Genomic DNA, 288,358 nt, shown 5'->3' with positions numbered 1-288,358 from the left:
TCCTTCATTTTTGCCAAACACAATGTAGAATTATTGGTTGACAGTCATTTACTTACAACACTCTGAAGATGTCTTCCACTGCTTTCTGGCCTTCATGGTTTCTGATGAGAAATTACCTGCTTACCTTATTGAGAATCCTTTGTATGTAAGTTACTTCTCTTTTGCCACTTTCTGAATTATTTTTGTCTTTTGACAGTTTGATTATAACATGATCTCTGGATTTATCCTTTTTGGAGTTCTTGAGTTTACTGGGCATGTAGATTCATGTCTTTCATTATAACTGGGAAGTTTTGGGTCATTATTTATTCAAATATTCTTTCTGTACCCGCCCATCTCCTTCGGTGACTAACATTATACATATGATTGTACACTTGATAGTGTTCCATAGGTCTCTGAGGCACCATTCATTTTTCTTCATTCCCTTTTCTTTTTGTTCCTGAGACTAGACACTTTCAATTATCCTATCTTCACCTATTCTTTTTCTTCTGATTCAAATCTACTATTGAACTCCTCTAATGAATTTTTAATTTTGTTGCAATTTTTAACCTGAGAATTTCCATCTGGTTCCTTTTTATAATTTCCATCTCTTTATTCATATTATCTATTTGGTGAGACATCATTATCATGGTTTCCTTTATTTCTTTGTACATGGTTCCCTTTAATCTCTTTGAGTATATTTAAGTTAGTTGATTTAGTCTTTTTCTAATCAGTCCAATGTTTGGGCTTCTGCAGGGACAGATTCTATTAATTTTTTTTCTTGTATGGGCTCTACTGTTATGTATGTACATATGTATGCATTTATTTTTCATGCCTTGGAATTTTTTTGTTGAATACTAAATATTTTGACTATTATGATATGGTAACTCTTGAAATCATGTTGCTGCCCCTCCCACCCCACATAGTTTTCTGTTGTTCCTTGGTGTGTTTGCTCTTGTTTGTCTGTTTAGTGACATTTCTGAACTAATTTTGTAAAGTCTGTATTCCTTGCTGTACATGGCTATTGAAGTTTCTGTTAATTTAGCTTAGTAGTCTGTTAGTGAGTAGAAAGTCACAAAGCTCTTCCACAAAGATTCAGGCCCCATTTTTTCTTGATTAAGCATGTTCCTGGTTACTATAAATCTTTGATTAGTTTCCAGAGCTCCAATAAAGTTGATTCTGATAGTTTTTGCCCATTTATTCACTGTTTTGTTGGAGGGATGGGCCCTTGGAGTTCCCTACTCTGACATTTTCACTGATAAACTTAACTTGTTCAGTTTCCTTCACCTCTCTGGTCTCAGCTTACTCAACTGATAAATAGGAAGAATATAACATATCTCACCAGGTTGTTGTAAAAATTAAACAGTGCCATCTAGCATGGTAGGCTAGCAATATATATTTTCCAAAATGCTACTTGGAAAGAGTATCTCACTAAGCCTTATAGATCATTACCACCTTAGCTCTAATTGGTTTCCAAGGAGATGGTGGATCTTGAGAAAAATGTGGACATAGGACAGGTGAGTTGGATTAAGTAGAGGACAACAATTTGGATGCTACTGGCAACTTGAGAAGTATTAGACACTGCCCAGGGAAAGGGGTAGAATGAAAAGGCAGGAAAGACAATTTTTTACTTTATAATTTTGTCCTAGATAAATTACCAGTGGCCAGCACTTGTGACTTAGCCTCACAGAAAGCCTCTGAGACACACAAAAAGCAGAAGATCCTTTGCCTATTAAGACCTCATTTGATTTATTACCTTCTCCCAACAACCTTCCCAATTTGTCCAATCCACAGAGATTTCTCCATCTTTATCCTGACTTATTTTTTAGTATTTATTTATTTTTATAGCTGTGTTGGGTCTTAGTTGCAGCATGTGGGCTCTTCATTGCAGTGTGCAGGCTTCTCTCTACTTGTAGCATGTGGGTTTTCTCTTCCCTAGTTGTGGCGTGCAAGCTCCAGAGCGCTTGGGCTCTGTAGTTTGCATCACGCGGGCTCTCTGGTTGAGGCGTGTGAGCTCACTAGTTGTGGTGCATGGGCTTAGTTGCCCAGCAGCATGTGGGATCTTAGTTCCCTGACCAGGGATCGAACCCATGTCCTCTGCATTGGAAGGTAGATTCTTTACCACTGGACCACCAGGAAAGTCCCTATCCTGAGTATTTTTTTGTATTATTATCCTGACTTTAAATCATAAGTTGCTTTTGTACCATCGTAGTTTTAACTCTTCTTGTATGCTAACTCAAGTCATCCTCTACTGCCCCTCCCTAATTGTACTATAATCTCCTTGAGAGTGTATTTTGACATTTATTTATTTGTATTTGTTATAGCATTCAACAAGTGCTATACACATAGTAGGTATCCAATGCACATTAAAGAAATATTTCTAGCATAATAAAAAAAATCACTAGCTCAAAAAATAGATGGAGGGCTTCCCTGGTGGCGCAGTGGTTGAGAGTCCGCCTGCCGATGCAGAGGACGGGGGTTCGTGCTCCGGCCCGGGGAGATCCCACATGCCGCAGAGCAGCTGGGCCCGTGAGCCGTGGCCGCTGAGCCTGTGCGTCCGGAGCCTGTGCTCCGCAGTGGGAGAGGCCACAGCAGTGAGAGGCCCGCATACCGCAAGAAAAAAAAAAAATAGATGGAATTCTTTCAACATCTCCATGTCAAGGCAAATCATTTGAGTGATAATTAGTTTTCTGAGCTCAGCTATAAGCTTTGTCATGCTTCAGCAGAGAGCAAGGGTCCTATATAATAGTCAAAATGGAGCAAAATTCTTGACCCAAATCAAAGAAATTCTCTTTCAAGGAGAGCACTTCAATTTCAAAGTCCTTCTGCTCACTATTAATTGAGAGTTACCTCCTGCTCATATTAAAGCCCCAGAAGCTCTTTTAGCCCAAAGAACCCTGGCTTCAAAGTCAAAATTCCTAGGGACTTCCCTGGTGGTCCAGTGGGTAAGACTCCACGCTCCCAATGCAGGTGTCCTGGGTTTGATCCCTGGTCAGGGAACTAGATCCCACATGCATGCCACAACTAAGAAATCCACGTGCTGCAACTAAGAGCCTGTGCCCTGCAACTAAGACCCAGTGCAGCCTAAATAACTATTTTTTAAAAAGTCAAAATTCCTAGTACATTGTATTGATTCTCCATCCCAGACCTTTTAGGAAGTAACAGAAGCTTTGCACTTGCCCATTTCCTGACAGGCTATCAAGTCAGTTAACTCTGGGATGCATCAGTCCATTCCTCTAGTATCCAGGCAATCAGAAAGTGATCATAATGATAGGGGGTCCTCCCTAGCCTGTTGGTTTCATTATCCTTCTTGATTAAAAGGGCAACCTGGCCCATTCTACAGAGCTTCTTCCTGCCTTTGTGTTATTGGCCCTTAGTTATGAAAGCTTTTGCCTGGAAAGCTGTGTCAGAGGTTAATGTGACTATTTTTTTTCCTACCCAGATTCACTTTACTGGAAACAAACTCCCTAGAATGTTGTTTAGATAGTTATTTATCTTTATAACTTGAAAAGGCCATGTTCATGCTAGGGGCTCTGGGTGAATTTCACCATTGTTATTTTCCCTCTGTTACCTCCCACTAGTCTCATCAGCTATAAAGATCCAAAACAGACTGTAAAAGAGAGTAGGTCAATGGGATGCAGGGCTTGGCCTTCTAAAGGGCATGCTTTTTTCTCAAAATGGTTTGTCACTGGACACTGGAAGACAAGGACATGGATGTCTCTCTAGGGCCTTCCCATCTTGAATTTGAATGAATAATGATCTTTGCTTTATGGGTGAATCAATAATGATCTTTGCTTTATGCTTTTCATCTACCCTGGCCCAGGGTGAATCAATAATGATCTTTGCTTTATGCTTTTCATCTACCCTAATATGCTGCTCAGAGCATCATCACTGTTAAAACACAGGGTGGAAGGCAGTTTCTTTGTGTTGGAAGGACAGTCACATTTTCTTTCCAGTTCAATCTTCAACTCAGGACTTTAGTTTACTACTTACTCTGAGGCTTGAAGTTTGGGGGGATAGTGGGTGGTCCACCTTACTATTTAAAAAATCACATTGTAGCTTCTCTGGAGATGCCTCTGTCATCTGGAAGGACAAGAATACAAAAAATTGAGCTATGTTCTGGACATGGGAGAGCCACAGGGCTGGATGGAGAACAAGGACTGGGACAGCCCCAAAGCCTGGTTCAAAGGCTACCCCTTCTGGAAGATTTAATGTTCGCTCCTTTGTGTTTCCAGAGCAGTTAAAAAACCTTTAAATAGTATTTCTTTATTTATAGTTGCTCAATTAATACATGAATACATTCTTAAATGATTCAGATAATTCAGGAGAAGATAAAGACCCACTTACCTACCTCTTCGCCCTGCAATCCTAAACCCCTCTCCAGAGGTAACCCCTACTATCAGAGTGGTGTACCTCCTAGACATCTTATATGTACATGCAAACATATATATTATATACATATATATGTGTACATTGAAAACATTCAGTGTTTTTTAAAACATATATAGAGTATCACACTGTGTATTTCATTCTGCAGCTTTTTTCCTTCTAAACTAATGGTTCTCAAATGTTAGTATGCATCAGAAACACCTGGGGTGGCTTGTTAAAACACAAATTTCTGGGGGCTTCCCTGGTGGCACAGTGGTTGAGAGTCCACCTGCCGATTCAGGGGACGTGGGTTCGTGCCCCGGTCCGGGAAGATCCCACATGCCGTGGAGCGGCTGGGCCCGTGAGCCATGGCCGCTGAGCCTGCAAGTCCGGAGCCTGTGCTCTGCAACGGGAGAAGCCACGGCAGTGAGAGGCCCGCATACCGCCAAAAAAAACCCACCAAAAACAAAAAAACAAATTTCTGACTCCCACCTCCAGACTTTCTGATTCAGGAGGTCTGGGATGAGGCCAAGAACTTACATTTCTAAAAAATTCTCAGGTGAGCTGAAACTGATGGTCAGGCAACACACTTTGAGAACCGCCGCCTTAAACTTCACTTTATTCTAAAAACTGCTGCATAGCATTCCATAATAGCATCACGTATATACCCCTTCTGTAGTGTTTATCATGTGTCATTTTAGTTAACAATCTTCTCTGCCATCATTGCCACACTCCCACACTCACAATATATTGAGCTCTGTGAGGGAAGAGATTGCAGCTTTGATTTTTATAGCCTCCATAGTGCCTGGCATGTAATATATACCAAATAAATTAGTGATTGAAAAGAATAAATGGCCAACTGATCTGAGGGGCTATTTGAAGCTGAGTATTTGTGTCTGGGGGGAGGTCCAGTAAGATTTAGGAGCACTAGACATCTTGGACTCCATTTGAGCTCTGATGAGTCACTGATTTATCGATGGGAAGGGTGTGTGTGTGTGTGTGTGTGTGTGTGTGTGTGTGTGTGTTAGGGTGGGGATGGAGAATGTACAGTAGGAGAAAAAGCTGTAAGTTGATTTCTTATCTCCCCCACCTCTTCCTCACCCTTCCACCCCCTCCCACACTGTCCACTGCCTTTTCAAAAAAGCAGTGGCTTATATGAGGGCAGAATAAATGGCTTCTGTCTGTGCTCAGATGCTAATAATTTGCCGGTTACACATTACCAGAGGTAGAAATCACTCCTCTTGCACTTGAATATTCTCATCTATAAGATGGAATGGCACTGGAAAAGGATACTCATTTTACACTTTGAGTTTAGCACTTTTCATTTGAGAATCATAAGGCATTCTTACCGCTTTTGTCCTTATCTCCTCTGCCTGCGTCCTGATAATTTGCTATCAGAGAAACATTTACTACAGTCATATGCAGATGCCTGACATATCTCCAGTGGACTTGTAGTATGTTTCCCAGTCACATTTCTTTACTGAGGTGTGAATTACAACCCTCTGCTCATTGTATGATGCAACCAAAATCACTTATTCATGCTATTAACTACTATTAGCGTAGTACCATGCTAAAACTTGAGGGCCATAAAAGAATTTTAAGGTGAGATTTCTGTTCTCAAGGACCATAGGTGTTAGGTGGAAAGATTAGAAATTTACACATGAAACATTCAAGTAGCAATACATCATGATGTATGATTAGGTGCCAATGTGTATAGTATAAATTTGTGTGGTTCAATACATAGCCGCTAGCCACATGTGGCGATTGAGCAACTGACATGAGACTAGTCAGAATTGAGATGTGCTATACATGTAAAATACACCCCAGATTTCACAGACTCAGGAAAAAGAAAAGAATGTAAACCATCTCATTAAGAATTTTTATGTTGATTATATGTTAAAATGATAATATTTTTGATATATTGGCTTAAATAAAACATGTTAACTGTATTTCTCCTGTTTCCTTTCACTTTTTAAAATGTGGTTACTAGAAAAATTAAAGTTATATATATGTGGCTCATTGTCTTTCTGTTGAACAGAGCTGGTATAGATAGCTGTGTTGTAAGATTTCATAGGAAGCTGAAGCAGTCACAGAAGAGATGGAACTCTTGGTAACGAAAGATGAAAACTCAACTCAGCTTAATTAAGCACAACACAAGGTGGAGGTGGTACTTTATGGATTCAATTAACTGGGAAAACTAGAGAGTATATTTGGGACTGTAGGAAGCCATCTCACGCACCATGTGAAAATAACATTGTCGAGACAGGAACAATTCTGATGATGCTGTTGGAGCCCCAGACTCACAATGCCCTAGGTAAGCAACCCAAGCAGGAAAAAGAGACTCTTTTCCTCTAGCTTCGATAAACAAGTCTTATTTCTGTTTTGTATATAAGTTCATTTGTATCTTTTTCTTAGATTCCATATATGTGATATCATATGGTATATGTCTTTCTGTGTCTGACTTACTTCACTTAGTATGATAATCTCTAGGTTCACCCATGTTGCTGCAAATGGCGTTATTTCATTTTTTTATGGCTGATGTACAAAAAAGAAATAGACCCACAGACATAGAAAACAAACTTATGGTTACCAAAGGGGAAAAGTGGGAGAGGGATAAATTAGGAGTTTGGTATTAACATATACACACTACTATATATAAAATAGGTAACCAACAAGGACCTACTGTATAGAACAGAGAACTATACTCAATATTTTGTAATAACCTATAAGGGGAAAGAATCTAAAAAAGAATATATATATATATGTATATATATATATATATATATATATATAGTGTGTGTGTGTGTGTGTGTGTGTGTGTGTATAACTGAATCACTTTGCTGTACACCTGAAACTAACACAACATTGTAAACCAACTATACTTAAAAAAAGGCAAGTCCTGAGGAGGATCCTCATTGGCCCAGCCACACCTGTGGTTGGGGGAAGCAAGAGTTCTGTGATTATGAGGTTTACTAGGGTCATATGGAGAGGGGGAAGTGTTCTTCAATGGAACCAGAAAAAGAGAAGTAGGAAAGAGTAGACAAAAACCAGTTACTATGTCCACTGCTGCTGGACTATATATATATGTAAATACAATTTAGATAAGAATATAAATATAATTTAGATAAGCTAATGTGCTACACAATGCCAGAGGCAGACTTGTTTTTTCTTTTAGTTAACTTTATTTTTTGAAAATTAATGTCAAGGCTGGGAATTCCCTGGCGGTCCAGTGGTTAGGACTCTGCACTTGCACTGCAGGGGGCACAGGTTCCATTCCTGGTCGGGGAACTAAAATCCCACAAGCATCAGGGCACAGCCAAAAAAAAAAAATCAATGTCAAGGAAGTTTTTAAAAGAAGTTTTGCCTCACCACTTCTCTCTGGTATGTATTGTCTCCTCCCCTCTAGAGAGCCGGTGTACTGAGCTTAGACCCAAGGCTGAATTAAGGCTCTGCCATTTACTCGACATGCAACATTGATAAAATACTTAATGTCTTGGGACTTCCCTGGCAGTCCAGTGGTTAAGACTCTGTGCCTCCACTGCAGGGGGCACGGGTTTGATCCCTGGTTTGGGAACTAAAATCCCACATACTTCACACAGCATGGCCAAAAATAAACTAAAATAAATGAAACTACAGAAAGAAATTCACAGCATTTGTGTTAATAAATGTTTATGAACCAATTCCCTGGGTAAAAAGTGCTCTGATTCGTTGAGTTTACCAATTTCTGTGGTGTAAATACTCCCACCGTGGCAGATTTCAAGTTACCAACGTAAGATCACTGAACACAAGGTTAGGAATAGATGTGCAGAATCAATGCTCTTCATATCACCTTTACAACTCAATTCTCTCCTCGAGCTTTGAAACTATACTGCTGTCCCCTTCAAAGGGGACTATAGAACAAAATGGAGAAGTTATCATTTGTGAATATTGTCCTGGAAATTCTCTCCTGATATCTCTTCTTTGCCTGGCTCTTCTGATTACCTCAGATGAATCTCCTGTAGCCATCTCAGCTTTTCTTTGGGCTTAGTAGAAGCTAAGCAACTACTTTGTGGTCTTAGGGCTACTTGCTCCCATATGCATGGAGATCTTTTGTAGCAAAGGTCAAAATGGCTTTCCAGGAAAAACCAGTCAGGAGGCTTAAACTGAAATAGTAAGAGGTCTTATCTCAAAGGAATTTCAAAACAGCTTCTCCTCTCAAGTTTGCCTGTTTAAAAATGAAAGATTGGGCTTCCCTGGTGGCGCAGTGGTTGAGAGTCCGCCTGCCAATGCAGGGGACACGGGTTCGTGCCCCAGGCCGGGAAGATCCCACATGCCGCAGGGCGGCTGGGCCCGTGAGCCATGGCCGGTGAGCCTGTGCGTCCGGAGCCTGTGCTCCGCAGCGGGAGAGGCCACAACAGTGAGAGGCCCCCGTACCACAAAAAAAAAATTAAAAAATTTAAAAACACAAAATAAAAGATTGACATCACTACATACCCATTTAAATGACTAACAAAAAAAAGTAGTGAGACCACCAAATACCGGTGAGGATGTAGAGAAACTGGACCACTCATGCATTGCTGGTGGGTATGTAAAATGGTACAGCTACTCTGGAAAACATTTGGCACTTTCTTAAGAAAAACTAAACACACCACTGTAAAACCACCCAGGGATTGCACTTCTGGGCATTTATCACAGAGAAATGAAAATTTATATTCACACACAAACCTGTGCATGAATGTTCATAGCATCTTTTTTCATAATAGCCAAAAATTGGAAACCCAGATGTCCTTCAATAGATGAATGGTTAAACAAACAGTGATACATCTATACCATGGAATACTACTAATCAATAAAAAGGAGCAAACTATTGATATACACAGTAACTTGAATGAATCTCCAGGAAAATTATGCTGAGTAAAAACAGCCAGTCACAAAAAGTTACACACTGTATGATTTCATTTATATGACACTCGACAAAATTATAGAGATGGAGAGCAGGTTAGTGGTTGCCAGGGGTCAGGGATGGGGATATGGTGGAAGGTGAAGGTGAACTTGGCTATCAATGGCAACATGAAGGATCTCTGTACTGTTGAAATTTCAGTATTTTGACTGTGATGGTGGATACATGGACCTACACAGGTGATAAAATTGTATAGAACTGCACACACACACACACACACACACACACACAAACACACTGAGTACAAGCAAAATTGGGGAAATCTGAGTAAGACTGGTGGATTATATCAATATCGACATCCTGGTTGTGATATTATACTATAGTTTTGCAAGATGTTACCATTTGGAGCAGTCAGACAAAGTACACAATGGCTCTCTCTGTATTATTTCTTACAACTGCATGTGACTCTACAATTCTAAATTAAATGACTAATTAAAAAGTCAGAGAAATGCTAAAAAAGAAAAAAGAATAAAAGATCCTCAACCTCAGAATTCTCCAATGTGATAAAGTCCTTTCATCTATTTGCTTCTGCCAGATGTCTCATCCTTTAGCACTGACCTTTTCTACATTAATGTCTTCACTTAAATGCCTGTACTTTTTCACTTGCCCCCAATTTGCTACTGTGTGTTGTGTGCATCATGCCAAGCACTTCTTAGTCATCTTCTCCTGTCTCGTTTCACACACTTCTTCTTACACATAGTATTCTTATTGGTAAACTGTTTGTCTTTTTATAAATCTGGTGATTTAAAAACAACAACAAGGACTTCCCTGGTGGTCCAGTGGCTAATACTCTGTGCTCCCAATGCAGGGGGCCCAGGTTCAACCCCTGGTCAGGGAACTAGATCCCACATGCCGCAACTAAAAGTTCGCATGATGCAACTAAAAATCCCGCATGCCACAACTAAAAATCCCGCATGCCACAACTAAAAATCCCTCATGCCACAACTAAGACCCAGCACAGTCAAATAAATATATAAATATTTTAAAATAAAAATAAAACCAACAACAGTGTCAAAGACACTGGCCCAGGGCCTTGCACTGCCTGTCTATCTCCTTTAGATCTGGCAGCCTTACTTAGTCTTCCAGGCTAGGCCTTCCTTAAGCCATGCCACTCTCCTGGATTTTATTTATACAGAGGTAATCTAGAAAACTCTTATTTTTCTGTCATGTTAGAGAGTGCTGTTTAAGAACAAGAGCTTTGGAATTAGACAGACCTAGGTTTCAATCAAAGGTTTGGCACTTACTAGCTGTGACCTTAGGTTACTGAGTCTGTTTCCTCATATGTGAATGGGGGTAATAATAATATCTACCCCATAGGTTGCTTTGATGATGAAATGAGATAATATATGTTAAATGCCTAGCATACAGTAAGTGCTCATTTATTATTTTCTGAGATCTTGGATCATCTTTACTATAATTACTCTGAGTTCTTTTATAGGTAGTTTGCCTATCTCTTCTTCATTTAGTTGTTCTTGTGGGGTTTTATCCTTTGTCTTAAACATATTTCTCTGCCATCTCATTTTACCTAACTTTCTGTGTTTGTGGTCTCCTTTCTGCTGGCTGGAGGGTCGTAGTTCCTCCTACTTCTGTTGTCTGCCATCTGGTGGTTGAGGATCATTCTGAGGCTTGTGCAGGCTTCCTGGTAGGGGGGACTGGAGCCTACCCACTGGTGGGTGGATCTGGGTCTTGTCCCTCTGGTGGGCAGGGCCGTGTCAAGGGGGCATGTTTATAGGTGGCCGTGAGCTCAATATGGCTTCAGGTACCCTGTCTGCTGATGGGTGGGTCTGTGTTCCTACCCTGCTGGTTGTTTGGCCTGAGGTGTTCCAGCAATTGGAACCTGTAGGTTATTGGGTAGGGCTGGGTCTTGATGCCAGAATGGCAACCTCTTGGGGAGCTCACACTGATCACTATTCTCTGGGGCCTCTGTCACCAGTGTCCTTGCCCACAGTGAGTGCTCACTTATTATTATTTCATTACTCTTGCACTTTCTGCCTTTAAACTTCATAGCATGCCAGCTTTGCACCCTCAGGCTTTTTTGTGTATGTATCCTAGGCCAGGATCAATTTTTCCAGTTTTTTGCCTCCCAATGCCCTGCATGCTTTTGCTACCTAGTGCCTTTATAAAGCTAAAACAGATGACTATGCTCAGTATAGAGGAAGGATGTGGCTACTGACAAGGGATATCTCAGGGTTCAGTCCCTTCCTTGTTTGAGTCCTAAGCCAAGACTGCCCTGAAATCTTTTCTTGCCTTCTCAGGATTTGGATCAGTTTAGCAATGTCCCATCTAGTAAACATCAATGAGCTGGTAGGATTATCCTTTTTCCCAGTCCCACCATATCCCTTAGGCCCTAGAGCTCAACTGGTCTCTCCTGTACTAGTCAGAAATATGGGTGCATTACTCAGATAATTCTAGACAGGGTGGTAGGATAATTCTTCCACCACAACCTAAGGGAGAATATTTCAAAGCAGTTGGGGAAAGCAAGCAACACCAACATTATCACAAGCCTTTCTTTCCCCATGTACAAAAGGGTGGTGGTTCTCAAAGTGTGGTCTCTGGACCAGCAGCATCAGCATCACCTGGGAGTCTGTTAGAGATGCAAGATCTTGGGCCCCATCCCAGACCTTCTGAATCAGAAAGTCTAGAGGTGGGGTTCAGCAATCTGTGTGTTAACAAGCCCTCCACATGACTCTGATAAACACCACAGTTTGAGAGCCACAGGTGTAGTTGTTAGAAGCACAGACTCTGAAGTGATTGCTTGGGCTTAACTCCCTGCTCTTCTGTTACTAGCTATGTGACCTTGGGCAGATTACTAATACTCCCATGCCTCAGTTTTCTTACCTGCAAAATGGAAATAATAGTACTGTCTCCCCTTGAAACTCCCACTATTTTTTCTCTTGGCTTCAGTGACACTACACTTTCCTGGTTTCTTTTATACCTCACTACCCCTCAGCCTCTTTTGCTGGTTCCTTGTCCACTGATTGACCTCTAAATGTTGGAGGCTCCATGGCTCAGTCCAGGAACTTCTTTCTCTTTTCTATTCCATTCTCTCCCTAGACAAGGTCATCCAATCACAGGGCTTTAACTATTGTCTACCTGTTGTTGACTCCAAAATTAATTTGTATCTCCAACTCTCATATCACCCAGAACTCGGACAGGTATATCTGATTATTTGACACCTCAGTTGGAATTTTATTAGGCATCTCAACCTTTACATGTCTAAAACTGAATTTTTAATATGTGACTCCTTCTCCTTGAGTCTTCCCATTTTAGTAAATGATGTCACCATTCACCCAAGTCAAGAAACCTGGGAATACCCTTGAGTCTTCTCTTTCCTTTTAGACCCTTCATCCAGACCATCACCAAAATCCTAACTCCAAAATACATACAGAATTGTCCTTGTCTCTGCTCCCTATCGCCTTACTCCAAGGCACCACCACCTCTGACATTGGCTACGCCAGTAGTCCCCTAACTGGTTTCTCTGCTTCTGTTCTCACTCTAAGATGGTTTATTGTCTAAAAGTATCAGGGAGATCTTTAAAAATGTCAATCTGACCACCTCACTCCTCTGCTTAAGACCTTCCAATATCTTTTCTGAACAAGTGTTCAGAAGAAGAATGAAATCCAGGCCCCTGACCCAGGCTGACAAGGCCTCCATGATTTAAACACTGACCGCCTCCCCGACCTCCTCTCACATGACTCTCCCTGTTGTTCATGATACTCCTGTCACACCAGCTTTCTTTGCATTTTTCTCCAACACATCAAGCTCTTTCCTGCCTTCAGGCTCCTGCATCAGCTATTCCCTCTGTCTGGAACATTTCTCTCCCAGGTCTGCAAATGGCTGGCTTTTTATCATTTAGATCTTCACTCAAATGTCACCTCCTCAGAGAGCCATTCCCTTATCAACCAATCAAAAGTAGACTCTCCATCTCAATCACATTACTCTATTTTTATTTTGTTCATAGCACTTATCAAAGCACCTGTCATAATATATTTCTTTGTGTGTTTATCTGTCTCTTTGCACTAGAATGTAAGCTCCATGAGAGCAGGGACCTATCTTGCTCACTGTGTGTCCCAGTGTCTAGCACTGTGCTGGCACATAAAAGGCTCTCAATAAATATTTGCTGAATTAATGAATATTCTCAAATACAGTCAATCCTTCAGTAATCGCAGGGGATTGTTTCCAGGGCTCCCTGCAGATACCAAACTCTGCAGATGCTTGTCCCTTATATAAAATGGTATAGTATTTGCATATAACCTATGCACATCCTCCTGTATATGTTAAATCATCTCTAGATTATAATACCTAATAACAATGTAAATGCTATGAGAATAGTTGCCAACACGTGGCAAATTCAAGTTTGGCTTTATGGAACTTTCTGGATTTTTTTTCGAATATTTTCAATATGTGGTTTGTTGAATACACCAAAGCAGAACCTGTGGATACAGAGGGCCAACTGTAGTTGTAATTCTAGGAAAATGGGTAGTCCTCCATCTGTACGCTGGAAAATGCCAGACATAAATTCCTACACGCATGCCTATATTCACACCTAACCTTAGGCTCTTGTTTTCTCTGAGCAACTTATGACTCTCTCTCTCTCTCCATGTATACAAAATATATAATATATATATATATTCCCTGTATATATATATTTTCAGTAAATGTTCCTAGAATGAATAAATGAAGGAACGAACTTCTACAACCTCCTCTCTGTTTCACCTAACACATAGATACAAGCAACAGTGATGATTCTGATATTTGCTTAGCCATTATATTGCCCTAAAGGCACTGCCCTCCAAATGAAGGAATAGGGCTACCTACATGTCATAATGGAAGAAGGTAACAGTTAAAGCAGTTAGCAAAGGCAGTGAGCGGCACAGTGAGCCAGCTGCAGGCTGTGTGTGTGTGGAGGGGGTGGTCTTCAGGGGGGAGTGGAGGAGATGGAGTGCTTTGGCCACTACAGTGGTTGTCAAACTTCAGTACTGATAAGAAGCAGTGATTCTGATTCAGTAGATCTGGGGTAGGGGCGACCATCCACGCAGGTTTGTCCAAGACTTTCCCAGTTTTAGTACTGAAAGTCCAACGTCTGGGGAAACCCCTCAGTCTTGGGAAAACCCAGATGATTGGTCACTCTGGTTCTGAGTCAGTTATTGTAAAAACAACACCCCCAGGTGTTTCTGATGCAGGTTGCCCCCAGGCCACACTTTGAGACACTGCAACATGAATAAAAGGTTTGGTGGAGGCCCAACTTGCCTCACTAACTCTGATCTCCATTCTGATACCAAATAATAGGGTTGGCTCAGCTGCTGCTGTTCTCTTTCCAACCTTAGCTAAAAGGAACACTTTGTAAGGCTTCAACTGATTCAAGAAGATTGAAAATACAGGGCTAAGTGATTAAACCTCTTACAGATGGAAGAACATTTAAATGCCTGAATTGCCTGAGTACTTTAAAAATAAGGAGAAATGGCCAAATTGTATCACCCAAGAAAGTCTAAAATAATCAACTAAAAGGAACCACTCAGAAGGTGAGTGGCGTAGTGTCATTTCTTCCCAGTCTGCTGACCACTTCAATGGCTATGGGCAGAGCTGTTAAGTGATCTATGAAATGTTAACCTTTCCATCATGGCTGCAGATGCTGTCACAGGAATAAATTTGAATTCAGTCAATGAAAGTGTGTCAGAGGACACCGATCTCTCTCCTCAATCATCTCCAATTCTTTCAAAGATTTTCTGCTCAGTTGTCATTACGATTTGAAATGCATTTCAGTTTCTTCACCTTACATTTCATAGTTGAAGTGTGTACAATTAAGGATACAACCTTTAGTTTCAAATAAGCCAGTCTGAAGACAGACAACTACCTAAGTAGAGGTGTATTTGCAATACAGGGGCTATTTACGGTTTGTGGTATGTATCAGCGGGGATGTGGAGAAATTGGAGCCCTCATACGTTGCTGGTGGGAATGTAAAATGGTGCAGCTGCTGTAGAAAAGTTTGGCAGTTCCTCAAACAGTTCAACATAGAATTACCATATGACCCAGAAATTCTATTCCTAGGTATATGCCTCAAAGAATTGAAAACAGACTCAAACAAATACTTGTATGCAGATGTTCACAGCAGCATTATTCACAATGGCCAAAAGGTGGAAACAACCCAAATGTCCATAGATGGATGAATGGTTAAACAAACTGTGGTATATATACATACAATGGAATATAATTCAGCCATAAAAAGGAATGAAATCCCTTCATCCAGAGTGGAGTTCAGACACATGCTACAACATGAATGAACCTTAAAGACATCAGGTTGAGTGAAATAGGCCAGGCACAAAAGGACAAATATGGTATGATTCCACTTACATGAAATATCTAGAATAGGCAAATTCATAGAGACAGAAAGTAGGCTAGAGGTTACCAGGGGCTAGAGGAAGGGAGAAATGAGGAGTTATTTTTCAATGGGTACAGAGCTTCTGTTTGGGGTGATGAAAATATTTTAGAACTAGATTGTAGTAATCATTGTACAACAATATGAATGTAGTTAATGGCACTGAATTGTACACTTACACATGGTTAACATTTTATGCTATATATATTTTAACCTCAATTAACAAAAACAAACCCTGGTAGTGAGTAGGCACTAAGTAGTTGGGGGTGGTGGTAAGCTGGAGGAGAGGATGAGAAGCCTGATGCCCTGAAGGGAGTTGCCTGGTAAGCCTGTAGCTTTGAAGATAGGATTATGTAGGGCCCAGAACACTGCAACAAAGATACAGAAGGTAGTATATGAGGTGCCACTCAGGTGAGTGGTGCAGGTAGTCCTTGGAGCACACTTCCATAAGCTACAGGGTACAATGATGGGTAAGTGATCAGCAAAGTCCTGTTAACTGGAAATTTGAGTGAGTGAACAAGCATCTAGGAGCCTAGCGTAGCACCTAGTAGGTGCTCTAAAAATTGTGTTGCATTATTTTATTTTATTTTTTTTTTGCTGTACGCGGGCCTCTCACTGTTGTGGCCTCTCCCGTTGCAGAGCACAGGGTCCAGACACACAGGCTCAGCGGCCACGGCTCAGGGTCCCAGCCGCTCCGCGGCATGTGGGATCTTCCCGGACTGGGGCACGAACCCGTGTCCCCTGCATCGGCAGGCAGACTCTCAACCACTGCGCCACCAGGGAAGCCCTAAAAATTGTGTTGCATTATTGATTGATGGGAGGAGTGCTCAATAAATCTTTTTGAATAAATAATTTCATATTATTGCCTCTTTTTGAGATGCCTTTTTCCTCCGTCTCTGAGGAAATCCTGCCCCCCCATCCCTCAAAACTTGGTATAAACACAGCCTCCTCTGTGAAGGCTCTCTTGATTTCATGTCCCCTACCCTAAATATGTGACCTCTCCTGTGACCATGAGGAGTTATGGAGAGGCATTAGTGCCATGGTTCCAGGGAATATTAACACTGGGGCAGCTAGGCAAGAAATGTCAGGAATGGTCACAGGTTTGCACTAGGAGTTTGTACACAGAAGTTAGGGTTGCTACAAGGGAAGGGAGTTGAGGGTCAACCAACAACAAAGTAAGTAAGGGCAACCCCCTCCCCCCTAGTGATAGGTCAGAAAAATGAACGTAAGCTACAACTGGAGGGAAACCAGTCAACCGATAACAAAGTACCCCAGCCCTAGCCCCCTGATTGGTCCCAGTGACACATTCAATCCACATAACAACCCTTCTCTTTGTCTTTACATTAATGTATGGCCTTGTCTCCTTCTGGAACATTCTTTCTTTTCCCATCTCTGCCTGTGGAAATCCTGCCTTGTTCTTCAAGACCCAGTTCAGGCTGAAGCTCCTTTTATGAAGCTTTCTCTGTTTTCATGTCTCCCATCCCCAACAGGAAGATGAGCCCGCTCATAATGCAATGAAAAGGAGATATGGGGGCACCAGACCCGGAGTGCAGGGCATTGTTGGAGGCGTTGGGATAAGAGAGATGGGAGAGTGCTGGAAGGAGACTCAGGTTTTGCATTAAGATTTTGCACCTGCGTTTGTTCATTTACGTTGTGGTTACTGTACATAACAAAGCAACCAACCCTGGCCTCTGAGGGTAAGAGCTAAGCCAGTGAGATAGGAGCACAGGTATGAAGACAAGGAGTAGGCAGTGATACCTAAAAAGAGAAGGTAAAACTACTCATTGGCAGAGCTAAGATTTGAACCCAGGTTCTTTTGGCTCTAAAACCCATGAAGTCATTCTTTATATCAGTTGTTCTCAGACTTCAGTATGCATTTGAATTACCTAGGGAGCTAGTTAAAATGCAGATTCCTGGGCACCATACCTGAGATTTTGATTCACTATATTAGAGCCCAGGAATTGGCATTTTAATAGACTCCCCAACTGATTCTGAACTCAGTTGTCCAAGGACCACGTTCTGAGAAACTTTTCTGTTTCCCAGTGCCATGACCTCAGTCCTTAACCCATCTTCATTAATCTTTAGCAGTGTGATAGACATCTCATTTTAGAAAAGACTCTTTTCCCCATTGATTGGTCTTGGCACACCCTTGTAGAAAATCAATTGACCACAGATGTACAGGTTTATTACTGGACTCTCAGTTCTTTTTCAATGTACAATATATCTCAATTATCTATATTTCTATCCTTATGCCAGTACCACACATCTTTTTAAATTGAGGTAAAGTTCACATCACATATAAATCACCATTGTAACCATTTTAAGTGTACAATTCAATGGCTTTTAGTACATTCACAATATTGTGCAAACATCACCAATATCTAATTCCAGAACATTTTCAACATATCAAAAAGAAACCCTGTACCCATTAAACAGTCACTGTTCATTCTGCTTCCCTCACTCCCAGCTCCTGGCAACCACTAATCTGCTTTCTGTGTCTATGGATTTGCCTATTCTGGACATTTCATATAAATGGAATCATACACTATATAGCCTTTTGTGTTTTCAAGGTTCATCCATGTTGCAACGTGTCAATACTTTATTCCTTCTTATGACTGAATAATATTCCATTGCATGGATATACCCTATCCATCAGTTGATGGGCAATTTAATCATTTCTGCTTTTTCACTCTTATGAATAATGCTGCTATTAATGTACAAGTTTTTTTGTGGACATATATTTTCATTTCTCTAGGAGTGAAATTGCTGGGTCAGATGGTAACGCTATGTTTAACTTTTTGAAGAACTGCCAAAATGTTTTCCACAATGGGTGCCCTACTTTACATTCCTACCAGCAATGTGTGAGGGTTCCAATTTCTCCACATCCTTGCCAACACTTGTTGTTTTCTTTTTCTTTTTTTTTTTTAGTTATAGCCATCCTACCAGGTATGAGATGGTATCTCAGTATGTTTTTGATTTGCATTTCCCTAATGACTAATGATGTTGAGCATCTTTTCATGTGCTTATTGGCCACTGGTATATTTTGTTTGGATAAATATCTATTCAACTCCTTTGCCCATTTAAAAATTGAGTTGTCTTTTTTGTTGTTAAGTTGTATGAGTTCTTTATATATAATATTTATGCTAAACCTTTATTAGATATATGATTTGTAAATATTTTCTCTCATTTATGGGTCGTCTTTTCAGTTCCTTGATAGTGTTCTTTGATGATCCAAAGTTTCAATTTTGTTAAAGTTGAATTTTTGTATTTTTTCTTTTATCATTTGTGTTTCTGTCATATTTAATTATAATTCATTACCAAATTCAAAGTCATACAGATTTTACCTTTATGTTTTCTTTTAAGAGCCATATAATGAATTATTAAGCCATATAATTTTAGCTCTTGATTTAGGTCTTTGATCTGTTTTGAGTTAATTTTTTTATATGATGTGAGGTATGGGTCCACCTTCATTCTTTTGTATGTGGATATTCAATTGCTCCAGCACCATTTGTTGAAGAGACTATTCTTTCCCCATTGCACAATCTTGCCACCTCTTCAAAAATCAATTTTGTGTTGGTTAAAGGTGTTGGTTAAGCCTATACACCTATAGAGTGTATAGGTTTCTATCTGACTCTCAATTCTATTTCATTGACCTTACATGTCTATCCTTATGCCAGTGCCACACTATTTTGATTACTGTAGCTTGTAGTAAGTTCTGAAATTGAGAAGTGTGACTCCCACAATTTTGTCCTTTTTCAAGATTATTTTGGATATTTAGGGTCTCTTGAAATTCCATGTAAGTTTTAGGATAATCTTGTTCATTTCTGCAAAAAAAGGCAATTGCATTTTGATAAGGATTGCATTGAATCTGCAGATAGCTTTAGGTGATATTGTCATCTTAACAATATTTAGTCTTCTAATCCATGAACATAGTATGTTTTTCCATTTGTTTAAGTCTTCTTAATTTCTTTCAACAATGTTTTGTAGTTTTCAGTGTATAAGTCTTACACTTCCTTGGTTATATTTATTCCCAAGTATTTTATTCTTTTTGATCTTATTGTAAGTATAACTGTTTTCTTAATTTCTTTTTCAGATTGTTCATTGCTAGTGTACAGAAATACAAAAGATTTTGTATGTTGGTCCTGTATCCTGAAACTTTGCTGAATTCATTTACTAGCTCTAGAATTTTTTTTTAAATTTTCTGTATGTAAGATCTTTTTTAAATTTTCTGTATGTAAGATCTTTCACCACTGGGTATAATGTAAGCTGTGAGTCTTTCATAAACACTCTTTTTCAGGTTGAGGGATTTCCGTTCTATTTCTGGATTGTTGAGTGTTTAAACCAACCTTACATTCATGGGATAAATCTTGCTTGGCCATGGTATATAATTCTTTTCTTATGTTGTTGGGTTCATATTGCTAGGATTTTACTGAATGTTTTGCTTCTATATTTATAAGGGATACTGGTCTTTAGTTTTATTTTTCTGTGTGATGCCTTTGTGTTCTCTGTCAGAGTAATACTTCATAAAACGTGTTAGGAAGTTTCCCTTCTTTTTAATTTTTCTGGAAAGTTTGAGAAGGACAGGTGTTTATTTTTCTTCAGACATTTGGCAGAATTCACCATTGGACCATCTGACCTTGAGTTTTTCTTTGTGAGAAAATTTTTTTATAACTCGTTCAATCTCTTTACTTGTTACAGGTCTAAACAGATTTGCTACTTGTTCTTAAATCAATTTCAGTAGCTTTCATGTTTTTAAGAACTTTCCCATTTCATCTAGCTTATCTTATTTGGCGACATACAATTATTCATAGTATTCCCTTGTAATAATTATTTCTATATAGGTTGCTGGTAACACCTCCTCTTTCATTCCAATTTTAGTTTTGTAAGACTTCTCTCTCTTTTTTTATTGGTCAGTCTAGCTAAAGGTTTGTCAGTTTTGTTTATCTTTTCAAAGACAAAATTTTGGTTTCACTGATTTACTCTATTGTATTTCTATTCTCTATGTTATTTATTTCTCCTTTAATCTTTGTTATTTCCTTCCTTCTATTTGCTTTTGGTTTAATTTGTTCTTTTGTGTGTGTGTGTGTGTTTCTCAAGGTAGAAGGTAAGATTTTTGGTTTGACATCTTCTTTTTTAATGTAGGCATTTACAACTATAAATTTCCCTCTGAGTACTGGGTGAATTTCATCTCCTAAGTTTTGAAATGTTGTGTATTCATTTTCATTCATCTGAAAGAATTTTCTTATGTGCTTTGTGATTTTTTTAATCCCTTGGTTGTTAAAAAGTATGTTGTTTAATTTCAACACATTTGTGAATTTCCAAATTTTCCAAATTTCCTTCTGTTATTGATTTCTAATTTCATTCCACTGTGGTCTGAAAACATATTTTGTATGATTTATATACTCTTGAGAGGGCAGACAGCAGAAGAAAAAAGAGCTACAATCCTGCAGCCCATGGGAAAAAAGCCACAATCACAGAAAGATAGACAAAATGAAAAGGCAGAGGACTATATCCCAGATGAAGGAACAAGATAAAACCCCAGAAAAAAAACTAAATGAAGTGGAGATAGGCAACCTTCTAGAAAAAGAATTCAGAATAATGATAGTGAAGATAATCCAGGACTTCGGCAAAAGAATGGAGGCAAGGATTGAGAAGATACAAGAAATGTTTAACAAAGACCTAGAAGAATTAAAGAACAAGCAGAGATGAAAAATACAATAACTTAAATGAAAAATACACTAGAAGGAAACAATAGCAGAATAACTGAGGCAGAAGAATGGATAAGTGACCTGGAAGACAGAATGGTGGAAATCACTGCCTGGAACAGAATAAAGAAAAAAGAATGAAAAGAAATGAAGACAGCCTAAGAGACCTCTAGGACAACATTAAACGCACCAACATTCACATTATAGGGGTCCCAGAAGAAGAGGAGAGACAGAAAGGACCCGAGAAAATATTTGAAATGATTATAGTCGAAAACTTTCCTAACATGGGAAAGGAAATAGCCACCCAAGGCCAGGAAGCACAGAGAGTCCCAGGCAGGACAAAGCCCAGGAGAAACACACAAAGACACATAGTAATCAAATTGACAAAAATTAAAGACAAAGAAAAATTATTAAAAGCAGCAAGGGAAATACAACAAATAACATATACGGGAATTCCCATAAGGTTAACAGCTGATTTCTCTGCAGAAATTTTGCAAGCAACAAGGGAGTAGTATGATATATCTAAAGTGAAGAAAGGGAAGAACCTACAACCAAGAATACTCTACCCAGCAAGGATCTCATTCAGATTCGAAGGAGAAATCAAAAGCTTTACAGACAAGCAAAAGCTAAGAGAATTCAACACCACAAAAACAGCTCTACAACAAATGCTAAAGGAAGTTCTCTAAGTGGGAAACACAAGAGAAGAAAAGGACCTACAAAAGCAAACCCAAAACAATTAAGAAATGGTCATAGGAACATACATATCGATAACGACGTTAAACGTGAATGGATTAAATGCTCCAACCAAAAAACATAGACTGGCTGAATGGATACACAAATAAGACCCATATATATGCTGTCTACAAGAGACCCACTTCAGACCTAGGGACACATACAGACTGAAAGTGAGGGGATGGAAAAAGTTATGCCATGCAAATGGAAATCAAAAGAAAGCTAGAGTAGGATTTCTCATATCAGACAAAGTAGACTTTAAAATAAAGACTATTGGGCTTCCCTGGTGGCACAGTGGTTGGGAGTCTGCCTGATAATGCAGGGCATGCGGGTTCGTGCCCCAGTCCAGGAAGATCCCACATGCCGCGGAGCGGCAGGGTCCGTGAGCCATGGCCACTGGGCCTGTGTGTCCGGAGCATGTGCTCCACAATGGGAGAGGCCACAGCATTGAGAGGCCCGTGTACTGCAGAATAAATAAATAAATAAATAAATAAAGGCTATTACAGGAGACAAAGAAGGACAATACATAATGATCAAGGGATCAATCCAAGAAGAAGATATAACAATTTTAAATATATATTCACCCAACATAGGAGCACCTCAATATAAGGCAAATGCTGATAGCTATAAAAGAGGAAATCGACAGTATCGCAATAATAGTGGGGGACTTTAACACCTCAGTTACACCAATGGACAGGTCATCCAGACAGAAAATTAATAAGGAAACACAAACCTTAAATGACACAATAGGCCAGATAGATTAAATTGATATTTGTAGGACATTCCATCCTAAAACAGCAGATTAAACTTCTTCTCAAGTGCACACAGAACATTCTCCAGAATAGATCACATCTTGGGTCACAAATCAAGCCTCAGTAAATTTAAGAAAATTGAAATCATATCAAGCCTCTTTACTGGCCACAATGCTATGAAATTAGAAATAAATTTTAGCAAAACAAAACGTAAAAAACACAAACACATGGAGGCTAAACAATACGTTACTAAATAACCAAGAGATCACTGAAGAAATCAAAGAGGGAATCAAAAAATACCTAGAGAAAAATGACAATGATCCAAAACATGGGATGCAGCAAAAGCAGTTCTAAGAGGGAAGTTTATAGCAATAAAAGCTTACCTCAAGAAACAAGAAACATCTCAAATGAACAATCAAACCTTACACCTAAAGGAACTAGAGAGAGAAGAACAAACAAAACCCAGTGTTAGTAGAAGGAAAGAAATCATAAAGATCAGAGCAGAAATAAATGAAATAGAAACAAGAAAAACAACAGAAAAGATCAATAAAACTAAAATCTGGTTCTTTGAGAAGATAAACAAAATTGATAAACCTTTAGCCAGATTCATCAAGAAAAAGAGGGAGAGGACTCAAATCAATAAAATTAGAAATGAAAAAGGAGAAGTTACAACAGACACCGTAGAAATACAAAGCATCCTAAGAGACTACTACAAGCAACTCTATGCCAATAAAATGGACAACCTGGAAGAAATGGACAAATTCTTAGAAAGGTGTAACCTTCCAAGACTGAACCAGGAAGAGACAGAAAACATGAACAGACAGATCACAAGTAATGAAATTGAAACTGTGATTAAAAATCTTCCAACAAACAAAAGTCCAGGACCAGATGGCTTCACAGGTGAATTCTATCAAACATCTAGAGAAGAGTTAACTCCCATCCTTCTCAAACTCTTCCAAAAAATTGCAAATGAAGGAACACTCCCAAACTCATTCTACGGGGCTACCATCACCCTGATACCAAAACCAGACAAAGATACTACAAGCAAAGAAAATTACAGACCAATATCACTGATGAACATAGATGCAAAAATCCTCAACAAAATACTAGCAAATAGAATCCAACAACACATTAAAAGGATCATACATCATGATCAAGTGGGATTTATCCCAGGGATGCAAGGATTCTTCAATATACGCAAATCAATCAATGTGATACACCATATTAACAAATTGAAGAGTAGAAACGATATGATCATCTCAATAGATGCAGAAAAACCTTTTGACAGAATTCAACACCAATTTATGATAAAAACTCTCCAGAGAGTGGGCATAGAGGGAACCTACCTCAACATAATAAAGGTCATATATGAGAAACCCACAACAAACATCCTTCCCAATGGTGAAAAATTGAGAGCGTTTCCTCTAAAATCAGAAACAAGACAAGGATGTCCACTCTCACCACTATTATTCAACATAGTTTTGGAAGTCTTAGCCACAGAAATCAGAGAACAAAAAGAAATAAAAAGAATACAAATTGGAAAAGAGACGTAAAACTGTCACTGTTTGCAGATGACATGATATTATACATAGAGAATCCTAAAGATGCCACCAGAAAACTATTAGAGTTAATAAGTGAATTTGGTAAAGTTGCAGGATACAAAATTAATGCACAGAAATCGCTTGCATCCCTATACACTAACAATGAAATATGAGAAAGAGAAATTAAGGAAACAATCCCATTCACCATTGCAACAAAAAGAATAAAATACCTAGGAATAAAACTACCTAGGGAGACAAAAGAACTTTATGCAGAAAACTATAAGACACTGATGAAAGAAATAAAAGATGACACAAACAGATAGAGAGATATACCATGTTCTTGGATTGGAAGTATCAATATTGTGAAAATGACTATACTACCCAAAGGAATCTACAGATTCAATGCAATCCCTATCAAATTACCAGTGGCAGTTTTTATGGAACTAGAACAAGAAATCTTAAAATTTGTATGGAGACACAAAAGACCCTGGATAGTCAAAGCAGTCTTGAGGGAAAAAACGGAGCTAGAGGAATCACACTGCCTGACTTCAGACTATACTACAAAGCTACAGTGATCAAGAAAATATGGCACTGGCACAAAAACAGAAATATAGATCAATGGAACAGGATAGAAAGCCCAGAGATAAACCCACACATCTATGGTCAACTAATCTATGACAAAAGAGGCAAGGATATACAATGGAGAAAAGACAGTCTCTTCAATAAGTTGTGCTGGGAAAACTGGACAGCTACAAGTAAAAGAATGAAATTAGAACACTCCCTAACACCATACACAAAAATAAACTCAAAATGGATTAAAGACCTAAATGTAAGACTGAACACTATAAAATTCTCAGAGGAAAACATAGGAAGAGCACACTTTGACATAAATCACAGCAATATCTTTTTTGACCCACCTCCTAGAGTGATGGAAATAAAAACGAAAATAAACAATTGGGACCTAATGAAACTTAAAAGCTTTTGCACAGCAAAGGAAACCGTAAACAGGACAAAAAGGCAACCCTCAGAATGGGAGAAAATATTTGCAAATGAAGCAACTGACAAAGGACTAATCTCCAAAATATATAAACAGCTCATGCAGCTCAATATTAAAGAAACAAACAATCCAATTCAAAAATAGGCAGAAGACCTAAATAGACATTTCTCCAAAGAAGACATACAGATGGCCAAGAAGCACATGAAAAGCTGCTCCGCCTCACTAATTATTAGAGAAATGCAAATCAAAACTACAATGAGGTATCACCTCACACCAGTTAGAATGAACATCATCAGAAAATCTACAAACAATAAATGCTGGAGAGGGTGTGGAGAAAAGGGAACCCTGTCACTATTGGTGGGAATGTAAATTGATACAGCCACTATGGAGCACTGTATGGTGATCCCTTAAAAAATTGAAAATAGAATTACTATATGACCCAGCAATCCCACTACTGGACATATGCCCAGAGAAAACCATAATTCAAAAAGACACATGCACCCCAATGTACATTGCAGCCCTATTTACAACAGCTAGGTCATGGAAGCAACCTAAATTTCCATCAACAGAAGAATGGATAAAGAAGATGTGGTACATATACACAATGGAATATTAACCATAAAAAGGAATGAAATTCGGTCATTTGTAGAGACGTGGATGGACCTAGAGACTGTCATGCAGAGTGAAGTAAGTCAGAAAGAGAAAAACAAATAGCGTATATTAGCACATATATATGGAATCTAGAAAAATGGTACAGGTGAACTAGTTTGCAATGCAGAAATAGAGACACAGATGTAGAGAACAAATGTATGGGTACCAAGGGGGGAAAGCAAGGGGTGGGAGGTGGGGCGTTGGATGAACTGGGAGATTGGGATTGACATATATACACTAATATGTATAAAAGAGATAGCTAATAAAAACCTGCTGTATAGCACAGGGAACTCCACTTCACTGTACTGAAAAAACTAACACAACATTCTAAAACAACTAAACCCCAATAGTAAATAAATAAATAAGTAAATAAATATTCTTAAATATATTGACACTTTTTTTAAAGTGTGTTTTGTCATTTATAATGTCCTACTTATTGAATAATATAAAATAGTAAGTTTCCAATATGGGCAAAGATTATGTTCAAAATCTTATTTAAGTTTTTTAAATTATATTCTATTCTAAGCTATAATACAGTTTTGGTGGCAACATCTAGAACTTTCTTCCCACCTGAAATACCTTTTTGTCCTTAAATTTCAATTCAAAATTCAGTTGGAATTGATAATATTCCCCAGAAATTAGCACATATTCAGAAAAACTTCAGACAAGAACCAACTGTACAATATATCTGTAATGAGTTACTTAAATCATGTTATCACATGCAATTCTAGTTTTAGTCTGTACTTCTATATCATGAAAATTAAAGGATTTTGCCACATTTCTATACATCTTAGTCACAGAATAGCAAGACTTGAATTACTCTTTTTGTTGATTCTTTTTTTCTAACATCTTTATTGGAGTATAATTGCTTTACAATGGTGTGTTAGTTTCTGCTTTACAGCAAAGTGAATCAGCTGTACATATACATATATCCCCATATCTCCTCCCTCTTACATCTCCCTCCCACCTTCCCTATCCCACCCCTCTAGATGGTCAAAAAGCACCGAGCTGATCTCCCTGTGCTATGTGGCTGCTTCCCACTAGCTATCTATTTTACATCTGGTAGTGTATATATGTCCATGCCACTCTCTCACTTTGTCCCAGCTTACACTTCCCCCTCCCCATGACCTCAAGTCCATTCTCTACGTATGTGTCTTTATTCCTGTCCTGTCCCTAGGTTCTTCAGAACCTTTTTTTTTTTTTAGATTCCATATATATGTGTTAGGATATGCTATTTGTTTTTCTCTTTCTGACTTACTTCACTCTCTAGGACAGACTCTAGGTCCATCCACCTCACTACAAATAACTCAATTTCGTTTCTTTTTATGGCTGAGTAATATTCCATTGTATATGTGGGCCACATCTTCTTTATCCATTCATCTGTCGATAGACGCGTAGGTTGCTTCCATGTCCTGGCTGTTGTAAATAGAGTTACAATGAACACTGTGGTAATGTGACTCTTTTTGAATTATGGTTTGCTCAGGGTATATGCCCGGTAGTGGGATTGCTGGGTCATATGGTAGTTCCATTTTTAGCTTTTTAAGGAACCTCCATACTGCTCTCCATAGTGGCTGTATCAAATTACATTCCCACCAACAGTGCAACAGGGTTCCCTTTTCTCCACACCCTCTCTAGCATTTATTGTTTGTAGATTTTTTTACATCTTTATTGGAGTATAATTGATTTACAATGGTGTGTTAGTTTCTGCTTTATAACAAAGTGAATCAGTTATACATATACATATGTTCCCATATCTCTTCCCTTTTGCATTTCCCTCCCTCCCACCCTCCCTATCCCACTCCTCCAGGCGGTCACAAAACACCGAGCTGATCTCCCTGTGCTATGTGGCTCTTTCCCACTAGCCATGTACCTTACGTTTGGTAGTGTATATATGTCCATGCCTATCTCTTGCTTTGTCACAGTTTACCCTTCCCCCTACCCATATCCTCAAGTCCATTCTCTAGAAGGTCTGTGTCTTTATTCCTGTCTTACCCCTAGGTTCTTCATGACATTTTTTTCCTTAAATTCCATATATATGTGTTAGCATACGGTATTTGTCTTTCTCTTTCTGACTTACTTCACTCTGTATGACAGACTCTAGGTCTATCCACCTCATTACAAATAGCTCAATTTCATTTCTTCTTATGGCTGAGTAATATTCCGTTGTATATATGGGCCACATCTTCTTTATCCATTCTTCCAATGATGGACACTTAGGTTGTTTCCATCTCCAGGCTATTGTAAATAGAGCTGCAATGAACATTTTGGTACATGACTCTTTTTGAATTATGGTTTGCTCAGGGTATATGCCCAGTAGTGGGATTGCTGGGTCATGTGGTAGTTCCATTTTCAGCTTTTTAAGGAACCTCCATACTGCTCTCCATAGTGGGTCTATCAAGTTACATTCCCACCAACAGTGCAAGAGGGTTCCCTTTTCTCCACACCCTCTCCAGCATTTATTGTTTCTAGATTTTTTGATGATGGCCATTCTGACTGGTGTGAGGTGATACCTCATTGTAGTTTAGACTTGCATTTCTCTAATGATTAGTGATGTTGAGCATCCTTTCATGTGTTTGTTGGCAATCTGTACATTTTCTTTGAAGAAATGTCTATTTAGGTCTTCTGCCCATTTTTGGATTGGGTTGTTTGTTTTTTGATATTGAGCTGCATGAGCTGCTTGTAAATTTTGGAGATTAATCCTTTCTCAGTTGCTTCATTTGCAAATATTTTCTCCCAACCTGAGGGTTGTCTTTTCATCTTGTTTATGGTTACCTTTGCTGTGCAAAAGCTCTTAAATTTCATTAGGTCCCATTTGTTTATTTTTGTTTTTATTTCCATTTCTCTAGGAGGTGGATCAAAAAGGATCTTGCTGTGATTTATGTCATAGAGTGTTCTGCCTATGCTTTCCTCTAAGCGTTTTATAGTGTCTGGCCTTACATTTAGGTCTTTAAACCATTTTGAGTTTATTTTTGTGTATGGTGTTAAGGAGTGTTCTAATTTCATTCTTTTACATGTAGCTGTCCAGTTTTCCCAGCACCACTTATTGAAGAGGCTGATTGACACTTGTTTTATAGCTTAACGTATCTTCTATCCTGAAGTATGTTCCATGTACACTTGAGAAGAATGCATCTTCTCTTGTTATTAGGGGGAACGTTGTTCCGATGTTTGTCATGTCTGCTTGGTTAATAGTGTTTTACAAGTTTTCTATATCCTTGCTGATCTTCTGTCTAGTTATTCTACCCATAATTGATAATGGTGTGTTAAAATCTCCAACTACTATTGTTGAATTGTCTATCTTCCCCTTCAATCTGTCTGTATATGTTTCAAGTTCTTTGGATTTCTGTTGTTAGGTACACATATATTGGTAATTGTTATATCTTCCTTTTGGATTAATCATTTTGTCCTTATGAAATGTCTTACTTTGTCTCTCTAAATAATGTTTGTCTTCATGTCTATTGTGTCTGTTATTAGCCACTCCAGCAATCTTTTGGTTACTGTTTGTGTGATATATCTTTCCCTCTACTTTTACGTTCAACATCTATTTATCTTTGATTCTCAAATGAGTCTCTTGGACTTTCCTGGAAGTCCAGTGGTTAAGACTCTGTGCTCCCAGTGCAGGGGGCAAGGGTTCAATCCATGGTTGGGGAAGGCCCTGCATGCCGCAAAGTGTGTCCAATAAATAAAGTAAAATAAAATAAAATAAAATGAGTCTCTTAAAGACAGAATCCAGTTGGATGTTTTTAAATATACATTTTATTTTTGTTTATTTATTTTTAGCTGCATTGGGTCTTTGCTGCTGCACACGGGCTTTATCTAGTTGCGCCAAGTGGGGGCTACTCTTCATTGTGGCGCACAGGCTTCTCATTGCAGAGACTTCTCTTGTTGTGGAGCACGGGCTCTAGGCATGTGGGCTTCAGTAATTGTGGCTCATGGGCTCAGTAGTTGTGGCTCACAGGCTCTAGAGTGCAGGCTCAGTAGCTGTTGCACATGGGCTTAGTTGCTCCATGGCATATGGGATCTTCCTGGACAAGGGCTCGAACTGGTGTCCCCTGCGTTTGCAGGCAGATTCTTAACCACTGTGCCACCAGGGAAGCCCACCAGTTGCATTTTGATTTTTATCCATTCTGCTAATCTCTACCTTTTTCTTTTTTTCTTTTGCTTTTTTTTTGCAGTACGCGGGCCTCTCACTGCTGTGGCATCTCCTGTTGCAGAGCACAGGCTCCGGACGCACAGGCTCAGCAGCCATGGCTCATGGGCTCAGCTGCTCTGCAGCACATGGGATCTTCCTGGACCGGGTCATGAACTTGTGTCCCCTGCATCGGCAGGCAGACTCTCAACCACTGCACCACCAGGGAAGCCCTAATCTCTACCTTTTCATTGGAGAGTTTAATTCATTTATATTTAATATAATAACTGTTAAGATAGGATTTATGCCTACCATGTAGCTATTTTTTCTATGTGTCTCATGTCTTTTTTGCTTTGTTATTTCTCAATTACTGCATTCTTTTGTGTTAAATAGATATTTTCTAGCGTATTATTTTAATTCCTTATCTTTTTTCCCCACTATATATATATATTTTTAGTATATTTGTGGTGACTCTAGGGAGTATAATTAACCTCCTAATCTATATCAAAATAGTTTACATTATAACCAATGGAACTTCAATAATGTAAAAATCTGCTCCTACATTGCTTCATCCACCCCTCTTCTATCCATATTATTGTCACAAGCTACATCTTTATATATTGTGTTCATCAAAATAGATTTATAATTTTTGCTTTATGAAGTTGTCTTTTAAATCAGATATTAAAAAATTAGTTACATGTAAAGAGTACATTTGTACTGTCTTTTATATTTTCCTATGTACTTATTTGTGAGCATTCTTTATTTCTTCATGTTGATTCAAGTTAATATCTTGTGTCCTTTTATTTCAGCCTGAAAAACTCCATTTAGTATTCTTGGAGGACAGTTCTGCTAGAGATGAACTCTCTCAGTTTTTGTCTCTCTTAATTTTTCCTTTATTTTGAAGGTAGTTTTGCCAGATATAGAATACTTGGTTGACCTTTAAAGTTTTTTCTTCCAGCACTTTTAGTATGTCATCCCACTGCCTTCTTGCTTCCATGGTTTCTGCTGAGAAATCAGCTGCTAATCTTATTGAGGGGCTCTTGTGTATGCTTACTCATTTCTCTCTTCCTGCTTTCAAAATTCTTTGTCTTTTGACAGTTTGATTATTATGTGTCTCAGTGTGGATATCTTAGTGTGTCCTACTTTGATTTCATTGAGTCTCTTTTATATGTAATGTGTTTCATCAAATTTGGGAGTTTTTCAGTCATATTTCTTCAAATATTCTTTCTGCCTCCTTTTATTTTTTTCCTTTCCTTCTGGGACTCACAGTATATGTATGTTGGTATACTTCATCATATCCCACAGGTCTCTGAGTTTCTGTTCAGTTTTCTTCATTCTTTTTTCTTGCTGCTCCTCAGACTTGGTAATTTCAATTGATCTGTCATCATATTCATTGACTCTTCTGTTCTAATATGCTGTTGAGCCCCTCTAGTGAAATTTTTATTTCACTTGTTGTACTTTTCAACTCCAATATTTCTATTTGATTCAGTTTTATAATTGCTATCTCTTTATACTGTCTATATAAAGAGACACTATTCTCCTAATTTTCTTTAGTTTCTTTAGAAATTGTTTCTTTTCCTTCTTTGAACATATTTAAAATAGCTGATTAAAAGTTTATATCTAGTATTGCCAATGTCTGGGCCTACTCATGGACAGTTTCTATTGCTTGGTGTTTTTCCTGTGTTATGGCCATAGGTTTTTTTTCATGTCTCATAATTTTTCATTAAATACTGGATATATATATATATATATATATATATGTATGTTTTTGGCCACACCACGTGGCATGTGGGATCTTAGTTCCTTGACCAGGGATCAAACCCATGCCCCCTCAGTGGAAGCGTGGAGTCTTAACCACTGGACCACCAGGGAAGTCCCAATACTGGATATTTTAAATAATATAATTTGACAATCCTAGAAGTTATGTTGCTCCCTTCCCCTAGGGTTTGTGGTTATTGCTGGTTTTTGTAGTTGTTTTTTGTAGTTGTTTGCTTGTTCAGTGAATTTTCTGAACTAATTCAGTAAGCTCTATATTCTTTGTCATATGTGGCCAGTGACGTCTATGCTCAAGTAGCTTAGAGGACAACTAATGACTAGGTAGAGATTTTCTTAAATGCCTAGAGCTAAAAATCTCACAGTCTTTGCCAAGGGACTCTGCAAGCATGTTGGACACACTTTCAACTCTCAGCCAAACACTTTACAACTCTGCATTAGCTTATGCTTCCTGCTTGCACAGAACCACAAATCAGCCAGGGGTGGGTGAAAGTTTATGGCTTTCTCAGGTCTTTCCTATGTGTATGCACAGCCCTATGCATGTGCCTCGTCTTCTAGATTATAAGAAGAAATATGTACTAGCTTTTCAAAGTCCCTACGGACAACTCATTTTTCAGTTTTTCCTTTTAAGCTTTTCAGGTAATCTATGGTTTGCTCCAACTGTTATCCATTACCTTAGGCATCTATCACATTAAAACACTTGCTGAAGTCTTCACAAAGTTAATTTCTCAATACTCCAAAGCAACATATCATTTTGTTTACATTATTTCCTAGAAAACCAATGAAAAGTAAATTTTAGCTCAGTTCAAGTCAAACTATTTCAAAACAATACAATTTTCTAAGCACTTTAAATGTAACTGAGGATCAAGTTAGCAAGCTTTCCCAGAGTCTGGTTGCTAAATCATTTTAGGCTTTAAAAAAAGAATATTTAGAACTAGCAGTAAGTGGGAGAATGCTAGCACGGTAAATGAAAGTGACAATGATGCCTTGCCATATCAAGATTCAAAGGTATTAACCAACTTCAAAGCTGTGAAATAGTACAGGTACAGTATTTGTGATGGAAATAGTCTGAGACACAGTTTAGTCCTAGGTTTGTCTGACTCTGGAGACTATTTTCTTTAATTACTAGGTTATATATTTCCTCTTCTCTCTGTCATGTCAATTATCTGATAAAAATCTGGATTTACTGGATCAAGGCTAAACTCTTCTTCTGACTTTCAAGCTCCTCTCCAATTTTTCTTCCACCTGCCTAGCCAGATTTATTCTCTGCTAATTCCTAAAGCAATCATCCTATTTAGTCAGATCACAGTATGCATACTGTGATTCAAATCTGTCATATTCATTTCTCATTCTGGGTCTTCACTTACCAGGAGTGCCCAAATCTCAACCATCCTCCAGAAGCCAGATCAAGACCCATCTCATGTACAAAGCTTTCCTGATGTAGTCCTCTGAAAACGTATAGAATTTATCATCGTAGCACATAATTTTTCCATCTGGTTTATTTTTCAATGATTTAAAAATTGAGGTATAATTTACATACCATGAAATTCACCCTTTTAGAATGTACAATTCAGTGGTTTTTAGTATAATTCACAAAGATATACAACCATATTTTTATTGCCTACTCTTCACCCCATTGGTGAGAGAGGGAGTCTGACCCTAAGATTATGGGGATGGCCAAGCACATGACACCTGACACTGGACAGATGAGATTGATAGCAGTTTACTAATCACGTATACTCAATCCCCAGGGGAAGGCACATGTCACACAGGGTCACAGAGGAGTTGTACTTGGGAACAGAATGAATATGCAGGGGCTGTGGGAGGCAGACTTTGTAGTATCAGGAATGTGGAGTGATCCTTGGTTCCCACATGAGAATGTGATTGGTTTGTTTGAATAATTTCACAGAATGGCAGGGAACTGAAACCTTTTACTTAAAGATAAGCAAGAATTTTGCCTGGTCCCTGTGATAAGGAGGGTTATTTAACCAGGGGACCTTATCCACAGGAGTAGACTGGGGAGGATGGCTTACAGTTAGGCTATTAGATCCACACCTTCCTCCTCACTTTAGATGTCAAGGAAGTACATAATATTGATCTACAAACCATCTCCACTTTCTAGAATATTTTTATCACTCCAAAAGAATCCCCATGCCCATTAGCCCATTCCTCCTTTTGTCAGATGTAGGCAACCATAAATCTACTTTCTATCTGTAGATTTGTCTATTCTGAACATTATATATATATATATATATATATATATATATATATATATAGTTTATTTATTTATTTAGTTTCACCAGGTCTTAGTTGCAGAAGGCAGGCTCCTTAGTTGTCGCTCACCTGCTCCTTAGTTGCAGCACATGTGCTTTTTAGTTGCGACTGGTGGGCTCCTTAGTTGTGGCATGCAAACTCTTAGTTGTGGCATACATGTGGGATCTAGTTTCCTGACCAGGTATTGAACAAGGACCCCCTGCATTGGGAGCTCGGAGTCTTAACCACTGCCAGCAGGAAAGTCCCTGAACATTCTTGATTATGGTACTTTTGTGGTAAGTTTTGAAATTGGGACATGTGGGTTCTCCAACTTGTTTTTCTGCTTCAAGGCTTTTTGGGCTATTCTTGGTCCCTTGCATTTCCACATACATTTTAGAATCAGTCTGCCAATTTCTGCAAATAAGCTACCTGGGATTTTGATAGGGTTTGTGTTGAATCTGTAGATTAATTTGAAAGGATATTACCATCTTAACAATATTAAGTCTTCTAATCCATGACCATGGAATGTTTTTCCACTTATGTAGGTCTTCTTTAATTCCTTTCAACAGTATTTTGTAGTTTTCCATGTAAAAGTCCTATAGTTCTTTTAAAAAATTATTCCTAAGTATTTTATTTTATTTTATTTTATTTTCTAGCCATGCCACATGGCATGTGGGATTTTAATTCCCCAACCAGGAATCAAACCCACATTCCCTACATTGGAAGCATGGAGTCTTAACCACTGGACCGCCAGGGAAGCCCCAGTATTTTATTATTTTTGATGCCAGTGTAAATGTAATTGTTTATTTAATTCATTTTCAGATTGTTTATTGCTAGTGTATAGAAATACAACAAATTTTTGTATGTTGATTTTATTTCCTACAGCTTTGGTAAACTCATTTATTAGCTTTAAGAGGTTTTTTGAGAGTTATTTGGGTTTTTCTATATACAAAATTCTGTAGATTTTGTTCTGTATACAAGATCATGTTATCTGCAATAGTTTTATTTCTTCTTTTCCAATCTGGATGACTCTTATCTCTTTTACTTGTCTAATTGCCCTGGTTAGAACCTCCAGTCAACTGTTGAATAGAAGTGGTAAGAGTGGACCTCCTTGTCTTGTTCCAGATCTTAAGAGCAAAACTTTCTGCCTTTCAACATTAAGTATGTTGGCTGTGGGTTTATCATCGATGCCCTTTATTAGGGTGAGGAAATTTCCTTCTATTTATAATTTTTTGAATGTTTTTGTCATGAAAGGTATTTAATTTTGTCAAATGCTTTTCCTGTGTCTGTTGCGATGATCATGTGGTTTTTGTCCTCTATTTTATTAATATGCTGTGTTACATTGATTTTCTTTTTTTTCTAACATCTTTATTGGACTAAAATTGCTTTACAATGTTGTATTAGTTTCTGCTGTATAACAAAGTGAACCAGCTATATGTATACATATGTCCCCATATCCCCTCCCTCTTGACCTCCCTCCCACCCTCCCTATCCCACCCCTCTAGGTGGTCACAAAGCACCGAGCTGATCGCCCTGTGCTATGCAGCTGCTTCCCACTAGCTATCTATTTTACATTTGGTAATGTATATATGTCCATGCCACTCTCTCACTTCATCCCAGCTTTCACTTCCCCCTCCCCATGTCCTCAAGTCCATTCTCTATGCCTACATCTTTATTCCTGTCCTGCCCCTAGGTTCTTCAGAAACTTTTTTTTTTTTTTTTTTTTTTTTTTTTGTGGTACGCGGACCTCTCACTGTTGTGGCCTCTCCCGTTGCAGAGCACAGGCACCGGACACGCAGGCTCAGCGGCCATGGCTCACGGGCCCAGCCGCTCCGCGGCATGTGAAATCTTCCCGGACCGGGACACAAACCCGTGTCCCCTGCATCGGCAGGCAGCCTCTCAACCACTGGGCCACCAGGGAAGCCTCAGAACCTTTTTTTTTTTAGATTCCATATATATGTGTTAGCATACGATATTTGTCTTTCTCTTTCTGACTTACTTCACTCTGTATGACAGACTCTAAGTCCATCCACCCCACTACAAATAACTCAATTTCATTTCTTTTTATGGGTGAGTAATAGTCCATTGTATATATGTGCCACATCTTCTTTATCCATTCATCTGTTGATGGACACTTAGGTTGCTTCCATGTCCTGGCTATTGTAAATACTGCTGCAATGAACATTGTGGTACATGACTCTTTCCACCAATTGATTTTCATATGTTGAACCAGCCTTCCAGTCCTCAGATAAATCCCACTCAGTCATGGCGTATGATCCTTTTGATATGTTGCTAGATTTAGTTTGCTACTATTTTGTTGAGAACTTTTACATCTATATTCATAAAGAATATTGGTCTGTAGTTTTCTTTTCTTGTAATGTATTTGTCTTATTTAGGTATCAGAGTAATACTGGGCATGGAACTTTGAAGGAGCTCTGCATTAGTTAGGGTGCTCTAGAGAAACAGAACCAATAAGATATATATATGTGTATATAGATAGAGATGTAGATTTATTATAAGTAATTGGCTCACACGGTTATGGAGGCTGAGAAATCCCATGATCTGCCATCTGCAATCTGGAGATCCAGGAAAGCCAGTGGTATATTTCAGTCTGAGTCCTAAAGCTTGAGAACCAGGAGAACCAATGGTGTAAATTCCAGTCTGGGTCTGAAGGCCTGAGAACCACAGGTACACAGGGGACAAGAAAAGATGTTCCAGCTCAAGCAATCAGGCAGGAAGAGCCGAATTCTTCCTTGCTTCACTTTTTTGTTTATTTAGGCCCTTAATGTATTGGATAATGCCACTCACGCTGGGGAAGGCAAACTGCTTTACTGAGTCCACAGGTTCAAAATGCTAATATCATCCAGAAATACCCTCACAAACATACCCAGAAATAATGATTAGCCAAATATCTGGACACTTTGCGGTCCAGTCATGTTGAGACATAGAATTAACCATTACAATCTCCAACCTCATTTTGTTTGTGCCTCCTCCTAATTGGCTTCTGGGGAGTGTGCCTTTTTGTTACTGGTCTCTTCGTGGAGGGTGCTTTTGGGGGGGCCTTTTTGTCAATGCGTGAGGCAGGGGAGCTTTTTCTTATTTGCATAAAGATTCCATGTTAACATTGGCCTTGCCTTTCCCTGTACTCAGAGTAATCTATAAGTTAAATGTTGTAAACAAAAAAATTACCTTTGCCCTTACTACCTATCTGTTCAACTCCCCCCTCCTCCATACCACTCCTGAATGTGGGAATATTTAGACAATACATTTAGATAAAAACACTGCTTAGGAAGAAGGGTGATACTGTTCTTTACTGCATGGAGTATGAAACAAACAAAACAATAAACAGATAGGCAGGATGAGGAAAAAAGGTTGCTTTTCAGCACCTCTCTAGTTGGGTGTTCATAATGAAGCTTCTTAAATTTGTACTAGCATAAATTCAGTGTAAGACCTATTCATACATATGTGAATGTATTTTAAAGTCAAATAGAAACATTGCAAAATTATCTTGTCAGAAGAGTTGACTAAAAGTGCATTGTACTCAAATTCTGTTACTTTGTAATATATTACAAATCATCAACTGCTCTTCTCACAACATAATTTATGGATGATTTCATGATAAAATTAAATGGGAGAAGCCAGAGTGTGACAGTGAATGTTTTAAATGTATTTTATAATGCTCAAATCTAGTATTAGGAGACTAAAAATTAATTGTTCTAAAATAAATTCCAGATGGATACAGTTTAAAAGTAGAAGATGAAGCCTTAAAACCACCAAAATAAAAATAACTGAAGGGACTTCCCTGGTGGTGCAGTGGTTAAGAATCTGCCTGTCAATGCAGTGGACACGGGTTCAAGCCCTGGTCCGGGAAGATCCCACATGCCACAGAGCAACTAAGCCCATGCACCACAACTACTGAGCCTACGCTCTAGAGCCTGCAAGCTACAACTACTGAGCCTGCATGCCACAACTACTGAAGCCCGCGTGCCTAGAGACCATGCTCCACAACATGAGAAGCCACCACAATGAGAAGCCCGCGCACCACAAGGAAGAGTAGCCCCCGCTGACGCAACTAGAAAAAGCCTGCGAGCAGCAATGAAGACCCAACGCAGCCAAAAATAAATTTTTAAAAAAGTGGATAATCTGGGCTTCCCTGGTGGCGCAGTGGTTGAGAGTCCGCCTGCCGATGCAGGGGACACGGGTTCGTGCCCCAGTCCGGGAAGATCCCACGTGCCGCGGAGCGGCTGGGCCCGTGAGCCATGGCCGCTGGGCCTGCGCGTCCGGAGCCTGTGCTCTGCAACGGGAGAGGCCACAGCAGTGAGAGGCCCGCGTACCGCAAAAAAAAAAAAAAAAAAAAAAAATGGATAATCTTTCTACAAATATACTACATAACAAAAAAAATTCCTATTAAAAATATTATAAACAAAATTAAAAGGTAAAGAACATTCTTGGGGAAATATTTGTAAAATATATTATAAATAACCAAATTTGACAAATCAATAAGGAAAGTTAAATATTCTTATAGAAAAATGATCAAAAGAAAAAACAGTCCTCAAAACAAGAACATAAGAGGCTAATAAATGTATGAAAAATTGTTTAACTTCACTAGTATGTCCATAGTGTAAATGCCCAACAATTAGCTTTTTTGATTTTAATATAAGCGCCTGACATTAAGCTTTTGATTTTTGAGGCATCCATTTCAAAGACATCTGTCTTCAATAAACACATTGCCAGTTGCACAAGTAGATACAGAGCCAGGCCACCCTGCCTGTGAAGTTCCCCTTTTAGAAAGCCCTGGGTGACCTAGATAACTGACCCATTACATTTCCCTTCCTGTGATTTAATTCCTGCTCTTACGTTTTAAATTCACCAATAAAGGGTGAATCAAGGGAAACCTTGGACACTTCACACTTGAACCCAATAAAGGCAGAACCCCAGGTCCACACAATATCTTTTTACCTGTGACCTCTCCATGTGGCCCTGAGACATGTTGTGTACTGTCCAGAATGTGTAAGTAACATATCTCGTTTTCTCAAAGTTCCTGATGGTTGTTGCAGAAGTGGGTCTTGCAATCGTAATAAGAACCGCAAGGGCCAGTTGGGGAACTGTCTATGGGGGCACCTCACAGGTAGCATAGGCCCAGGTAAGAGCCGCAGGCATTCCTAGCTGATAGCATCACTATCAATAGGTGGAAACCAACACAAAACAATGTCGAAGAAAGGTATTTGTCAAAATGACATGATGCTATTTTTCCTTATTAAATTGGAAATGATGAAAAGGCATGATGACTTTCAGGACTTCTTCGAGTGTAGAGAAATGGGTACTCATATATTGTTGGGGGAAGTATACACTAGTATAAGCATTTTGATAGGCAAGTTAGCTAAACTTATAAAAATATTTTAAAATGTGTATATCTTAACAATTTCACTTCTAGGAATTTAACCTAAGGAAAAAAGTATGAGATGTAAACAAAGAGAATGTATAATAATGCTCATATCAGTATTATTGATATAGGAAAAATTAGAAATAGCCAATCCATTATTATTTGATATTTAGAATCAATAAATTGTATTATATACATGTGATGGGATATTCTGAAACCATTAAAAATCATTGTAGTGGACACTATTATGTGCATACAGATCCTGCTTCAAGACAGAAGGCCTTATTCCTCCAGCAGCTAGCAGAGCTGCTGGCAGATTGTCCTCAGCTGTCAGCCTTTTCTGGGAGCTCAGCCCAAGAGAGTGACCAATCCCAAGGTTAACACTCTCTTCCAAGGTGCAGTTTGCATTCAATGACCAGTCAATGCTGGAATATAAAGGTTCAGCCTCCTTGTTCCAACTGAGGACAATTCTGGGAGATTATTCCAGATTCAGAGCTCCCTATGTGGTCTGCTAAGGCCCTGTGACTGCTTTGCAACCCAACATCTCTCTTTGTCCAATATTGTTTCCTTTCCTTCCTTCAACAGGTGTTGATCTCAAGAGCACTCTCTAATATGCTTTTGCCGAGTTGGAGTCTGATTTCTGGGAAATTCAATCTACAACAGTTGTGTTAAAGAATATTAACATGGGAAGATATTAAAAATATTTCGCTAAATTAAGAAAGCTGACTGGCCATGGCCAATTAAACTAACTGAAAAACCCTTTTGATACAGACCTCTGTGAGTGCAAGATAAAAATATACAAACATTTTTTAAATTGCATAACTGAGTTCACAAGAAATCAAGGAAAACTCTCAGACGCCAGAAATGAAGAGGAAATGGAAAATCAGAGTTGTAATCTTGTGAGTGGGAGTTGTGGTTACCCTGGGAAGGGAGGTTTTGTTTTGTTTTGTTAGTTTTTTGGGGTTTTTTTAGTTTTAATAATAAATTTTATTCAACCCAATATGTCAAAATGTCACTTTAAAATGTAGTCTATATAAAACATTATTAATGAGATTAAAAATTTTTTTTTGCACATTAAGTCTTTAAAATCAAGCAGGGAAGGGAGTTTCAACTTTTAAGAACCACAGGGACAGGAGATGAGGTCTGGGGCCCAAGGGTCTCATCATACATGTCCCCTGGAAGGGCTGTACTCTGTATAAATTTTGGAGTAGAAAAAAATCTGCATCTTTGGCATAGGGAAACAAGGAAGTTTATCTGACTGACTAAATCAAAGATGGAAGAAAAAATTTCCTCTGAGAATTTAAAGCACAGGTCTGGAACTCATGTGAGCTTTGGGTTTTAATTTATCCTACCTGCATGACCAAGGAACCTGTACACTGAGGCTCTTGGAAGAAGCAAAGGTAAAACTGCTTTGAAGGGCTGCTCCCACAACACAGACTGTAAGAGTTTTTCGCAGAATATTTTTAAAGCCCAATTAAAGAAGATATTTCAATTTTAAAAAACCTACAAGATTTAGAGAACAAACGTATGGACACCAAGGGGGGAAAGTGGGGTGGTGGTGGTGGTGTGATGAATTGGGAGATTGGTATTGACATGTATGCACTAATATGTATAAAATGGATAACTAGTGAGAATCTGCTGTATAAAAAAATAAATAAAATTCAAAAAAAAAGTGAAAAAACCCCACAAGATTAAATGATCTACCATGAGTGAGAGTCAGTGGACACAATCACCATATCTCTTCCCTCTTGCGTCTCCCTCCCTCCCACCCTCCCTATCCCACCCCTCTAGGTGGTCACAAAGCACCGAGCTGATCTCCCTGTGCTATGCAGCTGCTTCCCACTAGCTAGCTATTTTACATTTGGTAGTGTATATATGTCCATGCCACTCTCTCACTTTGTCCCAGCTTACCCTTCCCCCTCCCCATATCCTCAAGTCCATTCTCTAGTGTGTCTGTGTCTTTATTCCTGTCTTGCCCCTAGGTTCTTCATGACCATTTTTTTTCTTAGATTCCATATATATGTGTTTGCATACAGTATTTGTTTTTCTCTTTCTGACTTACTTCACTCTATATGACAGACTCCAGGTCCATCCACCTCACTACAAATAACTCAATTTCATTTCTTTTTATGGCTGAGTAATATTCCATTGTATATATGTGCCATATCTTCTTTATCCATTCATCTGTTGATGGACACTTAGGTTGCTTCCATTTCCTGGCTATTGTAAATAGAGCTGCAATGAACATTTTGGTACATGACTCTTTTTGAATTATGGTTTGCTCAGGGTATATGCCCAGTAGTGGGATTGCTAGGTTTTATGGTAGTTCTATTTTTAGTTTTTTAAGGAACCTCCATACTGTTCTCCATAGTGGCTGTATCAATTTACATTCCCACCAACAGTGCAAGAGGGTTCCCTTTTCTCCACACCCTCTCCAGCATTTAATGTTTCTAGATTTTTTGATGATGGCCATTCTGACCGGTGTGAGATGATATCTCATTGTAGTTTTGATTTGCATTTCTCTAATGATTAATGATGTTGAGCATTCTTTCATGTGTTTGTTGGCAATCTGTATATCTTCTTTGGAGAAATGTCTATTTAGGTCTTCTGCCCATTTTTGGATTGGGTTGTTTTTTTTTGATGTTGAGCTGCATGAGCTGCTTGTAAATTTTGGAGATTAGTCCTTTGTCAGTTGCTTCATTTGCAAATATTTTCTCCCATTCTGAGGGTTGTCTTTTCGTCTTGTTTATGGTTTCCTTTGCTGTGTAAAAGTTTTAAGTTTCATTAGGTTCCATTTGTTTCTTTTTGTTTTTATTTCCATTTCTCTAGGAGGTGGGTGCTTTATTTTTAAAGAGCTTTTCTGTATTGTTAAAGTTTCCTACTTGGATCATGTAAGCATGTACTTTTGTTCTAATTAAAAAAAAATCAAATAAATTTTACTTAGGATGAAGTGTAGAATAATAACTTGCCTAGGCTATTGCAATAGCCTCCTAAGTGGTCTCCTCATTTTCATTCTTGCCTCCAAATACATCCTCTTCTCCAAAGAACTTAGAATAAAATTCAAGTTCCTAACCTTAGCCTGTAAGGTTCTACATGACATTGCTGCAGCCTACATTTCCAACCTTACCTCCAGTCACACTTGCCAGATTCATTCTACTTCAACCACACAGGCTTTAATTTCCTTGAACTCTACGCTCCAGGTTCTTTCCATCCTGGGTCTTCACATTTGCTACTCCTTGCACTTAGAAGCCCTACCACCCTCCTTCCCTCAACACTCTCTTTGCCTGGCTAAATCCTAGTTATTCTCCATGTTTCAGCTGAGTATGAAATCCTTAGGGGAGCCTTTTCTGACCTCCTTCCCCAGACTAGGTTTGGTTTCTCTGATATTCTCAAAGCACGCATTGTTCTCCTTCATACTAATAATAAACTTGAAAATATGTGTTTATGTGTTTACTTGGTTACTGTTGGTCTCCCTTGCTAAACTACTTGCTCCATGAGCACAGGGACCACATCCGGTTTGCTCATTGCCATATGCCCAGCATATAACATAGTGCCAGGCATGTGGTAAATGCTCAGTGGATATTTGTTGAAAGAATGCATTAATGAGTGCATGAATGAATGACTGAATCTTCAGAAACGCAACTAGAGATTATAAAACCAAAAAGGGAGGTGAAAAAGTTCATGAAGGAGAAGGCTAATAATATGCCACAATCGTGGTTTTAACTTCCTTTTGTATTCTCTTTTTCTACATTTGCTTTAATGGACTATTCCCCTTTAAAGAGAGAAAAGTCCTGTGAATTAGCTTAAAAAAACAAAACAGCAACGATAACAAAGTTGTTACTTCTGAGGCCAAGGACAGTGAAGTAGGATGATTTGAAGATGGGTATAAATTACTGGATCACATTTCATTGTCCTGAAGCTCTGTTTCATCATATAATTGATACAGTACAACATAACCAAAGCCCAATTCAAGTTGCCCTGGATATGCTCTATCTTCTCTTCCAGGGACAACTTGTACACATGCAGTCAGCTTGAGTAATAATGGTCTTTGTAATTAGGGCCACTACATAGAAAGAAGAGATACATTTTCCACTGACTCACTGTTGCTCTCTAGAGAAGAAAAATATTGGCTACTGCTTAGGCTTACTCCAGAGTTTAAAGTTTAGGGTATAGTCTTAAATTCTTAAAATACAGCCTTTTAAAAAGATGTTAAGAAAGCAAAGTAGGACACTCTTAATTCTGTGACACCATGGACTTAAATTCACAGACACTAACTTCTTTTCAGTTAATCCCACCCTCAGAAGAAAGTCATGGTGGTAATTTCAAAGTCAAATTCTCTACAAGAGCTTGATGTTTTAACATAACCACTTTTTCCAAAATCTCAGTCTTTTCCTTCTATTTGATCTAGTCATAAACTAGATGCTTCGTAGTTATCTGCATAATTAAACCTAGACAATATCTGCTTGAGTATTTAGTCCCTTAATTGTTCACATATTTCCGCTGTTTATCTCTTTTCAAACTTTACTCCCAGGTAACTCCAGAGTTCTACAATGATGTGTGAGACCAAGTCAAGTTATTCATAAATAATTCTAAAGTAAACTTATGCAATACAGTACAGAAGAGGCAGTGTACAAATTCATAACGTAAGTATGTCCAATTACGATATACGAAATGAGAGAGAACAGGATTTGTAAATGCGCCACACTTTTCTTTATATTCCTTTTAAATGTCAAGAAATTCAATTAATATAAACACAGTACTCATAAAGGCATTGTTAATAACTATTAGTGCACAAAAGGAAAATATTTTTAACTTAAATAGATCCAAACACTGAGAACAGGACCGAGGAAGCCAAATAACACTGTGTGCTCAAGAGTATTCTTATTCAAGTAAACATGTTGTTAGTATGGCACATCAAACTATTTATAATCCTCTGTTATTTGTATATTCCAGAACAATAGTGAGAGCCTAAACAGAGAACACTCGAAATCATTTGATTAAATCAACAAAAAGGAAACTAAATAAACTTTTCTGGTGACGGTAATGACCAATTGCTATGCACCTGATTGTATCATGATATAATCAATTGGCTTAAGTTCTTCAAACTACTGAAATAAGTGGACCAACGATTTCATGGTCATATTTCAGTTATTTAGCTGACCATGTAGTAATCTAATTGGTTAGCCTGTAAATTCTATCCAGCTATCACTATAAAAATGGAATAGGTTATTAGTATGAGAAATCAGCATTTCCTACTAGATTAATAGAAATGACTGTAAATGATGAGAATAGCATTAGAATTGAATTTAGGCCCTGCCTGAAATATGTCAGAATAATAAAGAGAAGATAGAAAACATTAACCAATTTTTTCAAAGTTTTTTAAATTTTTTATCAGTGGTATTTTACCACTTTTCCTCCTTATTCATGTTGTTTCAGAAGAAATTAATAAAATCCAACTCTCGTTTCATAGTCATGGTGACCTCGAGAGTCTCAGTTTCAGCAATATAGAAAGCTTTGGCATTGTTGCATTCCACAGGATAGGGAAGAGTTAACAACAGCTTCCTAAAAAACAAAACAAAATAAAAACCTAGAATCAGTGATATCAAGACAATGGGAAGCAATATATATCACCACAATGTTAGGAACCAAAAAACTATTTAGTATACCATTTTTTTGGCCTTAAAAATCCAACCAGTGGTTTTGACCACCCCTCTTTTTTTCTAAATTGACCTCATTTTGCATTATATACACATAGTCTCAGGCTATGTTTATTGGCATAGAAATAGAACCATTGCAACTTTAAGTTGGCTGGATAGATCTATTGCCGGTCATACTTATGTGTAGATGGAATGTGGCTGCCTGATAGAAACCTGAAAATTGGAATGGTTCTAAATAATTCTGCTAACACAACTGAGTCTCTACTACTACATTAGGTGTAGTTATTGAAATTCAGGCCTGGAATGATTTCAATACCAGATCAATGAAAGTGCTTCTCTCTGCCTGTTTCTGTTCTTTCTACTATACATTGGCAAAAATTTCCTGTGAGAGATTGCTGAGTGTAGTTTGCAGTTTATGGCTCAGCTGCCGGATAATTGTATGCTTTAGATGCATGGTTGGGATGAGACATCCATAATTCTGTCATAGTGGTATGAATCTGAATTATGCATAGGGTCGGCACATGCTGGTATCTGAAGAAAATTAAATACATGAAACACTTGTTACCTCACATTCTCAGTAGAGAAGTCTTGAGTATCTCTATAAAAAGTGGGCAGAAAAGCTCTGTTAGAAGGTATAAGGTCCAAATCAGTATAGGAAATGTGGTAATTTTTAGGGGTACTTATTGAATACTTGTACAAAGAACTAGTATTTGAAAACAAAGCCCTTGAAAATCAATTGCTTCTTTGCTCATTTGCAAAGACCTAAGTTCAGGAAACTGGGCTCATTAAAAGTATTTATCACACATCTCTGGAACCTATAGGAGGAATTTTCTGTTACTCTTGCTCCATTCCAGATATTTGGGGTAGGAGAAACAACTCTCTCCACTTGAAGTAATGAAATCGCGATGTTTCTTAATATACCCTGTAATATTTGGCATCTCAAAAAAAATGGGTGCAAAAACCATTGAGTCTTTTTTTTTTTTTTGGCCATGCTGCACAGCTTGCAGGATCTTAGTTCCCTGACCAAGGATCGAACCTGGGCCCACGGCAGTAAAAGCACCAAGTCCTAACCACTGGACCACCAGGGAATTCCCGAGAGTCCATCTTTTTAAAGTTGTTTACAGTATAGGTTGTACTAGAGTTAGATTTGCTTTATCCCTTATTCTACAAATGATAGTATATTCACTTTTAAAAGAAAGCAAAGCTCAGTGGTGGTAGCTTCATTGCACTAAAAGACACCTAAAATCAGTTGAAGAAGGAGTTCCAATGATAATGTGCACTTCTCTCTCCAGAGAGAAATAAATTCAAAAGAGACAGTGGCCATTGGAATGGTACATTTATCCCTGCATTTTTGTCTAGTCCTTAGTAGTACAGCTTCCCATACTAAAATTTTGAATAGAAACTGTGCAACTTATTTAGGCTCTTAGAAGAAGGAAAATACTGTGTGATATCTGAAGTGAGAGTTATATTTAAACAATAAAAAATTCTACTAATACTTAATCATATACAATTCATTGAAGAACAGGACTGTATTTTATTTCGGTGTCCCCCCAGTGTCTAGCAGACTTCATAAATGTTTGTTGACTGAATGAATAAACGAATGAAAAGCAAACAGGTCACCACAAAATGATATTTGAATAACTGGTATAAATTAGTACTATAATAAAATATGAATGAACATTTAAACCCAATCCCTCTGCCTCTACTTTGAAAATATATTTGCCTTTTAAGAAGCTACAGTTTAGTCACTGATCAAATGTTTATCCAGTGTTAATTTTCATTAGAAATTATTTAAATGCAAACAATAATATATGAAAGTAAAACCCCCAAATTATCTATACAGTGAACTCCATAGACTCACATGTTTACATTTATATTAGAGAATTCAAGTTGATGTTTCTTTTTTTTTTTTTTTTTTTGCGGTACGTGGGCCTCTCACTGTTGTGGCCTCTCCCGCCGCGGAGCACAGGCTCTGGACGTGCAGGCTCAGCAGCCATGGCTCACGGGCCCAGCCGCTCCACTGCATGTGGGATCTTCCCGGACCAGGGCACAAACCCGTGTCCCCTGCATCGGCAGGCGGACTCTCAACCACTGCGCCACCAGGGAAGCCCCAAGTTGATGTTTCTTGCAAGAGATTTAAATAAAGGACAACCTTGTTCTGTACATATTCACATAATGCACTTTTTATTTTATGTAGTTAATAAATTATTTGATTTACATATCTGGGATAAAAAAAGGACATGGCTTTTTTAATGTTTCCTATTGGAGACATAACTATTTTCAAAGAAAGTGCAGAAATAGCTACTGAGCTGCAGTTCACTATTCCATTTAGAAAACATTTTTTTAGGTGTTTACGTCTTTGAATATCAGCCAACTCTCAATCTATTGGGTTGGCCAAAAATTTCGTTCGAGTTTTCTTGGAAGACATATGGAAAAACCCGAAATAACTTTTTGGCCAATGCAATAAATCAAAGGAGCACCGCAAAGGTGAGATAATCTAAAGCAACACACAAACAAAAATTAACTCATATTTGTCTTCAGAGTGTGTTTTTATTATCACATTCAAGGAATTCATTTATGATATTCTTAGAATTCATCTTAAAAACTAATGAAACCCCATATGAAGATAAAGTCAGGAGATTCTGAGACATTATACCATTTCCCCTATCTTTCTTCCTTTCTATCTACTCCATGTTGGGAATCTACACACCAAAACAACGTTGTAAAAAATGAAGAATTCAGCAAACTGTTTTATTTCTTTTCGATCTACAATGCTAAAATTCTGTTTTATTTATAATTTTAATGCAGTTGACTATCAATAGACTGATATTACTAGTCAATTCAGTTAAAATAAATTCACTTGTTTTGCCTTATAGATACATTAGCAGAATGTCCGCTCTTATCTTTCTTGGAGCCGGTAAGCATAGTGTTACAGGTGTCAAAGTTAGAAACTAAAGAAAGTAGATGTGAATATCAATAAACTAAAAAAACAAGACACATTTCCAATAATACAATTTCAGGTAATAGCATGGCTCCAAAGCATGTTCAAGTGTTTAGGAAAAGTGATAAAAACTTTAATTCTATCTTCTGTCTTCTATCTTAATTAATGAATCTTTTTCTTAAGAGACAGTACCTTCATGCACTGAGCATTTAATGTATAAGTACTGTAAGATCCAAATGACCTAGTGCAGGCTACATTCTATGTGGAAAAATATCTCTGTGTGAGTCTTTCATTTAGTGAGCTCTGATAAATATCTGGAATGACAGCATAGCCAGAGCAGCTGCCTAAAGATGGATGGAGACAGTGAGAACTGCTAGGGGAACGGAAATTAACTCCATAGTGTGTAGATATGTGTGTGCTTTTAACAAGTGCACAAATATCATGAAAAATTTGACTGTTCATTTAACCAACTTTCCTTGCAAAGTTTGTGTGGAAGAGTAAATGCGCGTATAACATGTAATGGAAAAAAAATTACAATACTCCTTGAAGTGAATGGTAGGAATAGGGAATGTAATTTTTATAATATGAGACATTTTTTTGAGTGAATACATTTTTGAAATTATATTAAGTAATGAGAAAATATTTGATATGTATTCATCTGTAGATCATTTGGGGTTAAATGCATCTACTGTAGAAATCAAGGTTAAGCTATGCATGTTATGTTGGGTTGTTTACACACAGAAGTCTTTTGTACCAGAGATTTAATTTTGTTATTTTCTTGAAGCCCTACAATCGACAAAGGACAATTGTAGGTACTGATAATGGAAGGAATTGTAGGTACTGATAATGCTAGGAGCTGACTGCTCCCCGCACCCAGTTTGAAATGTCTGTGAGTTACAAAGAATCACTGCACTCAACCAAAGTGTGCTCACTGCTATATATCCAGATGAAAAGTGAACAAAGCAGTGAGATATTTAGACATTTTATCTAGCACCTGCCAGGTTCTATAGATTCCCTCCTTATAGAGTTAGTTTTGAGAGACAGGGCTGATTTATCCAGGTTTCAAGATAAACATTTTTATCAGAATTTTACCGTATACATTGTGTTCGGGGAACATGATTTGAACTTGTATAATAACAAGACTATTTTGAAAATATCAAATGTTTAGTTGAATTATTCCATTATCATCTGCATTATTTTTAAATGTATTCATGCAACTTGAGGATCTAGTGATAAATTAGCTGTTAGAACGTTTGTTTTAAGCAATTGATAAGACTTTTTGTTGATTTTTAGATGAATATAATCAAATTTAACCTTAGAGCCCCACAGTATCCAATATGCTTAAAGATTGCTTCTTTCATGCCATCACTGTACCAGAAAGCTACATGCAAGACTTACAACTTAAGAGATTTTCACCTCTAGCTATTTTTCCTGACAGATAAGCAAACTGTATCTGAATGTCAAGGACTATTTCTTGGTGGTATCAACCTAATCCAAATGTATGCATGTAAAGTAGGAAAAAATCTAGGTATTTACAAATATATGTTTATATTACCTAGATCAAACATCTGAATGACTGACTTTTTCACTTTTCTTCAGACTTTAGGAGTGATACAAAATAATTATGTACACCTTTATAAAGGATATTGACTAAAGGTTCATTAATATTATAATATTCATTATTCTAGTTCTAAGTTTTACTCACTTATTAGGAGTACGGAGGTCAAGGGTCATTTCCTGAATGTTGAGTTCAATTTCAGAAGTGTTCGTATTTGGCAGTTTAATTTTAATCTGAAAGAGAAAATGAAAAATACTGTTGTCTTGAGGAACAGTTAATTTGAAGAGTGCAGTAAAATACAGGGGAATGAGAAGTAATACTTATTTAATGCCGACTATGTGCCAGACTATGCTCTTTCCTCGTAACAATCTTGAGAAGCAGGGATTATTACCCCCATTTTACAGATGGAGAAACCAAGATACAGAAAAGTTTAGTGAGTGACCCAAGGCAACTGTCTGTAATTTGACTAAGGTCTATCTGCCTCCAAAACTATTATAGAAACACTTTGGTTACATGCCTGTACATTCACTGCTTGAAGGTGCATACTAGTGCACCTGCTAGAGTTGGGGACCTTCAACTACTTTTATATCACTGGGTACTTTGTATAAAAAGTGGTTAGTTCTCATGTTGGGTGTGGGTTGGTGATGCCATGTCATAGTCTCCTGGTATAAACTCCCATACACATTTCCTGGAGAAATGCAGGGGTCCAGAAAAGTTGTTAACAGAACAAAAGAGAAATAACAATATGACCCCTACACAAAAATGGGACTATTTATTGATTTAGTAAGATTTCACTTAAAACTGTCTCATCTCAATTATGAGCTAGAAGACTTGAAATCTTGGATATCTGGTGAGTTCAGAGTTGGAATAGCAAGCATAAAAGCAACAGGTTATAAAGGAAATACATATCAAATAAGTAGTGGCAAAAATTAGAATTCCTTATAAGAAGCTTAAAATAGGCAATGGTGTTTTTGTGATATAAAGTATGTGAATAAATACATGTCTGTGAGTTATATTTTACTTTATTGAACTGTATATAAACAAACATTTGTAAATAGAGCTCTACAGGTCCTACTATCTAAATATATCCTTTAGTTAATATTTTCATTAAACAAAGAATTACCTCCTAATTTATATTTTGAAAATTCATATCTTCTTAATTAGAGATGCTTTGAATGAGAGAAATAGAACATTTCTCAAAGAGGTAGTTATAGGGGCTCTACCTCAAATTAAATGAGCAGTCTACTGGACAAGAAAGACCTATTCTTACTTCAATAACATTCAGATCTGATAGTCAGGTTGAGATGTTCTTTAGTTGCAGGATGACTCATTTCACCTGGACTAAGAAGTACAAATATTTGCTTCTTTAGTTTGAAATGTTTATCTCTTTCAAGGTAAAAAATTATTTCCCCAGGGTTGAAATGACATTTGAGTAAGGAAAAAAAAATTATGACAAGTGAAATTTAGATACAACTTTTGGGTAGAACTTCAAAGTGGTTCTTAAAATTGTTTGCAACTCTAGTTAAGGGTAATTCAGAAACAACTCATTAATTTTTCCTCTTGAGGAAATTAAAATTGTGTACTAAAATGGTTTCAGAGGAGGGACAGGAGAAGGAACAAATTAAGTTCCCTAATGATACACATTAATATCTCATAAGGTAGAAGATTCAATGAAGAGTCAACAGAGAAACTCCTCCTGAAACATGAATCAGACTTCTTCAGAAATACTTTTATTGAATACCTGGAAAATAGACATTGTTATTATTGACTTCAAACTGACTGTATCCAAGACCTAACTTGTCCAGTATTAGTAAATACAGTATGTCACTGACCAAACAAAGGGATTGATGTTCCTCTCTTTACGTAGGAGGCAAACTGAATTCATTTCAAAGAAAAATTATTTTAATAGGTAAACTAATGAAAATTGCTAAAAATGTTATTGGGAAACTTTCAACCTTTTGGGAGCTCAACCTTTGGAGTCAAACTTGGGCTTGAATTCTGGTTCTGTCACATATTATTGCTTATTAGTTATCTATTGTTGTATAACGAAAACCAATTATACTTCCTCCCCCCTTAATTTAATGGCTCAAAACAACAATAAACTTTTATTATCTTACACATTTTTCATAGGTTAGGAATTCAGGAGTGGCTTAGCTAGGTAGTTCTGGCTTAGTTAGGGTCTATCATGAGGTTGTGTTTAAAATACTGGCTGAGCTGCAGACATCTGAAGGCTTTACTGGGGCTAGAGAATTTGCATCCAAGGTGGCTCACTCACATGGCTGTTGGCAAGAGGGCTCAGTGTTAGGGGAACCACTGACCAAAACCACCCGCCCTGGCCAGGCCCGACAGTAACCACTTGCATGAGTTATCTTACAACAGGAGGTCCTGGTAAGGAATGCGGAACTAACAAGCTACTACCAACCGAAGAATTCGGGAAAGGTTAAAAGGAGACGTCAGTCCATATGTCCTACCAACCTCCCAGAATCCTCCTTGCTGGAATCCATCTTGGCTGAGCCATGCGCACACCAGCAAGAAGGACCCTGAGTCAGAGTGACTGGCGAGAGACAAGCTGGAAACTAACCCCATTACCATAAAACCTGAGGCTGAGAGCCATGTGGCAGAGCAGTTCTCCTGGGTTCCCTTGCCCTGCTGCTCACCACCCAGGTGCCCCTCCCCAATAAAGTCTCTTGCTTTGTCAGCACGTGTGTCTCCTTGGACAATTCATTTCTGAGTGTTAGACAAGAGCCCACTCTCGGGCCCTGGAAGGGGTCCCCCTTCCTGCAACATCTGTCCTTCACCACATGGACTTCTCCATAGGACTTAGGGCCCTGAGTGTCCTTACGACACAACAGCTGTCTTCTCCCCAGAGTGAATGATCCAAAAGTGTGAGACAGAAACCATGCCTTTTTAAAAAATGTAGCCTCAGAAATTATACACTTTCATTTCTGTAATATCCTATTGGTTATACAGGTCAGCCCCATTCGATGTGAGACGGGACTACACAAAGGGATGAATATCAGGAGGTGAGAAACATTGCGGACCATCTCAAAGCCTGGCTACCACCATACCCAACACTAACTTCAATTTACACTTCTGCCTTCCGGCCTTATGAATAAAAAGTAACAGGAAAAGAGTCCACTAATTTAAAGTTTGTGAGATCCCTTTTTTCCATGTTCAGCCTGTCTTCGGGCAAGTAGTTGAAACTACTCCTTTAGTCTCTATAGGAATTCACCTTGGGGCTTTCCTAGAAATGGGTAAATGTAGGTCAAATTACTTACAAATTATTTTTCATTGTCATTCATTTATTCTCCTCTATATGTTGTAAAAGAGCTGGCTTAATATGCCAAAACCTTTGGGGTGGGGTCATTAATGTGAGATTGTCATTTTGAGTTTTAAATTTCCTCTTTATTGTCTTGTTCTTATGCAAAATTTATATGACAAGGTGGTTCTTAAAATCTATAAGTGACTAATACAGGCTCCTCAGGTCCTCTGATGAGTGTCTTTGATCATATTTTAAGTTGTTTGAAAATTGAAATGAGAAGGCCAAACAGCAAGTGTTCATTTGAGATCAACCATTTTAGGCTTCCTCCTGAACTGTCATTTCCTGAATGCCAGAACAAAAGAATAAGTGATACATACCTTATATATATAACTTGACCAGTCTATGCTACCTACTGAAATTTTAGTGAAGCTTAAGATATACAGAAAAATTTGGCCTGTCACTTTGGAAGATAGTCTTACTTTACAGGTTCTAGATATTGTAAAAATATTTTCATTTGACAGAAATACAGCAACTACCTCCAATATACTTGATTTTTAGCAAAGAAATTAAGACTATATGAGTTTCCATTTGAAACATAACATTAGGAAACTTTGATTAACAGAAAAAGTTTGGGTAGGACCCATTCTGAATTGCTTCAGTGATTTAATTTCCCATTGTTTTACTATGGAAACGCATGTGAGATATTTTTTCTATTGCAGCCATAATAAATATTTTATAAAAACTCTCAGGAACAATGATAATCTATAGGAAAGTGAAAAAATTTAAAGGTGATGGACCCCCTACTTTGAAATTGTTTAAGTATTTACCTCTGGAGAATAAAAATATAGAGGTATGTGTTCTCCAAAACTAGGACACAAAACCAACAGATATCTTTTAATATTAATGGATACATTTTCTATGAAGTTACCATGGTGAAACATTCCAGTACTATACAGCCATGTCTGTTTCATAAGATCATGGAGCATGACTCCTCTCCTCTCACAGGAGTCAAGAGTAAGCTCAGCTCATTCTGGAGTAAGAACACTCATCTACAGGACCTTCATACTTCTATTGTTTCCCACACTCAACCCCAAACGCAGCCTCACCACCGTTATCTGCCTTGAGACTACCAGAACTAAATTCATTATACTTTTATCTCTATGTGTCAAAATACAGGAGCCTCAGATTTCCAAGTCCTTCCTTATCACCTAATAATTACCATCTGGACTTCTATTTTGTTTCCATTTCCTACCCCTTACCAACTCATGTAACCCTCCCATATGGTCTTCTGGAACACACAGTACAACATCCCCTATTTCATAAGCCTCTTTTAATATTCTCCGCAATTTTTCTTAGTTTAACTGAAATCTGGATCTCCCTTGATGACAGATTCCCTTATAGTCTTCTCAATTTGTGCCTATATTTTTTTCCTCTCAATCCCCTTATATCACCGGGCCTGCCCCCTTCCTTCCAGCTTTTTAAAATAAACCTCATGTCTTTCACACTATACCACCAATTACCCTCCTTGTTGCAACCATCTACCAATTCCTGGGTCAGACCTCCCATCCCAATTTCTCTAAGAATAGTTCTTTGTTCTCTACTGATATTTCTACCATTAACTGCTGTCTTAAGTATTGGTGACTTAAATATCCACTTACATAACATTTCCACCATCCTAGCCTCACTTCCTGATGAGGTGAGATGCCTTCAGGTCTTTGAACAAATATTGCCTTCTCAGTGAGGTCTTCCCTGATCATGCTATTTAAAGTTGCAGCCACTACCTACACTAGTATTCCATATCACTGCCCCTTGCTTTTTTCCCCTTCACAGCATTAATCACCTTCCAATGTACAATAAAATTTATGCATTTATTTTGTTCATTTCTCTCTCCCACTAGTAAGTATGCTCTGTGAGTACAGTGATATTAGAACCGTACCTGGCACATCATAGGTACTCAATAAATATTTGTTGAGTAAATGAATAAGTGAATTTATGCAAAGATGTTTCAATATTAAGAAATTGAATTTACCAATAGATCAAAAGTAAAAACATCATATGATTTCCACAAATCTTAAAAAGACATTTAATCAAATTCATCATCCATTCCTGCTTAGAACTCTTAATAAAATCAGAATAGATGAATAGTTCCCTAACACACAAGCCAAAATTCAATATTGGGCTGGACGAGGAAACATTAGAAACATTCTAACTGAAGGGAGAAATAAGAAATAATACCATTATTTACCACCATTATTTAATGTAGTTCTGGATGCACTAACTCATGCAATTAAACAGGAAAGAGGGCTTCCCTGTTGGTGCAGTGGTTGAGAATCCGCCTGCTAATGCAGGGGACATGGGTTCGAGCCCTGGTCTGGGAAGATCCCACATGCCACGGAGCAACTAAGCCCGCGCACCAGAACTACTGAGCCCGTGTGCCACAACTACTGAAGCCCACACGCCTAGAGCCCGTGCTCCACAACAGAAGCCACCACAATGAGAAGCCCATGCACTGCAACAAAGAGTAGCCCCCGCTCGCTGCATCTAGAGAAAGCCCACATGCAGCAACGAAGACCCAACGCAGCCAAAAATAAATTAATTTTTAAAAAAGGCAAGAAATAGGAGGTAAAATTATCATTATCTGAGGGAAGAGCATTCCAACTGGAATGAACGCAAGAATCAGGAAATAACTTGACATACTGAAGGCCAGGGTGGCTAGAACGTAATGAAAAAGGAAGAAAATGTGGTATTAGATGAAAGTGAAAAAGTAGGTAGAGGTCAGATCACATAGAGCCTCATAGATTAAGATAAAGATTTTGGATTTTGTTCAAAGTACAATAGGAAGCCATTGGGGGTTCCGGGCAAAGAAGTGATGTGACCTGATATAACACTTTTTAAAAAGGATTTCTCTGGACACTGTGTAAAGTTTTCAAGGGATCAAGAGTGGAAGGAGGGAGATGAATCAAGAGAGAATCATAATGGTCCAGGTGAGAGATGATGGTGGTTTGAAAGATGATGGTGGTTGTGGTGATAATGACAATTAGGTGGATTTAGAATATATTTTAAAAGTAGAGCCAATAAGACTTGCTGATGAATTGCATATGAGGTATAAAGGAAAGAGAAATAAGGAATGATTTAAGTTTTTAGCTTGTGCAATTGGGTGAATGTTGTTGCCATCTCCTGAAATGAGGAAGATCAGTAAGAAAGAGATTTGGGGAAGACAAGAGTTCTATTTTGGACATGTTAGGTTTGAGTTGCCTATTAAACAAGTGGGCAATGTCAAGTAAGTGGTGGGTTATATGAATCTGAAGCTCACGGGAGAGGTCAAGGCTAGAGAGATAAATAGTATTTAAAGCCATGGGACTAGATGGAAAGAGAATAGAGAAAGAAAAAGACATAGGTGTTTTTCACAGACCTAGAGAACTTCAGGCAGGAGAAGAAGAGCCAGTGATCTGGGACCAAAGAAGATGAGGACTGTCCAGTGATTTGGGAGGAAAACCAGGAGAGAGTGAGGTCATTAAAGAGAAAAAAGTGTTTCAAGAAGGAAGGAGTAATCAACAGGGTGGAATACTGCTGAGTGGTCACTCTCATGTCTTCAATCTCTCTTTTTCTAATTTTGTCCAGAACAACTCTTCATTTTTCAGGACTGTCCCTCTTATTGCAGTATTTAGAGCATCCCTGGCCCCTGAGTACTAAATGTCAATAACACTCTGTAGCCAAAAATGCCTCCACCCATTTCTGTAAGTCCCCTAAGGGCCCATACCATGACTACTTCTTTACAGTTTGTTCATTAAGTCTAGTGACATGTAGTAGGCAGTCAATAAACATTACATGAGTAAATGAATGGATTTTTTTTTACATCTTTATTGGAGTATAATTGCTTTACAATGGTGTCTTAGTTTCTGCTTTATAACAAACTGAATCAGTTATACATATACATATGTCCCCATATCTCTTCCCTCTTGCGTCTCCCTCCCTCCCACCCTCCCTATCCCATCCCTCTAGGTGGTCACAAAGCACCAAGCTGATCTCCCTGTGCTATGCAGCTGCTTCTCACTAGCTATCTATTTTACGTTTGGTAGTGTATATATGTACATGCCACTCTCTCGCTTTGTCACAGCTTACCCTTCCCCCTCCCCGTATCGCCAAGTCCATCCTCTAGTAGGTCTGTGTCCTTATTCCTGTCTTACCCCTAGGTTCTTCATGGCATATTTTTTTCTTAAATTCCATATATATGTGTTAACATATGGTATTTGTCTTTCTCTTTTGGACTTACTTCACTCTGTATGACAGACTCTAGGTCCATCCACCTCATTACAAATAGCTCAGTTTCATTTATTTTTATGGCTGAGTAATATTCCATTGTATATATGTGCCACATCTTCTTTATCCATTCTTCCAATGATGGACACTTAGGTTGTTTCCATCTCTGGGCTATTGTAAATAGAGCTGCAATGAACATTTTGGTACATGACTCTTTTTGAATTATGGTTTGCTCAGGGTATATGCCCAGTAGTGGGATTGTTGGGTCATATGGTAGTTCTATTTTTAGTTTTTTAAGGAACCTCCATACTGTTCTCCATAGTGGCTGTACCAATTCACATTCCCACCAGCAGTGCAAGAGTGTTCCCTTTTCTCCACACCCTCTCCAGCATTTATTGTTTGTAGATTTTTTGATGATGGTCATTCTGACTGGTGTGAGATGATATCTCATTGTAGTTTAGATTTGCATTTCTCTAATGATTAGTGATGTTGAGCATCCTTTCACGTGTTTGTTGGAAATCTGTACATTTTCTTTGGAGAAATGTCTATTTAGGTCTTCTGCCCATTTTTGGATTAGGTTGTTTGTTTTTTTGTTATTGAGCTGCATGAGCTGCTTATAGATTTTGGAGATTAATCCTTTGTCAGTTGCTTCATTTGCAAATATTTTCTCCCATTCTGAGGGTTGTCTTTTCATCTTGTTTATGGTTTCCTTTGCTGTGCAAAAGCTTTGAAGTTTCATTAGGTCCCATTTGTTTATTTTTGTTTTTATTTCCATTTCTCTAGGAGGTGGGTCAAAAAGGATCTTGCTGTGATTTATGTCATAGAGTGTTCTGCCTATGCTTTCCTCTAAGCGTTTGATAGTTTCTGGCCTTACATTTAGGTCTTTAATCCATTTTGAGCTATTTTTGTGTATGGTGTTAGGGAGTGATCTAATCTCATACTTTTACATGTACCGGTCTAGTTTTCCCAGCACCACTTACTGAAGAGGCTGTCCTTTCTCCACTGTACTTTCCTGCCTCCTTTATCAAAAATAAGGTGACAGTATGTGCGTGTGTTTACCTCTGGGCTTTCTATCCTGTTCCATTGATCTATCTTTCTGTTTTTGTGTCAGTACCATACTGTCTTGATGACTGTAGCTTTGTAGTATAGTCTGAAGTCTGGGAGCCTGATTCCTCCAGCTCCATTTTTCGTTCTCAAGATTGCTTTGGCTATTCAGGGTCTTTTGTATTTCCATACAAATTGTGAAATGTTTTGTTCTAGTTCTGTGAAAAATGCCAGTGGTAGTTTGATAGGGATTGTATTGAATTTGTAGATTGCTTTGGGTAGGAGAGTCATTTTCACAATGTTGATTCTTCCAATCCAAGAACATGGTATATCTCTCCGTCTATTTGTATCATCTTTAATTTCTTTCATCAGTGTCTTATAATTTTCTGCATACAGGTCTTTTGTCTCCTTAGGTAGGTTTATCCCTAGATATTTTATTCTTTTTGTTGCAATGGTAAATGGGAGTGTTTTCTTGATTTCACTTTCAGATTTTTCATCATTAGTGTATAGGAATGCAAGAGAGTTCTGTGCATTAATTTTGTATCCTGCTATTTTACCAAATTCATTCATTAGCTCTAGTAGTTTTCTGGTAGCATCTTTAGGATTCTTTATGTATAGTATCATGTCATCTGCAAACAGTGAAAACTTTACTTCTTTTCCGATTTGGATTCCTTTTATTTCCTTTTCTTCTCTGATGGCTTCACAGGTGAATTCTATCATACGTTTAGAGAAGAGCTAACACCTATCCTTCTCAAACTCTTCCAAAATATAGCAGAGGGAGGAACAGTCCCAAACTCATTCTACGAGGCCACCATCACCCTGATAACAAAACCAGACAAGGATGTGACAAAGAAAGAAAACTACAGGCCAATATCACTGATGAACATAGATGCAAAAACCCTCAGCAAAATCCTAGCAAAGAGAATCCAACAGCACATTAAAAGGATCATACACCATGATCAAGTGGGGTTTATTCCAGGAATGCAAGGATTCTTCAATATATGCAAATCAATCAACGTGATACACCGTATTAACAAATTGAAGGAGAAAAACCATATGATCATCTCAATAGATGCAGAGAAAGCTTTCGACAAAATTCAACACCCATTTATGATAAAAACCCTGCAGAAAGTAGGCATAGAGGGAACTTTCCTCAACATAATAAAGGTCATATATGACAAACCCACAGCCAACATCGTCCTCAATGGTGAAAAACTGAAAGCATTTCCACTAAGATCAGGAACAAGACAAGGTTGCCCACTCTCACCACTCTTATTCAACATAGTTTTGGAAGTTTTAGCCACAGTAATGAACGGATTCTTGTCATCAACTGAAAAGCATTCTTAAGTCTCTCCTATCCTAAAAAAAACAATCTCTAAACCGGGCCTCCTCTTCAACAAACCATCTCCTCTCTCTCCTCCCTTTCACTGCTAAACTTTCTCAAAGAACAATCTATATTTGCTGCCTTCTCTTCCTCAATTCCTTTCCACTTCTCAGCTTTCTGCAACCCAGTGTTGGCCCCTACCATGCCTCTGAAGCTGCTCTCTTCCAAAAATCACCAAAGTCTTCTAAACTGATGAATCTAAAAATTTCTTCTGCATCCTAATCCTGCTGTACTTTTCTACAGTGGGAGATAGTTTTATAGTTTTCTCCATCTCTGCATATCCTTCTGAGTTCCTCTTCCTTTATCCATCCCTCAAATATTTGTGTTTTCTATGGTCAACCTGTGAATCTGCTTGCATAAGTTCAGAAGTTTCTGCCAGTTCTGGTTCAAGGATTCTGGACCATATAATTAAAATATTTGATTAAACCTCCTCAAAATGACATAATCAGAATGTAAAATTACTGATTTTATTACCAAGTAATATGTATAAGATATCTTTCACCCTTATTTAATACCTGACCTTAAGCCCATCTCAAACACCCTGTCCCTCTCTCTTACCTCTCTGTCTTTCTCTAGATCTGTGCATCTATCTATCTCTATCTCTCTCATTTTCGGGGACTTTTATTTTCAACTCTACTAATTTTGGTATTATTTAAAATTTTAAATATATATAAATTCCATCATCAGAAATATATTAAGTCTTACAATTAGATTAGCTTTTAAGGGAGGTATTCATCCCCCCTACCATCGTTATGGAAAAATATTATGATGTTAACTATAAATGTATCTATATTACTGAAAGAACTATAAGAAATTCAATTGAAGGTTTACTGTGCTGCCTGGAGCTGATAATAAGGAATTGTATTACAGCTGAAATATCCTTCTCCCTGACACACAGTCTGATAAATAACCAGTCAGGTAAGGTTAGCATAATCAGAAAGCCTACCATAAAAAGGTGTCCATCCTCCAGAATTTTAAATGGGAAAGAGAATCCACTCCATTTTCAAGCAGCCAAATCTATTTATTCATAAGAAGTAAATGAAAATGACTGTTTTAACCTTAACAGAGAAATCGGGATTTGAGAAGCATGCCATTAAAGAAAGAAGTGAGTTCTTAGACGACATGCAGACACTTTGCTCAGAATGATTGATAGCTCTTTCTGAGATGAATATGTGTGATAAAACATGTGACTCTTGGTTGTGTCTGCCAGATGGTGACTGACTCCTATGCCATCCCTGACTCTCACCCCGTTCCCAGTGAGGTTTAAAGATGGAGTAAGGTTCATATCCCAGTGAGGAGGTGACAATGAAAAATAAAAAGAGGCTTAATGGCTTGTTTTTAGTCACATTAACATGTCCCCTTATCAATATAGATCCATTATAGTAGGAGCACCAAAATATTATGTATCCATGGCAGCTCAAAAAGAGTATCAAGCCATCTGCAGATTTGTCCCCACTCCTAGGACAAATGATGGGCCATTTGGCAGAATATCAACAAACCTAGCCCCATTCATTTTTGGATTTTAGAGATAGTGTGCTGTTAAACACCCATGGGTGAAAATGGAAATCCACTGACCTACTTCCCCACTGCACCCATCCCCATTTCTGCCACAAATAGTCCTATGGGGAAGCCAGGCTATCTGCTTACATATCTTTGATACCTAAAATTCCCTTTCCACTCTCCCCAACTGGCACCCAAGAGGTCAGGTACCTCAGTAATCCCTGTTTCTCAGGGGTAGGCAGGTTCTCATTCTTCCCACCTTGTTTCTAGGACAGCTTTTTGGCTTCCCCGTCATCATTGTTTGCATTTCTAAAGCCATGTCACAATTCCAACCTCATTTCATTGAGCCGATGTCTCTTAGTTTTCAATACCTAGCCTGGAACTTGAGTTAGAATTTACAATGTCTCTGTTAGAACTATGTCTTCTGATTGTTGACCCCGTCCCAAGGGCCATTTATTCTGTCCCTGGTTAGTCCCATTTCTGCAAGTTTCCTAGTATCCCCCTCAACTCCTCCCCCTCTCCAAACATACACATGTTACTTAAAAACAGTTCTACTTCATTCCAAGCCTGATGAAAGCCAGCACTCTGTGGTATTATATTCTAACCCCTGCAGAGAGCAAACACCAACTCTGAAAATCAACATCTCTACTCTCTGTCTTTGAATTCCATAGAGACTTGTATTTCTAACAGCCTGCTGGACACATCCAACAAGATTTTCTACAGGCACTTCAAACTCAATATTACCCGAACTTAATATTTTTCTTATAGAACTTTGTCTTCTTTCTCTTTTGCATTCCATACCTGATCCCTACAACACAAACGAAACCACCTTTGTTTACTCTCATTCCAAAAGTAATAGTAGTTGTAAAAAATATAGAAAATTCAGATGAGCAAATATGAATTAAAAAATCTCTAAGACTACCATCCAGATATAAACCAATTTACCTCCCCATATCTCGATTAATGCCGTCACCATTCACCTAGTCACTCAAGCTAGAAATCTGACTCCTGTTTCTCCCTTACATATCACATTCAACCACTTTCTAAATCCTGTCGATACTACCGTGAATCCTTGAACAACACTGGGTTTGAACTGTGTGGGTCCACTTATATGTGTTTTTTTTTTCAATAAATACATACTACACATCTACAGTTGGTTGAATCCATGGATGCAGAAACACAGATGTGGAGGGCCAACCATAAAGTTAGAAGCAGATTTCTGACTGTGTGGAGGGTAGGCGTCCCAACCCCTGCATTGTTTAAGGGTCAACTGTACCTCTAAAATGTTTACTGAAACCATTCTTTCCTCTCTATCTCCACTGCCATAGTCCAGGCTCTTACTTCTCTTACCTGAATTAGTGCAACTGTCTATCAACTGGTTTTCCTATCACCAGTCTCCCAAACTCACACTCATCTCTTACCATAATCTCCACCAACAACTAGAGTTGCTCTGAAATACACATCTACTTGTTTAACTCACTTACTTTAAAACGTCTAGGAGCTCTAATGCCCATAAAAATAAGTCCAAATTTCATGGTATCTTAGTCTGCTTGGGCTGCCATAACAAAATACTATAGACTGGAAAGTCTGAGAATGCCAGACATGCCAGCATGGTTGGCTTCTGGTGAGAGCTCTCTTTCTGGCTGCCTTTTCACCGTGCTCACATGGCAGGGATAGAAAGCAAGCAGGGCAAGCGCTCTGGTATCTCTTTGTATAAGGGCAGTAATATCATCATGAGGGCCCCACACATGTGACCTCATCTAAACCTAATTACCTCCCAAAGGCTCCATCTCTGAATACCATCACACTGGGAGTTAGGGTTTCAACATATGAATTGGGGGGGGGGGGCACGATTCAGTCCACAGCATATGGTATGATATTCAAAGACTTTTACAACTACCTCTAAGCTGGGTATTCTGTTTTATCTTTTATTACTCCACACCAGTGCATTCTGGGGCTCCAAGAACATCACATATAGTTCTCAAAACACATCATATACTTTCACAGCACTATGCCTTTGCTCATTCTGTTTACTCTGCTTAGACAGCTGTTCCACCCTGGCAAACTATTATGTTCCTCAAATGTCATCACATCCCACCTGTTTTGTGAAGTCTGCTTGGATTTCCTCTTTTTTGTACCCATATCACTTCTATCAAATTCAAACTGCCTGGGCTCAAATCGTAGTTCTGCCAGAGTTTAAATGTGTGACCTTAAGCAAGTTATTTAACTTCCTTGTGCTTCAGTAACCTCATTTGTAAAATGGGGATAACAGCACTTATTTCATAGAGTTTTGGCATGGGGAATAATGAGTTACTATGTGCAAAGTTCTTAGAGAAATGCCTGGCACATAGTAAGCATTATATAAATTGTTTTCTGTTACTATATCATGTTAAGTGAAGACAATCAGGATAGAAACTTTTATTTATGGGCTGTAAATGTAGGGAAATGGCTCCACTATGGCATTCTGGCAACTGTGCACTATTCACATAGGCCACATAAGCAAGGCTCAACTTCAGTCTGCCCTAGGTCTTGGGAGAACATCCTGTGATTCTCTTAGAGCATGAGAAGATAGGCAGTCTTGTGAGGAGTTGCCTCAAGGCTGTTTCTTATCTGTCTTTCGACCTTGGAGGCTCCCTATCTTGCAGGAGGATGCCATGATGTTTCAATGAGGCATAGGATTTTCCACCTCCCTTCCCCTGGGTATAGAGGCAGGCTGTTAAACAGCTTAGCTGCAGTCTATAGTTGGCTCTTCCGCAAGAGTGCCTCACTACTTGTGTCACCTGTCATCTGGCTCCTGTAGTTCAATGTTGTCCTGTGGGGCAAAGGGACATGGGGAGCTGATACCATGCTGATCTTGCTTATGCCGCCTGTATAAGTAATCAACTATATCCTTTCGGACTTGTTTCCTTATTGGATGGATGTATGAAAATATGTGCTGATGGGCTTCCCTGGTGGCGCAGTGGTTGAGAGTCTGCCTGCCGATGCAGGGGACACAGGTTCGTGCCCCGGTCCGGGAAGATCCCACATGCTGCGGAGCAACTAGGCCCATTAGCCATGGCCGCTGAGCCTGGGCGTCTGGAGACTGTGCTCTGCAATGGGAGAGGCCACAACAGTGAGAGGCCCGCATACAGAAAAAAAAAAAAAAAAAAAAAGAAAATATGTGCTGCTGCTTATGGACTATTTGACCTCTTAACAGTTAAGCACCTGCAGAGAAGGAGAACCTTATATCTATTTTGTTCAACACTGTATGTCAAGGGTCTGGCCTGTAGTAAATGCTCAATAAGTATTTGTTGAATTTTAAAAATTACAGAAAACAATGATAAATATGTATTCAAGGATATGTATCAAATCCATTATAGTAGAAGTCTTGTGGGGAGGGATGGAGAGTATAGAAGATAAAAGAGAAAATATAATTTAAGGTAAAATAAAATAAGACAGAGGCATTCTACTCATGAAGTTTAAGGAAAAACATGCATGTCACCTAGGAGGAAACGCCCTCTAGACTCTCTTATATCAGTGTAAGAGGCATTGTAAGCATGACCTTATTTTCCCAACTGTAATATAAGGAGGAAAGTCTAAATCAACATTTTCAAACTGTGTTACAAAGAGCCTCAGTTTTTCTCCTGGGAGCTGTCTCATAGATGATAGCACCCTTTTAACCAAGGCAGTAGTACATGTTTTATATGTTAGGCTTTCTCACAGAATCTTGTTTGAAGAGAAGAGTTGGCAGCTAAAAACAAAACAAAACAAACCTGCAAACCACTGGCCTAGTTCTAGCTCTAAAATTAATGTACAGCATGATGACAATAGTTAATAATACTGTATTGAATATTGGGAAATTGCTAAGCGTAGATTTCAGGTGCTATCACCACACACACCCACACACACAAATGGTATGTGAAGAGGTGATATGTTAATCAGCTTGACTGTAGTAATCATTTCACTATGTATATGTATACCAAATCAATATATTGTATACTTTAAATATATACAGTTTTTATTTAGAAAATAAAATGCCCAAATACAGATTAAGGCACGGGAAGTTTGGTAACTACAAACTCAGGAGTAGAGCAGCAGGCATAATTTGGATAATGGAACTCTCTGGGTTGGGGTTAGAAGGAAAAGATGGAAGGTTTGCTGAAGACATACATATTCTTAACTCAGAATTTTGTTTAGGATCAACACTTTGATTTAGGACTCATAAATCTTGCTTTCTTATTTGGAGTCTGGGGAGGGTAAAGGAAAGGTGGTTCTTGTAAATTTTTAAACCCCAAATCAGTTCTTGTATTTAAACAGATTGTTTGTGTTCCTATTACCTTCCTCAGCTTAAGCAGAGGGCTTCTTCTTAAAGTCTCTGGGTCAGATTGTTACATAGAGATCAGGTCCAGGACCCAAATAACATATTTAGCCAATTCTAAGGTGCAGTTTTCCTCACATTTTTATGTTTCTGTTATTGGGATGAATCACACAATGCATATTTAATATAGTAGTATACCTATTTTTCCTATGTTACTAAACAAATGGCACATCTACAATTTGATGATGTCTTAGAGTTGAAAAAATGCCATATTATTAACAGGAATAATAAGCTTAAAAATTGTGCAAGAAATGTCTGAGATGAGGTCATTAACCTCTGCAGTCGGAGTCTTCCCAGCAGGGTTAAGCAATGACAGTGGGTGTCATCATTAATATGCCTATAGGATAAAATTCAAGCTGCAAATCTGTTTTCTTTTTTCTTTTTTGAGAGACAGCTTACCAGTACACCACTGTCCACAATTATTCTTTACTCTTGTTACACTCAATGCTTACCCAAATAGGTCATGCTATTTCATGCCTGGATACCTTTCCATGTGCTCTTACCTCTGTTTGGAATGCCCTTCTTGGAATGCTGTCCACTGGAGAAATCCTATCCACCTGGTGTTTAATCCCCTTCTGCCCTTTCTGCTTCATGTCACCACGTACCTGGTATATGCCTCTAAATATGTACTTGCCATAGTGAACTGCAATGACTTTTTAGGTGTTCATCTCATTACCTGTAAATTCCCTGAGGGTAATTGACTGTTTCTTATTTGTCTTTGTATCCCTAGTACTTAGGACAGTGTCTGGTATGTAGTAGTATTTAAAGATTGAATGTATGAAGAAAAAGAAAGAGAAAAAGAATGCTATACATGTGGTGAAGCGCCATGGCACCAACAAATGTTTCATCTGTTTCTGGCATTCAAAGGTGTCCATGTCTTATCCAAACCATCTGAACTCCTGGCAAACTTAAAATTGTCAACACTGAGTTTAATTGTTAATAATAAAATGGGTTCATTTATGTTAGTTTAGTCTCCCCAGTCAATTACAAGCTCATTAGACGGAGGGATCAAGTCTTTTTCTGTACATACATGTTGAGTTTTAGATAAATTGTGTACTCCTACTCTGAGGTGTGATTTAGTTTCCAAGATTCTTCATTCAGCATACCTTTATTATTAAATGCTGGGAGCAAGCTGCATGAGGGAAATGGAAAGGCTCACAACAGTTTTATTTATTAAGGGCCTAGAATTTCTTTAGAGTTTAGAGTAATCCGCAATACTAAACATCAAAAACATAATCTTACAGTCATTTAAGAGAGAGAAATTTGAATATTACTGGTAAAACCCTGGGAGCTAATTACTTCAAGATCACTTGAAACCTTAACTCATTAAGTTTGAAAAATCTCCTGAGGTCCTTAAAGACGCTATTCCTATTATGTTATGTGATCCAATTGAATGTCTTAGATTTTGCTAATAAGAGAAAGCCTGAAGTTTATGCAAAAGAGAGAATGCATTTACCTTTTGCTTCAGGAAAAATATTAAGCATCTCCTATGGGTACTTCAGTACTCTGTGTTGTAGAGTATTATAAAAGAGGGAGGGGAAAATACAGATGCACAGCCCCTGATCTCAAAAAATAAATTCCCAGCACCAAACACCAGAATTACTAGTGTATATTGCCAAAGTGAGTTGCATTCCACACTCTTGGTTAGGCCCAGTAAGGAAGTCTTATTGATATTGTTTGTATCGCTACTGTTATTATACAGAAACAGTGGCTTGGCAAAGGATGCTCTTCAACATGCTGTAGTGTCATTCAGATAAGGGAGCCAAGTAACATTTTGGATGTCTTCTGAGAGTGTTAAGTCAGTAGTTCAGATCCAAAATTTAAGAAAAAATCCCCTTTTATGTCCCCCAATGTAAGTTGAGTCATTAAAAGAAATACAGATATAAGAGATAAGACCGATTCAGGGAAGGAAATATTACTTTTTGATTGACTGTCACTCATCAGAAATTAATAACCAATCAGATGACATGTATGGGACAGAACTAGGATGAAAGAAAATTCAGTCCAGATTGGGCAGTTTTATTAGGACTAGAAGTAGTGCGTTATGTCATATGATTCTGTTTATTTGTAAATCTTACCCACATGTGTAAACTTAGTTTATTTTGTACATGTTTGCCAATTTTAAACTGTCTATCCTATTATTCCCTTAGTACCTCAAACATAGCAACCACTATTTCTAAAGGGTTTACAGCCTTGCCTATGGTATTATGTATACAACAGTCAATTTAACTATAATGGTCAAATGGAAAATGGGGAAGAGGGGAGAGGCTTACCAATAGATCCTTACAACACGCAGTTGAAGGGTCCTTTCTGGTCAATCCCAGGAACATATCTTCAGTTCCCACCTGCTGTTTGAACACAATTTCATATCTGAAAAAAAAGCCAGTGATATAGAGACTCAAATGAAAGAGCAATTTCCTGTCACAGAGCAGAAAACTAGAAACTTATGAGGACATGCTATTACAAAAAATAAAAGGACAAAATAAATAAAGTGCTTGCAGTTTTTCAGGCATGTAGCAGAATATAAGGGAAGAAAAGTCTAGAAATTCAGTCAAAAATACCTAACACTGTCAGGATTTATGTTGTGTATACTGGTTTCTAAAAATAAAGCTTGACTATTTCAGGGCTATACAAATAAAATAGATTGAGGGAACTTCTAATAAGATTCTAATAAGAGTAAAAGCAGAAGAAAAAAGGAAGGTCCTTTCCTGGAAAACAATGGCTCAGAAGAATAGTGAGCCCATAATCCAGGGTTTGATGGATAGATGGAAACATTCCTCTGTTAAATTTAAGCCTCAGAGTAGAGTTAGAAAATCCAGGTTTAGTACTTTCTGTCATTAACTGTGTGATCTTGGTTAAGTCACAAACTCATGTGCTCAGCTTCCGGATTTGTACAATTTATGGGAGGGGGTGGGTTTGAACTAAATGATCTCTATTGTGTTTTCTACCTCAAAAATTCTACAGTAGAAACACTGGTAGTGTAGTCAGCACTGGTACAACTATAGTGTTTAGAATCTAGTCCTACAGAATTCTTAGTTCAGTGAAAGGTTTTCCTGGTATTTCACCTCACACATGACAATTCATAAATCTTTCCTTGCCCCCAAATTTGGGACGCCAGGGATAGAGTGGTTTATAGAAACCCCCAGCCATAATGAACTATATGTTTTTATTTTTTAATTTTATTTATTTATTTATTTTGGTCGCACTGCACAGCATGTGGGATCTTAGTTCCCTGATCGAACCCACACCCCCTGCACTGGAAGCACAGAATCTTAACCACTGGACCGCCAGGGAAGTCCCTACCCTATCTTTTTAGATGGAATGAAGTAAGTAAACATTTACAAATATTTGAAGGAAGATTTGGTATTTGACTAGATATAATGAATGAGAGGAAAGCATCAAAGATGATGCTGAGGTTACTCGCTTGGGTGACTGGGTGAACAGTGAAGCCACTAACTGTGATTGGGAATGTAGGTGGAGGGGAAATGGTGAGTTTGGTTTAGGGTGTGTGGAGTGTGAGGTGCCTTGGGACATCCAGGCAAATGTATATAGTAGGCGGTTGGAAAATTGTATCTGGAGACATTGAACTTCTGACCACTTGCAAATAGGAATGCCCAAGGATGAAAGAGGGACTTCTCTGAGTTGGAATAGGGCTAACAGTAAATAGCTATTTGAGATAGGACACTTTTTTCTTAATAGACTGTAACAGCTACCAGGTATTCACAAAGGTGAAGCCAAGTTAAAACAAAACAGAAAGATATTGATCTATATGCCCAGGACTCCCACATGGATTTGCTCTAGCTATGCTTTCCTCTCATTCATTATATCTAATCAAATACCAAATCTTCCTTCAAATATCTCTCAAATAAAGACCCTCATATTTCTCTCCAAGGCCAGTGACTTAGCTCAGGCCCTTATTATTTTTTATTTGGTAACTTGTGATTCTTCTTTTGTGATCTGCCTGTTCACCTTCTTTACCCATTTTCTTCTTTACCAATTGGGACAGTTCGAAATGTATTTGCATAACATAGAAAATAGAGATTAAAAAATCTTATAAAGCAATTTTCTTCATATCCTGACTGGAGTTCTTATTCATTTAAAGCTTTGAAGGATATTCTTTCTACAGAACATCAAACATCAGGATGAAAAATTAAAATTTTCTCAGATTTGGAGCTTGCCACATATGGATGTTTGACATTCATTAAACTATGTGACAAATGAATGACTTAAATCTTACCTTTCATAGGGATGTGTGGGCACTGTATAAACATAACCTGAGATTCACTCCCTTCATACTTAAGATGCAGACGGAAACATTTTAAAATACCCTTTTTTTTATGAGGTTTACTTTTTTTTACATTGTTTATTTGAAAGCTGGATACTTTTTTTCTACTTAATTAACTGCAGTCTCCCACTGCTTCTATTTTCAGAACTGACATAGAAGATAGAAGCATCTAAGTTCTCAGGTCATTTGCCATAGAAGTTTTCAAGACATTATAAAGCACACTATAATTTAATAAATATTGCCTTTGTTTTTCAAGCTATTCTAAATATTCAAACAAGATTTTATTTTAAAATACATATTTAAAGCTTAGTGTATTTAATCATTAATTTCAATTATGTGTGTAAACACACTTTAATCCTTAACAGTATGAGTGATTTCACTTATTAGTACGAAAGGCTTTTTATGATAATTCTAAAATTCATATTTATAATTTCTACTAAAAGACTAGAAAGCAAGCCTTTAATCCTGCTTGCAAAATATACTAAACATAATCCTAAAATAACTAGTAAATTAGTCCAGGTAACAGCTGATAATTGGTGGCAGAACATAGCCTTTTACTGAAATTGTGGAACACTGAGTAATTAAAAGCAAGTCTTTGACACAAAAACATGGCATAATAATTTAGTTTGTATGAATGCTTGTAATTTAATGGGCTGGTTTTACCCACTGTTACTTCCACATTATACAACTAAATGATATTAAATATAAATTGATAATGGAAATGACTACTTTTCACTTTTTGTTAGATAATAACTGAAAGAAAGGTATTATGTCTTAATATTTGTTTCTGCTCTAGAAGGAAAAAACTCAACAATTACACGTGCCTTCTGTGTGTCACCATAGTCTTACTTTTATGTGGTAGAAGTTACATTATGAATCTTGTCAAAAACAGACTGGTATCAGATGACACATCTAACTTAAACCCCAAAAAACATGTTCCTGGCTTCATTTGACTTACTCTGGTGTTTCTCTAATATCCCACACATCATGGTGCTCTGCCCCTTCTGGAACCTCCTCCGGATTCCAGATGTGCTCACTATTTTCATCACTTGTTTGAGGGATGACTGTGAAGAAAGGGAAGATAAAGTTGAAGCTTTTGCCTGTTTTACCCCTTGAAATTTCTCCTGTTCTTCTTCACACTAAGTTTGGGATCACTGAAGTGAAATATTTTCTATTTGTAATTGCTAGCTTGGTTTTTGGTCAGAGAAGCTAAATTCGTAACAATTGACTTAAATTTTTAATCAACACACAGCCAATACATTGAAGAGTTGTAATAATAATTGTAGAAAATTTGGAAAAGACATATAAGCAAAAAGAAGAAAATAAAATAATCTACAATCTAACCACCCAGAGATGATCAATGATAGCATTCTGGTGTACATCTTTCCAGTCTCTCTCTCTCTCTCTCTCTCTCTGTATATGTGTGTATATCTATATCTATATCTATATCTACAGAAATATATATACATATATGTGTATATACACATATAAAACATATAAATATTTAGTACATAAAATAACATTGTGTATAAAATATATATTATATACAACATATATGCAAAGAAATATTACACATTTTTTCAGAAACAAATAGGATCATACGTAAAATATTTTTACATAAAAGAACAAATCAAACATGCAATCAATCTGATTTGGATAGAAATACTTTATCTTGCCTTGTGTTTTACTATTTAAAAGACCCTTGATACCTTTTCCGTGCAAGCCTGACATAGTTCTTTAAAAATATTATCAGTGAAAGAAACTGAAAACAGTAGAGACAATGATCATTCTTAATCCATTATTTTCCTCATATAGACATGGACTCTAAAGAAAATCTCTCTTATTTGTCCTTTATGTCAACTGAGCACATGCCTGGGGTTTCTACATGTCATATTTAAATGTTTGAAAGTAAATGGGGGCTCACACCAATGAGTACTTGCCAGAGCAGTTGCTGCCAGTGTCTTCGTCCCCACAGTGAGCCACAGCCACCCCCTGCCTCCTCAGGAGTCCCTCCAATAGTAGCAGTAAAGTTTAACCATTCAGAGGACCTTCAAGATGGCGGAGGAGTAAGACGTGGAGATCAACTTCCTCCCCACAAATATGTCAGAAATATATCTACATGTGGAACAACTCCTACAGAACACCTACTGAATGCTGGCAGAAGACATCAGACTTCCCAAAGACAAAAAAATCCCCATGTACCTGGCTGTGTGGCTGAAAGGGTCTTGGTGCTCCAGCTGGGTGTCAGGCCTGAGCCTCTGAGGTGGGAGAGCTGAGTTCTGGACCACCAGAGACCGCCTGGCTCCACATAATATCAAATGGCGAGAGCTCTCCCAGAGATCTCCAACTCAACACTAAGACACAGCTCCACTCAACGACCAGCAAGCTCCAGTGCTGGACACCCCAATGCAAACAACTAGCAAGACAGGAACACAACCCTGCCCATTAGCAGAGAGGCTGCCTAAAATCATAATAAGTTCACAGACACCCCAAAATACACCACCAGACGTGGTCCTGCCCACCAGAAAGAAAAAATCCACCCTCATCCACCAGAACACAGGCCCCAGTCCCCTCCACCAGGAAGCCTAAACAACCCATTGAATCAACCTTAGACACTGGGGGCAGACACCGAAAACAATGGGAACTACGAACCTGCAGCCTGTGAAAAGGAGACCCCAAACACGGTAAGTTAAGCAAAATGAGAAGACGAGAAATATGCAGCAGAGGAAAGAGCAAAATAAAAACCCACCAGACCAAAAAATGAAGAGGAAATAGGCAGTCTACCTGAAAAAGAATTCAGAGTAATGATAGTAAACATGATCCAAAATCTTGGAAATAGAATGGAGAAAATACAAGAAACATTTAACAAGGACCTAGAAGAGCTAAAGAGCAAACAATGATGAACAACAGAGTAAATGAAATTAAAAATTCTCTAGAAGGAATCAATAGCAGAATAACTGAGGCAGAAGAATGGATAAGTGACCTGGAAGATCAAATAGTGGAAATAACTACCACAGAGCAGAATAAAAAGAAGGACACTACATAATGATCAAGGGATCAATCCAAGAAGAAGATATAACAATTGTGAATACTTATGCACCCAACATAGGAGCACATCAATACATAAGGCAAATACTAACAGCTATAAAAGGGGAAATCGACAGTAACACAATAATAGTAGGGAACTTTAACACCCCACTGTCACCAATGGACAGATCAACCAAAATGAAAATAAATAAGGAAACACAAACATTAAAAGACACATTAGACCAGATAGACTTAATTGATATTTATAGGACATTCCATCCAAAAACAACAGAATACACTTTCTTCTCAAGTGCTCATAGAACATTCTCCAGGATACACCATATCATGGGTCACAAATCAAGCCTTGGTATATTTAAGAAAACTGAAATTGTATCAAGTATCTTTTCCGACCACAACGCTATGAGACTAGATATCCATTACAGGAAAAATCTGTAAAAAATACAAACACATGAAGGCTAAACAATACACTACTAAATAACTAAGAGATCACTGAAGAAATCAAAAAGGAAATCAAAGAATACCTAGAAACAAACAACAATGAAAACACGACGGCTCAAAACCTATGGGATGCAGCAAAAGCAGTTCTAAGAGGGAAGTTTATAGCTATACAATCCTAACTTAAGAAATAAGAAACATCTCAAATAAACAACCTCACCTTACACCTAAAGCAATTAGAGAAAGAAGAACAAAAAACCCCAAAGTTAGCAGAAGGAAAGAAATCATAAAGATCAGATGAGAAATAAATGAAAAAGAAATGAAGGAAACAATAGCAAAGATCAATAAAACTAGAAACTGGTTCTTTGAGAAGATAAACAAAATTGATAAACCACTATCCAGACTCATCAAGAAAAAAAGGGAGAGGGGCTTCCCTGGTGGCACAGTGGTTGAGAGTCCGCCTGCCGATGCAGGGGACACAGGTTCGTGCCCCGGTCCGGGAAGATCCCACATGCCGCGGAGCGGCTGGGCCCGTGAGCCATGGCCACTGAGCCTGCGCATCCGGAGCCTGTGCCCCGCAATGGGAGAGGCCACAACAGTGAGAGGCCCGCGTACCGAAAAAAAAAAAAAAGGGAGAAGACTCAAATCAACAGAATTAGAAATGAAAAAGGGGAAGTAACAACTGACCTGGCAGAAATTCAAAGGATCATAAGTGATTAATACAAGCAGCTCTATGCCAATAAAATGGACAATCTGGAAGAAATGGATAAATTCTTAGAAATGCACAACCTTCCGAGACTGAACCAGGAAGAAATAGAAAATATAAACAGACCAATCACAAGCACTGGAATTGAAACTGTGATTAAAAATCTTCCAACCAAAAAAGGCCCAGGACCAGATTGCTTCATGGGTGAATTATATCAAACATTTAGAGAGAGCTAACACCTATCCTTCTCAAACTCTTCCAAAAATATAGCAGAGGGAGGAACAGTCCCAAACTCATTCTACGAGGTCACCATCACCCTGATACCAAAACCAGACAAATATGTCACAAAGAAAGAAAACTACAGGCCAATATCACTGATGAACATAGATGCAAAATCCTCAACAAAATACTAGCAAACAGAATCCAGCAGCACATTAAAAGGATCATACACCATGATCAAGTGGGGTTTATCCCAGGAATGCAAGGATTCTTCAATATATGCAAATCAATCAATGTGATACACCATATTAACAAATTGAATGATAAAAACCATATGATAATCTCAATAGATACAGAAAAAGCTTTTGACAAAATTCAACACCCATTCGTGATAAAACCTCTCCAGAAAGTAGGCATGGAGGAACTTACCTCAACATAATAAAGGCCATATATGACAAACCCACAGCCAACATCATCCTCAATGGTGAAAAACTGAAACCATTTCCACTAAGATCAGGAATAAGACAAGATTGCCCACTCTCACCACTCTTATTCAACAGAGTTTTGGAAGTTTTAGCCACAGCAATCAGAGAAGAAAAAGAAATAAAAGGAATCCAAATCAGAAAAGAAGAAGTAAAGCTGTCACTGCTTGCAGATGACATGATACTACACATAGAGAATCCTAAAGCTGCTACCAGAAAACTACTAGAGCTAATCAATGAATTTGGTAAAGTAGCAGGATACAAAATTAATGCACAGAAATCCCTTGCATTCCTATACACTAATGATGAAAAATCTGAAAGAGAAATTAAGGAAACACTCCCATTTACCATTGTAACAAGAAGAATAAAATACCTAGGAATAAACCTACTTAAGGACACAGAACTCCTGTATGCAGAAAACTATAAGACACTGATGAAAGAAATTAGAGATGATAGAAACAGATGGAGAGATATACCATGTTCTTGGATTGGAAGAATCAACATTGTGAAAATGACTATACTACCCAAAGCAATCTACAGATTCAGTGCAGTCCCTGTCAAACTACCAAAGGCCTTTTTCACAGTACTAGAACAAAAAATTTCACAATTTGTATGGAAACACAAAAGACCACGAATAGCTAAAGCAATCTTGAAAAAGAAAAATGGGGTTGGAGGAATCAGGCTCCCTGACTTTAGACTACACTACTAAGCTACAGTAATCAAGACAGTATGGTACTGGCACAAAAACAAAGCACAAAACCAGTATGGTACTGGCACAAAGAAATATAGATCAATGGAACAACATAGAAAGCCCAGAGATAAACCCATGCACATATGGGCACTTTATCTTGAGAAAGGAGGCAAGAATAAACAATGAAGAAAAGACAGCCTTTCAATAAGTGGTGCTGGGAAAACTGGACAGCTACATGTAAAAGAATGAAATTAGAACACTCTCTAACACCATACACAAAAATAAACTCAAAATGGATTAAAGACCTAAACGTAAGGCCAGACACTATAAAACTTAGAGGAAAACATAGGCAGAACACTCTATGACATAAATCACAGCAAGATCCTTTTTGACCCACCTCCTAGAGAAATGGAAATAAAAACAAAAAGAAACAAATGGGACCTAATGAAACTTCAAAGCTTTTGCACAGCAAAGGAAACCATAAACAAGACGAAAAGACAACCCTCAGAATGGGAGAAAATATTTGCAAATGAAGCAACTGAGAAAGGACTAATCTCCAAAATTTGCAAGCAGCTCATGCAGCTCAACATCAAAAAAAAAACAAACAGCCCAATCCAAAAATGGGCAGAAGACCTAAATAGACATTTCTCCAAAGAAGATGTACAGATTTCCAATGAACACATGAAAGGATGCTAAACATCACTAATCATTAGAAAAATGCAAATCTAAACTACAGCGAGGTATCACCTCACACCAGTCAGAATGGCAATCATCAAAAAATCTACAAACAATAAATGCTGGAGAGGGTGTGGAGAAAAGGGAACCCTCTTGCACTCTTTGTGGGAATGTAAATTGATACAGCCACTATGGAGAAGGGTACGGAGGTTCCTTAAAAAACTAAAAATAGAACTGCCATATGGCCCAGCAATCCCACTACTGGGCATATACCCTGGGAAAACCAGAATTCAGAAAGAATCATGTGCCACAATGTTCGTTGCAGCTCTGTTTACAATAGCCAGGACATGGAAGCAACCTAAGAGTCCATCGACAGATGAATGGATAAAGAAGATGTGGCCCATATATACAATGGAATATTACTCAGCCATAAAAAGGAAAGAAATTAGCGTTATTTGTAGTGAGGTGGATGGACCTAGAGTCTGTCCTACAGAGTGAAGTAAGTCAGAAAGAGAAAAACAAATACCGTATACTCACACATATATATGGAATCTAAAAAAAAAAAAGGGTTCTGAAGAACCTAGGGACAGGACAGGAATAAAGACGCAAACATAGAGAATGGACTTGAGGACACAGGGAGAGGGAAGGGTAAGCTGGGACGAAGTGAGAGAGTGGCATGGACATATATACACTACCAAATGTAAGATAGATAGCTAATGGGAAGCAGCCGCATAGCACAGGGAGATCAGCTCGGTGCTTTGTGACCACCTAGAGGGGTGGGATAGGGAGGGTGGGAGGGAGGGAGACGCAAGAGGGAGGAGATATGGGGATATATGTGTAGGTATAGCTGATTCACTTTGTTATACAGCAGAAACTGACACAACATTGTAAAGCAATTATACTCTAATAAAGATGTTAAAAAAAAAAAGAGAAAGTAAATAGGCATGCTTAATCCCAGCTTGCATTTGTTCCAACTGTTGCGGCAGCAAATGGAGACCCACATTAGGTGCAGAACATTATTTTGATTACTGTTAAGCATTCCCAGAAATGCACCTGATTGTCAGGTTTTCAATTCTGCCAGTTCATTTGAAATGATCTGCTTCCATCTAGCATGGGCTTTGTAAAGCATAATTACAGATTTATATATAATGTTTTACATATGACTCATTGTTCTTAGAATTTAGAGATTATTAGACCTACATTATCAGAAATACAGGCAGCACAGAAATACATCCAAATTTGAACTAGTCTTCTGTGAAGTGAATATCTCTTGAATAAGGCAAATAGACTCTTGAGTATGTAGAATAACTGAAATTTTAAAATTGTCCACTCAGACCTCATTTTAGTCATTATTAAACATTTTTCCAGACAGAATCTTTTACAATTACCTAAATTGATGAGAGTACTTCATTTCCTCTCCCTGTCCACCCTTTGGTAACTGTGATCACGACCAACGGAATTACAGATTTCTACATTTTTAAAGATGTGCAAAATATTCAACTCTGTGAAAATGTATAGGCCAAAATACTGGGAAAACACCCAAAAAATATTTATTCTAGTTTACTGGACCCGTGACTTTATAAGTCACCCCATGGGCTTTAATCTATAAGCTTTTCAACTTAAGATAAAATTGTGTAGTTATTTGTTTCATTGTGTTCTCCAAAGGACTATTAGCTCAACGGGGGCAGGGAACCTTTCTATTTTGATCTCCATTGTAGTCTCAGAGATGATCATACTACCTGGTACATAATTAGCTCTCAACAAATATTTATTGAATGAATTAATGAATTCTGTGAAATTGCCAGAATATAGCAGCACAGAACGTGAAGAAGTTAAATGTCATGGTACCTAGACCCTAAATACTAAAAAAGTTATCTAACCACATGTGAATTTCCTGGTTTTCCATCTCAGGAAATATGCCAAAAAATGTGAATAACTCAAGGCAAATTAATTTCCATTACTAGAAAAACAACTTACCTGCAACACTAGAGTAAAAACAATATCTTTATATGTAAATAGTTGTTCATCGTTCCCACAATTATTTGAGTTCAGCTTTGATAAGTGCTAGTGTTAGTTAGTATTACTCTCCCTATCATTTTGCTCCCAAAGAGAAGATTATACTGATTATATTGATCTATATGCTTTATTAAATAACTTACCTTTAAGCGCTTCTGTTTTTGGTGGTCCAATATCCCCAGGACCCATTTCAGATGAACTATTTGACTGGAGGAGAGGAAAAAAAGTCCAACATTCTGTAATTACTACTTGTATAACTTGCACGACCAGTGATACTTTAAATTTGATAAGCTTTCTGTCTACAGTTTCATTAAGCTTCCCAGTTTCATTATCCATTGCTATTATATAACCAAGAGACAGATGTCAAGTATTATTTTGAATGTGTTTTCCTCGTCCTTTCAAAAAGTATTTGGTTTAATAGACCCCAAGGCAGAATTGATCTTTGATCAGACTAAATCCCCAGTTCCAGCCCAGTGAATCATGTATTCTTGGGGCTAGGGGAATGAGCCACATTCAACTCTTTGAAGGTTAGAACCAAGTGTTAGAATAAGAGCATCAACCCCTTTGGGTTTTGGCAGTTGTCTGGTCATAGTTAGATGGGGGACAGAAGTATGGGAAAGTTTTATAGAAATAAAAACAAACCACTAAATAGAGTCTAAGTATTTAGACATCAAACAACTCATTCAAAAGTCTTGATAATAGGGCTTCCCTGGTGGCCCAGTGGTTGAGAGTCCGCCTGCTGATGCAGGGGACACGGGTTTGTGTCCCGGTCTGGTAAGATCCCACATGCCGCATAGCAGCTAGGCCCGTGAGCCATGGCCACTGAGCCTGCACGTCCGGAGCCTGTACTCCACAATGGGAGAGGCCACAACAGTGAGAGGCCCACGTACTGCAAAAAGTCTTGATAATAGCTTTTACTTCTTTCCACTGTGGATATGAAATACTTCTTCGTCCCATCACCTCATGACACTGAACTAGTGGATTTAAACAGCAACGCCAGATTAATAGTGTCAAATACATGCTGAACCACTTCAGTCTTCATGCAAGTTCAGGTTTATTTTGCCATCTTCTGTACGAGCAGACATACCCCCTGTATGGGACAGGGACAGCAGACATACTGCCCCTGTCTCACCAGTAGAAGAACAGTTTTCTTTTTTCAGCTAAGCATAACACACATTACACCATCAGTATAGCGGCTACCACCTTATTGGTCCCTGTCAGGAGTTCTTTGTTACTTCAAGAAAATCCCAATTTTTTTTTTTTACTAATTGTTCTTGCTGATGTCAGACTCTGCAGCTCCAATTCACTCCATTGCTGGCAATCAAAACTTCTTATTGCGTGGTCCTGGCAAACTAGCACCTCCAAGTATCCTTTTCCAGGCCCCTGCCCTTATCTCCCAAGACTTCAGACAGGTACACAAGTTATAATGTCCTGTTTGGGCAAGAGGAATAGGGTCTGTCCTTGAAAGCTGGTGGAAAAGCTCATCTGTGTCTTTTTTATGCTAAATTATTCCAACAGCTATAAATTATAAATTAATCTGTAACATCTCAAAGGTTTCTGAGACAGTAACTATTGCTTTCCAAAAGGTGCTTCAAAAGTGCTATGTCTGCTGGTAAGGTGTTACCGGCATTTTTATGTGAAAATCCCAAGACAATATTCTGTACATTTTTTTCTTTTAAATCACTAAAGTCATGTAAACTTGCAGTGCTTTTCTTAAGTTATTAATCACCAGAATATTAATACTACTAATAGTCAATCAGGATAAAGCATTTTTTGGAACCTGAGGGCCTCTTGTTTTGTTGAGTGCTTCCTTCCTCAGCAAATTAAAATCCATAGAAATAAAAACTTGAACATTCCTGACAAAAATTGGTATGCTCTCCATGGACAGTGATGATTGGATCAGTATATCAGAGCAGAGGAGGAGTTTCAGTTTATTAACTTAATGAAAATAAATGATTAAAAATAAAATTTTCAAGTGAAAAGATGGATCAGGATGATAAAAACATTAAAAACCATCTGGCAATTGTTTCTATAAGAATATCATTTCAGCCTCTACCATGAATCTACATCCAATTATCTGAGCAATTTATCATTGCAATTCATGCCACTTTGCAATATGTAAGAGAGTTAGAACATCCTTGTTACGTTGTCTGTGCAGAGTGGTAAACCTTATTTCCCAAGGTCTTAAGATCCCCTCGTGAGACAACAGACATACTCTCGTCCCAATCTCCTATATTCTTAACAATTCTTGGTGGGGATAGTGTAAATAAACCAATGTGTATGCAACAGTTCTAAATGCTGTTTTCAGTGAGTGTATTTTCAAAAACACATCGCTCTTGTAATCGTTCTACAGTTCCCAAGATTAATACATGTTAAAAAATGAAAAGCCGTTTCTCTCCTGGAAAATTTAATAGTTCATTAGAAACATTAATTTTTCTCACACTGTTCTGATACCCCAATTCTATATCCTCTAATGATATCTGTACTGTGGTGGCTGAATGACAAATTATCTCGAAATTGCTTATAACCCAGATATACAGAATCATACATTATTATAGTAATTTTCCTCTATATATTGTACAATTTGGTAAAATGATTCTAGTCTCTCTATTCTCATAAGCACTCATCTTTCCCCTGGAAACACCTCTAGATGCAAATAAACATCTCCATACATAAATGCCAAAGGAAAGAGGCTTTGTAACCAGGGGAAATTCTTATCTCCGAATCTGTTCTAGTTACAAGTTCCACTTCCCTTTATTCCACATCGCTGTTTCTCTATATGACATACTTTTATCTATATGACATAACTTTACCTTTTCTATACTTTTTCTATATGACATAACTTTACCTTTCCCAGGATTTATCATTCTATTTCAGCTAAGGTAGCAAAAACGAGTTTGCCTTCCCAAACTTATTGATATATTGCACTTAACTTTTTCTTCTGTGTCCTATTTGTTGTATATATTCAATGCTGTTACTAATGGCCTGCTTTTTCTTTCCTTCTTTGGCCTCTACTAAGAATTTTCCCTGACTAAAACTTCTTGGTTCCTAATCCTGGCTCCAAGCTGACTCAGTTCCCCTCCTCTACAAATTTTATTTCCATTGCATGTCTTACTTGATTCTGCCCTGTTCCACATAACTTCTTCCTGGAGGGTGGAAGCTCAATCCAGTGTCAATCTAGTTGACACTGGATTGGCTGCCTATTTAGATTATACTACTTGTTTTTCCACACTATGGCAAAAAAGAATTTGGGGAGGAGAAAATTGATATGTATGTTCATGGGAGATGGTTTATTCATGGTAAACTGGTCATGATAACAAAGAACATTAAAATAGTTTAAAGCAAATTGATATATTCTGCTATAGTACGAGACTTTTTAAAATAAATTTATTTATTTTATTTATTTTATTTATTTATTTTTGGCTGCCTTGGGTTTTCATTGCTGTGCGAGGGCTTTCTCTAGCTGCAGGGAGTGGGGGCTACTCTTTGTTGCGGTGAGCGGGCTTCTCACTGCGGTGGCTTCTCTTGTTGCAGAGCACAGGCTCTAGAGCGCAGGCTCAGTAGTTGTGGCACGCGGGCTTAGTTGCTCTGCGGCATATGGGATCGTCCCGGACCAGGGCTCAAACCCCGGTCCCCTGCATTGACAGGCAGATTCCTAACCACTGCGCCACCAGGGAAGCACCTATAGTATGAAACTTCTGCCGCAAATTTTGTTTGTCTTCACATAGGCAGTCTGATATCCAAGGTTTGCTAATATCTAAGGAGGAGGAGAATGGAGAGCAGGGGGTTACATGGAAGTATTTTGAGTATTCTGAGCATACTGGCAGTGACTGTGGAATGGCCAAAGGTCAATTCATGCGACTCTCCTACCCAAAATGAAGCCCATCTTGCTGCTGCAAGCCTCCCTGAGGTTCCCTGTCCTGACCCCAAATGCTATTCAACTAATTAGATTCCACAGCTCTATCTGAGCCGGAAGTCAATTTTAATAGGCTGAAGCTAGTTTGTCCCCTTATTTGGCTCAAAATATTTTCTGTTCTGCTTTCATGTGTAGACAAATTTTTTAAAATTAAGGGTTTTGGGGGCCTAATTAATATTGTCTAATTAAAATTATTTGTTTTATAGAAATATTGTCTAGGCTTAAAAATCCTAGCTATCACTCTTTGTAATGGTTGTCAAGCATTCTTTGGCCATAAATATAAATGACAAACATTTTGAAATGTGGCTATTGCTACCATAGTTACAGAACTATTTTCCTATTCAGTGTTCAGGTAGTTTAGAAAAAATATAATTATGTTTGCTAGAAATGTACTAGAGGTTATACTCTCATGCATAATCAGTCCTGCAACCTCCTGTGAATGTATTAGATGACAGAGCCCTGCTCCCACAGCAAGGTTGGAACAAGTTGTTCAAATACAGTTTCACAACTTAGTGTGATCAGAACTAATTCATCTGTAAGTATACAACCACCTGTCCGGACTCAAAGTCATCCTCTTCTGGATAAAGCAGCTTAGAGAGAGCCTGAAGAGCTGAAGCTGAGGAAATGGTTTCCATTTCCATATATTCGGATTCCATATTTTCGGATTCCATATTTTCAGATTCCATATTCTGAGGAAGAAGATAATAGAAAGAGGTATTTTAGTCTTCTATTTTATTTAAGACATGAAGATTTTTCTAAATTGTCATATCTCCCTCCTTTCCCTGGGTCACTCCATTATCTCTTTCTCATTCCTCCTTGAAAATCCTTGTAAACTCCTTCAAATATATGCATTTTGCTGACTCACAGACCTGGGGCAGCAAGTAAACGCAAGTATACAGCTTGCTTTATTAAAACTTCGTGCTCAATCTAACAAGCATTTCTTGAGCACCTACATAGTGGTTCTCAGATTTTAGTGTGTTTAAAGGTCACTTGGGGAGTTAGTTAAAAATGTACATCCTTAAACTCTACTCCAAGAGAAAGGGTTTGTCAGTGTCATGTAGAATGTACATTATTATTTGGAAACATACTTTTGTAGACTACCTTTTTATCTGTCTAATATATGCTGTCTAGCTTGTATATTCCTATTTAGTGAACTGAAAAGGATGTTTGTTGGGGGGAATATCTCAAGGAACTTTACTCATTTCACACTTTTGCCTCAGGCAGGCCGGTATCTTCTGCTTTATTTAAAATTTTAATCAACCCTTGATGATGCCTTGCATTATATCGCTGTTTGAGACCTCCAGTGGGTTGGTTCATTAACTTTAGTGAAAGTTCACACAAAATAAATTGCTTTTTTCTGATTATAATAGTGATACTATATATGTCTATTGTGGAAATTTTAGGAAATAATACATTAAAAGTAGAAATAAGAGAATCACAACTACTTGTAATCCTACCAACCAGACATCCGTCTTTTAAATAATCTCTACCATTATATTTGGAGTAGGAATTCAGGATCTTTAAAAATCTTGGGAGTGTCACACTTTAATGAATAACCTGAATAAAGACTGTAGAATTAGGCCTATTGTTAGTGATTTGGGCATAAATATAATAGGAATCTTTTCTACACTTCTGCTGATATTTTTTGAATATTATTTTAGAAAATTAATTCACAGGAAGCTTTTCTTTAGTACTTTTATTAAATGATCCACTAAAATTTTTGTGTTGTGCCTAGAACAGTACTACAAAGGAATTCTCAAAAGTGTGCTGGTACAATCACCTCTCAAAATCAATCTGCATGTAAATGGCGTTTTACAAACCTTTTGTTTTACTATTATATTTCACCATTATCTTGACTTTCCTTTTTAAAAGGAAAACTGATCTGAATGCTTATCGGAGATGTCAAGGGTATGAAACAAATGTTAAATTGCCCTATAGATCTAGCACAGAGGCAAGTATATCATAGTGGTTAAGAGTAAGGGCTCTGGAGTGATGTTGCTTAGATTTGTATCTATCGTTTACTTCCTAGCTCTGTGACTCTGGGCTACATCATGTAAACTAATAATGATGTCGAATAACTTAACGATAAAACTCATTACATTGAAAACTCATTAAATTGGAAAAGGTGAAATAAGAGCCGATTAAAACAGTCTTCTCTCACAGTATGGTCTGGTAGTCTGCTATGGAAATGAATAATTGACACATTAAATTAAACAAAGAGGCTTCTGTTTATATTTTTAAAGTCCTAGATGATTATGTGTTCATTAAATATTTACTTAACATTAAAAGCAAAAAGTTTATTGAAACATTTTTTACCTTTGACAGTGAAAGGGAAAAATGGATCCAGATATCAGATGCAATGATATAAATGGTATTTTGAATTGAAATTGTACAATGAGACTTTTAAAAAACAAATATAGCCCAAATTGTTTTACTATTCCAGCATTACCTACCTTACAATATTGTTGTGATGGCCGTATTATGCACCATAGGTAAAAGAGTTTGCTGAAATATGAAAAGCTTTATAAACATATCATTATTATTTGGCACATAGTGACAGCACCCACAGGTACACGATGATGAGGCTTGCTAGAGCTTAATGGTGGGCTGGTGAGAAGGGAAGAAACTGGAACCAGTAGAACTAACCCAGAAGAAGGGTATTCAGAAGTGCCAAATATAGCATCTGAGTTAGCAATCAGAGCTGCTATTCACGCGTGCTCATGGGCTTGGCAGTGACATGGCAGCGAGAGTTTCAGGACGTGAGCAGTGTTTCGGCAGAAAGGTTGAATAGCCATGGTTACAGGGAGGCCTATTTAGGTAAAGTAGGATCCTGGTCCATAGGTGGGGGTATAGGAGGCAGGGGTTCTTGAGTATTATGGGGGAGTCGGCAGCTAGAGGAAGGTTCAGAATAAGGCTGGGCTCAACATCACAGCTATAAAAGAGAAAAGGAAACAGGCACTCCATCAGAGGCTTTCTAATGTCCCAGTGGAGGTTACGAAGGAAGGCTGTGGTTCAGTAAGTACACTGGATACTGTATTTAGGAAAAGCAGATTAATTCTAAATCCCCATCAGTTGGGAAGTAGCTCTCGCCTGGTTCTCATTTGGTAAGAGGCAGGGCAGTGTGGGCGGTGGGAAGCTACACCTAGAGGCTGAGCGTCTTCAGTAACCGGAGCTGGCAGGTAGTCAGCAGTTGGTGAATACTGAATGAAGCATGACTAAATTCATACGAATGTTGATTTGAAAATAGTCACCTTGGAAGGTTATACATTGATGTAAATTATGCTATCAATGCTCAAAATATTTTGGAACTGCCTTCATATGTATCACCAAGAAAACAGGTATCACTGTGGTATCACTTAGTGTGATTACACATCAGATTTGTCTCCAAGTGATTTCTAGATCTATCTAGATATCACATCTACTTTCAAAATATGAAGATTTAATACTTTGAGGATGTTCAAAAGTATGCTCTTTATATCTGAAGTATATTAGGAATCAGACTTTTTAAATTCCAAATTATGCTGGCATACAATGGCATAGGTTCATACTTAGCTAAATTGGAGTAGAAATATCATAATAAAATTGGCACTCCAGCAAAAATAATTTTTGCCATATCAACCATAATAATCATCTATAAACACAAAATAATAAATCACGACAAGTTTGTTGATATTGTATTTTGACAAACAAAAGAATCAGCAATACTTTGTAAGTAACTAATCAAAGAACTCAAAGTATCAAAAGAGAAAAACAACGATCTGAATTTTTAGAAAATTATATTCTAAATTCAATGGAAATGAAGATTCTACTAGCTTTTTTAGAAGTCTAACAAATTAAGAATAATTTGTTAAACTATTAAAAACATATTAAAGTTCATTTGACAAATACATAACATCGGAAAAATTAAAGCAAGATGCCTTTTTATGAACTATGCAGTGTTATTTGTAGGACTATCTTTTATTTGTAAATTTGATATAAAGTTCATCTTGAGCCTGACAGTCAAGGTCCTTCAGGATTTAACCCCAACCTAATTTTCCGCCCTTCCCTCCTATTATTCTCTTACCTGTAATCTGCATTCTGTTAAAAACCGAACTGCTAATTAAACATACCCTATACTCTCCTGCCTTTGTACTTTGGAATGTATTCTTCCTTTTGCTTAGACTACCCAGATAGTATAGTGTAGTGATTAAAAAAAAAAAATTCTGGAGCCACACTGCCTGTTTGAATCTGTCATTGCCACTTAAATAGGCCAAGAATAAATTTAAGACAAATTTAAGCAGGAACTTCATTTAAAAAATATATTGCTAAATCTTTTATTTGAGATTTGGTTATTTAGAAAGTAAATTTTCTAGACCTTTCTTTTTTCTCTCACTCTCTTTTGCTAGGCCAATTCCAGTGGCAGAGTTTTCTAGACAGTGCTTTTAATTTTTTCCACATCAACTTGAATCCTTAGGGCCTTCATAGGTGATTGGGGTATCTCTTTCGGTACTAGCCACAATGAGCTAAAGAGACAGATGCTTCAGAACCAGCTCTTTACCAAAACATTGGAGCCATTTAGGGACTAAACAAGCTCAACCAGGATGACTCCAGACTCATGGCACCATAACAATAATATCAATAACCCGAGATTAAGTCAGACTCTAGTTAAGAGGGCTGGGGTCTCAGCAGGAATGGCTCTTCGACCTGAACTAATTGGAGAGAAGTCTAGGTTAAATTAGTGAAAATTTTGAATTACACACTATTCAAAAAGAAATGACATTTTTATTAATTCAAATTTATATAGCAAATAAAATCAGGGTAATAAAGAATCACCAAATAGTATCATTTGGGAACTTGGTTAATAGGTAAACACATATCCCTATGTAGAGTACTGACTGCTTATAGCTGAATGATTTCAAAGTATTAAAAATTCATTTACTCTCTTAAATAAAATTGGCATTTCTTCTGCAACTTTATTTATATAGTACCTTATTTAACAATTCCTGTATTAAAATTCTTCTGAAAACACAAAAGTAAACATCATCTATGCCTATGTCTGGTTAAATTATAATATACTGGTTGGTTTTTTCTTACATTTTTTGACAACTATACACATCAATGATTCCCTGACTATTAAAACTAATTCATTTTGACTTGTTTTTACAATACCAAGAATAATTTCCTTTTTTAGGTCTCTAACTTTCACTGCTATCGAATGTACCAAGTCATAAGTAACTATGGGGACTTAACAAGAGTTTTTGTTACAAATTTAAAATATATTTAATGGAAGATGATTTTTAAAAGTACCTGGAATATTTCATAAACGTAAATGTCAAGAAATGAGCCTCTTGATTTAATATTTCCTCTACCCATTATTCTTTGTTTTAGCCAAACTTAATACACTTGCCAACAATTTTTTTGTTTCTGTCTCATTCCCATACTCCACCTCTATCTAAAAAGGAGTTGAGACAGCTCATTTTCCTTCAGGGCTTTGAAATTTTCTCCCCAAGTCAACAGGCCTGTTTTCTTCATTTCTTCAGGAAATAGCCTCTGTTCTGAATGCCTGTCACAACAAGAAGCTCTTAGGAGAAGAGGCCCCTACCTCTCTGCTCAAACTCTGTACTCTCCCCTCACTCAGATTTTATGTTTTGTCACAGTCCCTTACCTTTTGACGGGTACAGTCCAACGACATATAACACTTACTCTCCCAATCAGCCCTTGGTGAGTAGCAGGTTTGGTAGGGACAAGTAGGCTTTTGCACACCACGCTCCAGCCCCCCAAGTGCGGTCTGACTGCTTCTCACTCCTCAACGAATCTGACCAACTGAGGTTGCGACTCTCAGGCCACAGCGTTCACATTCCGACACAAAGGGCATTGTCCACGAAATACAGGCCATTTTTTTCAGTCTGAACAGCGTTATACCCCCTAAAAAATATATCCCAACCAAGGCAACCTGGTCCAAGATAAATCATGCCTGTACATGTAAAACAGAAGATAACAGTGGCTACTTCAACTTAGAGCACCCTGATCTACCTACAAGGAAATAATAGTTTTCACTCTCAAATTAGCGTTACAACAGTAAGTGTATGTAAGTGTCTAGAGACAAACGTCGGGAAGGTTCGCATGTTCATTTTGGCCTTCTGACATTCCATCCGCATCCATCCCTTGTCTGGTAAAACTGCCCCATCTCACTCACATTCTGATACACTGAGTTTTGTTAAAGTTGAATCCTGTTTCTAGAGCGTCTAGGGCAGGGGGATTTAGAGAACGGGTCTGTTCTATCGGCAACTTGTGGCTTTTTTAGGGTATCTCTCAGAGCCGTAAGTATCTAGAGTTCTCCCTAATTTCTCTGATAGCTAAGGCATCTGAGGACCCCTTCTTTCCCCCTCCTAAGGTTCGGGTTTCCTCACCTGGGTCAGTTTTTGGGTGGCTCTTTAGGATCCAGAACTACACTGCGGAGAGCTCTGCGTCCCTCTGTTGCCTGGGTAACAACGTCGTTTAAGATCGCCGCCAACCCCCACCTCCGGGTTCCCGCTTGACTTTCCTGGCCAACCATAGAAGAGTGTCCTTTGAAACCTCACGAGAAGTAACCAATCCGGGCGCGTGCCAGTTGTGGTCAATGGCCGCCCTTTCCAGTTAACTAGGTCGACCCCTTTTAAGCCTGGGTCTCAGCATCGCTCCAGCGGAGAAGCGCCCACTGCGCAGGCTGGTTCTTCTCGGCCGCAGAAGTTCCGGGTCTGCCTCTCTGGCCGCTCCGCAGTTTTAACTGCCTTCGCCTTTACTTCGCAGCCACCAGAGTTACAGCCACCACCGGTTTTCGTTTGTTCAGGAAATCAGCAGGCTCCCTCACTGTTACTTTCTTCCTGCACGTGTATTCTAGATCGGACCGCTAGTTGTCCAGCAGATCCCGAACAGCGTGGGCAGAAAGGTAGGCTCCGTGGCCGGGGGGTTTGAGGAGGTTTTGTGGCGGCTCCACACGCGCTCCCCACGCCCCCTTTCCGCGCTGTGACAGAGACACGTGTTGTGGTTCCGTCCCGGCTCAGCGTTTGTGTGTGTGTTTGTGTCTATGTGTGTGTAGGATGGGATCGCACTTTTTTCCTCTGCTGTGGGCAAGCCTTCTGGATCCGGAGCCCCAGGGGGAGCACCCCTACGGCTGCCATGCAGCTCCAGCGAGGCACCGGCCGGAGCTACGCGTCGCTCCCACTCACGGGAACGTCGCCGGACCCGGTGCCCCGCTTTTCCCGCTTTGGAGTGCAGAAACGCTGGCGCGGCGCCAGTTTGCTCTGCTTGGCAATCGGAGTGTTTGCACTTGGCCTAGAGGTACAGTTGTGACCCTAGTTTCTCAGGAATTCCGTGGCTTGGTTTTAAATAAAAGGGAAACAGAATAGATGGCTTAATAAATGTTTGGAGTATTCAAAACTGATTAGCTATACATATAACCCCTTCCATGCCCTCAAGAGGAATCCTAACAAGAAGGCCAGGAATCTGGACCTGAGCTGTGAATTTTTGCCCCCTTGGATGTACGGATTTGCCCCTCTAGGTTTCTCTGTGCTGGAGTAGCAGTCATCAACCACAATATGAGTTAGGTTGAATGTATTTTTTTAACTAATAAATATGGACATTTTCAAAAGGATATACTCTAAAACATATATGAATCATAGCATATTCAAGCAGATTCAAGTGCCATAATAACACTCACGGTGATTAGCTTTCTTTTTGAATGTCTTTTCCAAAGATTATATGAGTATGTATTCATTTGTAATTTACATTTTTTATAAAGGAAGCAATTAAGTTGACTGGGAGAATAAAAGCTATAATTGGTCTGTATTAGCACATTCCCCCTTTTCAAAGCACACAGGTTGTCTTATTTTCTGTCATTCTAAAACATTAACTAGACCCTCTTTTTAAAATTATAAAATATTTCAGACAGAAAATTACAGAGACTATTATACACCATCGTCCATGTACCCACGAAAGATTTAACAATTGTTAACCTTTTGCCATATTTTCATTAGATATTGTTTTTTTTAAAGAACTAAAACATTACACTAAAACTAAACATAAAACTAAAACACTACTCTTTGTACCCCTTCCCAATCCCAGAGATATTTGTTCTTCTGAAGTTGTTAAATATTTTTCCTGTGTTTTTAAGTGCACTCAAACATAGATGGCCATAAATGATTTGTAATATATTGTTTTGTATGTCCTTTGACATTTTCATAAATGGTATACTGTACTTACTCTTCTGCAACTTTTTGGGGGTCAACATTGTTTTTGAGATTTGTCTATACTGATAAATGTAGATAAAGTTAGTTATTTTAGGGGGGATAAACTGGGAGATTGGGATTGACATATACACACTACTATATATAAAGATAACTAATAAGAACCTACTGTATAGACAGGGAGCTCTATTCAGTGCTCTGTAATGACTTGTATGGGAATGGAGTCTGGAAGAGAGTGAATATATGTATATGTATGTCTGATTCACTTTGCTGTACAGCAGAGATTATTAACACAACATGGTAAATCAACTATACCCCAATTAAAAAATTAATTTAAAAAATTTTAAAAATGAAATAACACATATATAACTCACATAAATACTAAAATGTGAAGTGACTTTTATTTTTTACACAATTATTTCAGTAACACAGAAATATTCAAAAATGCTATCTTGCCATTTAATATGTACAGTTTTCATAGGTTTCTCCCGGTAGACTTATTGCACAATCCAGGAATAAAGCTTAAAACAGAAAGTCATTTAGGAGTAATAAAACCTAAATTAAGAAAAGAAAAAAAAATTGCTTTCATTGCTGTAAAGTAGCCCTCATATAACTATGCCACTTAAAAATATCTCCATTCCACTATTGTTGTTGGACATTTAGGTTGTTTCAAGCATACAAATATTCATATAAATCATACCACTAAAAGAGGTACCTAAATTAGGCAAATTCATAGTCACAGAAAGTGAAATAGAAGTTACCAAAAAGTAAAATAGAGGGGCTGGGGGAGTGGGCAATGGGAAGTTATTGTTCAATGGGTGCAGAATTTCTGTTTGTGGTGATGAAAAAGTTTCGTAAATATTGAATAGAGAGTGGTGACGGTTAAACAATGTTGTGAATGTACTTAATGCCACTGAATTGTACACTTAAAATGGTTAAAATGGTAAATTTTACATTATATTTTACCACACAAAAAAATTACAAACATAAGAATTATGCTTATTTTTCAAAGGCATACCTTGAAAAATAAACTTGATGACTAGTTTTTTTGTGGAGTAAAGCCCTGAGAAAAGTGAGATTTATTTTAAAAAATAAACTTGAATTAAGTTATATTAGCCAGATCTATTTTTCCTTGTAAAATGATATTTTTTTGAAATCTTTAAATGACTACTATTACTTCATGCTTGTATAAGATTTTTATGAATACTAGTATGCTTCAGAAGTTTCCAGTTTTTCATTTGTTGGTTTTTTTTTTTTTTTTGCTCTTTTTCTCCAAGGTTTTGAGGGAGGATTCTTCTAAAAGTGAGTAGGCCTTGAGGCTGTACTTTGCATTTGAATGCCATTCCTCTTTCATTTCTTAGACTAGTTCTCTCCAGTGATGTACTCTCTTCTTTCTCATCTCCCCTCTCCTAATCCTGTTCTTTCACCGCTGCCCTTTTGGGTCCCTCTGCCTCCTTTCCATTTAGCCAAGCCTTCTCTTTGGGTTTCTCTGCCCTCCACTCCCGTCCTCTATTGAGTCCCCTCCCCTGCCTTGTATCCTTCTCAGCTCCTTCAAGATTTCCCCTCTCTTGAGTCCTTCTGCCCACCCTCCCCTGTGGTCTCATCCCTGGTCTTTTCTTTTCCACTGTTGTAACTGCTAAAGGCATTCACTAAAATAAGACTTGTTTCATGGAAATGTACAGTCTTCTCTGCAGTGTCAGACTTGTAATATTCGGAAAGTTGGTCTTAATTTTGGGATTTGAAAAAACCTTTCTAGCCTTTAAAATAAGATTCTGACATTATGGCCTTGACAAGTTATAGTATGAGTACGAAGGGGGAGAAAAACACTTAATGTGAAAGATAATCAGTGAGTTATATTGCTTAAGATGTTTAATATGAACTGAAAACTAATGCACAATTTTCCATAGCTCTATATTTTATTTTGGCATAAAATAAAATGATTACCATTAGAGGTTTGATCCCTTCCTATTTCCTTGAAAATGGCTGTGCTAATTTCATCTTTCCCTATCCATTTCTCTCTGGGGACTCAAACATTTAGGATAAAACATTGGTAACTCAGTTTCTACTTCCAGAGTTGGCATCAATAACTGTCAGTGCAAATAAGGACCCTATTGTACTTTGAGGCTTCAGTTTTTCTACTTTCTTCTTTAGTTCCATTTCTGTAATGCTTTCTTGGTGGAAAAGGGGTTTCTTCAGTGATTTGGTACTTTTCCTTTGCTTCTCTGCCTCTCTCCTTAGTTCGATAATTAATATGTTAAGGAACCATATGTATCATCAGAAGTTACTATTTATTGGAATGGTTTTATACCAGGACTAATCACATTGCATGAATTTTCAGGCCAGGTTGTTTAGTCATGATGTTCTTGAGAAGGTGAACTGAATTCGTGGAATGGTGAATGGAATTCACCATTCACGTGGAATTCATGAATGGTTATCTAGTAACTAGGCATTTTAGGGAGAACGTTGTCTCCAAAGTGGATTTGCTTCCAAGAAGGCAGAAAAACTTTTTAATCCATTACATGGCTGAACTTCTATGCTAGTCACTTCTTGACAGTTATTTCTCAAAGTAATGTGGGGGAATAATGGCATGAGTGATTTCCCCCAAAATCATTTATACTTTGTGAGACAGAAGCCCCTAAACATTTATGCTGAAATGACCTATAATAGGTACCCAGGCTTGAACTTATTTTGTTTCTGCTCTTTGAGATGCAGACTTATCTTCCTAATATGTGTTGCTTAAGCTAATGTTACAGTGAAAGTATTGTGTTCAGTTCCTTCACTTACTATTTGTTTGACCTTGGGAAAGTAATTTAGTATCTTAGAGCCTTAGTTTCTTCAGCTATAGAATGGAGATCAAAATACCTTTACGGTTTGTTGTAGGTAATTAAAAGATGAGGAATGTCAGATTCGATAAGTGCTTTTATCATTTCCCTTTTATTCAAGAGATTCAAGAACTTAAGTGGTAAAATGGTGTGTCCTGAAATGACCTACCATCATTTATTGATCCTCAGTCAGGTTTCCTACTAACCAGAACACTCCTAGGACCTATAAAGGACGATAGGTAATACAAAAAGAAGATAATTTGCATGCTGATAAATGAGATAGTTGTGTAGTAATTTTTTTGAATTGTAATTTGAAATGCAATTTATGTACACTCTCTGGGCCAGCTTAGAGAGTGCCCCATAAATACCCCTGATTGACTGATCCTTCACTGACAGTGAGGACAACCCCAGCATTATATTTTAGAAAGCTTTCATATAGCACTTTACATTAAATTAAATTAGACAAGATAATATATGTGGAGGGCCCTTTGTAAACTTATTTTTAAGAAAACATTTTGGTTACTCAGTGAAACTGCCAGAATTTTAGAGGTGAGGAAACAGATTCTAATGCATTTAAGTGATTAGCACAGCCCGATAGGTGGCAGCACTGATTGAATTGTCTCATTTAGATTGGACTACCAGGCAGGGATCATCTGCCCAGTTCCAGGAGCCTTTTCAGTGAGCTCCGATGATTTCTTTAGGCCTAGTGAATTTTCTGCACAAGTCCTTCACCATCTAGTACTTCTTTCTTTGAACATGTGTGCTTGCATTAAGACATCCAGGATGGAACTGTAAGCTGGGCTCAACATAAAAAGCTGTAGTTTTGTCAACTTTAAGCTCCTAGTCAGGCAGTGTGGATAAGGAGAGAGCACTCTGAAGAGGAATAGAAAGAAGTTGGCTAGAGGAACTCAACAATGACAGAGACAGATATTCCTACTCATAGCCACATAGAGGGAGTACAGACTTGTTTTCCATTTTTATTAAAGTAGTGATATGCAGAGAGAAGCTAAAGTGTGCTAAGGTCTTATTTCTTAAAAAGGATATGGAATACTGATTAACTTCAGGCTTTCTTAGAAGAACATAAATTTAAATGTGTTAAAGAATTCAAGAGACACTCATACAAATAAATATAATTAGCATATGTAACTTCCAAGTATGGGAAAAATGATGGAATACAGAAAATTCCATCAGTCCAATTACGCAGAAAAAGATAAAAGATAATGCAACATGGCAAATAAAAAAGACAAAATAAGGTGGGAGAAATATGAATCCAGTTGTGTCGGTAGTCATAATAAATGTAAATAAATTAAACTCACTCATTAAGAGATCCTTAGACTCTATTTTAAAATTTTCAGCTTTGCTATTCATAAAAACCATGCTAAAAATGACTGAGAAAGGTTGAAAACAAAGGGAAGGAAAAAGATACACTAGGCATATAGCAACCAAAAGAAAAATGGTGAAGCAACATTAATGTCAGACAAAATGTGATCTAAGGCAATTTAGTAATAAACAGATATTTCACACTGATGAAAGAAAGGAGATCTGCCAAGAGAGTATCAACCATGAATCTATGCCCCTAACAGCATAGTCCTGAAATATATAAAGCAAAAAAGCAATGGAATTATAAGCAGAAATTGATAATCTCTAATAATGAAAGACCTTTTTTTTTTTTTTTTGGAAACGAGGTTTATTTTTTTGGTGCGTTGGGTCTTCGTTGCTGCGTGTAGGCTTTCTTCCAGCTGCAGCAAGCCGGGGCTACTCTTCGTTGCAGTGCGTGGGCTTTTCCTTGCAGTGGCTTCTCTTGTTGCAGAGCACGGGCTCTAGGTGTGCGGGCTTCAGTAGTTGTGTCATGTGGGCTCAGTAGTTGTGGCTCATGGGCTCTAGAGCGCAGGCTCAGTAGCTGTGGTGCACGGGCTTAGTTGCTCCGCAGCATCTGGGATCTTCCCGGACTAGGGCTCGAACCCGTGTCTCCCACGTTGGCAGGAGGATTCTTAACCACTGTGCCACCAGGGAGCCCATGAGAGACATTTAAAACACCCTTGTTAGAAACTGGTCAAGCAGAATAGATTAAAAAGATTTTTTAAAGTACAAGGATGTGACAGATATATGATCTAAATGAGACGGAAGGGAATTTTTAATTCTTAATGACAGATTCATTTTTAGTCCCAAGGTGATTTTCATTTGTTTTATTTCTCAATTTTCTAAGGAAGAAAATATTTAAATGTTCATGCTACATTTAGCAGAGAAATTCTAATAACAGGGTAATTCTTAAATTACTTTCAAAAGAATGGAAAGTCCACAAATGCAAGGGCACAAGAAAAAGTTCCACCTTTTGATGGCTACCAGAAGTTTTTCCTTTGGCCTGCAATATGACATTGATGACACTACCTAATTCTGAAAGTATCAATGTCTATGACAGTATAAGAGCCATGGTTTGGCAACAGTATTTTTTCTGTCAACATGTGTGATATTATCATATACTTATATATCATAAATATGGAATATATAATTATATAACATAATAATATAATATTATTATAATATAATTTATAATGCTTATAACCTCAGGAGTGTGGTACCCTTGGGAATATAAGACTAAATACAGCAAGGGCTCTTATTCTGCCCAGAATGCCTTTCTTTCTGTGCCTTCCAGGACTGAGTTATTATACCACTGAAATCACCCTTTGGAGCTCACATTTTAAAAGTTCTAAGATGTGTATGACTTAAAAATAAGCATGTCATATTAACACATTTAGGTAAATATTGTCCTTCAGAGTTAGTCTTGGGGAGGTGTTCACTTATAACCATGACACAAACACTACTCAGGATACTGTAGTTTACCAATTTTAAGAGATACAGTTTTCCATATTTTAACATCTCTGCAATTGAAATGAGTCTTAACAGTTGATGGTATCTTACAATCCCTTTTGGCTAGGTGGCAGTTGTGATGTCATAGTTGTTTCCGTATGCACATTTAATATCAAAATGTCTAGGATCAAAACCTGCCTAATGGGTGTCTTGGGTGAAAATCCCAGAGATAATAGGGGATCACCTGTAACTCCTAGAAACCAATGGTTGTGGGGAGCGAACGCAAAAGATGGTTAATCAGGTTTAGTTATTGATTATGCTGAAGTGGGAGACAAAAGGAGGCTTGTCTACATATTTGCAAAGCTGGCTTGAAAGCATAGCAAAAATGGCTTTTAGTTCTCTTATGAGTTCTTTTAAGAATTGCTGCAGCAACAGTGCTCCTGGTGGCACAGAAGACTTTAAGAAATTTGAGTGGAAAATTGGACTCTGAGTATTTTTTCTTAATATATGCATGTTTGATTAAAATCTGTGTCTACATTGAAAGGAGCTCTTTCAAAAAGTAAAAAAAAAATTAAGTGATGATAAGGAACTGTAACAGATTGGTGTTAGTTTTTTTGTTTTTTTTTTCCTTTTTACTGGTGTATAAAGTAATGGGGCTCATAACTTTGATGAAATATTTTTGATACTGATTTCTTAGAATTGCCTTTCAGAGCTATTGTGTAAAACCTGATTGTTAGTCGCATCCCGTTTTAGAAATCTTGACTGGGATAGAATGGTAAGTACACAGTGATTTTCCCTTAACACTTTAAGGGATATTTAGAGATATTATTCCATCTTCTTCTAACATTTACTGTTGCTAATGAAGAGCCTGCTGTCAACCTGGTTGTTACTCCTTATTAGGTAAATGATTTTTTCTCTCTGATAACTTTCAGATTTTTTTCTCTATTCTTGATATTTTAGGGTTTCAATATAAAGGGCGTGTGTGTGTGTGTGTGTATGGTGGTGGGAGGAGTTGCCTGATTGCACTTGATGGCTTTAAGTATGAGGACTCATTTTTCTTCAGTTCTAGCAAACTCATTTATTAACTCTGAATAATGTCTCTGCCATTCTATTTTTTTCCTTCTAACATTCCTTCTGGATATACACTGAAACTTCTCTTTTATTTTCTCCTTATCTCTTAATTTCTCTCTTCTTTCCCATCACTTTATCTGCCCTGTGCTCTGGCAGATTCTTTTCTTCTGTTCTCTCTTCCTGTTCAATGATTTTTTTCCCTCTTCAACTGTGTCTAGTCTACTATTTAAATCTATCCCTTGAGCCTTTTTATTTCTAATACTGTATCCGTTTCTTGGATTTCTCCGTGGTTCTTTTTCACATTCACTTGTTTGTTTTTATGGATGCTATTTATTTCTTGAGCTCTTTGAACATATAAAATATTTTAATGTGCCATTCATATTGCTCTATCACCTCTAATTCCTTAGATGAGAATTTCCTCAATTTTCAGGTCTATAGACTACTTATTTAGACATTTTGTAGTTCTTGTCTTTGAGTTAATTTTCTCGGGGTGTTTTGGATCATGGATGACCTAGGAAGTGGAGATATCTCTGATAAGTGATGTCATGGACAACCTGCCTGGGCCCTGAAAGTTTCATCAGCTCCTAATTAGTGTTTTTATGTTACCATCTTAGTTTGAAGTTTCCACACCACAAAGGTAAATTGAATTTGAGCCATCTGTGTATATCTTCTGTACCAGCTTGGGGTTCCTGCATGTCTCCATTGCCTTTTTCATTCTCCTATAGAGATTTCCAGATATAAGCCCCACTAGGTTTCCGCTGATTGAGGAGCCTATGACCTTACCCTGTGGCCTCAAATTTACCCACAATCTAGCGTATTTCCAGCTTTTAGGGCACACATCTCATTCAAGTCACTCCCTTGGGCTAAGCAGCTTCAGCTTCTGCTCATAGATATGAATTCCCTGTTTGGCACCTGAAAAATTGTCTTCTTTCTTTTTTTTTTGGCCATGCCGCGGGGCATGTGGGATCTTAATTCCCCGACCAGGGATGGAACCCGTGCCCCCTGCACTGGAAGTGGAGAGTCTTAACCACTGGACTTCCAGGGAAGACCCTGTCTTTTTTCTTAAAAAACTCTGTATTTATTAAAAAGTGTTTTTAGTAAATGCTTTTGAACTGGTATTTCTTGGAGTTTGGAGTATGAGAGAGTGATTCCAGTGTGGCTCCCATCTACCGTCTTGACTTGGAAGTCTCATTGAGATCTCTAAAAATTTTCTTCTTCCATTCCCCTCTTACCCCCATTTAGGGTTTGGAGTCAGGAGCTGGTTTATTTTTGGAGGAACTGGTGCCCCTACCGGTTGGTTCACTTCTGGCTCTGCAGAGACAACCACTTAGCTACAGAGTTTACTTTCTCTACACCTAGTATAGGAGGTTTAACTTAGGGACTCCATTCCAACCAGTTAGAAGTTCATCTTCTACTGGCCTGTTCTCACTCTGTAACACAACTCCAGCTAGGCAGAATACAGGATTCAGCTTTGGAGCACCAGTTGCATCAACTCCTATCCCGGTAGGAGCTGGATTTCCTTAGGGTAAGAAGAGTACCATTTGATTCTTTTAGTGGCTACAAAGGTAATCATCTTTCAAAGACAAACTTTCAATTCGGAGTATGGAAAGGGTAAAGGGATGGTGTGGCATTTCGAAGTCAATTATTAGGAATTATGCTACTCATTCCCAAGGTAGTCCTATAAATTGAAGTCATTTCTGATTTGAGACACAAGGCACATTGAATTCTGATCTGTGGTATCCCTTCATTTTATGTGAGCCATAGGAAGAGTACTCACTGGGTTTTGAACATATACCATCTTGAAATTAGACTGCTTGCTTATTAAATGTCTCTCTCTAGAGAGATCTTTGTCTATTGACCATTTTAATGACCTTGGATATACATTCTTCCCTCCTGCATCTCAGAATTTTTAAAGGGAGCATTTTAAAAAATGCCTTTCTATGTAATTCAGTTGGATCCAGCCCTTTCTTTCAGTAACACCTGATAGCCTGATGAAAGCTATTCCCTCTGGAATTCTCCCCTATACTGTTAGTTATCTAATAACCTGTAATTGAGTGTTAAATAACCTTTCTTAGGACAGGTAATTTAAATACTGAAGCACTTTTTTCGTGGGTCATGAAATACATTTAAAATTTTCTAGAAACTCTATTAAAGGTATGCCTCACGTGACTTTGTGGTTCAGTGTCTAAAACTAAAAATTATGTTTTTAATAAAGTCTGCCAGACCGGTAGAAGAAGTGTAAGTTCTGTTGTCTGTACTGAAAATAAAAATTCCGCAGCTACTCCTTCCCCATCAAAACCTTTAAAACTTTTGTTCTCCTTAAAGTAGACCAAATTAGGAAACCTTTATCTATGGATGAGCGAATAGGGAGCTCTGTACATGTATTCCTGTAATAATATCTGGTTATCTTTCCTCCTGTATTGAGATGAAATAACCTATGGAATAAAATGTTATAAAACTTAATTTGACAGGAGCTCTGTTATCTAGCTGCCATTTAATGTGGCGGCGAACTATTATATTGATTTTTTTCCTTTCTCTATTTAGAATAAATGCAATAAAATTAAACTTGGGCAACAGGGCTTTCACACAACCTACAGTGATTCTAGGGGCTTCTGAGCTGGGTGCCAGCACCCGTACTAATGCTGTAACAAGCAGTGCCCTATCACACCAGGGGACAGCATCCACTCCTTTTGCTTTCGGCTCTGTCACTCAGTCTGCAACAGGGTTCTCGTTCATTGGTGGAAGTGCACCTCAGACTGGGTGCACCAATTTCAATATTGTCTTGATGGGGAACGCCTCTCAACCAACAGCATTTGCAGGATTACCCCTCACTCCTGCTACTCGGACGTCTAGTGGAACGACTGCTACACAATCAGTTACTCCTTTCAACCGTGGTGGGCAGTCCACTGGTAAGGTTTGAACTCTGCTCTCTAATGGAGAAGCACAGTATTCAAGATTGATTTTGAGATTCTTATTTGATTGATTCATCCGAATATGACTGACTTCTCTTGTTGGAGGTTAGTGTTATTGATGAATGCGATAGAAATTTAATCTAAACTGCTCCTTCTGGTTTTGCATTTTTAGGTTTAGAACCAAGGAATGTTTGTTTGGGGGAAAAGTTACAACCTTATGAGAATGAATAGTCTAGACAAATTGGCCACTAGTAATAATAGCATTACACTGAAATGTTTTGTTCAACTGTTTAATGCTTGTGTTTACCAAGTATTTTTTTTCACAATCTGTTGATATGTTTCTGTTTTCCTTTTTTAAAATAAAACTTCCAAAATGAAATTTATCAGGAGGTACGATAAAACAGGAAAGAATATTTTTGGAGTAGTATAAAATTTTAGAGAATATTAGTAATGTAATAACAAGTGAGTTATATGGCATAGTTGGGGAATGGTAAAATATTTTGGCTAGTAGAGACATTTTACATGCATGGGTTACCAGTTTCTAAATAAGTTGGATTCAGTAAAATGCATTTAACCTATACTGAACATTAATGAGAAGACATTTAGGATCTTTCTAAACCAAAATGCAGTTAATAAAAAGTACTGGTTTATAAGCCACATAAGCTTGGTTTTACTGTAGATGCCTCAGATATTTTAGAGCTTGAGAAATACACTAAGTGAGATATTGTATACATATTACTTTATGGTATATTTTATTGAATTACATATTCATAGTAATGGTTTCAGAGCTTTTGGAAACAACCAAAAAGGTAAAATATGTAAAAAATTATAGATAATAAGCAACTTATTTATAATTTGTATTTAGTAGTGATAATGTAACCAATTTTGATTGGTTGGTATGGCATTGTAGGACACAAAGAGATGAAGTGGAGCATTAAAATCATTATGATGCTAGAATATTTGGTCACTACCTTGGGGGGCATTATTTTAATTGTGTACAAATGAATTTTTGATATTACAAATAATACATATCTGTTATCAATAAAAAAACAACCAGGAAATAAGTGTTTGAACTTTGGCTCTGTTGTTTACTAGTTCTCTGACCTTGGACAAGTTACTCTAACCTCTCAATGCTTGGTTCGCTCATCAATAAGTGCTCAGCGTTTTACCTTGTAGGGTTGTTGTGAGGATTAGGTAGGTAAGTGAATATAAATAAGTAAAGTGCTTAGAACCTTGTCTGACAAGTATATAATAGGTATTCAATAAACGTTGGCTATCTTTGTTGTTTTTATGAAAGTATACATTTCCCCGCAGTGTTAAATACGTTGGATATTATCCCTTTTGTTTGTTTGTTTGTTTTTTAAGCTTTGGTAGTTTAACACTGAAAATAGTATCATAGCATCATGTTCATTTACATTTTCCTTTATTAGTAGTAAGGCTGACTTCTCTTCAAATGATTGATTAATTGTATTTGTGTTTTTTTCGTGTGTTTGTGTGTGTGTGAGAGAGAGAGAAAGAAATTGAATGAATTCCCTTTTTGTATCTTTTGCTCAGTTTTCTGTCTTTTTTTCTTTTTTTTGCGGGGGGGCCACACCATGCGGCTTGCAGGATCTTAATTCCCCCAACTGAGGATCGAACCCAGGCCCTCGAACCCGTGCCTTTGGCAGTGGGAGTGTGGAGCCCTAATCATTGGACCACCGGGGAATTCCCTACTCGGTTTTCTAATATGGTGCTTATCTTTTTCTCGTTTATATGCAGTTGCAATAGCCTAACCCTTTGATATTTGTATAAGAAGTATTTTTGTACCTATGATTTCTGTTGGTGACAAAGTCACAGGTACTACTAACCTACGTGGTTTGTTGCCTACCTTTATAACTAAGGAAAGTGCTCAGGTTCTGCTAGATGTTAGTGAAAATAAAGATGTAATTCCCCTCTCCCCCAAAAAGAAGTATTTTCCCCAGTTTGTTTCGATTTTACTTTACTTAGTTTTATAGATATTAAAAGGTTTTAAATTAAGCTTTTTATTTTGACATAATTGTAGATTCTCATGCAGTTGTAAGAAAAAATAAAGAGATCCCACATACCCTTTGGCCATTTTCTCCTTGTGGTAACATCTTGCGAAACTATAGTACAATATTGCAACCAGGATGTTGATATTGGTAATCAAGATATAGAATAGTTCTCTCACCACTAGGATTCCTCATTTTGCCCTTTCATAGCAACATCTACTTCTCTTCTGCTCCCACACTCTATTTAACCCTGGCAACTATTAATCTGCTCTCCATTACTGTAATTTTGACATTTCAAAAACGTTATATGGATGGAATCATACAGTATGTAATCTTTGGGGAATGGCTTTTTTCACTCAGTGTACTTCCCTTTAGATCATCCAGATTGTCGTGTGTGTCAGTTGTTTGTTTTATTGCTGCATAGTATTCCATGGTATGGATGTCAATTTGTGTAACTATTTGTCATTCAAATAATTTTTCCTCCGTAGGTCAGATGACATTTTTCTCTTGCTGTTTTCAATATTTCTTCCTTGTCTTTAGTTTTCAGAAATTTAATTATTAAGTGTCTTGGTGTAGATTCCTATCATTCTGTCATCGAGTTCATTGATTCTTGTCTCCATCCCCTCTGTTCTGCTGCTGAGTCCTTTTGCTTGGCTTCAGCTTTGCATTTTGGTTATTGGTTATCTGGTTATCTCAAATTTCCACTTGGCTCTTCTTTATATCTTCTATTTCTTTGTAGAGATTTTCATTTCTTTTCTTTTTCTTTTTTTTGCTAAGGGTATTTTTTCTTGTGTTTCAAGTGTGTTCATAATTTCTTTTTGATGCACTTTTATCATGGATGCTTTGAAATATTTGTCAAATAATTCTAACATTTCTATCATCTTGGTATTGTCTTTTTAAATTCCATTTGAGATCTTTCTGGTTCTTGGTAGGAAGAGTGATTTTTAATTGAAACCTGGACATTTTCTTATTATGTTATGAGACTCTGAATCAGATTCAAGACTTTTGCTTTAGCTGGCTTTATTTGGCATTGCTCTGGCATGAGATAGAAGGGTTTCGCTGGGTTACTGTAAGGTGGGAGTAGAACTTCATTTTCCCCAGTCCGTCTCCATTGCTACCCAAGGCAAGGGTCTCCTAGTTACTGCTGGGCAGGAGTGGGAGTTCCTGCTCCTGATGTGGTTTCCACTGACACTGTGAGGACATGGTTCATTAACTGCTGGCAGAGGTAACATCCTGGCTCCCTACTTGACCTTCTCTGATATCATCCTGGCTGGGGTACTGGGGCACCTCGTTATAGCCTCACAATGGTGGAAGTTTAAGTTCCTCACTTGCTGTTCTCTGGAATAGGTAGGGAGCGGGACCACACTTTTTTCTGTGATGTTTGGTTATTGTCTAAAAGTTTTCTGTCTTGTTGGTCTGCCCCATTCTTGTCTTTTGTCTAGAGAGCAGGTTTTTGTTGGGTTTGGTTTTGTTTTTCTATACCCATTGTCATTTCTGGCTGGCCAACCTATTCAACTCCGAGCCTGGGAAATACGAAGCAGAAAGAAAACCTATGGAATTCATTACCATAATGTTCCTTGGGTCTCAAGATCCCTAGTTGATTTGCCTTCTCGCCACCTTTCAGGGTTTTCTTGTTCATTTTATATATAATGTCCAGGGGTTCAAGCCATACGTAGTGGGAGGAATAGGGAAAATACATTTTCCTGGAAATGGAAATCCTTAAGATGTAAATTTTTATGTTGTCAAATCTCTCATTCTTCGGAGTTTCTCTCTCTGGACTTATTTATATAGACCTTTTTCACCTTAAGATTCTTAATTCTTTTTGTTCTTTTATGGTTTGTATTTTTAGGAATTTCCTGCCTTCCTATTGATTACTTGAACATTTATAGAATTCCATTATATTTTTAGGAATCTTTTTTCTAAATGATTAGTGAATTAAACCATAGTATTTCATTAAATGGCCATTTTTTCCCTATTGATTTGAGATGCTGCCTTCCTCATACACCAAATTATTATATATGCTTGGTTCTGCTTCTGGACTTCCTATTTTGTTCTATTGATCTGTCCTTTCTTCCTCTAGTATCACCATTTCGTTATTGTAGCAAGCCCCACTATCTTGTAGTGTATGGCCACCTTCCCCCATTCTGTTAAAAAAAAATTCCTATCTTCTATGGCTAACAATTCATTAAGCTAGTTGACATTTTCCTCTGTTCTTAAACGTGAAGGAATTAAGGCTGATTTTGTTAGCCTTATAGCACTAGATGGAGAAAATTATGGTATTGAACCCTTCCTCTTGTCCAGTGGTTCTCAACTGGAGGCGATTTTTGCCCCTTCTCCCAGGGGATATTTGGCAGTATCTGGAGACATTTTTGGTTGTCCAGACTGGGTGAGTGTTACTGGCATCTAGTGGGTAGAGCCCAGGGATGCTGCTAAATACTTTGCAGTGCACATAAAGGAAAATTTTGTTGTCCTCAACACACAACCTTTTGACACCAAATATATGGGGGTTCTTCCCACACCAACCAATTCTCCAACTCTCCAGACACCAAATGGGTGTCCTACAATTCAGCTATGATGCTCACCACCTGGAGGTAGCACAGACCCCACAGGGTAAGGGCTCAGTTCCTCAAGAATGTCCCCCACTTCGGATATCAATTGCAAGTCCCAGGTTGTCACCTGTACTTCTGACCAACTGACTACAAACTGGGGGTGCCTGTGACCCTTCCCTCCTCGAGTTGGATTATTTGCTAGAACAGCTCACAGAACTCTGGGAAACACTTGACCTAAAATTTCTGGTTCACTATAAGTGATACAACTTAGGAACAGCCAAATAGAAAAGATGCATAAGGCAAAGTATGGGGGCGCAGCCCAGATCTTCCATGTCCTCTCCAGGCACGTCACCCTCCTAGCACCTCCGTGTGTTCACCAACCCAGAAGCTCTCCAAAGCCCTTCATTTAGGGTTTTGATGGAGCTTCCATTATGTAGTCATGATTGATGAAATCTTTGGCCTCTGGTGATTGAACTCAATCTCCAGCTCCTCTCCTCTCCTGAGATGTCAGAGGGTTAGGCTAAAAGCCCCAACCCTCTAATCACTTGGTTGGTTCCTCTGGTAACCAGCCTCTCAGCCTTAGGGGCTTTCTAAAGTTCACCTCTTTGACATAAATCAGGTGTGGTTGAAAGGGACTTGCAGAGGCTCCTTTCACCTTTATTGCTCTTGGAGCTATTTCTGAAACTGGGGACAAAACCCAAATATTATAACAGAAGATGCTTCTATCTCTCTCCTCACTTAGGAAATTACAAGGGTTTTAGGGTCTTTGTCCAAGAAAGGGTACAAAGACCAAATATGCATGTCTTAAATCCCAGCATGGGACAGTCCTCCATTGTCCATTATTATCGGCCCAAGCTGTCAGTAGTGCCATGTTGAAAAACCCTGTTCTAGCCCTATGATTAGGAAAATGAGACTTTGTCTTTTAAACCCTTCCTTATTTAAGAGTAAGGCTCCTTTAGCTTAAAAGCACATCATATTAAATGGCATTTGTTTCCTTAGTTACCTCTGGGTATGTGATTTAAGGTCAGGCCCCTGAAATTATGCCAGTATCTGAGACAGATGATCAAGACTTTAAAATATGGGCATAACTCGAGTGTAAATTTAATTAGCGCTAGTGAAGAGATTTCAGTAATACAGTCAGTTACAAAATAAATAATGCAAAAAACAGTCACTTTCCCATGTTTAAACAATAGTAATTGGGAAATATAATGGAGGAAGTTCCCATTAACAATTTCAACCAAAGGTATGAAATGCCTAAGAATGAACTTTAAAAATATGCATTACCTATATGAAGATAACCATACAGTTTTACTGAGGAATATAAAAGAAGACATGAATAAATGAAGAATACACACACTCAATAGTACAGGAATGTCATTTAGTTCTAAATTAACCAACACGTTGAACATAATTCTTATAAAACCACAATGGGAATCTTTGAGGGAAGGAAAGGAAGGAGGGACTTGACAAGGTTCTAGAGTTTAAATGAAGGGGATAAATGCATGAGACTAGGCATGTCTTGTTTTTTAAGAAAAGTAATGATAGTGTACTTGTAGAAAAATATATGAAAATATATTGTAAGTTTGTTCTCTGACTATAAGTTTAAAATATTCAGTATAAAAAATAAATGAATTCTAGTGCTTCAATAATTGGAACTCTTGTGGAACAGGGATAGAAGGAAAAATCAGTGAAAAATTTTAAAGTACAGAAACAAACCTGGGCTTATGAAGATGACATTTCCAATCTGGGGAGAGAGGATGGAGTAGTGAACAAATGAATTGCAATAGCTGGCTAGCCAGGTGATTTGGGGGAAGGGGATTATGTTTTGCTTAAAAAGGTTAACTGAAAGAAATACTAGGTGAATTAAAGGTAGAAAATGAAACCATAAATATTTAAAAAGCATAGGTGAATATGAAAATGTGTAAATAATATTTCTTGGGTTAGGGAGAGGACCATTTATTTAAGTATAATTTTAAAATATATAATATAGTCTGTCAAATGATTTAAAATTAAGACTATAAAAATAGTATAAATAAGTATACTGCCCCCATCTACCCTGTATTACTCCCTTACCCCTTCCCCACCCCCTCTAGTCAGCTAACCACTGTAATTGTATGTATCCTTCCAGAGTTTCTTCATGGATTTGCTAGCAAATAAAAATATATATTCTTAGCCCTCTGCTTTTTAGAAAATAATATAAATGAGAGTATACTCTGCACATTATTCGGTACCTTGCTTTTTAAACGTAAAACTTAATACACTTATTTTAAACATTTTGTAGCTCTTTTCACATCAATCAGTATATGGAGAGCTTCCTCAGTATTTTTTATAGCATCATAGAATTCCATGGTCTGGATGTGCTATAATTTATCTAACCCTTTGCTGGTGGACGTTTGGATTGTTTCCTCTTTTGCTAATATAAACAGTGGTGCAATGGATCTTATTTTACATGTCATTTTGCAGGTGTATAAGTATATCTTTGTGGATAAATTTCTAAAAGAAGTATTACTGGTTCAAAAGATAGATGCATTTGTAATTTTTACAACATTGGCCACTTATTTTGCATAGGGGTTATACCAGTTTACACTCCCATTAGAAATCTCGGAGGCTGCCCATTTCTTCACAGTGTCCTTAAACAGAGTGTGTTACCAGTTTTTTTATTTCTTCCCATCTGTTAGGTGAAATTGTTCTCAAGGTAGTTATAATGTGTGATTTTCTCCTAAAAGTGAAGTTGAACACCTTTTATACGTTTGAGGGAATTTTGAAACATGATATGGAGACATAAACCATAAAGGAGAAAACAATGGAAAGATTTGACTACATAAAAAATAAAAACAAAATCAAAAAAGCAAATGACAAACTGGGATTAGGAAATATTTGCAACATTTGACTAAATAGCCTCAATATATATATATATAATACTTTTATTAAAAATCAATAATAAGAAGACAATACTCCAATGAGAAAATGGGCAGATGACATGAATAGGCAATTTTGAATGAAGAAATTAAAGCAGCCATTAAACCCATGATAAAAATTTAGCCTCACTGGTAGGTATTGAATTAGAAATATTAAAACACCTTTGCTATAATTGGTTATTGCTTTTTTTTTTTTTTTTTTTTTTTTTTTTTTGTGGTACGCGGGCCTCTCACTGTTGTGACCTCTCCCGTTGCGGAGCACAGGCTCTGCATGCGCAGGCTCAGCGGCCATGACTCACGGGCCCAGCCGCTCCGCGGCATGTGGGATCTTCCCGGACCGGGGCACGAACCCGTGTCCCCTTCATCGGCAGGCGGACTCTCAACCACTGCGCCACCAGGGAAGCCCTATAATTGGTTATTTCTTTAAACGTATACATGTGGTGCTTCTCTTAAATGAAACATAGGGATATTCCATGATACATATTTTAAATAGTTGGAGGTATGTGGTAATGTTCCCGGTTCCTTCCTAGCATCTCCCCCCTGTCCCCAAACCCCCGGTGGCCCTAGATGTTTTGGATAGCAGAGTCTTACATCATATATTGTCATGAATTGTTCAACAGTTGGATACAGGTATCAATAGATTCAAATGCAGTTACTTATTAAGCACTTTTTCCTTTTGAAAAGGAAGAAGAATATCTGTAATTATGTATTGGAAAATTATGTATTGGAAAAGGTTGGCTCGATTCAGCATAAATATTTATTGAGTACTTACTATCATGTGCCGTGTGCAATGATCTATAGTGAGGATGAAGAGATAAACTTTGTTTTCAATTAACCAATTAAGCTTATTTGTGTCTTTATGTACTTAATTTCTCTAGCTTTATTTCTTTTATAGATTTTATTTTAAATTTTCAAGAAGAGTCCAGGTACTCTGTTTTCTGAAACTTTATTCCAGACTTCTATTTATTATTTTTTCTTACAGATTTATTATTGTATAATTCACATACCACATAATTTACCCATTTAAAGTGCACAATTAATTGGTTTTTAGGATAGTCACAGAGTTGTGCAGCCATTACTGAAGTCAATTTTAGAACATTTTCATCACCCACCGAAGAAACGTCATACCCATTAACAGTCGCTGCCCGTTCTCTTCTTACCCCAGTTCTGGCAACCATGAATCTGCTTTCTGTCTCTATAGATTGCTCTGTTCCGGACATTTCATATAAATAGAATCATACAATATGCGGTATTTCGTGATTAGCTTCTTTTACTTAGCATGTTTTCAAGGCTCATCCATGTTTTAGCATGAATCAACGCTTCTTTTTTATGGCCAAATAAAATTCCATTGTATTAATATACCACATTTTATTCATCCATTCATCAGTTGATATTCATTTGGGTTGTTTCCTTTCATCTTTTTCTGTTATGAATAATGCTGCTGTGAACATTCATGTACATATTTTAGTGTGGATATATGTTATCATTTCTTTTGTTTGTATACCTAGGAGTGGAATTACTGGGTCATGTGGTAACTTTATGTTGAACACTTTGAGGAAGTGCCATACAGTTTCCAAAGAGATTACACTATTTTACATTCCCATTAGCATTGCCTGAGGTTTACAATTTCTCCATATCCTTGCTAACACTTGATATTATGTCTTTTTGGTTATTGCCATCCTAGTCAATATGAAGTAGTATCTCGTTGTGGTTTTGAGTTGCAATTCCCTAATGACTAATGACATTGAGTATGATTTCAAGTGTTAGATGGCCGTTTGTATCAACAACTTTGCATCTTTATGACCATTCTTTTTCTTTTTTTTTTTTGGCTTCACTGCGAAGCACGCGGGATCTTTGTTTCTCTACCAGGGATCAAACCTGTGCCCCCTGCAGTGGAAGCACAGTCTTACCCACTGGACCGCCAGAGAAATCCCCTGACTATTCTTTTGTAGTCACCATCTCCTTCTGACCACAGCCTGGAAAGGATCTCTACTTTTAAGGATTCATGTCCTTAGATTTTGCTTACCTGGATAATCCAGGATAATCTCCCTCTTCCAAGTTACTTAACCTTCACTTCATTTGTAAAGTCTCTTGTCAAGTAAGGTAATACGTTCACAGACTCTGGGTATTAGGATGTGGCCATCTTTGGGGACCATTTTTCTGTCTACCATACCATCTTAACAATATAAAATTATCTGATCCATGAACATGAGAGCTTTCTGTTTATTTAGGATGCCTTTAATTTCTTTCAATAATGTTTTTTATTTTTCTGGATACAAGCCTTACACTTGTTTTGTTAGATTTGTTCTTAACTATTTTATTCATTTTGAACAATCGTAAATGGAATTATATTCTTAATTTCATTTTTGGATTGTTCATTGATAATATATAGAATTGAAATTTATTTTTATATTGATCTTGTATCCTGCAACTTTGCAGAACTTGTTCATTGTTCTAATACATTTTTTTTATTGGAGTATAGTTGCCTGCTCTGTAAATAAGGTCGTCTGTACCAATTTTTTCAGATTCCACATATATGCGTTAATATATGATATTTGTTTTTCTCCAGATTTTTTTATGGGTTCCTTAGAATTTTCTGTATTCATGATCATGTCATCTGTTTATAGAGATAATTTTACTTCTTACTTTGCAATCTGGTATCCTTTATTCGTCTTCTTGCCTAATTGTCCTGGCTAAAGCTTCCAGTGTGTTGTTGAATTGAAGTGGTAAGAGCAGACATCCATGTTTTGTTTTTGATGGCAGTGGAAGAGTATTCAGTTTTTCACTGTTAAGCATGACGTTAGCTGTAGGTTTTTCATAAATGCCCTTTATCATGTTGAGGAAGTTCCCTTCTCTTTCTAGTTTGTTGAGTGTTTTCATCGTGAAAAAGTGTTGGATTTTCTCAGATGCTTTTTCTGCTTCTATTGAGATGATCATGTATTTTTAAAATAACAGCATAATTGAGGTATAATTCGTATATCTTAAAAGTCATGCTTTTAAACTGTACAATCCAGTGTTTCTTTTAAACATATTCACAGAGTGTGCAACTATCACCACTATGTAATTCAAGAACATTCTCATCACTGCAAAAAGAAACCCTGTAACCATTAGCAGTCACCTCCCATTACCTTCTCTTTCCAGCTCCTGGTAACCACTAATATACTTTCTGTCTATGGATTTACCTCTTCTGGACATTTCATATAAATGGGATCATACAATATGTGGCCTTCTGTGTCTGGCTTCTTTCATTTAGCAAAATGTTTTCAAGATTCATTCATGTATCAGTACTTAATTTTTCTGATCCTCAGGAGGGCTCTTTTCAGCCTTCTCTTTCCCTGGTTATCTCTGCTAAACTGGCTGGCCTGCAGCCTAAATGTTGCTCTCATGAAGCTTACTTCCTCTTAATTGCTTACCACCAAAATCTCTATTTTTTTTCGAGAGAGTCCTTTGGCTTGAACTTCCTCATACTCTGTTTCAAATAAAGTCAGTTCTTCTAGACATAGCTTTCTGTTCTTATGGGCTACCTTTATCCCTGGGTAAAATCTTTGAACCAGTGCTTTGGGTGCTGGGCAGTGACCGTTGCTTCTGATCTTCTTGCTTCTCTCTTCCGGCATGCAACCTCAGCCCTACAGGTAAGCTGGGGCAGGGCAGTCAGGGTGATTGATGGGGCTCCAGCATTGCAAGCCTACTGTGCCTGGTGTAGACCCTCTGCCCTATGAGTGGGGGCTTACTGGAGGAAAGGAGCCCCTCAGCTCTTGGCTGTACTCACCAGGAATTTCAATCCTTTAACTGTGTGTCAGGGGTGATGAGGAATGCTGGCTGCTTCCCCTCCTAATGAGATACTGTATTCCTTGGTTGGGAGCTGAGGGAAGAGGGAGTCCAGTCTTCTTGGCGACTCCTGCCTGGAGTGTAGCTTCTCTCAAGGGGAGCAAGGGGATGGAGGGAAGAGCGTGGGTTATGATTCATATGCTGTAGACTCTCACCTGTATTACTGAATTTTAGCAGATTTTCTTGAATAAATGTTTCTTTATTTGCTGTACCTTCAGGACAATTTCCAGAGATTTCAATTTTTAAAAAAAAATATTTTTTACCGGTTATGGTTGCTTCACTGGGGAATGGGTCCCTAGGACTTCTTATGTCACAAATTTGGAAGTGGACCCCCCTGTTAGGTTGCTTACTTTTTTAGTAGAGTTTCTTTCTTATGATGGTGCTAGAAGGCTGGCTATACTAAGCAGTACTGATGAACTATTTTTTAAATCGGGATTTTACTATGTCAGATTTATTAAATATCAGGGTACTTGATTTTCCTTGCTTTGTTGTTATTTCTCCATATAAGTGAAGTTTGTTATAATGGTGTTTTACTTATTAAAACTTATTTTTATTGACATATTTTTCTGCTTGTTACTTTAATTTAGGGTTGGTTCCAGCATCTACTGTTGCTACCGCTACTAGTTCAAGCACAATGCTGTTTACCTCATTTTCAAATGTTTCTACCTCCACTGCTGCTACTGGGCTCTCATGTAAGTTACTGGTTGCAAAGAAAATACTATTATTTCGCATCAGGCCACTTAATTCAATTTGCCAGTATAAGCTATGGATCTCCGACGTCTCATAAATTATCATTATGCTTGATCCCGTTTGTAACTGTTGATATCAATAGTAGCTATGCTAAAAACCTGATTATCATGGCTTTCACTATGAATTTTATATTAACATGATTATTACAGCTTAAAGTGATGATTTTAAGCATATAATTCATTAACAGTGTAATGTTTTGAAGCGAATGGGAAGAGTGGAAGTTTCGCCAAGTATGTCTGAAGGGAAGAAGTCTTATTGTCCATGTGAATAAGATAAAATGGGAAATAAATGTTGAAGCCTTGCTGTATTTTATTCTTCTATATAGACCAGGTTTGCAGTCCTTACATTTTACTTATCAGAAGTGTTACATGACAAAAGGACCAGCTGTAGTTTTGAGCTTTAATGACACTGTGTGATGTCTCCGGTTCTCTCTCCTTAAAGATGAACATCTGGATGCTTTGAGCTGAGAAGTGGGGCGTTAATTATCTTGTAACCCCAACTTCTTTGCTACACCTCTTCCATTAGTAGAGTAATAACAAATGGTGAGAATACTGACTTCTGTATATATCTTAGGCAATTCTTTCTTACAGGTCCATATAAGCTGCTTGTGCTTTTGCGGCATCTTCACAGTGCCATGATGTTCATCATTAGAGTTTGTTATTGTAATCCTAGCAGTAATATGGCCCTCCCAAAGCCCTGTTATAGCAAACCTGTCACCATTTCTGGGAATAAAACTTGCCAGGAATTGCTGATGCCTAGTTGAGCCTGAAAAATGGCGGCCGCCATCCCCCATTGCCTTGTGCAGTTGGCGTAGGTGGAACATTAGTTGAAATTGCAGGTTGCCACTTGAATTGTATTTTCTTCCAAGTAGATACAGTTCCATTCCTGAGACATGACTGAGATTCTGGAAGCCTTTTGATATATGTAAGCAATATTCTTCTCAAGTATAATAGATTTTGTGAATATGACCATGTCTGAGGTTGGGAATTAAAATTATTGAATGAATTCCATTGCCAATCAAAGACTTGACTTCTGACCTTTTTTAAAAAATTAATTAATTAATTAATTAATTAATTTTGGGCTGCACTTAGTCTTTGTTGCTGCGTGCAGGCTTTCTCTAGTTGCGGCAAGTGAGGGCTACTCTTTGTTGCGGTGCGTGGGCTTCTCATTGCGGTGGTTTCTCTTGTTGGGGAGCATGGGCTCTAGGTGCGCAGGCTTCAGTAGTTGCAGCGTGTGGGCTCAGTAGTTGTGGCTCGCGGGCTCTAGAGCTCAGGCTCCGTAGTTGTGGCGCACAGGCCTAGTTGCTCCACGGCATGTGGGATCTTCCCGAACCAGGGCTTGAACGTGTGTCCCCTGCATTGGCAGGTGGATTCTTAACCACTGTGCCACTGGGTAAGTCCGACTTCTGACTTTTGACAGGTTTCTTTTTTCTTTCCTGTCTTTGATGTCCTTGCCTACAAAATGAAAAGAAACCTTGACCACAGTGTTTTTAAAATCAACTTTAATGAGATATAATCTACATGTCATAAAATTAATGTAAGTGTATAGTTCAGTGATTTTTAATCAATTTACCGAATTGTGTAACTCTCACCATAGTGCAGTTTTAGAACATTTCTATCATCCCAGTAAGATCTCTCAGCCCGAGACAACTACTAATCTGTTTTCTGTCTCTATCTATGCCTTTTCTGGACTTTTCATATAAATGGATTGACTGTAGGTTTTTGAGGCTTAGCCAAAGTTACTAAAGGACTCAGATGAAAAATACCCTATAGAAATTCTTCATTCACTGTTTTTGATTAAAAGAGTAATAGGTAATATTATGTTGTTCTCTGCAGTTGGTGCCTCTACAACTTTGGCTGGAATGCTTGGTGGTACAGCATTGGGGTTTGGATTAAATTTCCCTGGAGCAGGTGGAGCAGCTGCTGTTGCATCTAGTAAGATTTTTAGAACTACTGGGATGTGTTTGAATGCTCACTGGAAATGTACTGCATAACAAAAGCAGTAAGTAGGTTGTATTCCTTAGCTTCTAGGACTAAGAAGGTTTTGATCATCTCACCAGCATATCCAAAAGGTACATCAGTATTGACAATTGCCAAACGGTAGAATGAGACAGTTGATGTCAATGAGCTTACTTCTTTGAGATGACTATAATCAAAGCTGCTATCAAACTCTTGTCAACTCTGAAACTTAAAAATTCTTATTATTGATCATACTATTTAAAGTGACCCAGTACATTGGGATTCATAGAGTTTTATTCTCTAAAAGTTAATTTAAGGTTTGATCTGTATTAAAGTTGATCCTCTCCTTAAGCTGATTACAGGAGTTTCTGTGGACCTATCCTAAATTTGTTTCTGCCAGTTAGGCACTAGTTGGGTTGTAAATTAAAGAAAACTTGGTTATCCATTGCCTTTTAGCTGTTGTGAGCTGGGTGGTTAGAGGTCAGTTACTACTTAAACCTACCATTTAAGTCAGACTCCACTTTAGGGAAGTCTTGTTTGTTCTGACTTTTAAAAGTTTACTTAGGGCTGAAATGAATCTTTATTCAAACCTGTCATAAACTAAAAGTCAGTCCCTGTTAAGTTTAAAATAATTATTCCTAAACAGAGATGTAAACCATCTTTTGCCTGACCAACACTTAACTGAATTTCTACTGTGTACTCGGCTAACTGGCCAACCTATGAGCATTATGAAGGGCATGGCTTGAGAATTTTATAAGTAACCATATTTGCAAGAAATATAACACATAGTTTCCCTTATAAAATGCTGAACAAAAAATTGATTCTTTCAGTCGTGGGCGGAGTCACTGAAATACGAATTTGCAGGCTTTTTGGTGACTCTGCCATAACTCACCCCCTACCTATCTGAGTCTTAAGATTCCTTCCTGCAAACTGGTACCTTTGCTACTAGCCCATTCCATCCACCACTGCCTTATGTACTTGCCCACCTCCCCATCAGATATGTCTCAAATCAATACCCCCAACCCACTGTTGATTTTTTCCCCTACTCACCTTTCCTTCCCCCCAAGTATATTTACTTGCTCAGATTCTTCATCTCACAAATTAGCCCTGTAGGACAGCTTTCGGGTATCTGTATTTGTAAATTTATAGCCATCTGAGATTATTCTCTGCCCTAGGTATAACCAGCAAGTTTTAAGAGAAGCTTGCTTGTTATAAATCTCATCTTTTGCATTAGTCTATGAAAGTAATGATGTCCATTCCTAGCATGGAGTAAGATACATAGTTGTTGATCAGAGACAAGATAGGAAAATTGGATAGTAGGATCTTTTAAAGGATGGTCTCACTGTTTTATGTAATGATTTTTAAGATCATCAGAATGAGATTTATTTAAATGTAAATCCAAATTTGGTATGCAATTATTTTCTATTATTTGTAGAACAGTGCTTCCCTTTTAGTACACAGATAACATAGAGTTGACTGTATTTAGTTTAGACCAAAGTTGTAACTTGCAAAATCAGACTGTGATAGAACCTTCGTTCTCAAAACCATTGCTTCTTTTGGTATTAATTGAAATATTATTGTTATTTGAATATTGCCTACTATGCCAGAGCTAATTTATACCTTTTAAAAATACCATGAAAATTAGGAACAAAGATAAATACTATATAAACAGTTTAAAATAATCATACCATTTTTTTATGACTCAAGATTCCTTTGTGTTTAGACTGACAGGTATTAATTTCCTGAAGGTATCGCACAGCATCTTTGGAGAGCTGTTCATTTGTCTGTTAACCTCTTTCTTTAGTGGTAGTGATGGTAGTTGCTTTTTTAAAAATTATAAAAACCATACACACATGCATATATATATATATATATATATATATATATATATCACACCCTCTAGAGAAAACAGTTTGGTGCTTGTCTTAACAGGCTTTTTTCCAAATGCTTACAAACATACATTAAATTTATTTGTTTTACAAAAATGGGATACACACAGACATAATCATAGAATTTGCTGTTTTCTCTTAAGTATACATTAGCTTTGGACATCTGTCCATGTCAGGAAATTCTGACTTAAAAAAAAAAATCTTCTTTGGGTGAAGATAAGCTCCCTTACAACAAGGACTTGTTTTTTTCTTAATTGTCTTTCTGGGTTTTTTTGCCTTGAATATAGAAGTTACACAATGTTAGAATGAATTAATCAATAAAGGGGGGGGTCTTGATAATGTCATTAATTTTCAGCATTTCTGGGGAGGGAATTCTTTTCAAATAAGACTTTTTATTCTCAGATGAAGAGCGTGGTGACCGCATGGCTGTAAAGAATGGAACGTGGGATCCAATCTTTAACCTCTCCAGTGTCCTGAGTGATAGTGACCCCGGGGATCCTTTGTGACTGGGCATGGTCTTCTCTTGTGGTGCTCATTCCACTTTCACAAAAGCTAACCAAAAGAATGGGGGAATTATTGTAAGGATCCTTGTGGCCAAAAGGGAAATGAAATCTTATGGAAATCTAATACAGGTATTATCGTGGCAATGAACTTCAAGGAATGTAGAATTTAGAAGTTGTTCTAAAGTCAGCTTTAGGGACCTCCTGGATCTAATATTGCATAAACATAATTCAGCTATTTTCCTTTTGCCTGTTTTTTCTTTTTTTAACTTCCTTTTGGTTTCTTTACCTCTTTTTCTGCTTTATATTCTTAATTTTGACTTGCTCATGACTCTTTAATTCTACTTTATGTTTTTCCTCTGTCAGTCCTTTCAGCTCCCTTTGCCTGTTGTCTGATTCTTTCTACATACTTGGAAATATTTCCAAATTTCTGCTTAAAGTCTGATTCTTTCCATATTTCTGGAAATATTTCCATATTTTTACCTACTGTCTGATTCTTTCCACAGTTCTAAATTTTCGAAAATGAGATTCTGACCTACCTTATCCCTGTTTGGCTAGAGCTTTTTGTGTCAGACCCTCTTATAGGCTGCCAGTAGCATATGGGATGGCTTCCTATACTTCAGATGCCCACCCTTGTCAACTGTGAACTAGGATCAAAGGACAGAGTTACTGAAATAAAGAATGGGTGTCTGAGCCTGATCCCTCAGCAGGAACAGAGTAGGCCAGTTTCCCTAAGAATAGGCAGTGCATGTTGGCAGTCACCATGATATATGTATTTATCTAGGGTGGCAGTTAACCTGAAAGTATTGCTAATTGGGAAAACAAGGCTAACGTAAAACAAACAAATAATTGTATACATGTTATAATATATTTTTATAACAAATTTCTTGTTACAGAAGCAGCATTTATTAATTATAAGAACACTTGAAAATACAGAGAACCAAAAAGAAGAAAACACTTCCAGTCTCCACCAGCCACAATTTTCTGTGCATTGTTTGTTAAGTGCTCACTGTGTAAGGAAGAGCCAAAAGTGCTATAGAAGTTCAGAAAACCAAGAGATAACCATGAGTAGAAGAGAAGTGGACAGTAAACATGGTGAAGGAAGAATCTGAGCTCGGCCATGATGTGTGCTGAGAATTTCATGTACAGAAGACAGGGCATTTTAGTAAGGGTGTAATAGAAAAGACACATAGAAGAGAGGTCTGGGCTGTAGACAAAACTTTGAGAGGCTTTTAACTATAATACTGGCTAAGATGTATGCCTACTATGGGCTACGGTGTAGAGAAACAGGCAGTCTCCCCTATTGATAGGAATGTAAATTGGCAAAGTCTTTTTGGTAGGGGAATTGGAAAGTTATATTACAATTTAGAGCATGCTGACCCTTTGATCTAGCAATTTCATTTCTAGAAATTAATTACACAGATATATTCACATAAGTATGCAAAGCTATAGATGTACAGAGATTTTGTGTAAGATTGCAATTATTCTTTCCTTGCAAGTTTAGCAGAACTCACCGGTGAGGTCATCTGGGTCTGGAGTTTTCTTCATGGGAAGAGTTTTGAGGATTGATTCGATTTCTTTAATGGTTATGGGTCTGGTTAGGTTATAAAATGTATTTTTCTATACATTTATCCAGGATTTTAAGTTGTTAGCAAGAAGCTTAATCCAAATACTTGGCCTGCCATATATTATAGCAACATTGAGTTAAAATCATACAACTTGGAGTTCAAATTCACATTAAAAAATACTTCTATAGTTTTTCATCCTGAATAATCAAGGACTGAATTTAAAAATTTCTTACTTATTACTAACATTATACACTTTATTTTCCAGCTACAACGTCAACCATCACCACTACCACGGTCACCACCACCAGCACCAGCACCAGCACCACCAGTAGCTTTACCATGAATCTGAAACCACTGACATCAACTGGCGTGAATAACACTGTTCCATTTGGCATGATTCCTAAACCTTTTACTTTGACCATTAGGTAAGCCTATTTGAAAATTCGTGTGAGTCTCATTTTCTTTGTCATATAGAAGGCATAGTTTGCTTGTACATCTTTAGAATAGTGTTTGAATGTTAGGTAAATGACTCAGAGTCGAGGAGCAGTTAGGGAAAGGATTTCTGTTGCTTAGGAAGTTGAACAACGAAAAGGATACCATTGTCTTCTGAATACCATTATAATACAATTATTACTATTGCTAATAATAGATAACATTTATTGTGCAATTACTATATGTTTAGAAATATGACAGTGCTTTACAGCATCATACCATTTAATCCTCACAATAACCTTATGAGGTAGGTACTATTTTTGTTCTCATTTTATAGATGAGTAGACTGGAGCACATAAAGATTTTATAATTCACCTCTGGTCACACACTTGGTAATGGTTGAGCCAGGATTAAAATTCAGGTAGTCAAGCTCTAGAGCCTGTATTCTTACAGTTTATGCCATGTTCATCTCTAAGTATTTGGGGTTTTTTTTCTTTACAACTTTATTGGAGTATAATTGCTTTGCAGTGTTGTGTTAGTTTCTGCTGAACAACAAAGTGAATCAGCTATATATATACATATAGCCCCATATCCCCTCCCTCTTGAGCCTCCCTCCGACCCTCCCTATCCCACCACTCTAGGTGGTCACAAAGCACCGAGGTGATCTCCCTGTGCTATGCAGCTGCTTCCCACTAGCTATTTATTTTACATTTGGTAGTGTATATACGTCCATGCCACTCTCTCACTTCGTCCCAGCTTACCCTTCCCCCACTGTGTCCTCAAGTCCGTTCTGTACATCTGCATCTAATTAAACTTTTTATTTTGAGTTAACTGTAGATTCACATTTACTTCTAAGAAATAATACAAAAAATTCTGTGTGTACTTAACCTAGTTTTCCCTAATAATAATATCTTGCGATACTATAGTACAATATCACATTCAGGATACTGACATTGATATAGTCAAGATATAGAACAGTTCCATCACAGCAAGTATCCCTCCTGTTGCCCTTTTATATCCACACTCGCTACCCGCTTCTCCTTTCCCTGAACCTGGGCAACAATTGCTCTGTTCTCCATTTCTATAACCTTGACATTTAAAGAAATGTCATACAAATGGAATCATACAGCGTGTGACCTTTGGGGACTGTTTTTCCCACTAAGCATAATTCCTTGAGATAAAGTTGTCATGTGCATCAATAGCTTGTTCTTTTTTATTTCTGAGTAGTATTCCATGGTATTATAGATGTGCCATCATTTGTTTAACCATTCACCCATTGATGGACATCTAGGTTGTTTCCAGTTGGGGACTATTATGAATAAAGCTGCTATGAACATTTATGTACAGGTTTTTGGTGAACCTAAGTCTCATTTCTCTGGGGTAAATGCCCAGGTGTACAGTTGCTGGGTGATATGGTAGTTGCAAGTTTATTTTTTTAGGAAACCGCTGTAAGTCTTTTCCAGAGTGGCTGTACCATTTTACCTGCCCAGCAGCAATGTATGAGAGATCCACCTTGTCCACATTGTTGCCAGGATTTGGTGTTGTCACTATTTTTTACTTTAGCCCTTCTAATAGATATGAAGTGGTATCTCACTGTGGTTTTAATTTGCATTCCCCTGATGACTAATGATGTTGAACATCTTTTCATGTGTTTATCTGCCATCTGCATGTTTTCATTTGTGAAGTGTCTTTTCATATCTTTTGTCCATTTTCTACTTGAATTTGTTTTTTGACTGAGTTTTGAGAGTTTTATGTATTCTAGATACCTGCCCTTTGTCAGATATGTGGTTTACAAACATTTTTTCTAACTCTGTAATTTGTCTTTTCATCTTTTAAAGAGTATTTCACCAAACAAAACTTAATTGATGAGGTCTGATTTATCAATTTTTCCTTTAATGAATTGTGCTTTTAGTGTCAAGTTTAAGAACTCTTTGCCTAACCCTAGGTCCCAAAGATTTTCTAATTTTTTTCTAAAAGTTTTATAGTTTTACATTTTATATTTAAGGTTGTGATCTCTTCTGAGTTAATTTTTGTATAAGGTGTGTGTTTTAGATTGAGATTCTTTTTTTTGGGTGGGGGGTCTATGGATGTCCAGTTTTTTCAGCAACATTTGTTGAAAGGCTATTTTCTTCCATCGAATGGCTCTTTCACCTTTGTCAAAAATCAATTGGACGTATTTGTGTCAAATGCTTTTTCTGCCTCAATTGATAGGATCTTTTAAGATTTTTGTTCTTTAGCTTCATGATATGGTGAAATATAGTCAATGATTTTCAAATGTTGAACCATCCTTGCATATGTGGAATAGATCCCACTTGGTCATGATGTATAATTTTTTAATACATTTTTGGATTCAGTTTACTAGTATTTTGTTTGTGGGCTTTCATATCCAAGTTCATGAGAGATATTGGTCCGTAGTTTTGTTTTCTTTCTTTTTTAAATTCTGTCCTTGGTTTTGATATCTGAATGTTACTAGCCTTATAAGATGATCTGGGAAGTATTCCCTTCTCTTCTATTTTATAGAAGAAATTTTGTAAAATTTGTGTTAATTCACTAAAAGTTTGGCAGAATTCTCCAGTGAAACCCCTTTTTAAGGAGCTTTTAAATTATAAATCAATTTCTTTAGTGGTTCTAGGACTATTCAGGTTATGTTTCATCTTCCAAGAGTTTTAGTAGTATGTGGTTTTCAAGGAATTGGTCTGTTTCTTCTAAATTGTGGAATTTATGAGTGTAAAGTTGTACATATTTCCTTTCTGTCCTTTTAATAGCTATAGGCATACTCCCCTGTTTCATTTCTGATATTGGTGATTTGTAGCTTTCTTTTATAAATTTTATTCATCTTTTCCCAAAGGAGTAGCCTTTATTTCACTGATTATTCTCTATTATTTTCATTTTCAATTTCATTGACGTCTACTCTTTATGAATTTTTGCCTTCTGATTGCATTGGTTTTATTTTGCTCTTTTTTCTTGAGGTATGAACTTAGATTATTGATTTGAGACATTTCCCCTTTTGTAATGTAAAGCATTTAGTGCTATAAATATCCTTCTTAGCACTGTGTTAGCTTTGTACTGCATCTTCTATAATGTTGTATTTTCATTTTCATCCAGTTCTATGTACTTAAAAAATTTCCCTTGTGAATTCCTCTTTGACTCATAGATTATTTAGAAGTGTGTTAATATCCAAGTGCTTGGATATTTTCTTGTTTTTTATTTTTATATTGATTTCTAATTTGAGTCCATTATGATTAGAGAGCATGCTCTGTATGATTTCAGTTCTGATATATTTGTTCAGATTTGTTTTACGAGAGGGGATATGGTCTTTCTTGGTCAGTGTTCCATGAGCACCTAAAAATTGTTTTCTGCTCTTGGGTAGAGTGTTCTATATATGTCAATTAGATTCTGTTGCTTCACTGTATTTTCAGATCTGTATCCTTGCTGCTCGAGTGCTTCTTTTCAGTTGTGGAAAGTGGCTTTTTGAATTTCCCAACTGTAATTGTGGATTTGACTATTTTTCTCTTTAGCCCTATCAATCAGTTTTGCTTCATGTATTTTGGGGTCCTGCTGTTTGGTTGGTACATATTCAGGATCATTAGCTTTCCTGGTGCTTTAATTCCTTTATTACTATGTAATGTTCCTCTTTGATTCTGGTAGTTTTCTTTGCTCTCAAATCAACTTTATCTGATATTAATATAGCCATTTATTTTTAACAATTAATCTTGCATGTATATCTTTTTCCATCCTTTTACTTTCAACATGTGTTCTTGTATTTGAAGTGAGTTTCTCATAGACAGCATATTGATGGATCATAATTTTTATCCATTCTGCCAATCTCTCTCTGTTAGTTGGTATATTTAGCACATCTACATTTAAGGTAATTATTGATGTGTTAGGGCTTAAGTCTGCCATTTTATTATTTTGTTGTTGTTGTTTTTTGTTACCTCTGTTTTCTGTTTTCTATTTCTCTTTTTTTAAACTTCCTGTGGGTTATTCAGACATTTTTTAGGTTTCCAGCTTGTTCTGTTTACAGTGCTTCTGAGTATATTGCTTTGTATAGTTTTCTTACTGCGTGCTCTAGGTGTTGCAATATACATATGTAACTTACAACCATCTAGCCATAATGACATTTTACCACTTTGGGTAAAGTGTAGAAACCTTACTTCCGTTTAGTTCCCTTTATGCTTCTTACCTTTTAAGTATAGTCGTCTCAGGTATTTCCTCTATGTACTTTGAACACCACATTCCATGGTGTTATACTTTTTTGCTTCAACCATCAAATATGATTTACAAAACTCGCGAGGGTAGAATAGCCTATTATATTTACCCTTTTCCATCCATTTAGCTGTTCTTCTTTCCTTTATGAAATTCCATGCCGCCTTCTGTTTTCAGTTCCTTTCTATTTCGCCAATATTCAAGGGTAGTTTCGACAGCAACAAATTCTCTTTAGTTTGCTTTGCATAAAAATATCTTTATATTCCCTTCATTTCTCAAGGACATTTTCACCAGATATAGCAGTTGTGGTCAACAGTTTTTTTCTTCAGTACTTGAAAAATGTTGTGACACTTGCTTCTAGCCTCTATGGTTTAAGATGAGAAATCTCCTGTCATTCAAATTAGGGTTGCATTTTAAGTGATGTGTTGTTTCTCTCTGGCTGCTTTCAAGATTTTTTTCTTTATTTTTAGTTTTCAGAAATTTAAGTATTATATGTCTTAGTATAGATTTCTTTGAATTATTCTCTTTGGGATTTGCTCAGCTTCTTGAGTCTTTAGGTTTATATCTTTTGACAACTTTGGGAATTTTTCAACCTTTATTTTTCAGAATACTTTTTTAATCTCATTCTGTCTTTTTTTGTCTTTGCATAATTCTCTGATGATAAGTATGTTACCTCTTATTACCATCCTCCAGTTCCTTGAGATTTTTTTTCATTTTTTGTCTCTATTCTCTCTCTGCTGTTCTGTAAGTTCTATTAATTTATCCTCAAGTTCACTGATTCTATTCTCTGTCATCTCTACTCTAGTATCAAACCCTTCAAGTGAGCATTTATTTCAGTTATTTTTCTTTTCTTTAATTTCCATCTGATTGTTTTTCATAACTTATATTTCTTTGCTGAGGTTTTCTTTTTTTTCATTTGTTTCCCCAGACTTCATAATTGCTTGTTGGAACATTTTTTTGATGGTTGCTTTAAAATTCCTTTCAGATAATTCCAACATCAGATACCTCTCAATGTTGGGATCTCTAGGTTGTTTTCTTCTCTTTTGAGTTGTCGTTTTCCTGGTTCTTGATATGATGGGTAATTTTCGATTGTATCCTGTACATTTTATCTATTATGTTAGGAGATCTTGGTCCTATTTAAATCTTTGTTAATTAGGGAATCCTTTTGTTAAGGTGTACTGCAAGAGTTGGGTACGTTTGTATGTTCAGCTTCCCACTGGACCCTGCCCACACCACCTCAGCCAAAGTGGTGCAGTGACTCACACTGCCTCAGTGCAGATGAAAGGTGTGGAAGTTCAGTTCCCCCTCCGCCCTGCTGACTCATTCCCCATGAAAGTGGGGGCATTGCATCGTACTACTTCATTGCCTCTAGTGGGGTTATAAGGTCAACTCCCATCTGGGCCCCACGGCTCCCAGAACAAGAGGAAGCGGGGGACTAACTCATATTGCTTAGTTGCTGCAGAATTTCAGCTTCCTATTGGGCCCCACTGACACAGGCGGAGGGGGGAAGCAAGATGTCAACTACTCTGCCTCATATCACTTCATTCAGCCTCATTGATGGTGGGTTGGTATGGAAGCTTAGCTCACTACTGGGTCCCACTGACATAGGCTCTGGGAGACGGGGGACAAGAGTGCTGACTGAGGCTCTGGGAGAAGGGGCACAGAGTGCTGGCCTTGTTTTGCCCTGCCTCAGTCAGTCTTAATTTTTCCAGTGGATATAGAGGTTAAGCTCTCCACTTAGCCTTGCTGACATAGGGGTGGTGGGAGGTGGAGTCCTTATTAGCCCGAGTTGCATTACCTTGCTCAGTCTCAATGATGCCAGGTGGGTATACAGGTTCAGGTCTCCATTGGCCGCCACTGACACTGAAGACAAGGGGTGAAGCCTCATGGTAACTAACACTGTCTCACTCTGCCTTATTAAGTCTTGTTGCTGCTGGGTGGGGATTTAGGTTCAGCTTATCACTGGACCTCACCAACAATGCCCTGGTGGGGTAATTGGAACACTGCCTGCCTCTGCTGGGCTGGGAATTGATGATCACCTCTCCACCCAGCCCTCCCGACACTGCCCCAGCAGGGAATCAGAGCACTGCCTGGTTCCGCCAGTCCCTTGATGGAAAATAAGGTATCTGTTCAGCCTATTTGATACTACCTGGTAGGGGAATCAGAGTTCCCCTTAGTTCTGCCCAGTGGAGGGTGGAAGATCAGCTGCCTACTGTGCCATGGATACTGCTTAGGTGGGGAGTGGATCACTTTGACTAAGAGCTGAGGGGAGAGGGAATCCCATCTCTTTGGCCACATAAATGCAGAATGGAGCTTACATCATGCTGAGTTGAGGGAGAAGGAAGGGAGCAGTTTGTGGCACAGACTTTAGCTGTTCTTACTGAAATTTAGTAGATACCTTAATAAATCGTTATTTGCTGTATTCCATTAAGATAATTTCCAGAGAGTTTGAATGGTTGTTTTTAAAATAATCTTTACCAGTTATGGTGGTTTTGTTGGGGAGCAGGTCTGAGAAACTCCTCATGTGCTGTTTTCTTCTTTAAGTCCTCATATGTTGTACTAAAGTATAAAAGAATCTGATCATACTTTTGAAAGTATGATCATATGATCATCCTGTATCCTTTTTTTTTTTAGTGAAATCATAACTCCTGTGATGACATATGGTCAGCTGAGTGGTCTGGTAAACAAATGGAGCCTTGAGTTAGAGGATCAAGAGAAACACTTTCTTCACCAGGTCACCCAGGTCAATGCTTGGGACTATACATTGATTGAGAATGGTGAGACGGTAAGAAGATATTCTCATTAATCTACCTGCATTGTACAAGTACTTTCAGATGAACACAGGAGAATAGACCTGTGTTTAGTGGTTAATTTTTCCTTCCAATATTGGTGATAAACTTAAAAATATTTTCTGTAGGTAATAAGTGCCCTGAATTAGGAACTCTTTCATACTTGAAGTGTATATGAGAAAAAAAATACTACTTTAAAATTACAACGTAAATTCAAATATTTACACTATTGTATTCTTATTTTCCTTTATAGATTATTGCTTTACATGGAGAAGTGCAAAAGGTGAAACAGGATCAGAAAAGGTAGAATCTTAGATTCCCTAGGTTGAAAGATTAAAGATCTATTTCTTTGTCAAGTTGTTTTTCCTTGTTATAGTTTATTGACATTTATTTTGTCACTCCACATTCCTTTCATCAGCCCTTCTATTGACTTGTTATTTTTTTCAGGCTGGAGCAAGAATTGTATTTTATCCTGTCACAGCAGAAAGAACTAGAAGATCTCTTGACCCCTTTAGAGGAGTCTGTAAAGGACGAGAGTGGGTCTGTTTGTCTGCAGCATACATATGAGGAGCGTGAGAGGATGTAAGCAACTGAATAAAGATTGAGGAATGGGGCAGGACTTAGCTACCAAAAAAGGGAAAAAATGGTATTGAAAGGCAGGGAATAAAATAATTGGTAGAAAAGTGCAAGTTCTGGTAGTTGCCATTTATCACCTTATTTGACTATTATCTTTTCAGGCTGCTTGAAAATGAAGTAATCATTCTGGCAATTTTGTTTTATAGCATTTTGTACAATGTTATTAATCTCAAGCTTATACATGACCACTTATATAAAGTTTTTATATTTGTCAAATTTGTTCTTAAATCAGAAATACCAATTTTATATATGTGGTGTCATGATATTGTGGAATATTTATGATCTCCTATTTATACCGACTCTTTTAAACCTAATGTTCCTTCAGTTGCTTCAGTGATAAATCCATTTCCTATTTAAAAGGCAATTAGTTAATCTGGGGGCAAACTGCATGGCTTTTAAACGTTAAATGATTTTGTCAATGTCTTGGGCTTGATATATTTTATTTGTGTGTGATTCAGTCTTCACCTTTGGTCAATATATTGCCAATGTTCCCACGGTAACTTTATCTCTTTGGACCTGAGATTTGTTAATCAGGCCAAATTATAAAATGCTGTTAGGAGAACTTGTATGAATGGCTACATAAACTAGATTGAGGTTAAATCTGACTCATTTTATCAATGTCTTATTAGTGAGTCAAGACTGAGCTTATTTTTTAAAACCTTGCAAGTTAGCTTTTTTGTAGGTGCATTAAACGTGGTAAGTACAGCTAATCTGTATGGACCCTAGTTCTGTTTCTGCTTTTGTATTTCAGCCTTTGTGAATATTTCTTTCCTTTGCATTGACTATTCTATGCATTCTATCATTTTTGGGGGGAAACATAGATTTACATTTTCAGCCATGAGATCCTAACTGTAGGTTGAAGAAATAATTGAAACATTAGGTTCTTTCCAATTGCTTTTACGTAGTCAGATTTACATTGTGTTGGAATCTTTACTAGAATCTTCAACAATCTAGGCAACCAATTACCTATAAGTACTTTGGGACAGAAAAGCAGTAGATGGTTATCAATAAATCTAATTGAATTATTTAATATTTATAGACGTTAAGATTGAAAAATCCTCTGGTCACTTTAATTCTTATAAACATATTCATTGACTAGGTTAAGAGTGTGTGTGTGTGTGTGTGTGTGTGTGTGTGTGTGTGTGTGTGTGTGCATGCACAAATAGTTGGTGTGGAAATCTTGAGAATTTAGCCAACTAATCAATTTGTTGTGAACTTAGCAGATTTGTCTGCCTTTGATTATTGTGAATCTCATTTCTTAAAATATCTTTTGTTGGATGATGGAGGATATTTGTATAAGGTTTTACTTTGAAAATTTATGTATACAAAATTGTTGAAGACATCTCAGCATTTACTAAATATTGCCAAACACCAAATAACTTCTTACATATCTAAGTGACCTATGGGTTTATTCTGATACCTAAAAAGAGGGTAAATAGGTGACTGTAAAAATGACAAGATGGATAAAAGCCTTCACCTATGGAGTCTTTTTAGAATATGGTCATGAATGCTACATCCATTAAAATGAGAAGGTAGGGGAACTGGGGCAAATCCAGTTGGTGGTATCATTCTTTGTATGTCAGTAACAGTGCATAGTGGAGAAAACATTTCTGGTTAATCCCTTTATTTTACCTACCTTTTCAGTTACCAGTTAGCAGAAGATGTATATGCTCAGCTGAAACGAACGGCCCAAGATCTCAAGGACATTATTGAGTACCTGAATACATTTGGAAGTCCTGCTGACACTACTGGCCCGGTGTGTTAACTGCTTTATCTGTTTAGGCAACCAGAATTTAGTGTGAAATTAGCATTCTGTCGTTCCTTTAGCTAGTTACCTTCTCCTGTCCACTGTAGTGCTCCTTACCTGCCTCCAGAGATATGAAGCTTCTGGGTGTAGTTAGTGGGGCAGGAAATGTTTAGGAGCAGAAAAGGTTGTAAGTTTTTTGTGGTTATTCCCAGAAGGGCAAAAAAAAATTACTGTTCTCCCAAAATTTTCAGAGTTTTCTCTCTGTTCTTCCTATAAGTATGTCCTTGTTCTTTTTTTTTTTTTTTTTTTTTTTTTTTTTTTTGCGGTACGTGGGCCTCTCACTGCTGTGGCCTCTCCCGTTGTGGAGCACAGGCTCCGGACACGCAGGCTCAGCGGCCATGGCTCACGGGCCCAGCTGCTCCGCGGCATGTGGGATCTTCCCGTACCGGGGCACGAACCCGTGTCCCCTGCATCGGCAGGTGGACTCCCAACCACTGCGCCACCAGGGAAGCCCTGTCCTTGTTCTTATTTTTCTATTCACTTACTCGTTAGCTAGATTATCCTTCCTTTTACATATTAATCTATATATTCATATAACTGTAAGTGTGTATATATACATATATCTGTATGTATATACATGTTTGAGTCTGTTAGGTATATCCAGGCAATCCTTAACTTATAATTAGGATATATCTCAAAAGTTTGATAAGTCAACTATAAGACTTAAAAATATATTTTTCCATAGATATTTGTTAAGTATGCTTATTAGGTTTCCACCCACCTTGTGGAATCCTAGTTAACTCATAATGTAAATTTATTGTAACATGAGAAAATACAGCCGAGGCTCCAATTAGAGAGTTGAGATTTTTGAGTTAATTTGGAGGTAAGGAAGGACTGGTTTATTTTCCTTTTTCTATACTCTAATTAAAGAGCTTATTTCCTCAACCTTTCCCTATTGTCTTAGCTGCTAAATGGAGTCCTCCTTTTCCCCTCTCCCACCCCATGGCAGTTACGGTAAGAGGAATCTCCCCTCGTGGGAGCTTCCATTGTACTTTCTATCAGTTGATTATAATTAGGAGTGGAGCCAGGAGCTGGATAGGCGAGGATGAATGACCTATCTGTAAGTAGTAATTATTCTTTAGTGAGCTCTTTGTCAATTATACATAGACAGTTCTTTATCTATATACATATTACTAGCTTTTTTAATTAGAAAGAGAGCATGGTATAGTTGAGAAAGCACTAGAATTTTATTCAAGTCACTTAATCTCTCTGGGTCTTAGCTCCTTTTGCAGAATGTCAAGAGTGGACTAAATGACCTTGAAGTCTCCTCCAGCTATAAAAATTATGCCATTCCCTACTTTGGGTGAATCTAAAATTGAATAATTACAAATATAAATTAGTCTGGGATAATACATGCTACCATCTTCCTGTGTTCATGCAGATGCAGGAGTTGACAATATAGGTTTTCTTTTTAGTGAAAGATTAGATCACCATTGTGATTCTAAAATTCAAAATTGTTTTGTTGTCATAGAACTTTGATGCATAGATAAATACATGCATACTTAGACATGAAGCAGAGCTGATGTCTAATCTCTCTGTGTTGAATTAATATAAAATGAGTGTTCTGAACAGAGTAAGTAAAAGGAGACTGTAATCCCATCCTTATCCTTTTTCTCTGCTTAGCCTTGTATTGTTTTATTTTATTTTAGTAGTGGGGAGTAAATGATTTGAGTCTTTTGTTTTTTGTTTTTACTGGCAAGAGTGATTGAGATGTTTAAGATGAGTGAATTAAAGGATAATTGCTTCTTGATAGCAGGACAAAAGAAGCAAGAGATCAGCAACAATTCATCTCTTTTCTCAGATAGCATAAATCATTGGACAGGAAGCAGAGAAAACATGTGTTGAACAATAATATTCTTGTAGATAATTAAATGTAACCAGATCAACAGAGCTTTGTTATTGTGGACCATACACCAGGGTAGAAAAATACCAAGTATGTTCAACAGTATTCACGATGATGAGACTTACCTGTTTATTTTCACCATTTTTGAGGGGAGATAGGAAAGATCACCTAATTTCTAAAATTTTTATTAAGCAAGTTCATATTATGGTATATGATATTCAGCCTCATATTTTTATAAAAATTCATTGTTCCTACTACAAATTATTTTTCTGTTTGTTATATTAAGATACACTAAATTTGCTGTTTTTATTACATACTGTTTGAGTGTGGTAACATTTTCATTTCTTCTTGTTTTCAGTATTGTCCTGGACTTTGCCAGAGTATTTGTCAAAAGTGTTCTAACATTTTTAAAAGGATTAGTATTTTTGTTACAAAGTTAATGCATATGCTTATCCCATGTATTAAGCTCGGGAAATACGGAAATCTGTAAAGAAAAGTAAAACACCTGTGTTACCAGTACTATGCTAATATATTAGTGTATTTCTTCCAAATGTTTTTGCTATGCTGGTAAAAATACTTATTTTCTTTTAAATAGCTTCGGAAACATACCTATATAAAGTTTTGGATTCTGTCTTCATTTAATATTCTTTCATAGTATTTTCCCAAAATTTTAACCATTCTTTGAAAATATGGTTTTAATGACTCTATAACATTTCATTAGAGATGACTTTACCATAATATATTTCATCATTTTTTATTGATGGAGATATTGTTTCAAATTTTTACCACTGTGAAATTAACCTGTAATGACCAGTTGTGTGTTTAGGTTTCATTATTTCCTCTGGATAGATTTCTAGAAGTAGAATATACTGAGTTAAAAGGTATGAATGTTTTAAGACTTTGGTATATATTGCAAAAATTTACATTTTGAAGGGCTGGGTCAATTTATATTACCATAGGCTGTATATGAATGTACCTATTTTCCACACACACTTGACAACTGAGTATTACCATTTATTAAAAATTGCTATTTGGAAATCTTGCCACTTGTGACAACATGGATGGACCTTGAGGGCATTATGCAAAGTAAAATAAGTCAGATGGAGAAAGACAAATACCATGTGATCTCACTTGCATATGGAATTTGAGAACAAAAACTAAAACTAAACCAAGCTCATAGATACACAGAACAGATTGGTGGTTGCCAGCGGCTGGAGGTAGGTGGTGGGCAAAATGGCTGAAGGGGGTCAAAAAGTACAAACTTCTAGTTATAAAATAAATAAGTCATGGTGGCTATAGTTAATAATAATACTGTATTATATATTTGAAAATTGATAAAAGAATAGATTGGAAAAGTCCTCATCACAAAAAAAATTTTTTTTGTAACTGTATGGTGGATGTTAACTAGACTTAATGTGGTGATCATTTCACAATACATATGAATATCAAATCATTACTGTATACACCTGAAACTAATATAATGTTACATATGTCAGTTATACCTCAATTAAAAAGTTGATTACCTTTTTAAATATTTTAAAAAATATTATATGAATTTCTTGTCCTGTCAAATGTCTCTTAATGTTCTTTACTTATTTTTGTACTATAGAAGTCAGTGTTTTATTGAATTATAGAAGTTGAATTCTTGACAGTTACAAAATAGATTGAACTAATATATAGATGTAATGAACATTACAAATATAAAATAAAAAAAAACATGCAATTAATATTTAGCACATTCTCAGTCAATTTCTTACCAGAAGAAATGAAAATAACTTCCTAATTTCAATTTTTTATGTTTTTTTAATTTACCATATCAGAAAAATCATAATCTAAAAATCCTGTGTGTGTTTTTAGCTCCAGCAGATCTGCAAAATTCTGAATGCTCATATGGACTTTCTACAATGGATTCATCAGACTTCAGGTGGGAGTTTATTTGTACCCCAAGTTATCTGTAAGTAGAAAATGTGATACAAGTCAGGTTTTGTGCACCATGACCACACTCAAATAAGAGCTCAGTTGTAGGGGTATTATTTAACACATGGTATGTCTATATTAATTCTGAAGAACCGTAATTGCTTATTTTTATAAAATGAAACACAGGAAGGATAAACTAGAAACTGATGAAAATAGGGGATGTTTAGTAATGAGGTGGAGGAGATAGGAATAGAAACAGTACTTCTGTTATTTATACAATTTTGACTTCTGGACCATATAAAAGTTTAAATACTCAAAAATTTAAATTAAGCCAAAAATAATGGGAAGAAAGACAAATGCTAAAATTGAATATGAAATGAAAACAAATAAACCTGTGTAACTAATCTATAACATAAACGTGCAGCTCAGATAACTTTTGTACATAGTGTTCTTGATGATGCATCCTTGGTAGGATGTAATCTTAATGATAAAAAGAACTGCAAAGAAATCTTAAGCTATCTTAGTAAGTTTATCGTTAGTTTCAGAATTATACTATGTATTATATATGCATGTGGTATAATATTACTACCATTATATATATTACAGTAGAAAGCAAATGCACGAGTATATTGATAATAGAAACCAAGATTTTCATTGAAAGATAAAAGAGATATAGTTTTCTTCCTTTCATATTTTTATTATAAATTTGAATTGCAAACATCAGTATGAATTCCTATTTCCTTTTTCTGTACATGGAAGGGGCCAAGAAGCAATGACACATCCTGATAGCAGTGAGCACATCTAACACCTAGATCTTGGTTTCTAAATAACATTACGATTAAAAGGAACCTTGGAGAAATATCTGATCTCAGGTCTCAGGCAGGGGAAGTACAGGGTGAGTTTGGCACTTTTCATGCCAGAAAACAAAGATTGTTCAACGACTTATGAGATTATATCAGGATACAAGATTGTGCTTTAATGGGCTTCTGCTGGCCAAATCAGGTTTCAACATCAAAAAGAATAATGACAGTGATGGATTATAACACATGGAGGGAGAAAAACTCATGAGTCCACAGTGATACTCCAAAAAAAAAAGAGACAGAGAGAGAGAGACAGAGAGAGAGAAATGGAAGGTACAGGGAAAAGTCTTTATAGACCCATGGCAGCTAATAATTATAGAAGGAATGATAGGATTAGAGAACCACCATTAAAAACACTTTCAACAGAATACATTTATTAAGCTTTCCCTGATCTTGAGTACTCGGCCTCATTTATAAAATGTTTCAACTGTCAGTCATTTCTTGGCAGAAAAAATATACTAGCAGGAAATGAACCAAATATAAATTGCAAGTTACTGAATTATTTTTAAAATTTTATTTAGGTATAATTTATATACCTCATTTTAATTTAATTTATATACATTCATTTTAATTGTACAATTTAATGAGAAAGCCACCATGTTGTAGCCCCAGCTCAATGATTGAATGATTCAGGCAAGGGTCATCAAGGGATGCTAAAACCATTGAATTTAAAATTGTTGGGGAACAGGATATTTGCATAGTCTCAAAAATATTACTCTACACATTACTTAAAAATTACAAAGGAGCAAATGTACCTTTGCAACAGTGCTGACAAGTACCACTTCAATCAAGTGATCAAATCTAATATCACCAATAGTGGGATAATGACATTGTTTGCCTCTTGATCTGACATGAGAAGTGCACAATATTCCATATGTAGTATTCTTTTTAAAAATGTTTAACCTGAGTCTAATAATAAGAAAATAATCAGACATTTTATGTGTGAGACATTCTGGAAGAAAATGTAGTGTTCTTACCAAAAACGTTTAACTGAATCAAGTCACAAGAAAATAATCAGTCTATGCGTGAGACATTCTGAAAGATAATTGGCTTGGACTCTTGAAAAATCAGTCATGGGAAACCAAAAAACTCAAAACGAAAAAATTGAGAGGATTTTGTAGATTAAAAGAAATATAACAATCAAGTCTACCATATTAAGTTTGATTAGATACTGGATTAAAGCCAAGAAGACATTATTTAGAACAATTGGGGAAATTGAATTTGGACTACACATTAAATATTAAGGAGTTTTTTATTTTCTTATATGTCTTACTGTGGTTATGTAGGAAAATATTTTTATTCTTAGAAGCTGCATGCTACGTTATTTAGAGAAGTGTCATATCTCTAGTTCTGTTTCAAGTGGTTCAACCAAAATCATTTGTGGAGAGAAAAAGATGGAGCGATTTGTGGCAAAATGGTAACAGTGGGTTAATCCAGTAAAAGGGTATATAAGTTTGTGACTTTTACTATTCTCTCAACTTTTTAATAGATTTAAAATAAAAATTGGTGGAAAGTGATTTTTATAGGCTTTTGCCTAAATATGGAATATATTGAGACCTCAGTAATTGAGACAAATGGGGGCTAGTTAGCCAATCAGAGTTACTACTTTTAAAGATGTAGTATGAAAATAATACAAATCTTGTTTGGCTTTATAGATTCCTCATTCTCTACATTAATAGAGGTCATCAACCATGAACTTCTTTTGCTTCTTTCCCTTCCAAACATACCTATATCATCATCATCCATCTTTACTTCTTTCTTTTCTGTGTTCTGTTGCTTTCTAAACTGTGTTTTGAATCATCAGAGGGAAGTTAAATTCTATATTGCTTTAGTATTAATTACCTGAGAGGGAGAGGTTTCTGAGTCAGACAGATATGGATTCAAGTCAAGGTATTACTACTTAATAGTTGTGTGAGCTCAACTGTTACTTTATCTCTCTGAGTCTGTATCCTTATTTTAAAAATGAGGGCTAATATTTACCTTTTAGGGCTTTTGTAAGGATTAAAGGAAGCAAAATTGAACTTTCCTTGAGCAGTGCCTGGCTCATGGTTGGTGCTCAGTAAATGACAGCAGCAGAACTGGTTGTCAGAGTTTACTGTATATAGGAGGCGCGGGGTAAGGAGAAGGACAAGGATGGTCATATGGTTCAAAAGGTAGCTATTAAATGAGTCTAGAGAAAGCAGTTCCGCATAGATTATCATTGAAAACCACTTACCTAGAGAAGTTGTTAAGAACAGCTGAGATGTGGGAGAATGTCAGTGGCTAGAAAACACTGAGGAATGAGATCATACAAAGTTTGACTCAGTTGTATTCCTCTCTGTTGCATATTTTCCTACAATGAGCAATGCTTCTTGGATAGAGTTGGGGGGGTGTCAAAATGTAATTAGGTAAAGAAAGATTATAGTGATTTTTTTCTCTTGGCTGAGATCCTCTTTGTCATAAATGAAATCTCAAGGCTCTCAGCCAGTTGTTTGCCTACTAATAAAATTAAGGTTGTTAGTGCTACAAAGAACTTACTTTATTATGTAAATGAAGAAACTGTGGTTCAGAGAAGTTAAATGACTTCCCCAAGAACACACAGTTAATTAGTGGCAGAGTTAGGACCAGAATCTAAATTTCCTAATTATCAGAACAGTATTCTTTCTACTGGTATGCTCTTAAAACAATTCTAATGTAGGCATCACTGGATATAAAAACAAATCTTAATCATTTACCTAACAGTAGAGGACATGGGTTTTCAAAGTATGATAATGGTAGTACTTGAGTAGGATGTAAGTTCTAGGTGTCTGAGTAAAGTTTCAGTCAACACAGGGTAAAAAGGGTAAGACAATGGAGAGTAATGATTACTTGGAGTTACTTTTCTGCTAAAATTTGAGTTGAGCTGGAGGGGCAATGAGAGCTCATACAGGTTCCCAAATTAGATGGGGAAGCCATGATAATGGAAAAAAGCCTGGTGATTCTTGATACCGTGGGCTCCTTTTTTGCTGTTCCCACAAGGAACCTTTCCTTTTCATATCAGGAAAAGACATGATCAAGGAATGGAGAGTGGCAGGATTTAATCATGCTAAGAGAAGGTTTTTTTTGTTGTTGGTTTATTTTACTTTTTAATAATTAAGGGGTCATGTCTGCTGAAACGGTCTGTAGACTGAGAAGTTTTAAGGTTAAACTTCTTAATGAGTCTCTTTATTCACATCCAAATAATAGTTATAAAAAAACTAATACATGTGTTGTTTTAACAATAGAAATAATGTAATTTTTTTAATTAAAGAGAAATCTCTAACAGTAAGGCTTGTTTTAAATAAAAATGGTTTTAAAGCCAAAATCTCTATCTTGGAAGGTTTCTGGGAAATATTTTTATGATTTGATATCTTTAATGACAGTACAAATTTTTTTCTGCTATAAAACATAACTGTTATGCTATGTACTTAACTTAAAAATCAGCTTATCTTTAAAAGTGATTTGAAAATCATACACTACAGTTTATATGTTAAAATATTACACTGTCCAATCAACTTTTCAATATCTATGAGTAAGCAGAGAACCAGGCCCCTTTCTTCCTCTAACCCACATAGAACTGACTGATGGAACCAAACTAGGAAGAGATAAGTTTAAGGGTATTGAATTAAGGGAGTGTCTGAACATGTGCTGCTATTGACCAGTTTTAAAATTTGATACTTATCCATTTTTTAACATTTTCTTTGCTTCTTTTCCTCATGATTAATATAGCTAATTGAGAGTTAATAGTGACTATAGTGAAATACTAGTTCCCTCTCTTGTCTTTCTCTTTATACAAATTTACGGCATTATTTCGAGGTTGGCTTGATGGCAATGCTGCAGTCACACATCTGTCTTCCCAGTTGGCAGTCATTGAAACTGCAGCAACTCCAGCTCTGCTGGGACCACTTATGACAGAGTTGGCAGTCAATCTGAGCCAATTTATTATTCATTTTAAATATATGGAGCTACTTCTTTTAGAGGAGGGAGGTAGGACTGAAGGGTAGGCGTTTTTTGTTTCTTCATATACCAAACCTTGTCATGTCTGTTAATATTTATCAAACACCATAATAAAGGGGTGGGCAGTGGAAAATCTTATGCAAGTCGTTATTTGAAAGTTCCTTGAGTATTTTCATGGCATTTGTTTCTTTCATGAAGTGTCGCAAAGCTTCATGACTAAAATGTATTTCATCCATAATCATTGCAGTCTCCTATGGGTTAGAGCCCCATAATTATTTAATAGCTGCTCACAGCATTTAGACTGCTATTTATGGCAGAAGGAGAAGAATCTTCAGAGTAACTAAAAATGCCATAAGGAATTTTGTGGTATTTCTACAATATAGTTCTATTAGCAATGGTCTGTGAACACCTTATTTACTTTTGGCATAAAACATACTTAGTCGTCTAGCGTGACTCTACTACCTTGCATAAAACGCCTTCAGGATCATTTTAGAGAAGCAGATTTTTGTGATATGTCATAATCATACTTCATTTTCACCCAATGTTAATATTTATTGTTTGCGGGATTATTTTAAATTAGATTTTTCAGGGCCGGGCATGTTGTTATCTTTTTTAAAAAAATTGAGGTATATTTGACATATAGCATTATATTAGTTTCAGGTGCACAGCATGATTCAATATTTGTATACATTGCCAAACCATCACCACAATAAGTCTAGTCAACATCCATCACCTTACATAGATAGAAAAAAAAATTGTTTTTCTTGCAGTGAGAACTTTTAAGATCTACTCTCTTAGCAACCTTCAAGTATGCAATACAGTATTATTAACTATAGTTACCATGCTGTATTTTTTAAGAAGCTTTGGTCCAGATAAGAAATGCTTTAAAAATTTTTTTTATTAATTACTTTCAGCCCTCTCATACCCGAAGAGTATCTAATGCCGACATGCCAAAAGATGCCTTTGGATTCCAATCAAAGTGTCTTCTTCCTAGTTCATCTTCTAGAATAGAATCTGATTTACTGATTGAGCTGGTTTCTTTTACCTCTTCTTTTTCTGAAGTTCTTTGGGAAATCTTGGTGACATTGGTTGATCGATGAGGTCATCTCTTATGTTCTGGAGTATAATGTTCCACTTTAGATACTTGAGAGGCAAATGCTCTTGATCTGTCAGAGATGAGATATGGTAACAACACAAAGACTCACTTTAAAGGTCTGTTAAGCTCAACAGAGACAGGTACTTACTTGCTTCTTCCCATTGCAGTTAACTGAAAGGTATTTCATTTCTTTCCATTGTTTAATGAGCTACCTGCTCATCTCTGCTCCTCTTTACAGACAAAATAGATTTATTGTCACACCATTGTTCCTTAATTCTAAAGAATTTCTTGTAGGTTAGATTAGGATACTGAGATTAAAAATGATCAAGACTTCAGCTTCTGTTAGGAAAGAGTGCGTGATGGTTAACATTCTCAAAGCTCCTCTTCCCAAACTTCCTTTCTATATGTAAATCCAGATTTGAAATACCCTCAATACATCTGCAAAATTAGATTTCTCACTAATCCTCCTTATGTACATTTTGTGCCCAAGTGAATTTCCTCAAGCTGGAGAGTCTCCCCAGATGAATTATATGTAACATGATTTAAATCACTCCCAAATAGCAGAATTTATATTGTTTGTGAGGTATACAGATTTTTCTCCAAAGCAGTTTTCTTCCTGTTAGTGACTAAAAACTATAAATATACTGAAGCCTTGCTATAACGCAGTTTTGGGGCCCACGCTCTATGGCTACCTCATAGATAAAGTGGCCTGATAGTATTTCACCAATGAAATCTCCCCAGTTGGGATTCAGATAGGCCTGTCTTATTTTGAGCACTTCAGTGTTTGAAGGGACAACAAACAGTGTTATGATGTGGTGCCAGATAGTACTTTTTATTTAAAAATTTCCCAGCATTTGACAAACAGATGCACTGTAACAGAAAAAGCGCTCTTAGATGGGAGTCTGAAGATATGAATCCTAGTGTCAATTTTCATTACTTTTGGCCTTTGGAAAGCCACTGAACCTTCTTGAGTTTTTAGTTATTCTCTTCATCCTAGGATATTGTGGGAATCAAATGAGGTAATATGCATAGACATTTTGAAAACTCAAGTGCCGTATAATGGAAAGTCTTATTATAGATACAAGTCAAAACCAGAGAGTAGTGACTCTCAATACAAAGCACCTACTATGTGCCAAGGTGCTGTGTTAATCAGCGTAGGAGGTGTAAACATCAGTGGCACGCACCTCTGCCTCGAAAAGGTTCAAAGTGCATGTGTAGGGAGCAGTAAAGAAAGAGAAACCTATCTTTAGTTGGTTCCCTAGAAGAGCTAGAATTTGAAATGAGACTTGAACAGTAAGTAACATTTCAACAGGATGACTGCCTGAGAACGACTTCAAATGCAATAATTCTACTATTGAGTTCTCCAAGAACTCATGATACCTTCACCATCTTTTATTTTTATTCCTTTCCTTTAAATGTATTTTTTAATTAATTTTGTGTGAAGGGTAGTGCTATATACAAGAAGAGTGTCTTGTCATCACCAACTTTTTTTTAAAACATCTTTATTGGAGTAAAATTGCTTTACAAAGTTGTGTTAGTTTCTGCTGTATAACAAAGTGAATCAGCTATATGTATACATATATCCCCATATCTTCTCCCTCTTGCATCTCCCTCCGACCCTTCCCATCCCACTCCTCTAGGTGGCCACAAAGCAACGAGCTGATCTCCCTGTGCTGTGCAGCTGCTTCCCACTAGCTACCTATTTTACATTTGGCAGTGTATATATGTCCATGCCACTCTCTCACTTAGTCCCAGCTTACCCTTCCCCCTCCACATGTCCTCAAGTCCATTCTCTACGTCTGGGTCTTTACTCCTGTCCTGCCCCTAGGTTCATCAGAACCATTTCGTTTTTAGATTCCATATATATGTGTTGGCGGTATATGTATATGTCGGTATTTGTTTTTCTCTTTCTGACTTAGTTCACTCTGTATGACAGACTCTAGGTCCATCCACCTCTTTTTATGGCTGAGTAATATTCCATTGTATATATGTGCAACATCTTCTTTACCATTCATCTGTTGATGGACATTTAGGTTGCTTCCATGTCCTGGCTATTGTAAATAGTGCTGCAGTGAACATTGGAGTGCATGACTCTTTTTAAATTATGGTTTTCTCAAGGTATATGCCCAGTAGTGGGATTGCTGGGTCATATGGTAGTTCTATTTTTAGTTTTTTAAGGAACCTCTATACCGTTCTCCATAGTGGCTGTATCACTTTACATTCCCACCAACAGTGCAAGAGGGTTCCCTTTTCTCCACACCCTCTCCAGCGTTTATTGTTTGTAGATCTTTTTGATGATGGCCATTCTGACTGGTGTGAGGTGATACCTCATTGTGGTTTTTTTTTTTTTTTTATCATTGTAGTTTTGATTTGCGTTTCCCTAATGATTACTAATGTTGAGCATCCTTTCATGTGTTTGTTAGCAATCTGTGTATTTTCTTTGGAGAAATGTCTATTTAGATCTTCTGCCCATTTTGGGGTTGGGTTGTTTGTTTTTTTGATATTGAGCTGCATGAGCTGCTTGTATATTTTGGAGATTAATCCTTTGTCAGTGGCTTCATTTGCAACTATTTTCTCCCATTCTGAGGGTTGTCTTTTCGTCTTGTTTATGGTTTCCTTTGCTGTGCAAAAGCGTTGAAGTTTCATTAGGTCCCATTTGTTTTTGTTTTTATTTACATTTCTCTAGGAGGTGGGTCAAAAAGGATCTTGCTGTGATTTATGTGATAGAGTGTTCTAAGTTTTTCTCTAAGAGTTTCATAGTGCCTGGCCTTACATTTAGGTCTTTAATCCATTTTGAGTTTATTTTTGTGTATGGTGCTAGGGAGTGTTCTAAATTCATTCTTTTACATGTAGCTGTCCAGTTTTCCCAGCACCAGTTATTGAAGGGGCTGTCTTTTCTCCATTGTATATTCTTGCTTCCTTTATCAAAAATAAGGTGACCATAGGTGCGTGGGTTTATCTCTGGGCTTTCTATCCTGTCCCATTGATCTATATTTCTGTTTCTGTGCCAGTACCATACTGTCTTGATGACTGTAGCTTTGTAGTATAGTCTGAAGTCCAGGAGTCTGATTCCCTCCAGCTCCATTTTTCTTTCTCAAGATTGCTTTGGCTATTATGGGTCTTCTGTGTTTCCATACAAATTGTAAACTTTTTTCTTCTAGTTCTGTGAAAAATGCCATTGGTAGTTTGATAGGGATTGCATTGAATCTGTAGATTGCTTTGGGTGGTATAGTCATTTTCACAATGCTGGCTTTTCCAATCCAAAAGCATGGTATATCTCTCCATCTGTTTGTATCATTTTTAATTTCTTTCATCAGTGTCTTATAGTTTTCTGCATCCCGGTCTTTTGTCTCCTTAGGTAAGTTTATTCCTAGGTATTTTATTCTTCTGGTTGCAATGGTAAATGGGAGTGTTTCCTTAATTTCTCTTTCAGATTTTTCATCATTAGTATATAGGAATGCAAGAGATTTCAGTGCATTAATTTTGTATCCTGCTACTTTACCAAATTCATTGATTAGCTCTAGTAGTTTTCTAGTAGCGTCTTTAGAATTCTCTCTCTATAGTATCATGTCATCTGCAAACAGTGACAGCTTTACTTCTTCTTTTCCAATTTGGATTCCTTTTATTTCTTTTTCTTCTCTGATTGTTGTGGCTAAAACTTCCAAAACTATATTGAATAAGAGTGGTGAGAGTGGGCAACCTTGTCTTGTTCCTGATCTTAGTGGAAATGGTTTCAGTTTTTCACCACTGAGAACAATGTGGGCTGTGGGTTTGTCATATATGGCCTTTATTATGTTGAGGTAAGTTCCCTCTATGCCTACTTTCTGGAGAGCTTTTATCATGAATGGGTGTTGAATTTTGTCGAAAGCTTTTTCTGCATCTATAGAGATTATCATATGGTTTTTACCCTTCAATTTGTTAATATGGTGTATCACATTGATTCACTTGCATATATTGAAGAATCCTTGCATTCCTGGGATAAATCCCACTTGATCGTGGTGTATGATCCTTTCAATGTGCTGCTGGATTCTGTTTGCTAGTATTTTGTTGAGGATTTTTGCATCTGTGTTCATCAGTGATATTGGCCTGTAGTTTTCTTTCTTTGTGACATCTTTGTCTTGTTTTGGTATCAGGGTGATGGTGGCCTCGTTGAATGTGTTTGGGAGTGTTCCTTCCTCTGGTATATTTTGGAAGAGTTTGAGAAGGATAGGTGTTAGCTCTTCTCTAAATATTTGATAGAATTTGCCTGTTTAGCCATCTGATCCTGGGCTTTTGTTTGTTGGAATATTTTATTTTTATTTTTATTTTTTTTAAATAGATCTTTATTGGAGTACAATTGCTTCACAGTACTGTGTTAGTTTCTGTTGCACAACAAAGAGAATCAGCCGTATGCATACACATGTGCCCATGTCCCCTCCCTTTTGAGCCTCCCTCCCATCCTATCCCAACCCCTCTAGGTTATCTCAAAGCACAGAGCTGATCTCCCTGTGCTATGCTGCTGCTTCCCACCAGCCAACTATTTTACATTCAGTAGTGTACATATGTCAGTGCTACTCTCACTTCGCCCCAGCTTCGCCCTCCCACCCCATGTCAAGTCCATTCTCTATGTCTACCTCTTTATTCCTGCCTACCTGGTTTGAATCCTGATTAGAATGATCCAACTCTAAAACAATGCTTTGAACACATTCAGAAAAGTTTGAATGTGAATTTTTTTTTTTTTTTTTTTTTTTTGGATGGGGTTGTTTGTTTTTTTGTTATTGAGCTGCATGAGCTGCTTGTAAATTTTGGAGATTAATCCTTTGTCAGTTGCTTCATTTGCAAATGTTTTCTCCCATTCTGAGGGTTGTCTTTTTTTTTTTTTTTTTAAACATCTTTATTGGGGTATAATTGCTTTACAATGGTGTGTTAGTTTCTGCTTTATAACAAAGTGAATCAGCTATACATATACATATGTTCCCATATGTCTTCCCTCTTGCGTCTCCCTCCCTCCTGCTCTCCCCATCCCACCCTTCCAGGCTGTCACAAAGCACCGAGCTAATATCCCTGTGCCTTGCGGCTGCTTCCCCCCAGCTATCTACCTTACTACGTTTGTTAGTGTGTATATGTCCATGACTCTCTCTCGCCCTATCAAAACTCACCCCTCCCCCTCCCCATACCCTCAAGTCCGTTCTCCAGTAGGTCTGCGTCTTTATTCCTATCTTACCCCTAGGTTCTTCATGACATTTTTTTCCCTTAAATTCCATATATATGTGTTAGCATATGGTATTTGTCTTTTTCTTTCTGACTTACTTCACTCTGTATGACAGACTCTAGGTCTATCCATCTCATTACAAATAGCTCGATTTCATTTCTTTTTAAGGCTGAGTAATATTCCATTGTGTATATGTGCCACATCTTCTTTATCCATTCATCCGATGATGGGCGCTTAGGTTGTTTCCATGTCCTGGCTATTGTAAATAGAGCTGCAATGAACATTTTGGTACATGACTCTTTTTGAATTTTGGTTTTCTCAGGGTATATGCCAAGTAGTGGGATTGCTGGGTCATATGGTAATTCTATCTGTAGTTTTTTAAGGAACCTCCATACTGTTCTCCACAGTGGCTGAACCAATTCACATTCCCACCAGCAGTGCAAGAGTGTCCCCTTTTCTCCACACCCTCTCCAGCATTTATTGTTTCTAGATTTTTTGATGATGGCCATTCTGACTGGTGTGAGATGATATCTCATTGTAGTTTTGATTTGCATTTCTCTAATGATTAATGATGTTGAGCATTCTTTCATGTGTTTGTTGGCATTCTGTATATCTTCTTTGGAGAAATGTCTATTTAGGTCTTCTGCCCATTTTTGGATGGGGTTGTTTGTTTTTTTGTTATTGAGCTGCATGAGCTGCTTGTAAATTTTGGAGATTAATCCTTTGTCAGTTGCTTCATTTGCAAATGTTTTCTCCCATTCTGAGGGTTGTCTTTTGGTCTTGGTTATGGTTTCCTTTGCTGTGCAAAAGCTTTGAAGTTTCATTAGGTCCCATTTGTTTATTTTTGTTTTTATTTCCATTACTCTAGGAGGTGGGTCAGAAAGGATCTTGCTGTGATTTATGTCATAGAGTGTTCTTCCTATGTTTTCTTCTAAGAGTTTGATAGTTTCTGGCCTTACATTTAGGTCTTTAATCCATTTTGAGCTTATTTTTGTGTATGGTGTTAGGGAGTGATCTAATCTCATACTTTTACATGTACCTGTCCAGTTTTCCCAGCACCATTTATTGAAGAGGCTGTCCTTTCTCCATTGTACATTCCTGCCTCCTTTATCAAAGATAAGGTGTCCATATGTGCGTGGGTTTATCTCTGGGCTTTCTATCCTGTTCCACTGATCTATCTTTCTGTTTTTGTGCCAGTACCATACTGTCTTGATTACTGTTGCTTTGTAATATAGTCTGAAGTCAGGGAGCCTTATTCCTCCAGCTCCTTTTTTCGTTCTCAAGATTGCTTTGGCTATTCGGGGTCTTTTGTGTTTCCATACAAATTGCGAAATTTTTTGTTCTAGTTCTGTGAAAAATGCCAGTGGTAGTTTGATAGGGATTGCATTGAATCTGTAGATTGCTTTGGGTAGTAGAGTCATTTTCACAATGTTGATTCTTCCCATCCAAGAACATGGTATATCTCTCCATCTATTTGTATCATCGTTAATTTCTTTCATCAGTGTCTTATAATTTTCTGCATACAGGTCTTTCGTATCCTTAGGTAGGTTTATTCCTAGATATTTTATTCTTTTTGTTGCAATGGTAAATGGGAGTGTTTTCTTGATTTCACTTTCAGATTTTTCATCATTAGTATATAGGAATGCCAGAGATTTCTGTGCATTAATTTTGTATCCTGCTACTTTACCAAATTCATTGATTAGCTCTAGTAGTTTTCTGGTAGCATCTTTAGGATTCTCTATGTATAGTATCATGTCATCTGCAAACAGTGACAGCTTTACTTCTTCTTTTCCGATTTGGATTCCTTTTATTTCCTTTTCTTCTCTGATTGCTGTGGCTAAAACTTCCAAAACTATGTTGAATAAGAGTGGTGAGAGTGGGCAACCTTGTCTTGTTCCTGATCTTAGTGGAAATGCTTTCAGTTTTTCACCATTGAGGATGATGTTTGCTGTGGGCTTGTCATATATGGCTTTTATTATGTTTAGGAAAGTTCCCTCTATGCCTACTTTCTGGAGGGTTTTTATCATAAATGGGTGTTGAATTTTGTCGAAAGCTTTCTCTGCATCTATTGAGATGATCATATGGTTTTTCTCCTTCAATTTGTTAATATGGTTTATCACATTGATAGATTTGCGTATATTGAAGAATCCTTGCATTTGTTGGAATATTTTAAATCACGGTCTCAGTTTCAGTGCTTGTGATTGGTCTTTTTATATTTTCTATTTCTTCCTGGTTCAGCCTCGGAAGGTTGTGCTTTTATAACAGTTTGTCCATTTCTTCCAGGTTGTCCATTTTATTGGCATAGAGTTGCTTGTAGTAATCTCTCATGGTCCTTTGTATTTCTGCAGTGTTAGCTGTTACTTCTCCTTTTTCATTTCTAATTCTACTGATTTGAGTCTTCTCCCTTTTTTCCTTGATGAGTCTGGCTAATGACTTATCAATTTTGTTTATCTTCTCAGAGAACCAGCTTTAGTTTTATTGATCTTGTTTCTTGCCTTTTGGGAAGTCTGCGGTCTTCTGCCAACGTTCAGTAGGTGTTGTGTAGGCGTTGTTCCACATGTAGATGTATGTTTGATGTATTTGTGGGGAGGAAGGTGATCTCCACGTCTTACTCTTCCACCACCTTGAAGGTCTCCCCCAACACCACCTTAATGTATCAGTGGTGAGATCAGGATGAGAATTCTCATGGCAGAGTGGAGAGCTTTGTATGCTTCTAGAAACACTGTTCTTCCCATCAGATCACAGTTAACAGTAAGAATTCAAATATATTTATTCTGAGTGTTACTTTAGTTTCAATAACCTGGGAATCTTCTTAAAAGTACCTATGATAAGTGGGAGGACAGTGTTCTCTCTCTCTCTCTCTTTTTCCCCCTCCTTCCCTGTGTTCCTTTCTTCCTCCCTCCCTTCCCCTCTATCCCCCTTCCTACCTCCTTCTTCCACTTTTTGAATGAGAAATAAACCTTAATTAGGTTAAACTTCTGAGATTTCAGGGTTGCTTTTTTTTGGGGGGGGTGTACATGGGCCTCTCACTGCTGTGGCCTCTCCCGTTGCAGAGCACAGGCTCCAGACGCGCAGGCTCAGCGGCCGTGGCTCACGGGCCCAGCTGCTCTGCGGCATGTGGGATCCTCCCAGACCCGGGCACGAACCCGTGTCCCCTGCATCGGCAGGTGGACTCTCAGCCACCAGGGAAGCCCCAGGGTTGCTTTTAAACAGCAGCCTAACCTAATACTGAAGTATATTCTACAGTAACTAAAACCTTAAAATCTGTCTTTGGCTTAGCAGGCATGCAACAATGAGGAAACCCATATTGGAAGCTGAAACGATGGCCAACCATATTAAGCAGTGAGAATAAATGTTAAAACTCTTGCCTCACATAAATTGGGGGTCATATTATGTGCCTACTCAGCAGGCACTTCTAGAAGAAATTGGGAATCAAAACCTTATTTGTGTGGGTTAGTTTTTTATACTAATTGAAATTTTTATTGAGGTAATTGTGGATTCACATTTAGTGTAAGGAATAGTATAGGTCCTGAAGAAATAATATAGAGTTCCTATTTATAATTTACCTAGTTCTCCCCAGTGATAACATCTTACAAAACTGTAGTACTGTATTGCAACTGGGGTATTAACATTGATAAAATTTGTCTTGTTCAGATTTCTACAGTTTTACTTGTGTGTGTGTGTGTGTGTGCGTGTGTGTGTGTGTTTAATCATATACAATTTTATCACATGTGTAGGTTTGTATATCCACAACCATTGTAAAAATACAGAATAGTTCCATTACTACAAGAATTCCTCATATTCCCCTTTTATTGCCACACCCACCTCCCTCCCACCATATCCCCCCTACTCCCTGCCTCCTAATTCTTGGCAACCACTAATCTATTCTACCTTTCTAAAATGTTGTCATTTCAAAATACTATATAAGATGACATCATATAGCATGTAACCTTTAGGGGTTGGCTTTTTTTCACTCAGCATAATTCTCCAGAGATTCATCTAAATTGCTATGTGTATCAGTGGTTTGATCCTTTTTGCTGCTGAGTAGTTTTCCATGGTTTAGATGTACTACAGTCTGTTTACACATTTACCTGTTGTAGTACATCTTAGATGTTTCCAGCTTTTGGCTACTTATGAGTAAAGCTTCTATGAATGTTTATGTACAGAGTCTTGTGTGAACATAAGTTTTCATTTCTCTTGGATAGATGCCCAAGAGTGCAATTGCTAGGTCATAGGGTAGTTGCGTCTTTAGTTTTATTTTTAAAAACGGTTACACTGTTTTCCAGAGAGACTGTACCATTTTACATACCCACCAGCAATGTATGAGTAATCTAATTTGTCTGCATCCTCAACATTTGGTATTTTCACTTTTCTTTTTCATTTTAACCATTCTGCTAGATATGTAGTGAGATCACTGAAGTTTTAATTTGCATTTTCCTAATGGCTAATGATGTGGAACATCTTTTCATGTGCTTATTTGTCATGAGTATATCCTCTTTGATGAAATGTCAGTTCTTGCCTTTTGTCCATTTTCTAATTAGATTTTTTTTTTTTACTGTTGTTTTGAGAGTTCATTATATATTCTAGATACTAGTCCTTTGCTAGCTATGTGGTTTGCATATATTTTCTCATACTCTGTACCTTGTCTCTTCTTAACAGAGTTGTTCACAGGACAAAAGTTTTTAAAATTAAGTCCAGTTTATCAATTTTTCCTTTTATGGATCATGCTTTTGGTGTGAAGTCTAAGAACTTTTTGTGTAGTCCTATATACCCCCAATTTTCTCCTCTGTTTTTTCCTACAAGTTTTATTGTTTTATATTTTATATTTAAGGCTGTGATCCATTTTGAGTTAATTTTTGTATAAGATGTGAGGTTTAGATGAACTTTTTTTTCCTCTATGGGTATCAAATTGTTTTCTGGGATCTCTATTCCGTAGATCTATATTTCTTTCGCTCCACCAATACCACACTTTCTTAATCAATGTAGCTGTATAGTAAGCCTTAATATCTTGGAGAGTAATTTCTCCCATTTTATTTTTCTCCATCAGGGTTGTTTTAGCTATTTTAATTTCTTTGCATTTCCATGAAAATTTGCTGGGATTTGATAGGAATTACATTAAATTTATAGATCAACTTGGGGGAAAATTGACATCTTTACTGTGTTGATTCTTCTCATCCATAAACATAGTATGTCTCAATATTTATTTAGGTCTTCTTTGAGTTCTTTCATCAGCATTTTGTAATTTTCAGCATCCACATCATGTATATGTTTTGGTTTTGTCAGACTTATACCTAAGTATTTCATTTTATTTGTAGTGATTGTAAATGATATTGCATTTTAAATTCTGGTTTCCACATGTTCATTTTTAGTACATAAAAACACAATTTTATATGTTGATCTTGTATGCCTGCTGAACTCACTTCTAGGAGTTTGGTATTTTGGGGTTTTGTTTTGTTTTTGATTCCTTGGGATTTTCTACATAAGTAGTTACATCATCTGCAAAAAGGGACAATTTTGTTTTTTCCTTCCCCATCTGTATGCTATTTATGTCTTTTTCTCACATTACACTGGTTAGAACTTCAGGACCATGTTGAATAAGAGTGGTGAGAACAAACGTCTTTGCCTTGCTTCTGAGTTTAGTCTTTCACTGGAAGTATAATTTTAGGTATAGGTTTTTTTGTAGATGCTTTTTATCAACTTGAGGTAATTCCACTCTTTTCCTGACTTTTTTTATCATTAATTTTTATTATTAATGAGTACTGGATTTTGTCAAATGCTTTTTCTACATCAGTTGATATAATCATATGACTTTTCTTCTTTAACTTGTTGATATGGTGGATTACACTGACACATTTTTAAACATTGATTCAACCTTACGTTTATGGAATAAATTCTACTTGGTCCTGGTTTCTAGTTCCTTTTATATGTTATTGGATTTGGTTTGCTAGAATTTTCTTGAGGATTTTTAAGTGTTTGAGAGATTTTTTTTAATTGTTATTTTATATTGGAGTATACTTTATTTACAATGTTGTGTTAGTTTCAGGTGTACAGCAAAGTGATTTAGTTATACATATACATATATCTATTCTTTTTCAGATTCTTTCCCATATAGGTTATTACAGAGGTTTGAGTTGATTTTTGTTCATAGTTAGAGGTAGGGGGTCAACTTCAGTTACATGTGGATATGCAGTTGTCCCTGTATTATTGGCTGAAAAAGACTATGCTTCCTCCCATTGTATTGTCTTGGCACCTTTGTTAAAAATGAATTGACCATAAATATAAGGTTTTATTTGTGGACTTCATTTCTGTTCCATTGATCTCTATGGCTATCCTATGCTAATACCATGCTGTCTCGATTACTGTAGCTTTGTAGTATGTTTTAAAATTGGGTGGTGTAATTCCTGCAATTTATTATTCTTTTTCAGATTGCTTTGGCTATTCTGGGTCCTTTGTCTTTCCATGTAAATTTTAAAGCTTGTCTCTATCTACAAAAGTAGCCTTCTGGAATTTTCATAGGCATTGCATTGAATTTGTAGATCAATTTGTGGAGAATTGACATCTTAACAGTATTGAGTCTTTCAATCCATGAACATGGAATATCTCTTCATTTTTTTAGATCTTCTTTAGTTTCTCTTAGCAATGATTTATAGTTTCCAGTGTACAAGTCTTATAGTTCATTTGCTAAGTTTATTCCTGAGTGTTTTAATTCTTTTTTATGCTACTGTGAATGGAGTTGTTTTATTAATTTCACTTTCATATTGTTCAGTACAATTACTTTTTTAATAATGTCAAATGTATATGGCATAGTTCCCATCAAATTTTGACTATTACTAGCATTTTACTTCTAGTATGATGTATAATTTAATAGGCCTGCAGGGACAATCACTGACGCATATCATGGGACCAGAACTCTGGGCAGTTAAGTGCCTAGGTGCAGTTTCTGCCCTTAAGGAATGAAACTCCTGAAAAACGTAAAGTATGTTAATACAGAGATAGTCTTGAGAATTCAATTTGAAGCCATGACAAAATATTTATGGTAAGCCTCTCTTAATAATGCTGACTTGTGTTTTTCGACATTTCATTGATTTTTAAAAATGCTTATAAAAGTACTCTTGCATTTAATATGTATCAATCAGCAAATTAAGTAGTTTGTGCTTATGTTGACACCTTTGGCCTCAAGTTAATGGTTTGCTGTAGTGCTCATTTGTGTTTCTGTCACATTGAAAAATGTTATTCAGGGGTAAAAAATTGGTCCCTGCAGTTAGTTATTACAACAGAAAGGAGTTGTGTTTTCCCAGACTGTTCTCCTAGCCTTTCAGTAGACAACCATCATTTAAATCACTTGTTCTTAAAAGGTGTGATCTTACGGAATGCCTATATGTCATAAGATAGAATGAGGTATTATACTTCAAAAACTGCAAAACATTGGTTCTTTTCCAATTGGCTGAAGAAAATTAAAGTATATTGTTCCACATTTTTTAGTTTTTCTCTTGTAAAGTTTTCCGTAAATTTTTGGCACCAGTTATTGCTTATCAACCAGTGAGCATTAATGAATACTAAAACAAATGACCAAATTTATTTGTGCACATTAACAGAAAAACTCAGATTATCACACTTACTTCAACAGCTTATTTTTTTTTTTTTTTTTTTTTTTTTTTTTTTTTTTTTTGCGGTACTGGGGCCTCTCACTGTTGCGGCCTCTCCCATTGCAGAGCACAGGCTCTGGACGCGCAGGCTCAGTGGCCATGGCTCAGGGGCCCAGCCGCTCCGAGGCATGTGGGATCTTCCCGGACCGGGGCACGAACCCGTGTCCCCTGCATCGGCAGGCGGACTCTCAACCACTGCGCCACCAGGGAAGCCCCCAACAGCTTATTTTTACTGCAGAAAGTTACTGTTCTATATGGTGAAACTAATGGTATTTTGTGTTGTTCTGCCCCTGAGCAAATTAAGGACCACCAAGTTAAATAAATCATTAGAAAGGAACTGAAATGTGAAAATATTCAGTGTACTACTTTGCTTATAGGCAGCAAAGACCTACCAAAATCCACACATTCAATTTCATGACCATCCTGTATGACACCTTTAGGCTGTAATGAGTAAAAAGCAGTTAACACTTCTCTTCAACAAAATACAAATGTCAGGTAGACTGTTACTTCCCTGAAAGCTAGGGAGAGCCAATCAAGAACAGTCTTGTGCAATAGTTTCCAACCAGACAGAGGCATGTTTTTCTCTTCCTCTGTATTTTCTAATACTTAAAGCTATTAAAATTGACATGTATGGGACTCCCCTGGCTATCCAGTGGTTAAGACTCCGCACTTCCACTGCAGGGGGCACGGGTTCAATCCCTGGTCGGGGAACTAAGATCCTGCAAGGCGCATAGCATGGAAAAAAAAAATTGACATGTAAAGTTTTGTCAATCATAGGTTGAAGGGAGAATGTAAGTTATGTTCCTGGGATATTTTGTCCTCTGAGTAATGATGTGTGCCTTTTCCCCTTATAGGCGTGCTGCAAAGGAATGTAGAAGAGAGAGAAGTTTTCGAGCATCGTCATTACAGGGAGCAGGAATGCAATGTCAGGATTGCTTTTGATTGAATGACCCTATCTTCAGCATGCTGTTTTTGGATTATACATTACCTACAAATTTTGATGGTGTTTGTTAGAGTAGTATTTACAGTTAATATTTAATCTTTGGTGGCAATAAAGGCTGCATGTATTTTTCCCCCACTTAAATATTGTGCTGTTGGGAATGATACTGTAGTTTGGCATTTAGTATTAGCAAATCAAAACTATATCACCTCTTCTGTCTAGACAGCAGCCTATTTGATGTTGACTCTGTGTGTGCAGTTCACGGCTTACTCTGCTAGATTCCATATCTTACCAGCAGCACGCATTGTCCTTTTCACTCCAACCAGATCATAAAGAAATGTTTGCCAAAAAATAGATGCCAACCAGTCTTGACTGGGTGCCTGTTAACGTTCAACGTATAGTGTTAGCTACTGTAAAGTTTCTCTCCTCAAAAGAACTTACTGTCTACTTTGAGATATACTTAATGCCTGTCTGTATAAAAAAACAGTATAGACAATACAAGGAAGTGTGTTATGAAGTACAGAAAGTATGCTATAGAAATTCAGAGAAGGGAGGAAGAGTTAGGATGGATTTGGGACTTGATTTAGGTTATTTTAAAAAGGGTATGGTTCAGGCAATTGGTTTATTTTTGATGTCCAGATAATCTGATGTTTTACTTGGTTTTAGCATATGATTTATAGTTGTGGGGTTTGTGTATTTGTTTATCTGTTTTTCAAGAAAAAGCATTGTTCTTAGCTTGGAAACAGTCTGATTTCTTGTGTTTCATGTTTTACCTAAGTCATAAATAAAGGCAAAGCTCTGAAAAATAAAAGTATAACACTAAAATAAACTACTTATAAGTTTTTGAGTGACTAAAGCTTAATTGCCTGTAATTCCTGAGCTGAATTTCTGTTGTACTGACTGAACATGAACATCCTGAAGGGTACATATTATGGAAAGAATATATTTTTGAAATGAGTATTAGTGATTTACATCACCTTATGAGTAAACCAAATATCAGAACTTACATGGCCTCTTTTTTTCCTACCCACACTTCTCAAAGTAGCAGCTTGTAATCAGGTAAGTTTTCATTACCTCTCAAAATTACAGAGACCATTTAATTTTATGGATGATTTCTGTAGGTAAACAGCTTTTGAGTATTATCTTGAGTAATCTTTAATGTTTGAATACAATATTATTATCCTAGATAAAGACATTTCCCCTATTGTTTTTGGCAATTCAACTCTTGTAGTCTGTGAATACGTTAAGTTCCACATTCAGTAAAGAGAACATAGTATATAGAAGGAAATACTGGATTTATTCTTGTCCCTGCTTAATTAACTGCACAGATAATTTCATTTGGAGCATTATCTTTTGTCTATAACATGAAAGAGTTGGACCATATGAAGATTTTCCCAACTGGAAGAAACTAGTTTTCATTTCTCACAAGTTTTTTGATTCCTTTATGTCTTTTCACTACCAGTACTTGCTTACTGTAAACTTCCTCAGTAAAATAAAGAAAGAGGAGACTACAGTACTCCTGTTGACTTTGCATTGGGAGTTCTAATATTTTTTTCCAGGACATAAAAGAGGCATGTGATACAGAGTAAAGTAAGTCAGGAAGAGAAAAACAAATACCGTATGCTAACACATATATATGGAATCTAAAAAAAAAATGGTTATGAAGAACCTAGGGGCAGGATGGGAATAAAGACGCAGACCTACTAGAGAATGAACTTGAGGATATGCGGAGGGGGAAGGGTAAACTGGGACAAAGTGAGAGAGCGGCATGGACATATATACACTACCAAACATAAAATAGATAGCTAGTGGGAAGAAGCTGCATAGCACAGGGAGATCAGCTCGGTGCTTTGTGACCACCTAGAGGGGTGGGATAGGGAGGGTGGGAGGGAGAGAGATGCAAGAGGGAAGAGATATGGGGACATATGTATATGTATAACTGATTCACTTTGTTATAAAGCAGAAACTAACACGCCATTGTAAAGCAATTATACTCCAATAAAGATGTTTAAAAAAAAGGCTAAAAAAAAAAAAAAAAAAAGAGGCGTGTGAATGGCAAGTGACTTCCAGGTCAATGTAGTAATACTGTGGGTTTACTGGTAGATCTCAGTGTACTGTTTGGAGCCTTGGACTAAATCGTTTTTAAGGTTCCCTCTGACTCTAGTTCTAACATGTGTCTAAAAGACATGGCATTGTTGAACAGATATTAATTAAAAGATCAGAAATAACCTATTCTTGCAAGTAATTTTAAGGCTACGTTTATGTTAGGTACTGGAATCTTGAGACCCCTCTCCCCCGCAGCCGTTGTTAAAGACCAGCTAAGATATTAGCTGAAGGAGAATTCTTAAATTTGTCATGCTGACACTTTCCCAGTGCTTATCTACTTTTTTTGTCCTCTGAAAAAGACAGCATTTATGCTATCTCATTTGGAGGATTTGAAAGACATGCACAGTTGTTTACTCTTAATATTAGATGAGTGATGCTATCCCTCTTCAAGAGAAGATTTTTGGTTTTAGCATCTTCTTTCATATCTGGAAATTATAATTGCTTCATAATGTATTCATCAGAAGTGTGCTGTGAACAAAGCACCTAAAAAGGACAAAGCCTGAAAATATGTCTATGTTAAGGAGGAACTTCTGGCTTAATTAAACTAACCTTGTTAAATTGTCAGAAAGACACATGAGGCATATTTTTCAGTTTGTCATAAACTCTTCTGGGGGTGAAATTGTGAAATTACCTCGTGCTAAGATCTCTGTGCCCATGAATAACATCTAGAAATCTCAAAGCTTTTAATATACTGTCTGATATCCTTTTGAAGTGGGGAGAGGATGCTGTGGGGAAATGGAATAGCTGTTATTCCACAGGTAATAAATTTGGCAGAGCTAGAAATAGCCTGGTTTTCCTTCTAGCGCAATTTTCTGAATATTTGTCCCTTGGTACCTACCACTCGGACTGGCTACAGTTATACACAGGTACATAGAGTACTTCCTTATGACCTTGCTTTGTAGTTGTAATTCCACTCCATGTATGTCTTTTTAGCCATTCATTCTCCACTCATCCCACCTAGTGGATTTGTAATGTAGTGTGTATCACTTCAGTACCAATAGAATGTATGTTTTATAGGAAGCTGTATACAAGTCTGGTGTGGTGGTCAGTGTAGTAATCTGTTCCACCCTTTGCCACCTTCCCAGGGGACAGACACACTAGCAACTTTGGTGTATTCTTCCATTTGCTTGTTGATCAATGTGTCAATTGGACAGTTTGGTTGAGCAGCAGAATTCAGCCCACCACCATATAGGATTTACTTAATGCAGGTTATGTTATGACCCACACTTTGTTTTTGCTTAGATTCCATCCCTGTTCTGTGCCAAAACCACAAAATGGTGCATGTTAGAGCTGCATTCATTCACCTGGGTGCTTCAAGAGCACAGTCATTTGCATATGCTAGGGCTTGGGTAACTCTAGTACTTTCCATGACATTCTCATCTGTTAGAAATTCTCAGGATAGGAAGTATGATGTCTTCCAGTAGCTGCTGTTTGGTCTTATCCTCTAACTTGAGTGTGGCAATACAGACAGTTTAAATAAGTCTGAACCTACTGGATAAACTTGGAATATTTGCTCATAGATGACCACGCTGCAAGTGATTTTAAAACCATTCTTTTGGGCTTCCCTGGTGGCGCAGTGGTTGAGAGTCCGCCTGCCGATGCAGGGGACATGGGTTCGTGCCCTGGTCCGGGAGGATCCCACATGCCGCGGAGCGGCAGGGCCCGTGAGCCATGGCCGCTGAGCCTGCGCGTCCGGAGCCCATGCTTCGCAACGGGAGAGGCCACAGCAGCGAGAGGCCCGCGTACCGCAAAAAAAACAAAAAACAAAAAACATTCTTTTGTGTAGTACTTTATAGTCACCCTATTCTGAAGAATTATTCCCATTTTACAGATGAGGAAACTGGCCTAGACCAGTTAAAGAAGCTTAATGAAACTTACATAGTCTTGTAACTTGCCAAACAAAAGTTCAAGTCCAGGTTGCCTACTATGTTATATTGTCAATAACTGTGGGAACTGAGAATCCAAGCAGTGTGACCCCCCCCAAACCCATGATCCTTTTCTTCTTTGGCTCTTTGTGATATAAGAAGGGTTCTCTTTAATTAAAAATTATATTGACTAGGTAATATAATCATGTGGTTCAAAATTCAAGGAGATAAAGTGAAAAGTTTTATCCCTCACCATCCAGTTCCCTTAACCCGGAATCATTTACTTATCACTGTCTTATGTTTTCTCAGAGGTATTTTATTGCCTATACAAGCAAACACATACATATATTCCTTCTTTTTTAAAAACTAAAATGGAAGAATACTCTACACATCGTGCTGTACCTTGCTTTTGCACTAAATATATTTTAGAGATTGTTCAGTAGCAGTCCATAGAGAACTTTGTCATCTTTGGTACTGCTGCATAGTTTTCCATTGAATGGATGTATAACATTCATGGATATTTAAGTTGTTTCCAGTATTTTGTTATTATAAACAAGGTTGCATGACTAATTTTATATATATACAAAATTTTATAATATATATAGTTTATAAAATTGTATAGCCTATAATTAGATATGTACACATAAAATTAATTTCTTGAGGATACATAGTATTGAGGATAAGTTGAATTCTTCCTTTAAATTGTGCATTTATGATTTAAATTGTATCCTCAAGTTGCCTTCCACAGAGGTACCAATTTATGTTTCTACCAGCAGTGTACTGAGAATGCCTGTTTCCCCTCAATCTCAACAAAACAAGTGTGTTCTCAAACTTGTGGATCTTTACTAATCTGGTGGGTGAAAAATGTTATTTTAATGTACTTTTAGAAAATAAACTTTATTTTTTAAGAGAAGTTTTAGATTCACAGAAAAGTTGCATAGTACAGAGTTCTGTATTCCTCCACTCAGTTTTATTTAGTGTTAACATCTTAAATAACTCTGGTATATTTGTCACAGCTAATGATAGATGTGATAATGATAATGATAGATAGATTATTAACTAAAGTGCATAATTTATTGATATTTCCGTATTTTTTTACCTAGGGCCCTTTTCTGTCCCAGGATCCCACATTACATTTGGTCATCATGTCTCCTTTGATTCTTTTGTGACAGATGCTCAGACTTTCCATGTTTTTGATGACCTTGACAGTTTTGAGGAGTACACATCAGGTATTTTATAGTCAGTGTACTTTGAAATTTACATGTCACTTGTGAGATTAAACATCTTTCTTTTCATGTACTTAAGGACATTTGTATTTCCATTTCCGGGAACTAGGAGCCCATTCTCTTAACCACTGTGTTCTACCACTCTCTTGATTCATTGTAATTATCAATAAAAACATTCATGGGCCTGAACACACGTGGGTTTCTGATTCTCAGGATAGGAAGTACAATGTCTTAGCCTCTGTTAGAGACAGAGGAGAACCATTTGTGCTAGTGATGTGGTCAAACTTGAGTCTGATCACTCTGGTAACACTGCAGAGGATGAACCAGAGGCTCGACTGGAAACAGCAGGTAGGTGGGATGCAGGATAAGAAGTCCTTGAAAGCAGAAGCAGGGTTGATAGGGACACATTCGAGGGAAATTAGAGGGGCCAGGATTTGGTGATACTGGATGAGAGAGTCAAGAAGTCAAAGGCGACTCCTAGGCTTATGAGCTGGATATTTTGGATGTTACCTTTAACCTATACAAGAAATCCAAGAGAAATACTTGAACAATTCACAATATACCGGTTGCTCAGTACGTACTCTGGGTTCCTAGCTACGCGAGACTACAATTCCCAGAGCCCTGCGCTCCACCACAATCCCCTTAGAGTCGGCCGCGCAGAGTTCTGGGACTCGAAGTCCGCGGCCTATTTACCCAAGTTAGAGCTAGGGGCCTGTGGAAACATGAAGAGGTAAGGGCTTGTCTGAGAGCAGACGGCGAAGGGAGGTCTGTTCTATCTTTTAACTCTTCAAGTGGCTTTTGTTACTTTGGGTTTGGGGTTATGTCACGTTCTGGGGACGCGGTTTCGTGTAAGCGGGAAGACAAAGGAGGAGGGAAAAGGGGAGACGGGCTGGACAGGCCTGTAGGGCGAAGTTCAGGAAGGGCTGCCGCTGCTGCCGGTCCCCGTAGGCATGTCCTCCCGGCACAGGCACCTAGGCAACGGCGCCGGCCCCGGGACGGATGCTGTGACTCCTTCCTATTTCAGACGGACCCACCCAGGTACAAGGGTCTTGGCCGCTTGATGAAACCGGCCTGCGCCGGAGAAACGCGGGCCAGCTCCTCCCTGTCCCGCCCTACCTCCACCCCATTCTCAGAAAGGGGCCCAGGGTGGGCCCGTTTATTCGCAGTGTTTGTGTGTTAAAGAGGACTTTCTCGGGCTCAGAGACCATGTAGCATTTTCAGGTCTTAAAGTAAGCAAGTGATACTTTGTTGTTACAAATTTAGAAGCAGGGTGCCAAACCGGTTCCGCGTACTGTGAGAAAAGAAAGGCACCGCTGCGAGCGGTTCCCCCTACTGGTTCTGCAGGAAATGGCAGCTTTAACGTGGCTGGTCTTTGTTGAAAGCCTGAGCTTACAATTATTGACAGTACACAAAGCCTTTTTAAAGGATCCTCATTAAATTAGTTTTGTATTCATTCTGCAAGTAGAATAATCACTCTGGAATAGAGCGGTGCATTTAAATTCTTACTGGTATAATGGTCTCCTGCACTGTCAGTTTCTGCATCTTTTTCAAAAAAGTTTCTGATTTTCCTTGCCTCAAAAATGACTTTTAAAAAATGTTTATGATATCTTTCATACATGCAAAATAATGTATATATACAGGTTAAGGAATAATAATAGACTCGTACTCACTACAAGCTTTAGAAACAGAACATTACTAGTATCAGTAGCATGGATGCTGTATCATTTGATAACAGCAGTATCATCGATACAGTATTCATAGAACAGTATCAGAAGTCCCTTGTGTGCCCTTCCCTGAGTGCTTCTCTTCCATCCCTGAGGGGATCACTAGCCAGCATTCTGCGTTAATCATTCCCTTGCTTTTTTCTTTTTAAATAGTTTTATCACATACGAATTTATATCTAAACAAAGTGTTGCTAGTGTTATCCAATTTTCAACTCTACGCAGACACATATTACATGAATTTTTCTGTGACTTGCTTTTTTTCACTCCACATTTCTTTTTGAAATTCATGTGTACTGATGTATTTTGCTATGGTTTATTCATTTCAAAGCCACTTTAAACTTAGCAGGAACTTTCAGAATTCTAAACAATAAGTAACGATTAAGATACTGAAAAGGAATTTTTGAAAACCCTGGGCCTATGGATACTTTAAAATTTCCCAAAGTTGGTATAAGTCTGTCTAAAGTATGGGAATCTTGCTTATAATTATGGGAGATACATCTTTTACGTCTCATCATAACCCCAGTAGTAAAGGGCTATTTTTTAAGAAAGGTATTTAATATTTATTTTCCTCATGGGATTAACTCACTTTGTTTTTGTCTTTATAATCATTTGTTGCACACTTAAATGGTCCTGCTATTTCTTTACACTCAGAGTTTTTCATTATTTAGGGTTAGTTAGCTCATATTAGCATTACCTAGATTTCTACACAGTAGTGCTTAAGCTATAAAATGTTATGACCCCCTTGATCTTTGTTTCTATACTCCCTTCTTTGGTAATCTTCTCCTCTCTCGCAGCTCCAGATCCTGACAACACAGATGACTAAAGATTTCCGTATGCAGCCTCAGACTCTTATCTATGCTACAGTTCTGCTATCACTTTCCTTTTAGCCAGTATCACATTGTCACCTCAGACTCAGTATGCCTTTGGAGCGAGCATTCCTGATACTTCATGTTGGTATTTCAATTGTAATAGGTAGTTGACTCAACACGGCTAACACAATAATGACTTCCCTTTCCCAAACCATTTAGTCCATCTGGAACTTCCTCTTTAGTTCATTGGTCCCATTTCTCAGTTACACAGCTTGAAATTCAGGGTTATCTTTCACTTCTCCCTTACCCCTACCTTCAAAAGGCCGTTCTCATCTAACCCTTCCTTTCAATTTCTATTACCACTCCAGTTTGTACTTTCATCACCTTATGCTTGATAAATTATAGTTTCCTAACTAGTTCTTCTGGTTTCTTTCTTACTATTCCATACTATTCCATAAGGCTTATTATAACCACATTCATTTTCCTAAACCATCGCTTGTACCATGTCACTTAACTACCTAATAAGTTGCTTTCTATTACGTGTACATTAAGGTCCAGACCTCTTAGTTGGTGTATTTAAGGCCATTCACAATCTGAGTCTAATTACCCTTCTGACATGATCTCCCAAGGCTCCCATACATGAATGCCAGCTAAATTGAACTTCTTATTATCCCCCAGAACATATTTCTGTCTCTTCATACTCGTTCTCCCTGTTCTTTCCTTCATCATACTCAATCCTTCAAATGCCAGTGTAAGAATTACCTTTCCCAAGTCTTCATTTACTACCTTGCCTCCCAATTATCTTTCTTCTGTGAACTACTGATTTGGCATATGCTTCATAAAGAAGATATAAAAGATATAAAATCTTGGGCTTCCCTGGTGGCGCAGTGGTTGAGAGTCCGCCTGCCGATGCAGGGGACACGGGTTCGTGCCCCGGTCTGGGAAGATCCCACATGCCGCGGAGCGGCTAGGCCCGTGAGCCATGGCCACTGAGCCTGCGCGTCCGGAGCCTGTGCTCCGCAACGGGAGAGGCCACAACAGTGAGAGGCCCGCATACCGCAAAAAAAAAAAAAAAAAAGATATAAAATCTTTCTTCCTCTCTCTCTCCCTCTGTCCCTCTCTCTCTCCCTGTCCTTTTCCCTCTCCCTCTCTCTCCCCCTCTTCCCCTCTGCCCCGCACATGCACTCAACACATACGTATCTGTTACCTTTCCCTAAATAAATTGCAAGTTTTTTGATGATAAAGACTCTGTCTTGAATATCTTTGACTCCATCAGTACCTAGCACAGTGCATTCATTGTGTGTAAGCAGGTATTTAGTTAATGTTTGTGGAATGAATGATAAAGGACAACAAATAGAGAAGTGTCTTTGAACAAATGGGATCACTAATGGTAGATAATATAGATAAAGAATATATTTTGAGATTAACTGTCTCTTCTGCTTTCCACATATATTCTTGTATCTATTCCAGGGTAAATAGCTGTGTGAAGAGTGATGAGCATGTCCTGGAGGAGCTGGAAACAGAAGGGGAGAGGCAGCTGAAAAGCCTCCTTCAGCATCAACTTGATACCAGTGTCTCCATTGAGGAGTAGGTATTGGTTTTGCAAACAGACTATCGTAGACCCTCACCTCCAGGTGACAGATGCCTCTTAAAGTCTGGATGTAACACTCCTCTCCCAGCCCGCTTTCCTTGGCAAACTTCTACTTATTAGGCAGGGTTTTACTTCTGTGTCTCTTCCTCTAGGAAGCCTCTCATATCCCACTCCATCTGGGCTAAGTACGTTTCCTGTATCTTCCTTTAACATACATAGCACTTATAATCCAGTATTATCATTGCCTGTTTACTTGCCTCTCTTCTACAGTTCTTCCACAAAAGCAGAAATTGTTTTTATCTTTTTTACTGTTTAATCCTCAGTACCTGGCACAGTCTCTGATGCGTAGTAGATACCCAATAAATAAATATTTGATTCAGTCATTAGTCCTGGATTATTGGTGGAGTTCCATATCATTACAGTGGTGCTTCAGCCTAGAAATAGTATGTGAGAGAGAAATTGCCACTGAGTTTCATTGTACCTCTTGATGGCGAGCCCCATTTCTGTGAATTGTGGTAACTTGAAGATGTTCTTACTCTCTTCCTGCTTGTTTTGCAGATGTGTATCTAAGAAAGAGAGCTTTGCTCCTGGTACTATGTACAAGCCCTTTGGGAAGGAAGCAGCTGGGACTATGACTTTGTCCCAGTTCCAGACACTGCATGAGAAGGACCAGGAGACTGCTTCTCTCAGGGAACTAGGGCTTAGTGAGACAGAAATCTTGATTTGGAAGAGCCATGTTTCAGGTGAAAAGGTGAGTGGGGCAAATTTTTTCTGGAGAACAAAAAGTAAGATCTTTTCATTTTGGTACTGAGAACCTTTTCATTTTTAGTTCTCACAACACTGAGCTTTGTGTCTGAATCTTTTTTGGTTTTTAGGATAGGGGCCTTGGTAAAAGAGAAGCTGCTCCTTGACTTTTTTTTTTTTTTTTTTTTTTTTTTTTTTGCGGTACGTGGGCCTCTCACTGTTGTGGCTTTTCCCGTTGCGGAGCACAGGCTCCAGACGTGCAGGCTCAGCGGCCATGGCTCACGGGCCCAGCCGCTCCGTGGGCATGTGGGATCTTCCCAGACTGGGGCACAAACCTGTGTCCCCTGCATCGGCAGGCAGACTCTCAGTCACTGCGCCACCAGGGAAGCCCCTGCTTCTTGACTTTTTTTCCCCTAAACAAATGGGATTTTTTTAAAAAATTTTATTTATTTATTTTTGGCTGTGCCACGTGGCTTGTGAGATCTCATTTCCCTGACCAGATGTTGAACCCGTGCCCTCGGCAGTGAAAGTGCAGAGTCCCAACCACTGGAGCGCGGGGTATTCCTGCTCCTTGACTTCTTAGCTAACATGTCTGTAAATGACCATTTCTGGGCCCTGATCATTTTCTTTCTTGTTTAAGGCATCAGATTGTCACTTTTAGGGTGTGTCCTCTGTGATATATGCCATCTCATTTCTCTTATTTCAGAGGGCGAGACTTAGGGCAACCCCTGAAGCGATACAGAACCGTCTTCGAGATATTGAGGAAAGAATCTCAGAGCGTCAGCGCATCCTTTGCCTGCCACAGAGATTTGCAAAGAGCAAACAGCTGACCCGGCGAGAAATGGAAATAGAAAATTCTTTATTTCAGGGAGCTGATCGTCACTCCTTCCTCAAGGCTCTTTATTACCAAGGTATGTGATCGCCACTGACTTGATATGTTCTTTCACTGACAGGAAGATTTAACATCAGGGCATTAACTATGAAGAGTTAGTGAAGGGAGTAGGGGAAAGATGAACTATTGCTACTCTTGAGGAATGTATAGTCCCTTGAGAGAGACAAATATGTACCTAGTTAGTTGCAGTACAACATGAAAATTGCTATTGTAGAGACGTGAATAAAATGCTGAGGGGACACAGGGATAGAACATCTAAGTCTAATTGGGGGAGTCAGGAGTTGACATTTGTACCAAGTCTTGACTGATCAACAGGCACTTGTCAGGTAAATAGTGGGGAGAGGGCACTACAGATAGTGGGTGAGTAGGAATAGGATTGTGAAAGAACCTGGTGTGTCTAGGGAACAGTGAAAAGTTCAGTGTGGCAGGAAGTATAGGACACAGTGAGGACTGACAGGAGATGACGCTGGAAAGGTAGGTGAGGCTAGATTGTGAAGGGTCTTTAGGTAGAACTATAAACTAGCACAAAATATATAGATAAATGGTGTGTGTCTTAACCAGAAAGAATGGGTTTAACAGGTAAGTTTTGCTAGGCACTGTGGAAGGTATGCAGAAGTTTAAGAAATGGTTCCTGACTTTGTGCCAATTGCTGGTTGGAGAGAGAAACATATAACATTTAGTAACAATGCTAGATACAGTTGTTAAGGGCTGTAGGAGTTCAGAGGAGGAAAAGGCCACTGTGCATTGACTGGCATTACTGAACATGGCCTCTCAGAAGAGGTAAAATTTAAATGTTCTTATAATACCACCAAGTCTTCAGGAGAGGGAAAGGCATTTCACTAGCAGCAGTTGTCGCCAGCACTATGGCATGTTTGGAGTTGTTGTGAGAGACAAGGTTAGAAAGGAAGCTAAAATTTTTGAACTTTATTTGGCAGGTAGTATAGACCTATACAGAGTTCGTTATTCAGTTAGTCATTTTGGATATGGTTAAAGGTCTTTGAGCCAGGGGTAACACGATAAAAGCAGTATTTGAAAGTGATTAATCTAGTGGCCAGTAAGTAGGATGCACGAAAGGGAGAACTGGAAGCAGGGAGAACAATTTAGGAGGCATTACAGTCATTTCAGCAGGAAGAGCTGACTAGGATGATGGCAATGGAATTGGAAAGAGAAGTAGGTATGATTATAAGAGACATTACAAAAGAAGAATTGGTAAAACTTGTTGACTGAGAATGAAGGTCAGTGGAGAGAAATGTGTCAAAGATAGCCCAGGTGCTTCAACGCTGTGTAATTTAACAGTCGGCAAAATTAAGGAAGCCTTTATGGGGAAATTTTGAGGAAAGATGATGAGTTTGATTTTAAACGTGTTAAATTTGTGAGACCGCAGGATCATCAAATGCAGATATCGAGGAGGCTGTTGGAAATGCAGCAGTGAAGCTCAGGGGAGAGGGCACAACTAGATCCATAGAATTGGGGCTCATCTATGCTTAGACCATAGGTAAAGCCAACAGAATGAATGAATGATTTGTTAGAGACAGAGAGATCATAGACATGGAAGAGCAGTGGTGAAGGAAGGAAAGAAAGAATGAACAAACAGCCTTTGGTGGAGAGACATTATAGCATACTGATTAAGAACATGGGCTCTGGAGGCAGACTGCTGGGAACATCCTGGCTCCCCCCGCTTACTAGCTATAAGATGTTGGCAAGTTGCCGCTCTATGCTTCATTTTCTTCATGAGAATATTAATGAGAATATTAATAGTAGCTATGTTTTAGGGTTGTTAGGAGAATTAAGAGAGGTAATACATGTGAATCACTTAAAGCAGTACCTGGTATTTGGGGTGGGTGGGTGGTATATGAATCTGTTCTGTTTCCTATCTTTGAAACTCCTTGCTTTACACCTTCACAGCATACCACAAAAAGACAAGTGCAGACAAGTACATGACCTCAATGAAGAGGAAGATAAAATTAGGCACAAAAGGCAAGTCGAGAGTTTTCTTACAGTGTTAGATTTAGGAATGTGACCTAGGGTCCCAGACTTCTAAGTTGAGTTCTTATTTAATTCCATATTCAGTATATGACAATGTTTATAGGACATGATCCACAGGGAGCATATTATCCTGATACAGAATATTAAAGAGAGGAGTTAGTAGAAGTTGTAATAAAGCTTTTACATTTAGTGTTGTTGATATTTTTCTCTATACCTTTAAGTTATTATACCAGACATAAAATGACCTTAATGAATTTTAGATCCTATTTTGTAACTAATTCTGAATACTCTTATTAATCAGTAACGTATAACTATTGATGATGATATAATAGCTAATATTTTATTTTTGAAATGAACTTAAAATTGCCTGTTTATTGGGGGGGGGGGCTATGTGTCCAATTCTGTGAATTGTAAATCATGTAAATCACATAGATTCATGTAACCACCACCACAATCAGGATAGAGAACAGCTCTGTGGCCCTCAAACTTCCTCATACTATCCATTGATAGTCACTCCCAACTCCACCCATAATCCCTGGCAATCACTGATCTATTCTCCATCACTGTGATTTGTCTTTTAGAGAACGTCATATGAATGGAATCATACAATATGTAATCTTTTGAGAGTGACTTCTTTCACTCAGCATAGTGCCTTTGAGATTCATCCAAGTTGTTGTGTTATCATTCATTTTGCCGAGTAGCATTCCATTGTATGAATGTTCCAAAGTTTGTCTATCCATTCACCCATTCAAGTGCATTTGGGCTGTTTCCAGGTTGTGGTGATTATGAATAATACTGATATGAATATTCTTGTACAGGCTTTTGTGTGAACATAAAATTTTTATTTCTCTAAGGTAAATATCTAGGAGTGGGATTACTGGGTCATATGGTAAGTGTTTGTTTAACTTTATAAGAAACTGCCAAACCATTTTCCAGAGTGGCTGAACCATTTTGCATTTTCACCAGCAATGTATGAGAGTTCCAGTTGCTCTACATCTCTGTCAGCATTTGGTATTGTTGGTATTTATTTTAGTTATTCTAATAGCTGTAAAGTCTTATCTCATTGTAGTTTTAATTTGCATTTCCTTAATGGCTAACGATGTTGAACATCTTTTCATATGCTTATTTGCCATCCTTATATCCTGTTGCTAAAGTGTCAGTTCAAATCTTTTGCTGTTTTTTAACTGAGTTGTTAATTTTTTCCTGATGACTCTTGAGAGTTGTTTATGTATTCTAAACACAATTCTCTGTTGGATATATGATTTGCAAATATTTTATCTCAGTGTGTAGCTTGCCTTTTCATTCTCTTAACAGTGTCTTTTGCAGAGCAAACTTTCTTTTATTGTGGTAAAATATACCTAACATAAAACTGACCATTTTAACTATTTTTTAAGTGTATTAAGTATATTCACATTGTTCTGCAACAATTGTAACCATCCATCTCCAGAACTTTTTCATCTTCCCAAATGGAAACTTTTTACCCATTAAGCACTAACTCCCCATTCTCCCTTTCCCTCATCTCCTGCCAACCCCCATTCTGCTTTCTGTCTCTATGAATTTGAATACTCTAGGTACCTCATGTAAGTGGAATCATAACAGTGTCTTTTTGTGTCTGGCTTATTTCACTTAGCATAATGTCTTCAAGGTCATCTATGTTGTAGCATGTGTCAGAATTTCCTTCCTTTGTAAGGCTAAATACTATTTCATTGTATGTATCTACCACATTTTGTTTATCCATTCATCTGTCAATAGACCCTTGTGTTGCTTCTACCTTTTGGCTATTGTGAATAATGTTGCTGTGAACCTGGATATACAACTATCTGTTCCAGTCCCTACCTTCAATTCTTTTGAATATATACACAGAAGTGAAATTGCTGGATCATATGGTAATTCTATGTTTAATCCTTTGAGGAACCACCATACTGTTTATAGAGGCTATACCATTTTAAATTCATACCAGCAATGTACAAGGGTGTCTTTTGCCCATTTTTTAGATGAGTTGTTTGTTTGTTGTTGAGTTGCAGTTCTTTATATATTCTGGATATTACTCCCTTATCAGATATATGATTTGCAAATATTTTCTCCGATTCTGTGGGTTGCCTTCTTAGTCTGTTGATAGTGTCCTTTGACGCACAAAAGTTTTTATTTTTGATGAAGTCCAATTTGTCAATTTTTTTTCGTTCCCTGTGCTTCTGGTGTTATATCCAGTAAATCACTGTCAAATCTAATGTCATAAACCTTTTTTCCTATATTATCTTCAGAGAGTTTTATAGTTTTAGCTCTTATGTTTAGGTCTTTGATCCATTTTGAGTTAACTTTGTTTATGATATAAAGGGTCCAAATTCATTTTTGCATGTTTGATATCCAGTTTTTCCAGTACTACTTGTTGAAACGACTGCCTTTCCCCATTGAATGGTCCTAGCATACTCTCTGAAAATCATTTGACTGTAAATGAAAAAGTGTATTTCTAGGCTCTCCATTCTATTCCATTGGTATGTATGTCTGTCTTTATGCCAGTACCACACTGTTTTAACTACTGTAGATTTGTAGTAAGCTTTGAAATCAGGAAGTGTAAGACCTCCAACTTTGCTCTTCTTTTTCAAGATTGTTTTAGCTGTTTGGGACCCTTGAGATTCCATATGAATTTTAGGATGGATTTTTCATTTTCTTTTTTCTTTTTTTTTTTCGGCCATGCCGGGCAACTTGTGGGATCTTAGTTCCCCGACCAAGGATCCAACCCAGGCCCACAGCAGTGAAAGCACTAAGTCTTAACCACTGGACCACCAGGGAATTCCTGGATTTTTCTATTTCTGCAAAAAACGTCATTGGTATTTTGATAGGATTGCTTTGAATTTGTAGATCACTTTGGGCAGTACTGACATCTTAACAATATTAAGTCTTCAGTCCATGAACACGGAATGTCTTTGCATTTATTTCATTTATTTGTATCTTTAATTTCTTTCAGCAACATATTGTAGTTTTCAGTGTACAAATTTTTTTGCATTAATGCAAATATTTTAAATTTTTATACAGTCCAGTTTACGCATTTTTTCTTTCATGGATTGTGCTTTTTTTATGTCTAAGAACTCTGTCTAATACCAGATTATGAAAAAGGATTTATTCCTTTACTTTCTCTTTTTTTTTAACCTTATTTTTTATTTTTATTTAAAATTTTTGGCTGCATTGGGTCTTCGTTGCTGCACATGGGCTTCCTCTAGTTGCGGCGAGCAGTGGCTACTCTTCATTGCAGTGCGCGGGCTTCTCATCGTGGTGGCTTCTCTTGTTGCAGAGCACGGGCTCTAGGCATGCAGACTTCAGTAGTTGCAGCACGTGGTAGTTGTGGCTCACGGGCTCTAGAGCGTGGGCTCAGTAGTTGTGGTACACGGGCTTAGTTGCTCTGCAGCATGTGGGATCTTCCCGGACCAGGGCTTGAACCCGTGTCCCCTGCATTGGCAGGCAGATTCTTAACCACGGCGCCACCAGGGAAGCCCTATTCCTTTATTTTCTTCTAACAGTTTTATGGTTGTATATTTTACATTTAGATCTATGATCCACTTTGACTTACTTTTTACATAAGGTGTGAGGTTTATGTTAAAGTTCATTTTTTTGCTTATGAATGTCCAATTATTCCAGTACCAATTGTTGAAAAGAGTATTCTTTCTTCATTTACTTGCCTTTACATTTTTGTCAGAAGTCAGTTGACCATATATTTGTGTTAATAATTAACATCATAGTTAATGGTGAAAGACTGAAATCTTCCTTCCAATACCAGGAATAAGACAAAGATGTCTACTCTCACCACTTCTATTTACAGTGGAATGAAATTAGAAATCAATAATAGAAGGACGTTTAGGAAATTTACAAATATGTGGAAATTATACAACACTCTACTGAATAACCAAGGAATCAAAAAGAAGTTAAAAGGGACATTAGAAAATACTTTGAGATGAATGAAAAAAAATAACAAAACTTAAGGAATGCAGTAGAAGCAGTACTTAAGGGGCTATCTAAAGCTGTAAATGCCCATATTAATAAAGGAGAAAAGTCTCAAATTTATAATCAAAACTTCCACCTTAAGAAACTACAAAACTTTGTCCAAACCCACAGAATATACAATACCAAGAGTAAATGGTAATGTAACTATAGACTTGGGGTGATTATGATGTGTCAGTGTAGGTTCATCATTTATAACAAATGTCCCACTCAGGTGAGAGATACTGATAATGAGGGAGGCTGAGCATGTGTGGGGGCAGGGGAGCATGTGGGAAATCTCTGTAACTTCCCCTCAATTTTGCTGTGAACCTACAGCTTCTCTAAAAAAATAAAGTTTAATGAAAACAAAACTACAAAAAGAGGAGCAAACTAAACCCACATCAAGCTTAAGGAAGGAAATAATAAAGATTAGAGCAAAAATGAATGAAAAAAAGAATTAAAAAATAGAGAAAATCAAGAAAACCAAAAGTTGGTTCTGTGGAAAGATCAACAGAATTCACAGTCCTTTAGCTAGACTTACCAAGGAAAAAAGGGAGACTCAAATTTCTTGTACCCTGTTCTACTTTGATTCTTTTTTGCATGGAATATCTTTTTCCATCCTTTTACTTTCAACCTTTTTTTTTTTAAACAAAACAAACCAAAAAAAAGTGTGTCTCCTGTAGACAGCAAATAGATCATGTTTTCTTTTTTAAATCATTTTTTAATCCATTCTTCCAATTATGTAGAGTGTTAATTTATATTTAATGCATTTAAGTGGAGTCTGTTGTTAAGGTAGGATTTACATCTGCCATTTTGCGATTTATTTTCCGTATGTCTTGTATCTTTTGTTCCTCTATTATTCAGTTTATTCCTTCACATTAAATAAGTTTTTACAGTAAGTCATTTTAATTAACTTGTTGCTTCTGTTACTTTCTGTTACTCTTTTAGTAATTGCCCTGGGAATTATAATTAACACCTTAGCTTAAACAAATTTGTATTAAAGTGCCAACTTAATTTCTTAATTTTTGTTCCTTTTTAGCTCTGTTCTCTCCTTCCTCCTTTGTATTATTATTGTCATACAAATGACATCTTTCTAGATTTTAAGCCCACCAACAGAGTTTTATAATTATTGCTTTACACAGTTATCTTTTAAGTCAGATGGAACAAGAGTTACAAGGACAAAAATGTTTATACTGTCTTTAATGTTTACCTATGTAGTCAAATTTACTAGTGTCTGTGTGTGAATTTGAGTTACTGTTTAGTGTCCATTTATTTCCGTCTGAAGGACTCCCTATAGTTTTTCTCATAGGGCAGATCTTCTACTGGTGAACTCTGTCAGTTTATGTTTATCTTGGGATGTTTTAATTTCTCCTTTAGTTTTAAACTATAGTTTTTTGCTGAACATTGAATTTTTGGTTGGCAATCTTTTTCTTTTAGCAGATAAAATATGTCATCTCACTGCCTTTTGGCCCCTTGTAATTTCTATTGAGAAGTCAACTAATAATCTTAGGACCCCTTGTCCATGGTGAACCTCTTTTTTCTCACTGCTTTCAAGATCCGTTTTTCATCTTTTGCTTTTGACAGTTTGACTACTTGTCTTAGTGTCTCTTTGGACATACTCCACGTAGGTGTCTTCGTGTTTATCCTACTTGGAGTCTGTTGAGGTTCTATGATGTATGGATTAATGTTTTTCATCAATTTGGGGAAGCTTTCAGCCATTAACTCTTCAAATATTCTTTTTACCCCTTCTTCTTCTTCTGAGACTCCATTATGCATGTGTTGGTATGCTTGCTGGTCTCCCATAGGTCCCCAAGGCTCTATTATTTTTTCTTCATGCTTTTTTCTTTCTGCTCCTCAAATTTAGTAATCTTCGTCAGATGAGGTAGTTGACATATCTTCAGGTTTGATGGTTCTTTCTTCTGTCAACTCAGATCTCCTGTTGAGCCCCTTTAGTGTATTTTTCATTTCAGTTACAGTACCGTTCAACTTGAAAATTTCTATTTGATTCTTTATTATAACTTCTATCTTTATTTTTATTCTCTGTTTGGTAAGATATTCTGAAATATTCTTTTATTTCTTTATAAAATGATTTCCTATAATTGTTTGAATAACTTATGATAACTGATCTAAAGTTTTTTCCTGAGAAGCCCAATGTGCTTCCTCAGGGGAGTTTCTATCAGCTCTTTCTTTTTTCCTGTGTATGGACCATACTTTCTTGGTTTTGGGGGGTTTCGTTTTGTTTTTCTCAGTGTCTTTGTCTTAGTCATCTCAGGCTGCTATAACAAAGTACCATAAACTGGGTGACTTATAAACAACAGATATTTATTTCTCACAGTTCTAGAGGCTGGAAATCTAAGATCAGGGTTCCAGCATGAACAGGTTCTGATGAGAGCCCTCTTCTGGGTTGCAGACTGCTGAATTCTTGTTGGATCCTCACATGGTAGAGAGCAGAGAGAGGAACCAAGCTCTGATGACTCTTATAAAGGCATTAATCCCATTCCTGAGGGTTTCACTCTCAGGACCTCATCTAATCCTAATTACTACTCAGACATCCCCATCTCCTTTTATCATCACACTGAGGTGTAGGGATTCAAGATACGAATTTTGGGGGGACACAAATATTCGGTCCATTACAGTCTTATAATTTTTTTTGTTGAAAATTAGACATTTAAAATGATATTATGTGACAACTCTGAAAATCAGTCAACCCCTCCCCACCCAGTGTTTGTTGTTGTTGCTATTTGTTTGTTTAGTGATGTTCCTGGACCAATTCTGTCAATTTTGAATTCTTTGTCATGTAAAGCCACTGAAGTCTCTGTCCAGTTAGCATAGTGGCCCACTAATGATTGGAGAGTTTTTCTTAAATGTCTTGAATCAAGAACTCTACCAGCCTTTACCAAGGCGCTGTGTGTGTGTGTGTGTGTGTGTGTGTGTGTGTGTGTGTGTGTGTCTGTGTGTATCTGTGTGTGTGTGTGTGTCTGTGTGTATTGGGTCACTCCTTCAGTGCTCAGGCGGGCAGTTTGCAACTCGGTCTTCAACTTCACTTCCTGCTTATGCAGAGCCTCAAGATCAGTCATGAGTGAGAGATTAGTGACTTCTCAGGCCCTCACTTTCCTTGGCATATGCATAGCCCTGCACGTGTACCTTACCTTCTAGAGTCCCAGGAATATGTCTGAACATTTCAAAGCCCCCTATGGATATCTCATTCCCTATTTTTCTTTCTTTTTTTTTAAATTGTGGTAAGAATACAACATGAGATCTACCCTCTTAACAAACTTTTAAGTGTACAATACAGTATTGTTAACTATAGGCATAATGTTGTACAGCAGATCTTTGGAACTTAAGTCATCTCATATTATTGAAACTTTATAACCATTGAATAGTAACTCCCCATTTTCCCCTTTCCCCTGGCAACAACCATTATACTCTTGGCTTTGATATTTGTGATTTCAATTCTTTTGGATAAATACTCAAAAGGGGATGGCTTTATCATATGGTATTTCTATTTTTAATCTTTTGTGGAACCTTCATACTGTTTTCCATAGCAGTCATACTATTTTACATTCCCACCCAAAGTGTACAAAGGTTCCAGTTTTCCAGATCCTCACCAACGCTTGTTATCTCTTACCTTTTTGACGATAGCCATCCTTACAGGTGTGAGATGATATCTCATTGTGGTTTTGATTTGCATTTGCCTGATGATTAGTGATGTTGAGCACCTTTTCATATACCTATCGGCCATTCATATATCTTCTGTGAAGAAGTGTCTATTCAAATACTTTGCCCATTTTTTAGTCAGGTTTTATTTTTATGCCATTGAGTTGTAGGTGTTTCCTATATGCTTTGGATATTAACCTCTTATCAGATATGTGGTTTGCAAATACAGTCGACGCTTGAATAACACAGGGCTTAGGGGCGCTGACCCTTCGAGCAGTCAAAAATCCATGTATAACTTTATATTCAGCCCTCCATATCCATGGTTCCACATCTACAGATTCATTCAACCACAGGTCTTGTAGTACTATAGTATGTATTTAGTGAAAAAAAAATCTGCATTAAGTGAACCTGTGCAGTTCAAACTGGTGTTGTTAAAGAGTCAGCTGTATTTTCTCCCATTCTATAAGTTGCCTTTTTACTCTGTTAATTTTTTCTTTTGCTATGCTAAAGCTTTTTAGTTTGACGTAGTCCCACTTCTCTGTTTTTGCTTTCGTTACCTATGTTTTGGAGGTTATATCCAATAAATCATTGCCAATACCAATGTCAAGAGGCTTTTCCCCTGTGTTTTCATCTAGGAGTTTTAGAGTTTCAGGTCTTATTTTTAAGTCTTTAATCAATTTTGTTTTGTTTTGTTTTGTTTTTGTGGTACGTGGGCCTCTCACTGTTGTGGCCTCTCCCGTTGCGGAGCACAGGCTCCGGATGCGCAGGCTCAGCGGCATGGCTCACGGGCCCAGCCACTCCGCGGCACGTGGGATCTTCCCGGACCGGGGCACAAACCCGTGTCCCCTGCATCATCAGGCGGACTCTTAACCACTGCACCACCGGGGAAGCCCAATCCATTTTGAATTGAGTTTTGTGAATGGCATAAGATAAGGGTCCAGTTTCACTTTTTTGCACAAGGATATCCACTTTTCACCATTTGTTGAAGGGACTATCCTTTCCCCATTGTGTATTCCTGGCACCCTTGTCAAAGATCAGTTGACCATACATGTGTAGTTTATTTCTCGGCTGTCTATTCTTTCCCACTGGTTCATACATCTGTCTTTAAGCCACTACCACTACCATACTGTTTTAGTTGCCATAGCTTTGTAGTATATTTTGAAAGCAGGAAGTGTGATTTCCCTATGTTTCGTATTCCTTATGTTTCCTTTTAAGTATTTTTTTTGTCAGCCTCTTGTTAGCTCCAACTGATAATGCCATCTCAAGCAGCTGCAGTGTTAAACAAGCCCCACTGATTGGTTTTGACATGATCTAGGGATGGGCTGTTCCACAGAGTGAGATATGAACCAAGTCAAAGACAAACCCTCAGAGTGTAGCTTTTCATTGAGGTGCTAGGAAAGTCAAACAGTGACAGTTCTCTGAGGATGGTGCTTTTGGGGAGCACCAGAACTGCTCTGCTTCCTCTAGTGTCAGTTAGGCTGCTGTTTTTCACAACTATCATAGTGGCTACTGAAAAACTGGAGAGAGGGAAATGGGATTATGGAAGTTAAAGTGCCACAAATCTTACTATTCTGACTACTACTCAGCTGTTTTTCTTGAATAGCTGTTCCTCATATTGTTGCAGGCCTTTACTTAATTTCCAGACTTATCAGAAGTTTGATTTTGACAACTTTTGCCGGTGTTCTTTTTGCTTTTATGGAGCAGCAGATTTTCAGAGGTCCTTACTCCAACATTCCAGAATTGCTTTCTCTCCATTTTACTTTTATACTATCTATATTGTTATATTTGAAAGTGAGTTTCATATTTTGAAAAAAGCGAGTTTCTTAAAGAATGTAGGTGGGTCCTTTTTTTTTTCACTTATTTATTGAGATGTATTTTACATACCATAAAACTCATTTTAAATGTACAATTCAGTGGTTTGTAGTAAATTTAACAGAGTTGTTCAACCATTACCACAGTCTAATTTTAGAACATTTTCATCACCCCAGAGATTGTTCTCAGTCACTGTTTCTACTTCCAGCCCAGGCAGCCACTGGTCTACTGTCTGTCCCTATGGATTTGCCTATTCTGGACATTTCATATAAATGGAATCATATAATATATGGCCTTCTTTAACTTAACACAATGTTTTAATTATGTCTAGAACTAGTACTTTTCCCAGTACTGAGGGATTTCCCAGTACCAATGGACTTTGTATGTAAGCTGAAGACATCTTCAACAGTCAGCTAAGCAGCTGATAACTCCATTGTAGCCTTTACTCCCTGCTTGCGCAGAAACTCAATATTAGTCAGTGGTGAGAGCTTACGGATTTTTCAGGTCTTTCCTGAGCACACACAAAGCTCTGGCCATGTGGACAGTCCTGTGCACATGTATGGCCTTCTAGATTCCTAGAAATATGTCGGAGCTTTTCAGAGCCCCCTAAGGACATTTTATTCCCTAGGATTTCCTTCTAAGCTTTTTGGTTAGCCTATTGTTTGTCTCAGCTGCACTACCTCAGCTAGCCAGAAAATTCAACAACTGCCTCTGATTGTTTTTTTTTTTTTTTTTTTTTTTTTTTGGCGGTACGCGGGCCTCTCACTGCCGTGGCCTCTCCCGTTGCAGAGCACAGGCTCCGGACGCGCAGGCTCAGCGGCCATGGCTCACGGGCCCAGCCGCTCTGCGGCATGTGGGATCTTCCCAGACCGGGGCACGAACCCGTGTCCCCCGCATCGGCAGGCGGACTCTCAACCACTGCGCCACCAGGGAAGCCCCCTCTGATTGTTTTTGACAGAAGTTCTCGGGAAAAAGGCTGTTAGCACTGGATGAATTTTGAGCTGAGTCAGATAAAGAGAATGTTGCTTGTGTGATCTTCCAGGGAACCACTAGACAGATCAAGTAATGACAGTTCTCTGGGAATGGGGCTTTAAAGGAACTGCAACTCTGTTCTTTCTTCTTCAGCGGTTGCCAGGCTGCCGGTTTCACTGTGATTTGGGGTTGTTGGTCTTCAAGGTTACTACCGACATGAGAGAAAGGGATGAGAAAAAGGCAAGTTAAAATGCCACAAAACTTATTATTCTTTTTTTTTTTAAACTTATTATTCTTACTGATATTCAGCTATGTTTTTTCAATAAATGTTTCCAAGATTGGTTAATTTTCAGAGTTCTGAAAAAGTTGATTCTGACATTTCTGCCAGTGTTCTCATTGCTTTTATGGCAAGAGAAATTTAAGAGGTTCTTTTTTATTTTTTTGGCTGTGCTGGGTCTTTGTGGCTGCGTGCAGGCTTTCTCTAGTTGCAGCAAGGGGGGCTACTCTTCATTGCAGTGTGTGGGCTTCTTATTTCGGTGACTTCTCTTATTGTGGAGCATGGGCTCTAGGTGTGTGGGCTTCAGTAGTTGTGACACGTGGGCTCAGTAGTTGTGGCTCGTGGGCTTTAGAGCACAGGCTCAGCAGTTGTGGCACACGGGCTTTGTTGCTCTGCGGCATGTGGGATCTTCCCGGACCAGGGCTTGAACCCGTGTCCCCGCATTGGCAGGCGGATTCTTAACCACTGTGCCACCAGGGAAACCCCAAGAGGTTCTTAACTCTGTCATTTTCACTTACGTCCCCTTTCTTAACAGCATTTTCTGAAGCTTGAGAGTTTGTGATTTTGGTGAAGTCTAAGTTTTTTTATGACTTCTGCTTTTGGTCTTGTAACTAAGATTTCTTTCTAACCCAAGATCACAAAGATTTTCCTCATATGTGTTCTTCTAGAAGATTTATAGTTTTAGCTCCTCATACATTTAGGTCTATGAACCATTTTGAATTAATTTCTGAATTACACATATGGTGTAAGGTTAGGGTTACATTCATCTCTTTGCACATGGATATCCAATAGTCCTGCCACTTTTCATTGAGAAGATGATCGTTTCCCAATTAAACTGTCTTGGTACTTTTTTAGAAAATCAATTAACCATAAATGTATGTGTTTTTAAACGTTTTCTCTTTATTCTTCTACTTGTTTTTTACCCTGTTTACTTTTCAGCAATTTGATTATGTTGTGTCTGGGCATGAGTTCTTTGTTATTTCAAATTCTAAGTTTCTTACCTATTCCAACTGCTGCTTTGTAGTTTTCATTGTCTTCATGTACTCCATGCAGTCTCTCTAGGTTTTATAGCTCTATTCAGTGGGAGAGGCAAAAGTGTACTTACTTAATCTTACCTGGAAACAATTCCTAATAGGGGGCTTATTTGTGCTACTCCTTATGCTAAGCATTTTGCACATTAACTCATTTCAGCCTTAGCCCTATAAGGTAGTGGCTGTATTACAGATAATGAAATTGAGCTCCTGAGGGGATAAGTGACTTTCTCAAGGTCAGTTGTTAAATAACCATGCTAGGACTTAATCTAGGTCTGTTCTTACATAAAAGTCTGTGCTCTTGATCATGGCATTTATATATGTGGTTTGAAAAGATTTTTTGCCTTTTTAAGTGTGATTTTACTATATCTTGAGATAACTTTGTGTGTGTGTGTGTGTGTGTGTGTGTGTGTGTGTGTGTGTGTGTGTGTAATACATATCCCATTTTCTAAACTTAAATCAGTGGGAAAACAACATATATTATCTCTGGAAATATACTTCCTCTGAAATCTTAAACTCCAGTATACTACTCTTAACCACAACCTTTCTCTTATCCTTCTGACTCTCACAACTCTCTTACACTCATTTTACCATTTCTTCAACCCTGTTGAAATCTCCAGTTCCTTGACCTTTTAATTTTTTCCCAATCTGTCATCCCCTTCCTGTCTCCTCTTCCTTCCACATCTCACTTAGACTCCATCATCCATTATTTACCCAAGTTCTTGCCACTGAATCATTCTCCTTGCTTCCTTGTCTGCGTATCATACCCACCCAGCAAATCCTCTACCCAGAATCAATCCAACTAATTGCCTTCTTTATTTATTTATTTATTCATGGCTTTTGAGCACTACTAGAGAAAAATAGTATAACTTCGTTGATTAGTTTCTCTACAAATTCCTCATTGCTGGTATTGTCTAGAGCCTTCTTTCTTCAGCAATCTACCTCCTAGTCCCTGGTCAGCTATTTCATTCCTTATAAATGCTATTTTAGATCTTCATTACTCTTTCCTATCCTACTGTTTCACTATTTTTAGCAGATAGTCTTCTTTCCTATTTCAAAGAAAACAATGCCATCAGTAAGAACCTTCATCCACTTTCTGCCTGACTTTCTGATAACTTACATATCTTAGCTATAATTTTCTTCAGTCTCAACTCAGTGCTAGGGACATCCTTTCTGCCTAAGGTTAATCTTTATTCCTTTGTGCTGGATCCTACCCCTCTTATCTCCCCAGGGACCTTAGTCAGTTATCCCCAGTATTACTTCTTTCCTTTCAAGATTTTAACATGATTTGTACCATTTGCCAGTGTCCATGGTGTATGTATTCCTACCATGAACTATCTTTAAAAAATGACAAAAACAAAAAATGCCCTTCAGTTGTTTTGCTACTTGAGCAAACAGTACGTTTAGATTCTCTGCCTTCACTATATACCATAACGAGTAGCAATTGGTTTAAAAATGAAGTATAAAAATTGAAGCCCTAAAAAAGATAGGATTAAACTACATATGTTAATATTTTTGATATCCAAATGGGAAAATATTTTTCCAATATTTAATGAAAAATTTTAAACACAGAAAATTTGAAAGAATTTTATCACAAACACCCAGTGATAACTGACTAGATTATAACATTAATATTTTACTTATTTATCACATCTGTCTATCCCTTTATCCATCTATCAAACCATCTTACTTTATTGATGTATATTAAATAGATTGCCAATGTAAATATATGTCCCCCTAAATATGTCAGTATACATATTGTTGACTAGAATTACATATTTACATTTTTTTCTTTTGATATAAAATTTCCATGCAATGAAATGCACACATCTTAAGTATTCATTTGCTGACTTTTAACCAGTGTATACATCTTTGTAGTGATGTGTTGGTAAATGTTTAACAGCCAGCTCTCCAGAAAAAGAGACTCTTATATGTATCATTTGCCAGTTTTCGTGATGTACACATTCCCACCATGGCCAGTTTCAAGCTACCAATGTGTTATCACTGAACATGGAGTCGGGAAGTGATGCACACAATCATTGGGCCATGTTCAACACACCACTGCATTTGTGTAACCTAACCCTTATTAACACATAGAAGATTACCCTCACCCCAGAAAGTTCCACCATACTTCTCAGTAATTCCCATCCCACTCTCCTAGAGGCAACTAGTGTTTTGATTTTTTTATGCTATAGATTAGTTTTGCCTGTTCTAGAACTTCAGATAACCAAAACCATACACTATATATTCTTTGTGTAAGGCTTCTTTAACTCAGCATAATATTTTTGAGATTCATGGATATTGTGTGTATCAATAATTTTTCCTTCTCTATATAAAATAAAATTTCTTGGAAGACTTTTCTAAAATCACTGTATTATTTTTCTAGTGCTGCCATAACAAATAACTACAAATCTAGTGGTTTAGAACAACAGAAATTGATCCTTTCACAGTAGCTAGAAGTCTGAAATCAAGTTGTTGGCAAGGCCACGTTCTTTCCGAAGGTTCTAGAGGAGGATAGTTCCTTGTCTCTTCTAGCTTCTGGTGATTGCCAGCATTCCTTGGTGTTGCAGATGCATCATTCCAGTTCTTGCCTCTGTCATTGCATGACAGTCTCCTTGTGTGTCTATGTTTCTATGTCTTCACATAGCCTTCTTATTAAGGGCACTAGTCTTTGAATTTAGGATCCATCCTAATGCAGTATGACCTCATCTTAACTAATTACGTCTGCCAACCCCCTATTTCCAAATAAAGTCACATATTGAGGTGCTGGATGGACATGAATTTTGAGGGTACACTATTCAACCCAGTATAGTCAGCCCTGTGGCCTCCACAAATTCATATCTGTCTCACGTGCAAAATACATTCACCTCATCACAACATCCCCCAAAGTCTTAACCTATTTCAGCATCAAGTCTAAGTCCCAAATCTCATCTAAATATCAACTCAAAAAGTCCAAAATCTCATTATCTAAATCATCTAAATGAGATGAGACTCTTGAGTATGTTCCATCCTACGGCAAAATTCCTTTCTGTCCAGAGACCTATGAAACTAGACAAGTTGTCTGCTTCCAAAATACAATGATGAGACAAGCATAGGGTAGGCATTCCCATTCTGAAAGGGCAAAAAGGAAGGAATAAAGGGGTTACTGTTCTAAAGCGAGTTAGCAGCCCAGCAGGGCAAATTCCATTAGATTTCAAGACCTAAGAGTAATGCTCTGGCTTCAACGCTCTGTCTTCTGACGCCAGGGATAGCCTTGCTCTCTGGGTCCTCTGGGACAGCCCTACCATCTTAGCCTACCAGGGCAGCTGCAGCCCCACCCTCTCTGGCTTTTGCACTTGTGACTTCATTTTACCTTCCTTCATTTTACCCTGTCTCTGTCACTTTTACATCAGGCTGGCACTGTTTCTGCTGGTATAAAATCCTTAAAAACCTTGTCAGTCTCTTGTGTATGTCAAGAGATCCACACGGTTAGATATGAGGGCTCTTCACAGATCCTTTCTGGATAACCCCTTGTCTATCCCTGGCTTCTGAGATGGTTGATTTGATCCATGCGTCACACACCTAATCTCTTCAGTGAAAGTTTGTCCAGCCACACCATTGGCCCTTTTTCCAGAGCATGCTGTCTAGGTAGGCTGAGAATTCTCCAGATCATCAAGTGCTGATTCCTTTTTAAGCAGATATTTACTCAATTTAACTCTCTCATCTCTCATTTTATTATAAGCATCAGTGAGAAACCCGGCTACATCTTTCACACTTTGCTTGGAAATCCTCAGCTAAATAATCCAAGTTCATCATTTATAAGTTACACTTTCGACCCAACAGCAGAACTCAATTCAGCCAAGTTTCTGCCACTTTATGATAAAGATTGCCTTTCTTACAGTGTCTAATAACATGTTCATCATTTCCTTCTAAGGCCTCACCAGAAGCACTTTTAATGTTCATATCTCTACCAGCATTTTGTTCATGATGATATATGTATTCTCTGAGATGATAGAAGCTTTCTCTACTGTCCTCTTGACTTCCTTCTGAGCAGTCACCAGAACTACTATTAACATTCATATTTCTGGGAGGGGGAAAGTTAAGCTGGGACGAAGTAAGAGAGTGGCATGGACATATATACACTACCGAATGTAAAATAGATAGCTAGTGGGAAGCAGTCACATACCACAGGGAGATCAGCTCGGTGCTTTGTGACCACCTAGAGGGGTGGGATAGGGAGGGTGGGAGGGAGACGCAAGAGGGAGGAGATATGGGGATATATGTATACATATAGCTGATTCACTTTGTTATACAGCAGAAACTAACACACCACTGTAAAGCAATTATACTCCAATAAAGATGTTAAAAAAAAACTCAAGAAAAAAATATTCATATTTCTACCAATGGTCTCTTCAAGGTAACTAGTCTTTTGCTATCAAGCACCTCAAATTCTTCTAGCCTCTATCCATTACCCAATTCCAAAACCACTTCTACAGTTTTAGGTATTAGTTTCCCAGGGCTGCTGTAACAAAAAACCACAAACTGGATGGCTTAAAGCAACAGAAATTTATTCTTTCACAGTTCTGGAGGCTAGTTCAAATCAAGGTGTTGGCAAGGCTGTGAGGATGAATCTGTTCCATGCCTCTCTCCTAGCTTGTAGTGGTTGCTGGCAGTCCTTGGCTTATAGATGTTTCACTCCAGTCTCTGCTCCTATCATCATATGATATTCTCCCTGTGTGTCTGTGTCTCTGTGTCTTCACATGGTCTTCTTAAAAGGACACCAGTCATTGGATTTAGGGCCCACTCTAATCCAGTATGACTTCGTCTTACCTAATTATATATGCAAATACTCTATTTCTAAATAAGATTACATTCTGACATCCTGGGTGAACATAAATTTGGAAGGAATAATGAAAAGGATCATGACAAAGAGTACTTAAAACATATGTTCAGTCAGATCAATAAATAAAACATTGCTAATACTCCAAGAGTCGCCATATGCCCTTCAGAAATCACAATCCCTGTTAATTTTACTTACCCCATGCTATAATCACACAACGCATTGTTACTATTATTATTTTGAACACTTATTGTTTAGATCAACTAAGAAAATGAAAAAATAATATTTGATTTTACCTTATATTATTCCTTATTTAATACTCTTCCTTTCTTTATGTAGATCTAAGTTTTGCCCCTATATTATATTCCTTCTCCCCAAAGAACTTCTTTTAACATTTCTTGCAGAGTAAGTTGTTTTTGTTTGTCTGAGAAAATCTTTATTTCTCCTACACTTTTGAGGGATAATTTTTGCTGGATATAGACTTGTACACACCACTATGTATAACAACAAGGATTTACTATATAGCACAGGGAACTATATTCAATATCTTGTAATAACCAATAATGAAAAAGAATCTGAAGCTATATACCTGAAACTAACACAATATTGTAAATCAACTATAGTTAAATAAAAAACTTGTAACTATGAAAAAAATGATATCACAACCCCCTGCCCATCAGATATAACCAGTGTCCAGACTTGTGATAGTAATTTCTATGTATTTCTTTGTATTTTTACCACCCATACGTACAGCACTAAACCATGTTCAGTTTTACCAGTTTTTAAGCACTATACCAATGAATTTTACAATATGTATTCTATTGGGTCTTTCTTTCTACTTAACATTATATTTGTGAGATTTATTCATATTGAAATGTGTAGCCATAGTTAATTCCTCTTCATAGCAGTATAGTATTCCTTTATCTGAACATACCAACCTTTATCCATTCTACTGTGGTTGGACACGTGAGTTGTTTCCATTTGTGTGGGTATAAGTATCAGTGCTGCTACTGTGATCATTCTTGTACATGTATCCTGGGACACATGTGCAGGAGTTTCTCAGGGTCTAGGAGTGGAATTGAGGGGTGAAGAGTTCACACATCTTCAGCTTTAATAGATGCAAACTCTCTTTACATCTATTAAAGGGATTGTCCCAAGTTAAAATTCCACCAACCATGTGTGAAGGTTCAGGTTGCTCCACATCCTTGTCCATGCTGCGTATTGTCAGACTCTAATCTGATGGGTATTTGCTTATATTTCATTGTATTCTTTCTTCCCTTTCTTAATAATTAGCATTCATTTATATTGCTTTTTATTTTCTTAGTCTTTAGTAAAGTGTTATTTTCCATGCCTTCTATTTTTAAAATTTCAAACATGGAGAAAAATTGAAAGAATAGTACATCCATACCCCTCACCGACATTCAACAACTGTTGACATTTTGCAACATTTGCTTTACATCTCTTTTCATCTACATGAGAATGGTGTATGTGTGTGTGTTTGTGTGTGTGCGTGGTTTATCACTAAACTGTTTGAAAGTAAGAGACATTAAGAAGTTTTACTCCTAAATACTTGATTATGTATCTCCTAAGAATACAAAATGTCTCCTATATTATCACAGTATTATGATCTTAAGATATTTAATATTATCACACTAATATTATCTAACATAGAGTTTGTAATTAGATTTCTCAATTTTAAATCCAGGATGCAATCAGGCATCACACATTGCATTTACTTTGCTTTAGAATAGTTCTGTTGACTCTGCATGTGTGTGTGTGTGCCTGCGTGTGTGCGTGCACCTGCACATATCTGTGTGTCTGATTTTCAGAACATTGATATTTTTCAGGAGTCCAGGTCTATGTTGTTTGTTTCATTGTGATTTTAATTTCATTTTCTTGATGAGGTTGGAAACCTTCTCAGACATTTATTGACCATTTGGATAGCCTCCTTTGTGAAGTGGCCGTTCAATTCTTTTGCCCTTTTAGCAAATGTAGAAATGTCTGTTTCCTGCATGAATGTCTTTCCATCTGTTTTTATCTGTGTCCAGATGCAGTCTTGTTTCAGAGGTCACTCTAGGTATGCATCAAAGCAGTAGTTCAGCCCCAAAGCCCTATGGTAGATATGGCAGATCTCAATGATAACTACTTACCTTCAGTACTGCTACAGAGAAGAGGGAGGTAGAAAAGTGCTGTGATTATATGTCATGAATAGTCTATCTCCAAACTTCATCTCTAATCTTACATGCATTTCGTATAAATTTTAAAAAGTTCTTTATCATTGTGGATACTTGCTCTTTGTTGGTTATATGTGTTGAAATTGTCTATTCCCATTCTTTGGCTTATCATTTCACTGCCTTTATGCTTTCTTTTCATGAATAAAAGTTCTTCTTTTTTTTTTTTTTTTTCTCCCGGTACACGGGCCTCTCACTGTTGTGGCCTCTCCCGTTGCGGAGCACAGGCTCTGGACGCGCAGGCTCTGCGGCCATGGCTCACAGGCCCAGCCGCTCCGCGGCATGTGGGATCTTCCCAGACCGGGGCACGAACCCGTGTCCCCTGCATCGGCAGGCGGACTCTCAACCACTGCGCCACCAGGGAAGCCCAAAAGTTCTTCATTTTTATGTAATAAAGTTTATTAATTTTTCCTTTCGCCTTAGTGCATTTTGTACTTTGATTAATAAATCCTCCCCTACATGAACTCAGGAAAATATTGTCCTTTATTCTAAAAGCTTTATGATTTTTTTCCTTTTACATTTAAGTCATTAAATTGATTGATTTATGTGTATAATATGAAGTAAGGATTCCAGTTTCTTTTTTTTCATATAGATAACCGTCTATCCCAATACCATATATTGAAAATGTTGTCCACGCACTGTTATTGTATGTCTAGCTCTGTCATATATCAGGTATTCATATATGCATGGATGTTCTTCTGGGTACTTTCGTTCCTTTGATCTTTTTAGCTATTACAGAATCAATATCACTACAATATCAGTATTAATGTCTTGATACCTGGTACAGCAGAAGAACAATTCCTTCCACCTTGTTCTTCTTCAAAAGAGTTTTATCTACTTTTGGCACTTTGCTTTTCCAAATTTTAGAATCAGCTTGTCAAGTTCTACATACACACACACACACACACACACACACACACACACACACACAAACATATAGTCTCTCTCTCATATGATATATATATATCATATTTTTTTTTGCTGTACACGGGCCTCTCACTGTTGTGGCCTCTCCCGTTGCGGAGCATAGGCTCTGGATGCGCAGGCTCAGTGACCATGGCTCACGGGCCCAGCCGCTCCGCGGCATGTGGGATCTTCCCGGACCGGGGCACAAACCCGGGTCCCCTGCATCAGCAGGCGGACTCTCAACCACTGCGCCACCAGGGAAGCCCTCTTATGTGATTTTGATTGAGATTCCATCAAGGAAATCAGTTAAGGACAATTGACTTGTTTATAGTATGAATCTTCAAATCTTGGAATGTAAATATGGTATATATTTTCATTCATTTAATTGTTCTTTAATGTATATTTTCTGTTTTCTATTCTAACATTTTGTGAAACTGAATAGGTTTTTTTCTTAATTTTTAAACAGCTTTATTAGGTATATAATTTACATATAATGAAATACACCTACTGTGTTCAATTAGGTGCATTTTACTAAATTTATTGAATTATGCAATCATTACTACATCCAATTTTAGGACTTTTCCATGACTCTGCAAATTCCCTTGAACCCATTTGTGGTAAATTACTCCCATGTCTACCCTAAACCTTTGTCTCTACAAATTTGTCATTTCTAGATATTTCATATAAATAGAATCTTACATGATCTTTGAAATTTTGCTTCTTTCAGGTAGCATGATGTTTTTGAAGTTTGCTCATGTTGTAGCATGTATCAGCAATTCATTCCTTTTTGTTGCTAAATAGTTTTCCGTTGTATAGATATACCACATTTTGTTTATCCCTTTACCACTTGATGACACTGGGTTGTTTCCACTTTGGGGCTATTATGAACAATGCTGTAAACATTCATGTCCAGGTTTTTGTGTGGATATGTTTTCATTTCTCTTGAGTGAATAGAATTTCTGGGTCATACAGTAACTCTGTATAAACTTTTGAGGAACTGCCAAACTGTTTTCCAATGTTTCCAACTGTTTTCCAAGTAAAATGGAGGCACCATTTTACTTTCTCATCAGTGATGTATGAGCGTTCCTACTTCTCTACATCCTTGCTAACACTTACTATTGCATATTTTTTTATTCAGCTATTCTTGTGGGTGTGTACTGTTATCTGATTGTAGTTTTAATTTAAATTTCTGTAGTAACAAATAATCTTAATACTTTTTCAAGTGTTTATGAGCCATTCATATGTCTTTTTGATGAAATGTCTATTCAAATCTTTTACCCAGTTTTTGATTGGGTGGTTTGTTTTCTTAGTATTGAGTGGTAAGTGTTCTTTATGTATTCTGAATACAAGTCCTTTACAAGATATATGCTTTGCAATTATTTTCTTCCAGTCTGTTTCTTTTTGTTTTCTTATTGGTGGTTTTTGAAGCACAAAAGTTTTTAATTTTAATAAAGTTCAATTTATTAATTTGTTCTTTTATGACTTGTGCTTTTGGTATCATATCTAAGAAATCTTTGCTTAATTCAAGGTCAGAAAGATATTCTCCTATGTTTTCTTCTAGAATAGTTTCAGCCTTTACAATTACATTTATTATTAATTTTGAGTTAATTTTTCTGTGTGAGATAAGGAATCAAAATTCATATTTTTGTATGTGGATGTCCAATTGTCCCAGCATTGTTAATTGTAAAGATTATTATTTCCCCATTGAATTTTCTTGGCACTTTTGTAGAAAAATCAGTTGATCACAAATGTTAGTGTTTATTTCTGGACACTCATGTTGATTCCATTGATCTATATGCGTACACTGTATATATGCCTATCCTTATGCTCTGAATCTCTTTACCTTTATAGTAAGTTTCGAAATCAGATAGTGTAACTCCTCCAATTTTGTTCCTTTTTCTCAAAATTGCTTTGGTTATTCTAGGTCCTTTGTATTTCCATGTAAATTTTAGAAGCAGCTTGTCAACTTTTTTACAAAAAAAGCCTGCTGGAATTTTATACAGATTGTGTTGAATCTGTAATTCAATTTGGGGAAATTGCTGTTTTAATAATATTGAATATTCTAATCCATGAATATGGAATGCATCTTCCTTTATTTTGATTTTCTATAATTTATTTCAGCAATGTTTTGAATTTTTCAGATTATATATACTTCTTTTACTAAGTTCTAAATATTTTATTCATTTTGAGGATATTATGAATGGAATTTTTCTTATTTCATTTTCTGATTGTTACATGTAAATATATAGGAATACAGTTGTATATCCATCTTGTATTCTGTGACTAAACTCTTTTATTAGTTATAGTAGTTCAGTGCATACCTTAGGATTTTCTACATAGACAATCATGTTGCCTATGAATAAAGACAGTTATTTTTTCCTTTGCTATCTGGTTCCCAGTCTAAGGGGGAAAACATTCAGTTTTTAACCATTAACTATGATCTTACCTCTAGGGTTTTTGTGCATGCTCTTTAGCAGTATATTACTTTCTTATGGGTACTGTAATTACCATAAATTTAATGGCTTAAAGCAACACAGAATTTTTCTCTTACAGTTCTAGAGGTCAAAAGTCCTAAAATCAAGATGTCTACAGGGCTGCATTCCTTCTGGGGTTCTCTAGGAGAGCCTTTTCCAGCTTCTGGAATCCACCTGCATTGCTTGGTTAATGGCCCCTTCCTCACATTACTCCAACCTCTGCTTCCATCCTACCTCTCCTACTGTTTCTGACTCTTCTTCCTCCTTCTTATAAGGACCCTTGTAAATTACATTGGGATCACCTGCATAATCAGTGACTTAATCACATCTGCAGAGTTCCTTTTACCATGAGACATTTTCACAGATCCTAGGGTGTAGGATGCAGGCATCTTTGGTGCCTACCATGTGCACGTTGAGGAGGTTCCCTTCTATTCCTAATTATTTGAGGATTTTTTGAAAATCATGAATGGGTGTTGGATTTTGTGTACTACTTTTTCTGCACCTACTGTAGTGAGCGTGTGGTTTAAAGTTTTAATCTGTTAACATGACATATTTTACTAATTGATTTTTAGATGTGAAAACAATCTTTCATTCCTGGGATAAATCCACTTATAAGTGTATCGTGATAATCATTTTTATATGTTGCTGGATTAAGCTTGCTAATATTTTGTTAAGGATTTTTGTGTCTGTTTTCATGAGGGATATTGGTCTGTGGTTTCCTTTTCTTGTGATGTCTTTCCTTAGCTTTGGTTTCGGTGTAATAGTGACATAGTAGAATAAGTTGGAAAATGTTCCCTCCTTTATTTTCTGAAAGTGTTTGTGCAGGGTCGATATTATGTCTTAAATATTTGATAGAATTCACAAATGAAACCATCTGGACCTGGACTTTTCTTTGTGAGCAGTTCGTTGATTACTAATTCAGCCTGTATATCTTATAGGTTTTTCAGCTGTTCTTCTTGAGACTGCTTTGTTAATTTATATCTTCCTTTGAATTTGTTCATTCATCTAAGCTTTCTCATTTGTTGGCCTAAAGTTATAATTAATGTTCCCTTTTAATCATTTCCATTTCTATAGGGTCAGTAATGATGCCTCCCTTTTAATTATTGACTTTAGTCATTTTTGTCTTCTCTCTTATTTTCTTGGTTGGTCTAGCTAAGGGTTTGCCATTTTGTTAATCTTTTCAAAGAACCAACTTTTGGTTGCATTGATTTTTCTCTACTTTTAATGTTTTGTGTTGCACTGATTCCCTAATCTTTATTATTTCCTTCCTACTCCTTTGTATTTAGTTCGCTCTTTTTCTAGTTTCCTAAGTTGGAAGCTCAGATTATAGATTTGAAAACATTCTTTACTGATATAGGTGTTTAAAGCTTTGTACATTGTTTTTTGTTTGTTTGTTTTTTGTTTTTGTTTTTTTGCCAGTGACAACATCACGCACAGAGTGCATGATGCATTTTTTTTTTATTTATATTTTTTTACATCTTTATTGGAGTATAATTGCTTTACAATGGTGTGTTAGTTTCTGCTTTATAACAAAGTGAATCAGTTATACATATACATATGTCCCCATATCTCTTCCCTCTTGCATCTCCCTCCCTCCCACCCTCCCTATCCCACCCCTCCAGGCGGTCACAAAGCACCGAGCTGATCTCCCTATGCTATGCGGCTGCTTCCCACTAGCTATCTACCTTACGTTTGGTAGTGTATATATATCCATGCCTCTCTCTCGCTTTGTCACAGCGTACCCTTCCCCCTCTGCGTATCCTCAAGTCCATTCTCTAGTAGGTCTGTGCCTTTATTCCTGTCTTACCCCTAGGTTCTTCATGACATTTTTTAAAATTCCATATATATGTGTTAGCATACGGTATTTGTCTCTCTTTCTGACTTACTTCACTCTGTATGACAGACTCTAGGTCTATCCACCTCATTACAAATAGCTCAATTTCGTTTCTTTTTATGGCTGAGTAATATTCCATTGTATATATGTGCCACATCTTCTTTATCCATTCATCCAATGATGGACACTTAGGTTATTTCCATCTCTGGGCTATTGTAAATAGAGCTGCAATGAACATTTTGGTACATGACTCTTTTTGAATTATGGTTTTCTCAGGATATATGCCCAGTAGTGGGATTGCTGGGTCATATGGTAGTTCTATGTGTAGTTTTTTAAGGAACCTCCATACTGTTCTCCACAGTGGCTGTATCAATTTACATTCCCACCAACAGTGCAAGAGGGTTCCCTTTCCTCCACACCCTCTCCAGCATTTATTGTTTCTAGATTTTTTGGTGATGGCCATTCTGACTGGTGTGAGATGATATCTCATTGTAGTTTTGATTTGCATTTCTCTAATGATTAATGATGTTGAGCATTCTTTCATGTGTTTGTTGGCAGTCTGTGTATCTTCTTTGGAGAAATGTCTGTTTAGGTCTTCTGCCCACTTTTGGATTGGGCTGTTTGTTTTTTTGTTATTGAGCTGCATGAGCTGTTTATAAATTTTGGAGATTAATCCTTTGTCAGTTGCTTCATTTGCAAATATTTTCTCCCATTCTGAGGGTTGTCTTTTGGTCTTGTTTATGGTTACCTTTGCTGTGCAAAAGCTTTGAAGGTTTCATTAGGTCCCATTTGTTTGTTTTTATTTCCATTTCTCTAGGAGGTGGGTCAAAAAGGATCTTGCTGTGATTCATGTCATAGAGTGTTCTGCCTATGTTTTCCTCTAAGAGTTTGATAGTTTCTGGCCTTACATTTAGGTCTTTAATCCATTTTGAGCTTATTTTTGTGTATGGTGTTAGGGAGTGATCTGATCTCATGCTTTTACATGTATCTGTCCAGTTTTCCCAGCACCATTTAATGAAGAGGCTGTCCTTTTCCACTGTACATTCCTGCCTCCTTTATCAAAGATAAGGTGACCATATGTGCGTGGGTTTATCTCTGGGCTTTCTATCCTGTTCCATTGAGCTATCTTTCTGTTTTTGTGCCAGTACCATACTGTCTTGATTACTGTAGCTTTGTAGTATAGTCTGAAGTCAGGGATCCTGATTCCTCCAGCTCTGTTTTTTGTTCTCAAGATTGCTTTGGCTATTCGGGGTCTTTTGTGTTTCCATACAAATTGTGAAATTTTTGTTCTAGTTCTGTGAAAAATGCCAGTGGTAGTTGGATAGGGATTGCATTGAATGTGTAGATTGCTTTGGGTAGGAGAGTCATTTTCAGAATGTTGATTCTTCCAATCCAAGAACATGGTATATCTCTCCATCTATTTGTATCATCTTTAATTTCTTTCATCAGTGTCTTATAATTTTCTGCATACAGGTCTTTAGTCTCCTTAGGTAGGTTTATCCCTAGATATTTTATTCTTTTTGTTGTAGTGGTAAATGGGAGTGTTTTCTTGATTTCACTTTCAGGTATTTCATCATTAGTGTATAGGAATGCCAGAGATTTCTGTGCATCAATTTTGTATCCTGAACTTTACCAAATTCATTGATTAGCTCTAGTAGTTTTCTGGTAGCATCTTTAGGATCCTCTATGTATATAGTATCATGTCATCTGCAAACAGTGACAGCTTTACTTCTTCTTTTCCGTTTTGGATTCCCTTTATTTCCTTTTCTTCTCTGATTGCTGTGGCTGAAACTTCCAAAATTATGTTGAATAAGAGTGGTGAGAGTGGGCAACCTTGTCTTGTTCCTGATCTTAGTGGAAATGCTTTCAGATTTTCACCATTGAGGACGATGTTGGCTGTGGGTGTCTCATATATGGCCTTTATTATGTTGAGGAAAGTTCCCTCTATGCCTACTTTCTGCAGGGTTTTTATCATAAATGGGTGTTGAATTTTGTTGAAAGCTTTCTCTGCATCTATTGAGATGATCATATGGTTTTTCTCCTTCAATTTGTTAATATGATTTATTACATTGATTGATTTGCGTATGTTAAAGAATCCTTGCATTCCTGGAATAAACCCCACTTGATCATGGTGTGTGATCCTTTTAATGTGCTGTTGGATTCTGTTTGCTAGTATTTTGTTGAGGATTTTTTCATCTATGTTCATCAGTGATATTGGCCTGTAGTTTTCTTTCTTTGTGACATCATTGTCTGGTTTTGGTATCAAACATGATGGTGGCCTCGTAGAATGAGTTTGGGAGTGTTCCTCCCTCTGCTATATTTTGGAAGAGTTTGAGAAGGATAGGTGTTAGCTCTTCTCTAAATGTTTGACAGAATTCGCCTGTGAAGCCATCTGGTCCTGGGCTTTTGTTTGTTGGAAGATTTTTAATCACAGTTTCAATTTCAGTGCTTGTGATTGATCTGTTCATATTTTCTGTTTCTTCCTGATTCAGTCTTGGCAGGTTGTGCATTTCTAAGAATTTGTCCATTTCTTCCAGGTTGTCCATTTTATTGGCATAGAGTTGCTTGTAGTAATCTCTCATGATCTTTTGTATTTCTGCAGTGTCATTTGTTACTTCTCCTTTTTCATTTCTAATTCTATTGATTTCAGTGTTCTCCCTTTTTTTCTTGATGAGTCTGGCTAATTGTTTGTCAATTTTGTTTATCTTCTCAAAGAACCAGCTTTTAGTTTTATTGATCTTTGCTATTGTTTCCTTCATTTCTTTTTCACTTATTTCTGATCTGATTTTTATGATTTCTTTCCTTCTGCTAATTTAGGGGTTTTTTTGTCCTTCTCTCTCTAATTGCTTTAGGTGCAAGGTTAGGTTGTTTATTCGAGATGTTTCCTGTTTCTTAAGGTAGGATGGTATTGCTATAAACTTCCCTCTTACAACTGCTTTTGCTGCATCCCATAGATTTTTGAGTCGTCATGTCTCCATTGTCATTTGTTTCTAGGTATTTTTTGATTTCCTCTTTGATTTCTTCAGTGATCACTTCGTTATTAAGTAGTGTATTGTTTAGCCTCCATGTGTTTGTATTTTTTACAGATCAGTTCCTGTAATTGATACCTAGTCTCATGGTGTTGTGGTTGGAAAAGATACTTGATACAATTTCAATTTTCTTAAATTTACCAAGGCTTGATTTGTGACCCAAGATACGATCTATCCTGGGGAATGTTCCATGAGCACTTGAGATAAATGTGTATTCTGTTGTTTTTGGATGGAAAGTCCTATAAATATCAATTAAGTCCGTCTTGTTTAATGTATCATTTAACGCTTGTGTTTCCTTATTTATTTTCATTTTGGATGATCTGTCCATTGGTGAAAGTGGGGTGTTAAAGTCCCCTACTATAAATGTGTTACTGTCGATTTCCCCTTTTATGGCTGTTGGTATTTGCCTTATGTATTGAGGTGCTCCTATGTTGGGTGCATAAATGTTTACAATTTTTATGTCTTCTTCTTGGATCGATCCCTTGATCATTATGTAGTGTCCTTCTTTGTCTCTTCTAAGATTCTTTATTTTAAAGTCTATTTTGTCTGATATGAGAATTGCTACTCCAGCTTTCTTTTGGTTTCCATTTGCATGAAATATCTTTTTCCATCCCCTTACTTTCAGTCTGTATGTGTCTCTAGGTCTGAAGTGGGTCTCTTGTAGACAGCATATATATGGGTCTTGTTTTTGTATCCATTCAGCCAATCTGTGTCTTTTGGTGAGAGCATTTAGTCCATTTACATTTAAGGTAATTATTGATATGTATGTTCCTATTCCCATTTTCTTAATTGTTTTGGGTTCGTTATTGTAGGTCTTTTCCTTCTCTTGTGTTTCTTGCCTAGAGAAGTTCCTTTAGCAGTTGTTGTAAAGCTGGTTTGGTGGTGCTGAACTCTCTCAGCTTTTGCTTGTCTGTAAAGGTTTTAATTTCTCCATCAAATCTGAATGAGATCCTTGCTGGGTAGAGTAATCTTGGTTGCAGGTTTTTCTCTTTCGTCACTTTAAATATGTCCTGCCAGTCCCTTCTGGCTTGCAGAGTTTCTGCTGAAAGATCAGCTGTTAACCTTATGGGGGTTCCCTTGTGTGTTATTTTTCTCTTGCTGCTTTTAATATGTTTTCTTTGTATTTAATTTTTGACAGTTTGATTAATACGTGTCTTGGCGTATTTCTCCTTGGATTTATCCTGTATGGGACTCTCTGTGCTTCCTGGACTTGATTAACTATTTCCTTTCCCATATTAGGGAAGTTTTCAACTATAATCTCTTCTAATATTTTCTCAGTCCATTTCTTTTTCTCTTCTTCTTCTGGAACCCCTATAATTCGATGTTGATGCGTTTAATGTTGTCCCAAAGGTCTCTGAGACTGTCCTCAGTTCTTTTCATTCTTTTTTCTTTATTCTGCTCTGCAGTAGTTATTTCCACTATTTTATCTTCCGGGTCACTTATCCGTTCTTCTGCCTCAGTTATTCTGCTATTGATCCCATCTAGAATATTTTTAATTTCATTTATTGTGTTGTTCATCGTTGTTTGTTTCATCTTTAGTTCTTCTAGGTCCTTGTTAAATGTTTCTTGCATTTTGTCTCTTCTTTTTCCAAGATTTTGGATCATCTTTACTATCATTATTCTGAATTCTTTTTCAGGTAGACTGCCTATTTCCTCTTCATTTGTTAGGTCTGGTGGGTTTTTATCTTGCTCCTTCATCTGCTGCGTGTTTTTCTGTCTTCTCATTTTGCCTATCTTACTGTGTTTGGGGTCTGCTTTTTGCAGGCTGCAGGTTCGTAGTTCCCGTTGTTTTTGGTGTCTGTCCCCAGTGGCTAAGGTTGGTTCAGTGGGTTGTGTAGGCTTCCTGGTGGAGGGGACTAGTGCCTGTGTTCTGGTGGATGAGGCTGGATCTTGTCTTTCTGGTGGGCAGGTCCACGCCTGGTGGTGTGTTTTGGGGTGTCTGTGGACTTATTATGATTTTAGGCAGCCTCTCTGATAACGGGTGAGGTTGTGTTCCTGTCTTGCTAGTTGTTTGAGATAGGATGTCCAGCACTGTAGCTTGCTGGTCACTGAGTGAAGCTGGGTGCTGGTGTTGAGTTGGAGATCTCTGGGAGGTTTTCGCCGTTTGATATTATGTGGAGCTGGGAGGTCTCTTGTGGACCAGGGTCCTGAATTTGGCTCTCCCACCTCAGAGGCACAGCACTGACTCCTGGCTGCAGCACCAAGAGCCTTTCATCCACACGGCTCAGAATAAAAGGGAGAAAAAGTAGAAAGAAAGCATCAGTAGAAGAAGAAGAAGAAAAAAGAAAGAAAGAAAGAAAAAGAAGGGAGGGAGGAAGGAAGGAAGGAAGGGAAGGAAGGAAAAGAAGAAAGAAAGAAGATAAAGTAAAATAAAATAAAGTAAGATAAAATATAATAAAGTCATTAAAATAAAAAAATAATTAGTAAGAAAAAAAACGGACGGATAGAACCCTAGGACAAATGGTGGAAGCAAAGCTATACAAGACAAAATCTCACACAGAAGCATACACATACACACTCACAAAAAGAGGAAAAGGGGAAAAAATCATAAATCTTGCTCTGAACGTCCACCTCCTCAATTTGGGATGATTTGTTGTCTATTCATGTATTCCACAGATGCAGGGTACATCAAGTTGATTGTGGAGCTTTAATCCTCTGCTTCTGAGGCTGCTGGGAGAGATTTCCCTTTCTCTTCTTTGTTCTCACAGCTCCGAGGGGCTCAGCTTTGGATTTGGCCCCGCCTCTGCATGTAGGTCGCCGGAGGGCGACTGTTCTTCGCTCAGACAGGACGGGGTTAAAGGAGCCGCTGATTCAGGGGCTGTGGCTCACTCAGGCCGGGGGGGAGGGAGGGGCACAGATGCGGGGCGAGCCTGCGGCTGCAGAGGCTGGCGTGATGTTGCACCTGCCTGAGGCCCGCCGTGTGTTCTCCCGGGGAGGTTGTCCCGGGATCCCGGGACCCTGGCAGTGGCGGGCTGCACAGGCTCCCCAGAAGTGGGGTGTGGATAGTGACCTGTGCTCGCACACAGGCTTCTTGGTGGCGGCACCAGCAGCCTTAGCGTCTCATGCCCGTCTCTGGGGTCCGCGCTTTTAGCCACGGCTCATGCCCGTCTCTGGAGCTGCTTTAAGCAGCACTCTTAATCGCCTCTCCTTGCGCACCAGGAAACAAAGAGGGAAGAAAAAGTCTCTTGCCTCTTCGGCAGGTCCAGACCTTTCCCTGGACTCCCTCCCGGCTAGCCGTGGTGCACCAACCCCTTCAGGCTGCGTTCATTCCGCCAACCCCAGTCCTCTCCCGAGCCTCAGCTCCCAGCCCCGCCTGCCCCGGCGGGTGAGTAGACAAGCCTCTCGGGCTGGCGAGTGCCGGTCGGCCCTGATCCTCTGTGCGGGAATCTCCCCGCTTTGCCCTCCGCACCCCTGTTGCTGCGCTCTCCTCCGCGGCTCCGAAGCTTCACCGCTCCGCCACCTGCAGTCTCCACCTGAGAAGGGGCTTCCTAGTGTGTGGGAACCTTTCCTCCTTCATGGCTCCCTCCCACTGGTGCAGGTTCCGTCCCTATCCTTTTGTCTTTTTTCTTTTCTCTTTTACCCTACCCAGGTATGTGGGGGGTTTCTTGCCTTTTGGGAGGTGTGAGGTCTTCTGCCAGCGTTCAGTAGGTGTTCTGTAGGAGTTGTTCCACGTGTAGATGTATTTCTGGTGTATCTGTGGGGAGGAAAGTGATCTCCGCGTCTTACTCTGCTGCCATCTTCCCGGAAACTCCTCTGTACATTGTTTAATCTGTATCCATAAATATTATGTTGTGTTTTCATTTTCATTTAGTTCAGAGTATTTTAAAATTTCCTATGGAAGTTCTTTGACCTATGGATTATTTAGAAGTGTGTTGTTTAATTTCCAGATATTTATATTTTCCCAGATTTCTTCTAGCAGTATATCTCTAATGTGATTCCATTATGGTCAGAGAAATACTTTGATTTCAGACTTTAAAATTTTTTTGAAGCATACTCCCACCTTGGAACCCTCACTCCAATATATGATAGATTACTTCACTTTCTGTAAGGCTTCTCTCAAATGTCACCTTCTCAATGAGACCTACTCAGACCAACAGTAAAATTGCAACCAACACTACCACCACCTTCTAGCCCTTCCAGTTATCCCTTATGCTGCTGTACTTTTTCATAGCACTCATAACCTTCTAGCATACCATATAATTTACTTAGTTCTTTGAAGATAGGGATCTTTGTTTTATTAATGTGTCCCAAGAACCTAGAATACTACCTGGATCATAATAGTCACCGAATAAATATTTTTGAGTATATACATTAGTATATTCATCCACTTGGTCATATGTAACCAAAATTTGTTCACTTTTGTTGTAATATAGGATTTCATTATATAAACTTACTACAATTTTATAATTGATTCTTCTTAGGTGGATACTTATTATTTTGCTAGTTTCAGGCCTCTTATAAATAGTACTGATCTAAATATTCTTATTATTGTATTCTGGTGCACTATGCCCAAATTATTCTAGGGTATATATGTAAGAGTGGAATTGATGGGTCATATTATGAGCATATATTCAGCATTAGTAGGTAATGTCATGGTGATTTGCACTGTGGCTGCACATTCCTACCAGCAATGTATGGGGGCTCCATTTGCTCTACAGCCTCACTGACATGTGGTATTGGTATTCTTTTTTATTGTTTGCCAATATGGTATTCCCTGCTTAATTAGTATTTCCCTGAATTCTAATATTGAGCACTTTTGCATATATTTATTAGCCAGTGTATTTCCTCTTTTGTGAGGCACCTTTTTCTGTCTTTTGCCCATTTTCCTAATGATTGTGTTCTTTATCAGTTATTTGTATAGCAAATATCTTTTTCCATTCCGTGAGTTTTCTGTTTAGGATATTTTGATGAACAGAAGCTTTTAATTTTAATGTAGTTGAATTTGTCGATATATTCCTTAATGGTTAATGCTTTTTGAGTCTTAAGAAATACTTCCATAAATATTCTTATACCTTGCTGGTGGAAATGCAGAATAGTACAATTCCTACAGAGTGGAATTTAGCAATGTATAGAAAAATTACATACACATTTGCCTTTTATCTCAGCAGTGCCACTTCTTGGAATCTATTTCAAAGATATACTGAGAAAATACAAAATCCTGTATGCAGAAGGCTGTTTGTCAGGGCATTATTCACAATAGCAGAAAAGACTGGAAACAACACCAAGGTGCATCAGTAAGGGAGTAGTTGAATAAACTATTGTACATCCACACAATGAAGTACTATGCAGCTATAAGAAGGAAAGGGAAGAGCTCTATACATTAATATGGAATTATCACCAGGATATATTGCTAAGTGCAAAAAAGTAAATTGTAGGACAGGGAAGTAAGTTACCTTTTATGTCGGACAGGGGGTGTAATGAATTATATATATATATATATATATATATATATATATATATATATATACACACACACACACATAAATATGTGTGGTGTGTTTGTGCCTATTTGCTTGTATTTCAAAAAATAAACAATGGAACCATAAATCCAAAACCTAATAAAATTATTACTTATGGAGAAGGAAAGGAGTGGGATGAAGGGGACAGAGGTGGAAGTGAGACTTCTGTGAAGGTACTGTATAACACAGTTTTCACTTTAGACCCATGTAAATGTTTTGCATAGTTTAAAAATTTAATCAAAAGGGAAAAAAGATCAATCCTTAACATTTGTAAACAGCCTGAAGCAAATGAGCCTAACTATGAATAAAGTTGGTAGCATAACCATATAGAGAAAATAATTATTTAAAATGACTTCAAAACAGTATTTGTATATTCCGAATGGGATATATTTTAAGGTCAAAAGTAACTGCAAAGAATTATAAAACTGTATTAAGTAGTTTTGTTGTTGATAGTCATATTAGTATTGTTGATAACCATATTAGTATTGTTACCGACATTTAAAAGTTCTATATATCGTAGGAAAAAGCTAATAAATAATTTTGTTAATATCATTAGGAGCCAATATCTTAAGCACATGTGAAAAGAGATACAAGTCAAAAATCAAGGAGTTTGAGTTAAAACCTTGTAATCTTAAATTTGAAGTGGAAATACCAGTATGAATTTATGATTTATTTTTTGTAAAAATTTTCCTACCTTTGTTCACTGAAAAGGCCTAGAAGCAACAACAACTCAACATTTATGAACAGAACTAGCAACGTATTGTGGTTTCTAAACATTTATTTCCCACTAACAGGAGCCAGCGGTCCTTAGAGAAATATTCCAGCTTTGAGTCAGGAAATATGCAAGATGAGCTTAAGACATCCTGCTGTGCCAGAAAACTGGAAAGCAATACAGGAGCCAATTTTAAGGGACTTTCACTAGTCCTGAGTGGGATAATTTGACCACTAAAAAGAATGACTACATTTAATTGAAACACATCAAATATATGAAAATACAGGTCTCACAATTATACTAAAAAGAATCATTTTTAACACTTTTAAAGTACCAACTTGGGCTTCCCTGGTGGCACAGTGGTTGGGAGTCCGCCTGCCAATGCAGGGGGCACACGCGGGTTCGTGCCCCGGTCCGGGAGGATCCCGGGTGCTGCGGAGCGGCTGGGCCCGTGAGCCGTGGCCGCTGGGCCTGCGCGTCCGAAGCCTGTGCTCTGCGGCGAGAGAGGCCACAGCAATGAGAGGCCCACATACAGCCAAAAAAAAAAAAGTACCAACCCATTACTTTTATAGTTGGTAAATAATGGGAAGCAAATCAAGCATTTATCCTGCTTTTGCTATATGAACTGTATGTAGGGAAACCACATAGTTGATGACGGTAAGTCCATTATAGAATTCCAGATAATAAATACAGAAGAAATAATAGAAATAATAAGTACAAAATAAATAATAGAATTAGGGGAGCCCCATTTTACAACTCTTAATAAATTAATGGATTTAGGCAATGGTCATCAATAGATGCAAAACCCCTTAGGTGAAATGTGAATGGGAAAACTTCATAATGGAAAGATCAGACTAATACCACCTGAATCCACTGATCAATTTTAGCATCACTAGAAAGGGGACCACTAAACATTATGTGCCTTATGACATGATGTAATAGGAAATACACATCTATATAATATATGGAGGATTCTTGCCTAAAAATATTGAACCCAAATCTAAATCAGCACTATCCAATGCACCTTTCTACAATGATGTAAATGGTCTTTATTCTGCCCAGTATGGTATCCACTAGCCACATGTGCTTGTTGAGCATTTGATATTCCTAATTTAACAGAGGAACTGACATTTTAAAAATTAATTTAAATAGACTCGTGGCTAGTGGCCACATTGAAAGCATAGCTCTAGTTTTAACTGCCAGTTTGTAAGAAATAGAGGGGATTGAGGAACAAGTTAAATAATATGAGGAGCAGCCAGTCAAATTCATTTGTTCTGTGAACAAATGATGTGGTTTCTCTAATAAATCAATGGGATGGGGGAAGAAACAGGTTGGAGGGGTGGGAAAGAAGGGGCACTGTTTGTTTGTTTTTTTAATGAGGCTTAAAAGATATAACAGCCAATGGCTGGTTTAGATCCTAAACCAAGTGTAAAAAGATATCTTTGAGAAAATCAGGGCCATTTGAATATGAACTCAGTAGTAGATAATGCTAAGGAGTTAGTATTAATTTTGTGAAGTGTGATAATGCCATACTAACATTTTTCAAATGTCTTTATCAGTTAGATGCATGTACTTGCATGACCCTGAGAGTGAGCACCTCAAATTTTGTACCCCAGGTGCCTCACTTGCCTTACCATAAGCCCGGCCTTGCCCAAGATGCACTGTAATAACATAGCTATATATTATTGTCATTTTTCACAGGTTGTAAACACCTGCCCCAGTAGAGTTTCATTATCTGAGATTCAAATTTTAATTTTTATTAATTTGTCAAAGGTTGTATTGGTAGGCTTTGTAGAACTTCCCTATCTCTTTGTCTTGATCCAGATGAATCCCAAAAGAAGAACAAAGGTGATCCCATGAACAACCTGGAAAATTTTTACCAAGAGATGATAATGAAAAAACGTCTTGAAGAGTTCCAACTAATGAGAGGTGAACCCTTTGCTTCCCACTCACTGGTCTCAGCTACATCAGTGGGAGATAGTGGCACAGCTGAGAACCCGTCATTACTCCAGGACAAGGGAAAACAGGCAGCACAGGGTAAAGGTCCCAGTCTCCATGTGGCAAAAGTTATTGATAATTCACCTGAGCAGTGTTGGACGGGGCCTAAGAAGCTGACGCAGCCAATAGAATTTGTCCCAGAAGATGAGATCCAGAGAAATCGTTTGTCAGAGGAAGAGATCCGAAAAATTCCTATGTTTTCTTCATATAATCCAGGGGAGCCAAACAAGGTATAGGCCAAACCAAGAAAAAAAAATGGGTTTTTTTTATTTACTTCTACCTAAAGTAATACTTTTATATTAGCTTTGATTATACCAAAGAATCATGACATAGGCACAGTGATTGTGTTTTTCCTTGACCTTGACTATTCATTCTCTGCTATATAAGTAGCTCTGACTATATAAGTAACATATTTCCTTATGATGTTCTTTGTGGTTTTCTAAGGTCTTAAGCTACTCTTAGAATTTTAAAGAAATCTTGATCAGACTCTAGTCCATACCCACTAGAAACCCTCAACTGAAAAAAAGTGACCTCTAATTTCCTAGGCTACTAATAAATCAAGTAGTATTCATAGTACCACCATATCTGGTAGCCATGGTGCCTGGTTGTGAGTAGGGTTTACTATTACCGCATGAGTTTTTTCTTCAGAATGCTCCACCTGGCTTTTATATGACATATGACTTAAGTTGCTGATAGCTAAGCAGCAAAGTGAAAGCACAGGGCCTCTAAGCCTTGAGGAATTGGCAAATATCTAAGAAAAGTTGTAAATAATCCTCGTTTTGTTGATCATATCATTATTTCACATTCATGGTATGTGTTACATACAGAATTGAAAATTTCATTATCATGTCACTCAAAGAAGCAACACAAGCCCCTGGAGTATATACTTGATTGTGTCTAATTTAAAAAACAAAACTAAAAAAATAATGTTAGCTTCTGGCTGTTCCTGAATTTTTACAAAGGCATCGTAGGTAAGGAATATTAAAGCAGTTTCCTTTGAATGATTGCATTTCTAATATATTCTTGATGTTCAAGGGTAGCTTGATTTTTATTGATTTTTTATTATGAAATATTACTCATTATAAAAAGTTACAGAGAATAATATAGCAAAAACCTTTGTACCAAGCCAGCCATCTTTATCAATTCTTGCCTTTTTTTTTCTTGGCCATGCCATGCAGCTTGTGGGATTTTAGTTCCCTGACCAGGGCTTGAACCCAGGCCCTTGGCAGTGAGAGCGCAGAGTCCTAACCACTGGATCGCCAGGGAATTCTCTATCAATTCTTAACAGTTTCCATATATGCCTAATTAAAAAAAAATAAGGCCTTATGGAGACGCCTGAAGACTTTCATGTATCCCTCCCCAATCCCATTCCTCTTTCTCCTTTCCAGTGGTAACCACGATCCTGTATTTGCTATTTATTGTTCCCATCCGTGTTTTTATATTTTTACTATATATCTATATATTCATAAACAACATATAGTTTTACATATTTTTTAAAAATATAGGTGATATCATACTCTACATACCCTTCTACAACTTGCTTTTTTGACTCAATATACATGTTTTTGAAATTTATTTCTAAAGGTATAAGGAACTATGTAGTGTTCCGTTGTAGAAAGATACTATAATTCATTTATCCATTCTCCTGAAGATTTTTTCTTTTCATTTTTTTCTGTTATAGACAGTTCTGCAGCAAACATTATTGTACATATCTCCTGTTGCATATGTACAGGAGTTTCTCTAGGACAGGTTTTCAAATTTTAATTTACTATTAGTGGGTCACAACCAGCAATTTTTTTAAAGAAATGAAATAGAATAGAAAATATCAAAGTGCATTCCATAGAGTAGTAAGGATGATTATTGTTTCTTGAAGCTTTTGTTTAATATGTGTGTGTGTGATATGTATGTGGGCCAGAATATAAAATGCATTTCTTCCTATAGATCTCAGTCAAAAAGGCCAGAAAAATATTGCTCTATTGCAGTGATTCTCAAATGTTAGTGTGCAGCGGAATCACCTGGAAGACTTGTTAAAACACAGATTGCTGGGTTCCGCCCTCAGAATTTTTTGTTCTATACATCTGGAGTAGGGCCTGAGAATTTGCATTTCCAGTTTCCCAGGAGATACTGATGATGTTGCTGGTCTGAGAGTGACATTTTAAGAATCACTGTTCTATATTACATATCTAGGAGTGGAATTCCTGTGATATAGGGTATGTGTATCTTCACCTCCATGAGCAGGGTTTAAGAAATCTCTTTTACGTCTTTGCTAAGACTTTAAAGTTTTTGACTTTTTATTTTTGCCAGTCTAATGTGTTTGAAAGGTATCTCATGGTTTTAATTTGCATGTTCCTGATTTCCAATGAAGTTATGCATGTATTTATACATTCATTAGTCTTTCAGGAACCTTCTATGAATTGCCTGTTCTGTTTCTTTGCCCATTATTTGATTATTTAGTTTTTAATGTTATTTATAGACTTTGATTATTTAGTTTTCGATATTATTTATAGATTTTATTTTAAAATTCTGGATACAAACCCTTGCTGCACCTGGTGAGTAGCTTATATTTTTAACATTGTTTCTGATTTCTTTTGTTAAGCAGAAGTCTTTCATTGTAACGTAATTAAATCATCAGTATTTTATTTGATGGTTTGTGCTTTTTGAGACATTTTAAGGAAATCTTTCCCTACAAATCAATAAGAAAAAGAGAAACAACCCAATAAAAATGGCCAGAAGATATGAACAGGCAATTCACAGGGGAGAAAACATGAATGGACAATTAACTTATAAAGTCTCATTAGTAATCAAAGAAATGCAAAATAAACTACAATGAGATACCATTTAACACCCAGGATGTTGGCATACATTTAAAGGCCTGACTGTGCCAAGTATTGGTGAATGTATGGAACAGTAAGAACTCTTAATATACCGCTGGGTGAATATAAATGAGTACAGCCACTTTCAAGAACATTGTGGCAATATCTAGTAAAATGAAAGATGCTCATACACTGTAAGTCAGTAATCCCACTTCTTGGTATCTATCCTAGGGGAACTCTTACACACGCACATTAGATGTTATGAGGATGCTCATAGTAGCATTGTTTATGAACAACATACATGTTCATAAGCAGGAGAATAGATAAAGCATGGTATATTCATAAAATAGAATACTATACAGAAGAAAAAATGAATGAAATAGAACTACAGGTATCAACATGGACAAAACTCAAACAATATTGAATGAAAAAAGTTTGTTGCAGACTTTGGGTTTCAGTGCCAACATGTAAAGTGCTTAGAAGTCATCACTGCTCTCGTAGAACAGGAAGAACAGCTGAACAAACTAAAAATCAATGACTTTTCTTGGACCCATCGGGGATTTGACATCAGAGAGCAAACTGCAACCCTGAAATCTGGAGAGACAGGCAATTACAAAGAGTGACAGCCCAGATCTGCTTATCAGGAGCAGAAAGCACTAGAGCCATAAACTGGTAGGAACACTTAAGTGGTAACTTTGACAAATTGCAGGAAGCAGAGTGTAGATTAGTGTTTGAGTAACAAACACCTGGGGGCCACAGTCTATGGGGTTCCCCACATTTTCATGACTTTTACCTTCAGGAACTCCACTGGGTTCTCAGTGTGAAGAGCCAAGAAAAATCTCCTGCTCCTGGCATGGTGACAGGAAAAGTAATCAACTTGAAATACATCCAGATCTTCTATTTAACAAAGAGCTATCCAGCAAGTAAAACAACTTTACCAAAGCCTTCTCTAGTGTGGGAGAAGGGAAATTATCCAACTCCAGGCTCCTCTAGCCTTACTGTCTCATCTACGAGAAAGAGAATAAAAGCTGTGAAATACTTGTGAAGGTTACAGGCTGGGTACGTGGGCACAATAAAAGACTGAAACTTAATTATAGGATTGCAGAATGTTTTCCCATACCCCACACCTTACTACCACATCAGCAGGGCTTCAGTACGTTGACTGTGGATTACAGTCGAAAGACCCAGACTCTTAAGACGTTTTTAGGGAAACCCAAAGAAAACAAGGGAGACAAAAACAAGGACGTTAGAGGAAATTGAAAAACCTGACACCTACAGCTAGAGTAAACATTAAACACAGCCCAGCTTCTAGCCAGATTAACATAAAACTTCACATTAATGACTTGTTTATCTCAGTTTCTATTATGTTATGCATTGTGTCTGGTTTTCAGCAAAAAAGAAATGATAAGGCATGCTAAAAGAAAAACCACAGTCTCAAGAGACAAAACAAGCATCAGAACCAAACTGAGATACAACATAGGTTTTTGAATGATCATATATATGGAATTTAAAATAACTATAATTAATATGATAAAGAGTCTGTTAGAAATAGTATACAACATGTAAGAACAAATGGATAATGTAAGCAGAGAGATAGAAACTCTAGAAAGATGCAAGAAATCAAAAACACTATAACAGAAATGATGCCTTTGGGAGTTCCCTGGTGGCCTAGTGGTTGGGATTCTGGGCTTTCATTGCCATGGCCCAGGTTCAATCCCTGGTCAGTGAACTGAGATTCCTGCAAGCCATGCGGCATGGCCAAAAAAAAAGAAAAAGAAATAATGCCTTTGATAGGCTCATGAGCAGACTGCATACAGCCAAGGAAAGAATTAGTAAGCTTCAAGTTACGTCAATAGAATCCTCCCAAACTGAAATGAAGAGATTAAAAAAAGACTTTAAAAATGTAACAGGGGCTACCCTGCTGGCACAGTGGTTGAGAGTCCGCCTGCCAATGCAGGGGACACGGGTTCGTGCCCCGGTCTGGGAAGATCCCACATGCCGTGGAGCGGCTGGGCCCGTGAGCCATGGCCACTGAGCCTGCGCGTCCGGAGCCTGTGCTCTGCAATGGGAGAGGCCACAACAGTGAGAGGCCCGCGTACCACACACACACAAAAAAAGTAACAGAATATCCAAGGACAATTTCAAAAGGTGTAACATACACATTATTGGAATAGCAGAAGAAGAAAGGAGCAGAAGAAAAAGAAAAAAAGAAAGGAGCAGAAGAAATATTTGAAGTAAGAATGGCTGAGAATTTCCCAAAATTAATGACAGACACCAGACCACAGATTCAGAATCCAAGCAAAGAACACAAAGTAGGATAAATACCAAACAAACACACCTAAGCATATCATGTTCAAACACAGAAAACTCTGAAGACCAAGAAAAAACCTTGAAAATGACCAGAGAAAAACTCTCTACCTATAGAAGAACAAAGATAATAATTATACTGGATTTCTCATCAGAAACTATGCAAGCAAGAAGAGAGTAGAGTAAAATATTTAAAGTGATGAAAGAAACACCCACCTAGAATTCTGTATCCAGGAAGAACAATTATTTAAAATTGGAAGAAAAATAGTTTATCAAACAAACAAAAACAGGGAATGTACAACACACTAAATTAGTATTGGATTATAACCCAAAGTATAGAATATCTATGAGTCAATACTAATAATAAAGTGACTGAATGAATCAATAAATGGGGGAGAGGAGACAATTATCCCATGAAGAAGAATTCTAAATAGTTTATGTAGATGCTCCACCTCAAGGAAGGGAAGCATAACTCCTGACTTCTTAGTTTTGAGCTACTCTTAGTGACTTCTTTCCAAAGAGTACAGTATGGAAATACAGAAAAAAAAAAAAAGTAATGTTGCAGTGTAGAAACCCAGCAAACACTGCCTCAGGTGATTGAAGCGAAGATCAATCATAAATCATGTTGATAGTATGTGTGTTTGATATGATGTGATCAAAATTGTACTTTTTCTCTGTAGTCTTCCTCCTAGTAATCCATAACCACAATATAACCATAGGAAAACATCAGAAAAATTCTAGTAGTGGGGACTTCCCTGGTGGTCCAGCAGTTAAGAATCCACCTGCCAATACAGGGAACACTGGTTTGATCCCTGGTCCAGGAAGATCCCACGTACCACGGAGCAACTAAGCCCGTGCGCCACAACTACTGAGCCCGCGCTCTAGAGCCCACAAGCTGCAATCACTGAGCCCACATGCCACAACTACTGAAGCCCACGCTCTGTAGAGCTCATGCGCCACAACTACTGAGCCCATGTGCTGCAACTACTGAAGCCTGCATGCTCTAGGGCCTGCGTGCCACAACTACTGAGCCCAAGTGCTGCAACTACTGAAGCCCGCATGCCTAGAGCCTCTGCTTTGCAATGAGAGAAGCTGCCACAATGAGAAGCCCATGCACCACAACGAAGAATAGCCTCCCCCTCACCACAACTAGAGAAAGCCCACGTGCAGCAATGAAGACACAGCACAGCCAAAAAATAAATTAAAAAAAAATTCTAGTAGTGGAGCATCCTACAAAATACCCAACCAGTACTCCTCAAAAATGTCAAGATCTTTAAAAACAAGAAAAGCCTGAGAAACTGCCACAGCCAAGAGGAGACTAAAGACATATGAAAACTAAATGTACTATGATATCCTGGATGGGATCCTGGAACAGAAAAAGGATATTAGGGAAAAACTAAGGAAATCTAAATAAACTATGGACTTTAGTTAATAATAATGTATCAATATTAATTAATTTATTTAAAGAAACGTACCATAGTAATGTAAGATGTTAATTATAGGAGATATTGGGTGTGGGGTGTATGGGAACTCTTTGTACTACTCAGTTTTTCTATAATTCTAAAACTGTTCTAAAAAATGAAGTATTTTTTAAAAATTTAAACAGGTAGCTGCAGAAAATGCATACAGTATAATACCATATATATAAAGTTCAAAAAATACAAGACAACACTGTTTGTTGCAGAGGGATACCAGGAAGAGCTTCATCCTCTGTTATCACTTGGAGTTTCTGTTTTTCTCTTTCACAGAAATATTTATCTTGTTTTTGGGCCTAGCTGTATCTTTGTGTGTATCTTTGTATATATGAATATATATATATATATATATATGTTGTGGACATATACATACATACATACCCATGTGTATGTATGTATGTATGCATGTATGTGTGTATATTTTTGGAACAGAGAAGATGCATCCAAGCAAGAAGAGACCGAGCCACCTTGACCAGAAGTCCTCTTGATTTTTTAAAAAATGTTCATATCAAAGGGAATAATCTTAGTATGGATCTTTCCTACTTGGTGAGAAACTTGCAGTATGTTTCACATACCTCTCCCTTTCTCTGGTTATTTAATTTGGTGATGCTTTCATAATGAGTATTTCAGAGCCAAAACTCTGCATCACCTGAAATTACTTAAGTGAATCACAAGTCAGTTATTCTATGCCCTTGCCTTTAAGATATGAGTGTGGTTAAATGCTAAATATGTGAACATCCAGCTTCAAAGGCTTTGAGACATAAAGAGTCTACTGCTTATTGCAATGTCTAATATATTTACTCATGTTTCAATGGTAAGTCATTTAAGCAGGCTCTGTTTTCTAGCTCTTTGCTTTTGCTGCTCCTGTCCGAATTTTTCTCAAGGTTTTTTTAAGCTATAAAGCATATAACTTATGCTAGCCAATGTGTCTCTTTTTTCCTCCTCCAGTGCAATAAAATGCACATAACCTGAGATCTACCTTTAACAAAATTTCAAGTGTACATTACAGTATTGTAAACTGTAGGCATAGTGTTGTACAGCAGATCTCTAGAACTTTTCATCTTGCATGACTGAAATTTATACCCACTGAACAGCAACTCCCTATTTCCTCATCCTCCCAGGCCCTGGAAACTACCATTCTACTTTCTGCTTCAATGACTTTGACTACTGTAGATACCATATATAAGTGAAATTTTGTAGTATTTGTTCTTCTGTGACTGGCTTATTTCACTTAGCATAGTGCCCTCAAAGTTCATCCATGTTGTAGCATATGACAAGATTTCCTTCCTTTTTTCTAGCTAAATCATATTCCACTGTATGTATATACCACACTTTTTTATTCATTCATCTGTGGTGGACATTTAGGTTGCTTCCACCTCTTGGCTGTTGTGAATAGTGCTACAGTAAACATGTGAGTTCTGATATCTCTTCAAGATTCTGATTTTAATTATTTGAATAAGTAACCAGAACTGGGATTCTTGGATCATATGGTAGTTCTATTTTTAATTTTTTGAGGAACCTCCATACTGTTCTCTGTAGGAACTGCACCATTTTCCATTCGTACCAAAAGTGCACAAGGGTTCCAATTTATCCACATTCTCATCAACATTTATTTTCTGTATGTGTTCTTTGAAGAAATGCCTGTTTAGGTCTTTTGCCCATTTTTTTCAAGTTGTCTTCTGCTGTGAGTTGTGGTAATTCCTTATATATTTTAGATATTAACCTCTAATCAGATATATGGTTTCCAAATATTTCTCCCATTCCGTAGGTTGCCTTTTCACTTTACTGACTGTTTCCGTTGCTGTGCAGAAGTGTTTTAGTGATGTAGTCCCACTTTATTTTTGCTTTTGTTGCCTGTGTTTCTGCTGTAATACCTAAGAAATCATTGCCAAGGCCAGTGTCATGAGGATTTTCCCCTATATTGTCTTCTGGAATTTTAGAGTTTCAGGTCTTATGTTTAAATCTTTAATCCACTTTGAGTTGATTTTCGTGTATGATATAAATAAGAGGCCAATTTTATACTTTTGCATGTGGATATCAACTTTTCCCAACACCATTGGTTGAAGGGACTATCCTTTCCCCATTGTGTATTCTTGCCCCCCTTATTAATCAGTTGACTGTATATGTGTGGGTTTATTTCTGGGCTCTCTATTCTGTTCCATTAGTCTACATGTCTGTCTTTATGCCAGTATCATACTGTTTTGATTATTGTAGATTTGTAATATATTTTGAAATTGAGAAGTGTGAGGCCTCCCCAGTTTTGTTCTTACTTCTCAAGATTGCTCTGGCTATTTGGGGGTCTCTTCTGGTTCCTTATGAATTTTAGGATTGTTTTTCTATTTCTACAAAAAATAACATTGGGGTTTTGATACGAATTGCATTAAATCTGTAGACCACTTTGGATAGTGTGAACATTTTAATAATATTGTCTTCTAGTGCATGAACATGGGACATCTTTGAGTTTATTTGTGTTGTCTTTAATTTCTTTGAGCAGTGTTTTGTGATTTTCAATGTACAAGTCCTTCACTTCCTTGGTTAAGTTTTTCTTCAATTGAAGTATGTTTGACATACAAAAAAAGCTGTACATATTTAATGTATGCATCTTGGTGGGTTTGAAGATAAATATACAACATGAAACCATCACCAGTACAATGCCCTAAACTTAACCATCACCTCCAGGAATTTCCTCCCTCCATTTTTTTCTTTTGATAAGAATATTTAACATAAGATCTATCCTTTTAACAAATTTTTAAGTATCCAATACAGTATTGTTAACTATATATACTCTGCTGTACAGTAGATCTGTAGGACTTACTCATCTTGTATAAGTGAAACTATATACCCTTTGATGAACACCTCCTCAATTACCCTTCCTCCTAGCCCCTGGTAAACACGATTCTATTCTCTGCTTCTATGAGTTTGACTATTTTAGATTCATGATATATGTGGGTCATGTAGTATTTGTTCTTCTATTTCTGGTTTATTTCATTTAGCATGTCTTCCAAGTTCACCTACGTTGTAGCAAATGACAAGATTTTATTCGTTTTTAAGGCTGGGTAATACCTTGTTGTATTTATACACCACATTTTCTTTTTATCCATTCATCTGTCAATAGACATTTAGGTTGTTTCCATGTCTTTGCTATTGTGAACAATGGTGCAGTGAACATGGGAATGCAGATACTTCTTCCAGATTCTGATTCCAGTTCTTTTAGATATATAGCCAGAATTGGGATTGCTGGATTATGTGGGTTCTATTTTTAATTTTTTAATGATCTTCCAACTGTTTTCCATTGTGGTTGTACAAATTTACATTTCCACCAACAGTGTACAAGGGTTAAAATTTTTCCACATCCTTACCAACACATCTTTTTTTTTTTTTTTTTTTTGCTTTTGAGTTTCAGGAATCCCTTATATATTTTAGATATTAACCCTTCATTAGATACATGATTTGAAAATACTTTCTCCCATTCTGTAGGTTGCTTTTTAACTTTGCTGATTGTTTCTTTTGCTGTGCATATTGGTTTGAATTGATGTAATGACACTTGTCTGTTTTTGCTTTTGTTGCTTGTGCTTTTCACAGCATATCTAAGAAATTATTGCCAAGGCCAGGGTCAAGATTTTTCTATGTTTTCTTCTAGGAGTTTTAGAGTTTCATGTCTTATTTTTAAGTCTTTACTTCCTTTTGAGTTGGGTTTTGTATAGGGTATAAGAGAAGCATCTAATTTCATTCTTTTGTACTGGATATCCAGTTTTCCAAACACCATTTATTAAAAAGACTATCTTTTCCCCATTGTGTATTCTTGCCCTCCTTGTCTAAGATCAGTTTATGATAAATGTGTGGTTTATTTCTAGGCCCTCTATTCTATTCCATTGGTCAATATGTCTGTTTATTTTTATGCTAGTACCTTACTGTTTTGATTACTGTGGTTTGAAATCAGGATATGTGACACATCCTACTTTGTTCTTCTTCCTCAAGATTGCTCTGTTGATTTGGGGTCTCTTGTGGTTCCATATGAATTTTAGGACTTCTTTTATTTCCATAAAATTTGTAATTGGTTTTTTTTTTTTTTTTGGGCTGTGTTGGGTCTTCTTTGCTGCGCACGGGCTTTCTCTAGTCGTGGCGAGCAGGGGCTACTCTTTGTTGCGGTGTGCAGGCTTCTCATTGTGGTGGCTTCTCTTGTTGCAGAGCGTGGGCTCTAGGTGCTCGGGCTTCAGTAGTTGTGATGCAAGGGCTCTAGAGTGCAGGCTCAGTAGTTGAGGCACACAGGCTTGTCGCTCCGCAACATGTGGGATCGTCCCAGACCAGTGATCGAACCCATGTCCCTTGCATTGGCGGGCGGATTCTTAGCCACTGCACCACCAGAGAAGTCCCTGTCACTGGGATTTTGATAACAATTGCATTGAATCTGTAGGTCACTATGAGTAGTATGTACATTTCAACAATATTAATATTTCTAATCCATGAATATGCAATGTCTTTCCATTTATTTGTGTCTTTCAATTTTTTTTAAATGTTTCTGTTTTTTTTTTTTTACTGAAGTATAATTTACAATGTTGTGTTAGTTTCTGGTGTACAGCAAAGTGATTCAGTTTTTTATACACACACACACACACACACACACACACACACACGTATACAGTTAGTCCCCTACATACAAACCTTCAAGTTGTGAACTTTCAGAGATGCGAACCTGTGTTCACATGTCCAGTCACGTAAGTTAGTTCACATGTCTGGCGTACATTGTCACATGCATGCATCCTCTACAAGTGATTGTGCTTTTGTGTACTTTACAGTAGTGTATAGAGTACAGTAGTACAGTATCTTTATTTTAAGCCCAGGATGTCTGGAAGCAAGCATAAAAGCAGTGGTGATGTAGCTGGTACTGCTAAGAAGTGCCAGGTGATAACAATGGAAACAAAAGTGAAAATAACTGAGAGAGTGGAGTGAGGCAAAACAGTGGTAGATGTCACTCGTTCTTATAACATGAATCTTTCAACCATCAGCATGATTTTGGAGAACAAGGACAAGATCATGTAACATGTGAAGTCTCCTGTGCCAATGATTTCAAAAATAGTATCAAAGAAGTGTGGAAAAGTGATGGAGGAGATGGAGAAACTTCTCAGTGTGTGGATGCAGGATCAGCATCTGTGTCGAGTCCCACTCAACTTAATGCTGATTTAAGAGAAAGCTAAAAGCCTTTATGAAGACTTGAAGAAGAAACACGGCGAAGAATCCAAGGGCGCATCTTTTAATGCCAGCCATGGCTGGTTTCATCAGTTCAAGGCTAGAGCCAACCTTCACAACATAAAAGTAAGTAGCGAGGCAATGAGTGCAGATAACAGTAGCTGCCTGGGAATCTCCTGAAATGTTTTGAGAAATTATCGATAAAGCTACGTATTTACCCGAGCAGGTTTTTAATGTGGGTGAGTCAGGACTGTACTGGAAGAGGAAGCCAGACCAAAGTTACATCAGTAAGGAAGAAAAGTTGATGCCAGGCTATAAAGCAGCAAAGGATAGGCTATCTCTGTTGTTTGGTGGCAGTGCTTCCAGCAATATGAAGCCGAAGCCTCGCTTAGTTTATCATTCAGAGAACCCAAGAGCCCTTAAAACATAGCCAAGGGCTCTCTTCCTATTGTGTGGAAGAGTAACCCCAAAGCCTGGGTTACACAGCCATTTTCCAGGACTGGTTTTTCCACCAATTTGTCCCGGAGGTAGAGAAATATTGCTTGGAGGAGGATGTTCCATTCAACATTCTTTTGCTGCTCAACAATGCTCCAAGCCAACCCCCATTCATGGACGACTTTCATCCCAACATCAAAGTACAGTAGTGCATATGCCACTGAATACTACATCGCTCATCGAACCTATGAACCAGGGAGTTATAGCAACCTACAAGAAATATTATTTACATCACACTTTTCATCAGGCAGTAAAGGTGAGTGACGAATCGGAACAACTTGGCGACAATTTTGGAAGGACTGTGACATCTACAAGGCCATAAAAAACATTAACTCTGCTTGGCGTGAGGTTATGGCCATCACCATGAATGGGGTTTGGAAGAACCTTGGCCCACAGTTTGTTCACGGTTTTCGTGGATTTGAGAAGGTGGATGAGGAGTCCAAAGAGGCCTTCAGCAATGCAGTGACCCTCAACGAGCAGCTGGAGCTAGATCTGCAAGAGGACGACTTCATTGAACTCCTTGCTGTGCAGCATGAGGAGCTTACTAATGAAGACCTGGTGGAATTGGAGGCCCAGAGAAAGGATGAAGAGAGACAAGAGGAAGAGGTAACTGAAGAACCGAAAAGATTCACGATGCAGGAAATGGTAAGGGGATTTTCTTTATTTAAGGAGGCACTGTTAGTTTTTGAGGCATAGGACCCAAACGTAGAAAGGTACACAAAGGTTGCAGCAGCCGTTCAGAATGCAATCCAGTGCTACCGTGTCATCTATGATGAGAAGAAAAGAGCTACTACCCAGACATCACTAGATCATTTTTTTTAAGAGGGTAGATAGAATTGAATCCAGCAAGGAACCAGAACCTTTGCCATCAACGTCAGGCGTGAGTGAAATTGCAGCTCGCCCTCCGTCTCCTGTTGCTGATGATCCTTCAGCTCTACCATCTCCCACCTCCCCTCCCTCCTCCAGTCAGTAACTCTTCTTGCCTGTTCACTCGATGCCAGCCTCTGTATACCAGCTGTTGTACTGTACTACTGTACTTTTCAAGGTACTGTACTGTAAGGTATACAATGTTTTCTTAATTTTTTGTGCTTGTTTTTTATGTATTATTTGTGTGAAAAGTATTATAAACCTATTACAGTACAGTACTAAATAGCCAATTGTGTTAGTTGGGTACCTAGGCTAACTTTGTTGGACTTATGAACAAATTGGACTTAGAACACACTCTTGAAATGGAACTCATTCATATGTAGGGGACTTACTGTATATAATTTTTCAGATTATTTTCATTATAGTTTATTACAAGTTATTGAATATAGTTCCCTGTGCTATACAGTAGGATCTTGTTGTTTATCTATTTTATATATAGTAGTTTCTATCTGCTAATCCCAAACTCCTAGTTTATCCCTCCTCCCTGCCTTTCCTCTTTGGTAACCATAAGTTTGTTTTCTATGTCTGTGAGTCTATTTCTGTTCTGTAAATAAGTTCATTTTTATCATATTTTAGATTCCACATATAAGTGATGTCATATGATATTTGTCTTTGACTTTCTTCACTTAGTATAACAATCTCTAGGTCCGTCCATGTTGCAGCAAATGTCATTATTTCATTCTGTTTTGTGGCTAGGTAGTATTCCATTGTATATATATACCACATCTTTTTCCATTAATCTGTTGATGTATATTTAGGTTGCTTCCATTTCTTGGCTATTGTAAATAGTGCTGTTATGAACACTGAGGTGCATATATCTTTTTAAATTAGAGTTTTCTCCAGATATATGCCCTGGAATGGGATTGCTGGATCATATGGCAACTCTGTTTTTAGTTTTTTAAGGAACCTCCATACTGTTCTCCATAGTGGTTACACCAACATACATTCCCACCAACAGAGTAAGAGGGTTTCCTTTTCTCCACACCCTCTGCAGCATTTATTATTTGTAGACTTTTTGATGATGGCCATCCCAACTGGTGTGAAGTGATACATCATTTTAGTTTTGATTTGCATTTCTCCAATAATTAGCGATGTTGAGCATCTTTTCATGTGCTTATTGGTCATCTGTATGTCTTCTTTGGTGAAATGTCTATTTAGGTCTTCTGCCTATTTTTGATTAGGTTGTTTGTTTCTTTGTTACTGAGTTTTATGAGCTGTGTGTATATTTTGAAAAGAAGCCCTTGTCAATTGCATCATTTGCAAATATTTTCTCCCAGTACATAGGTTGTCTTTTAGTTTTGTTCATGGTTTCCTTTGCTGTGTGAAAGCTGATAAGTTTGATTAGGTCCCATTTGTTTATTTTTGCTTTTATTGCTATTGCCTTGGGAGACTGACCTAAGAAAACATTGGTATGATTTATGTCAGAGAATGTTTTGCCTGTGTTCTCTTTTAGGTGTTTTATGGTATCCTGTCTTACATGTCTTTAAGCCATTTTGAGTTTATTTTTGTGTATGGCATGAGGCAGTTTTCTAACTTTATTGATTTACATGCAGTTGTCCAGCTTTCCCAACACCACTTGCTGAAGAGACTGTCTTTTCTCCATGGTATATTCTTGCCTCCTTTGTCAAAGATTAATTGATTGTAGATGTGTGTGTTTATTTCTGGGCTCTCTGTTCTGTTATATTAATCTATATGTCTGTTTTTGTGCCAGTACCACACAGGTTTTTTTTGTTTGTTTTTTTTTTTGCGGTATGCAGGCCTCTCACTGTTGTGGCCTCTCCCGTTGCGGAGCACAGGCTCCGGACGCGCAGGCTCAGCGGCCATGGCTCACGGGCCCAGCCGCTCCGCGGCATGTGGGATCTTCCCGGACCGGGGCACGAACCCGTGTCCCCTGCATCGGCAGGCGGACTCTCAACCACTGCGCCACCAGGGAAGCCCACCACGCAGTTTTGATTACTGTAGCTTTGTAATTGTCTGAAGTCCGGGAGGGTTATGCCTCCTGCTTTGTTCTTTTTCCTCAGGATTGCTTTGTCAATTCTGGGTCTTTTATAGTTTCTTATAAATTTTAGAATTATTTGTTCTAGTCTGTGGAAAATGGCATGGGTAATTTGATAGGGATCACATTAAATCTGTAGATTGCTTGAGGTAGTATGGCCATTTTAACAATATTAATTCTTCCAATCCAAGAGCGTGGTATATCTTTACATTTCTTGAAATCATCTTCTGTTTCCTTTATCAGTGTTTTATAGATCTCAGCATAGTTTGAAATATCTGAGGTCAGGTTTATTCCTAAGTATTTGATTTTTTTGATGCAATTTTTATTTATTTATTTATTTATTTATTATTGAAGTAAAGTTGAGTTACAATGTTGTGTTAAATACTGCTGTACAGCAAAGTGACATATATATATATATATATATATATATATATATATATATATATATACATACACACACACACACACACACACATCCTTTTTCATACTTTTTTCCATTATGGTTTATCACAGGATATCAAATACAGTGGGATAGGATATTTGCTATACAGTAGGACCTTGTTTATCTGTAGCTTTATCCTTTTTTTTTTTTTTTTAACAAAGGAACTGTTTATTAACTAACATGTAATTCTACTAACTTTCTATGTCTCATGGTCATAACCACTGTCAGGATGTTGTTAAGGCCACTGTGTCCCCTTTAATGAGATCCATAAGAAGAAACTGCTGGCTCGTCTTTTTTTTTTCTTTAAAACATCTTTATTGGAGTATAATTGCTTTACAATGTTGTGTTAGTTTCTGCTTTATAACAAAGTGAATCAGCTATGTGTATACATATATCCCCATATCCCCTCCCTCTTGCATCTCCCTCCCACCCTCCCTATCCCACCCCTCTGGTGGTCACAAAGCACTGAGCTGATCTCCCTGTGCTATGCAGCTGCTTCCCACTAGCTATCTGTTTTACATTTGGTAGTGTATATATGTCCATGCCACTGTTTCACTTCATCCCAGCTTACCCTTCCCCCTCCCTGTGTCCTCAAGTCCATTCTCTACATCTGTGTCTTTATTCCTGTCCTGCCCCTAGATTCATCAGAACCTTTTTTTTTTAGATTCCATATATATGTGTTAGCATACGGTATTTGTTTTTCTCTTTCTGACTTACTTCACTCTGTATGACAGACTCTAGGTCCATCCACCTCACTACAAATAGCTCAATTTAGTTTCTTTTTATGGCTAATATTCCATTGTGTATATGTGCCACATCTTCTTTATCCATTCATCTGTTGATGGACACTTAGGTTGCTTCCATGTCCTGGCTATTGTAAATAGTGCTGCAGTGAACATTGTAGTACATGACTCTTTTTGAATTATGGTTTTCTCAGGATATATGCTCAATAATGGGATTGCTGGGTCATACAGCAGTTCTGTTTTTAGTTTTTTAAGGAACCTCCATACTGTTCTCCCTAGTGGCTGTATCAGTTTACATTCCCACCAACAATGCAAGAGTGTTCCCTTTTCTCCACACCCTCTCCAGCATTTATTGTTTGTAGATTTTTTGATGATGGCCATTCTGACTGGTGTGAGTTGATACGTCATTGTAGTTTTGATTTGCATTTCTCTAATGATTAGTGATGTTGATGATGTAATTTTTAAAGGGTTTTTTTAAACTTTCCCTTTCTGATATTTCATTGTTAGTATAAAGAAATTCAACAGATTTCTATATGTTAATCTTGTATCCTGCTACCTTGCTGAATTTGCTTATCAGTTCTAGTAGTTTTTGTATGGAGTCTTTAGGGTTTTCTATATATAGTATAATGTCATCTGCATATAATGACAGTTTTACCTCTTCCCTTCCAATTTTGATACCTTTTATTTCTTTTTACTGTCTGATTTCTGTGGCTAGGACTTCCAGTCCTATGTTGAATAGAAGTGGTGAAAGTGGTCATCATTGTCTTGTTCCAGATTTTAGTAGGAAGGCTTTTCACTGTTAAGTATTATGTTGACTGTGGGTTTGTCATAAATAGCTTTTCTTATGTTGAGATATGTTCGCTCTGTACCCACTTTGATAAGAGTTTTTATCATGAATGGATGTTGAATTTTATCAAATGCTTTTTCTGCATCTGTTGAGATGATCGTGTGTTTTTTGTCTTTTCTTTTGTTGATGTGGTGTATCACATTGATTAATTTGCATATGTTGAACCATCCTTGTGACCCTGAGATGAATCCAACTTGATCATGGTGTATGATCCTTTTTATGTGTTGTTGGATTTGGTTTGCTAATATTTTGTTGAGAATTTTTTGCATCTATATTCATCAAAGATATTGGCCTGTAATTTTCTTTTATGGTAGTATCTTTGTCTGGATTTGGTATCAGGATGATGGTTTCTTCATAGAATGACTTTGGTAGTGTTCCCTACTCTTCAGTCTTTTGGAAGAGTTTGAGAAGGATTGATATAAGTTCTTCTTTGTGTGTTTGGTAGAATTCCCCAGTGAAGACAACCAGTCCTGGACTTCTTTTTGCAGGGAGTTCTTTTAAATTACAGATTCTATTTCACTTCTAGTGATTGGTCTGTTCAAACTATCTATTTATTTTTGATTCAGGTTTGGTGGACTGTATGTTTCTAGAAACTTGTCCGTTTCTTCTAGGTTGTCCAATCTGTTGGCATATAATTGTTTATAGTATTCTCTTATGGTTTTTTTGTATTTCTGCAGTATCAGTTGTGATTTCTCCTCATTTATTTGGGTTCTCTCTCTTTTCTCATTGAGCCTGACCAGAGGTTTGTCAGTTTTGTTTACATTTTCAAAAAAACAGCTCTTGGCTTATTGATTTTTTCTCTTGTTTTTTGATATCTATTTTATTTATTTCCTCTCTGATCTTTATTATTTCCTTCCTTCTGCTGACTTTAGGTTTTGTTTGTTCTTCTTTTTCTAATTCTTTTAGGTGGTAGGTTAGGTTGTTTATTTAAGATTTTTCTTGTTTTTGAGGAAGGGATTTATCACTACGAAGTTCCCTCTTTGGACTGCTTTTGCTGCATTCCATAGATTTTGTATGGTTGTGTTTTCATTGTCATTTGTCTCAAGGTATTTTTTAACTTCCTCTTCGATTTCATTGTTTTTGACCTATTGCTTTTTTAGTAGCATGTTTCATCTCCATGTAATCATTTTTTTTCTCGTTTCTCTTTCTGTGGTTGATTTCTAGTTTCATGCTGTTGTGGTCAGAAAAGATGCTTGAAATAATCCCTGGCCTCTTAAATTTGTTGAGGCTTGTTTTGTGTCCTAGTATGTGGTCTGTCCTAGAGAATGTTCCAGTGTGCACTTGAAAAGAATGTGTATTCTGGTTGTTGTTGTTGTTTTGTTTGATTTGGTGGTTTTTGTTTTTGTTTCTTTTGGATGCAATGTCCTGAAAATATCAATTAAGTCTGTTCTGTTGTGTCATTTTGTTGCCTTATTGATTTTCTGTCTGGAATATCTGTCCATTGATGTCCTTTGAGATGATTTGTGATTTTTATCCTTCATTCTGTTAATGTGTTGTATCTTATTGACTGATTTTCATATGTTGAACCATCCTTGCATCACAGGGATAAATCCCATTTGGTCATGATGTGTGATCCTTTAAATGTGCTTTTGAATTCAGTTTACTAGTTTTCTGTTAAGGATTTTTGCATCTGTATTCATCAGGGATATTGGCCTGTAGTTTTCTTTTCTTGTAATGTCTTTTTCTGCTTTTGGTCAGGGTAATGATAGCCTCATAAAATTAGTTTGGGAGTGTTTCCTCCTCTTCAGTTTTTTGAAAGTGTCTGAGGAGGATTGGTATTAATTCTTCTTTAAATGTTAGGTAGAATTCACCTGTGAAGCCATCTGGTCCTGAGCTTTTCTTTGTTGATTACTGAATCAATTTTATTACTAGTTATATATCTATTCAGATTTTCTATTTCTTCATGATTTTGTCTTGGTAGGTTTTATGTTTCTAGGAATTTATCCTTTTTTCTAGGTTATCCAATTTGTTGGCATATAATTATCAGAGTAGTCTCTCATAATTCTTTTTTATTTCTGTGGCATCCATTGTAATGACTCCTCTTTCACAGCTAATTTTATTTGAGTCTTCTTTTTTTTCTTAGCCCAACTAAAAGTAGTCAATTTTGTTGATCTTTTTAAAAAACAGCTCTTAGTTTGGTTGATTTTTTTCTATGATTTTTCTAATCTCTATTTCATTTATTTCTGTTCTAATCTTTATTATTTCCCTCTGATAACTTTGAGCTTAGTTTATTCTGTTTTTTCTGGTTCCTTGAAGTATAGAGTTAAGTTGTTTGAGAGCTTTCTCCTCTTTTAATTTAGGCACTTAATGCTATAACATTTCCTCTTAGCATTGATCTTGCTGCATCCAATAAATTTTGGTATATTATGGTTTCATATTCATTTGTCTCAAGGTATTTTCTAATTTCCCTTTTGATTTCTTCTTTGACCCATTAGTTGTTCTAGAGTATTTTTGTTTAGTTTCCACAAATTTGTGAATTTTCTAGTTTTTCTTCTGCTATTGAAAGTGAGGTATTGAAATCTCCTAGTAATATTGTGTTGCTTTCTGTTTCTTCCTTCAGTTTTCTCAATGTTTGCTTCATATTTTTAGGTGCTCTGATGTTGGATGTATATATATTTATAGTAGTTATATCTTCCTGGTGAAATTGACCTTTTTATCGTTATATAGTATCCTTTTTTGTTTCCTTTGAAAGTTTTTGACTTAAAGTCTATTTTATCTTATATAAGCATGGCCAACCCTGCTCTTTTTTGGTTACAACTTGCATGGAATTTATTTTTCTAGCCTTTCATTTTCAGCCTATGTATGGCCTTAAATCTAAAGTGAGTTTCTTGCAGACAGCACATAGTCAGATCTTGGTTTTTATTTGTTCAGCCACTCTATGTCTTTGATTAGGGAGTTTAATCCATTTATAGGCAAAGTAATTATTGATAGGGAGGACTTACTATTGCCATTTATTAGTTGTTTTCTGTATTGTAGCTCTTTTGTTGCTCTTTTTCTTTCTTGAGGTCCTCCTTTGTATTTCAGTGAATTTTTGGTAGTGAAGTGCTTTTTTCCTTTCTCATTTTCTTTTGTGTATCCTCTATAGGTATTTTCTTTATAATTACAATGGAACTTACCCAAAACATCTTATAACGATCTATTTTAAGCCGATAAGAACTAAGTTCAATCACACTTAAGAGCTCTTTTTGGTTTTCTTGAATATTTCTTTTTTTAATAGCATCCCATTCGTAATAGATGGAATATTTTCTCTTATTTCTCTGAGGGTATTAGTGATGGCTTTTTGAAGTGTTTTTTTTTTTTTGTCCTTGCATAGTTTCTGTTTTCTCCCATTTGCTTTCATTTCTTTGTTTGCTCTGTTCTCTTTCACATTAGAGGTTTTTCTCAGATGCCTGATAATCTGTGCTCATATTTATGAGTAGGGGCCAAAAACAGATTGGAAGCTCTGAGCAAATGAGTGATCCTTATTGACTTTGAGCTTCACTTAAAGTCATCTGGCTCATCCATTTCTTGAAGAAATTCCACATCCAAAATCAGCATTTTTAGATCTTTCTTCTTGGGGTAATCAGATTCTCCAGAGAAGACTTCAGAACTCTTGCATAGGAGGGTACCACCAGCATTGTGGGAGCCTAATGGGAGGAAGTGTTTGGGGTATCTTCATCATTCAGAATGCATTATTTCTCTTAATCTCCTAGTTTTTAGGAACAGTATTCTCATCCTCAACTGTATCTAGCTCTCCCTGTGTTCAGAGAATGAACCTCCAGTATTCACCAAGATTGGGAGTGGTCCTTACCCAGTAGCATATTATAGGGGAGGTGTTTAAAGATCTAACCTATTTTTAAAGAGTTTTCAACCTACCCACCTTATCTTAACCCCAGCTCTTTACATCCATTTCCAGAGACACCTGAATATATCAGTTCCTAAAATGTTTGAGGATTCTTAGGTATAGATTGGATTAGTTCCTGGCTTTCCCCACTGCTGGTTTAAGATTCAGCTTTCTTGAGTACACTCGTTCAGTTATTTTCCAGCTTCCAGAATATTGTTGCTATTGCCTCCTTTCCTTGTTCTTCCTTACCTTGTCAGTTTGTATTAAAAAAAAGTCTCTATAGTTTTTGGAGAGTTTTCTGGAGGGATTGAAATTAGATGCATGTGTTCAATCCACCATCTTTATCTGAAACTAACTAATTCCTACCACAATTAAATAGTTGCCTTACCTCCCTAATGTGTTATTTCTGGTGATCCTTGGTTTATATTAGGTGTTATACCTGAAGAACCTTAGCCCTCGGGTGACCGAAAGAGATCTTGTCTCATTATTCGCTCGGTTCCAGGAGAAGAAAGGACCTCCAATTCAATTCCGAATGATGACTGGACGAATGAGGGGGCAGGCTTTTATCACTTTTCCCAGTAAGTAGCTTCATCTGGATAATTGCTCAGTTGTAGCATAAGTTCATTAGTGACTACTTATCCCCTCTCTTGTTTAGATATAGCGCTTTGATATCTCTACAGCACATGAGAAGTATGTGCTTGGCCAAGCACATGGGAGGAAGGGAAGAGAACTAAGGAAAACATGTTTTTAATTTTTCTCTACTTTCCCTTCTGTGCTTCCTCTCCTCCTTTGACAGTGCACGACCACTTTACACCTTTGTCCTCACTTTTCCTCAGTTTTGGCACTTCCTACTCACGCCATCAAAATTTACTTTCCCTTTGCTGAAAATAGTATTTCTAGTCCAAGTTATAATTATGTTAATTATTAATATATTGGTATTCTGATCAGAACACTCGTACTTGCATTATGTCCTATTCCTTTAGGACTAAGAGACTGCAAGATATTATGCTATATTATGCTAATTCATTAGTAATTCATAATTAACTAGTAGGTGATATATTCTTTTAACTGTTGTTTGCATCTTAATACATGATTTCAGTATCCTAAGCCAAAGGGAGAAATAATACAGGCATATCTCAGAGATATTACAGATTCGGTTCCAGACCACTGCAATAAAGTGAATATCCCAGTGAAGCAAGTCACATGAATATTTTGGTTTCCTAGCACATGTAAAAGTTATGTTTGTACTATACTGTAGTCTATTAAGTGTGCAGTAGCATTTTATCTAAAAAAACAATGTACATACCTTAACTTAAAAATACTTTCTTGGTAAAAAATGCTAGCCATCATCTGACAGTGCAAGGTTGCTAGAAACCTTAAATTTGAGGGAAAAAACTGCAATATCTGCAAAGCATAATAAAGCAAAGTGCAGTTAAAAAGTTATACCTGTATAGGAATTTCAGTTCCTATGACAGACCAGACTTTCTTTTTTTGGTGGAGGCTGGGTAGGAGCTGTGTCTTTTTTTTTTTTTTTTTTTTTTCTTTTTTTTTTTAGCGGTATGCGGGCCTCTCACTGTTGGGGCCCCTCCTGTTGCGGAGCACAGGCTCCGGACGCGCAGGTTCAGTGGCCATGGCTCACGGGCCCAGCCGCTCCGCGGCATGTGGGATCTTCCCAGACCGGGGCACGAACCCGTGTCCCCTGCATCAGCAGGCGGACTCTCAACCACTGCGCCACCAGGGAAGCCCTGTGCCTTTTATTATCCCTAAAGTATCATCATTTATATACAGCCTAGTAATCTATTTAAAGGGAAGTGCTTTTACACATGAGCAGTGCCAAACTCCCCTGCATTCTTTTCATACAGCATTGTACCATCTTTCCTATCTCACTGAAGGTTTGTGGATCCTCAACGCTAGTGATTTTTAGTCTTTTCAAGTGTGAGAACCCTTTTTAAACTTATAAAATTACTTCATGCACCCCCACCTAATATGATCTATTAATTGAAAAGATATGTAATAAAAAGGCTTTATACACTAAGTACTTCTAAATAAATAGCCATTTTAGTAATTATACATGCATTTGAAAATTTGTAGTGCATACATATATGAGACATAAATTGGTTCAATCTAAAAACATTGCTTGTCCACTTACGATTTCACAGACTCTAGGCAGTAATTCCATTCCTTCCTAATTTCCCACATCCAGGCTGTGAGACCCATAAATCAAATCCTCCTGCTGTATGCTATATACTCTTACACCTCAAGCTTCCATATGCCTGCAAGCATTCTTAAACTTACTTATCCTAATGAGGGCTCCTACAACCACTCTCTGATCAAAAGGAAAAAGTAGCAAAATGTCCTCAATACCATGATAACTTCTTTTATTTGTCTTCCCCATTTTGAAAATGATTTCATTCTTACAGTACCTATAATCTGTTATCTAAGATAGAGGTTTGTGTATTATTAGTTATAGCTTAACCCTCTTTAACACACTGTCTGTATCCTTGTTTCTTTACCTATATCATTGAATTAGGAGAAGCTCTCAAACATCCATTTTAAGATTTTATTGTTGTTATTCTTAGCCATTAGTTTAATCTTGCTGAGTTATTACAAATTTGAGATTGTAGAAAACCCAATAAAATCAAATAATTACGTGGCCTTATAGCCTACACTGAACTCCAAGGCAAAACAACATAAACTAGACTTGGAATAAAATCGATTAAGCCACATATAAACTGATGTTTTTTCTTTCTCTTTTAGATACAGAAATAGCATGGCAAGCATTGCGTCTAGTAAATGGATATAAACTACGTGGGAAAATATTGGTGATAGAATTTGGAAAGAACAAAAAGCAGCAGTCAGATCTCCAGGCTGCTTCTCTAATATCATCTACTACAGATAATACTACAGAAATCAGTGGCAGCTAGAAGACATAAAGATTGTGAGTCCCAGGAGGTCTTTCTTGCATCAGAATCTAAGATCTAGGATTTGTATATAGATAGCAATTTATTTGGAATTGAAGAAGAGAAGCTAACTGAGGGAGAGAAAACTGAATTAAAATCCCTTTCAGCTTTTGGAAAGAATTGGTAGAAAACATTTTCTATAATCAAACACTCTCTGGGATAGACAATATAATGAGTATGGAGGATAGGGAATAAAGAGTATCATTTTCTCAGGATAAATTACAGTGGATTACTTCCAACGGTTTTTTTTTTAATCATTATAATTTATATGAGGTCTTAAATATTTGTCCCTAGAGATAACATTCTTTCAAGACTGGCTTCTATATATACAAAACTAAAAAACTAATTAAGTGTTGAAATATTTATTTCTAGAGCCCATTTGTCCCTAAATTTATTTTCCTAGTAAATAAATGACCAAGACTCCAGGCCTAAACATCAGCAAATGCTCTTGAATGAGACCTATCAGCAGTAACAGTAGGTAGTTTTCATAAGTTAGTCAACATATTTAATGGACATTTCCCTATTAAGTTATCACTGTCTTCAAATAGCTTTATATTTTTTCTAATGAAAGAATTTAGATCAAAACAATGTTCTCATAGTCATTTAAGCTAGCTACCATTGAGTAATGATTGAATTAAAAGCAATAAACATTGAATCATTATCTATTACATGTTAGGGATTAGATATATTAATTTTAGAAGAGGAACATACTAGCAAAGAATACTAAAGAGGGGTAGAAATAAAGAGCTCTCTAGAAGAGAGGCAGCCTACCCCACATCCCCCAGTTGTTTGTTTGTAGTTGCTGGAGAATAGAAAGATGATATGATATAGAGGAAGTAGTACAAACTTTGGAGTCAGACCTGTTTGAACTTCACAGCCATACTTACCACTCTGTGACCTTGGCAAGTCACTTAATCTGAGCCTCAGTTTTCTCATCTATAAAAATGACGATAATAATACTACTTACCTCATTGGGTTGTGATGTTTAATGGGATAACTGTATCCAGGTTGAAGATCAGAAAGAAAAAATAATGAAAATTTAATGGGGTAAAGAACCATTAAGCATTCCAACATACTTGTAATGGGAATATCAGAGAAAGAAAGGAGCAGAAAAAATATTCCAATAAATAATGGCTGTAAAATCCCAAATTTGATGAGAAACATTATCTACACATCTGAGAAATCTCAATGAACCCCAATTAGGATAAATAAGAAGAAATCAACAAACATACCATAATAAGAATGCTAAAACCCAAAGACAAAGAGAAACTTTTGAAAGCAACATGAGACAACTGAAGCCACTTACAAGGGAACCTCAATAAGAGTAATAGATGACTTCTCATCAGAAGCAATGGAGGTGGCAGTGGGAAAACATATTCAAAGTGCTGAAAGAAAAAGACTGTCAATATAGAATCCTATATTCAATAAAGCTGTTTTTCAAAAATGAAGATGAAATAAAGACATTCCCACATAGTCAAAAACTGAGAGACTATGTTGCTGTCAGGCCTGACTTACAGGAAATATTAAAGGAAGTTCTTCAGGTGGAAAGCAAGTGACCTCAGACGGTAATTTGAATCTGCACATCCAAAAAATTAGCATGGGTAAAGGTAATTATGTAATTATAAAAGACAGTCAAAATACATTTTTCCTTTCTTAATTGATTTAAAAAGCTATTTTATAAGACAATATGTATATAGTTGCATTGTTGGATCTATAACATATAAAACTGTAATATATTTACCAATAACAAGACAAAGGAAGTGGGTGGAAACAAAGCTGTATTGGATTAAAGAAATGACTCTAAAATGGTAACTCAAATCCATAGGAACAAATGAAGAAAATAAGAAATGGGAAATAAGGTTAATATTAAAAAGTTGTAAATATATACTTGTTCTTTCTTCTCTCAGCTTCTTTAAAAGACATAAAATTATATTAAGTAATAATTATAATGATGTATTGTTGGGTTTGTAATATAGAAATAATAACAATAATACCACAAAAAGTGAGAAAAGGAATAGGTTTATATAGCAATAAGGTTTTTATATCTCATTGGAATTTAGTTAGTATATAGCTGAAGCCAATTAAGTTAAGATGTGTATGGTAAACCCTAGAGCAACCACTAAAGAAATAACTAAAAATATATAGTGAAAATATTAAAGACGTTTAAATGTTTTATTAGAAAACATTCAAAGCAAAAGAAAGCAAAAAGAGGAATGGAGGGCTTCCCTGGTGGTGCAGTGGTTGAGAGTCTGCCTGCCGATGCAGGGGACACGGGTTCGTGCCCCGGTCTGAGAAGATCCCACATGCCACGGAGCGGCTGGGCCCATGAGCCATGGCCGCTGAGCCTGCGCATCTGGAGCCTGTGCTCCACAGCAGGAGAGGCCACAACAGTGAGAGGCCCACGTACCACAAAAAACAAACAAACAAAAAAGAATGGAGAAACAGAAGCTTGAGACATATAGAAAAGAAACAGTAAAATGGCAGTTGTAAGTCCACCTATGTTAATAATAAATATGAATGGATTAAACAATCCAATCAAAAGGCAGAGATCATTAAACTGGAAAAAAAAACAAGACTTACCTCTATGCTTTTTATTGGATTCACACTTTAGATTCAAGGATACAGACTGAAGGTTAAAGGATAGAGAGAAATATCAGGCAAATGGCAACTATAAGAAAGCTGGAGTGGCTATACTATTATCTAAAGTCTATTTAAAATGGACTTTAAAACAAAAAATGTCACTATAGATAAAGAGTGACATCTTATATTGATAAAAGTCAATCCATCAGAAAGATATAACAATTAGAAACACATATTAACCTAACAACAGAGTACCAAAATACATGAATCAAAAACTGAAATGTGGCTTCCCTGGTGGCGCAGTGGTTGAGAGTCCGCCTGCCAATGCAGGGGACACGGGTTCGTGCCCTGGTCCAGAAGGATCCCACATGCCACAGAGCAGCTGGGCCCATGAGCCATGGCCGCTGAGCCTACGCGTCCAGAGCCTGTGCTCCAAAACGGGAGAGGCCACAGCAGTGAGGGGCCCACGTACCGCAAAAAAAAAAAAAAACCTGAAATGAATGGAGAAATATAAAAGTATACAATAAGAGTTGGGGAATTAAGTACCCCATTTTCAATAAGATCTATACAGAAGATGAACAAGGGAATAGAAGACTTGAACAATGCTATAAATCAACTAGACCTTAAAGAGACTTATGGAACACTTCACCTAACAAGAGCAGAATACACATTCTTTTCAAGTGCACATGAAACATCTCCAGGATAGACCATATCACATACCATAAAACAAACCGCAATAAATTAAAGTGGATTAAAACCATGCAAAGTATGTTCTCTGACCACATGGAATGAAGTTAGAAATCAGTAACAGAAAGTTGGGAAACACAAATATGAATTAGACACACTTCTAAATGACCAGTGGGTTAAAGAAGGAATTACAAGATTAATTTGAGATGAGTGAAAATGAACACACAAAATGCCAAAACTTCTGGGATACACCTAAAGCAGTGCTTAGAGAGAAATGTATAAGTACAAATGCCTATAATTTAAAAGAAGAAAGATAACATATCAATAACCTCACTTTACACCTTAAGACACTGGAAAAAGAGAAGGAAACTAACTAGAAAAAGCAGAAGGAAGGAAATAAGAGATAGATAAATATAGAGAGAATAAAAAGTCAACAAAACCAAAAGTTGTTTCTCTATAAAGACCAACAAAAGTGATAAACCTTTCAGTAGGTTGACCAGGAAATAAAGGAGACTCAAATTACTAGGATCAGAAATGAAGGTGGGAACATTGCTACCAACCTTATAAAAATTTAAAACAAAAATTATGAAGGAACACCATGAACAATTTTATGCCGATAAATTAGGTAACTTACTTGAAATACAAAAATTCCTAAAAATACACGAACTACTGAAACCAATTGTTGGCGGGGGGGACAAAGAAAATCTGAAGATAACCTGTAACAAGTAAAGTGGTTAATTAGTAATTTTTTAAAATACCCATAAAGAAAAGCATAGGCTCAAATGGATTCTTAAATTGATTCTCACAAACATTAAAGAAGAATTAATACAAGTTCTTCACAAACTCTTCCAAAAAGTAGAAGAGGAGGGAACACTTCTGATATATGCTACAACATGGAAGAACCCTGAAAACATGCTAAATGAAAGAAGCCACTCCAAAAGGCTATATATTATATGATTCTAAATATACAGAGACAGAAAGTAGATTAGTGGTTGCTTAGGGCTTCAGGTAATAGCTGAAGTGTATGGAGTTTCTTTAGAACTTGATGAAAATGTTCTAAAATTGTGATGATTGTACAACTCTGAATATACTACAAATCATGAATTGTACACTTTAAATGGGTGAATTTTATCTTACCTGAATTATATTTTAATAAAGTCACACACACATACAAATACTGGTTATAACCTAAATGTCCATCAGTATGAGAATGGATAAATTATGGCACATCCATTTAGTGGAATACTATACAGGCATTAAAATAATGGGATATATCTATTAATGCATTCTGACCTGTATGATGTCCAGGATTTTGTAATAAGTTAAAAAGTTATATATATATGTGTGTGTGTATACATATATGTACACACACACACACATATATATATGTATATATATATAATACTTTTTTATAAACAAAAGCATTTGTGTATGTATGGTATATGTATATATAGATATTTCTGAATAAACTTAGGAAAAAGCTGGGAAGTACACATACCAAACTGTAAACCTTTTAGAGGTGGGATTGGATAGGCTGAAAGGGGACTTGCTTTATAAAATTTTTCAAGTGTGATTTGGGCTGATTTTTACTTTTTTCAGTATTTTTTTAAATAAAGAAAATTTTAATATTCTACCAGTGACTTGGCTTCCAGAATATTTGTCAGGCCTGCTCTGAGGATATCATCTAACTATACTCAGGACAAACATCTATTCCTTTGATATACTGCTCACTTAGGATTAACTCCAATTTTAAATATAGTTTAAAGGACAAGAAGTAAGTTATACTGGTATAACCTCTTGCACATGTTACCCAGGAGCATACTTCTAAGCTGGACTTTTCAGAAGAAACTTCTTCCTGTTGGGTATAAACTCTCACCTCTGCCCTTTGCTAGACCTGCAGACCATTAACAATAGAGGAAAATTAAAATGGAGGATGTCTCTCAACTGGTGCATAGATAAACTGTGATATATCCATACAATGGAATACTACTCAGCAATAAAAACTATTATGAACTATGATACATGCAACAACTTGGATGAATCTCAAATGCATTTTGCTAAGTAAAAGAGGCCAAACTCAAAAGGCTACTTACTGATAGATTCCATTTATATAACATTCTGGAAAGGATGAAACTATGGGAACAGAACAAATCAGTGGGTGATGGGTTAAAAATGAGAGACTGATTACAAAAAGGTAGCATAGGAATTTGTTTTATAATGGAAATTATCTGTATCTTGATTATAATTACATGAGTGTATGCATTTGTCAAAACTACTAGAATTGTACACCAAAAAGGACGAATTTTACTGTATGTAAATGTTTAAATAAATGTAACTTATAATGGAAGAAAGAAAAAGTTTCTCAAAGTCATTTCCATAAAGTATTGTTCCTATTCTGTGGTCTTTTGATCACTATTGAAGACTTAAAGTCACTTGGCTACTATTCCTTATTTTCTGTCCACAGGTCAGCAGAAATCATCAGTTTAAAAAATCTATATACACATATACACACTAACCCACCATAAAAAAAATCAAAAGACAAACTGGAAAATAATTTGCCACACACAGGAGCTAATTTCCTTAACATAGAATGCATATAGTTTTCTTAATATACAAAAGTCAAGAATCCAACTAAAAAGTGGGTAAATGAAAATTTATAGAGAAGCTGAAATAAATGCCTGATAAACTAAGAAAAATGTTCAGAGTAGTAATACAAATTAGGAAAATTAGCTCTCTTTTTTTGCTGCATCTTTTTTAAAAAACCTTTTTAGATTTATAGAAAAGTCACAAAAATAGTAAAAGAGTTCCTATATATCCTTCACCTAGCTTCCCCAATGTTAACATCTTACATAACTATAGTACAGTTATCAAAACTAGGAAAATAATTTTTTTTTTTTGGCTGTGTTAGGTCTTTGTTGCTGCACAAGGGCTTTCTCTGGTTGCAGCGAGCAGGGGCTACTCTTCGTCGCAGTGCACAGGCTTCTCATTATGGTAGCTTCTCTTGTTGCAGGGCACGGGCTGTAGGCGTGTGGGCTTCAGTAGTTGCAGCACACGGGCTCAGTAGTTGTGGCAGGTGGACCCTAGAGCACACGGGCTTCAGTAGTTGCAGCACACGGGCTCAGTAGTTGTGGCTCACGGACTCTAGGGTGCACAGGCTTCAGTAGTTGTGGCACATGGGCTCAGTAGTTGTGGCGCACAGGCTCTAGAACGCAGGCTCAGTAGTTGTGGCACATGGACTTAGTTGCTCTGCAGCATGTGAGATCTTCCCGGACCAGGGCTCGAACCCGTGTCCCCTGCATTGGCAGGCGGATTCTTAACCACTGCAGCACCAAGGAAGTCCCGGAAAATAATACTGATGCAGTACTATGAACTAGTGTGAAGACCTTATTTGATTTTTTCTGTTTGTCCCACTAATGTCCTTTTATGATCCAGGATTCCACATTGCATTTTATTATCATATATCCTTAATCTGTTCCTAATTGTGACAGTTCTCACTGGTCAGTTATTTTATAGAATGCCCCTAACTGGGGTTTGTCTGACATCTTCTCATGATTAGATTGAGGTTATGCATTGTTGGTGAGAATACCACCGAAATGGTATTGTCTTTTTTAGTGCATCATATCAGGAGATACCTGATGCTGACATGTCTTAATACTGGTGATGTTAACTTTGATCATTTGGTTAAGATACTGTCTGCTATGCTTCACTATAAAGTTACTATTTTCCTCTTTATAATTAATGAATATCTTGTAGGAAGATACATTGAGACCATTCAAATATTCTGTTTCTCATCATACTTTTGCCCACCAAATTTAGCATTCATTAGTGGTTCTTATGGTGACAGTTACTGCTGTGGTGTTTACCTAATGATGATTTTCTGTTCCTTCCATTTTATCTATATGTATTCATTGAAATTCTCTGAGGAAAATGTCCCTTCTCTCCCATTTATTTACACATTGACTTATAACAGCATAGACTAATGGATGTTTATTTTATTCTATGACTTATAACCTAATACTATCATTGTTTTATTGTTCCAGCTTTGACCATTGGAAGCTTCTGTGTCATTTTGACATGTCCCCATTTTTTGATTACTTCCTTATTTTCTGGCACTACAAGATGTTCCAGGCTCATCTTATGTATTCCCTACCCCAGTGATAGAATCAGCCATTTCTACATGGTGCCCTAGTTCCATTTATTGGAAAAAAAAGTATTTAGAAACCAAGATCTGGGCACTAGGTGTCATGTTTGTAATAACCTGTCCGAAGGTTAATATTACAAAGATTGATAACATCAAATGTTTCCAAGGGTATGGAAAATAGACACTCTCATACACATTGGATGAGAGTATATAAATAAGTATAACCCTTATAGGAGGACAATTTGGCAGTATCTTTTTTTTAGGTAATAAAACATGGCAGATTTATTCACAAAGCATGGATGTATAAACAAAATAAGTCTACATGGCCTCTAAACTAAACAATTTCAGCAAAGAAATAATCTTTCATAAGAAAGTTTTAGTGTAAATGAAGAATAGTTTGTCTACCCCGAAAAAAAAAAAACCAGAATACAGGAAAAAGGAAAGCTTTTAGCACTAAATGTAGGCAACCCCCGATTTTTCACACACACACACACACACACACACACTGTATTTTATTTTTACAAGAGATAAATAAACTGACACCAAGCATTGTAAATGGATGACCACAACAAAAGCAATGATTGCAATAACCAAACACGAAACACACTCATACTATGTCATAATATTGACATTCAGTCTAGTAATCCTCCACTGTAACAGCTCCTTTACTCTGCAGTGAAAATTGATTTGTATATTTCTTGCCTCTGAATCCTTGTGGGATTTTTTTTTATTCAAACAGAAAGTCACAAAAATTATAATCATCCTCATCAGTTCACTCAGTCCCATGTAATTAATTTTTTTTATCTTGATCTTTTGTTAGCACTTTTATGAGTTCATCAGTTTTCCATTAGAGTTCTGAAAATGCTTATTCATTCAGTTCAGCAGTATAGTCAGTTACCAGAAACCTGTACTTGTCAGAGTCTTTTCCATGAATTCCTTGAAGATAAAACCCTTTTATAGGAACAGTTTTGCAAAAGCATCAAAGTACACCCAGAACTGTCTGTAAATGACAAAAGACTTAAAAATGACCGCGGTTAAAGATTTGATGAAAGTTCATAATAATGCAATTGACAAGGAAATTTAGTTATTTCTAATATACATTTTAAAGTAATAACTAGAATTATGACTTATAAAATTATACCAGAACATATAAGATTTTTAGGAATTTCACGTAACTTTTGAAACATTTATATTAACATATTTCCATACAAATAACCCAAGGACAGTTTAGTATTAGTTGGGTTTTTTTTTGTTTGTTTTTTTTATACTGCAGGTTCTTATCAGTCATCAATTTTATACACATCAGTGTATACATGTCAATCCCAATCACCCAATTCAGCACACCACCATCCCCACCCCACCATGGTTTTCCCCCCTTGGTGTCCATACGCTTGTTCTCTACATCTGTGTCTCAACTTCTGCCCTGTAAACCGGTTCATCTGTACCATTATTCTAGGTTCCACATACATGCGTTAATATATGTCAGTATCTTTTAAAAATTGAATTATGAAGATCTAGAAAATCTACTTCTAGAAGTCCGTTATACAGAAATACTTATAAATATGCTCAAATATATGCACAAGAGTATTGTTTGCAATATTGTAATAAGAAAAACCTTGAAACAACTTAGAAGTTCCTCAATAGGGGACTTATTAGTTAAGTAATCAAATTGTAGCACAACCATATGATAAAATATCATGTTGGCATTAAAAGGAAAGAGACTGATCTATGCATATTGATATGGACCTTTGCTTCATATATTTTTTTAAATTATTTATTTGGCTGTGCCAGATCTTAGTTGCGGCATACGGAATCTTTAGTTGTGGCATGCGGGCTCTTAGTTGCGGCATGCGGGATCTAGTTCCCTGACCAGGGATCAAACCCAGGCCCCCTGCATTGGGAGCGTGGAGTCTTAATCACTGGACCATCAGGGAAGTCCCTGCTTCATATTTCATTGAGATAATAAAAGCAATCACATGAGGACTTCATCTTTTTATCACCAAATCTACTGTCTACTTACATTTGTGCCTACATTCTAGCTTCTTCCGTTGTGGTTAAGAGTGTGGGATCTAATGCCATGTTCAAATACTGACTATAATTTACTAGCTGTGTGACTTTAAGTTATTTAAACTTGCTATGCCCTAGTTTTTTCATTTTTAAAATTAATGAGGGTAGTAATAGTATATAACAACATAGGGTTGTTTTGAGGATTAAATGAATACCTGTAAGGTTTTGAATAGTATCTGGTACATACTAAGAGCTCAATAAATGTAAGATTATCATTACAGTGAAGTACCCCTGCTCCTATCAAAGGCCATCCCCTTTATTTATACTTTGGATTCCAGTCCCCTGATTTCTCAAGGCTTAACACAAGTAATTATACTGTCTGTGTCACCAATCTATTATTCCCATCAGCATATAAATATGTTATCGTATGTCCCATTTATTTTTTAAAAAAAACTTACAATACTTCACATTCCCAAACTATAGCTCCATTTCTCTATTCCACTCAGCACAATTTCTTGAAGTTCTCTATAGTCATGGTCTCCACTTCCATTTTCTCCTAAATCTGTTTCAATAAGACACTGTTCTTTACTACATCTTTGGTAACACCTCTCCCATCCATCTTGCAAAATCAATGGTAACTTCTCTGTCCTCATCTCAAACGTTCAGCTGCATTCAATGCAGTTTACCACTTCCTCTTTCTTGAAACACTCTTCTCTTTTTAAAAAATGTATTTCAGGTGTACAGCATTATAATTTGATATCTGTATATACTACAAAGTGATCACCACCACAAGTGTAATTATCCATCACCATACAGTTGACCTCCTTCACCTGTTTCACTCACCCCTCCAACCCCTTTCCCCTCTGGTAACCACTAATCTGATCTCTGTATCTATGAGTTTGTTTTTGTTTTATTTTGTTTGTTCATTTGTGTGTGTGTGTGTTTTTAGATTCCACATATGAATGAAATCATACAGTATTTGTGTTTCTCCATCTGACTTACTTCACTTGGCATAAGACCTTCAAGATCCACCTGTGTTGTCACAAGTGGCAGGATTTCATTCTTTTTTGTAGCTGGCTAATATTCCATTGTGGGTATATACCACATCTGCTTTATCCATTCATCCATTGATGGACAATTAGATTGTTACCATATCTTGGCTATTGTAAATAATGCTTCAATGAACATAGGGGTGCAGTTATCTTTTTGAATTACTGTTTTCATGTTCTTCAGATAAACACTCAGAAGTGGAATAGCTGTGTCATATGGTAGTTCTATTCATAAGTATTTGAGGATCCTCCGTACAGTTTTCCATAGTGGCTGCACCAATTTACAGTCCCACAAACAGTATATGAAGGTTCCCTTTTCTCCACATCCTCTCCAACATTTGTTATTTCTTGTCTTTTCAATAATAGCCATTCTAACAGGTGTGAGGTGATATCACATTTTGGTTTTGATTTGGATTTCCCAAATAATTAGTGATGTTGAACATCTTTTAATGTGCCTGTTGGCCATTTGTATGTCTTTGGAAAAATGTCTGCTTAGATCCTCTGCCCATTTTTTAATTGGATTGTTTGTTTTGTTGTTGTTGAGTTACATGAATTCTTTTTGGATATTAACTCCTTATTGCATATGTGATTTGCAAATATCTACTCCCATTAATTAGGTTGCATTTTCGTTTTGATGATGGTTTGCATCACTGTGCAGAAGCTTTTTAGTTTATGTAGTCCCTTGTTTATTTTTGCTTGTTTCCTTTGTCTTTGGAGTCAGATCCACAAAAACATTACTAAGACCAATGTCAATGAGTTACCACCTGTTTTCTTCTAGGATTTTTATGGTTTCAGGTCTTACATTCAAGTCTTTAATCCATTTTGAGTTAATTTTTGTGTATGATGTAAGATAGTGGTTCAGTTTAATTCTTTTGCATGTGACTGTCCTGTTTTCCCAACACCATTTATGGAAGAGACTATCCTTTCTCCAGTGCATGTTCCTTGATCCTTTGTTGCAGATTAATTGTCCACACATCTGTGGGTTCATTTCTGACCTTTCACTTCTGTTCCATTGGTCTTTGTCTCCGTTTTTGTGCCAATACTATACTGTGTTGATTACTGTAGTTTTGTAGGTTAGTTTGAAATCAGGGAGCATGATAGCTCCAGTTTCATTCTTCTTTCTCAAGACTGTTTTGGCTATTCGGGATATTTTGTGATTCCATATAAATTTTTAGAACTTTTTTGTTCTAGTTCTGTGAAACATGGCATTAGAATTTTGAAAGTGATATCATTGAATCTGTAGGTTGCTTTGGGTAGTCTGGACATTTTAACAATATTAAGTCTTTCAGTTTGTGATCATGGAATATCTTTTCCCTTTATTTGTGACTTCTTCAACTTCTTTCATCAGTGTCTTATACTTTTCAGTGTATAGGACTTTCACCTCCTTGGTTTAGTTTTTTCCTAGGTATTTTATTCTTTTTGAAGCAATTGTAAATAGGGTTGTTTTCTTTCTGATAGTTCATTATTAGTATATAGAAATGCCACAAATTTTTGTATATTGATTTTGTATCCTGTGACTTTACCGAATTCATTGATTAGTTCAAACAGTGTTTTGGTGGAGTCTTTAGGGTTCTCTCTATATAGTATTATGTCATCTGCAAATAGTGACAGCTTTATTTTTTCCTTCCCAATTTGGATGCCTTTTATTTCTTTTTATTACCTAGTTGCTCTGGCTAAAACTTCCAATACTATGTTGAATAAAATTAGTAAGAGTGGGCATCCTTGTCTTGTTTCTGACCTTAGAGGAAAAGCTTCCAGCTTTGCACCATTGAGTATGATATTAGCTGCGGGTTCATTATATATGGTGTTTATTATGTTGAGTTACAGTCAATCTATACCCACCACTTTGTTGAGAGTTTTTATCATAAATGGATGTTTAATTTTGTCAGATGCTTTTTCTGCATCTATTGAGATGATCATATGATTTTTATGCTTCATTTTGTTAATGTGATGTATCGTGTTGATTGATTCACAGATGTTGAACCATCCTTGCATCCCTGGAATAAATCCCACATGATTGTTGTGTATGATCCTTTTAAAGCACTGTTGGATTTGGTTTGCTAATATTTTGTTGAGGATTTTTGCATGTATGTTTATCAGTGATGTCAGCCTTTAATTTTCTTTTTTTGTGGTGTCCTTGTCTGGTTTTGGTATCAGGGTAGTGCTGGCTTTGTGAAATGTGTTTAGAAGGTTTCTCTCCCCTTCAATCTTTTAGAAGAGTTTGAGAAAGAATGAATGAAAACATTCTTTGAATGTTTTATAGAAGTCATCAGTGAAGCCATCTGGTCCTGGGTTTTTGTTTGTTGGAAGCTTTCTGATTACTGTTTCAATCTCCTTACTAGTAATCAGTCTATTCAGATTTTCTATTTCTTCATGATTCAGTCTTCAAAGACTGTATTTTTCTAGGAATTTATCCATTTTTTCTAGGCTATCCAATATGTTGGCATATAATTGTTCATAGTAGTCTCTTATGATGTTTTGTATTTCTGTGGTATCAACTGTAACTTCTCTTTCTTTCCTGATTGTATTAGTATCCTCTCTTTTTTTTTCTTGGTTAGTCTAGCTAAAGGTTTGCCGGTTTTGTTAATCTTTTCAAAGAACCAGTGCTTAGTTTCATTGATCTTTTCTGATTTTTTTAAGTCTCTATTTCATTTATTTCTACTCTGATCTTTATTATTTCCTTTCTTCTACTAATTTTGGGCTTCTTTTGTTCTTCCTCTTCTAGTTCCTTTAGCTATAAAGTTATATTATCTATTTGGGATTTTTATTGTTGCTTGAGGTAGGCCTGCATTGCTATCACTTCCCTCTTAGCCCTACTTTTGCTGCATTCTCATAGATTTGGGTATGTTGTATTTTCATTTTCATTTGTCTCCAGATATTTTTTAAATGTATCCTTTGATTTCTTCAATTACCCATTGGTTGTTCAGTAGCATGTTGTTTAATCTCCACATTTTTTGTAATTTTTCCTGTTTTTTTCTTGTGATTGATTTCTAGTTTCATACCATTCTGGTTGGAAAAAATGTTTGATATGACTTCAGTCTTCTTTTTTTTTTTTTTTTTAATTTTTTTTTTTTAAACATCTTTATTGGGGTATAATTGCTTTACAATGGTGTGTTAGTTTCTGCTTTATAACAAAGTGAATCAGCTATACATATACATATGTTCCCATATGTCTTCCCTCTTGCGTCTCCCTCCCTCCCACTCTCCCCATCCCACACTTCCAGGCTGTCACAAAGCACCGAGCTAATATCCCTGTGCCTTGCGGCTGCTTCCCCCCAGCTATCTACCTTACTACGTTTGTTAGTGTGTATATGTCCATGACTCTCTCTCGCCCTGTCAAAACTCACCCTTCCCCCTCCCCATATCCTCAAGTCCGTTCTCCAGTAGGTCTGCGTCTTTATTCCTATCTTACCCCTAGGTTCTTCATGACATTTTTTTCCCTTAAATTCCATATATATGTGTTAGCATACGGTATTTGTCTTTTTCTTTCTGACTTACTTCACTCTGTATGACAGACTCTAGGTCTATCCATCTCATTACAAATAGCTCAATTTCATTTCTTTTTAAGGCTGAGTAATATTCCATTGTGTATATGTGCCACATCTTCTTTATCCATTCATCCGATGATGGGCGCTTAGGTTGTTTCCATGTCCTGGCTATTGTAAATAGAGCTGCAATGAACATTTTGGTACATGACTCTTTTTGAATTTTGGTTTTCTCAGGGTATATGCCAAGTAGTGGGATTGCTGGGTCATATGGTAATTCTATTTGTAGTTTTTTAAGGAACCTCCATACTGTTCTCCACAGTGGCTGAACCAATTCACATTCCCACCAGCAGTGCAAGAGTGTCCCCTTTTCTCCACACCCTCTCCAGCATTTATTGTTTCTAGATTTTTTGATGATGGCCATTCTGACTGGTGTGAGATGATATCTCATTGTAGTTTTGATTTGCATTTCTCTAATGATTAATGATGTTGAGCATTCTTTCATGTGTTTGTTGGCATTCTGTATATCTTCTTTGGAGAAATGTCTATTTAGGTCTTCTGCCCATTTTTGGATGGGGTTGTTTGTTTTTTTGTTATTGAGCTGCATGAGCTGCTTGTAAATTTTGGAGATTAATCCTTTGTCAGTTACTTCAGTCTTCTTGACTATATTGAGACTTGTTTTGTGACCTAACATGTTATCTACCCTGGAAAATGTTTCATGTGTACTTGAGAAGAATGTGTATTCTGCTGCTTTTGGATGGAATATTCTTTATATATCTATTATGACCATTTGCTCTGATGTGTCATTTAAGTCTGATGTTTCCTTATTGATTTTCTGTCTGGATGATCTACCCATTGATGTAAGTAGGGTGGTGATAAAGTCCCCTACTCTTCAATTCTCCCTTTAAGTCAGTTAATATTTGCTTTATATATCTTGGTGCTCCTCTGTTGGGTGCATTTATAAATGTTATATCTTCTTGCTGGATTGACCCATTTACATTACATAACACCCTCCTTTGTCTTTTGTTACAGCCTTTGTTTTAAAGTCTGTTTTGTCTGATACAACTACAACTACTCCAGTTTTCTTTTTATTTCCATTTGCATAGAATATGTTTTCCCATCCCTTCACTTTCAGTCTTTGTGTGTCCTTTCTTCTGAAGTGAGTCTTTTGTGTAGATGGGTCTTGTTTTGTTTTTTATGTTTTTGGGGGGTTTTTTTTGTAAAGCAATTATAGTCCAACAAAGATGTTAAATAAATAAATCATATTGGCTGAATAACAGACACAGGCAGCACACACCCATCATCTGCTGACACAGCGTAATGAACAAGTGTAATGTATTCTCCAGCTCACTGGAAGAGAAGGCTCTCGAGAAAAATGCTACCGCCTTATTTTGTATTCTAGTAATAATATACCTCACTTGGACCCATAAAGGGAATTAATGGCCAGCTCATCAGAATGGAAATTATAAAAAATAGCTTTAGAGCAGGGTTCAACAAGCCTTTTCCGTAAAGGGCCAGAGAGCAAATATTTCAGGCTTCGCAAGCAAGACAGCCTCTGTCACATCATCATCTTTGCTTTTTTAGGTTTATTTTCTGTGTGTTTTTTTTCCCCCAGCAATGCTATGAAAAATGTAAAAACCATTCTTAGTTCCCAGGCCATACAAACCATTGCTGGCCGACCCCTGCCTTAGACCATGGTAAGAAGGAATAGGACACTTGGAGTCCCAAGTCCCTCACAATTCAACCCAAGGGGCAAATCTCCGTCCATGTCTGATTTACCTCCTTCAGTCTCTCCAGCTCGTTTTGGAGGGCCTGTTTGGATATTTCCACTTCAATCATCTGCTGTCCTAGAGTCTCATTCTCATCTTCAGCTTTAGCTCTCTTTTCCTCCACAGTTTCAAGTTCATGGTGCAACCTGACCGACACATATTTGGCCACCTTTAAGTCCTGCTCTAGACTTCAGATGAGTTCGCCGTCCACCTGCCCGGTCTCTGCCACCTTCAGGCTCTTCTGCTCAGCCTTCCTGAGGCAGTACTGCAGGATTCGGCAGTTTTTATTGGTGCGGTCCAGTTCCTGCCAAAGCTCCTGCAGCTGGTAAACATCTTCCTCTCAGTAACTGTCTCTCATCTCTTCCATTTCAGCACGGAGTTCATCCAACTCATCATTTAGTGTCAGCTGCGAGCCAGGCCCTGTTAGACACTCCAGCAGCTCAGGCAGCAGCATTGTTTCATTTCATCCTCATAACAAACCCGACTACGAATTACTTCTGTCTTCTTGAAGGATGAGGACACGGGTGCAGGAGGTGAAGTCAGTGCCGCAGCCAGTGCATGCTGGCTGGGACTCATACCTGAGTCTGTGCAGTGTTCAGTCCTACATGCTGTCCCCTCGGAGAACCTGGAGCTTGTGTGCCGCTTTGACCACTGGACTTGTTTTTTTTTTTTTTTTAATCCATTCAGCCACTTTATGTCTTTTGATTGGAAAATTTAGTCGACATACATTTAAAGTAATTATTGATAGGTGTATACTTATTGCCATTTAGTTAACTGTTTTCTGGTTGTTTTTGTAGTTCCTGTTTCTTTCTTTTTCTCTTTCTTTCTTCCCTTGTGATTTGGTCATTTTCTCTAGTGTTATATTTAGATTCATTTCTCATTTTTTCTTGTGTATTTACTATAAGGTTTTTGTCCTTGTTGTCACTGTGAGGTTCACATATATCATCCTATGTAAATAGTAGCCTGTTTTAAGCTGGGAGCAACTTAAATTTGAAATACATTCCAAGGCTTTAATCTTTTTTTCTTCCCCTACCACATTTTATACTTTCAATGACACGTTTTGCATATTTTATTTTATGCATACCTTAAGTAATTATTGTAATTTTAGTTAATTTTACTGCTTTTGTCTTTTAACCTTTATGCTTGCTTTATAAATGATTGATCCACTACCTTTATTATATATTTACCATTTCCAGTGAGATTTTTACATTCATAATGTTTCCTTATTAATTAGTGCCATTTCTTTTTCAGCTTAAAGAAGTCCCTTTAACATTTCATGAAGGGCTGGTTTAGCGGTGATGAACTCCTTTAACTTTTGCTTATCTGGGGAACTCTTGATCTCTTCTTCAGTTCTGAATGATAATTCTTCCAGGTAGAGAATTCTTGGTTGGAAGTTTTTTTCCTTTCAGCACTTTGAATATGTCATGCCAGTCCCTTCTAGCATGTAAAGTTTCTGCTGAAAAACCTGCAGATAGCCTTATGGGGTTTCCCTTATACATGACAAGTTATTTTTCTCTTACTAATTTTATGATTCCTTCTTTATCCTTAACTTTTACCAGTGTATCTTGGTATGTTTCTTTAGGTTCATCTTCTTTTGAGTTCTCTGGGCTTCCTGGATCTGGTTGTCTGTTTCCCTCCCCAGATTTGGGAATTTATCAGTCACTGTTTCTTCAAATAGTTTTTTTGTCCCTTTATCTCTCTTTTCTCCTTCTGGGACTTCTACAATGTGAATGTTATTCTTGATGTTGACCCTAAGGTCCCTTTAGGTATCTTTACTTTTTAAAATTCTTTTTTCATTTTGCTTCTCTGTCTGGGTGAGTTCCATTGTTTTGTCTTCCAGCTCACTGATTTGTTCTTCTGCCTCATCCAATCTGCTATTGAACCCCTCTAGTATATTTTTCATTTCAGTTATAATTTCTGTTTGGTACTTTCTTGTATTTTCTATCTCTTTGTTGAAGTTCTTACTCTGTTTATCCATTCTTCTCCCAAGTTTGGTGAGCATCTTTATGACTATTACTTTGAATTCTCTCAGGTAGATGGCTTTTCTCCATTTAATTTAACTATTTTTCTGAGATTCATCTTGCTCTTTCTATTGAAATATATTCCTCTGTCTCCTTATTTGGCCTAATTCTCTTTATTTGTTTCTATGTATTATGTAAATCAGCTATCTTTTCCAGTCTTGAAGGACTGGCCTTATTTAGAGGATGTCCTATAGGGCTTAGAGGCACAATCCAGAGCCAGGCACTGAAGTAGTGTCTCCTACGTGGGCTGAATATACTCTCCTTTTGTGGCAAGGCTGCAGCTACTGTTGCTGTCTGTTGGTGGGTGGGGCTGGCCCCTGGACTTACTGTGAAGCCTGGTTGCAGCTGCTACAGTACACTGGTGGCCATGGTTGCCCCCAGATTGGCTACAGGACTCAGCTGTGGCTAGTGCATGCACTGGTTGACATGGCTGTGACTTGGTTGGCTGTGAGGCCTAAGATGAAGGGGTGGGTGGAGCCTTAACTGGATGTGCCCACTGGTGCTCACAGTGTAGAAGGAGAATTTCAAAATGGTGCCCACCAGCGCTAGCATTAGCAAGGTAGCCTGAGATAACATCAATTGCTTCTGCCAATGTCCCATTTCCCATGTAGCATCCCAACTGATTTATGTCTCTCTGGCAGATGCTTCAGTATTTGTAAGTGGGTCCCCTTCACTTATGATCCATGCACTTCTTAAATCTGGTTTTTTTTTTGGAGGGGTTGGTTTTGGGGGTGAGTGCTGGTTTTGGTTGAGTGAGCCTGTGTATGGGCCCTTTTTTTTAAAAAAAAAATCTTTATTGGAGTATAATTGCTTTACAATGGTGTGTTAGTTTCTGCTGTATAACAAAGTGAATCAGCTATACACATACATATATCTCCATATCTCCTCCCTCTTGCATCTCCCTCCCACCCTCCCTATTCCACCCTTCTAGGTGGACACAAAACACTGAGCTGATCTCCCTGTGCTATGCAGCTGCTTCCCACTAGCTATCTATTTTACATTTGGTAGTGTATGTATGTCCATGCCACTCTCTCACTTTGTCCCAGCTTACCCTTCCCCCTCCCTGTGTCCTCAAGTCCATTCTCTACATCTGCGTCTTTATTCCTGTCTGCCCCTAGGTTCTCCAGAACCCTTTTTTTTTTAGATTCCATGTATATGTGTTAGCATATGGTATTTGTTTTTCTCTTTCTGACTTACTTCACTCTGTATGTGCATGGACCCTTTAAGACAGGGTTTTCCATTCCCTGTAGTTTTATGTTTTTCCTGGACATATTCCTCATTGGTTTTCAAAGCCAGGTGTTTGGGGGGCTCATCTGTCTTGTGCAGGATCTAGGGGTTGGGGTGCCTGATGTGGAGCTCAAATCCCTCACTCCCTAGGGAAACAATCTGTACTTTTATGATCACTCCTAATAGTGGATCACTATGGCTGGGGTGTGCTTTTTTCCTTGGCAAGAACATATCTTTGTCTCTTCTACCCATCTCAATGCTGTCCTTTTATCCTTTGTTGTGAAGGCTCTGTTAACCCAGTTTTCAGGTCCCTTTATGGAGGAATTATTCTATATGAAGTTGTAGATTTGTTGTGTCCATGAGACGAGGTGAGTTCAGAATCTTTCTATGACATTATCTTGAACCCTCACCTCTGAAACATTCTATTCTCTTGACTTCTATAACACCACAATCCTGCTTTACTTCCTACTTCCTTTATAAATTCTCAGTCTCCTTTATGGCTTCTTCTATGCTTCTCTAAGTGTTATACTGCCCCAGGTCTCCTTCCCTAGCCTGTTCTTTTCTGAGTTTTTTTTCTCCCTGAAAGTTCTCAACTAGTTTCATGACTTATATTGCTATCTATAGGCTTATGACTCACAAATCTACTGTTTATTTCCAGCTTAGACCTTTCTATTGAACTCCAGATTCTTATAATCCAACTGACTCCCTGACAAGGCCACTTGAATGTCCAAAGCTATCTCAAATGTAACGTGTCCAAAATAAAAGTCTTGAATATTTATTTCTCCCAACCCATCATTTTTCTAGTCTTTCCCTCATTAGTAAATGGGATTGCCAGCCGAGTTCTAAGTACATTCTTCATTCCTCCCTTCCTCTCACTTTCCACATATATCCATAAGTAATCCTGGAGATTACTTCCAAAAGTTAATTTCAAAAACATACCAAGAATCACCCATTTTTCTCCAACTTTACTACTAATCCAATTCACCCTAGTCCAATTCATAATTGGATAGATTATGACATAAGCCTCCTAACTGGTGTCCTTTCTTCCACTGTTGCCTCTTTACAATTCAGTCTCCAAAGACCAAAGAGAGGAATCTTTTAAAATATAAATTTTATCCTGTAACTAACTGGCTTAAAACCCTTTAATAACATTTCACATTAGTTAGGAAGAAAATTAAACTCTTGTGAGTGATGTCACTGGAAGTGGAGGAGCTGGGAAAGCCAGGGGTCTATCTTTCCACTAATGCAATGATTAAGCTGGCAAAAACTGTCAAAATCAACTTTTTTGAACTCTAAAATCTAATAAAAACTTTGAACAACCAGGGTGGTGCTTGATGAAGAAAGAGTTTTAGTAAGATAGTGTTATGACACTTTTACCTACCTGATTACCATCCTCCAATCAACAACTCAGTGACAACCAAGGAATGGCCAGCTTACTGGTACCAAAATGGGAAATGCAGAACTTGTTCTCAAAGAGTTGTGGTTTTGTGTTTTGACCTGCCCGATTGCTCACTAAGGGATCAGCTAAGGGACTTGCCTTTGTTTTGCCATCCCCTGTCTCCAAACTCTCAGGACTGGAGTCTCCACTTGGGCAGCAATTAAAAAAAAATAGTAGTAAAATATACATAACATAAGATATGCCATCTTAACCATTTTTAAGTGTACAGTTCAGTGGTATTAAGCACATTCATATTTTTGGGACCATCACCATCCATCTCCAGAACACTTTTCATCTTGCAAAACTGAAGCTCTATAAACGATAATTCCCCATTCCTCCCTCCAACCAACCCCTGGCAACCACCATTCTATTTTATATTTCTATGAATTTGATGACTAAGTACCTCATATAAGTGGAATAACACAGTATTTGCCTTTTTGTGACTGGCTTATTCCATTTACCATAATGTCCTCAAGCTTCGTCCATGTTCTGACATACATCAGAATTCCCTTCCTTTTTTAAGGCTGAATAATATTCCATTGTATGTGTATACCACATAATGCTTATGCATTCTTCCATCAATGGACATTTGCATCACTTTCACCTTTTAGCTATTGTGAATAAGGCTGCTATGAACATGAGTGTACAAATACCTCTTCAAGGCACAGCTTTAAATTTGGGGGTTATATTCCCAGAAGAAGAATTACTAAATCATATGGTAATTCATTTCTAACTTTTTGAGGAACCAACAAACGGTTTTCCACATTGGCTGTACCATTTTACATTGCCATCAACAGGGTACTAGTGTTCCAGTTTCTCCACTTCCTTGCCAAAACTTTTTTTTCTCTTTAAAAATATTTGTCAACTGGTGTAAGGTGGCATCTCATTGTGGTTTTTATTTTGAGTAGCAATTTTAAAAAACATTTAAAAGCATATAGCAGCTGCAGTTGCTCGAGGCAAGGTTGGGAAGAAGGTAGGAGTTGGGGGAGGCATAAGAACTTTGAAAGCTCCTACATATATTGAGGGATCTAGAAGACCATGCATGCTCAGGAATAAACACATGCTCAGAAAAGACTACAGAGACCCTAAGTTGTCACCTTTGGCCGATCTTTAGCCTCTGTGCAAAGGGGAAATAAAAACTAAGGCAGAGTTGTAAATGCCCTGGCTAAGCATTGAAGGAGTGCCTCAACTTAGAGTAAATCTACAAAGACCAAGACACTATTTTTATTTGCTTTGTTTTGCTTTGTTTTGTTTCAGATATTTAAGGAAATCACTAAGCTAACAGAACAGACTTCAGTGACCACACACAACAAAGAACACAGTCATTATAAAACTAGCTTAGAAAATCACTAAGTAAACAACTAACACACAACAAATGACAACAACAAACTATGGGGAGGGAGGAGAATTTGTTCTTCAGGGCTGTAATGTTATACTTTTCAAATTATCCAGTTTTCCACAAAAATTATGAGATATGCAAAGAAACAAGAAAGTGTGGTCCACAGGAAAAAAATAATGCAAACTTCCCCTGAGGAAGCCCAGAAATTGGACTTACTAGTCAAAGCCTTTAAAATACCAGTCTTAAATATGCTCAAAAAGCTAAGAAAAAACATGCACAAAGAAACAAAGGAAGCAAGTAGAAAAACGTCTCACCAAATAGAGAATATCAATAAAGAGAAATTATAAAGAGAAACCAAACAAATTCTGGAGCTGAAAAGTACAATCACTAAAGGGGTTCAACAACACATATGAGCAGGCAGAAGAAATAATCAGTAATCTTTAAGACATAATGGTTGAGGGACTTCCGTGGTGGTGTAGTGGTTAAGAAATCACCTGCCAGTGCAGGGTACATGGGTTCAATCCCCGGTCCGGGAAGATCCCACATACCACGGAGCAACTAAGCCCATGTGCCACAACTACTGAGCCTGCACTCTAGAGCCCATGAGTCACAACTGGTGGGCCCACACACCACAACTACTGAAGCCCACACACCCTAGTGCCTGTGTGCCACAACTACTAAGCCCACATACCACAACTACTAAAGACTGTGCACCCTAGGCCCATATGCCGCAATTACTGAGCCCATGTGCTGCAACTACTGAAGTCTGCATGCCTAGAGCCCGTGTTCTGCAACAAGAGGAGACACTGCAATGAGAAGCCCATGCACCACAACAAAGAGTAGCCCCAACTCACCACAACTAGAGAAAGCCCATGTGCAGCAACAAAGACCCAATGCAGCAAAAAAAAAAGACATAATGGTTGAAAACATATAGTCTGAGATACAGAAAGAATGGAGGAAAATGAAGAGAGGTAGAAAAGTCTAGGTAGAAAAAATGTCCTCTACCAAAAGGGAAGGATCTGTTTTCAAATTTTGCCCTTGAGACTTGTAGTTAGAACTAAGCAGTATTATAGCCACAACTCAATGCCAACCTAGCTCAGTTCCTAACTGGCTACAACATGGTTGTACCTCAAAACATTATGCTCAGTGAAAGAAGCCTGACACAAAAGGTCACATAGTGTTTGATTATACGTATGTGAAGTACCCAGAATAGATAATACATAGAGACAGAAGGCATATTGGTGGTTGCTAGGGTCTAGGAGGAGGGGGGAATGGAGAGAGACTAATTCATGGGGTTTTATTTGGGGGTGATGAAAAAGTTTTGAAACTAAAGTTAGTAGTTTCAACATTGTTAGTGTACTAAATGCCGCTAAACTATACACCTTAAAATTACTAATTTTATGTTTGTGTATATCCTGTCAATTAAAACAATTCCTTGAATGGGTTTACTAGCACAGCAGTCCCCAACCTTTTTGGCACCAGGGATTGGTTTCGTGGAAGACAATTTTTCCACGGCCTGGGGAGGGGATGGTTCAGGCAGTAATGCGAGTGATGGGGGTGAGGGTTCAGGCGGTAAGGCAAGCAATGGTTCAGGTGGTAATGCGAGCAATGGGGAGCAATTGGGAGTGGCAGATGAAGTGTCACTAGCCTGCCACTCACCTCCTGTTGTGAAGCCCGGTTCCTAACAGGCTGCATACTGGTACCAGTCCACGGCCCGAGGGTTGGGGACCCCTGTACTAGCAGACTGAACATAGCAGATGAGAGAAATAGTGAACTTAAAAACAGTTCAATAGAAACAACCCAAACTGAAGCATAAAGAAAACATAATGGAAAGAAGAGAAAAAAGCATAATAAATATGTGGGAGATTGTTGGTCAGTTTAATATATATGTAAGTAGAATCCCAGAAGGAGAAGAGCAAGAGAATGAAGCAGAAAAAAAATATTTGAAAAGGTAATGTCTGATAATTTCCCCAAAATTATTACAGGCATCAACTCATAGATCCAAGAATCTCAGTAAACCCCAAGCAGTTTAAACACAGCAAAACCATACCTAGGCACATCATAGTCCAACCTCTGAATCAAGGATAAAGGGAAAAACCTAAAAGCAGCCAGAGGATGGAAAAGGCAAGTTGTCTTCAAAGAAGTGAAAACAATATTAACAACATACCCCTCAATACAACACAATCCACGGATGCCAATATATAGTGTAACCACATCTTTAAACAGCTATAAGGACTAGAGAAAGAAGAAGAACAACAACAAAAAAAAAAACCCCAACGTTAGTAGAAGGAAAGAAATCATAAAGATCAGAGCAGAAATAAATGAAATAGAAACAAAGAAAACAATAGCAAAAATCAGTAAAACTAAAAGCTGGTTCTTTGAGAAGATAAAAAAAACTGATAAACCATTAGCCAGACCCATCAAGAAAAAAAGGGAGAGGACGCAAATCAATAAAATTAGAAATGAAAAAGGAGAAATCACAACAGACACTGCAGAAATACAAAGGATTATAAGAGACTACTACAAAAAACTATATGCCAATAAAATGGGCAACCATGAAGAAATGGACAAATTCTTAGAAAGGTATAATCTTCCAGGACTGAACCAGGAAGAAATAGAAAACATGAACAGACCGATCACAAGTAATGAAATTGCAACTGTGATTAAAAATCTTCCAACAAGAAAAAGTTCAGGACCAGATAGCTTCACAGGTGAATTCTATCAAACATTTAGAGAAAAGCTAATGCCTATCCTTCTCAAACTCTTCCAAAAATTGCAGAGGAAGGAACACTCCCAACTCATTCTACGAGGCCACGACCACCCTGATACCAAAACCAGACAAAGATACTACAAAAAAAGAAAATTACAGACCAATATCATTCATGAATATAGATGCAAAGATCCTCAACAAAGTACTAGCAAACAAATCCAACAACACATTAAAAGGATCATACACCATGATCAAGTAGGATTTATCCCAGGGATGCAAGGATTCTTCAATATATGCAAATCAATCAATGTGATACACCATATTAACAAATTGAAGAAGAACCATCTCAATAGATGTGTCTCAATAGATGCAGAAAAAGCTTTGGACAAAATTCAACACCCATTTATGATAAAAAAGAAACTCTCCAGATATTGGGCATAGAGTGAACCTACCGCAACATACTAAAGGCCATATACAACAATCCCACAGCAAACATCATTCTCAATGGTGAAAAACTGAAACCATTTCCACTAAGATCAGGAACAAGACAAGGTTGTCCATTCTCACCACTATTATTCAACATAGTTTTGGAAGTTTTAGCCACAGCAATCAGAGAAGAAAAAGAAATAAAAGGAATCCAAATTGGAAAAGAAGAAGTTAAACTGTCACTGTTTGCAGATGACATGATACTATACATGGAGAATCCTAAAGATGCTACCAGAAAACTACTAGAGCTAATCAATGAATTTGGTAAAGTAGCAGGATACAAAATTAATGCACAGAAATCTCTTGCATTCCTATACACTAATGATGAAAAATCTGAAAGAGAAATTAAGGAAACACTCCCATTTACCACTGCACCAAAAAGAATAAAATACCTAGGAATAAATATACCTAAGGAGACAAAAGACCTGTATGCAGAAAACTATAAGACACTGATGAAAGAAATTAAAGATGATACAAACAGATGGAGAGATATACCATGTTCTTGGATTGGAAGAATTAGTATTGTGAAAATGACTATACTACCCAAAGCAATCTACACATTCAATGCAATCCCTATCAAACTACCAATGGCATTTTTCACAGAACTAGAACAAAAAATTTCACAATTTGTATGGAAACACAAAAGACCCCGAATAGCCAAAGCAATCTTGAGAACAAAAAACAGAGCTGGAGGAATCAGGATCCCTGACTTCAGACTATACTACAAAGCTACAGTAATCAAGACATTACGGTACTGGCACAAAAACAGAAATACAGATCAATAGAACAGCATAGAAAGCCCAGAGGTAAACCCACGCACATATGATCAACTAATCTATGACAAAGGAGGCAGGATATACAATGGAGAAAAGACAGTCTCTTCAATAAGTGGTGCTGGTAAAACTGGACAGACACATGTAAAAGAATGAAATTAGAACACTCCCTAGCACCATACACAAAAATAAACTCCAAATGGATTAAAGACCTCAGTGTAAGACTGGACACTATAAAACTCTTAGAGGAAAACATAGGAAGAACACTCTTTGGCATGAATCACAGCAAGACCTTTTTTGACCCACCTCCTGGAGTAATGGAAGTAAAAACAAATGGGACCTAATGAAACTTATAAGCTTTTGCACAACAAAGGAAACCATAAAGAAGGTGAAAAGACAACCCTCAGAATGGGAGAAAATATTTGCAAACGAATCAATGGACAAAGGATTAATCTCCAAAACATACAAAAAGCTCATGCAGTTTAATATCAAAAAACCAAAACACCCAGTCAAAAAATGGGCAGAAGGGGCTTCCCTGGTGGAGCAGTGCCTAAGAATCTGCCTGCCAATGCAGGAGACACAGGTTCGAGCCCTGGTCTGGGAAGATCCCACATGCCGTGGAGCAACTAAGCCCGTGCACCACAACTACTGAGCCTGCACTGTAGAGCCCATGAGCCAGAGCTACTGAGCCTGTGTGCCACAATTACTGAGCCTGTGCTCTAGAGCCCATGCTCCACAACAAGAGAAGCCACCACAATGAGAATACCACGCACCGCAAAGAAGAGTAGCCCCCTCTCTCCGCAACTAGAGAAATCCTGTGTGCAGCAACGAAGACCCAGGGCAGCCAAAAATAAATATTAATTAAAATTTTTTTTTTAATTTTTAAAAAAGGGCAGAAGACCTAAATAGACATTTCTACAAAGAAGACATATAGATGGCCAAGAGGCACATGAAAAGATGCTCAACATCACTAAATATTAGAAAAATGCAAATCAAAACTACAATGAGGTATCACCTCACACTGGTCAAAATGGCCATCATCAGAAAACCTACAAACAGTAAATGCTGGAGAGGGTGTGGAGAAAGGGGAACCCTCTTGCACTGTTGCGTGAAATGTAAATTGATACAGCCACTATGGAGAACAGTGTGGAGGTTCCTTAAAAAACTAAAATTAGAACTACCATACGACCCAGCAATCCCACTACTGGGCAAATACCCTGAGAAAACCATAATTCAAAAGCACACAGGTACCACAATGTTCATTGCAGCACTATTTACAATAGCCAGGACATGGAATCAACCTAAATGTCCCACGGCAGATGAATGGATAATGATGTGGTACATATATACAATGGAATATTACTCAGCCATAAAAAGGAACGAGGGCTTCCCTGGTGGAGCAGTGGCTAAGAATCCGCCTGCCAATGCAGGGGACACAGGTTCAAGCCCTGGTCCGGGAAGATCCCACATGGCACAGAGCAACTAAGCCTGTGAGCCACAGCTACCGAGCCTGCGTTCTAGAGCCCGCGAGCCACAACTATTTGAAGGCTGCGTGCATAGAGCCCACACTCCGCAACAAGAGAAACCACCGCAATGAGAAGCCCACGCACTGCAACGAAGTGTAGCCCCCGCTCACTGCAACTAGAGAAAGCCCACGTGCAGCAACGAAGACCAAACACAGCCAAAAATAAATATAAAAAAAAGAAAGAATGAAATTGGGTCATTTGTAGAGATGTGGATGGACCTAGAGACTGTCATACAGGGTGAAGTAAGTCAGAAAGAGAAAAACAAATATTGTATATTAACGCATAGAGGTGGAATCTAGAAAAAATGGTACAGATGAACCTATTTGCAAGGCAGAAATAGAGACACAGACGTACAGGACAAGTGTATGGACACCAGAGGGAAAGGGAGGGTGGGATGAATTGGGAGATTGGGATTGACATATATACACTAATATGCACTAATATGTATAAAATAGATAGCTAATGAGGACCTGCTGTATAGCACAGAGAATTCCACTTTGCTGTATGGTAGAAACTTAACACATAGCACCCAACATCCATTTTGGGGATGTTTGTTAGGAGCAGCCTGAGAGGGTCCCCTGTGTGTTTCATACATGTATTAAAAACCACAATTTTAAAAGTAAATTAAAATGTTAAATATTTTGGTAATAAACGGAGGAAACAAGTAAAAAAACAAACTGTGATAAAACTACCACTCTGTAATTCTATGTCCAATGAAATATCCTTCAAAAATGAAAGTGAAATAAAGATGTTTTTGCCTCATACCAGTCAAAATGACTGTCATCAAAAAGTCCCCAAACAGGGTTTCCCTGGTGGTGCAGTGGTTGAGAGTCCGCCTGCCGATGCAGGGGACACGGGTTCGTGTCCTGGTCCGGGAGGATCCCACATGCCGCGGAGCAGCTAGGCCTGTGAGCCGTGGCCGCTGAGCCTGCACGTCCGGAGGCTGTGCTCCACAATGGGAAAGGCCACAGCAGTGAGAGGCCTGCGTACAGCGAAAAAGAGAAAATCCCCAAACAACAAATCTTGGAAAGGGTGGTGGAGAGAAGGGAACACTCCTACACTATTGGTGGGAATGTAAATTGGTATACAGCCACTATGGAGAACAGTATGGAGGTTCCTTAAAAAACTAAAAATAGAGCTACCATATGATCCTGCAATCCCACTCCTGGGCATATATCTGGAGAAAAACATGGTCTGAAAGGATATATACACCCCAGCGTTCATTGCAGCACTGTTTACAGTAGCCAAGACATGGAAGCAACCTAAATGTCCATCGACAGAGGAATGGATAAAGAAGATGTGGCACATATATACAATGGAATATTATTCAGCCATAAAAAGAATGAAATAATGCCATTTGCAGCAGCATGGATGGACCTAGAAATTGTCATACTGAGTGAAGTAAGTCAGACAAAGGGAAATATTGTATGATATTGCTTATATGCAGAATCTAAAAATAAATGATATAATGAACTTATTTACAAAACAGAAACAGACTTAGAGAACGAACTTATGGTTACCAGTGGGGAAGGGATAGTTACGGAGTTTGGGATTGACATATACACACTGCTATATTTAAAATGGATAACCAACAAGGACCTACTGTATAGCACAGGGAACTCTGCTCAATATTATGTAACAACCTAAATGGGAAAGAATTTGAAAAAGAATAGATACATGTATATGTATAACTGAATCACTTTGCTGTACACCTGAAACTATCACAACTTTTTTCATCAACTATACTCCAATATAAAATAAAGGGTTAAAAAAATAAAATAAAAAAATTTTAAAAGATGTTTTTGGACAAACAAAAGTTGTGAGAATTCACTGATAGCAGAGCTGCACTATAAAAAATACTAATTCTTTCAGGCTAAAGAAAATTATACTATTACTTTGAAGAACAGAACTACAGAAAAGAATGAAGGGCAGAAGGGGTATATATGTGGGTAAATATACAGATGGTCCCCAAATTAGGATAGTTTGACTTACGATTTTTGACTTTATGGTGGTGTGAAAGTGATAAGCATTCAGTAGAAGCCATACTTCAAATTTTGAATTTTGATCATTCCCAATGATCAAATGGCTTAGCAATGTTTGACATGATACTCTCTCCTGAAGCTGAACAGTGGCAGCAAGCTCCACCTACAACCATTCTGTTTTTCACTTTCAGAACACGGGTTCGTGCCCCGGTCTGGGAGGATCCCACATGCCGCGGAGTGGCTGGGCCCATGAGCCATGGCCGCTAAGCCTGTGCATCCGGAGCCTGTGCTCTGCAACGGGAGAGGCCACAACAGTGAGAGGCCCACGTACCGCAAAAAAAAAAAAAAAAAAAAAAAAGGAATCTCAATCACAGAAACATTATGGGACTTACACAGATAGTAAATAATGGATCGAGAACAAGCTTATGCTTTTAAATGCTATACAGTATTTTTTGGCAAAAACAAAAACAAAATGAAACAAAACCAAAAAAAATCATTTTATTTTGTGATTGAAATTAAAAGATTGCAGTGGACTTCCCTGGTGGTGCAGTGGTTGAGGGACCACCTGCCGATGCAGGGGACACGGGCTCGTGCCCCAGTCCAGGAGGATCCCACATGCCGCGGAGCGGCTGGGCCTGTGCGCCATGGCCGCTGAGCCTGTGCGTCTGGAGCCTGTGCTCCGCAACGGGAGAGGCCACAGCAGTGAGAGGCCCGCATACTGCAAAAAAAAAAAAGATTGCAGTACCCAAGGAACAATGCCACTTTTCTATATTCCTTTAGGGAAGCAGAGCGATTTCCCCACAAAGGCATTAATTACTTAAATTTAAACTTCAACCAGAATGAGGCCTTGGGGTCTCATTTCAGTTGTGAAAATAACAGAAAAACATTCTATGATACCATACCCTAAGTGTAAAAGTGCATTCAGCAGAGCTGTGGTCTAGGATCCTCATAGAACACTTCAAGCTACTTCCAAAAATCAAGTTCAAATCATCACTTTTTAGATTGCTGTAAAACAAAGTGTAAACTTTCTTTTTCCATTACTACTCAAACTGCTTCAACAAAGCAAGTCCTATATTCCTGAGGGAAGCTTAGAAAGGATATCAGTGAAATTTAGTTTTGTCAGAAAAGTAAATACAAAAGAAATTTCCAATAAGTCATATTCCTCTGTTCTCTGGGAAATAACATATTCAGTGTCTTAATCTCCTGAAAAAGGCTCTGGACAGGTTGGGAAGCCACTAATCTGCAGGGAACCATTTGGTCCTTGGCATAATTTTTTCTACATTTGAAAATGTATTATTAGTTATTTTAGTATAAAACTTATACATACCTGGGAAGGGAAAAACAAACTTTAATGTCGAGAACCTTGGGAAACACCACCTTAAGCAAGAGATCAATGTTTTTTTGTTTTGTTTTTAATTAATTAATTTATTTAGTTTTGGCTGTGTTGGGTCTTTGTTGCTGCACGTGGACTTTCTGTAGTTGCAGCGAGCAGGGGCTATTCTTTGTTGTGGTGTGCGGGCTTTGTCGTTGTGGTGTGCGGGCTTTTTCATTGCGGTGGCTTCTCTTGTGCGCAGGCTCTTGTGGCTCTAAGTGCGCAGGCTTCAGCAGTTGCAGCACACGGGCTCAGTAGTTGTCATGCATGGGCTTTAGGGAGCGTGGGCTTCAGTAGCTGTGGTGCGCAGGCTCAGTAGTTGTGGTGCATGGGCTTGGTTGCTCCGGGGCATGTGGGATCTTCCCAGACAAGGGATCGAACCTGTGTCCCCTGCATTGGCAGGTGGATTCTTAACCACTGAGCCACCAGGGAAGACCCAAGAGATTAACGTTAACATTAGCAGTGATAAATCATGTTGAATATCATGTACTCTCAATATAATGCAATGGGACATATCACTTCTATGGTATTTTTTTCCAAAAACTCATAACTCTAGTCTAATTAGGATAAAATACCAGATAAACACAAATTGAGGGACATTCTACAAAATACCTGACCAGTACTCCTCAAAACTGTCAAGGTCATGAAAAACAAGGAAAGAACCTGTCACAGACCTGAGCCAACTAAGGAGACATGGCAACTAAATGCAATGTGGTATACTGGATTGGATCCTGGAAATGAAACATGGAATTAGTAGAAAAACTGGTAAAATATTATTTAAGTCTGGAATTTAGTTAATAATGACCAGTGTTGCTTTCCTAATTTTGACAAATATGCCATGGTAATATAAAATGATCACATTAAGAGAAACTGTATACTATTTTGCAACTTTTCTGTAAATTATTCCAAAATAAAAAGGCTTATTTAGAAATGTACTACATGATTGTGGTGGAAAGAAAAAAACAAAAGAAAGAATAAAGAAGGGAAAGAAGGAAGTAGAAGACAGGAAGGAGGGATGGAAGGAAGGAAGGAAGGTGGAAAAGAACAAAACAATAATAAATATAAAGAGTAAAGAATTTTTAAAAATCCTCTAGAGGCAAACTATTATTAAAAAGTTTTTGTGTATAATTGCAGACTTTTATTCCATGCACCTAGGCATATTCAAATATATATGATTTTTTATACAGAGAAAGGATATTATACATGTCTTATAACTTGATTTTTCACTTAATATATAATGACTATATTTCCATTAATTCATACATTCAGTCAGCAAATATACAGTGACTGATAATTATTCAAAAGGAAAGAGTATGTGAATATGGCTTTTAGCACTTCTTGAAGGTATTATTCTGCAAGTCATGAGAGGTATCAGAAAAGGAAAGGGAAAGAGTTGAGTACATGGCAAGTAATTTTTAAAAGAGTGAATCTTTGACTAAGGATTCAGAAGGGGGGGCACAGATGTTACTTTATATGCCCAGATTCCTTGGGTATGAAGACACTTCTACAGCCCAAAGCCTAGTCATTTCACATGAAAATTTAGGCCCGTTCTTCGGACAGTTGGTGGGGAAAACAATTTAGCCTCTTGTGGATCATGAGGGATGAAGAACTGAGGATTATAGCTATTGCCATTATAAGTCTGCCTGAAGGTGAAACTCAATTTCTTATTCGCAAAATAGAATACTGGACTTTAAAATGGGCTCTACAGAGAGTATGTTTATGTTGTGCCTTTTCAGATGTACTGCTGATCTAGGTACTTACCAATGCTAAGCTAAGTGCTATCAGCAGTAGCACTAATAAAACTTAATTTTATTATTCAATACAGTATTTTCTATAAATCTGGGGCCAAGATTAAGATGTTGATGCTGTCTATTATAACACATACCAACAGATTATTTAAACTATCTCCAATGAAGGGTTCAGGGCAATCTATAGCTCTCAAAGCGCAGGACACTTGAGTGAAAAATCACCAAAAGCTTGGGGCTGCCTCCAGAGACTGGGTCTATGGTGGTGATCAACTCTGTGGTCATGGCAGCTTGTCAATGTTCCAACTAGGAGGTAAGGACAATGGATAAAATGCAAGCTAAAATGGCGAGTTAAAGGAAAAACCAAAGGTTTCCTAGAAAAAACCTATATAAGCTATCTTCAGACTAATAAATACTTTGCTTGAAGGATAGCATAAATGGGTACTGGTTAATGGTATATTACATGATACCCTCTGCAAGGGCAATGGAAAAAATTGGTTATACCTCAAGAATGCTATTCCCATGGTTGTGAGAGTTTCTCATGATGGCATTAGCCATTTGGGGAAGGAAAGAACTGTAGACATAGGATCTAGCTTGAGGCTGAAAATGACTAGGGACACCAGGGTCAAATGTGAAAATTCTCCCTGCATTCAATGAAAAATGTTGCCACCTCTTCTTACATAGGAGGATACGAGAGGAAGCCTGCAACCCAGAAGTGGGCCCCCTCACTCTACCATGCTGCACCTTGATTGGGACTCCCAGCCTCCAGAACTTTTGGGAGGTCAGAAATCTGAAATTCGTTTCACTGCACTAAAGTCAATGCATAGACAGGACAAGGATCTCAGTCCTATAGCTGCAAGGAACTGAATTCTGCCAGCGGTGAGCTTGGAAGAGAATTATGAGCCTCAGATGAGATAGCAGCCCAGACTGACATGTTGATTGCAGCCTTGTGGGACCCTGAACTGAGGACTCAGTCGAACTGTGCCTGACTAAAGACCCATGGAAATTGTGAGTTAATAAACAGGTAAAAAAAATTCTTTTTAATGTTGCCAACACAGCAGCTTCCCTGGAAGCCATTCAAAGCCAAATACTCTTAGAGTTGGTGCCCTGAATTCCAAGACAGAACACAATAAAATGCGTTCCCAAAGAGACAAATCTTACTCTTAGCCAATCAGCCACATGCTCAGAATTCAGAAGAAAGTGCAGGAGAGTGTTTCCCTTGCGGGAGAACTGGAAGTAGCTCTTCCACGCTCTGCAGCTCGCCTTGTCTGCTCCACTACAAGTGTGTTGAATCCTGTCTTGATTCTTAGAGCCACTCATATAGTCACCTTTCTCCTAGGGAACCTCTTCCTTTTTTGGAGTATTATCTCTACCTTCATTCCTCCACAGGCCCCTCCTGCTCTTAAACCTCTGTGCTTTCCTCTTCTCAGCTCCTACATTTTGTTTACTTTAGACTTTGAGCCAGGTTGTTTGTCATTTGTTCCATCTAGTTTTTTCATGGAAGATGTAAAGATCTTTAAATCTGTGTAGAAGGAAGATAGGGTGAAGGAAGTCACCCCCATCAATCTGGCATTTGAACATAACTTCTGTGAGTTATCATGTTAAAAGAATCCCAGTCGGGCTTCCCTGGTGGCGCAGTGGTTGAGAGTCCGCCTGCCGATGCAGGGGACATGGGTTCGTGCCCCGGTCCGGGAGGATCCCACATGCCGCAGAGTGGCTGGGCCCGTGAGCCATGGCCGCTGAGCCTGCGCATCCGGAGCCTGTGCTCCGCAACGGGAGAGGCCACAACAGTGAGAGACCCGCATACCGCAAAAAAAAAAAAGGAATCCCAGTCTCTTTAGTCTATTTACAGTTGCATTTAAAATAGCCTTCTTCTTGGGACTTCCCTGGTGGTGCAGTGGTGAAGAATCTGCTTGCCAACGCAGGGGACGCAGGTTTGATCCCTGGTCCGGGAAGATCCCACATGCTGCGGAGCAACTAAGCCCGTGCGCCACAACTACTGAGCCTGTGCTCCAGAGCCTGCGAGCCACAACTACAGAAGCCCACTCTCCTAGAGCCCGTGCTCTGCAACAAGAGAAACCACCACGATGAGAAGCCCATGCACCACAACAAAGAGTAGCCCCCGCTCGCCACAACTAGAGAAAGCCCACGTGCAGCAATGAAGACCCAACGCAGCCAAAAATAAAAATAAATGAATAAAATAAAATAGCCCTCTTCTATTATCGTACTTCCTGTGTATTTGTACTCACATTCCTCCACCCGCAACACACACACCATTCTAAGAAGGGACAAGTGAATAAAAAGACAGTAGATTTTACTGTTGTGAAATTATAAGGGAAATTTTATGTGGGCTGCAGTTAGTATAGTATAATGAGCTCCCTGTCCACCCTCCATTTTGCACAATCCAGTGTCCACTTGCCTCCATTCATAAATTAGGAGAGGGTTTTGTTTTGTTTTAATTATGGGGAGAGAACCAAAAGAGATGAAGAAAGAGGATAGAGGTGTTGATATAGAATGTGTCCCCAGCCCTGTGGACTGAGTGACCTCTTGTGGTTAGAGGGGCTGAGAAAGCTAGAAGTTGCAGGGAACATTCAAGAAAGGCTCTGGGGAATTCCCTGGTGGTCCAGTGATTAGGACTTGGTGCTTTCACTGCCAGGCCCAGGTTCCATCCCTGGTGGAGAACTAAGATCCCACAAGCTGCGTGGTGTGGGCGTGGCCAGAAAGAAAGGCTCTGAAACTCTGGGTACAAGCAAGTTGGCTTTAGAACCCAGACAACACAGTGTAACACAGAGTAGGGAGGCCCTTTACCTCTTCATGGGACCATGTACAGGTCTGATACACCAAAGACTGGGCATTTTAGAAGCATCTAGAGATAGCCTAATTGACACTATAGGTGGTGTCAGTGGTGATGCTTTTCTGAGTAGCTTTACAGGCAGCAAATGTAGACAAAGGGGATCCAGAAAAGGAGGAAAGAACAGAGTGCCTGCTGAGTGGAAACCAAAGCTGATAGATTAGTTTGTAGTCACATGTGAGGCACCCCCTTGCTGCAGTCTCACAGCACATATTTGAATTATATACATATACACATACACACATATTTATGAAAATGTATTAACTGCATTAATGTGTATGTAGAAACACAAAAGAATCTGTAGTTAAATATAATTCATAAGTGAATTTTGCAAATTCAGTGGGTAAAAAGTCAATGTGCAGGACTTCCCTGGTGGCACGGTGGTTAAGAATCCGCCTGCCGATGCAGGGGACATGGGTTCGATCCCTGATCTGGGAAGATCCCACATGCCACGGAGCAACTAAGCCGGTGTGCCACAACTACTGAGCCTGCGTGACTAGAGCCCGCGCTCCGCAACAAGAGAAGCCACCGCAATGAGAAGCCCACACACCGCAACGAAGAGTAGCCCCCGCTCGCCGCAACTAGAGAAAGCCCGCGTGCAGCAACGAAGACCCAACGCAGCCAAAAATAAATAAATAAAATAAATAAATTTATTTTAAAAATTCAGTGTGCAAAAATCCGTTTTATTTCAATATACTATCAAAAAGCAATTGTAAATGAAAAATTGAAAAAAGATACCATTTACAATCACATAAACTACCTAGGAATTAATCAAACAAGACTTCTACACAGGAAACTACAAAGTATTATTGGAAAAAGTTGAAACAGAAGAAAGCAAATGGAGGAATTTGCTAAGTTCATGGACTGGAGGATTCAATATTTTAAAGATGTCAGTTCCCTCCAAATTGATTTATAGATTGCAATCCAACCAATCAAAATCTCTGTACATTCTCCTCCTTCTCCTTCTCCTTCTCCTTCTCCTTCTCCTTCTTCTTCTTCTTTTCTTGTGGAAATTGACAAGCTGACTCTATAAAGCAGTGCAAAGAGCCAAGAACAGCCAAGACATTCCTAAAGAAGAACAAAGAGGATTGATGCCATCAGATAGTGAGACTTATAAAAGTACATTAATAGTTTGGTCTTTTCAAAAGGGTAGACAAATAGAGCAGTAGAACAGAGTCCAGAAATAAGCCCACACATATATGGACATTTGATTTATGACAAAGGTGACACTGCAGAGTAATGAGAAGTATTTTTTTAAATTAATCCTTCTGGGTCAATGGAATATCCATAAAGGATGAAATGAATCTTGACCTCAACCTCAATTTATACAAAAATAATTTCAAAGTGGATTGTAGATCTAAATGTGAAAGGTAAAACAGTAAAGCTTCTAGAATATAACATAGTAGAATATATTCATGAAATTGGAATAACAAAGATTTCTCAAATAGGACAAATAACACTAACCATTAAATGAAAAGATTGATAGATTGGAATACATTCAAATTTAGAACTCTGACCATCAAATTATATCATTAAGAGAGTGAAAAGGTAAGCCAAAGAGTAGGATATGTTTGCAAAATTTTTAACTGACAAAGGACTCATATACAAAATACATAAAGAACCACTAAAAATCAGTAAGAAAGAGAGAAAACCCTATAGATAAAATAGGCAAAAGACTTGAATAAGCTCTTAATAAAAGAAAACATTAATGAAGAACAAACATATTTAAAGGTGTGCAGCATCATTAGTCATCAGGGAAGTTTAAATAAAAACCACAATGCTGTACCACTACACATCCACTAGAATGTCAGAATTAAAGGCCTAGCACTGCAGTAACATTTCAATAAAATGATGTGTAAGATATATAGGAATAATCTTTCTTGGATAAAGTACTTTGAAAAGCCAGTAGGGTGAGGGAAAGATTCTATGGGGGTGTGGATTTTTAACAAGAGTAGATTGTTGCTTTTTGACTTAACCACTAGTCTTTTGTTTAGCTAAGTGGGGCACCAAGATAAGGATGAGTTGGGTTTCTATGGATAATTGCGGTAGTATTGAAAAACAATTTCTGTGAAGGAGAAGAAAGGATTGATAACATGAGAAGAATTCTTCATTGAAAAACAGAGTGTTTGACAACTATCTGAAATTTCATAAAGATGCATGATATAAACTCTTTTCCTGGTTCCCCCAATATATTTGGTAAAAAATCTATAGCCCCGTTTTATGAAACAGCATTTGGGAAGGTATAAGGAAGGTCATTACCAGGAATCAGATTTTACTGCTAGCCAGTCACTTTAGCACAGAGTCAAGGGGATGTGACGAACCCGGCTTTATTTTTCCCCATCAAATCATCAATGAGTCCAAAATTCTCCTTCAATGGGCATTAGGGAGCCCCACATTTCTCTCCCATCTCCTCCACTTCCAGGAGACCTTCTTAAGTCTTTCTCCTACCCCGTACATTTCCACTCTTGAATTCCCCACCTGAGAAGATTTTATATAGATGTTTTGGATTCTTAGAGGTCTGTGAAATAAACAGACCCTTCGCTGATATTGCCGACAGTTTGCTGATATGTTAATGTGCTACCTGTCTCAAGCCCATACGAAGAGGAGAGGAAGAGAAGGTAGGGGAAGAAGACCCTTCCCTACCAGAAATGCAAATTTATTAAAGATGTGTGGGCTTGCATTTATTTAGGGGATGCACTGGTGGAATTGAAATAAGAGGAAGGGCTACTGGGGGATTCTGTCACATATTGGTGGCTATTGTTGTTATTCCAACCATATTTAGAAAGTAATATAACCCTCTCGTTATCGAAAGAAATGAACCTACAGCTTGGAAGTGGCCCTTTCTTCTTAGAGGCTTCAGCCTTGAAGTTGTCCTGGAAGATGTCATAGTACCTGTCCTTCCAGCCTTCAGCTGGTGGACCTGAACGCAGATTTTGAAGATCCAAGAAATTCGGGAGTGATGTAAGATCAGGAGAATCACTTTAAAAGGATCAGAAAGAATGTACTGCTCAGGGAGGTGCAGAGGCTATAAATTCAATGAAGGAGGGTTTTAATTACAAGATTGATGATAAAACCAACTGGCATTAAGCACATGGCAAAGGAAGTAGAAAGAAGAAACCAAGACCATTTGACGACAGCAGTTCACTGTGTGCTTGGAAAGTAGCCAAGAGGAGCTTAAGGGAGACAATTCTGGGTCCAAGGTTGTTGTAAGGTGTTACTATTACATAGTGAAATTGTGGAAAGATTAGAGGAAGGTTACAGAGTAAGAAAGTGAAGAAAGGGAGAGTGCAAAGTCAGAAAAGAACAATGTCTATTGGGGAAAGAAAAATGTACCTTATAAATAACATGTATTATTGGGCTCCATTCTCCTGCTGTAGGAAAAAGCAAAAACGGCTCTGAAAATTTGCTGGTAAGGTACACCCAAATAACTATGACTGATTGTACTTGAAATTATACACACTATAAAGTGTGGTATAGAAGTGTTTTAAGTGACAACTTATTCCCAAGGAACACCAGGCTCGTTAGGGGAAACAACTTTTCAAGACCCAAGTATGATCTCTGTCACTTAACTATCTGTTTGGCTGTGATTTCCATTTCTAAATAATCATTGTACATGGATGGACAGGGTAAACATTGAATCTATACAATAAGTTGCCTGTCTTATAAACCAGAAAAGAGAATATTTATTTCATTTTGATATTTAAGATTCTCTGGTGGTTAGAAAAAATGACTTAACTGAAATTCCAATAGTTTAAAAATATAAGCATACATGTACCTATTCCAGACCAGATATCTTAGTCAGTTTCTACTGACTACTTATAGGTAAATCATAGAAGGAAAGCCCCCCCAAACGTTGTGCACAGCCAGGTTAAGAAAAAGAACGGTTCATTCTCAGTGGTGAAACTTAGAAACTGGTGGTCTCTCCCTGCAAATATCAGCCTTTCCAACCAGGTTTTAGTTTGAAAGAGATGCATTAAGCTAACTTTTGTGCTGAAAGAGAATAGTCCCTGTGGTGCTTAAGTACTCTGTGTTTCTTCCTGCAGAATATTCTTCAAAAAGACCTGGATCAAGTATGACTAATCTCTAACATTTTGGTGAGAGTAAGTTATTCCTGGTGACCTCCCCTTACAAATATCTGAGAGTAAGAGATCCCTGCTTCTTACCGCACTGTGTAAGTCCAATTCAATGGCAGGTGTACATATATGTGTCGAGGCAGATACCCCCTCATGTACTAGTCATGATGTATTTTGATATTTTCTGCAGGTGTCTCTAGATGACATATTTAGATATTTTATGAATCATATTCTAACGAGCAGTACTTTGAGATATCACCACCTGATTAGAGTAATTTATTTATAGGTTCTTCATTATTTGGCAATTTGATCGAATCTACATATTTGCAGTGATAAACACATATGTGTTCCAAAGAAAACGCTCACCAAGTATAAGTTATTTTTGGTAGGTTTGTAGTAAGATAGGTGTTGTAGAAATCAGCCCATTTCTGACTAATGAAGGCAAAATCTCTCCAAGTGAAGAGAACAGTGTCATCAGATACTTAAAAACAATTAAGTTCATTTAATTGAGTTTTAAGTTAAAAGTAATTGAGTTCACGGAGCAATAACATGTTGTTGTTGTTTTTTTAAATATTCAACTGAAGTTTTTTCATTACTTTTAACTTAGTGTTTCTCCACACCAAACACAATTGAAAATATGTGTAAATTTTTCCCAAGAGAAAACAAAATCAATTTTGTCCTTTTTAGTCCCTGAATTTATATGAAGTAGGGTAGGTCCCATTAGCCAATTTGCAAATGGGACATTTCTTTAAAGTGGGCCTTAGTATTCACAAACTACTTCTCCTATTGAGTAATTCCATGATCCTCCTCACTGCAATTGATTAGACTCCAAGTATTATTGTTGATCTATGCTTCCTCCTTCAGCATAAGCAGTGCTTGAATTATCTATTAGGTCCTTGGGGGACTCTTAGATTTACAACAGGGTTGGGAGAAAACCGTATGGGAGTCAAAGCAATACACAGATGAAAGGACTCCCTCCCTACAAGGGGATATGTTGTTCTGTTCCACCCAGAAGGAAGGGGAAAATAGGTCTGGTTGGAGTTTTCACAGTAATAAGGGAGGGACCATTCAGAAATCTGCTGCTGTATTAAAATAAGTAATTCCTCTGTTGCTATGGCTTTATAATTTATCCAACAAACATCTAGAAAGATATCAGCATGTTCCAAAAAAGCTTAGAGAAGTTTTTTAAAGTTTTATATTTATTCGTAAGGGAGATTTTGTTGTATTACATATGCCAATGTTTTATATTATCTTAAGGCCTTCAGAGACTCTGCTTAGAGTTAGCAAGCCTTCTGATACAGTTTTAATTCAAGTTCCGATACAAGTGTTTTCCCCTTTTCTGTGATCGTGACTGAAGCCAGTGAAGAATGATGGATGCACACAAACACACACACACACACACACACACACACACACACACACATACACACATTCACACAAGTGAGTCAAGGGAACATGATTCTCCACTTTGATAATACCAGGGAGTTCTGCCAGCTTTGAGATTTTCTCATTTGGCTCTTAGGGAGGTTTTCCAACCACCGGGGTATACTTCAAAAGGCTCAGACAGTAACATACATGTAAATAGGTGGGGCCTATTAAGTAAGGTAGTTGGACAGCTCCTTCCAAGCGTAATTTCAGAGGGCATTTCATTCATTGATTGATTCATTCAAAGGAACAGACTTATGTAAAACCCAACGAGGTGCTGGAGACAATAGTGGTCAATAATATGGACCTAGGCCCCAAAAGTCACTCAGACTAGCTGGCGAGACAAAGTAAACACTCAATTTTAATGCAGTACGATAATTACTAAAATAGTGGTGAGAAGAATGATACTAGGAATCCTCTTAGGACTGCTTGAAGATGAGTTATTTGGGATCCCTCTCCCCTCAGTGAAAGGGACTGCACATGACCTCAACTTCCTCCAAAGCCTTCGGGTATTGAGAAGCTGGCATTACCAGCAACTCCTAGGAAAACTGACACCTAAGCGCAGGTCATTTGGTGTCAGATCTTGAGCTCTCTTTGCTCTTCTGACAAGGCTGCTCTCTCACTTGCTCTATAAAAAAGGGAGAGCAACGGGGGCCTGATTCCCTCTGCTAGAGCACAGACCCAGTGTGCCCAGCTGCATCTGGCCCTTGCACAGGTCTCCCCAGGATTTCAGTAGAACAGAGAGCTGTGCATCTGCTCCCTGTGTCCACCTGAGCGCTGTGTATGACATTTGAGGATTCAGTGGAAGCAGTTAGGAGAAGTTCCCACCGTGTCTGGATCATGGATGCTTCTCAGAGGCAGTGATGTCTAAATTAAAGCCATCAAACTGCAAAGTTAATTAGGTGAGGAGGAGGAAAAGCAAGGTGAGAACACCCCAGGCAGAAGGAACCCCAGGCTCACAAACTTGAAGATGAGCAAGTTAGTGTGTTAGGGAAAGTGACACTAGTTCAGCATGGCAGAACTATCTTGGGAGGAGAAAAATGAAGAAAGATGAGGCCTCAGAGGTTACCAAAGTATAAATATGAATGAAGTCATAGTAAAGACTTGGGATTATACCTTAAAAGCAATTAGGGTATGCTTGTAAGGTTTTTTTATTATTATTGGAGTAAAATTGCTTTACAACGTTGTGTTAGTTTCTGCTGTACAATGAAGTGAATCAGCTATATGTATACATATATCCCTTCCCTCTTGGGCCTCCCTCCTACCCCCTCCATCCCACCCATCTAGGTCGTCACAGAGCACCGAGCTGAGCTCCCTGTGCTATACAGCAGGTTTCCACTAGCCATCTATTTTACACATGGTAGTGTATTTATGTCAAACCTAATCTTCCAATTCTTCCCACCCTCCCCTTCCCTCCCTGTGTCCACATGTCCGTTCTCTACGTCTATGTCTCTATTCCTGCCCTACAAATAGGTTCATCTGTAGCATTTTCCTAGATTCCACATATATGCCTTAATATGCGGTATTTGTTTTTCTCTTTCTGACTTACTTCACTCTGTATGACAGACTCTAGATCCATCCACCTCCCTACAAATGACTCAATTTCGTTTCTTTTTATGGCTGAGTAATATTCCATTGTATATATGTGCCACATCTTCTTTATCCACTCATCTGTCAATGGACACTTAGGTTGCTTCCATGTCCTGGCTATTGTAAATAGAGCTGCAATGAACATTGTGGTATATGACTCTTTTTGAATTATGGTTTTCTCAGGGTATATGCCCTGTAGTGGGATTGCTGGGTCGTATGGTAGTTCTATTTGTAGTTTTTTAGGGAACCTCCATACTGTTCTCCATAGTGGCTGTATCAATTTACATTCCCAGCAAGAGTGCAAGAGGGTTCCCTTTTCTCCACACCTTCTCCAGCATTTATTGTTTGTAGATTTTTTGATGATGGCCATTCTAACTGGTGTGAGATGATACCTCATTGTAGTTTTGATTTGCGTTTCTCTACTAATTAGTGATGTTGAGCAGCTTTTCATGTGCTTCTTGGCCATCTGTATGTCTTCCTTGGTGAAATGTCTATTTAGGTCTTCTGCCCATTTTTTAATTGGGTTGTTTGGTTTTTTGATATTGAGCTCCATAGCTGTTTGTATATTTTGTAGATTAATCCTTTGTTCATTGCTTCATTTGCAAATATTGTCTCCCATTCTGAGGGCTGTCTTTTTGTCTTGTTTATGGTTTCCTTTGCTGTGCAAAAGCTTTTAAGTTTCATTAGGTCCTATTTTTCTATTTTTGTTTTTATTTTCATTACTCTAGGAGGTGGGTCAAAAAAGATCTTGCTGTGGTTTATGTAAAAGGGTGTTTTTCCTATGTTTTCCTCTAAGAGTTCTATAGTGTCCAGACTTACATTTAGGTCTTTAATCCATATGGAGTTTTTATTTATTTATTTTGTGGTACACGGGTCTCTCACTGTTGTGGCCTCTCCCGTTGCGGAGCACAGGCTCCGGACGCGCAGGCTCAGTGGCCATGGCTCACGGGCCCAGCCGCTCCGCGGCACATGGGATCTTCCCGGACCGGGGCACGAACCCGTGCCCCCTGCATCAGCAGGCGGACTCTCAACCACTGCGCCACCAGGGAAGCCCGGAGTTTATTTTTGTTAGGTAGTGTTCTAATTTCACTCTTTCACATGTAGCTGTCCAGTTTTCCCAGCAGGAAATGATTGATCTAAATTATGCTTTAGATAGACCACTCTGGCTCAAATATGGTTTAACGATTAAGAGGAACTAGATGGGAGATCTGATGTAATAAAAGAAAAGGAAAAAATTTTCAAGTTGTGATAAGTGATAAATAATAAATGAAAATAAAGCAGTGTGGTTGAGACTAGGCTTAGAGCTGAGTGGCAGGAAGGAGCCAACAACATGAAGATCAGGGTAAAAGCATTTCTTACAAGTATACCCTCTTTGCTTTTAAGGTATAATCCTAATGAATGTGGAATCACTTAGAACAGTGACTGGTACATAGTAAACACCGTTTAAGTATTATCTTTTACTATGGTGATGAGGAGGAGGAGGAGGATTAAGCTTTTACTGAAGTGTAACATGCATGTGAAAACAAGCATAACTATTGTATGTCCAATCGACAACATGTCTGGTAACTGACAACCAGATGAGGAAACAGAACAACCCATACCTAGAATCCTCCTTGTACTCCCTTCTGTCACTGCCTGCCCCAAAGGTAACCACTATCCTGGCTTCTAACAATTCGGATGGAATTTTCTTGTTTTTGTACTTTAAGTGAAATAATACAGGTTGTGCTTTTTTTTTTTTTTTTTTTTTTTTTTTTTTTTTGTGCGGTACGCGGGCCTCTCACTGCTGTGGCCCCTCCCACCGCGGAGCACAGGCTCCGGACGCGCAGGCTCAGCGGCCATGGCTCACGGGCCCAGCCGCTCCGCGGCACGTGGGATCCTCCCGGACCGGGGCACGAACCCGTGTCCCCTGCATCGGCAGGCGGACTCTCAACCACTGCGCCACCAGGGAAGCCCAGGTTGTGCTTTTTTGTGTCTGGCTTCTTCAACTCAATGTTGTTTCTAAGAGTCATCCATGTTTTGGATGTAGTTGTATGTTTTCCATTCCCATTACTATAAGTTACCTTACTGTGTAAATATACAACAATCTGTATATTTGCCCTACTATTTATTTTAATTTTATTTTAAAATTTATAAATTATCAAAATATCACTAGGAGAAGAAATGGCTAAAAGTGTGTATCTGGTTTTCATTTTAAACCTCTCTATTAATTAAAAAAATATGCATACATTACTTCTACATATTTATTCATAGTTGAGGAAGTAGCCACCACTCTACAATCCCAGCTCCACAACCTAGAGTTTTTATTTCCCTTTTTAGTTCTTCTGGTGTCTATTTTATAACTCTTAATTCTACAGTTGACCCTTGAGTAATGCAAGGGTTAGGGGCACTGACCCTCCACACAGTTGAAAATCCACGTATAGCTTATAGTTGTCCCTCCCTTATACATGGTTCCTGCATATCTGTGGTTCCACATCTACAGATTCAACCACTGTGGATCATGTAGTACTGTAGTATTTACTATTGAAAAAAATCAACGGGGCTTCCCTGGTGGCGTAGTGGTTGAGAGTCCGCCTGTCGATGCAGGGGACACGAGTTCGTGCCTCGGTCTGGGAAGATCCCACATGCCGCGGAGCAGCTGGGCCCGTGAGCCATGGCCACTGAGCCTGCACGTCCGGAGCCTGTACTCCGCAACAGGAGAGGCCCGCGTACCGAAAAAAAAAAAAATCGATGTATAAGTGGACCTGTTCAGTTCAAACCCATGTTGTTCAAGGATCAACCATATATCTATTCTTCCATTTTAAAAATGTATCAATTTTACATATTATGCTATTATAATATTATAATTATGATATCATTGTGAGTCTATAAACCATGATGATTTCAGTCACTAACCCCATTCTTAATTTTAATGTTTTATTATTTTTGGTCTTTGTAAAGTAAATACTATACTTGAATTTTCCTGTCTCATTTTTTCTTAACAATATCTACTATCTCCCACTCTGTGAAATAAAGACATTGGTACCCAGGCTCTTACCTCACCCCCACCTTCCTGCTACATACCAGCTTATTGTCTTAGCAAAATTAACATTGTATTCTGTTTTGTAACCAGATTAAGTCTTCCATGCTTCGTCTATGTGTTGATTCTAAATTTTAAAAACCAAAACCCAACATTACATTATGATGGCTACCCAAATACTCACCACTTCTAGGTTAAGTGGTTTGCTGGGTTATAGTCTTATCTCTGCATGTCCAATGTCAGTCCCATACCCAGTGCCTCCAGTGCCTAAAATCATGCAATACACTTGGACACCTTTCTGGTTTTTCCTATAGTTTCTAGTTGCTTTACTCACTTGCAAAGAATCTGAAGAATATCCAAGAAGAATTTTAGGGCCCTGGTCCTTAAATTCAGCTCAGTATATTCCACAGAAATCCCCTCTATATTTTTAGTTTTATAAATTCTCAGCCAAGTGCTGATTCCAGATAAATTCTGTAGAGACTGTTGATGTGAGTGTGGGTCCAAAATATATGCCTTATCATTCCCACAGAGTTGCTGTGTGCCTTTGCATGTCTGACTTGATGACATGTCCTCAGTTCTTTGCTTGAAATTCACTTGTTAATGGAGCCAACTTTATGACTCAGCAGTTTCCTAAGAGGCTCAGAGTCAGCCAGGTCTCAGCAATAGCCTGTGTCCTGGAGAAGTTTGCTGGCCTGCCTTCTCCCTGTTCAAAATTGAGCTCTGGGGCTTCTCAGGCTGGTCATATTTGTCATCCCTTTCCTAGTGCTTCATGCCAGCTGAATAAAGGCTGTTGTCTGTGGGCTTGTACCAGTAGGATTTACAGCATGAGATGAAGCTGAACTTATTACCAACCCTACACTAAAAAGGGCTATGATACCCGGGGCATCTGCATCCTGAGAACAAAAGAACTTGATTACTTTGACTTGTCCAGTCATCAAATCTTCTTCAGGCAGATGTGGACTGTTTTTATTTAACACGATGTGGGATGTCAGCAAAAAATGGGACCCCAGAATTTTGCCACTCCATAAAAACAATGATAAAATGCAAAAACCAACAGAATAAACTTTTTAGGAAATCTTGAAACTGACCAAAGGCTTTCAGCAACATGGGGAGTATTTGTTCAAGAAAAACCACTGATTCTCAGTGAGAATAGCATATTTTGTGGTGTTTTAACTTGCTGTAGTCCTATTGCCACCCTCCCACTGAGGATAGCCTTGAAAATATCATCCCACATTCCCAATACCAGAGGGAGCAGAATTGACTACATTCGCAAAGAATTAAATGTTATTCTTCACAGCCAAAAAGTGAAAATAAACCAAATGTCCATCAACTGATGAATGGATAAGCAAAATGTGGCACATTTGTACAATGGAATATTATTCAGCCACAAAAAGGAATGAGGTAATGATGCATGCTACAACATGGCTTAAACTTAAAAATATTATGCTAAATGAAAGAACCCAAATACAAAAGGTCATATATTGTATTATTCTCTTTATATAAAATGTCCAGACTAGGCAAATCCATAAGGATAGACAGGAGGTTAATGGCTTCTAGAGAATGAGGGGAGAGGGAATTGGAGTGAGGTAAGATGTTTCTTTTTGGAGTGATGGAAATGTTTTAGAATTGGATAGTAGTGGGAATTCCCTAGCAGTCCAGTGTTTAGGATTTGGCTCTTTCATTGCTGTGGCCCCAGGTTCAGGGAACTAAGATCCTGCAAGCCTCATGGTGCAGCCAAAAAAAAAAAAAAAACAACAAGAATTAGATAGTAGTGATGATTGCACAGCATTGTGAATATGCTAAAAAGTTTGTACACATTAAAATGATGAACTTTATGTTATTTGAATCTCAATTTAAAAGTTGCTCTCTCTCAAAAAATAAAAATAAGTGCTCTCTCTCACACAAAAAGCTTGAGGAGATCCATAACTTCCCTATGCCCCTACTAACTATAGCTTTATGATTTGATCAGCTTCAGAATTCCTATTAAAGTTGGAGTAATTAGGAGCATTGTCTGTAAAAGTGATGTTGGCATGTGGAAGGGTGGGTGCCCCACTACCTAGGAGAGCTGGCTTGGGTAACATACAAGCCATCATCACGGGCTGCTTTCATTGGACTCGAGGTCAGTTTTAGGAGTTGTAAAGACCTTGGACACAGTCTTCCAAGAGGAATGGGAAAAGCCAGTTGGTGTCACACTTTGTTGAGGAACAGCTAACATCTTAAATTCCATAAAACCACAAGACCAAGACAAACAATATTGATGGAAAATGACCCATAATTTGTTGCATGTAAGTGATTGAATTCTAAGTAGATTCTTAATATGAATATGAAAGGAAGAAGAGGAAGTTTGCAGTCTTGATATGAAAGATGTCCTTCTTGTTTCGTGGCCATAGTTGTGCATGAGTATAAGTGATACCCCACAGTTCTAGATACTTTTTATGTGCTAGACCCTGGGAAATGTGCTTTACCTGTTAGCAGATATAGAAAGTATTACTATAATTCTTATTATACTTTTAGAATGAGTCTAAAAGAGGTCAAGAAGATCCAGGATTGGAACACAAAGCCCATGTGCCCAACCTCTTCCCCAAACCATCCCCGTGGGTGCCTGTCTGCTAACCAACTCAATCAGCCTCTCATGAACATCTTAGACTGAATTGCTAGTTTTTGTTGGCATTCAGACACTGAATAGAGACAGTTCCTCTGGGAACCCGGCTGCATTCCCTTCAGAGGTGTTGCACAGCTGTGCTGGCCTTTGAAGCAGAGCCAGTTCCCACATGGAGGTCAGTTCCTTTTGTGAACAGAAGGTAAACCTACACAGAGGCTCACAAAGGAGCGATGGGGGCAAATGAAAGACAGACTCTTAAGGAAGAGACACAGGCTCAGACACAGCGGATGCTGGAAAGGAAGAGCAGATTTGGGTCTGTGAAAGTTATAGGGAACTCAAGAGCAGAATGTCTAGGCTCTATACTCCAGGCCTCACCCCAAAAGAATGGGATTTGAATCCTGACTCCGCATGTATCCTTATAGCCAGCCACTTTCCTTCCACAACCGACTTGATTGAGCCTCGTTTCCTTGGTTCTAATCCAATAAGACAGAGACAACATGCTCCGCATTGCAAGTGTTGAGTGTTCTTCCAATCATACACCTCAAGGAATCCATTTACCCCTTAGAAACCCTTTTTCCAAAGGCACTTGTACTTCTGGCAAATAACAAGTGAATCCTAAACAGGATTTAAAATGCCACCCACCTGAATTACCAGTTTCAGAAATGGAATTTTCAAACCTTATTTCTCTTTTTCCTGAATCCACAGCCACTCATTATTTCTCACTCATCTTCCTTGGCCTCCCATGTAGGCCTGTCACAGAGTCAACCACTCAGGAATCGTCTCTGTAATTTCTGTGTCAGATGAGATGGAATCCTGCATGACTATGTTTTTTGACCAAATAAAAGTTTGAGTACAAATTTCAATAATGTAGTTACTCCAGGCACTCAACTCAGTGAGTTTGGATATCAACTCAGTGAGTTTGGATATCAGTGACAGACAGAAAAGAAAACACAACTGAAATTAATGAACACATCCTGTCTATTGATTCATGTGTTTTTAAATGGGAAGCTGAAAGAGAAACCAGGATGAAAGATTCACAGAATAATCAAGAGGTCCAGGTTGGTATGTTAGGGATGAGACAAGTGCTAGAAATGTGTCATCATAACTGGCATCTGGACATGACATTTACGTCATGTCAATTAGGAATAAATGCTACTAGACCATTAGGTTTGGAGGTGATTTGCTGCAGACCTGTATCTCCCTACTGATCAACAGAGTTAGTATGGCCTGCAGTAGATGGCCAGTGAGGAGTTCCCTTTGCTATCAGGAGCACTATGCATGCCCCCCAGAGCTACATATTTTGCTGGAAATATATTTGTTAAAATAAAAGGAGCCATTCTTCCCTAGGGAATCCCATATAGACTCCCAGAATTGAGACCCAAATATATTTGCTATAATACCTGCCATATTTGTGATACTCCCTTAATATATAAAAATTCTCCAATGGAACGAATCTCTGCTATACAAAGCTGAGATTATGGTATCATTAGATCCTGTACTCCTCAGTATGGAAACACTTTGAGCACATTGAGAGAAGAACAGTGAATCTAGTCATAATAAGGTAGGATGAAGATACCTTATACTAATAGATTTCAGTCAAGAAGAAATCTGCACATTCACACTCGGGTAAGTTTAGAGAACAGTTTAAGGCTATAACAGGCTTATTTTAAATAGGGAAGACTTTTAATGAATGAGAGATAATAGGCATGCTAGTTAAGCATGTAGGATATCTGGAGTTAGAAGACTTGAGTGGAATTCCTTCCTCCAACTCTTCCCAGCTATGTGAACTTGAGCATAAGTTAACCTCAATTTTCTCATCTGGAAAATGCATTAGATTTTTCCTCTTGGATACTCCGATGACATCTTGCACTGCTTTCATTTTAGAACTGATCCCACTATGTTGTAATTACCTAGTGACTTGTGTGCATTACTCACTTTTTCACAGTGGCGTTCCCTGTCTGTGATCTAGAGATTATATACACACTCCTACAAGTGTAATTACTGACCCTTAGGGAGTGCTAACCCCTGGAGGTGTAATTGCTGAGCCTTAGGGAATGCTTATCAGGAGTTTCTGAATGACTCTCTAAAGCGGTTGAACAAATTTACACTCTCATAAGAAGTGTGTGAGTTCCTACTTCCCAACATTGTCACCATACTTGATGTTATCAGACACAGATTTTTTTCAATGATAACTGTAAAATGAGCAATCGTTTTAATGTGCATTTACCTGATTACTAGCAAGGTTGAGTATATTTTATATGCTTCTTGTCCAGTTGGGTGTTCTCTTCTATGAAGTACCAAATTACATCCTTGGATCATTTTCCTATTGGACTGTTTGTCATGTTGATTTGTTGCCACTCTTTATATACTCTGTGCATAACCTTATTCTATGGTTTTAGAAACCGTTAGTCTGTGTGGATGTGTCTTGCCTTTTAACTTTTTATAATGTCTTTTGAATCATTTACATCACTTGGCATTTATTAAATCAGTATTCTGCTTATTTGAACATTGATTCACCAGTATTTGAAATAAATAAATCATAATAGGTTTAAATGTAGGTTACAAGGAATTAATTAAAAGTTAGTGCCATGGGATTCCCTGGTGGCGCAGTGGTTAAGAATCTGCCTGCCAATGCAGGGGACACGGGTTCGAGCCCTAGTCCGGGAAAATCCCACATGCCACGGAACAACTAAGCCGGTGCGCCACAACTACTGAGCCTGCACTCTAGAGCCCAGGAGCCACAACTACTGAAGCCTGAGTGCCTAGAGCCTGTGCTCCGCAACAAGAGAAACCACTGCAACAAGAACCCCGCGCACTGCAACGAAAAGTAGCCCTGCTCGCCGCAACTAGAGAAAGCCCATGCACAGCAACGAAGACCCAACGCAGCCAAAAATTAATTAATTAATTAATTTTTTAGAAAGTAGCACTAGGAAAGTTCTTATCTTTTCCTCCTTGAGTGTTGGGAGACTAACTTCAAAAATGCAATTATCCTGAGGAATTTCCTTGACCTTCAAAATATAGCTAGCAGATGCTTATTTAAAAAAATAGAAAGACAACACCAAATACTGGCAAGTATGTAGAACAACAGTAACTCTCATTCATTGCTGTTGGGAATGCAAAATGGTGCAGCCAATTTGGAAGACAGTTTGGTGGTTTCCTACAAAACTAGACACACTCCTACCAAATGATCCAGTAATCATGCTTTTTGGTATTTACCCAAATGAGTTGAAAACTTATGTGCACACAAGAACTTGCACATGGATATTTATAGCAGCTTTATTCATAATTGTCAAAACTTAGAAGTAACCAGGAGGTCCTTCAATAAATAAATGGATAAACAAATTGTGGTACATCCATACATGGAAAATTATTCGGTGATTAAAAAAATGAGCTATCAAGCTGTGAAAAATATGGAGGAACCTTAAATGCAATTTAAAAGGTCAGTTTGTAAAGCTTACATACTGTATGATTCCAACTATATGACATTCTGGAAATAGAAAAAACTATACAGACAGTAAAAAGAACAGTGGTTGTCTGCAGTTCATAGGGAGTGGGGGAGGAATGAATAGGTGGAGTACAGGGACTTTTAGGACTGTATGTCTACCCTGTGTGATACTGTAATTATGAATAATGACATTGTACTTTTGTCAAAACCTATAGAACTTTACAATGCAAAGGGTCAACATGAATGTATGCAAACTTAAAAAATCACTTATGAGTTCAGGAAATCCCAAGAATACTGCAGACTGTGACAAGAAAATCTAACTGCATTACAAATGTACGAAACAACCTCTCTGAGGGGCTGGGAGGTGCTAACTTAAATAACTTTGGAACTTAATGGAGTCTGTAAGACTAAAGGCAAAATAAACTACACCTAAGTATTGTATTCTAGAAAATAAGTTGTTTCCCAACAGGAATGGGTTAACAATTCTGAAAGTGTTATACATGTATCTGAAAATGAACAATTAAGTAAATAGATGACAAATGGTGGGAACCAGATTTCCAACTGTTGGAGTGAAAATTTACAGATCATCAAGGAGACTATTCTAGAATGACCTATGTCACGTGGTAATGGAATTAGAGCCAGCAACATCAATAATAACTTATGTTTAACTTAATATAGCTACAGATGGTTACATATAAAAGTATTTATAGATATCATGTGTACCATTATAAAGCCTGGCTATGTAAGAATCATCAGTGGATGCTAAATCTAGGGGGAACTTTTCAAGAGAAATAGGACATATGCGTGGTCTTAAAGGGTTTCTCTACAGAGTGCTTATCAGTTGCAAGGGGAGAAATAGTAACTAGGTACTGTGGAAATCAGGCAACACTTAAACCAGGTGATCACAATTAACATCACCTGTGAGTGTCAGATGACCCCCCCCCCCCCCCGTGTTCCTCTAGATGCAGTACTCTGAACACATGTAGTATTCACTTATGTAGTATTCCGGAGGAGTATGCATAACCTGAACCTAATCATGAGGAAATATCTAACAAACCCCAAATAAGAAATGTTCTATTTTAAAAAGTGAGGAGGGAGAGATTATTCTCCAAAAAAATGAATGTCAAAAAAAAAATGCTACGAGAATGTTCCAGGTTGAAGGAGGCTAGAGACATGACAAAGAAATACAACACCTGATCCTAGACCAGATCTTGTATGGGAGGGAAAGTATGGCTATAAAGATAAAGAACATTATTGTGTTAATTTACAAAATTGAAATTCAGATGGTAGATTATCAAAGTTGATAACTGCACTGTAATTATGTCAGATAATAGTCCTGTTCTTGGGAAATAAACATGGAAGTATTTAGAGGTAAAGAGCCATGATGTATGCAACTCTCAGATAAGTGAGGGGAAAGAATCATATATGCCTTACTTTCTGTCACATAACAAGATATTCCACACTCATCTTGTATATTTCCTGCCCAAACCCTGAAATCAGTCATTTTTCCAAAGAGCCCTGGTTCCCTGTAATGGGAAATTGTATTAGAGGCAAAGACCAGGATGTTAGGTCTACCCTTTGTAACTGGGGTGTCTTTGCTTCTAAATTCTTTCAGTGGTTAGTGGTAGGAAGTATTAACATGCATATACACAGGCACAAATACACATATACATATATGCACATATGCATAGATGTATTGGAATCCTTTAATTCCAATACATCCCCACAAGGTTCTTTTTCCTTGCCTATCTTATTCCATATTTGTAACTTCCCTTCTTCCTTAGTGAGAACCCTGGCTTCATATCACATCAACAACATTATAAGAATTAGAGCAGAAATCAATGACTCTGAAAACAGGAAATCAATAGAGAAAGTCAATGAAACTAAAAGTTGGTCCTTTGACAAGATCAGTAAAATCAATAAGCCCCAAGTGAGGCTAAATAAGAAAAAAAAAGAGAGGATACACTTGAAGGAGAAGAACAAATTACTAATATCAGTAATGAAAGAGGGGACATTGCAACAGTCCCTCATGGACATAAAAAGGATAATAAAGGAATACTATGAATACCCCTATGCTCAAAATTAGATAATCTACATGAAATGAACCAATTCCTTGAAAGACACAATTTGCCAAAATTCACATAAGAAGGAATAGATGATCTGAATAGGCCTATATCTTATAAAGAAATTGAATCAGTAATTAATAACTTTCCAAAACAGCACCAGGCCCAGATGGTTCACTGGTGAATTCTACCAAATACTTAGGGAAGAAATTATACCAATTTTGAACAATCTCTTTCAGGGGGTAGAAGAAAAGGAAATACTTTGTAACTCATTGTATGAGGCCAGCATTTCCCTAATACCAAAACCAGGCAAAGATATTATAAGAAAAGAAAATTACAGGCCAATATCTCTCACGTACATAGATGAAAAAATCCTCAACAAAATATTAGTAAATCAAATCCAACAATATATAAAAAGAATTATACACCCACAACCAAGTGGCGTTTATCCCAGGTATGCAAGGCTGGTTCAAAATCAATTAATGTAAATCCATCACATTAACAGGCTAAAAAAATCATATGATCATACCAATAGATGCAGGAAAAGCATCTGACAACATCCATTACTCATTCTTGATAAAAACTCTTAGTAAACTAAGAATAAGGGGGAACTTTCTCAACCCGATAAAGAATGTCTACAAAAGATCACAGCTATTATCATACTTAATGGTGAGAAACTTGAAGTTTTCCCACTAAGATCAAGTAAAAGGCAAAGATGTCCCATCTCACCACTCCTTTTCAACATTGTACTGGGGGGTCTAGCTAATGCAACAAGACAAGAAAAGGAAATAAAAGTAAACAGATTGAGGGGGGAGAAATAAAACTGTCTTTTTTCACAGATGACATGGTCATGTATGTAGAAAATTCCAAAGAATCGGCCACCACCACAATAACAAATAATTGATGAAAAACAAAACACAAAAAAGCCCCACAGACCTCCTGGAACTAAAGAGCAATCATAGCAAAGTTGCAGAATACGAGATTAATATACAAAAGTCAAATGCTTTCCTATATAACAGCAATGAACAAGGTGAATATGAAATTAAAAAACAATACCATTTACATTAGTACCCCTTAAAAAGAAATACTTAGTCTTATAAGTCTAACAAAATATGCACAAGATCTGTATGAGGAAAACTACAAAACTCTGATGAACAAAATCAAAGACGCACAAAGTAAATGGAGAGATATTCCATGATCACTGACTGCAAGACACAATATTGTCAAGATGCCCCTTCTTTCCAACTTGATTATAGATTCAATGCAATATCAATCAAAATTGCAACATGTTACATTATGGATATCGACAAACTGATTCAAAAGTTCATATTGAGAGACAAAAGACCCAGACTACCCAAAATAATATTGAAGGAGAAGAACAAAATCGGAGGACTGACACTACCTGACTTCTAAACTTAGTATTAAAGGTACAGTAATTTAGACAGTGTGATATTTGTGAGAGAACAGTAAAATAGATCACTGGAACAGAATAGAGAGCCCAGAAGTAGACCCACATAAATATAGTCAACTGATCTTTGACAAAGGAGCAAAGGCAATACAATGGAACAAAGACAGTCTTTTAACAAAAGGTGCTGGAACAACTGGTCATGCAAAGAAAATGAAGATCTTACATCCTTCACAAAAGTTAACACAAAATGGACCATAGTCTTACATGGAAAGCAAAATGATAAAACACCTGGAGGATAACATAGGAGAATAGCTAGATGACCTTGGGTATGGAAGTAAAATTTTAGATAGAACACCAAAGGCATGATCCATGAAAGAAATAAGCTAAACTGAATTAAATTAAAGCCTTCTCTTCTGCAAAAGACAATATCAAGAGAATGAAAAGGTAGACCACAGACAGGGAGAAAATATTTACAAATGATACATCTAATAAAAGACTGTTATCCAAAATCAGAAAGAACTCTTAAAAGTCAACAATAAGAAAACCAACAACCCAATCAAAAAATGGGCCAAAGACCTTAACAGACACCTCACCAAAGAAGACATACAGATGACAAATAAGCATGTGAAAAGGTGCTCTATCATATGTCATCAGGGAAATGCAAATTAAAATAACAATGAGATACCGCTACACACTCCACACCTATCAGAATGGCCAAAATCTAGAACACTGATAACACCAAATGCTGATGAGGATGTGGAATATACAACACCAAGAGTGAATTGTAATGTAATCTATGGACTTTGGGTGATTATGATTTGTCAATGTGGGTTCATCAATCATAATAAATGTACTGCTCTGATATGGGATGTTGATAATGTGGAAGGTTGTACAGGTGTAAGGGTATTTGGGAAATCTCTGTACTTTTCCCTCAATTTTGCTGTGAAACTAAAACTGCTCTAAAATTCTTTTCTAAATAAGTAAATAAAAGGAATTTCTCTTGTGAGTTCAGTTGAACACATTTTAATATGTTTAAGTGGCATTTTAACCTCTTTTTATAAATGTCTTTTTTAACAATTTTTATGGAATTTCTGGTCTTCTATTTCTCTATTTAAAAATTCTTCATGTATTTGGAATATTAGCCTTTTATCTGATATAAATTTTGTATCTGTTTTCTCCCAGATTGTCTTTTTTAAAATTTTATAGGGACTTCCCTGGCGATCCAGTGGTTAAGATTTTGCGCTTCTACTGCTGGGGGCACAAGTTTGATCCCCGGTTGGGGAACTAAGATCCTGCATGCCATGTGGTGTGGCCAAAGAAACAAAACAAAACAAACAAAAAGTGTATAACCTTTTGTTATTATAGAAGCAGTACATATGCACTGCACTAAAATTAGAAAATATAAAAAAGCAAAAATAAGAAAATTAAATTACATATTCTCACCATCTAGCAATTACCGCAGTTAATGTAAGAGGATTCTTTTGTGTTGATTATCTCAAATTTCTTGTGTAAATCCTTCTGGGTCATGATATAATGGTTTTGAATACATTCCTGGATTCATTTCATTAATCTTCTATTTATGATATATCTATTATCATTGGTAAAATTGCTCTATTGCAAGGTTCTTTTTTTCAGGTGCAGGAATGAATTTATTATTGTATTTGTTTGCACAGTTTTGAGAAAATACTGATTCACACAGAATAATATTTATAAAATTGTGGTGGTTTAAAAAGATGTGTGCAAATTATTTCACATTTTGACCATTTGAGAGTCAGGGTCTATATCCCCTCTCCTTAAATCTGTGCTTAGTGACTCAGTCATTTAAAACAGCTTACTCTGAAATAGCCTTATACTCTTCCTTTAAGCTGATAGGAAAAGAAGCTTTATTCAAAGGTCTTTCCAAAAATGAGCTAACCTGGCAGCAGAATTTAATAAAAATCAGAGGTCTCTAACACTGTTGGCATATGACACAAAACTGTATCTGTGACTTTTATTAAGCTTTTAAAAGAAACTTTAAAAAAATTAAGTCAAATAGGGGCTTCCCTGATGGCGCAGTGGTTGAGAGTCCGCCTGCCGATGCAGGGGATATGAGTTCGTGCCTCGGTCCAGGAAGATCCCACATGCCGCGGAGCGGCTGGGCCTGTGAGCCATGGCCACTGAGCCTGCGCGTCCGGAGCCTGTGCTCCGCAACAGAAGAGGCCACAACAGTGAGAGGCCTGCGTACCGCAAAAAAAAAAAAGTCAAATAAAATGTTATGAACTGATACGCCTATAACTATACCTGTATTAGCTCAGATTGCCATAACAAAATACCACAGACTGGGGGGCTTAAACAACAGCAATTTATTTTCTCACAGTTCTGGAGGCTTAAGAGTCCAAGATCAAGGTGCCGTCAGGGTTGGCTTCTAGTGAGAACTCTCTACTTAGTTTGTAGATGGCCCCATTCTCACCGTGTCCTCACATGGCCTTTCATCTGTGTGCACTCTTGGAGGGAGGGAAGAGAGAGAGAGACCTGGTGTCTCTTCTTCTTATATGGATACCATTTCTATTGAATTAAGGCCCCACCCTTATTACTTCATTCAACCTTTATTGCCTCTTTGTAGGCTCTATCTCCACATACAGTCACATGGAAGATTAAGGCCTCAACAAATAGATCTGGAGGGCGGGGGGACACAGTTTAGTCCATAATGACATCCTAGAGTTCCCTGAAACATGTTGGAGAAAAAACTAATATAATCCATTCAGCCTGCTTTCTTTACCTATGAGAAAGTAGGCCCAGAAAAGTACTATGGCATTCCCGAGTTCATATGGCTGGACTGTAACTCATGTCTCCCAACTATTTAGGGTTCTTCTTGCTACAACAAAAAATATGCTTTTCTTCCCTTTGTTCTTATCCATTTTGGTCTAAAAGCTTCCTCTCATTTCCCATAGGGCTCATTGCCTAGGGGCCAGTTTCTACTGAACTGTTTGAAAACATCTATTTTTCCCAAGCAGTTAGCAGAGAACCAAGATCCAAATCCTAGCTCACTCTGGACTCAGCTGAACCCTGGCACTCTCCACTCCGCAGCACACAGCTAACTCTGGAAAGTTACTGTCTCCTGGGCCTCAGCCCCACTGGTAAAGATGACTATACTTTACCTGCCAAGTGGCTGGGCTGATCCAGTGAAGCCATAACTCTACAGCTCTAGGATTAACAAAGAACTGACTAGAATCTACAATTCCCATAGGGTGTACTTCCCCTTTCCTTAGTGAGACTCTATAACTTACCCTTTCATAATAGGTAGTGATTAGAAGAAATACTTTTTGAAAGCTGTCAGTTCTGCCCTGAGCCAGAATCTCTTTCCAATCTTGGGATGGTGGCGGTGGTATTGGTGGAAATTGGCATTACACTGGCAAAGTCAGTTGCAAGAAGGCCCTGGTATCTAAAGCCCTGTTTTAACTTATGGCATTCCAAGAAACCCTGACTTTGTTGAGGGTTCTGCCCATGTAATTATTACTATTATTTTGTTGATTGAGATATAATTCACATACCATCACCACAATTTTAGGACATTTTCTTTGCCCCTCAAAGAAACCCCATACCAATTAGCATTCCCCTCCCCATTCCCTTTTCCATACCCCAACTCTAACCACCACTAACCTGCTTTCTTTCTCTATAGATTTCCCTGTTATGGACATTTTATATAAGTGGAATCATAAAATATGTGGTCTTTTGTTTTCGGCTTCTTTCACTTAGCATATTATTTTCAAGATTTATCTTTGTTATCACATAGATCAGAACTTCATTTATTTTTAATAACTGAAAAATATTCCATTGTGTGGCTATAATATATTTTGTTTATTCACTCATTAGTGGATGGACATTTGGGTTGTTTCCACTTTGGGCTCTTATGAATAATGCTACTATGAACATTCAGGCACAAGTTTTTGTATGGACAAAATGTTTTATTTCTCTTGGGTATATATACCTAGGATTGGAATTGCTGGATCCTATGGTGTACTTGGTGTAACATCCTTTTCATACTTTCTTTTAGTTCTTTAAACATAGTTTGCTTTAGTTACTTCAATATATTTAAAAGAGTCTAAAGTCTGTCTAGGAAATCCATTGCCTGGGCTTCCTCAAGGACTGCTTCTATTAACTGCTTTTTACTCTATGTATGAGCCATCCTTTTTTTGTATGCCTCATTTTCTTGTGTGTTGAAAACTAGATATTTTAAATAATATAATGTGGCAACTCTGGAAATTAGATCCCTCCCTCCACAGGATTTGTTGTTTGTTTAGTGACTTTTCTGAACTAATTCTGTAAAGTCTATATTCTTTGTTATGTGTGGCCGCTGGAGTCTCTGCTCAGTTAGCTCAGTGGTCAGGTAGTCATTGGTGAATGATTTCCCTAAATACCTGGAAGCTATAAGTTTCCCAGCCTTTGCCATGGGGCTCTATGTGCATGTTGGGGCATACTTTTGATACCCAGCCAGGGCTTCGCTTCCTGCTTATGCAGAGCCTCAAGGTCAGCCAGAGGTGAGAACTTACAGCCTTCTCAGGTCTTTCCTTGGGATTGCACAGCCCTGGACATGTACACGGCCCTACACATGTGCATGAACTTTTAGATTCCCAGGAATATAGATACTCTTCAAAGCTCCCTTGTACATCTATTTCTCCAACTTTTTAAAAAATTTTTAAATTTTTATTTATTTTTTGGCTGCATTGGGTCTTTATTGCTGCACGCAGGCTTTCTCTAGTTGCGGCGAGCGGGGGCTACTCTTTATTGTGGTGTGCGGGCTTCTCACTGCAGTGGCTTCTCTTGTTGCGGAGCACGGGCTCTAGGCGAGTGGGCTTCAGTAGTTGTAGCACGCAGGCTCAGTAGTTGTGGCTCGCACGGTCTAGAGTGCAGGCTCAGTAGCTGTGGCGCACGGGCTTAGTTGCTCTGCAGCATGTGGGATCTTCCCGGACCAGGGCTTGAACCTGTGTCCCCTGCGCTGGCAGGTGGATTCTTAACCACTGTGCCACCAGGGAAGCCCTCCAACTTTTCTTTTTTAAGTTTTTGAACAGTTTGCCCCAACTCTTGTCGCTGCCTCAGGCAACTGTTATGTTGAACAATCACCACTGATGGCTTTTGACAAATGCTCCCAGGGAAAAGGCTTTTCATACTGGATGAGATCAGAGTCAGGTCAAGTAGAGAGAAGCCTTTTGAGGGCTTATAGCACAGGGAACTCTCAGGCAGGGCAAATAATGACAGTTATCTGGCCATGCAGCTTTATAGGAGCTTCGACCCCATCTACCTGCTCCAGCTGGCCACTAGGCTGCTGATTTTCATTGAGATGGTGAGACTGTTGGTTTTGAAGGCTACCATGGTAATGAGGAAAGAGGGTTGGCAATGGGGCAGGATAAAATGCCACAAAGCTCATTGTTCTTAATGAAATTCAGCCATTTTTCATGAACAAATGCTCCCTGGATTGTTTCAAGCATTTGACTACTTTCCAGAGTTATAAGAAAGTTTACCTTGACCATTTTTTATAGCATTCTCATTGGTTTTATGGAGGAGAGAATTTTCAGAGGTCCTTACTCTGCCACTTCTGCTCAGGTCGCCATTCAGTTACTTTTATAATTACGACTCAGCAGCAAGCCCACAACTGGTAATTGTTTAAATTTACTACATTTACATTATGTAAGTTGGTAGTTGAAACTATGTATTATAATATAAAGATTGGTTTACAACTAAAATGTATTATAATTTAAATAATTGTTTTTATAAATTGCTTCATATAAAAACTCATGCAGTAATGTAGAATTATATAGAGTTACTATTTCCATTTAAATTTTCTGAGTCATGTTTAAGAATGTAATTATTCTCTAATACTTTAAAAAATCAACATTAATATTTTGTGTTATGATCCTCAATGTGAATATATTTTCTGAATTTAAAAAATGATTTTAAGACTTAATAAAATAGAGAGGTAATAATACCTATATCTGTTTAAATAATTATGAATTGTAGGATGTAATACTAAAGATGCTTGGTGTAAAGTTGAAAGAAAAAGAATAAAAAGCCACCATACAAGCCCTGTGTGAATTCTATGTATTTTTGCCTAAATATAAACTACTTCAGCTTTTCTAAAGCTCAAAGTGAAATAATAAATAGCTAATGTATTTTGACTATTATCTTTTTTTTTTTTTTTTTTTTTTTTTTTTTTTTTTTTTGCGGTATGCGGGCCTCTCACTGTTGTGGCCTCTCCCGCTGAGGAGCACAGGCTCCGGACGTGCAGGCTCAGCGGCCATGGCTCACAGGCCCAGCCGCTCCGCGGCATGTGGGATCCTCCCAGACCGGGGCACGAACCCGCGTCACCTGCATCGGCAGGCGGACTCCCAACCACTGTGCCACCAGGGAAGCCCTTGACTATTATCTTAATGATGTATTTTAATGACAGTAATGCTTTTCAAATTAATTTTTATACATTAAATAACATTACAATTTAAGTGTTGGATTAACTACATATATTGATAGTATAGTATATTGAAGTTAATAAAATAACATTACATATGAGAGAAAAAGCATAATAAATCAGGAGAAATTGAAAAGATTTCTTAAAAGAATAAGAAAAATACTACTATATTTCCCAATTCTGTTCACTCTTCAATGTCTTTGTTTCTTTCATACTGTTTTCTTCTCAAATCTTCAATACCTCCTCTCTCATCCTCAATCCCAGCTGGTGACCTTGCTTTCTACTTCATTAATAAAACAGAAACATTAAGAAGAGAACTGCTATTTAAAAGAATATTTATGAAGCTATCACCCATATAATGACCACCTTGGACAAGAAATAGAATCCCTTGGTAACCCCGACTCCCTCGCTTCTCCTGCCTCCCTGCCCCCCACCCCACTGGTGCCGTTCTTCCACCCATCCTAGAGGTAACTCCTATTCTGACCACCGTGATCATCATTTCTTTGCTTTTTTATACGTTTATCTTACATATAAGCATTTCTAAACAACACAGTTTTGTTTTACAGATGTTTGAACTTTATATACTTGCACTTGTCTGTATTATTTTGCGACTATCTTTTTTACTTCACATTGTTTGTGAGATTCATCCATGTTGTTTCAGAGAGCTGCAGTTGGTACACTTTTATTGTTGTATAGTATATCATCATATGAATATATCACAATTTGTCCATTCTAACTTGATGGACATTCTGGCTGTTTCTAGTTTTTGGCTGTCACAAAACAGTGCTATCATGAATATTCTTATACATGTCTCCTAGTATACATAAGCACTTGAATTCTGTCTGATTGATTACAGGATTGTTAGATCAATGGTTTCCTGGGGCCAATGTAACTGTGGGTTTTAGTTTGTATACAGAAGGTGAGATAGTGAATTTTCCATCTGGCCTTAGGGATGGGAGTGGGCAGTGAGGACATCAGTGGGGAGGGGCAAGGTGAGGCTGCTATGATTCTTCCTTTCCCTCCACTCTGACCTACCCTTCACCATAGCACAGTCTTGATACCCTAAGGACCTTCTTAATGAACGAGAAGTAAAATGCATACTGGTTAAGAGCGTGGAACAGCTGAAGTTAGAAAACTTGAATACAATTCTCTCCTCCAACTTTTTCCAGCTGTGTGTGTGACCTCAAGCACAACTTAGTTAACTTAGGTCTCAGTTTTCTTATCTGTAAATTGGAATAACATTAATTATTTAAAGAGAGTTGTTGTGGGATTGGATGTGTTGGGACCGGTAATATGCCCAGCACGGCCCCTGGTTAATGTACTATTTTTACCTCTAACTTGGACTAAACAGAATATAATGAACTCATCAAAAAGTATTTTTGAGATCTTTGACTTTTAAGAACTTGTCTTTGATTACTTTGAAGAGCGCAGATTGACTGAAAAGTCATTCTGTTTGCTGTCTGCACTAATTGAAAATGATTCCTCCTTTTTTCAAGGCTCGTCTGGCTAGCTGTGTTAACATGGGTGGACGTGCACCTATGGGCCATAGCTTGTAGGAGTCAGAGTACTGTTCAGTTGGTTGAATATGGATTCTTTGCACTATTGTTTCAGTTATCAATTGCTACATAACAAACAACCCCAAAATGTAGTGACAGAATGACCATTTATTTGCTCACCATGTTGAGGCTCAGAAATTCAGGCAGGGCTCAGGAGGCTGCCTCTACTCCACATGGTGTCAGCTGGGGCAGCTCAACTAAGGCTGGAGGACACAAGATGGCCCCACTCACATGCCTGGGATCTTGGTTCTGATTCTTGGGTGGCATGTCTTGGTTTTCTTTCATGTAGCTTCTCTTTCCAGTAGGATAGCTCCCCAAAGGGCAACAATGAAAATTACTACTGCCTTTTTAGGCCTAGTCTCAGAAATTGTGCGTGACTTCCGCCGCATTCTATTTGTCAAATCCAGTCACAGAGCCAGCCTAGATTCAAGGACAAAGAAAATAGACTCTTGTTTGGTGGGAGGAGCAGCAAATTCAGAAATGTGCCTGCAGGACTGGAGGGATTATCATGGTCATCTTTGAAAACAATGTACCATAGATAGCTTGTGAGCCTTTGGACTCAGAATGCAATGGTCTTCATTAGAGCCGGATATGGCTATATCTGCATTTATTAGTCCCAGGTTACAAAGAAGCAGAATATCATCTTTTTTTTTTTTTACATCTTTTTTGGAGTATAATTGCTTTACAATGGTGTGTTAGTTTCTGCTTTATAACAAAGTGAATCAGTTATACATATACATATGTTCCCATATCTCTTCCCTCTTGCATCTCCCTCCCTCCCACCCTCCCTACCCCACCCCTCCAGGCAGTCACAAACCACCTAGCTGATCTCCCTCTGCTATGCGGCTGCTTTCCATTAGCTATCTACCTTACGTTTGGTAGTGTATATATGTCAATGCCTCTCTCTCGCTTTGTCACAGCTTACCCTTCCCCCTCCCCCTCCCCATATCCTCAAGTCCATTCTCTAGTAGGTCTGTGTCTTTATTCCTGTCTTACCCCTAGGTTCTTCATGACATTTTTTCCCTTAAATTCCATATATATTTGTTAGCATATGGTATTTGTCTTTCTCTTTCTGACTTACTTCACTCTGTATGACAGACTCTAGGTCTATCCACCTCATTACAAATAGCTCAATTTCGTTTCTTTCTATGGCTGAGTAATATTCCATTGTATATATATGTGCCACATCTTCTTTATCCATTCATCCGATGATGGACACTTAGCAAGTTTGCTTTGGGCAAGGGTGTGTGGGAAAGATGAAAGAACCAACAAAAGAGACTGAAAAGGTGCCTGCCAGGAGGAAAGAAGAGAACAAAGGGGTGTGGAGGCCTGGAAGCTAAGTGAATAAACATTTTCGGGAGGAGGGGGCGATCAACTATAAGACAAACAGTGCTAAGGGGTTGAGTAAAATGAGTATTGTTTTTCTGGGAAGAACTATAAGAAACTGATAAAAAGTAGTCATCCTCAGGAAGAGGTGCTGGTGGAAGGGAAGGCTTCCAGTTTTCATAACCTACCTGGCTGTGTTTGAACTTTCTTACTATGTATATAAGTTACTTTTTTTTTCTGATACGAATTATCTGGGAGGTGACATTATGGACATTAAAAAAATCTTTTTAGGGCTTCCCTAAAAAGAGCTGGAAGGGCTCTTAAAGATCATCTAATCCAATTCCTTCATTTTACAAATGAGAAAATTCTGGCCAAGAGAGATTTAGTGTCTTGTTCAAATTTACACAGTTACTGGGGCTTCCCTGGTGGTGCAGTGGTTGAGAGTCTGCCTGCCGCTGCAGGGGACGGAAGTTCGTGCTCCGGTCCGGGCTGGGCCCGTGAGCCATTGCCACTGAGCCTGTGCATCCGGAGCCTGTGCTCCGCAACAGGAGAGGCCACAACAGTGAGAAGTCCATGTTTCGCAAAAAAAAAAAAAAAAAAATCTTTTTATAAAGGGCCCCTTATCACCAACAACTTTCCTCACCTTCCAACTAAAGTTAGAACTTAATGTTCCTTGAGTCCTTTGCTACTTTTTCTCTTGGGTGTCATATATAATCTAAAATGAGGCAGGCAGAAAATCTCTGACTTGGAAGTTCAATAATGTTTTCAGCTTTTAAATAAGGTTTTCAGGTCTCTGAAATAAAGTGAAACAGTGAAATCATCCACAGATGAACTGAGGGAAAGGGCTAATTGGGCTCTTCGAATGTATAGCTCTTGGAGCTACAATTATCCTCAGCTTGAAGTTGTTTTCCAGAGAGGGTGACTTTGCACCTCTGCTCAGCATCCCACTGAAGTGAAATGTGGTTTGAGCCCTCA

The 288,358-nt window shown here is 37.6% G+C and overlaps 3 protein-coding genes and 1 non-coding gene across 5 annotated transcripts; 2 read left to right on the top strand and 2 right to left on the bottom strand.

The window, feature by feature from the left end:
• Positions 1-45,004: 45,004 nt before the first annotated feature.
• Positions 45,005-82,703, bottom strand: DNAAF6 (dynein axonemal assembly factor 6). The gene is made up of 6 exons (XM_032621028.1): positions 82,560-82,703; positions 78,236-78,299; positions 70,779-70,884; positions 67,809-67,905; positions 49,876-49,961; positions 45,005-45,134 (listed from the first exon to the last, which is right to left on the bottom strand). The coding sequence occupies exons 1-6, from the start codon at positions 82,692-82,694 to the stop codon at positions 45,005-45,007; spliced, it is 618 nt and encodes a 205-aa protein (XP_032476919.1). The 5' UTR covers positions 82,695-82,703.
• Positions 46,245-46,317, bottom strand: TRNAK-UUU. The gene has a single exon. It is a non-coding gene; the product is annotated as a tRNA-Lys (tRNA).
• A 2,025-nt stretch (positions 82,704-84,728) lies between the features above and the next one.
• On the top strand, positions 84,729-151,962 carry NUP62CL (nucleoporin 62 C-terminal like). Its single transcript, XM_032618953.1, has 11 exons — positions 84,729-84,825; positions 88,598-88,915; positions 111,717-111,821; positions 113,715-113,813; positions 118,060-118,219; positions 125,067-125,217; positions 125,475-125,524; positions 125,669-125,803; positions 127,502-127,613; positions 131,365-131,431; positions 151,026-151,962. The coding sequence occupies exons 1-11, from the start codon at positions 84,729-84,731 to the stop codon at positions 151,115-151,117; spliced, it is 1,386 nt and encodes a 461-aa protein (XP_032474844.1). The 3' UTR covers positions 151,118-151,962.
• A 5,013-nt stretch (positions 151,963-156,975) lies between these two features.
• RBM41 (RNA binding motif protein 41) lies at positions 156,976-226,392 on the top strand. 2 transcript variants are annotated; one of them, XM_032619985.1, is made up of 8 exons: positions 156,976-157,038; positions 160,312-160,428; positions 160,991-161,183; positions 161,883-162,087; positions 163,974-164,045; positions 199,064-199,467; positions 220,723-220,870; positions 223,050-226,392. In XM_032619985.1, the coding sequence occupies exons 1-8, from the start codon at positions 157,031-157,033 to the stop codon at positions 223,214-223,216; spliced, it is 1,314 nt and encodes a 437-aa protein (XP_032475876.1). In that variant the 5' UTR covers positions 156,976-157,030; the 3' UTR covers positions 223,217-226,392. The 2 variants fall into 2 exon arrangements, with proteins under 2 accessions (XP_032475876.1, XP_032475877.1); XM_032619986.1 differs by lacking the exon at positions 163,974-164,045.
• Positions 226,393-288,358: the final 61,966 nt, after the last annotated feature.

This window comes from Phocoena sinus, chromosome X (genome assembly GCF_008692025.1).
Source record: "Phocoena sinus isolate mPhoSin1 chromosome X, mPhoSin1.pri, whole genome shotgun sequence".
NCBI lineage: Eukaryota > Metazoa > Chordata > Mammalia > Artiodactyla > Phocoenidae > Phocoena > Phocoena sinus.
This window is presented reverse-complemented; position numbering and strand designations above follow the sequence as displayed.

Coding starts and splice junctions, on each gene's coding strand:
- DNAAF6 (XM_032621028.1), bottom strand. CDS start 82,694: ATGGAATCTGAAAATATGGAATCCGAAAATATGGAATCCGAATATATG. Junction 70,885..78,235: donor AAAAACAGAAGCGCTTAAAG/GTAAGTTATTTA, acceptor CTTTCTTCACAG/TCATCCCTCAAACAAGTGAT. Junction 67,906..70,778: donor GATATTAGAGAAACACCAGA/GTAAGTCAAATG, acceptor CTTTTTTTTCAG/ATATGAAATTGTGTTCAAAC.
- NUP62CL (XM_032618953.1), top strand. CDS start 84,729: ATGGGCTTGGCAGTGACATGGCAGCGAGAGTTTCAGGACGTGAGCAGT. Junction 84,826..88,597: donor TTACAGGGAGGCCTATTTAG/GTAAAGTAGGAT, acceptor GGCGCGTGCCAG/TTGTGGTCAATGGCCGCCCT. Junction 131,432..151,025: donor ATGGATTCATCAGACTTCAG/GTGGGAGTTTAT, acceptor TTCCCCTTATAG/GCGTGCTGCAAAGGAATGTA.
- RBM41 (XM_032619985.1), top strand. Junction 199,468..220,722: donor ATCCAGGGGAGCCAAACAAG/GTATAGGCCAAA, acceptor GGTTTATATTAG/GTGTTATACCTGAAGAACCT. Junction 220,871..223,049: donor GGCTTTTATCACTTTTCCCA/GTAAGTAGCTTC, acceptor TTTCTCTTTTAG/ATACAGAAATAGCATGGCAA.